This window comes from Natator depressus, chromosome 19 (genome assembly GCF_965152275.1).
Source record: "Natator depressus isolate rNatDep1 chromosome 19, rNatDep2.hap1, whole genome shotgun sequence".
In the NCBI taxonomy this organism is placed as follows: domain Eukaryota; kingdom Metazoa; phylum Chordata; order Testudines; family Cheloniidae; genus Natator; species Natator depressus.
This window is the reverse complement of record NC_134252.1, coordinates 12,289,956-12,552,914: the sequence shown is the minus strand read 5'-3', so window position 1 is coordinate 12,552,914 and position 262,959 is coordinate 12,289,956. Positions and strand designations below refer to the sequence as shown.

At 45.1% G+C, this 262,959-nt stretch overlaps 2 protein-coding genes and 1 pseudogene across 29 annotated transcripts; 2 read left to right on the top strand and 1 right to left on the bottom strand.

The window, feature by feature from the left end:
* The first annotated feature begins 31,295 nt into the window (after positions 1-31,295).
* On the top strand, positions 31,296-80,786 carry TMEM200B (transmembrane protein 200B). Of its 2 annotated transcripts, XM_074934388.1 has the most exons (3): positions 31,296-31,628; positions 46,292-47,572; positions 80,499-80,786. In XM_074934388.1, the coding sequence occupies exons 2-3, from the start codon at positions 46,315-46,317 to the stop codon at positions 80,543-80,545; spliced, it is 1,305 nt and encodes a 434-aa protein (XP_074790489.1). In that variant the 5' UTR covers positions 31,296-31,628; positions 46,292-46,314; the 3' UTR covers positions 80,546-80,786. The 2 variants fall into 2 exon arrangements, with proteins under 2 accessions (XP_074790489.1, XP_074790488.1); XM_074934387.1 differs by lacking the exon at positions 80,499-80,786 and having other exon boundaries at positions 31,300-31,628; positions 46,292-49,013.
* A 7,247-nt stretch (positions 80,787-88,033) lies between these two features.
* Positions 88,034-235,979, bottom strand: EPB41 (erythrocyte membrane protein band 4.1). Of its 27 annotated transcripts, none has more exons than XM_074934365.1 (25): positions 235,871-235,979; positions 174,402-174,879; positions 169,947-170,177; positions 166,706-166,810; positions 162,033-162,075; positions 158,813-158,888; positions 156,747-156,965; positions 154,058-154,145; positions 153,323-153,475; positions 152,196-152,293; positions 150,313-150,485; positions 149,290-149,406; positions 147,241-147,366; positions 145,613-145,738; positions 143,540-143,754; positions 140,676-140,732; positions 140,518-140,559; positions 139,602-139,664; positions 136,334-136,513; positions 134,567-134,617; positions 113,053-113,181; positions 98,231-98,332; positions 96,949-97,029; positions 93,035-93,142; positions 88,034-89,920 (listed from the first exon to the last, which is right to left on the bottom strand). In XM_074934365.1, the coding sequence occupies exons 2-24, from the start codon at positions 174,870-174,872 to the stop codon at positions 93,044-93,046; spliced, it is 3,045 nt and encodes a 1,014-aa protein (XP_074790466.1). In that variant the 5' UTR covers positions 174,873-174,879; positions 235,871-235,979; the 3' UTR covers positions 88,034-89,920; positions 93,035-93,043. The 27 variants fall into 27 exon arrangements, with proteins under 27 accessions (XP_074790466.1, XP_074790460.1, XP_074790462.1 ...); XM_074934359.1 differs by lacking the exon at positions 235,871-235,979 and adding an exon at positions 235,398-235,541; XM_074934361.1 differs by lacking the exon at positions 235,871-235,979 and adding an exon at positions 235,398-235,541 and having other exon boundaries at positions 140,518-140,556.
* Positions 90,939-91,851, top strand: LOC141974633 (NADH dehydrogenase [ubiquinone] 1 alpha subcomplex subunit 1 pseudogene; annotated as a pseudogene).
* Positions 235,980-262,959: the final 26,980 nt, after the last annotated feature.

Sequence of the window (262,959 nt, the reverse complement as noted above, 5' to 3'; positions counted from 1 at the left end):
TTTTTAAAGATGGGCACTACATTAGCCTTTTTCCAGTCATCTGGGACCTCCCCCGATCGCCCTGAGTTTTCAAAGATAATGGCCAATGGCTCTGCAATCACATCCGCCAACTCCTTTAGCACTCTCCTTTAGCACCATCACCATGGGGCCTTTCATAGCTATTCCCAGCTCCAGCTCTGATTCACTCTGTGGGCCTTGGCCAAGTCACTGCCTCGCTGTGCCTCAGTTTCCCCTCTCTGTTAAAGGGGGAAATGACACGGCTACACTGTACAGGTGCGTGGTGAGGCCTAATTAACGCTTCTAAAGTTGGTTGAGACCCTCAGCTGGAAGGGGCGATAGAAGAGCCAGGTACTATCATTACCTATGGACCCAGCATGGACTAGCCTCTCTCCCTGCTATTGCCTTCCATGGGGTGTAACATCAGCTGCTCTTTGAACATAACCCATCACGGTCCCTCCAATCCCTCTCTTGGATTTCAACCAGGCCACTCTCATTGGCTAACAGTTTTCTCCTGTCCCTTAGGAGGTGGTGCCTCAGCCTGTGTCCCATTGATTGCTCACATCAGGTGTTAGTTACATTTCCTCTGCCAGCTTCTTCCCATAAGTCCATGTCCTTCCCAGCTCGGGCTAGATTCCATCTTTTGTTTCTGGTCGCTGACAGTCTGTTTAACTGGGAGCAGCATCCTGTTTTCCTTGTGGGCCTAGATTTTCCCCTCCCTCCACTACCACCCCCCCACCTAAATGCTTTGAGTTGGAAATATCCACCCCCCTGAGTGACAGTTATACCGACCTAACCCCTGGTGTAGACAGTGCTACGTTGACAGGAGAGCATCTCCCGCCTCTCCTGGAGGTGGGTTAACCACACTGATGGGAGACGCTCTGCTGTCCGTGTTGTAGCGTCTTCATTAAAGCGCTACGGTGGCACAGCTCTACTGGCACAATGCTGTAAGTGTAGACCAGCCCTCAGAGGGTTACTGCTGCTGCTGCTCTCCCTGTGGGGTGTGGGCGCCTGGGTGAGATTCACTTCCTCTCACTTTGGGGCTCCGGATCATAGTAGCCACCCTGGTGAATGAAGTTCTCCATCCGGTCACAGCACAACGGTGGCAGGGCAAGCTTCCCCATACCCTGCCCCACCATGTGCGTGGGCCTCGTCTGTAGAGGTGAGAGGGTAGCGGCTTCCCATGTCCTTGGCTTCTCTGCTGAGACTGTCTCCTAGGGGGCAGTCAGTGAAAAGTGTGGCTTTTGGCTTGTGAGATCCTGTTCACTAGGAACTGGACTATGACTCACCAACATGCTTCATACAGTAAGGTGGCCTCTGACTTCAGCTGAGCTGGGGTAGATTCAAATCAGTGGCCTAGAGAGGTTTGCCTTCCTATTCCATTATTAATCCCCTGCGCCACCCCGTCATCGATCTAGTGTAGTAAATTTGGCACCGCCTCGTGCATCATGGCCACTAGGAACTTCCCAGCAGTGGCCAAAGAGGACAGAACTCAGACCCTCCAGGCATGGGATTCACAAAGGTATTTAGGTACCTGACCCCTATTGATTTCAATGGGAGTTAGGTGCCCAAATACCTTTGTGGATCTCACCGCAAGTCGCTACCACTTGTTCTAAGGAGTATGTTCACTGGCTACTGTTAGGATATAGATATTCGGGCCTGTCTGTAAAGGCCTATACTCTAAGAATTTAGGTGTATTCTTATCACTTAGCTAGTTATAGAGGTATAAAAGAAAGAAAGAATCAAAATCACTGTCTGCCGGTGTAAGGGCCTTCTCTTACTGTGACAGTCTGAGGCCCTGTTCTTAGGCCAAGGCCTTTGGCTAAGCAGCAGAGGCAGCCATAAACTGGGAAGCGACCAGTCACATCCTCACATTCCAAACTAGTCCCATTGAAATAAGGTGCTATTGGGCTGTTAGGAATACAATCCTGTCCTGATAATGCCCATTGCCTCCAGAGAAAGGGAAGTGCCTAGAAAATGTAAAAGGAAACTTAGTTCGATAGCATCCTGTGTGGTAAGAACTCGCTTATCAATAGCTGGGATGTGAAATCCTCATTTCTGTGTTGTTCTATCATTGTAGTCCCCATTTCCCTATTGTTTGTCTGTATAATTTCTGTCTGCTGTATAATTAATTTTGCTGGGTGTAAACTAATTAAGGTGGTGGGATATAATTGGTTAAATAATCATGTTACAATATGTTAGGATTGGTTAGTTAAATTTCAGGAAAATGATTGGTTAAAGTATAGCTAAGCAGAACTCAAGTTTTACTATATAGTCTGCAGTCAATCAGGAAGTGGGGGGGGGAATGGGAACAGGGAATGGGGGTGGGGAAATTGGAATCATGTTTTGCTAAGGGGGAGGGAATGGGAACAGGGACATAGGTAAGGCTCTGTGGTGTCAGAGCTGGGAAGGGGGACACTAAGGAAGGAAACTGGAATCATGCTTGCTGGAAGTTCACCCCAATAAACATCGAATTGTTTGCACCTTTGGACTTCGGGTATTGTTGCTCTCTGCTCATGCGAGAAGGACCAGGGAAGTAAGTGGGTGAAGGAATAAGCCCCCTAACAGCTACTAGCATCTGTGACACACAGTTGAGCAGATCTGCTCCCTACTGGCTAGAATCAGGTCACCCTCCACTTCCCTTCTTGTTGGAACTGCATTATACAGAGTGGGCCACACTGATCCCTGGTCTAGCTGTGTGGAGGCTACAGCCACACCAGGGATAAATCTGGTTTATTAACTGTTTTATCAAGACCTGACACCATCCTATAACCTTGTCCCACTGCCTCTTAAACGTAATCGCCTTTTGCATTTGAAATACCAGTTTCTAATTGACAGGTTCTTCCTTGCCATTTCCCCCTCCTGCTCAGTCTCCAGGGCTCCATAAAACTCCCTGGTTTCTGAACTGATCCCAGCTTAATCTTCTCCGTACTGATAACTACTAACGTTATTCATGGCTGTTGTTGCCTTTACAACCAGGATGCTCCCTGTGATCCCGTCCAGCATGGTTTGCAGTGGGTGAATGAGCCTGGGCTGCTGTGTATGATCCTTTGCGTTTATACAGCGCCTTCGACCAAACAATCTGGAGGGCTTTATAAAGCTGGGTATTCTGTTCCCTAGTCTCACAACGTGAGCAAGTGAGGAGTCCAGTGACTTGCCCAAGATTAAGCCCTTGCAGAGCTGGGGGATAGAACCCAGGCGTCCTGACTCTGAAACCCCTGCTCGAACAAGTAGACCTGCCGCCTCCCTTGGCGTTCCTGGAGATCCATTCTGCTGTGGGAGCCAATCTGGTCAACTCCACAGAGAGGAATTTGCGGTTTACCTGCAGTAGATGTCCCAGTCCGGCCTGGGTTTTCTTCTCCAGCTGAGCTGTTTGCTTCCTTCTTTTGAGGAAGGATGGCTAAAGCATTGGACTAGAACTTAAGAGACCTTGATTCTGTTCCCATCTCTGCTGCAGGCTCCTTCTGTGACGTAGGCACAGTGAGATGAAGAGATTTGCTTACAGTTTCTCAACTGAAAATTTGGGATGATAATTCCCTACTTAACAGGGATGTGCTCAGGATCAATTCATTAATGTAGGGGGGGCATGAGGTCCCCAGCTTGATGAAGTTCAAGCTCTTAGCATAATCTGATAACCAACCATAGGAACTCCCCATGTGCTGCCTACGTGCCAGCACTTGCTGTGACAAAACTTGGTCCTCTGAACCATTTGCCACTTCAGGTGAATTACCCGTTTTCCATGATATAGCCTGTTTTGATGTCTCACTAGTCATTCTCTTGGGCCAGCGTACTGAGGGAGGGCAGATCCGCTACTGGCACTGGGTGGAAGGCTCCTCTTAGGAGACTCCTCTGAAGTCAGGAGGGCCTCTTTACACCAGCACAGAATTTGGCCTCTGAGTTTTCATAAGAAGCTTACTTGGGTCTGTCTGTGTAAATGCAAGAGATGCTCGCAAACTACCTCAATGTTCTTTTAATGTTGCAAAGTCAGGCACTCAGAAGTAGGAAGTGCCAGAGTTAAGGGTTCCTGCGTAACTGTAATTCAGCCCCCTTGAGGCTGCGCCTCATGATACAGTCATTACTGACATGATCACATAACTATTTTTTTCCCCCACAGGCCCCTGCCTCCAACTCTTGGGCATCACCCCAGGCTCCTGAAGTCAATTCCATCCCTTCATCTCCCACCCACCAGGTTCAGTTTTTGTCCCCTCTGTGGTCATGCAGCTTCCTTCTTCTCTACCGGGGCACCAGCAGGGGTTGGCATTGAGTGCCTGGGGCAACAATCTCCCCACTTTCTGCTCCTGTGCCTCACACCACAGTGGCCCCTGGCTGCCATGAAGAGGAATTGAAGGGGAAGTCCTGCTGAAGTGCCAGCCCCAGGACGGAGCATGCTCGTTTGCTCTGTGGGGATGGTGCACATTCAGTCTGGTCACATATAGGAGCTGTGAGGGGCTGGAGCGTGCTCAGTAAAGATGGAATCTCTGGAGAATTTAGATGCCAAATTCTGAGGCTGCACTGAGCATGTGTGAACTGAGATCTATTTTTTTCTTCCAGAAGCTCATAACTTAGCCAAATTTGGGCAGATTTTCATGGAGATGTCAAAAGCCCTCCATGATGCCAGAGTGAACCTCACCCTCTGCCAAATGTCAAGTCCTTGCGCCAAAGCATGGAGGAGCTAAAGCTTCTCAACAAAACAGCTCTATTCATTTTTTTAACATGGGCAAAACACATCTTCCCCTAATGTAATCTTATTCTTCTAAATGGCTGGACAACTTTTGCTGAAAGTTTAAAAATCAGCCTGAGGCAGACACCCGGCGTGAGACATTTCAGCCTTAAGACTTAAAGTATGAGAGAGTTTTTTATAAGCAATTGAAAACAGGGTCTTATAATGGAAAGTGCCAGCTCACCTTAATTTTAGATAGTGCTGCTGGATCTGCCTACAATTGCACTTCTTATGAAGATTCAAAAAGTCAAATTCTCTTGTGTCCGTGTGCATGACACAAACACTGTACTTATATGGCCCCATTACCACAGCACCTCAAACCCTTCAAGGAATTCTGGATTTATAGCTAACGTTCTTTGGAACTAGTGGGGGAGGTTTGGATTTTAGTGTTTTTTGTTGTTGTTAAGGAACAAAATATCCAGCACATTCAGATCTGAAAATCTGAAATCTCCCAGGCAAGCGACTATGAATTAAATGGCTTGTTCAGTAACGGGAGCTTTGTGGTGGCATACTGAAAATCCCCCTCCCTGTTCCTCTGGATGGCTCCACTTTAGAGGTGCAGGGTGCTGACTCCTGCATGGAGCAGACTTGGGGTCAGGTTTTTGCCCTTGGTTGAGGCTGCAAGGAGCTGTGCACAGGTAAGAATGGCAGAACCTGGCCTTGTATGCAGCTGGCACGTCTATCTCTGTCCTGATCCCTTCTGGCAGAAGCTATTTATAATCAGTAGCAGCCTGGAAAATTCCCCCACCTCTGGAATTCTTGTATCATCTGTTCCTGGGTTTTATGGTCCCTTCAAGGCAAACTCTGAGGTTGCGTTTGTGTCCTCGCTGGTGTTCTCTGCAGGTTTGACTGGCACGCCTGTTTGTTGGCTTCTGCATATGTGGTTCATTAGGAACAAACTAGGGCAATTGGTACAGACTATTCCAGTCTTTGCAAACAGCAGAATAATTATTGCCACATGGGATGAGATGTCTGAGTCCATTAAAGCTTTGATTTGCACGGAATGGGTAAGGTACTTCTCCAGGGGCGAGCGAGATGGAGTTTACATACCCGACATGGACCTAGGGTTAACAAACTACTGAGAGCTCAGTTAGCCCCACCCCCTACATCTGTAGTGGGTCAGGCCTGAAGAAAGGGTCTAGGGGAGAGCCTGGCACCTGCTCAGCTGGCTGGGAAGAACGGCAGTCCAGTGGCTCTCGCTGCGGGAGAGCCAGGACCTGAGTGAGGTTGCAGTCTGTCGGAGCCTCCCCACCCGGGGGGGAAAGTAGGCCTGACATGGGACTAGCTGGAGATACCTGGGACCAGTTAATGCTGGTTAGGCGAGGCTATGGCAGTGGGTGCCTCACCTGGGGGGAAGGGGCAGTGGAGGACTGAGAGCTGAACCAAAAGGGTGGAGGCACAAATAACCAGCTGGGGCAAAGACTCTTTTATTCGATGCTGGATTTTCACCTGTGACTTTGGACTCGGCTACCTCAGAAAAGGGATGGGTTAGTGCAATGGCCTGGCTGGAGGGCTGAGCCATATAAGCCCCCAGAGCCAGCTGGAAACTGCTTCAGTTCCCCCCTCCCCCCCCCCCCCCCCCCGAGTGGCTGCGACACTGTTCTCTGCCAGGAGATGGAAAACAAGGGGCAGCAATGTAAGAACAGGGGGTTAAACAACGAAGTGTTGCATGTGTGTGAATACACAGACCCTCAGTGATATTCACTCAGTGTTTCCCATTAACGGTAAAATATACAAATAAATTGCCCCTTACTCCCTAACTGCTGACCCGGGCGGGCTCTAGGTTTTTTGCCGCCCTAAGCAAAAAATTTGCCGCCCCAAGCTCCGAGAGCACAAGTGCCCAAGGGGGGCCGGAAAGCCACCCCTGGAATTGTGCCACCCCAAGCACGTGCCTGCTTTGCTGGTGCCTGGAGCCGGTCCTGCCTATGACATGACTGTGGAACCTGCTTGAAACCTCTCTCTGAAATTTAACTTTCAGGATCAGCTGGAGATGCAGGTAGTGTGAAATAGACAAGATGTCTCTATTTTACAGTGGACACCGACTGGCAGCTTCCGGCGGATCTCTTTCTGCCTTATCCACACTGAACGCTCTCTTCCCCTGCCCTTCTGAGATGCTGCATTGGCGATAGCAATGAAGTGCTAGAGCAGACAGTGTTCTGTCACCGTCTCACTGCCGTGTCTCCCAGATCTGCGAGCAGGGCTAGATGATGGTGATTCAAACAGCATTGGTGGGAGCATGACTGTAGACCACCCATTACTAGCATCAGTGGAGCTGCTCTGCTTGAAAATTCTAAGCAGGGGGAAGTCTAGTGTAGACACCTAAGGCTGGCAGAGCCATAAAGCTATGCAGCTATCTCACTCTAAAAGAAACCTCTGAGGCCTTGTCTACCCCCAAACTCGCACTGGTTTAGTTAAGCTGATGTAAACCCCTGTGTGGACACTCTTATTTCACTTAAGAGCAGTTTGTCTCCGTTTAACCCTGTTCCTAATTAAGCTAGACTGAAATAAGCCTGATCTTAACAGAAATAAGTGTTTGTGCTGCCTCTTGCACCAGTCCCAACATGGATGGGACCCCAGGGGGTGGGGAACACATGCAGTGATCAGGGCCAATCTGTTCTCCTTCCTAGAGTGCTAAATGAGAGGAGAGTTGTAGAGGTAGTGGGGTATAGGTATGCAAAAGGCCTAGTCTGGGGCTGGGTTCATCCATTGCACTCATCAAGTTTTAAATAGATTCTGTTTGTTTTGTCTTGTTTTTGAAATACTCCTTAAACTAAAACCCTTTTAAAACAAACTTCTACAAGTCCCAGAGGGTGAGTGTAATGGGGGGCTGGCTCGTTGGCTGGTGGAGTGATTTACAGTCTTGGTGCCATATCACTGGTCTTCTCTGGGCCATTAATCATCTGCTTATCTCTGTGATTACGTGGCCATCATATTCACAGCAACCGTGAAGAATAAGAGTCAGTTGGTCCCTGGAGCATGAGAACAAACCCAGGCAGTGGTAAAAGTAAGTCACGCTAATACACTCTGAGAAGGCTGACAATGATTAAGGTTGAAACATACCGCGTGATACGCAAGAGAGGTCCAAACTGTGCTCACCTTGCTCATGTTGTGTTGTCCTTCTGGGGCTGCTGCTGGGCGGAAAGCTCATGAAGGGAAATCGAAGGCCTGATCCTAGCAAATCTCAGGCACGTGAGTAAGGCTGAATATGGACTATTTATGACAGGGCTGGCAGAATCTCAGGCCCTATCACAAGCTGTTCCCCAATCCCTGGAGTCCCATCACATTGGCAGTTTTACCTGGGCAGGCTCCAGCCTGTCAGTTTTATTATCGGGGCTTTACTAGGTGGGGAAAGGGTTGCATTTTTGTAAATGCGAGTGTGGTTATTCAAAAATTCCATCTTCTTAATGAGACATGATGGATTGTGCCCATAATGTCCTGGTTGGCCAGAAAAGCAGACAGCGAGAGCAACAAGTAACAGACAAGGTGGTCTTGGTCTGGCAATCAACAATTCCTTTACATTTTGGTGGGGGAGTTCCAGATAATCAAGTCAGGCTGTCGGGAAAAACGGTGGCCACATAGTCATGACTAGCCTCATTATCTTTGCCTGGGGACATCAGCAGGGTGGGAGCAGTCTGAGCGGAGAGCAGAATGCGATATCGCTAAAGAAGGGAAGAGTGGGATAGTAGCATGTGTGTGGGAGTGGGATGAATCGTCCCTTGTGGGTCTAAATGCTTGTGAGGGACGGTGCTCTGGTTTTGCTTCTTCCCTGCTCATCTTCCTGTAGTCTGCAGCAGAGAAGTTAGAGGAAAAGACCGTCCCTGCATCCGCCCATACAGAGGCACGCACTGCAGTGCTTTGTCCGGCTGGCTTTAACGCCTTAAGGGCTGGAGTGTCCACAGTTTTTGTTTGGAGGCTAAGGGACAGCTCAGTCCAACAATCTCTCTTGTCAGGGTGGCTTTTCCTGATGCTAGTCTGAACTTTGCTCAGTTTCTTCCCATTCCTTTTAATTACACCTGTCTGGGCCACTTCGAGCAATTCCTCTTCCTCCTTGGAGTTCACCCCACCTAGGGCTTGTAGATCTACCAGACACCCTCGCCCCCACTGCCTCAGCACACAAAAGCATCTGATTTTTATTCTTTGAGTCTACAACTCCAGTTGGCAAGGGCTTCCCTGAGCTCCTTTAAGCTTAGTTGCTGCTTTCTTGTTGACCATTAGATGTGTGACGCTGGCAGGCCAGCCCTTGCTCAGGCTGCAGGCGTTAGCTGAGAACTGACAGTCTCCTAGCCGAAGAAGGTATTAGTCTTATAACTTATAAGAATGTATTTAGTGTTTAGACTCTATGAAATGCTTGTACGTTACTGCCTGCACTAATCTCTCTTATCATATCTATATCCCATGTTATAGGGTAAGGTTTAAGTGTTTGCTCTGCAATTGGAAAACCCCACAGTCAGGAGAGATGCATTCCGAAGTGTGAAATATTAGTGATCTCTTGCCCAACAAAAGAAGGTCCATAGACTCTACCAGACAAATCATTGTGGAACATGAGAACACACACACACACACACACACACACACACACACACACACACACACACACACACACACACACACACACACACACACACACACACACACACCTTATGAATAGGAGACTTCCCATCATCTTGAACTCTGGGGGAAGGGAATAAAAATCCCTGGCAAGAAGAAACTGCTTCTTTTTGGCTGTTTGAACTCTGAAGGGCCAGAGATCCCCAGGGGCTGCCTTCTGGGTCAGCCCTGAAAGACACTTTGAATAGATGCTCACTACAACTCTGTCACTCTTAGGATTTATCTGGTAATTCATTGGTGTGTCTAGGTTTGCTTGCTGTAACCGATAAATCACTATTATTTCTTTTTCCTAGTTAATAAACCTTTAGGTAGTTTATTATAGCATGGCACCTTAAAGACTAACAGATTTATTTGGGCATAAGCTTTCATGGGTAAAAAACCACTTCTTCAGAGGCATGGAGTCTTAATATGGTGTGATTTTTTTGGTATAAGAGACCATTTAAAGAGACCATTTATCACTAATTCCAGTTTGTCTGGGTGAAAACATAGACTGGAGAGTCTAAGAGGACTGTTTGGCTCCATAGTAAGACTGTTATAGTGATCCAGGAACTCACATTTGTTACTGGCTTGGTGAAATCTCATTATAGAATGTGCCACCCTTTGGGGTGTCTGCCCTGTTTTTGACAGCCTGCCATGAGGTAGGCACTCAGTTGTGTGCCACTCCAGACAGTGTGAAAAGGTGTCTCTGTGGAACAAAGCAAGGTTCCCCTCTCCATCCAGGACCTTTGTGTCTACCTGCTGGCTGGGTGAAACTGGCTAGAGGACGCACATATGGAACATGAATCTTAATGTAGGCTGCTGTAAAATGTTTACTTGCAGTAAATTATTCAGCCACTAGATGTTGCTTTGTGCTGTATAGACTTCCAGGCTGGGTGTTCTTCCTAGTACACAAAGGAGAAGAAGCTGGAATTCAAGCTGTGTGGAAACCTGTTTCAAAGGTACTTTCTTCAATGCACCACCTAATTCAGACAGATTGTGTGATTTTTCTGCACCATGCCTGCTGTGAATCTGGCCATCTTGACTATTTTTCTGAGAGGATACAGTGAAGATGCTACATACCATCTACTAAAGGGTGTTTCAACTGAGACCAAAGTACATCATCTCATCGTCTCTGCGGGGGGAAAATCCCATGAAAAGCCATTGCCTCCATTGCTAGCAAATAAACTGGTACATTAGCCAGAGCCTCTCTATTTTGAGTCCATGGGTGAGTTAGACAAATCCAGAACCCCTCACTGTAGCTGGCTTGGGGGTTAAATAGGTGAAAGTGAAGAATTAAAGCCCCCTGTAAGGCCATGATAATGGGAAGCTGCAGGCAGAGAAGCAGAGGACTTTGAATGGCCAAGTGGCACAGGGGATAGCTCTTCTGTTCTTCACCACCCAAGTGTGTGGGGCCCAGGATTGGACTAGCAGAGGGGCTGCAGGCTAGGACTACAGAACTGCCAGCCCCACACATTCAAAACTCATGAGACTGACTTAAAAAATGTCGGGGGGGGGGGTGTTTTTCTTTATTTGCCTTCCAGTTTTTGAGCTATTAGAGGCCACTTGGATCACATCTTCAGGTGTCTCTCTGCAACCACAAGAGCTAGACCGTCACTTTGTGTTGTTTGTTTGTTTGTTTGTTTCAATGGAAACTGAGATTCTCATGTAATCACTTGAATCCAGGAGCTGGGGCTTTAAGAAAAACACCAAATCCCCTGAGACTGATGGAAATAACAAGAGTTGGCAATGATGGGCTGAGGAGGAGCTGAGTGGGAGGAGTCTGCAGCTTGTGCTGAATGTCCCTCCTTTATTTAGTACAAACCCTTCTCCCCTGTCCCCCACCCCCCACCCCAGCCCCGCCACGTATCCATACCTGTAAGGATAGGCAGCACCTCTTGCTCATGTTCAGTGAACTGGGTTTCTATGGCTGGCTGTTTTCTCTTTGCTCTCCGAGTGTTAGGATGACACAGAGTGTGTGACGTATCAGGCCATGCTGCACTCAGAGACACCATAAACACTGGCCAGCACTAGACCCATTACGTGGGGCTAGGAACCATGGACCAAATGGGCCACGTTCTTAGTTGGACCCTGTCCCTGACAACTTGGGGGCATCTCCCTGGGCCGGCTAAACGGGTGTGTGTCGGTGGGCTCTGTAGACAAAGGCTGGGGGAGAAAGGGCCTGGGAGAAGGACAAGGCATCCAGGGAAAGGTGGGTGAGAATGTGTCAGAGTCAGTGGGGAGAGAACGAGGAGAGGGAGACAGAAGCGGGTGGGGTCGTGGCCCTGTAAGAAGATGTGAATGGGACTGGGCCGTGGGCACATTCCATGAGCACAGCCTGGCCTCTCTGCCTTGGGAGAGGGGGGATCTCCTCCCCATGGCTATTCCCAGTTCCTTCTTGCTTTGAGCTTCCATTGCTGACCTGAGCTAGCAGAGGTTCCCTGTGCTATTCTCTGGGGCCTGACGCAGACTTGGGACCAGAGTCCAGCAACCCTGCACCCAGTCAGGGCGCGTTAGTGAGCAACTCCCGACACTCTGCTCCCGCCTGCCTAATGAGAGAGCAGGGTGAGCCTTGATGATGGGCGGTTGCACCCAGCCTGTCTCTCAACTTTCCCACCGGCCTGCTGCATTTCCACAGCTCTCCATCCTCAGCCACTTAAAGGGGCTCCGAAGACAAAAAACAACCCTTGACTCAGTTTGGTACCAGATCAAACCCCCTCCCCTCCGCCTGCATCATGGAAAAATGTTAACAGGCTTCCAGCAGAGGCCACTGGCAGGTTTCCATCAAACAGCGGCTCCACCATTGCTTGTGCCAGAGGCAGGCTGAGAAATGAACAGAACGATCCCTGTGTACCACTTCCCCCTCCTCTGGCTGCTCTGATCAGTTCTGCACACGCCCCCACCCTGCCCCCTCTTTAGGCAGATGTTTTTTTTTCCTCTTCCTTTCCCCTCTCTTTGAAATAACTGTAGCGACACTGGGAATGCTCCGGAGCAGACTGTGCATGGAGCCAACATCCCTGTTCACACGGAGCCCTCAGCATGCTCTCCGGAATGCTCGGTCCGCAGTGGAGTGAGAGCTAGGTGTGAAGGAAATTCTGCATGGCGAGGGGTGCTGTGAGTTAGATAGCTACGCATTTCAGAGAAATCACAATCTGGAAAGGAAGCCCGGCACTCTTCTCCCCGGATTTCCGATGTATAAACCTGAAAGGTTTCTTCCTCCCCCTTGCCAAAAAGAGTCTGGATTTGTGGGGGGCGGGGGTTGTTTGTGGTTTTGTTTTTTTACATATTCCGGTCTTGTCTGCCCTGGTCTTGCTGGAAGACTTGTTTGGATGACTGGAGATGCAAGAGAAACTCTCCTAACTGAGAGAGGAAGTGATTTTATATTCCAAATGTTTTATTCTGGGTTGGTGTGGTGGTTCTTGGTGACACATATGTAGAGATGCTTAGGAGAAAACCTCTTTGTTGAAGATTCACTGGCCCTTTCAATTAAGGCCTGAGAGAGTTCAGAATCCACAATTCGGAGACCTCCAAAGCGTTCTCCAACAAACCTAGGGAAAATGTCATGATATGTGTGGCATTTCTAAAGCCAAAATAGCAAGAGGAAAACTTTTGGGGGGAGGGGGAGGGGGAGGGGGGGAGGAACATCCCTTCATCCATTATAAGAAGCAATAAAAGGGCACAAGTTCAATTATTTTATTTTGTTACCTTTAATTTAACACCCCTTAAATGGGAGAGGTGGCACCCAATAATCCATGAAGTTAAATGTCTAATAGCTGGGATCTTGGATCTAATACTGCCAGTTGGTGTGATCTGGAGTCTAATTGTGTTGGATGGATTTTTAACCGAAGGCCCATCGCTGCTATAATGCTCTTGGCTTATTTATTATGCCCACTGCAGAATCTTGCACTTTACAGTTGTGACAAAGAATCTGTAAAAGACCTAACCAACAATACTTCGCTCTTACTGGTGCTTTTTACCCTTTGTATCTCAAAGCACTTCACAAAGGTAGAGAAACATCTCGATTTCACAGAGCCACAGACTTGCCTCAGCTCAGCCAGGAAGTGCATAAAACCCAGTTCTCCTGATGTGTGGGTCTGAACCCAAGCCACTGGACTACACTGCCTCACAAGACCGCCCAAGTTCTCTGTTGGGCTAGCCTCCCTTTATACATACAGCCATAGGCGCTGACTTCTGCTTGCACTGGTGGGTGCTCAACCCCCCTTGGCCCCCGGCCCTGCCCCGACTCCACCCCTTCCCCACCGCCATTCCAACCCCTTCCCCAAATCCCTGCCCCACCTCTTCCCCGCCTCCTCTCCTGAGCACGCCCTGTTCCTGCTCCTTCCCCCCCGCCCCCAGCTGTTTGGTGGCGGCAAGTGCTGGCAGGTAGGCGGAGGAGCGGGGACACGGTGCGCTAAGGGGAGGAGGCGGAGGTGAGGAGGGGTCGGAAGGGGAGCTTGGCTGCCGGTGGGTGCTCCAGCCCCAGAGCACCCACAGAGTCGGCGCTTATGCATACAGTGCCAGCAGTAGAGAGACCTTAAAATCCTGCATGTTGAAACGCTTCACCAAGAAGCTATGGGAAGCAGCATGGCCCCACTGACAGGCCATTCAATGCAGCTGAATTCAGTTTTGTGGTGGGGTGTTTGCCCCATACAAGGCTGAGCAGATTCAACTAGTTAAATTAACCTGACAGGCTGCACCTGAGGGAGACCCAGGGATTGAAAGGCTGATTGATGATGGAGCCCAGCTGAGAAGGAAAGGTGGGGCTGGTATAAAGCCAGGAAGTTGGCAGCAGAAAGGGGCTGTAGGGGAAAGTAGTCTGCAGTCACTCCCAGGGAGAGGGAGGTGTGTTTGGGGCGATGGTGTTAAGTAGTCTATGACAGGTTTCAGAGTAGCAGCCGTGTTAGTTTGTATTTGCAAAAAGAAAAGGAGTACTAGTGGCACGTTAGAGTCTATGGTTATTCCCTGGAAGGAGGGTGTTTGGGTTGGTAACCTCAGAGACAGGGAAACCAGAAGCTGTACGAAGGAATCCAGGGAAAGAACAACAGTGTCTAGGAGAAAGCTGATGACTAGTGCTAGACTGAGGGTCCCTGGACTGGAACCCAGAGTAGAGAGCAGGTCCAGGTTCCCCTACCTGCCACTGGGGAAGTGGGGCAGTGAGGGAGAAGACTGCCATTTTGGAAGGAAAGACCTTGATAACTCCTGGAAGGGGAAAAGGAACAGTGACCTGGCTGGAGGGCCAAGCTGGAAAGAGAGAGCACCCTGGGTTGTGCAGAGAGAGAAGCGGCAGTGCGTGTGAACGTGTGCAGAGAAGGGGTATTGGACCTGGAAGGACCTCATCCCTAGAGCTGCCAGGAGGAGGAGGTGCCCTAGCGGTGAGTGGCTCCGGGACAGGTTCCCAGCTTGTTGCTGACTTTGGACAAAGTTATGTTTGTGGCCTAGATGTAAAGAAGCGGATAAATGCTCTTGCTGGAAGGTTGCAGTGTCACACTGTTTCTTAGAATTCAGAGTGATAATGCACGAGAACCCAAAAACAGAGAGAGACAAAGCAGGCTGCTCCCTAAAACTGAGGCACAGCTCACCCTACCTTACTCTCAGCCAGTTGGCTGAAGACTGACTGCTCCTAGGCCCAGCTCGCACTCTTCTGTACAGGGCCCACTAGTTTGCAGGCAGGAGAGGGAAAATCCCCTAAAATTTAAAGTAACACCCTACAATTTTACCATTGTTTTCAATACACCACAGACAAGTTACTTAACTTACCTGTTCCTCTGTCTGTAATATGGGGATGATTGCTATCTGCCTATGTAAATCACATGACAGTAGATGCATTCTAGACAGTTGATGTATCTGGTTTGTACAGAAGGCAGTTCCTTGATTTGGTCTCTCCAATGTCAAAAACTGATAGGAACTGGGGAGGGGGGCAGGATAGGTTAGGAGATGTGGGGCCCTTCACCTCTAGAACCCCTGTGCCAATCTAGCCCGCATCAGCAGTGAGTGACAGTCATTACCAGCTGATGTGTGTGCCCACTGGTTCCAGCTCTGTTCCCAGCAGGACGGGTGTCCATGGCACAAAATCCCCATTGCTGGAGGCCCTCCCTTGTCCCTTGTTGTCTGTCTCAGCCCAGAAAGCAGGTCAGGACTGCGGCATCCTGGCAGGGGTGGGGTAGCGTGTTGTTAAAATTTGTTCTGTTGCTGTCTGTGCTGCAGAGAGAGGGCTCCGATCGCCAGCGCTGTGGGGTTGCAATAGGACTAAATGTGCTTGTACTAATCGGGTGGGGGGGCCTGTTTGGGGTAGAAGGAACAGAAGTTCCAACGGCCGGGAGTGGCATCCTGCTGAGCACAGAGTCACACTAATCCCATTGCAGGGCAGGCACATCGCTGGAGCTGGCTCCCCTTTGGCACGTCACCGATGCTTGGTGCTCACTGGATGGTCCATGTAACTGTAGCTTCACTACAGAGATTTAATCTCTGCTCCTGAGAAAGCAGCAGCCTGCTGTACAGCTCCACCAAATGAGCTCCCTTCACTTAACTTATTAAGTGTACTAACGCGGGGCACTGGAACAGGGGGCCAGGGCCCCATCACTTTTTACTGGCCGTAAGGGTGAGGCAGAGTGGGGCCTCGGGAAGGGGCAGCTCGTGGGTGGGGGCTCGGGGAGAAGTGATGGCGCCTCGGTTGGAAGGAGCGGCGCGGGGGTAGGGCCATGCCGGTTCGGGCACCGGTCATCCCCCCACATTTAGAGCGCTTCCGCTGCTCTTGTACTAACGAGGATGTATTCCTGCTCCAAGTGGTGTCTGTCTGCTCCGGGCCAACGTGCCCCGCAGACAAAAGGCCTCAGCCAGTGTGGAACGGTGACCCCTTCGTTCAGTTGTAGATTTTTATTGGTAAACGTCAATTTCACCGTACACACAAACAGCCAAAAATATATTTCCATCCAGGAGAAGTGAAATTGACAATTTCAAGAAATGTTGCTTGAGAACACATTAGAGTCCCACCTTAACGTGTATCAAATGTTGTAATGCTGGTGTAGGTGACTTATTGTCTGACCCAACTTCGTTTTGTGCGGTTGTGGACCTTTAAAAAGACACATCTAAAATAAACATTGCTGCTATATGAAATATCAGTTGAACTCAGCCAAACCTAGTTGTAGCTAATGTGCAGCTGACTAAAAGGAGGGTGCTGAACTCGGGGAGTAGCTCCAGCGTTACGCTGACGTACATGAGAGCAGAAAATGGCCTGTGGTCTGCTTCGTGAACTAGGGTGTGCTTAGGATGGTCTAAGATATGACAACCCCATCTTGTGGTCAGAGCAGCTGGCTGGGACTGGGCGTCGGGTGGGACTCCTGGGTTCTATCCCAGGCTCTGGGAGGGGAGTGGGGGGGCTAGCGGATAGACCTGGGAGCTGGGACTCCTGGTTCTATGCTCTTCTCTGAGTGGTGGTGTCAATTCATACTGGTACTTCCAATAGGAGGGAGGGGTGAATGGGAGACATTGGACGGGGCATGAGGCATTAGAGCCAAATCCCACAGAGAGACCCAAGGGAGGAGTCCAGTAGGCTCAGGATATACTGTGAGGTTGAGCTTGCAGAGTTTCCATCAAAGGGGAGGAATCTGCTTCCCATCCCTGCGGGCCTCCAGGAACCACACAGCACCAGGGAGGGTCAGCTGCCCTGGGCTGCTGCATTTTCTTCCCTCCCCCTGCCTGACAGTGTCACATGGGAGCTGTGCTACCCTGCCCCAGGAGCAGGAGTTAACGCTACTTGAATAGCTGATGGGCCAGCATCAGGGGATGATGGTGCATGTGGTGTCTGCTCCCCTGCTCTACTCAGCCCTGGCTCCACATTTGACCCAAGGTCAGAACTCTGCGGAAAGGGGATTCTAGGGTATCCTTGGGAGGGGGGCACGATGCCCTGAAGGAAGCACGGCCTCCTTTCCACTCCTGCGTCTGCCACACCAGACTGTCATCCCCTTCTGCCCAGGGAAGCGGAGGATGGTCTGGCCCAAAGAACCTTGTTTTATTAGAAGCTTGATCTAGTGGATTGAGCTGGGAGCCAGCTCTCTGGGCTATGCTATACCCGAAGCATAGGATGGTTCCACGCAGCTACAGAAAGGAGAACTTTTATAGACTCCAGCCCAGATCCTCAAAGGTATGTAGGCTGCTGACTGTCATTTGTTTCTTGTGTTTGAGTTTATTCTCACCTTCTTCCCTGTGTGACCTTAGACAAATCAGCTAATCTCTCTGTGCTGCAGTTCCCAGTCTGCATAATGGGAAAACATCTCGGGTAGGGAAATATTATGATATTTGTGAGGTGCTGAGATACTATGGAGATGTGGTCATAGAGGCGTTGGTGTCAGAGCCAGGATTAGAACTTGGGACCTCCAAGGTCTGTGCTCAGACAGCTACCCCACACCTCTTTCTTATACCAGGAAGCATTCCACTAGGTGATGTTTCTTATTTAACCCTTTAGGGACTAAGACATCAGAGCTGTATCCTCCTGCACTTTCATGTGGCTCCCTGGAAAATCTTGCTGTTCAGACACACAGAAAATAGCAAAAACAAATAGATGTGCAAAGACTGTTAAGAGTGAATCTGGCTGTGCTGATTTTCATTCCAGCATGAGAGCCTGCTGACACTTTGCACTTTTTATTTACCCGGCAGAAAAATTTATCTACAAATAAATAATAGAATGGTACCACAAAAAGAATTAAATAGTTTAGTGTCTGGAAAATGCATGACTCAATTATCTAGCTAGCTAATAATGCATCTTTTGTATGTTTGCTGCTCTATCCTCTGTCGACCTAAGGTAGGGCTTTATCTGCACTGTAAAATGGCAAATAGGCAGGTTAGGGACTCAAGGTACATCTATGCGACAGTGGCCCAGCTATGATGCTGCAGCTGTACCACTATAATGTAGATGCTTCCTACATCGATGGAAGGGGTTTTTGCATCAATGTAGTAAATCCATCTCTCCGAGAGACGGGAAGCCAGGTCAATAGAAGAATCCTTCCATCAACCTGGCTGTGTCTACACTGGGGGCTAGGTCCATTTTTTCACAGCCCGGAGTGACCTAGCTAGCTGGATCTAAGTTTTAGGTGTAGAACTGACCTAAGTCTGTTGGTTTCAGAGTAACAGCCATGTTAGTCTGTATTCGCAAAAAGAAAAAGAGTACTTGTGGCACCTTAGGCTAACCAATTTATTTGAGCATAAGCTTTCGTGAGCTACAGCTCACTTCAGCGGATGCATACTGTGGAAAGTTTAGAAGATCTTTTTATATACACACAAAGCATGAAAAAATACCTCCTCCCACCCCACTCTCCTGCTGGTAATAGCTTATCTAAAGTGATCACTCTCCTTACAATGTGTATGATAATCAAGTTGGGCCATTTCCAGCACAAATCCAGGTTTTCTCACTCCCCCCCCCCCCCCCCCCACACACACACACACAAACCCACTCAAGAAACTCCCTGAAAAATCACAAGATCAAATCTGCACAGACACACCCCTGGAACCCCGACCTGGGATATTCTATCTACTACCCAAGATCCATAAACCTGGAAATCCTGGGCACCCCATCATCTCAGGCATTGGCACCCTGACAGCAGGATTGTCTGGCTATGTAGACTTCCTCCTTAGGCCCTACGCTACCAGCACTCCCAGCTACCTTTGAGACACCACTGACTTCCTGAGGAAACTACAATCCATCGGTGATCTTCCTGATAACAGCATCCTGGCCACTATGGATGTAGAAGCCCTCTACACCAACATTCCACACAAAGATGGACTACAAGCCATGAAGAACACTATCCCCGATAATGTCACGGCTAACCTGGTGGCTGGACTTTGTCCTTACCCATAACTATTTTACATTTGGGGACAATGTATACCTTCAGATCAGCGGCACTGCTGTGGGTACCCGCATGGCCCCACAGTATGCCAACATTTTTATGGCTGACTTAAAACAACGCTTCCTCAGCTCTCATCCCCTAACGCCCCTACTCTACTTGCGCTATATTGATGACATCTTCATCATCTGGACCCATGGGAAAAGAGGCCCTTGAGGAATTCCACCATGATTTCAACAATTTCCATCCCACCATCAACCTCAGCCTGGTCCAGTCCACACAAGAGATCCACTTCCTGGACACTATAGTGCTAATAAACGATGGTCACATAAACACCACTCTATACCGGAAACCTACTGACCACTATTCCTACCTACATGCCTCCAGCTTTCACCCTGACCCCACCACACAATCCATCGTCCTACAGCCAAGCTCTACAATACAACCGCATTTGCTCCAACCCCTCAGACAGAGACACACACCTACAAGATCTCTATCAAGCATTCTTACAACTACAATACCCACCTGCAGAAGTGAAGAAACAGATTGATAGAGCCAGAAGAGTTCCCAGAAGTCACCTACTACAGGACAGGCCTAACAAAGAAAATAACAGAACGCCACTAGCCGTCACCTTCAGCCCCCAACTAAAACCCCTCCAACGCATTATTAGGGATCTACAACCTATCCTGAAGGATGACCCAACACTCTCACAAATCTTGGGAGACAGGCCAGTCCTTGCCTACAGACAGCCCCCCAACCTGAAGCGAATACTCACCAACAACCACATACCACACAACAGAACCACTAACCCAGGAACCTATCCTTGCAACAAAGCCCGTTGCCAACTGTGCCCACATATCTATTCAGGGGACACCATCACAGGGCCTAACAACATCAGCCACGCTATCAGAGGCTCGTTCACCTGCACATCCACCAATGTGATATCTGCCATCATGTGCCAGCAATGCCCCTCTGCCATGTACATTGGTCAAACTGGACAGTCTCTACGTAAAAGAGTAAATGGACACAAATCAGATGTCAAGAATTATAACATTCATAAACCAGTCGGAGAACACTTCAATCTCTCTGGTCACTCGATCTCAGACCTAAAGGTTGCAATATTAAGACAAAAAAACTTCAAATCCAGACTCCAGTGAGAAACTGTTGAATTGGAATTCATTTGCAAATTGGATACAATTAACTTAGCCACTCCCAGTCTCTATTCAAGCCTATTTCCCCTTGTTTTTTCCTAACACCCCCCCCCCCCCCCAGACGTTCGTGTTAAACCCTGGGTTTGTGCTGGAAATGGCCCACCTTGATTATCATACGCATTGTAAGGAGAGTGGTCACTTTAGATAAGCTATTACCAGCAGGAGAGTGGGGTGGGAGGAGGTATTTTTTCATGCTTTGTGTGTATAAAAAGATCTTCTACACTTTCCACAGTATGCATCCGATGAAGTGAGCGGTAGCTCACGAAAGCTTATGCTCAAATAAGTTGGTTAGTCTCTAAGGTGCCACAAGTACTCCTTTTCTTTCTAAGTGTGTTGGTGTCGCCTAGATTCCTGTACTCACAGGGTCAAAGTTAAATCTCTTATGCCTGTCCACCAAGGCCTGTGGTTTTCCTCCCATGTCATTGAGATCAGAATCTACCCCAGTGATATTAATGTTTCACTTCAGTAGCATTCTGTAAAGCACTTGGAGACTCTTCAAATGCAAACATTCCTTGGACTGCAAGCTCTCTGGGGTAGGGACTGTCTTTTTTTATCAGTGTTTGTACAGCACCTGACGCAATGATGTCCTGGTCCGTGATGGGGGTGCATAACACCAGTGCCAAGATGCTGAGCATCTTACGCTCTCCTGGACTTCAGCTAACAGAGCCACTGTGGGTTTACACCATCATAAGTGAAATCAGAATCTAGCTCACTGAAGTAAAGTGACTTGCCCAGCACATTCAATAAGTCAGTAGCAGAGCTGGAAATGGATCAGAAGAGCTCTGATTTCTTCTTCCCCTGCCCAAAACACTGTGTGTATCCAGGGGTGAAAGTAACTTAAAGGACTTACTGGTACGCTGGAGTCCTGAGCAGGGGGCAGGGCCTTGACCAGAAAGGGCAGGGCCTCAACCAGAAGAACTGGGGCCTTTAGAGCCCCGGACCCTTAAATTGAGATTTAAAGAGCCTGTGGCTCCAGCTGTGGTAGAAGTGGCTGGGAGCCCTGAGCCCTTTAAATCACCGCTGGAGCTACCAGCTGCAGAGGCAGCTGGGAACCCTGGGGCTCAGGGCCATTTAAAGGGCCTGGGGCTCCAGCCACTGCTACCGTAGCAGAGCCCTGGACTCTTTAAATCGCCGCCTGAGCCCCGCTGCCAGAGCCCTGGGGTAGCGGTGGTGGGGCTCTGGCAGTGATATAAAGGGCCTGGGGCTCCCAGATGCCGCTACTGCAGTGGAGCCCCTGGCCCTTTAAATCGCCAATGGAGCCCCGGGGTTCCCGGCTGCCTCTGCTACCCAGGGGCTCCGGCAATGGGGCTCTGGCGACAATTTAAAGGGCCTGGGGCTCTAGCCGCTGCTGGGAGCCCCGGGTCCTTTAAATCGCCCCCTGGGAAAGCCAGTCCGGTCCGGTGCACTGGCTCTTGCCATACGCCAGACCAGACTGGCTTACTTTCACCTCTGTATGTATCTCTTTCCTGGTGACTGGGGGGAGCGGGGGGAAGATATCTCTCTGTCTAGCAGCTACACTTCTTTATACTGTAAGTTCTTCGGGACGAAGACCTTCTACTACTCTACCATGTCTAGCCCAGTGTTGGCTTAGTCCCTTCTGAAATAAACATGATGGATAGACTGGGCCTGATTGTCAGTAGAAGAAAAATTCATCAATTTCCCTGCCCCCCCCATTCCCAATGAATCAAAATGAAAATGTATCATTTCAAATCAAATGTTTGTGGTTCCCATTTGGGGGTGGGGGGGGGGGCAGAGAAAAAGGGGAAGACCCACAATGAGACCAAATATTTCAGTTCAAACAGACATGAACCTTTTCCTTAAAAAATAAAAATAAAATAAAATCAAAGCATTCTATGAAAAATTTCAACAAGCAAAAAATGTTCATTTTGTTCAACAATTTAAATACCATTTTTCTTTTCTTTTTTTACCAGCCCTAGATTTAATGTCATAAACATCTTTCTGCTTTGCATTAATTCACTGCTTTGTTCAATATGAATTCTGTGAGCTGAATTCTGTGTCCCTTTTTCAAGAGCCTGCTGGACAGTCTGGTCTCTGGCCCTGAGTTCCAGTGGCCCCTGAGCGGTGATGCGGTATGACGAGTTGTTGGGTATGCCGGAGGACATGCATGGGGGAACTCGCAGAATGTTGGTTTGCACCGTGCCTGCCTTTAGACAGAACTTTGCAGTGTTGGTGTAGCCATGTCGGCCACAGGAGATTAGAGAGACCAGGTAGGTGAGGTCATTTCTCTTACTGGGCCAACTTCGGTTGATGAGAGAGACAAACGTTTGAGCTACACAGAGCTCTGTTTCAGGCCCAGGCCTGTGATTCTTGGAAAGCTGCAGCTGCTTATTCTGTACCTGTCTCTAGCTCAGGCTTGCATGAGAATTAATGGTAACTTTCCATTGCTTTTCAAGATTTAAATTAAAAAACGATGCCCAAAAATTCAGAAATGTATTTAATACACTTTATTTGAGGCTTATAAAATGGACTCATCAGACTTTTTGAAATATGTTCATTAAACAATAGTGAACACGCTGGCCCAGTGTGACTCAACGGACTTCCTGCAAACCCCAACAAAATCTTCACCCAACCCCTCCCCAAAACCCTTTATCCCGTCATGCCACATCATCTGCCAACAGGTGGGCCCAATCCTGCCAGGTGCACTCAATTCCTTGCTCAGCGACGGAAATGTAGGTCTCCTGTTGTGGGATGGGGAGGGGCTATGCAAATGAGAGAACACAGGTTGGTGTGAGGATGGCTAGCTCAATACACGTTAAGGCTCTCAGCACACTCAGGGTGACCTGGATGTTTCCTGAAGCTTGAGCAGACTCAAACTGATCAGTCTGCTCCTGCAGTTCAGCACTGGCCTTTCTACTAACTGCCTGGGTGTACTAGCACCTCTCAGGATGGGGCCCTCCGGCTCTTGTCAGGCCCGTAGCGGGATGAGAGTTTGTTCTATTGTTTAAGGCTCCAGCTGAGTTGTTACTATCTCGTCGTCTCCTCCCCCTTTATATCCCCTCTTTCCCCTTCCGTGACTCCGCAGCAGTGATTACTCTGCCATCTGCCATCCGCCGAGCCTCTGTCCATCAAGCATCTCCACAATCACTGCCTCTCTGCTTATTGCTGTTTTCCTTGTGGGAATTTCTAATTTATATTACACAACCCCAGGAAACCTCCTCATCTTAATGGGTTTGTGACTTCAGCACAGTAAGTCACTAATAAAGTTAACCTTATATAACCAGCGTAAGCCACCAGCCTGAGCTGTGAGCTAGCAGGGGAGGTTAGGACTCCTATCAGCCGACTCTAATGAGGGTCAAGGTGGGTGAGGGAATTTCTTTTATTGGACCAGCTTCTGTTGGTGAGAGAGACAGAGTTCTTCTTCAGCTCTGGGAAATTTACTCAGTGTCACAGCTAAAGACAAGATGGAACAGATTTAACACATTTCAAGGGCCCATTCAAGGTGAAGTGGCCCATTAACACACTGCCTGTCATAGGGAGGAAAGGAAGGGGAGTAGCAGCTGTGGAGGCCTTAGTGCATTACAGATCATTGTAATAAGCTATAAATCCAGTGTCTCTGCAGATTTCCTTTGAGGATGAGGCCTGACAGGTCAGATATGGAGAAAGTCCAGTGAAGAGCAACAAAAATGATTAAAGGTCTAGAAAACATGACCTCTGAGGGAAACTTTTAAAAATTGGGTTTGTTTCATCTGGAAAAGAGAAGACTGAGGGGGGACGTGATAAGTTTTCAAGTACGTAAAAGGTTGTTACAAGGAGGAGGGAGAAAAATTGTTTTTCTTAACCTCTGAGGCTAGGACAAGAAGCAATGGGCTTAAATTGCAGCAAGGGCGGTTTAGGTTGGACATCAGGAAAAACTTCCTAACTATCAGGGTGGTTAAGCACTGGAATAAATTGCCTGGGGACGTTGTGGAATCTCCATCACTGGAGATTAAGAGCGGGTTAGACAAACACCTGTCAGGGATGGTCTACATAATACTTAGTCCTGCCACGAGTGCAGGGGACTGGACTAGATGACCTCTTGAGGTTCCTTCCAGACCTATGATTGTTTTGTGAAAAGTGTATGAAAAAAGACAAAAGCACCACATCAGCTGTGGGTGAACACTAGCAAGTGTGGCCTAGGGGCGAAGGCACTGGGCTGGGTCTCAGGAGATCTGGGCTCTGTTCTTAGAGCCAACGCTAACCTGATGTATGACCTTGGACATGTGGTTTCCCCTCTCTGTGCTTTTGTTTTCTCTCTTTAGCTGCTCTGTCTACTTAGCTCTTTAGGGGAGGCTGGAGCTGGTAGAAAAGTGAAATTTGCCTCCCATCAGAAATTCCAACATTTCTAAATTTGGTTTTGTGCAGAATCCAAAAGAAAAGTCAATCTGGGAATTGTTCACAAAATGAAATAACTTTTTTTTTTTTTACTTTGTTTCGGAGTTAATGATATAATATAGAAATGAACTTTTATAACTAAAAGTCAAAGCAAAACATTTTGTTTATTTTTCATCAAACTTCCACTAAATCGATCCATTCCCGCTAAATGTTTTTTTCATTGGAAAATGCCAAGTCCACAAACCATTCAGTTGGAGAACTTTAGACCCGCTCCCAGGCAGGGACTGGCTCTCACTCCGTGCATGGAGAACCCAGTACAATGGGGGCCTGAGCCCAGGTGTACCCTCTAGGCACTATTTTAGAATACAAGCCTGGAGAAGACCCTAATTATGCTAGCTTTTTGGTTTGGGAGGTTTTAGGGCACTTTGGGAGGGTTTAGCTACTTTGGCATTTGTCCCCTTTTTAATTCCTTCTCAAAGAGTATGTCTACAGTGCAATAAAACACCTACAGATGGCCATGTCACCCGAGTCAGGCTCGGGCTGCAGGGCTCATAGGTGCTGACTCCGTGGGTGCTCTGGAGCTGGAGCACCCACAGAAAAAAAAATGAAGGGTGCAGAGCACCCACCGGCAGCCCCCCATCAACTTCCCCCAGCGCCTCCCGCCCACCAGCAGCCGTGTGAATCAGCGCCTCCCGCCTGTCACAATCAGCTGTTTTGTGGCATGCAGGGAGGCTGGGAGGGAGGGGGAGGAGCAAGGATGCTGCACACTTGGGGGAGGGGGTGGAACTGGACAGGAAGAGATGGGCAGGGGTGGAGCCTTGGGGAAGAGGTGGAGTGGGGCGGGGCCTGGGGTGTTGCTGAGGGTTGAGCATCCCCCGGTAATTTGAAAAGTTGGCTATAAATCGCAGTGGAGAGCCTGAATGTCTGCGCTGTGATTTTATAGCCCCATAGCCCGAGCCCCATGAACCCAAGTCAGCTGTCACGGGCCAGGCACGGGGGTTTTATTGCGGTGTAGACGTACCCAAAGACACCACCACAGGCTGACCCAAAATTCTACCAAGGTGAGACAGATACAGCTGGTGCTGGAGCCCAGTAATGTTCCTGCCCCCCCAAAGGCTGGCGGACGGTGAGGGAGGTTTAATGGGCTAGCGTGATGGGTTGTCCCTGCTGGCCTGCAATCCCCTGCATGATCAAGGCAAGGGAGCTCTCAGTCAGTGGTAGCCCTGCAAGGCAAAGTCCACAGAGCCAGATGTGTCCATCCAGTGCAAACCCCAGGGAGCTCAGATCAGTGTTCACATCACACTCCCTTTCAGAACCTGGCCTGGGCCAGGGAAGCTAATGAGCCAACCCGTGGCCCAAATTTAGTGATGAATCCTGGTGATGGGCAATGTTCTCTCTAATTTTTTATATCAACATGTGGAATGAACATTAAGTGCACCAATATGGAGGTGATGTGGGGCGGGGGTGAGGCCGAGGGATTTGGAGTGTGGGAGGGGATTAGGGTTAGAGCAAAGGGTTGGGGTGTTGGAGAGGAGGGCTCTGGCTGGGGGTGCGGGCTCTGGGATGGGGCTGGGGATGAGGAGTTTGGGGTGCAGGCTGCCCAAGGGCTGCGGTAGAGAGAGAGGACTTCCTCTGCCCCTCCCCTCCCCTCCCCCCCCCCCCCCCCCAGTTCTCTCTAACAGCAGCAGCCCCGGGGCCGGGGGAGAGCAGCTTAGAAGGAATTTAGGTCACGTGCCACCTGAGGTACATTGCACATATGCTAAGAAGAAGTTCAACCCTCCTTGTTTGACATTTCCAGTGGCTTGCAAGTGTCCTGTTAATCCCATTGCAGGCTGTCCAGGGTGAAGGAGCTGAAGGTGCTCCATGGGACTGAATTCTGGCTCTTCCCTATTCCTGCCAGGCTCCATCTGTGTATTCAGTTAATAACGTACTATATGTTCTGTGCTTTAAAGAGACACTGGGTGAAAGTAAAAACTGCTTGAAAACAGACTTTCTCCTCCAGCTTCTAATAAGCCCTTGCTATTGGAACTGAGGCACATCTATGCTACAAAACTAAGTCAACCTAAGTTATGTTGACATACACCTCAGCAATTAAATAGGTTTTACACATCCACGCTACGCTCCTTGTGTCAGCGGTGTGCGTCCTCACCAGGAGCGCTTGCACTGATTTGCACTGTCAGTGCGGGGCACACTGAAGGCACTTCTCAGTATGTATGCTGATTGGCATTTCCTTTAGCTCCTCAATTTCACTTAAGTCAGTTTCACCTTCCCTTTTATGTTAGCAGCATCCTGCAATGTGTGGGTTGCAAATGCAATTTTTTTGTAATAGTTTCTACTGAGCATTTTATTGAATTCCCAGGATATATTTTGTTGACCTTTGCTTGTATAAAAACTTGTTTTATGGAGCTCAATTCTGGCTCTTAGTTAAGTTCCTTTAAACTGATTGTATTGAGGGCTTAATTTTTCAACCCTTCCCTTGAACAGTACTTTTTGAAATCAATGGGCTTGAGAAAGTATTACTTATGGGTCTGATTCTCCACTGCTTCGTAAATCAAATTGGTTTAATTTTACACCCTCTTTCCAGAGGTGTAAATTATGTCCCAAGTCATAAGGCAGTGGAGCCGCAAACACAATATAAATGAGGATTTGTAATACAGAGCTCTATTTCTCTGAAAATCTCCCTCTCCAATGATCAGTGTCATGTAACTCAGGGTTTTATAAATTAATGAGTTCTGCTGATTTGAGTTTATCCTTGTAAAGGAATAAAAGTCTAACCAACTTCCCAAAAATGTGTAAATTTGCCTGTAAATGTCGATTAGTTAATATCTTGGGACTTCAAGTTTCAGGCAGTTTCCAAGACCTTATTAAAAAACTAGATATAATTACTTTTCCAGTGACATGTAAAGATAGTGAGCTTTCATTTACATAACTCTCCTCCGATCTGATCTCAGTGCAATTGCTTTGTCAAAATTCAAACTATTTATATAGCGGCTGTGTCTCTTAACCACTGAAATGGTGCTACCTCTGGGGTGGAATGTGGCAGCTGTCCAACAATCTACATCACCCTTTGAGTCCAGTTTCCAAATCAAACTACAGTGACCCAGTTGGAATTTGGATGGGATATGTGGGGACTTCATTTTCAAGGGCTCCGTTCCTAGTTAAGTACCTAAATAAAGCTAGATTGTTGTAAGTGTTCATCCTGTACGAACTTTAATGCCTAGTAGGCTAGTAGTGGGCACGTGTGTCTGCCTGTTCACACAGCAGCAAAAGCCCAGGCTGATCCCCCTTCAGCCAAAAATTGTTTGGGTCATCTCCCAAACCTGGGAAGTCCATGACCACAGGCAACTGCAATTAACCAATGACTTTCAGGACCATTTCTCCGTCTGCCATGTTCTCACAGTGTGACCTTGACACATGTCATCACCTCCCTGTACCACAGTTTCCCTAGCCGCGGGGTTAAGAGCTAGCTGCCCCTATCAGTGCCTGTGGCATCTCATTCTTGGCAGTCCAGAGCTGCGAGCCTGCAGGAGAAAAGGCATCGGCTCCGGCGGCAGTATAACAACTGGGTGCAGCGATGCCTACAGCCACTGTGTGTACCGCTGGCAGGGGTGACGGGGACCAGCATGCTCTAGGGATGGGGAGTGACACTGCAGCTGGGTGGCGGGGGCTGGACGTGGCAGCCGAGGGGCTGGGGCTAGAGGCTGCAGCACGGGTGGCTCCTGGCAATGTATACGATGAGAAATGTCTGGGGGCACATGGCAGTGACTTGGCCAGAGGGGAGGAAAGCCCCAGGCAGTCCCACTCCCTGCCCTCTTCTATGGTATGTCTACACTGCACACTAACCCTGGGACCCGGGCTTGCAGACTCTGTGTTTCCAAGCCCCCGCTTGAGTGTCCAGGCTGCAGTGTAAACCTGGGCTTACAATTGCTGCCCTAGGTCTCCCAGCCGGGTCATGCATCCATCCTGCACTGTGCAGACCTTCCAACTCTTGTCTGCGGCTTGAGCTGCATCTTCACTGCAAAATTACAGGACTTGGGACCCAAGTCACAAAGGGACTTGGGCTCCGACCAACGCCCCCAGCAGGGTCCTAGGATTTGGGTCCTGGGTGCTTCCTGACCCGAGTCAGCCTGACGTGTGTGTGTGTGTGTGTGAGCAGAAGGGGGCTGGGGCTCAAACCCGAGTCAGAGCCCAGGTTTATTGTGCAGTGTAGACATACCTGTAGGTTCCTCTCCTAGCAGGAGCCTGACACTACTGTGTCAGGCACAGAGCTGGCGCTAGGCATCAGCACAGGCCCTGGGCAGGTTGCACGGGCTTGTCATTACCCCTTACCTTACCCCTTACCCCTTCCTCCCATGGGCAGCTGCCCCCCTGAACTGAATGGTGATGGACCAACCCCTCCCCCCCCCCTGCATCCTAAACCTCCCTCAACCTGGACCTGCCTCCCACCAGCATCTCTAACCACCTAGCTGCCACACCTCCTCTTCCCCACCCATTCTTCAGCCTGCTCTGCAAGTTCTGGGTATTTGGCTGAGACTCCATGCCCCCTTCTTTGCAGAGGATCCCTCAGACCCTATGGAGAGGGGAAGCTGCTCGTAATCCAGCCCCCAGAATGTGCCCTTGAATGGCCTGACCAGCCCAGGCGGAAGGGAAACGTGGCTGAGTGAGAGGTGCATTTGGTGCTGCTTGGGCCAGGTCCCCTCTGTGGGGACGCCCCCGCGTGCAGAGCTCCGGCATGAGGAAGCAGCATGTGCCACTGCTGTCCAGTGTGGTCAGGCAGAGGCCTCTGGCACCCCAAGTGGGGCTGATTTCCAGAGGCTTCGCTCCCAACTCCTCCTAAGAGGGAAGGTTCTGCTGCCTCTGAAATCTTGCGCAAAAGCCGGCTCTAACAGTTGTGTGTTCTCCTGCGTGAGTCATCCCCACCTTCCCATAACAACATTCCTTCTCTGTGATATAAGGTCCTGGCTGTTCTACTCTTCCCATACATCTCCTTGTAGCCAGTCTGGATGCCTCAGGCCCAGAACAAGGAGCAGGGAGTATAATCATGCTAATGCTTTGCCCTCCCTCAGCAGCTGGGATGTAGGAAAACCTGTACAATGGATGGGGAAAGTCAAGCACAGAGAGGTTGCAGAAAATCACACAGCAAGGCAGTGGCAGAGCTGAAACTGGAGTGGATCTGCCTCTCATCCTTTGGCTCTTATATCTGGACCAATGCATTAACCACAAGATCATCCAGCCTTCCTCTGTTGACCCTTGCTGCCCTCATGGAGTTCCCAGTGGCCACAATCGGTCACCATCCAGTCAAAGGGCAGTGAAAGTCTACAGTACAATTAAAACAAATCAATATACAGATAGCTCAGTGAGTACAGCAATTGTTACTTTTTCCATGAACAGCCCTTGGGTTGAAATTCATAATTACTCATCACAATTCCATAAAACAAGTTAAGGAAGCCTCTGGTCCCAGCTGGATTTCTCTCTCCCTCCCTCTAGAATGTTGTAGCCAAGTGGGCAAAAGCGTGACAGGAACTATTACAGCCTCTTCCCAGCTGGCAGGAATCCAAAGCACTTTTGTCTTTTATCCCCCCTTGACTCACCTTAAACTTGTTAGAATCTAAGGGGAGAATGTCCTCAGCCTTTCCCGCCTGCCTCTATGTATTTTTAAACCTGTTCCCACACTGATTTTTAATTCCCCCCCCCCCCCGCTAAGAACCAGTCCGAGTTTCATCCAAAAAGGGCGCTCTAGTTTTTTCCCTCTCCTTCTAAACCGCTGTGCGAGGAAATCAGAGACTATCTTGCAAAGCAACTGAGGGCTGGGGGGGCCGGAGTCTTTTTCATTTTTATTTCTGTCACTTTATGGTGCAGATGTTTAAAAAAAGAAAAAAGAAAGAAGAAGAAGAAGAAAAGAAAAGAAGCCACCGAAGAAATCTCCCAAGGCAGCAGGGCCGCGAGGGGAGGATGGGGAGAAATCCGAGACCAGCAAGGGGGGGAAGCGGGAGAGGAACGTGTGCGCCCGAGGGAAGAACGGCGGAAGACAAGGGAGAGGAGGAGGGGAGCCAGGGTTTAAAAGGAGGCCAGCGGAGGATTAAGGGGAGGAGATCCCGGGCAGGGTGGGGGGCGCTGAGACGCCCTAGCTGGGGAGCAGCCGCCCCACGCGCGCAGCAGGGCGGAGAGGATGGACCCGTGCGCCCGGGCTTGTGCCCCCCGCAGCCGCTGCCCTTGCGCTGCGTCCCACAGCCGGAGGCGCCTCTAGGGGGCCCAGCATGGAGCCTGGGCTCTGGGGGCTGGAGCAGCTGCAGCCACGGGACCCGGGCGCCCCCCGCAGCGGGGCAGCGCGGAGCCCCGAGGGGGTAACTGCCGGCAGGGGGTCGGGGTGGCAGCGCGGAGAGGTCAGTGCCTGGGCCGGGCGCTCCGGCTCCCGCGGGCCCCTGGCGCAGCCGCGCGTCTGGCTGTGGAGTGAGTGACCCGGGGCCACCTCCGGTGCCGGGCGCTGCCTGCCCCTTTCCGCCGGCCGCAAGGCGGGGTGGAGAGACGTGACCCTTCCCCTCCCACTCCCGTGTGGGCTGAGCATCCCCGCCCCGAGTGCCACCGGCCGGGCGGGGCCCTGCACTTCGCTGGCAGGACTCGGCCCACCCTGGCGCCCCGAAAGTGGCCGAGCTGGGCCGGGCGGGTGAGTGCCGGGGCCGCGAGGAAACCCTCTGCTTGCGCGTCTGCGGTTGCTGCCTCTGGTTCCTGCGCCTTCGTCCGGCCTCCCCGAGAGCGCAGAAACTTCCCCGCGGAGCCCGCCGCTCCCGGGGACAGGCGGCTCGCCCCCCCGGCCGCAGGTTTCCCGCAGCTGGCGATTCGCCGCGCTTCTCCGCTCATCCGCCCGGGAGAGAGACGCCCGGCTTTGGAAACGCTTCGCATGGGGAGAGCAGCGGACTCGGCGCCCTGGGGGTGGCTCCGCAGCAGCCGGTAGGTGACTGACTTCAGCTGGGGATTAGCACGTTAAGAAACCCAACAGTTAGTCTTGTAAAGTGGGGGGGATTCAAGTCAAACCTCCTTCGCCCCCCAGGGGAGAAACTTCCTGGACAAACTCCACTGGGTCAGCAGTGAAATTCCTAGAAGTGTGCTGTGGGTGGGTGGGGAAGGGGAAACACACATGCAAATAGTTGGTTGTCATAGACTACGTGCAACCTACGGCGGGAAGGCTCCCCCAGGGCAAATCCCAGAGTGTTTACATGCAGCTGGATCCTAGAGGCAGATTTTGGCTGAGAAGAGAGACAGAGGATCTAGGGAGGCTGATCTAGTCCATGGTTAGGAGGCTGTTGGAGATTTCGAACAGGAAGGGGCCAGGAAGGGACAGAGAGGGAATCGGGCTGCAGAGGCTAAAATCCCAGTCTCTCAGGCATTGACCTAAAGGTGAGTTAAACTCCTGTTCATAAATCTGCATCCTCTGAGGCTAAGAGGTGTGTGACAGGGCTGGGGGAAATGCAACAGTGCTTGTAGGGTTTCGTTGGGTCTGTGCTGGGATGAGATGCCCTTGGCCAAGGCTCTGTCCCCATACTGTATTCCAAAAGCAGCTGTTTAAAGGAACAATATCCTGGAACTGCCAATGGCGGGGACTTTGCATGGACAGTCACAGGGGAGCTGGGGCAAGAGGTGGAGAGGGAGCAAGGGGTGGGGGGGTGTTCCAAGATGCTAGTGAGTAATACCAGCCAGACTTGTAAATCCTCTTCTCTGGCCTTGGCTGCACTAGGGAAGAAATCCACCCCTGGGATCTCCTCCCCGGCTATGAACGTTCAATAACTTAGGAGCCCCATAGAGCAGCTTTTATCTTCAAGGAGAGATAGCTCAGTGGTTTGCGCATTGGCCTGCTAAACCCAGGCTTGTGAGCTCAATCCTTGAGGGGGCCATTTAGGGATCTGGGGCAAAAATTGGGGATTGGTCCTGTTTCAGGGGGGAGGGATAGCTCAGTGGTTTGAGCATTGGCCTGCTAAACCCAGGGTTGTGAGTTTGATCCTTGAGGGGGCCATTTAGGGATCTGAGGCAGAAATTGGGGATTGGTCCTGCTTCAAGCAGGGGGTTGGACTAGATGACCTCCCGAGGTCCCTTCCAATCCTAACCTTCTATGATCAGTTCTTCCTCTCTATTGCTGGAATTTTCAAAGATGCCTAAGGGACCAAAGTCAATGGGAGCTGAGCACCCAGCCAATGCCTTGAAAATTGCAGCCCATGTGTTTTTTCTCTGACTTCTTTTTGCTGGATCATTTACTAAATATGTTGGTATGTACCTTTCATAGAACCTCAGGCGTCCAACCCCCTGCTCAAAGCAGGACCACTCCCCCAATTTTTGCCCCAGATTCTCTAAATGGCCTCCTCAAGGATTGAACCCACAACCCTGGGTTTAGCAGGCCAATGCTCAAACCACTGAGCTATCCCTCCCATTTCCTTCTTTCCGCTACTCTGAGACCCCGTGCCACTTCCAGTGAGTAGGAATTTTTAGAGGAAAGGCCGCTATTGGCCTACTCTGTCCCCTTCAATTAGGTGAAGGAGCTTAAAAAAAAAAAAAAACACCCTGAGCTTAGAATGTGAATATACTGTTCTCTTGAGGTAGGATTTATTCATTGTTTGCATCCTTTAAAACAATGAGCCATGCCGGTATCCTTTCAGAATCTGCCCAGAGAAGTGCAACCTTAGCCCATGTTGGGCAGTGAGCCAGAGTAGAGACAACTAGATGAGAAACCCTTTCTAAGAAACCTGTAATGAGTTATGTGGCCATCTAACTGGCTTGACCCGCGTGTGACAGATCGTAGTTCAGTTCCCAGCCATGGTGATTAGTGTAATTAGCAGAACAAATCTGCCTAAAGCAGGCTTTGTAATTAGCAATCAGCTGGATGCTTCTGCACATCTCTGTTAGGGGTAGTAAGGAATAAACCCCATGTAGTATAAATCCCAAAGAAGCCAGGGTGAATTTACTGCTGGGAACAGTCCAGGAGGGCTAGGTCACTGCTCTCTGGGTATAAAGCTTTCCCTATATAGAACCCAGACTCCCCTCCACTGCCTGCCTTGTCCACGGCTCTGATCTTTCTGGGTCATCTGCTGTTTGGTTCTTTCCTACTAGTCCCTGCCTGCTCCAGTTTGTTTGTTCCCTTCATCCTGGTTGAGAGTCTGATGAGCACCTGTGAAAATCAGGCCACGAGTGCCTTGCATATGATCCTAGAGTGAATCGGTGACAGAACCCAGGAGTCCTGATTTCCCTGTCCCGTGCTCTAACCACCAGACCATGCTCCCTCCCAAAGCAAACTCCTTTACGCTGCTGGCCCTTAGTTGACTTTTACAGTGCAGTGACGAGCCTAGTAGCGCCTGCAGCTGGCTCTGGTTTGGGTCATGCAACCTAAAAATACAGCCAAATAAAATAGCCCACTTGGTTGCCAGCCCACCAGCTGGGCAGAACAGGCGACCGCTCGGGTCAGCAAAATATTCAGGGACTGGTTAGTGGCTGCAGGGTTGGAAGGAGCTGATGAGTCCAGGAGCCCAGGGCAACTTCAGGATGGAGAGCTACACTGCGATGCATGAACAGCGCTGTGGTATTTTAGATGCCGAGCTCTGATTCTTACAGCTGCAAGCCCTGTTCTGAATCCATCGCCTGAAGGGGGATTGTTTTGCATGTACACTTCCCACACATGGGCCTCTTCTGCGTGGGACAGGCTGGGGTCACAGCTGCTGAAATGACCCAGCAGCAGAATAAAACAGAGGTGCTCAGGACACGCTGGCAGACTGCTGCACCAGTGTCACCCCCTTTTTGGCTGCAGGACCCTTGCAGAGGTTGTTCTCCCGCAGGGGCTGGGATAGGTGGATTTTTAAGGCTCTATTTCAAGAGATTGGCATCAGGTCCTCCATCCCGCACCAGCGTTGAGAGCACTCAGCACCACACAGGATCAGGCCCAGATACATGGCGATTTAGGACAGACCTGGCACCAGGCTCCCAATGTCTTGCAGCGTGTTTGATGCACATGGGCCCTTTAGGCATTGAATGCCTCTGTGCAAATACATTTTGAAACCCCCCAGTGCTAGTAGCTGTTTCCTGCCTGTGTCACCCTGAAGGAAGACAGCCAGTGCTGCTAGCCTGTGTTGCTTGGAGCTTCCCCAGCCTGCAGTGGGTCCTAACCCTCTTCCTGGCTCCTGTGTGGAGAGTTGAGTGGCCATAAGTCCTGACTGATATCGATGGTACCAGATTTGAGGAGATCTGTCCTGCTCTCTCCAGCTTTAAGCTTGGCAGACATCCAGAGGAAGGCAGAGCCCCATGATTAGGCCAGGGGATTGGCCACTGGGACTCCTGAGTCCTAGTCCCAACTCTCTGTGGCTCAACTTACCTGTCTGTGAAATGGGGATAATGCTTTTCTATCTTCCAGGCTCTGGCAGTTAATGAGTTCATGTTTGCACTTGTAAAGCCCGTTAGATCCTTCTGTGAAAGGTGCAGGAGAAAATCTACTTACTCGTGATTTAATTAATAGTCCCCCATTAGTTTGGAGGCTAACGGGAATGTCATCACAAGGTGACACTGCATTGGGGTATGCTGATGGCTCGCTGCAAATATCGCAATTGTCATGACACACAGACTTTACCTGAGGGAGGAAGCCAAGAAAGTGGCAGCCCTAAGGATAATAATGGGCAGTGAGCAATTAAACAGGCTTGGTTTCTGCGGAGAAAAACCCATAAAGACCCCCGTCCTTATTCCCCACGTTGCCCATCTTATTTCCTTCTGGGCTTGGCAGCTGAACTCTTTATCCATGGGAAGAAATGGAAGCAGTCTAATTATGATGGAAAAAGGGGTGGCGCAGTAGCTGTGACAGGTGCAAAAGCCAAGGGGGCAGAGGCATTATTTAGGGCAAGGAGGCATCGCTGAGATTAGCAGGGGAAATTGAGCAAAGGAAAATCTAGGTTGGATACCAGCCAAAACATCCAATCAGTGAGCTCTGGCAGGCTAGAGAAGACTCTGCCCCATTGCTTGAGTCACTTGAGGCTGGACTAGACAAAGCTCTGGGAAATACAGACCGCAGGGAGCAATCCAGCACCAGTTCTGGGAGGTCTCTTTTGTTCCTAACTTCTCGGCTAAAAGACTCGGACGAGATGAGTGGAAAAACCAGCACAAGATCCTGTGGACTGGTAACTCTTACTCACGGGAGCAGTGCTACTGAAGCCAGGGCGTGGGGCTACTCCGGAGCAAAGAGCAAGCCTGAAATCACTAAGCTGATGAGTCTCAGCTGATTCCCGAGTCTCTCGACAGCCTGGCTTGCTGTTCAAACATTCATCCTAGTGAGCTCCCTGGAGGTTGGGATCTGGCTGTGAGCCAAGGGGGCTGGAGCAGGGAGGTGAGGCATGGAGTGGGATGGGGACTGACAAGTAAGGAGATGCTGTTAAGAAGTGTAGGGCCCAAGGGTGCTTTGCTCAAAGGGGGAGGGGTGAAGAACTGTATGGAACAAGGTGGGTGTTTTCCATTCCAACCATCCCCCTGCTGCGTTGGGAACGGAACATGGGAGCATTGGGCTAGTGCCTGCTGGAGAACTAGCACCAGGGCTTCCTAACTGAACTTCCTGCTTGCCCCGCTCTGCACCTGGAAGCTTCCTCTGGCCTTCATGTCACTTTCCTTCTCTTCAGTGCTAGGGGCCCAGAAATAGAAGCCCATGTGGCTCTGGCTGGGGTTTTAGTGGGTCTCGTTCGGTGGCTCCAGCCACATCGCATTTCACCGGCTTCTATTTTCTTCACTCCCCCCTGCGGCTTCCAGGACGGGGTTGAGCCCCTCACACGCTCTGAGAGGCTTGTCATGCTACCTGCCAGCCCCTCTCATGCCTGGCCTTCACCCCTCCTCGCCTTGCTGCAGGCCTGTGGCTCTGACCTGGGCTCCTGTCTGTGCCATGGGCATGTCCTTCTAGCAGAGAGGTTGCCCTGAGCCTTGCAGCTCCGCTCCCTGCCTGGGCACTGCAGTATAACAGGGGCCTCTGCTGCTCACCCTGGGCTTTGAGTCTCGCACCGGGGGTGTGCCTGGGGGACTCAAACATGTCTCTGAGATGGGGGAGGGCATGAACCCACTTCCCGGCCTGCTCCCACTGCCCTCCTTGCTGACTCCTTTCCCCGGCTCAGGGGCCAGGCCTGGCTCCCCAGAGTCCCTAAATGACGCTGAAGGCTGAGATGGGACCTGCTGCTGCCCAATTGCTGCTGGGGATTGTCCATTTGCAGCCCAGTGGGGGGCCCTTCGTCCTTGTCCTAAGCAGCCCTGCATGCAGTGCCCCTTGCCCTGGCAGCAGGCTCTGGGCGCTGGCCTGTGGCTGGCCTGCTCTCAAAGGCATTTCCACAGGGAAGCCCAGCAGCTGCCTCAGGATTGTATCCGCCCAGAGGGGGCAGTGGCAGCGCCAGGGCTTCTATGCTCTGGCAGAGCTGCTGGCGTTTCTTGCTGGACACTGTTCCCTCAGGAGCAGAACGAGGCAGGGCCCCCCAGTGCATGGCAGAGCGGTGGTCACGCCCTCCCCGGGCAGCCTTTTAGTGTATAACCTTGCTCTTCATGACTTTATTGTTGATGGGCTGAAAATGCTCCAGTGAGCCCCAGACCAGGGGAGGCCTCCTCACTCCCTACACCTTGCCACTGTGTACTCCGTCCCCATCTGAAATGAGCATCCGGCGGGGGGGGATGGGCACTGGCTTTTCTGCGGAGATGGCTAATTCCTGCCAACTCTGGTGAGGTTCTTGTGATGGGAATGCCAGTGCACTGGGCACGGACCCGAGCCCTCTGATTCATTTCACACCAGTGGCTGGGGGGGAGCTAACTGTTCTGGGTCATTATGGACCCAATCCCATCACAGAATCCACCATCACAGTTAGTGCTAAGTGACCCCTGTTGGTCAACTCCCTGGCACAGCCAGGGGCTGAATGGGCCATGGCGGGGGAGCTCAGCCCCCAGACATGGTCCCTTTGATGTTGGGCACCCTGAACTGAACTCTGAACTCTGCCACTGCCCCTGCTGTCCTTGTCCTGGGAGGAACGAGCAGCCTCCAACCTCCCAGGGCCCCGAGTCCAACAACTCAGATATTAAAGGGGAGACTGACCAAGGGATCAAAGCAAAGCTAAGGATGGAGGAAGGGGGCAGCACGGCTCTTGCACATGACAGAGGGCTCTGGGAGCATCTCCTCTTTGCCCCCTGGGCGTGGGTGGCGCTGGAAGGTTACACTGAAAGGGAGTTATTTTTAACCATCATATCTTGGCGCAGACTGTAATTATGATTCCCCATCTCCTTCCTTGGTGGGAGGTGACTCCGGGGATGATTGTTCCAGCAGGAGCAGCGCTGCTTGGCCCCTCCCAGCAGTCGTGTCTTGGATGTCTTTCCCACCCGGGTGACAGCACAGTGGTGGAGGGAGCTCTGTGGCCGGATGGGGGCTGGGGCTTGTGGGGCTTCCAGGGCCGTGTGAAGTTTTTTGCTGCCTGGTGTCGCTGCGTGGGACTGTCACCAGTTCCTCTCTCAGAGGTGCTGGCATGGGGGAGCTCAGCTCTTGCTCCCATGATGCAGCCTTGAGCTCCACCTCCACTGACTTTGATGGGGCGCAGAGTGGGCCCCGGGTGAGACCTAATGTGGTGGCACCTTCTCCCTCTGTTTGTCTTGGTAAGACAAGGGTTTAATTGTGCTCTGGAGTGTGGCGCTCAGGTGCTGTTCCAGCTAATGGGTTGGAAGGGCACTATCTGTAACAGACCAGGTCTCTTGAGTCACATGCATCAGAAAAGGGAGGTTTCATTCGTTCCAGTCAAAGGGGATGATCTTTGTAGCATTTGTTCAGTGTTCAGCACTCCCACCGCACGCTGCATCGGCCAGGCTATTGCACAGCTGCATAGCAAAGGGAGACCTAGACACCCACTTCTAGAGATCCGGCTCTGAGCTGTGCTTGGGCACTGCCCTGCAGCTAACTCAGCATGAGAGCTCCTCCTGCGATCGCCTCACTCCTGCGACCACCTCGCTCCTCCTGCCACCGCCTCACTCCTCCTGCCACTGCCTCCCTCCTTCTGCTCCTTCTGAGACCTCGCTCCCTCAGATCCAGTCTCCTCGTCTCCCTCCCCTCCAAACCTCTAGCTGTTTGTTCTCCTGCTCGCCCAGCCTGACAGAGCGATTTAAAATGCACCCACCTTTTAGCTCATACAAGTTTGTGTCCTCAGTACTGTAAACCCCCAAAGTTCACAAAGCATGAGTTCCCCCGAGAAAACCACGTGAATTTAAAAACTAATAATAAAGGTGGGGGGCTTTTTATTTGCCATGTTGTGTGTGTGTGTGTGTGTGGGGGGGGGGGGGTTAAGCCTTTAAGGTGCACTCAGGTCACTTCCTCCACAATCACAATTGCTCGTGCAATCAGTCCTATCCAGGAGCTGCCTGCATCTTTAAGCAAAACATCAGATATGATGAGAGCTGGCAGTGCTGAGAACCCAAGTTGCATGTGGGCCTGGGACTGCCACACAGGGCACATGGGAGGATGTGACAATTGGCTTGCAAGGAAGTGGTCCCCAGGATGGTATTGGGCTGCGTGTCCAGAAAGAGTGTGAGCATCTGGTTGCCAGAGGGCCCCTAGGTCGGGTCCATTCCACGTAGGGCATCAGCACCAGGAATTTCTTTCTCCTCTCCCCAAGGAAGGCAGAGGTCCAGGCTTCCTGTCATGTAGCATTCTCTGGAGATACCGACATTCCTCGGGCATCTCTTGCTGTCCAGGAGCGAGCAACTGTTTTGCCTGCAGTACATTAAGGAGTAGCTGTAGCAGGCTACTTTGGAAAGCACGTCTCACAGGGACACTGAGGGGATTCACTGGTGGCGGTGCATCAGTCCGGGAATAGCGATACTCTGGTTCAGCAGCACTGTATCCCATCTGGGCTCCAGGGCATGGGTACAGGAGAAAGCTGCCTGCTGCAGGAGTCACTGCAGATTAGCCAGGGCTGTTCTAACAGGGGGTTCCTCTGAAAACCCCCTTCTGGAGCCTGTGACCGTTCCAGTGTTTTGGGGGTGCATGAGCTGCAAAGTAGAGAAACTGGGGGATCTGCTTCAATCGCTTCTTATAGTACTCCAGCCAAGGAGGGAGGCAGCTGCACAGAGCAAACAAGCTTGCATGTGAGTGGCACTTTGCTGGAAACGTAACAGACCCTGTTCTTGAAGAACCAGCTGAGTGTGGGGGTGGCACGGCCCAGCGCTCGGCCTGTGTGGTCTGGATGAGGGGAAGGTTTTGAAAGGAGGCTGTGAGATTATATCTTGCCACAGGAAAGTTTTGCTTCATACCTGGCTGTTTGGTGCAATCTCATCCATTCCAAAGGCCAAAGAAAAACCCTTCTCTTTTGCGAAACAGTGTTACAAGCCTCAGGGATGAGCCGTGCCTGGCAGGAGCACCCAGGGGTGAACTGCAGCGAAAGGAAGGGACTCACCTCAGGCCTTGCTTCTGTCTGGAACTTTAACCAGGGGTTCCCTAGAGCCTCCTCTCACACAGCAGCAAGCCTGGATCCAGGAGCTGGCATAGCCACTCTCCTGACTGCGCCTTCAGAAGTGCCGAGGAAAACCGGGGCTGCCCTTCCCCAACTAGCGGGGAGTGGATTCCCCAGGTCCTCGTCCAGGTCGCTCACCCAAAGGTTAGTGTTTGGAGCAGGGGATTGGGTTAAATACTGCCGGCAGGACTGACTCTTCCTGTGGGGAATGTCCTATGATAATACCCAACTCTTGTAATCAGTAGATTACAAAGTCAGTATTGTTATCCCCATATTATAGACAGAGAAATTGAGGCACAGAGAGGGGCAGTGACTTGCCCCAGGTCACCCTGCAGGCCACAGGCAGAGCCAGGAATAGAACCTAGGTTTCCTAACTCCTGGTCCAGTGCACTAGCCACTAGGCAACACTTTCTCCATCCTTTTGTCTCTGCTTCTCGTGGGTAATGAACAGGAGAGGGGTTCCGGGGATCTGGGTTCCTTTCCCAGCACTGCCGCTGATCGCTGGGAGGCCTCGGTGAGTCTGTGTCCCCATCTGTAGAACGTGGCTCAGGATACTGTCCTGGCTCACGAGGGGAGTGCCTGGGACACTTCGGGCTCATTGGATGGACGGTGCTATGGAAGGGTGGAAGAGAAGCATCTCCTTCCAGCATGCTGGGCTCATTCTATACTGCCGAGCAAGCCAGAGGGATGCTGCCAAAACTAACACACCTTTGTGTAGCGCTTTGCAAACCCAGGCCTGTGGCGCTGGGCCTAGCACAAGTTGAATGAGTTTTAATGAAAGGCTCATTGCAGGGATTGGAAGCTTAACATCCAAACTCCCAGTCTAGGAGCTGAGCTGCTGTCTCGCACCATAGTGCTAATGCCATTTCTGTAGCATCTTTCATCCCATGGGACCCCCAAACCCTTCCCAAACTGCAGACGTTCAGCTCTGCTGAAATGCAGCCACCTTTGGGGTGGCAGGCAGCAGCCGATAAGCTGCACAGCAAACTGCACTTCAGGAGGGACGAGGCATCTTTCATCAGTGACACTGGGGCAAACTCCCCTCTTTTACAGGGAGCGCAGTAGGGGCTCAAACGCCCACACAGAACAGAGAGGGCTTCAGTCTCTCTTTACACATAGTGGGGCTTTGTGTTCCTGCTAAAATACCGAATTAATCAACTAACTCGAGTGACCGTGTCTGGGAGTTTTAGAATCTGATGGCAATGCTGGATTTTTTGTAACCCTTGGGGATTCTATTAATAACAATAATGGTGCTGAGGTCTGGGAACAGCCATCTCTCGCAAGGAGTATTAGATGCTCCAACTTTTAAACACACGCCGCTTTGTGTGGTACCATCTATGCTCAGGAGAGGGCATTGTGGGCAGGGGAGAATGTCACGTGAAGAAATTTTGAGGCAGGGTGAGTTGTTTCTTGCTTGTCTTGAAATGCCACGTGCAGTGATCATTTGCAGGACAAACAGCCTTTCGGGCATCAGGGAATAAAACGATTGAGACTGTTCCGGGAGGCCAACCAAACTGGGCAGTGCCCCTTTAAACGCAACACACCCTCTTCTGATCAGCACTCGCCCACCCCACCACAGAGCGCTCCAGAGCTCACCTCCCTGGTTGGCTGCCTGGTTGGAGGGCTGTGCACAGAAGCCAAAGACTGAGCGGATCATGGAGAATCAACTCCCTGCCCACGTGGACAACCAGCACCTCCCGCTCAGAGTGGAGACACAGTCGTCTGGCAGGGAAGGAAGCTCGCACAGCCTGTGTGGTCCTGGTCTGGAGGTGACCAGAGGCCTGTTGGCTTTTCTTGCCAGCACTAGATGAGCCCCAGTTCATCGCACAGAAGGCCACTAGCTCACTTGCCCTTTTCACAACTAGCTGTTGGCACCGTCCGTTGTGCGTGCTGCACAAGAGACGCTGTGGGCCTGATCCAAAGCCCGTGAATTCAGCAGGCTTCGAATCAGGTCTTGTGTGAGGAAACCAGAGGGTAAGTAGCAGATTGTGGCTCAGAGGAGTAGAGGGCATAGCAGCAGAGCCGGGTACGTCAAACCAAAAGGTGCCATCTTACACAATTGTCATCTTTATTTTTAACAGCTCTGGCTGTGTGAGCAGGCACTTTTGACACGGGTCATTTCCAGTACTGAAGGGTGAGAATAACAGTCGGACTGTGTGGGACACAGGTAACCTTAAGTCTGACTGACGGATGACCCTTGGAATGAGGGTCAATTGGGTGTGATGCTTGTTAGTCCCCAAGCAATTATAGACAGTTGCCTTGAAAGGCAGCTGGGTCTTTGCTTCGCTCTGCAAGGTAACATGTGGGGCTTAGGGGAAGCTAAATGAGATAGGAAGGGAATTAGGTTTAAAGAGACTGGCAGCCAAAAATAGGACCAGCCCATTGTGTGTTTTAATGGTAAGACTGTGTGTGAAATTTATAAGAATTCTCTTTCCTGCAACTGCAGGGAATGGACTGTGCTCTGGGGAGTGGATTTCACTCGACCCGACAACAGCCAAAGTTTGCAGCAGCATCAAAGAGGCTTTGCAAAATCCACGGAGTTTGGAGTTGTCAGCAGGACATTTAAAAGTTTTTAATGTAGCTTTTTAAAGGTAGGTCAAATCTAAGATTGTAATTGAGGTTAGTTGCTCTCCACAGAGGGCTGGAGACAACACAGTATAAACAACGGCACACTGAAGAGAAGCAAACATAATCTTAAGAAGTATTAGGGAAGATTTAAAATGCCTGGTAACTTCATTTGGTAGCAGACGGTTTTAAGGGAGAAAATCTCGCTCATTTTGGGGCTGACTCCATCACTTTAGGTGACTGTTAAGGCAACCTTTATAATGCCTTTCCCCATGTGATGGAGGCTTTAGCAGTATGTTTCAAAGGAAGATTTAAAAACTCACTCATCAGTAGGCTGTGGGTTTTGTTGGCTTTTTTCCCCTTTAAATCGCCCTCATTCAAATTGTCATAGCTTGACAGCCCTGTGCCAGGAACACACTGTCATCATGAAGCTTGTATATTTAATTCCTTCCCTCTGATACTAATAACGCCTTAAGATGATTAAAATTGGAAGAACTTTAGCATCTCATTTGCTTTCCATTGGTTATGCTGTTCGCTGGCTTTTTGCTTCGCTCAAATTAGGCAGTGAAATTAGGCAGGTCGCTTTCCTTGCTTCTTTCCTTGTGTGTGTTTTTAGTTTCTAATCAATTTTTCTTTCTGGCTGTGGTGCGCGAATCCCCGTGCTGTTGTGACTGGGTTCCCAACTCCGCAGGGGAAGGCTGCGAGTTGGTCTACGCTATGTCGACAGTTGTGATTTAGAGGCGTGGTCACTTTAACCCGTTACGAGGAACACAACTCAGGCTGGGTCCATGCTGTAATTTTGCTGCCCCAGCACTATGGCGCGTCCACATCTACACACTGCGTGCTTGTGTCGGTGCATTGTGGGAGAAGCTGGGCAGTTCTCCAATCCTGCTTTGGCAGCGGACAGAGGGCCCGGAAGTCATGCACACAGAGGGAGAAAGGAGGGCTGGCCAAGCCAGTTATACGGGCACGGTGGGGGGGTGGGGGTTGTCCTGTCCGTGCCACATAAATACTACATTCCAGCCTAGTTACAGGAAAGGAGTCGCATGCCAGCTTCGTCCTCTGACATGGGCAAGATGCTGTTAGCTGCCAAGTTGGTGTGTGGACACAAACTTCCTTAGTGCCAACCAATGTTGTCAGCTGGTAAGATGGAATGTGGTTATTTTTAAACCCAGTTTCAAACCACAACGTGAGGGGAAATATTCTCCGCGTGTTCATCCGGGGCCCAGGCAGTGCCTGTTTGCTAACCCAGCAGCATACCCCAGCCACTCTCGTGGTGTCCTGATGAGCCCAGGTAAGGATCTGACGGGGGGTAATCGGACAGTTCAGTCAGCTCTAGAACTGACCTGGAAAACAGGCTCTGCTCCTGCATATTTAACAAAGACTTGGAGGTACAGCATGCGCATTACTCTGCGTGGGAGAAAAGCCACTCAGACGTGGCTAACTGTTCTGTGCGTGCCAAGTGCAGCCAACCCGTGTCTTTGCTCTACGCTGAGGGGAACGTCCTAGAATCATAGAATATGCAGTAGGGAGCTAGAAGGGCAACTGCCAATATACCCCAAAAGGTACCACACGTGCAAGAAAAATACCCTTCCAGAGCAAAGGGGGGAAGGATAGCTCAGTGGTTTGAGCATTGGCCTGCTAAACCCAGGGTTGTGAGTTCAATCCTTGAGGGGGCCATTTAGGGATCTGGGGCAAAAATTGGGGGAGTGGTCCTGCTTTGAGCAGGGGGTTGGACTCCATGACCTCCTGAGGTCCCTTCAAACCCTGATATTCTATGATTCTATATCAGGGTTGGAAGAGACCTCAGGAGATCATCTAGTCCAACCCGCTGCTCAAAGCAGGACCAACACCAACTAAATCTGTCTCTGTGTTGCTCTGGAAGGGTATTTTTCTTGAACATGTGGTACCTTTGGGGTATATTGGCAGTTGCCCTCCTGGCTCCCTACTGCACATACCAATAGAAATATACTGTCCGTATGTTTGTTTATTTTCTTACTTTCTCAGTTGCTTAGTAGAAGAGTGCTATGCTTAATGTGCAAGTGATCGCAGGTTCAAATCCTGCCTGCCTCAGAAGAGGTGAATATTTTCTCCTAGGTTAGACTAGATCTACTAATCTCTCCTGGCCTTACATTATATGACTCTTACATTTCATTGAAAAACAGGGTTTTTTATATCAACCAATCCCTGAAGTGCTAGGAGCCCAAACACAACAGCGTGAGCTCTTGCAGGATCACTGAGGAAATGCAGCTGACTATGAGCGAAAAGCAAACCACTTCCCAAGCTGTGCAAAGAACAAGAAGTAAATGGCAGAAAGAGGGATCAGTAAGACAGACTCTTACGTTATTTCAGTTCTCCTGCCACTGACCCTGTAATAAGAAAAGAGCTTTTTCTCTCACCCACTGAAGCCCTCACGTGGCGTTAATGGCAAGGGTTGTTTTAAGTGTGGCCATAAACCAGACCCCTGGCTCTGCCCTGATCTGCTCCCTGTGCCTCTTTCAAGAGACATCAGCTTAGTTTGACAAAGATCTTGCTGTCAGCCCTGTGATGCTGCAGGGGAAAACCAAGCCGGATTCTGCCCGGCTTCCAGCATCCTCACTGCAGCTGCAGGCTGAGTCTGGAACGGGAAGGTCATTACCATTAATGATGGCAGCGCATGAGTTATGGAAGTTCACAGCTTGGTGATCAGACTCCCGGCTCAGCGGCAGTCAATAATAATAACAACGATAACGCTGATCATTAAAAAACAACTTGTTTTGCGTAGGAAACTGAGCAGATTGGAGAATAAATGTGATGCTCCCAAGATCCTCTGCTACTTTGTTTTGTTTTAAAGGAGATATTTTTCTTGTTGCCTGAAGAATGGCTCTGTTGCTAAGGCCCTGGGCTGGGAGTTGGGAGATCTGGATTTTGTTGCACACAGACTTGCCGTCCCTGTTCTGTGCCTCAGTTTCTGCAGCTGTAAACTGGGATAATGAGACCGACCATCCAGAGATGTTGTGAGGCTAAGCTAATACGTGTAAGATCCTTCGACATCCCTACCTAGAAGGTGCCATAGAAATGGAAAGTACAGGGTGAAAGCCTGAGTCCTTACTCACCACGACTTCAGTGTGAACGTTGTCAGAGCAAGGGCTGTTTATTTGTCCTGTTCGTAATTGGGCCAACAACTCTTGCATATGCCTGCGCTGCTTGGACGTGCCCAGGGAGCCATTTGCACCTGTACAGACGAGCATTCCTGTGCACTGTCTCCCTTTCATTTGCAGAGCTGTTCGGGGTGGGGACCATTGTTTTCTTCCACTACACGTGCAACCAGTCTTACTAATTCATCAGGCAGATGTGCATTGCTTTGTGTGGGCATGGGCTAGGTGCTTGTGTTTGAAAGACACCACCCGTTGTCTAGCTTCTGAGTGGGAAGGAGAAAAATGCCTCTAGGAGGATGTAGGCAGGACGCAGAAAAGGGAAGGGGAAGGCCGGTTGCATGAGCCACCATGTCCCAGCTCCTCCGCTGTGAGCCCTTCCTCTTCACTGTCTGCTAGTGATGCCTTCTGTTCATCTCTTTTCTCCCCCACTCTCTAGAAAGACCTGACCAGGAGGATGTCATGACAGCCAGCAGCGCCGAAGCCAGCAGAGCCATGAGAAATCAGGATCTTCTGGAGAAGAAGCCCCTGGGACCCGCCCCTCCTCCCCGGAGGCACAGACGCAGGCTCAGGCGCAAGCCACCGACCGAGGTGGCCGTGAAGGGGCAGCTCCGGATGCGCTCGCCATCAGGGGCCTTCGTGATGGTGGGCGTCTCCATCGTCTTGGTTGGCATGACGATCGCCGTTGTGGGCTACTGGCCTCACCGGGGCCCACACGCAGCCGGGCCTGGGGCCAGGCTGGGTAACTCCAGCGGCACGGGGGACATGAAGAAGGAAGTGAAGGTCTCTGCCCAAGCCCGCTACCTCCCTCACAGCGAGAAGCTGAAGCTGATTGGCCCTGTCATCATGGGCGTCGGCCTCTTCATTGTCATCTGCGCCAACACCATGCTGTATGAGAACAGGGACATGGAGACCCGCCTGTTGATGCAGAAAGGCCTCTACTCCATGACTCCGGGCCTCACCCAGGACTTCAGCCAGGAGGACAAGTACTGCCAGAGGAGGACTAGCTTGCCCCTCCTCAAGGCCAATGCCGAGTGTGTCGAGGGCTGTTACGAGGTGGATCTCTCCTCCAGCGGCTTCCAATCCTGTTCCAGTCCCGGGAACAAATGGGCTGACTGCTACGGGCATAACAGGCTCCAGACGACGGCCCAGCTGCTCCATCACAAGGGGATTTCCCACTCCATGTCCCTCCTCAGTGTCCGTTCAGACTCTGGCAACTCCATGGAGGGGAACCTCAATCTGTCCTTCACCCGCGGGGCTGAGTCGGTAATTTCTTTGGCTGCCACTGCCCGGTCACTTCCCGTCATCAAGGTGAACAACTGCCTCATTAAGAAGCCGTCTGCAACTCGGGGGGCAGGCGATGAGGGGGAGATCAGCCTGGCTGGGGGGCCAGACGATGCACCGCGGCTCTCATGGACTCTCCCACCCAGGGGCGGCAGCGTCTCTCCCAGAGGAGATGTCCTCCAGGGTGGCCATGTCGTTATTAACATAGACAGCGAGCCTCCATCTGTCACTGTGGGCGAGACATACCTGAACCCAGATGGCACCAAGAACGAATTCAGCTCAGACGTGCAGCTCCATAACCCGGGTCACTCCAAGTCGCTGGACCTTGGCAGGCCGGGCGTGCTGCTGGTGGCACCCATCAAAGACCGGAAGAACAGGAGCTGGCCTAGACTTGACCAAATCAGTCTGGTAGGCTACGCCAAACTGGAAAGCACGGGTGAGTCCTCTGACAGACTATTGGAGCAGACAGATCAGCAGGGCCCAGACGAGCCCAGCTCCAGCACCCAGGAGGTGTGAACAGAGATGGGTTCAAGGGTCTGACTTGGCAGGGGATGGCTGATACGGCCAGGACACCCTCCTCTCTTTTCATTGCCGCACCTGGGGGACTGCTGAGCATGTTCTTCTTTTAAGCAGACATTCCAATGACGTGGGGAGGTCAGTGCTGCTGACTGAGCCCAGGACAGGCCTGCTACTCCTTAGGGGAAACTCTTCAAGGGATAGATGTCTCCTCCCCAGAGGCACCTGGTGCTGAGGTGTCACTCTTTCTCAGTGGGCAGCCTCAGCCTTGCCTTACGCCCCCCTCTCCCCGAGCTACATGAGGAACCCGGGCTTAGACAAGCACTCCCCGAAAGGGGAGGCGGGGTGGGGATCCCTGCTACTAAGCCGTAGGGGCCCCTTTCCTCATCATTAGCGAGAAGGGCTGTGGCAGCGGGTGAGTGAGGGGCCCCCGCACCGCCCCACACCGCTAGGCAATTCACTGGCCAATGGAATGTTAAGGCTACCAGGGTTATTAAATGCTCTCTCGCCACCACCACCGAGATGCTAAGTCAATCATTTTGCCTGCACAATGTTTCATCATCTGTCTTTACAAAGCTCGCTGTCATGGGTTGCCCCCCTTCAAGATGCTACTTGATGGGCTGGGATACCGCTGAGCCTGCCTGTTCTGCCAACATGGGCTCCCTTTAACCTGTCTTGCTGAGCCAGGGTCTTAAGCCTCCTCCAGCACACACACAGGCAGGGCCACACCCAGCTGCAGAAAGACACAGACACTGAGATCAGCTCTGGGAAGACTCAGTTTAAGGGACTTGCCCTAGCACTCAGATGCCCACCTCCCTTGGAGCGCAGACCTAAAGTTATATTGTCTTGCTCTGTATAGAAGAATCTGCACAGTGCAAGCTCATAAAATTTGCTCTCTCCCTCAATGTGAAGAGAAATATGCACCCCTTTGTGCCCCCCCCCATTAGAAATTGCATGAACTGGGTTTAATAATAAAAGGTAGATTTTAAGTGGTTATAGGGGTTAGCAAACAGAACAAAGCAGATTACTAAGCAATTAAAACAAAACACACAAACTAAGCTTGATTCACTAAAGAAACAGGTTACAGAATGTAATTTCTCACCCTAAATGTTGAATTTAGGCAGGATGCAGAGTTTCTGTAGCTCCGTTCCAGTTATTTCTTCTTCTAGACTGGACCCCTGTCTCAGTCTGGACTTACCCACCTTTCCCTTCAGGTTAGTTCCTTTGTCCCTTTAGGTACTTTCAGCAGTCCTTCTTCTTGGGTAGGCAATGGAGGAGAGTCCCATTTGCCTTCCTCCCCACCCTTAAATAAGATTTATGTAAGGTGGGAATCTTTTGTTTCCCAAACTTGACCCCCCCCCCCTCCCCCGGCCCTGGCTTTTAGTGGAAAGTTACAAGAAGTCCAAGATAATGTTTAGTATCAGCTGACAAGACCACCTGATCTAGTATTGTCACAGCTATGGCCTTCCAGGAAGGAGAGAGATTAGTGTCTTCAGTCTTGTTGTTTCTTCCTGATGGCCTGTTGGCTGGAGGGTGTCTTCCCAAGATACACCCAGTTGTAATTGTTACATAGTCCATGTTCTTAACTTTAGATACAGAAATGATACATGCATAGAAATTGGATAATCACCTTCAGTAAATGGTAACCCTTCCAATGATACCTTACATGAGCCATCTTGCATAAAACATATGTTAGCTGTGTCATATCCATATTACACTCCATATTCTTTATGAAAATATGCTTATAACGTCACACTCGCCCGCTGCCTTCTTCCCCGGGAAGTCTCCTCTGCCACCGTCAGAGCGACAGGAGTCGTCAGCAGAAGGGGCCTGCGCAGGATCTCTGGTGTGTCTGGTTTCATGGAGGAGGGCACCTGGCTGAACATGAAGAAGCAATAGGAGTGGGTCAGGGCAGGTCCACACTGCAGTCGGAGGCGTGACTGCAGCTCAGAGGGGCACACCCCCGCTTGCTTTAATCTAGCTCGCCTGCTAAAAATAGCGGTGAAAATGCAGGAGCCCAGACCTCGGCCTGGGCTAGGAACATGAGTCGTACCCAGGGTTCTGGGTAGGTTTTACGCAGCCCATCCTGCTGGGTCTTCACTGCTAGTTTTAGCCGCGCTAGCTTGATTAACGCTTGTGTGCATATGCCTCTCCAATCTCCCCTGTAGATACTGCTGTATCTTTAAAGGGATGGCACTCACTTACACCAGCTCTGAATTTGACCCTAGCGCTGTGTGAAACGAATCACCCCAACGATCAGGAGAGTTCAGCTCCCGGGGTCTGATTTACAAGATAGGGGCCGCCTGCCGAATTTGGATCTGGGTTCTATCGCTAAAAGAAACCAAGACCAAAAGGAGCTGCATACCGCCATACAACTCAGTAGGGGGTCACCCATTGTACAGTGAGTCTGATTTGCCCCGTGCTTACACCAGTTTAAACTCTGCTGCAGTCAGGGGAGAAAGGCTGGTCCAGAGGTTCTGGAGCTAGCCTGAGATTGGGGAGACCTGTGTTCAATTCCCTGTTCTATCACAGATTCCCTTTATGATCTGGGGTAAGTGCCTTAGGCCCACCGCTTCAAAGATATTTAGGTGCCTAACTCCCATTGGCTTTCTTCTTTGTACCTCTGGTCCCCATCTAAAAACAGCTGAATTGCATTTCTGGTGCTGGAAGCGTAAATGCATTAAAGGCTGTAAGGTCCTCGGCTCTGATAGTCATGGGGGCTGTAGCTAGATTTACACCCGTGAGAGGAGAATCAGGCCCCCAGTTCTGAAATCGTGAATTTGGCAAAATTCCCACTGAGCCCTCACGTGCCCCTTACCTGGCTAAGCCCGGCCTGCTGGTGGCTCTGCAGACACATCTGTGTCAAAGGGCCCTTTGTAGCCTATATCAGGGCAAATCGCAGCTCTGCATGAGCCTGCCGAGGGAGGAAACCGTCTGCTGCCCATTTCCTTCTGTGTGAGGAATTTCATAGAAACGTTTCTAATTTCACTCCCAACGTCCCTTTCCAAATTCTTCACCATGACCTTAATTACCCTCTGGAAGGTGGGGTGAGAATCAAACTGCGCACTGGCTTTGGAGTTGTTAAAGGGGCAGTGGCAACATAAAACTCGTCTGTCTTTTAGCTACACCCTGACACATATTTAATAACACACCTCGAGACTGGGCCTGCTCATGGTAAAAGTCATGTTTAATTTTTACCTTCAGGTTGCTTGTTCGATGCTTTGCTCTGCGGGAGCAGTGACATGTCTCATGGCCGGGTTCTCAGGCATTAGCACTGTGCTGTGGTGGGCCCAGCATCGCAGGGGCACAGGATTTGTTATAGTCCAGTGGGTAAGGCACTAGCCACAGTCAGTTTAGCTAAATCTAATCCACACTTTCCCTCTGACTCAGTGTGGCCTCACGTCACATAAACATGCCGTGCCTCAGTTTCCTCATCTGCATAATGAGACTTTGCCTCCTTTGTAGAGCACTTACAGATCCTTGGATAAAATATGCTCTGTAAATATTATTAGTGGATTGATCACACAAGTCGTCTGTTCAGCCGCCAGCTCGTTCTGTGGCCATTGGCACGTCACTTAACATCACCCTGCCTCAGTTTCCACATCTGTTTTAAAACAAAAAGGGAAAATCATCGGTAGCACCAGGGTGTCGTGAAGATCAACTAGTTAACATGTCTGAAGTGCTTCAACAATGGGAAGTGCTAAATATTATATGGCAGGGGGAAGTTTGGGTAAATAAATCTTTTAAGAGCAAAAACCCACTGTTTTTCTCCTGGGCCCTACTCACCTGTCCTTGCTCGGGTTTTACTCCCATTAAAACCAGTGGGAATTTTGCCTGAGTAACAGCTGCAGGATGTGCCCATTTGCTTTCCTGAAACTCGTCCCTTCTTAAAAACAAATCTGAACTGAGCATCACCCTGAGCCAGGCAGCCGCTCAGCAAGCAGCGGGAGGAGGAAGGAGCGTCTTACAGAGGGATCAGCTCATCCCCATTCTGTTTGCCACAGCGAGGCAGCATCCACCGGGGAGGTGGTTGGTAACAGACCAGATGGGCGCCTCCCATACAGCCTTGAAAAGTGGCAGGAGTGGTATCTCCTGGATTTTGTCAAGGAAGCTCTGTGCTGCAATGTAATGCCTGAGCTGAGCGGGGTGGGGAGTGACTGGCTTGGGCTGAAGGCCGGACAGGAGCCGTAGTGACCATCTGCTCTGAGCCCCTGCATAGCACAGGCCAGAGACCCTCACCCAGGAAGTCACTTGTGGTTGAGCTGGAATTCCTGTAGTCTTAGACATCCAGTCCCAAGGGGAAGGTTCCCGAGCGACAGAGAATCTACCATGGCCCTTGGGAAACCGTTCCAATGGCCAACGAGCTGGTTGCTGAGGCTCTGGCACTGCAGCTAGCCCCTGGGCCTGGGACTTCCCCCTTAACATGCTGGGTTCAAATATCCAGAGTCTCCCATTCAGGGAGGCCTGAGCTAGCTTTAATCTAGCCAGCTTCGACAGCGGAACAGTGATGCCGTGGCAAACCCGCCTGGAACACCGGGTAAGCTCCTTGCAGGGCTGGCTCATGCTGCTGCGGCTTCCGGTAGCCGAGCTAGCTAGATTAAAGCCAGCTCAGGTGCGTCAGCTCGAGCGGCAATCACACCCTGTGACAGCAGTGTAGACAGAGCCAAAGCCCCAGGTCTGCTCTTGGCTTCGTTCACCCGCAGCATTTTGCTGGCTGCCCTTTTATGCCCCGTGCTCCCTGGCCATTTCTCTGGAAAAGGAGACAAATGACTCGAAATTTAAAAAAAAAACATTTGCTTTGAGTGACCTTTCACTCCCCCTCTGCTCCGTGCAGGGACTGCTGGCTTTGCAAGGGCCAGGCTGGCAGCTTGCCAGCTGCCCACGGCCTGCACCGAATGCCGCATCAACCTCCAATTCCAAAATAGCCCCGTTGTAGTATGTGAGCTCTGACTTGCCCTTTGTTAGATGACTAGAAATCACCTGCAGTGCAGACCTGCCCAGGATCCTTGTTAGCCTCACTCTGCAGCAATAAGGAGACGGAAAGGAGTACTTTTCTTTTTGCAGATACAGACTAACACGGCTGCTTCTCTAAAACCTGTCAATAAGGAGAAGGTGGCTGCCGCCCCAGGGACTCACAGGCTGCGCTTGGTCTGGCGTAACGTCAGATAGACACATGCACCTCTTTTTGGAGCCCCCCCAGGCTGTGCTCTGCTACCACTGTGCCCCCATGGAACTGAGACCTGAGCTCAGCCCCAGCCTGGGTCACATTTCCAGAAAGCGGGAAATTTGTCAGTACAGCTTCCAGTTTTTATTTGTACTGTGACAAAGTTTCTCCTCTACCTTGGTGGGTCTTGTGCTTATTGGCAGATTTTCTCGCCTTGGAGCTTCACGGCAGCCCTCAGTTTGGCCGTTTTCGTGAACCCACAGTCCAGGTCAACTCCTCCTGTGTCTGACCAGGAGTTGGGAGGTTTGGGGGGAACCCAGGCCCGCCCTCTACTCCGGGTTCCAGCCCAGGGCCCTGTGGAATTCAGCTGTCTAGAGTGCCTCCTGGAACAGCTGTATGGCAGCTACAACTCCCTGGGCTACTTCCCCATGGCCTCCTCCCAACACCTTCTTTATCCTAACCATAGGACCAGAGCAGCTTCTTGATTGGCTGCAAGTGTTCTAATCAGCCGTCTGTCTTAATTGTCTCCAGAAGGTTTCTGATTGTTCTGGAACCTTCTCTGTTACCTTACCCAGGGAAAAGGGACCTACTTAACCTGGGGCTAATATATCTGCCTTCTATTACTCTCCCCTGTAGCCATCTGGCCCACCCTGTCACATATCCCGCCCCCCGCCCCACTCAACACTGCGGGGCTGGGCAACTTGGGACACCAGGCAGTGTACCCATGACAAGCCATCTGCATTGCCATGGTGGCTTCCAGTCCGGTGTTGTATGGTGAATTGGAAAGGTTGTAGGGACAGGAACCATCTGGTCACCCTTGCATTCTTCTCTTTATTTTGCTGCATCCACTGGAGGGGTGCGTGGTCAGTCACAAGGGTAAACCGTTCCACCAGAAGGTAATACCGTAGTGTTTCCGTGGCCCATTTCACAGCTAGGCACTCTTTTTCAACCACAGCATACTTCTGCTCTCTCGGGAGGAGTTTCCTGCTGAGGTAGAGGATTGGGTGTTCTTCATCTCCGACCATCCGCGATAGGACAGCTCCCAATCCTACTTCAGATGCATGTTGTAAAATGAATTCGTTATTGAAGTCTTGGGCTATAAGCACGGGGTTACTGCAGAGGGCTGTCCGTAGATCCATGAATGTTTTCTCTGCGGCATCTGTCCACTTCACCATGTCTGGACCCCAGGCTTTTATCAGGTCTGTCAGGGGACTCGCTCTGGTAGCAAAACGGGGAATAGATAGTCGGTAGTACCCCACCACACCCAGGAATGCCCAGACTTGCTTTTTCCAATTTGGCCGGGGCCAAATTTGGATAGCCTCTAGTTTGTTTAGCTGGGACTTGACCATGCCCCTCCCTACAATGTAGCCAAGGTATTTAGCCTCGGATAGCCCTATAGCACACTTGTCTGCGTTGGCTGTGAGTCCAGCCTGTCTTAGCGTGTCCAGAACCGCTTCCACCTTTCCTAAGTGGGTTTCCCAGTCGGGAGTGTGAATAATCACATCATCCAAGTATGCCGCTGCATAACTGGTATGGGGCCATAGGAGCTTGTCCATAAGACGCTGGAAGGTGGCAGGTGCCCCATGCAGTCCAAAAGGAAGAACAGTATATTGAAACAGACCCTCTGGTGTCGAGAATGCCGTCTTTTCTTTCACATCTTTGGCAAGGGGAATCTGCCAGTATCCCTTTGTTAAATCAAGAGTGGTCAAAAATCAGGCATTGCCCAGGCAGTCAACTAACTCATCGATACAGGGTATGTGGTATGCATCGAATTTGGATATCTCATTCAGTCGGCGAAAGTCATTACAAAACCTAGTGGTGCCATCGGGTTTGGGCACCAACACAATCGGGCTTGACCACTGACTGTGGGACTCTTCGATGACTCCCAGCTCCAACATCATAGAATCATAGAATATCAGGGTTGGAAGGGACCTCAGGAGGTCATCTAGTCCAACCCCCTGCTCAAAACAGGACCAATCCCCAATCAAATCATCCCAGCCAAGGCTTTGTCAAGCCTGACCTTAAAAACTTCCAAGGAAGGAGATTCTACCACCTCCCTAGGTAACGCATTCCAGTGTTTCACCACCCTCCTAGTGAAAAAGTTTTTCCTAATATCCAACCTAAACCTTCCCCACTGCAACTTGAGACCATTACTCCTTGTCCTGTCCTCTTCTACCACTGAGAATAGTCTAGAACCATCCTCTCTGGAACCACCTCTCAGGTAGTTGAAAGCAGCTATCAAATCCCCCCTCATTCTTCTCTTCTGCAGACTAAACAATCCCAGTTCCCTCAGCCTCTCCTCATAAGTCATGTGTTCCAGACCCCTAATCATTTTTGTTGCCCTTCGCTGGACTCTCTCCAATTTATCCACATCCTTCTTGTAGTGTGGGGCCCAAAACTGGACACAGTACTCCAGATGAGGCCTCACCAATGTCGAATAGAGGGGAACGATCACGTCCCTCGATCTGCTCGCTATGCCCCTACTTATACATCCCAAAATGCCATTGGCCTTCTTGGCAACAAGGGCACACTGCTGACTCATATCCAGCTTCTCGTCCACTGTAACCCCTAGGTCCTTTTCTGCAGAACTGCTGCCTAGCCATTCGGTCCCTAGTCTGTAGCTGTGCATTGGGTTCTTCCGTCCTAAGTGCAGGACCCTGCACTTATCCTTATTGAACCTCATCAGGTTTCTTTTGGCCCAATCCTCCAATTTGTCTAGGTCCCTCTGTATCCTATCTCTGCCCTCCAGCGTATCTACCACTCCTCCCAGTTTAGCACATCCTTTTTACCTCTGCCTTGATCTCCTCCCTTTTTGCCGCTGGGACCCGATAGGGCCTTAAAGTTACCTTTGCCCCAGAGTCTGATAATGTGGTGATATGCTTCGGTGGTCCAACCTGGTTTGGTTGAAAACACGTCCTGGTATCGGCTGATCATCTCAGTTACCTCCTTCTTCTGGTTTGGTGTCAGATCAGTGGATATCCTGATCTGCTCCTGCATGCTATTTCCCTGGATTGGGGTCTCTTGGGCCACTACACACGCCTCTTGTTGGTGCCAACGCTTTAAGAGGTTAATGTGATAAATTTGTTCTTGTTTCTGGGTTTCCTGGCTGCCACACCTTGTAGGTTACTTCCCCCACGGGTTCAACCACCTCAGAGGGCCCCTGCCATTGGGCCAAAAGCTTGCTTTCTGCCGTGGGTATCAACACCATCACCTGATCCCCTGGTTGGAACTGTCAGACTTTTGCCTGGCGATTGTAATGGGTTTGTTGGGCCTCCTGCACCTTTTCCAAATGTTCCCGTACAATAGGGGTGACCCGGGCTATCCGTTCTCACATCTGCAACACATGGTCAATTAGATTTCTCCCCTCATTGGGTTCCTCTTCCCAGATTTATTTTGAGATATCTAGTATGCCACGGGGGTGGTGTCCGTATAATAATTCAAAGGAGGAAAAACCCAGTGGAGGCCTGTGGTACCTCCCGGATTGCAAACATAAGGGTAGTAGGGTGTCCCAATCCTTCCCGTCCCGACTTACCACTTTCCTTATCATTGCCTTGAGGGTTCGGTTAAACCTTTCTACCAGCCCATCGGTCTGTGGATGATAGACTGAAGTTCTCAGGGTATGTATATGGAGCAGAGTACAGAGGTCCTTCATTAGCTTTGACATAAATGGGGTACCTTGGTCTGTTAATATCTCCTTTGGTAGCCCCACTCGGGCAAAGATCCCCACAACTCTTTAGCTATCATTTTAGAGGCCATGTTCCACAGGGGGATGGCTTCTGGGTAGCAAGTAGCATAATCCAGAATGACAAGTACATGTTGGTGGCCCTGGACTGTCTTCTCCAGGGGTCTCACTAGGTCCATGGCTGTTCGCTCAAAGGGAACCTCTATGATGGGAAGGGGTACTAAAGGTGCCCTCAAGTGGGGATGGGGACTGTGCAGCTGACACTCCGGGCAGGACGCACAGTACCTCCGCACTTCTTCATGTACTCCAGGCCAGAATAATCGTCGCAGGACCTGTGCCAGGGTCTTCTCTACCCCCAAATGCCCCCCAAAAAGATGACTATGGGCCAGACTTAATACAGCATTCTGGTGTTTTTTGAGGTACTAGGATCTGCTGTACCTTCTGCCCCTGTACTGGTGCAACCCGGTATAAGAGATTCTTCATTATGAAGTAGGGTCCTGGTCCCTGGGTTTTCCCTTCCACGGGGACCCCATCTATTTCGGTCACCTCCTTCCTAATGTTGTCATATCTTGGGTCTTCAGCCTGGTCCCATCCAAAATTTCCTCTCCCGGGGCTAATTTGCCCGAGATCTAGGGGGCCAGTCTCTGTTGCCTCTACTGGTTCAGAGGCGTTAGGGTGTGGGTCAGAGTCGGGTGCTTCTCCCTCCTGGGTGGCCTCCTTTTCAGCTGCTCGGGTCTGCCTACCAACAAGAGCGACCCTCTGGCTTTGGGCCAGTATTCGGGTTCCCAAGGCCTTAGCTGCCCTTCTTTCTCTTTTCGTCTTTCTACGCTGTCTGGGAGTGGAGAACAAATCTGGGGATATTTCAGAGAAGGTTGGGGGTTGACAGTCCACTGTGGATGCCTCACTACTTTCAGGGCTTCCCCCTTTCTCCAATTCCCCTACTGGGAGTAAGTCTCCAAACCCTGGGAAGTCCCTCCCTATGAGCACCAGGTATGGGAGTTTAGGGACTACACCTGCTGCTACCTCAGTAGTGTTCCCCTGAATCTCAATTTTTACTGGGATGGTGGGGTAATAACCAACTGTCCCATGGACGCATGTTATCCCCATATGCTTAGCCCACAGCAGCTGACTACGCTTCACGAGCTTCCCTGAGACAAGCGTGATAGCACTCCCCAAATCAACCAGTGCTGTGGTCTCTACCCCATTTAGCTTCACTGGTCTGGTGTACATATGTGGGGTTAGTGAGACCCCCACAAGGTGGATTAGGGAGCATGGGTCTGCCCAGTTCCCCAGGTTACACTGCCTCGGCTCCTCGGCATTGGGACACTGTGCAGCTATGTGTCCCCACTCCCCGCAGGCGTAACATCTGTATGGAGCCCTAGGCGTTCCCCGGTCTCTTGGTTTGGGCAGTCTAACATCACGATCCTCTTCCCCCTCAGTGCTCCGACTCTTTGTGGCTTCTGGTGGCCTCCAGCCCCTCTCTTTTTCCACCTGGGCTCTCCTGGTGGCCCAGTCCCCCGAGCTCTAGGGCTTGGTGCTGCTAGTGTAACCCGGGGTGCTTCTTCCTTAACCGGTCGGGTCAGCTCCCTCGCCGTCCTTCGCCTTTCTACCAGTGCGACAACCTCGTCGTAGGGGGAAGGTTCGTTCTGGCTTACCCGGGCGCGAAGGTCTGGCGGTAGTCCTCTCATGTACCGGTCGATGACAAGAACCTCTAGTATCTCCTCCGGACTCCAGGACTCAGTTCGTAACCACTTTCGTGCAAGATGGATGAGGTCATATAATTGGGACCTCGGGGTTTTGTTTTCCTGGTACCTCCACTCATAATATCGCTGGGCCCGCACTGCGGTCGTTACCCCAGATCTGGCCAGGATCTCTGCTTTCAGCTGGGGGGAGTCTGCCGCAGCCTCTTCAGGCAAATCATAGTAGGCCTTCTGGGCCTCCCCACACAGGAATGGAGCAAGGATGCCAGACCACTGTTCTTGGGGCCAAGCCTCCCGCAGGGCTGTCCTCTCAAGGGCCAGGAGGTATGCCTCTACATCATCCTCCCGCATCATTTTCTGTAGCCAATTGCTGGCCCGCATGATCTGCATCCCATCATGGCCGCGGTTCAGCTCTGTAAGGGCCTTTACCTGCCTCCTGTTGGGTGGCTGCTTGAACACGGGTAGCCTCCTGCTGGGCAGCCGTGGCTTGTATCAGTGCCCGCACTACCTCCTCCATTGTGGTGAAAAAAAAAAAAAAAAACCCTCTCCCTTTTTTTTTTTTTTCCAAACACCCTCTTTCTTCCACCGTGCTGTGCACACCAGATCCCACTTCTAAAACCAGTTGTGACAAAGTTCCTCCTCTACCTTGGTGGGTCTTGCACTTATAGGCAGGTTTGCTCACCTTCGAACTTCACAGCAGCCCTCAGTTGGGCCGTTTTCGTGAACCCACAGTCCAGGTCATCTCCTCCTGTGTCTGACCAGGAGTTGGGAGGTTTGGGGGGAACCCGGGCCCGCCCTCTACTCCAGGTTCCAGCCCAGGGCCCTGTGGAATGCAGCCGTCTAGAGTGCCTCCTGGAACAGCTACAACTCCCTGAGCTACTTCCCCATGACCTCCTCCCATCTTCTTTATCCTCACCACAGGACCTTCCTCCTGGTGTCTGATAATGCTTGTACTCCTCAGTCCTCCAACAGTCCACGTTCTCACTCTCAGCTCCTAGCACTTCTTGCTCCCAGCTCCTCACACGCATACCACAAACTGAAGTGAGCTGCTTTTTAAAACCCAGGTGCCCTGATTAGCCTGCCTTAATTGATTCTAGCAGCTTCTTGATTGGCTGCAGGTGTTCTAATCAGCCTGTCTGTCTTAATTGTCTCCAGAAGGTTCCTGAGTGTTCTGGAACCTTTCCTGTTACCTTACCCAGGGAAAAGGGACCTACTTAGCCTGGGGCTAATATATCTGCCTTCTATTACTCTCCTATAGCCATCTGGCCCGACCCTGTCACAGTAGATCTTACTATATGTTCCATTCTATGCATCCGATGAAGTGGGCTGTAGCCCACGAAAGCTTATGCTCTAATAAATGTTAGTCTCTAAGGTGAAAAAAAAAAAAAAACCTTTCCTGTTACCTTACCCAGGGAAAAGGGACCTACTTAGCCTGGGGCTAATATATCTGCCTTCTATTACTCTCCTATAGCCATCTGGCCCGACCCTGTCACAGTAGATCTTACTATATGTTCCATTCTATGCATCCGATGAAGTGGGCTGTAGCCCACGAAAGCTTATGCTCTAATAAATGTTAGTCTCTAAGGTGAAAAAAAAAAAAAAACCTTTCCTGTTACCTTACCCAGGGAAAAGGGACCTAATTAACCTGGGGCTAATTTATCTGCCTTCTATTACTCTCCCCTGTAGCCATCTGGCCCGACTCTGTCACAGTACTGATGACATTCCGGTGAGGGATCAGGATCCCATTGCGCTAGGGGCTGTACATTCATGTAATGTATCGGCGGCTCCTGCCCCCGAAGAGCTCACACTTGAAGTATCCCAGGAGACACAGAGTTAGGTGAGGTATGGGTATGTAGCCATGGTAACCTCCATCAACTAAACTCCTTTACTGCCCCCCCCGGTGGACCAGCACCACATCCCAACTGGTCACATACTGCACTTGAACCTAGCACCAACCCCTGCCCACCCCAAGGAGGGCGTGTCGAAAGGAAGTGACTCATTTCAAAGGGGACAAATGGAGGGAGATGTAAGAACAAAAATCATCCAAACACAACCTGTGATAAGGCCACAGCCGAGCCCTAAATGCCCACCCTGGAGGAGGTGGAAAGGTTCAAGTGAATCCTCCGGGTGTACAGAAATTGGGTTCCCAGCTCCTCTGCCTTCCTCTGGAGGGTTTGAAGAATAGGGGGGACTAGCCAAATGTACTGGGAGGAAGAAACGGAGCTAGACACTTACTCGGCTCTGAGAGGCCTCGGCTCTGACGTGTCGTTTTCTGAAGAAGTCGGCTGCTGCTGTCAGGATCGTGGAGGGGGCGTTTTAATAGCAGCCCTTCAGCTGCCTTTTAAAATCAGGCTCCAACGCAAAGCAGAAAGGTTAAAATAGCAGCATCGGCAGCCCAAACAGTGCAGGGATCAGAGCTGTTCGCTCAGCGGGGAGCGGGGGTTTGGAGCGGCTGTGGATTTAGCATGGAGCTGCTTTATTTTCAGGGTTTGCTCACAGCAATATTAGGGTTTACCATTTGTTACAGTAGCACCGAGAGGCCCCAAATGAGGTCAGGGCCCCACAGTACTACCAAGAGCCAGCCCCGGGCCTAAAGAGCTTCCCTTCAAATTAGACATGGCAGAGAACAAAAGGGTTTTATCCCCATTTCACACATGGTAAATGGACTCACAGAAAGAGATCCAGTCACCTGTCCAAGGTCACACAGGCAGTCTGGGAAAGGACAGGGATTTGGAGCCATGTCTCCTGAGACACTGGACCAGCCCTCCTCTCCAGTGGGACCTGTGTACTCTGGGGATGATGGTCCTTTGTAAAGCCCCCTGACCTCCACCCAGGACAAGTGCTCAGTGTTGTTATTCCCCAGGGATGTCGAGGCAGCATGCTCTGCTCCCTTCCCCCATGTGCTGGAGCAGGGCGTGGCTCATGTGACACTTTCTCAGGGCACCCAGGACTGGGCGTTACCTTGTTACCCCCCCCGCCTCAGCGAGAGAGATTTGTTGGTGCTAAATGGGGTGATCGGGGGGGTGGGGGAGCTGGCCTGAGTCTGGGGCCAAAACAATGAGTTTGGGGGAAATATAAGGTGAAGCAAAATGACATTTTATTATCCAACCCTGAGGGAACAAAAAGAACAGGACTTTTGTTTCCAGGACCCAATTTTGATCTTCATCTCCCATGTCTTCATATCCCTCCAGCCCCTCCTCAACCTGTTTTCCTGTTGACTTAATATGCAAATAGAGCTTCCTTTGTGTTGGTGCCACAATGTTCAATTGACATTAGACCCAGCAGTGTGTTGGGTGCAGTGAGTTTGTCAGGCCTGATGGGATTTGCTGATGCAGAGCAGGAAACCACTGTGGGGTTTCTGTGTTCCTCAGTCGTGAGTGCTGTGAATGGTGCCCATGGCTTCAAAGGGTGTCCCAGCCCAATACTCCTTAACTAGAAAGCTGGTAGCTGCAATGCTTTGGGGTGGGGGGGAGTGGGCCCTCCACCTCTTCTCCCACACAGTGTGTTCTCCAAGGGCTGGAGTCACTTTATTTATGTAAGGTGGGACTTTCCAAAGTGCCTCAGTGTGTTAGGAGCACAAGCCTCACCTAATTTAACAATGCAGTTCTGTGCACCCTAATTCAACTCCCAGTAAAAATGCTAGCCACCCCGTGGCATTAAATACTCAGATACACTCCGCTCCGACAGCCCTGCACTTGAGACAGAGCAGAGCTGGACCCAGGTTTCCTTTCACTTCCCTCTGAGGCTTATCCTCTGGTTGGTTCCAGCTAATAAGTTGTACAGGTGAAGCTAAATCACTAGCTCATGCATTTCACCTGCAGCAGCTACTCCCCCTCCTCCAGCCATGAGGTGACCTGCAGGGTGATCAGTCTTCCCCTGAGCTGCATGTTGGAAGTGGTTTGAAGAGCTCTGCTTTCTGCAGCTAGAAGCCTTACAGATAGGTAAATTTTGCTATCACAGTCTTCAAGCCTCTGCCAAGCCTAGGGCTGTATTAACAATGATGAACTTGTAACAGCCAGGGCATTCGCGTGTTGGTGGGTGATTTCAATGGAATGCTCTCTGACATAAGGGCCTGGAATTAATGCCATACCGCAAGTGTGGCGTGTTAGGGCTTTGTACGTTACTGGGCTAGAGGACAGTAGGGGAGCTGTAAATATGATCATCTAGATTTTTGTAAGTCTTTTGACACAGTCCCACAAGACATTCTCCTAAGCAAACTAGGGAACTGTGGTTTAGATGGAAGTATTATAAGGTGGTTTCAAAACTGGTTGGAAGAGCCTGCTCAAAAAGTAGCTATCAATGGTTTGCTATCAGACTGTGGGACAGACGTACTGGAGTCCTGCTGGGGTCTGTCCTGGGCCTGGCACTAATCAATATTTTCATGGATGACTTAGATAATGAAGCTGGGAGGGGTCACAAGAACTTTGGAGGACAGGATTGGAATTCAAAATGACCTCGACATATTGGAGAGTGGGTCTGAACTTGGCAAGCTGAAATTCAAGAAAGACAAGTGCAAAGGGGAAAAAAATCAAATGCACCACTACAAAATGGGGGCTACCTGGCTAGGTGCTGGTACTGCTGAAAAGGACCTGTGGGTTCTAGTAAGTCACAAATTGAATATGAGCCAACAATGTGATATAGTTGCAAAAAAAGCTAATGTCATTGTGGAGTGTATTCACAGGAGTGTTGTAGGTGAGACACAGGAAGCAATTGAGCCATGGAGATTCTGGGGCAGTGGCCCTCACGGGCATGCTGGCACGGGCCCAAGTGGGCAGAACTGGCCTGGCTGTGGCCCGTGGAGGGATGGCGGGCTCGCAGGGGAGGCTGATGTGCCTGAGTGAAGGCTGTAGGCTTGGGCTCTGTAGCAAAGCCATAATCCATTCATAACGCTCACTCCACCCTCCCCACCAGGGAGCACCATGCTCCCAGCACTGCAGAGAGTACCCCCATCACATCACCGCTCGAGCTAGACCTCTCTCCCGCCCCGCACACACTCCCTCACTCCAAGTCTTGCTGCGCGTGGCCTGGTTTAAACTGACTTGGGGATGCCGGCTCCTCTCCATCAATGATTTGGGTAGCTCTGTAGCTGGCACTGGGTCACTGTGCGTGTGGTTTCGGGGCTCCTCGGAAGTACCACTCTGTGCTCCGACGGGCTCTTCGTAGCCCCGCTGCTTTGAATCCTGTTTCTGGAACAGATGCTGTGGTTTGGAGCAGCTGCCTCAGCATCCATCTTGCATGCGCTGGGCTCTTTCCTCAATAGTGGCTGTGCTTAGAATTGGGATGAAGGTAGCTGGCTGGTTTATTTTCCCACTACACGGAGCTTTCCTTGTTGAGGTCCCTTTCAGACAGGGTCTCCAAAGCTCTGGTTTCTAGCATGGCGTTACAGGAAAGCATTTCTCTTGCTCCGATTCTTCCTGATTGTACAGCCGGCTCTGTTCCAGAGCAGGAAGAGCTTCGGATACCCGGGCCTCTAGCAGTAAATATCCTCTCTGCGACGGTATCTACAGGGACGGGGAACGTCTGCGGCAGTTCTCCCGCCTGTCCAGGTGTCTCTGCAGCAGGCAAAGATGGTCAGAGCCCCGTTGCGAAGAGTTTTGCCCTGAGAGAAGTGCGTTCCCAGTCTACGCAGCGTGGGCTTGGGATTGCCCATCATGCTGCTGCATGCAGGGGATGATGTGTCACGTGTGATGGTTCTGGGTTGATCAGCCATGCGTCGTTGGATGCAGGATGACGAGTGACGAAAGGGGTAAATGTGTAGCACTGAAAGGATCCAGTATGAAGCTGTAGATTCTTGCCAGCGGTCGGTTAGTTTCCAAGACTTTCCTCTCTCAAAAACTAATTTACTCTCCCTGCCTAGCAAACACTTGTCCTCTCTCCAGACGTACCTGGAGAGACACGACTGGGATGGGCAGGTCAGGAGGAAGGTCCATCTGCAGAGCTGCGTATGGGAGTCCAGGGTGGGTATAGCCGGGGGCATTGTGTCCTGGTGTCTGTTAGCATGGGGCGTGGTGGTATCTGATGGCTGGGTGGCAGCACCTCTGGGTGTGTCTGGGCCTGCCCCTCAGTTGTGAAAGGATTCACCTGAGCCCATGGCAATGCAGGAATGGGTTTCTCCATGTGCATAGGGGGTGGGGGGAGGGGCTGCTCTTGTAGGGAGCCACCTGGAGACTTGCTGCGGGTGCTCAGCTTGGGAGGGTCCAGGGTTTGAGCAGCAGGAAAAGATGGGGGTTCACCTGTGTTTGGTGCAGGAGTCATTACAAGGGGGCAGCACGACCAACCCTGGGCACTCGCCAGCCAGCCCCCAAGAAACCATGAAATTGGCATAAGAATCCATGCGGTTTTAAAAGATAATCACTGCTGGGCTCGCTTTCTTTGCCCTCTTGTCTCTGACCTTTTAGGGGTCATGGTTTTCCAGCTGGTCTTCATGGCTGCAAGGGCTGAAGACTCTCATTTAAAGCTGATGTCATCACCTGCCTCCAGGAGCTGGGGCTTTGTGTGCAACACCAGCTGGTGAGAGACCTGGGATAAAGTCATGAGCATTAGCAGCACTGCAGAGGGTGGGGACCATGGAGTGTCTGAGGTTAGCAGGGGGCGGAGCGGCGTGGAGTGGAGTTTGTGTCGCTTACGGGGCAGCTATGTGTTAAGAACCAGAACCTATCAGCCTGAACTCCGTCCTCTTGCTCCACCCCCTGGCTGGGTTCAGGAATTGGGGGTGGGAAGAATCCTCCTTGAGTCTCTTGCAGTGGCTGGGGGAGGGGGAACAATGGCTCATCTCATGTCCAGGAGCTTCTGCACCCGATTTCATCTAATCGCCAGCCTCTGCTGAGTGCGCATGTTCTGGGCCGTCCTCCCCGGCTCCTCCTGGCCCCTTGCTCTCTCTTCAAGCAAAGCATCCTGCTCCTCCTGGACTCTGTGGTGAAAACACTGAGGGCATTCAGGCCACCTTGGAAGAATTCCCCAGCACAGCTCGGATCCCTTCCTCAGTGCTTCACCTTGGGCCTCATAACCTGGAAACTGGGTTTCCTTGCACCCTGCCACCTCCTTTCTTAATAGGCAGGAGCATAACCATAGGATCACAGCTGGAGCAGGGGTGTGGGGTGAGGGATCCTTGTTCATGTGGCTACACTGAGAGATACTTCGGGGCAGCGTATCAGCCATGCTGCAGCCAGGGTCGGTGGGGGCTGATAGAAGCTGTAGAAGCAGGACGCTGCCAATGGGCCAGAAAGGGGATGCAGGAGATGTCACAGAGTATCTGGGCCAGTGCAGGTGTATTCATAGCCGTTCTACACTAGCGGGTTAGTGCAGCATCATGTGTGCGACCATGTCTCCCTCTAGTGGCTGATTGAAGTGACTACAATCGCCTGCCACTTAAAACCAGGCTTTGCACAATTCCATATAATTTTGACAGATAATATCAGTGTTTGTTTTTTAAGCCTATTCATGGAATTTTTTTTGTGGGGGGGGGAAATTTTCACAGTTGTAGGAAATGATGTGGGTGGGGTCAGGGAATTATTTAATGACAATAGACATTGTGGTTCAAAAAGGTAAACCTTTGCAACCATTATCACAAGCTGTCAGCTTCACATATCAACGTTTTAGCTTCTAATCAAACTCTAGTTAGTTCTCAAACAGCGCTTATGTTACTCTGCCTAGCTGTAAATTTTGATTATCAATGGAATTTTTGTGTGTGTGTGTGTGATGGCTGAACTTTGTGACTTTGTCCTCACCCAGAACTATTTCACATTTGGGGACAATGTATACCTTCAAATCAGCGGCACTGCTATGGGTACCCGCATGGCCCCACAGTATGCCAACATTTTTATGGCTGACTTAGAACAACGCTTCCTCAGCTCTCGTCCCCTAATGCCCCTACTCTACTTGCGCTGCATTGATGACATATTCATCATCTGGACCCATGGGAAAAGAAGCCCTTGAGGAATTCCACCATGATTTCAACAATTTCCATCCCACCATCAACCTCAGCCTGGACAAGTCCACACGAGAGATCCACTTCCTGGACACTACGGTGCTAATAAGCGATGGTCACATAAACACCACCCTATACCGGAAACCTACTGACCACTATTCCTCCAGCTTTCATCCAGACCACACCACACGATCCATTGTCTACAGCCAAGCTCTACGATACAACCGCATTTGCTCCAACCCCTCAGACAGAGACAAACACCTACAAGATCTCTATCAAGCATTCTTACAACTACAATACCCACCTGCTGAAGTGAAGAAACAGATTGACAGAGCCAGAAGAGTACCCAGAAGTCACAGGACAGGCCCAACAAAGAAAATAACAGAACGCCACTTCAGCCCCCCAACTAAAATCTCTCCAACGCATCATCAAGGATCTACAACCTATCCTGAAGGAGGACCCATCACTCTCACAGATCATGGGAGACAGGCCAGTCCTTGCTTACAGACAGCCCTCCAACCTGAAGCAAATACTCACCAGCAACCACACACCAGAACCACTAACCCAGGAACCTATCCTTGCAACAAAGGCTGTTGCCAACTCTGTCCACATATCTATTCAGGGGACACCATTGTAGGGCCTAATCACATCAGCCACACCATCAGAGGCTCATTCACCTGCACATCTACCAATGTGATATATGCCATCAGGTGCCAGCAATGCCCCTCTGCCATGTACATTGGCCAAACTGGACAGTCTCTACGTAAAAGAATAAATGGACACAAATCAGACGTCAAGAATTATAACATTCAAAAACTAGTTGGAGAACACTTCAATCTCTTTGGTCACTCGATTGCAGACCTAAAAGTGGCAATTCTTCAACAACAAAACTTCAAAAACAGACTCCAAGGAGAGACTGCTGAATTGGAATTAATTTGCAAACTGGATACAATTAACTTAGGCCTGAATAGAGACTGGGAGTGGATGGGTCATTACACAAAGTAAAACTATTTCCCCATGTTTATTCCCCCCCCCACTCCACTCCCCCCCTCCCCCCCCGCCACCGTTCCTCACACGTTCTTGTCAACTGCTGGAAATGGCCCACCTTGATTATCACTACAAAAGGTTCCCCCGCCCCCCACCCCATGCTCTCCTGCTGGTAATAGCTCACCTTAAGTGATCACTCTGGTTACAGTGTGTATGGTAACACCCATTGTTTCATGTTCTCTGTGTATATAAATCTCCCCTCTGTATTTTCCACTGAATGCATCCGATGAAGTGAGCTGTAGCTCACGAAAAGCTTATGCTCAAATAAATTGGTTAGTCTCTAAGGTGCCACAAGTACGCCTTTTCTTTTTAGAGATTTTGGGTACCCAACTTGCGAACCAACTTCTCAGAGGGTGGATGCTCAGCACTGTCTCAAAATCCGTCCCTTCTAAGGGATCTCAAGTTGGGGCCCCCCCAAATCACTGGTCACTTTTTTTTTTTTTAAGAATTTAGCCTTTAGACACTAAAATAATGCACATACACTCTTCAGCTAATCAAGTTCTTATCACACTCGCACAGATTTCCCCATGGGCCAGATACAATAGGCCCTGTCTGCCATTAGTTATTGCTAAGTGTTGCTAGCTCGGTACATTTACCTGGCATTCTTAAAATTGAGAGAAAGAGGCTCCCAGCACCTGAGGAGCTGCCACTTCTGACCCAGTGAGAGAAATTCGACAACAGTATTGGGGTGGGAGCGGGGCAAGGTCAGTCCATCCGTGCTTTTTTCCTTTTTCTTTTGAAGTCGGCTGACTCTGTCTTATGCTGTTAGCCACTGTGGCTGAAATACGTCTCATTGAGAGAGTGTATGTGTAAATACTGTAGGTGGAGTGGAATCTAATTTTTCAGACACACATGCTTTACTTTCAGCCCGGTGACTAGCCCCTGTTTATTGTACTTAAAATTAAGCATGCACGTGAATCTTTGCAGGATCAAGGCCTTAACAGCTACAGCTGGCTGGGGGAATTTGTCAGTCAAAAATAGAACTGACAAAGGAATTGAAATTTTGCAAAAACTTCTGAGACTTTTCCCCACCCAGCTCGGTAACCTCATCAGAGGTTCCCAAACGGTGGTTTCTTTGTGGGAGGGGGCTACACTTATGTCCCTTGTTTGGGTCATGGTGGGTTCAAGAAGTGATCCAGACCCAAAATGGGATCACAAGATTGTAATGGAAGTGAGGAGTGGGAATCCACTCTTTGGTGTAGATAATTGCCTAGAACCTCAGTTCCATGGATCTTTCTTTCTAATGTAGGGAGGAAGGATAGCTCAGTGGTTTGAGCATTGGCCTGCTAAACCCAGGGTTGTGAGTTCAATCCTTGAGGGGGCCATTTAGGGATCTGATGCAAATACTGGGGGTTGGCAGGGGGTTGGACTAGATGACCACCTGAGGTCCCTTCCAACCCTGATGATCTATGATGGTCCCGTGGTTAGAACATTAACCTAGGATTTGGGACACAAGGGTTGAAGTCCCTGCTCTGTAGCAGACTTCCTGTGTGACCTTGGGTAAGTCACTTAATCTCTGTGCCTCAGTTTCTCATATGTACAATGGGGATAACAGCATGTCCCTGCCTCACAGGTGGATTGTGAGGATAAATACACTAGATTGTGAGGCATGTGGATACGGTGGTGGTGGGGGGGCATATATCTACCTAAGTAGATGGAGATTTCCATCAATAAAGGTGGAGGGCCATGGAGTGGTGTGAAATGTAGGAATGTGGGACTCTGGGCTGAAATGAGCGACATCCCTTGAAATGAGGGGTGTGAAGTAGACACCTTGGAGAGGGAGGCTCCTAACTTGGGTCCCCTACAGAGCTGTGTCTCCGCGCTGTCTCCAGACTGGGCGTGAGGTGGCTCCAGATATTTGAGTGATGCCCAGCTAGGTGGGGGATCCTTGCCAGATCTGGAGTTACCCATTGTCCAGCTGTACCCTGGAGCCTGTGCCTGAAGTCTGGTTAGTCCCAATATTCCCCTCTCTAATTCTTGCTGCTGATATGCCTTAGATAGGCTGGTTAAATAAATCTCAGCCTTCCTATATCCCCACTCTCCCCCTGCCAATTGGCCCGGGCTCCGAGCTCCGTTTTCGCTGCTGGGCATCCATCCAGCTCTCCACTGCAGCTGGGCAGAGACCAGAGAGCCTGTCGTCTTTGGAAGGAAGAGGCAGAGTGCTTTGAGGAGCTGGACACGGACACGGCTCCAGCCTCAGGAGCCCTCACCTCCTTGACTTGATGGGATGTTCCAGCCAGGGGGCCCGAGGTACCCCATGGGGCTGGCAGTAGGTGCTGATGCTACTTAGGTGCTACACATGGGCCATCACCCAGGGCCCTTGCTGCTTTACAAGCCCTCATTGGGCCTCTTCATTTTCCCCCAACTCCCCCTCACCCCGTTAGGCAGGCTGGGATTGTTACCGTCAGCTGGGCAAGTTGCTGGGAATTGGGGTTTCTGATTTCCCTGCTCTAAGAGCTAGGCTGGCCTGGCTTTTCTGCGGGCCCCTTTGGTGGGAGAGGCCCCGTCCTGCCGAGGCCCTTTCTCCCCACTGTTGGGAGATGTTCTACTCGCCCCCTGCTGGGTTGTGCTCCACGTCAGTGTCACAGTGGGGGTGGAGGGAAGGAGGTGTTCCCCATGCAATGGCCTTTTGAGTCCTGGGGGGCTGTGATGGGTCCCAGGGCCCATTTCCCAATGCGGATCTGGCCCCCGGAGCTCTGACGTTACAGACAGTCTGGAGTGGATGCACTGGAAGGGGCACCCAGCGCTAGTGGCCCCTTGGGGATTTCAGGTGCTGTGTAGCCATTTGCCGCTCCCTTCACTAGCCCCCTCTTGTGAACAGCTCCCCATTGGCAGGACCGGCCTGCTCCAAAGTGGGCTGGCTGCGGGGGAAGTCTACCCTGCAATGCAGCTGCTGGAGCTAATGGCTTGATGTCCAGTCCAGCATCTCTCAAGAAGAAGGATTCACTCCTGCGTTGCATGACGAGTGTGATGCTGGTGGACAAGGAATTGTACTTTGATACAACTATTTTCTATTGCCCCTCTTGTCGCGACATCTCTTCCCAGATGCTTTCACAGCTGAACGTTGGGGGGGCGGGAAGCAAAGGGGCCTCGTTAGGGGGATAAGATGTTCCCGGCTGGGGTGGGGCCAGGCATGAATGAGGCTGTTCCAGGTGGCAGGAACTGCAGAGGAGAAGGTCCTTGCGCTGAAGGATCTGAAACCACGTGACGAGACAGCGGGCGGGAGCAGTGAGATACAGCGTCCATGTGGTCAGTGGGAGCAAGACCTGGGTGAGCTTTCATGAGCTGGGCGTAAATTCTCAGAGTATTTCCTGGAGCCCGCTATGCCCTTCCCCCCATTCTTTGTGGGGGTCACTGGGGGAGGGTGGCGCCAGGGCTTCAGCCCCACCCGGAGCTGGGGGGTACTGGGGCTTTAGCCCTGTGGGGCTAAAATATTTACCGGAGCTCTGCTCTGGACAGCTCTGGCTGAACTTAAGCCCTGGGCGTTGGCCTGAGAGTCAGGCTGGCGCTCGTACCCCCTCTGGCTGAGGCCCAGGAAGCCGGTTCTGTGCTGCATCCCGGGATGAGCGAGAAGCAGGCGGGGTTGGCCAAGTGACTCTTGCAAATATCCCATGAAACCAAGTCACCCAAGATGGGAAAGTGCTCCCCAGGCTCCTCCCGAGCTGGCTTTTGGGTCCTTCCATGGTAATAAGGTGACAAAGGGCTTGGCATATGCTGCAGCAGCCATATGGCCCTGCATAGGCTGGAGAAGAGCGGAAGTCCAGAAATGGGCCCTGCCCCCACAACACAGAAATGGGGTACACATCCCATGCCAGGGATTCACTTGTACGGGGGGAGTGACACTTCCTGGAAAGAGAACAAGAGAGTGAAAGCCAGGGGACCAGAGTTCCTAGCTCTGCCACTGACATGACTGTGTTATCAAGCCCTTGATCTCTTCATGCCTCAGTTTGCACACCTGTAAAATGGGGCTAATGTGCCCACACCTCTCCAGTTATTGTCTGCAAAGGGCGGTGTATGGGAAACACCAAGTATTGCCACTGATCTGCGGTTAATTGGTTGTGAATGAAGGGTTCCACTCTTAAAGCTGACTCTAAAAGCCCATTAGAATTCCTCCACTTCATGAGAAATGCTGATGGAGGCGCCATCCATACCCGTTAGGCCTCTGCTCTCCCTCCGTCCCTGTTCCTCCCCGCCCTCCCCCCCCGCACTAACTTAATAACCATCTCAGTTATACCCAGACACTAAGGAGACAGGGAGGGAGTCTTGAAATAACTCTGAACAAACAGGATCATCTTTAAAAATGACACTCTGCTTCTGGCTCCGGCACAGTGAAAACAATGGGATTTTGTTGTAGCTCTTGGATCTGCTCTGGTGCATCGTGATCTGGGCTGTACTGTCTGATGAGGCTAGGTCCACCTTAACCTCCGGAGATGCTGATTTATCCTCCCTTCGCCCTCCCAGCCTCACTGAGCTGGGAAGATCAATCCCCTCCCTGCCTGTTCTCCACCTGCTCTTTGTTTATGGAGGGATCCCTGATCCATCTGAAGGGAACAAAGGTCAAGTCTGCATGAGTGACAGCAGGGTGCATCTGGAAAGGCTGCACTGAACAGCCTGAGTGCGAAAAGGTTTAAAGGTGCAGTCAGTAGAAACAGCTGTAATTGTTTCATAGTTAAATATCTTCCTGGTGGGTATGTCCTCTCCTCCAGCCAAGCAATTGAAGGGGAGCTTTTTACCCTTGAACGGCTTGCAAAAAACCTGTTTCAAGCATGTCTCACTCACTGACTCTCTCGCTCCAAAACAGATGCTGTTAAATGACCCACTGCCTGGGTCATTCGGGGGTACAACTCCACTGCAGCTGGGAGATGCGGCTCCTGGCTCGGGTGGACCCACACGCACGTGCTCTGCCCAAGCGTAGCAGCGTGGCCGTGGGGTACAGGCAGTAGCTGGGGCTAGCTGCCGACGTGCAGTCCCACTCAACTCCCTGCATAGGCCTAAGGCCGCCCCCAGGTCCACTGCTATTTTAGATGCTCGCTTGAGCAGCACTGCAAGCCAGGAATCGCACCTCCCAGCTGTACCCTGACAGGGATTCTCACTACTGCACGCAAGAGCTTCCGTTGCTTCCAGCCAAGGGAGTCGAGGGGCAGATTTGAAGTTTAATTAAAGCACCGAACTCCCATTGCTTTCACTCCCTTGGCTGGAAGCAGTAGACTTTTACCTTACATGGATTAGCCACTAGAGAGGGACATAAACCAAACCATCACAGCATGTGGCTAGGCTGTTATGCCATTAAATCTTTCTAGCAGCACCAGGTGAGACCAAGAGCAGGATTTAGCCTACTTAAGGCGTAATAGCTCGTAGAGGAGCTAATCACTGTTTAGCATGTGCCATGCATCCCCTTCTGTGCCTGAGCCTCAGAGTAGAGTCTGTGACAGCTCCTGACTCCAGGATTGTCCTATAGCTCCTAGATCCTGAGGTCGTGAGTTCAATCCCTAGTTACTACATCTCTCCAGATTCTAGAGCCAGCAGCAGGTTTCCTCTGAGAATGGGCATTCTGGCCCCAGATCTGCCTGCGTAATATTTATCCCTCCCGTGTGCTGGGCTTTTTCACAGAATTCCCTGGGGGCCCTGAGGCCAGCTCTGACCCCAGTTAAACAAACAGAGCTGCCAGAAAAACAACCCAGCTGCGTAAGTCTCTGAAGAGAGAGAGCAAACTAAAAATACCCGGCTCTGGAACTTGGTGGTGTTGAATTGGAACTTTCTCTTCCCTGTCTGGCCAGGGCTTGCGGTTGCTGCGCTGGAAACTCCTTTCAGTTCTCGTTTTGTTTTGAAATTGCTTTATTACCTTTAATGACCAGTTTGCGGAAGAGAGCTGGGCCCAGGCTGCACTCCAAGGTGGGCCGGATCATCCAGCAGGGAATCAAGCTGGGATCAGCTGGCAGTGAAATCACTGTCACAGTGGCCGAAGATCCAAAGATCTTCCCCGAAGATCCAAAGTGGAGATGCCAGGTGTAAGAGTTGGCATTGGCCTCCCTGTTGGACTGGGGACCACCTTGGCTGGAAGTAGAGCAATTAGTCTGGAGTCAAACCACTTCTTGTGCTCTGGAACAGTGTGTTCACAGAGGCAGCTAGAAAAGAGGAGCTCATTCCATAACAGCCCTGCTCTGGGTGAGAAGCAGTCTTGTCTGTCCCTGCTCTGGCTCAGCCCCCTGAAGCCCCCAGCGTCTGGCAGCACGAGCCCTGCCTTGCAGGCCTCGCTCTGTCTGTGCAGGCAGCAGTAGGCCCACCCCAACCCCCGCATCCTCGACCGCTCACAGAAATACCAAGCCTGCTGTGCCCAAAGGACTGCACGCGGCGGCTCATTAGTTACCCCTCGGGATGCAGTTCCGCGGAGCACATGGCCCTGACGCTTGTGTTCACAAACTGTCTCCGTGATCCCAGAACAGAGATTCGGGTGAGAGTGAGTGAGAAGATGGGAAACAAAGGATCACGTGTCACCCCAAATCGGGCTTTCTAGAGACTAAACCAGTGGTCACCAACTGTTAGATTGCGATCGACTGGTGGATCCTGGAGCCTCTGACAGTCGATGGCGATCTCTGGTTGCTAAAAGCCCCGGCCCTGCGCCGCTCCCGGAAGTGGCTGGCACTTCCGTGCGGTGGTATTATACCAATAAATTAAAAACCAGCAGGATCTTATTAAACGGAAAAAGGCAAAATACCACATTTATTGTGAATACAGAAAGAATCATAGTAAGCAGTTAGTTACAGCTATAACATTCCATTCAATCTCATATTTATTCATACACACACACACACACACACACACACACACAGGTTCTGCAAGGTTGTTATCATAGTTACCAGCCTTAGAGTTGCTCATGCCAAGCCACTGGCTAGGTGGCCTGGACATGAGGAGGGAGCAGGGCCTTGTCAGATGCTCATCTGATGCTCCTGGAAGTTGCTTTGCAGAATCAGACCCCAAAGTTCTCACTTTTTAGAGTCTCTTTTTATAGGAATTTCTTTCTAGGCCAGTCTGTGGGAATTGCTTCATCATGCTGTTGCTGAATCAATCAGCAGATGGCACATTCCTGACGGCTCCGTGCTGCCAGATGTTATCTTGTTCTTTGGTTCTCCCATTCTTGAAGCTGTTGGGTGGATTCCAGTCTGCCCTCTGGGAGTCCTCTGGTTATTTCCACTTGACGCCTTCTTCAGCCGATGGACACTGGATTCTTAGGCTGGCACCTCCCTGATCATTCAGTTATTATCCACACCAAGCATCCATCCACATACATCCTCTATCTCTATTTTAATCACAATTGTTAATACAACAAAAGGGCGGGGAGTCTCTGGGTGCTGTTTCTGTTGCTTTGAGTCTCTCTCTCTGTGAATTGCTTTGAGAACAGACTCTGTCTTAGAATGTACTAACACAATTAGCAGCTTGCAAGTTTCACACAGAGAGGGAGAGAAACAGAGACAAAAACAAGAGACCTCTTAATTAGTAATACCCTGGAATTTAAACTATGGGGAATCAAACTCATTTGTGATTTTAATACAGAACTTCTTTAATATGATCCAACAGTGGGGGGCGGGCAGGGGGTCTCAATGTGCTGCTCCTGCCTTCAGGTACCGCCCCCACAGCTCCTATGGGCTGGGAATGGGCAACTGCAGCCAATGGGAGCTGCGGGGGCGGTGCCTGTGTCCTGCAGGGAGGGGCAGCACACGGAGCCATGTGGAAAACCCGCTTTTCACCCCGCCCCACAGTTACATGCCTTCAGAACAGAGTGATCAGGGTATATACAGAACTCCTTACAGAGCGTCTGTACGCATAGCCACCAACTTTGTAATGTGCCGGGGGTGCTCCGCCCCCGCCCCTGAGTGCGTGCCGCCCTTGCTTGTCCCCCTCTCCCACCCCCAGCGCCTCCCGCATGCTGCAGAACAGCTGATCGTGGTGGGCAGGAGGGGCAGGTGCTGATTGGGGGGCACCGGGGGATGCTTAGCACCCACCATTTTTTCCCCCATGGGTGCTCCAGCCCCGGAGCACCCACAGAATCGGTGCCTGTGTCTGTCTGTACATCTCCCAACGGTATTGGTGCCTAGAGCGATACAGATTTTTATTCGAGACCTCCCATGACACTTCGAGCTAGAATGTAACTGTCAGAGCCAGCGGACTCCTGTAATTCTTAGGCCCCCTTTACACCCTCTGCCACTTGGCCTCAGAGCTCCTCGCGGCAGAGTCAATGCAGTGGGTTACAGGAAAATGGCAGACGTGGGGAGGGATGATAGAGGGGGCAGGGCAGCCAGGCTGATTTGATCTCAGCCAGCATGTTCTGTGCATTCTCCAGTCCCTTTCCTAAGCACTGATTTCCCCAGAGGTCTTGAAAGGGCGGACAAGAGGTCTTGAAGCAGGACGCAGAAGGGGGTGGGGGACAGTGAAGGAGAAAAGGCAGTGTGAGATCCTTCGTGTGGGGACACACCATGGGTCGGGGTGGCCCTGACCTGTGGGGTGTTTGAAATCCAAATCTATAGGCTCTTGGGGACCCCGTCCGCTGCAAGGGGCTGACCCAAACCTCCTACGTCCAGGCGTGTTTGGAACGCAGGGCCCATTGCCTGAGACCGTGTGTGTAACTTGGTGACTCTACCCCTGCTTACGGACAAGAGGTTGGTGGTAGGAGGGGCCCTGGAAGGGGAGGCTGGCAGCAGGGTTAGGAGCAGCTTTAAGGATGGCAGGCAGCAGCTGGGTGGGAAGGCAGGAATGGCCCTTAAACTGGGAGAGTTCCAGGTCTCCAGGGCATCTGTTTACCCTGCCCGCGCAATAAGCCAGTCGGCTTGTTAATTTCACTGGTGCGTCTGGGCAATGGAGTCTGCTGGGGCTCAGGATAAAATGCCAACTTCTGTAACAACTGGCTGGGAGAGGCCTAGAAACCGGGATGTTTCCAAGGATCTAAGCTCCCCTTCCTGGCAGAGCTGTCTGCGTCCTGGCTGACACGTTATACCTGACTCCAATCAGTGTTACAGCATCTTTCCCTGCTTCCAAAGGAAAACACCCCCCCCCCCCCCCCGCAAACTGAAGCCAAACCACGGAACTGGGGGAGGGGGACAGAAGAGAAGCTACAGTTTACGTAGGCCCTACCCAAACAAGGAAGTGTGCTTCCTTCGGGTGGTGCTCTAATTACCTGAGCAACTCTGACACTAACGATGATGTGAGTTCACAGGTCAGCAAGGAGAGGTGCAGATTCGAGGAGCCCTCTAGAAATACTGGGGGGGAGGGGGAAGTGAGCAGCAGGGGGCGGGACAGAACAAAAGACTCTTGGGGAGGAATAACTAACAAGTAAGTAACGTCTGGGCACCTTTCACAAAAGCCAAAACTATGGCATGTAAAGAAACAAAATGCCAAGAGCCCAGAACAGCCCTGGACTCCCCCTCCTCAATAACCTCCTATAAATAACACGCTGTTTAGAAGCTCATCCGAGGGTGTTGCAGACATGGGAGAGTCAAACAAAGAAATCTCCTCTCCTCCTACGCACGGCACTAGCCCCAGTACCCTTTTAAGGTAAAACTTTCCCTAGTTCCACGTCTGTAGCATGACCTCTCTCTCCTCCCAGCACCATCCTTCGAAGGCGTCTCGTTCGAATGCGTTTTTCTCCCTAATTTTGGCTTCACAGACCAGTACCCCACATTTGAGCATCTATAGGGCTAAGAGGGGGATTGAGCACCTTGCCTGGACCAACTGAGGGAAGAACCCCCATGGCAAAAAGCACACAGTCCTGTACAAACATCCCCTGCCTTGTGTTGGCAAGGAGAGGTGGCGGCCAGAGAACACCGAGCAAAGAAGGGGCTGGAGAAGATAGATCAGGATATCCTGCCCCAGAGTACAGGATCAAAGGGACGTTGGATGGTATTTTTCTTGCACAAGGCCTGAGTAGCCTCTGGGACTCATTGCTACATGATCTCTACCGAGGCAAAGCATTGAACAGGATTGGACGTATAGCTGGAGAACAAAGGTATTCGGAGTAATCATGGTGAAGCAGTAGAGACCAGCCAGGAGTGCTATCAGCTATCACGCTTCATGGCTGAAGCTGATACCCTACCCCCTCTCACAGCCGCCTGCAGGGTTTCTTTCAACCTTCCTCTGAAGCAGCTGTTGCTCCAGGGTAACTGGACTGGACAGACGAAAGGGCTGAGTCAGTCTGGCAAGGGCCGTGTTGCGTCCGCCCTTTCAGGCCACTGGAGCCAGAGCAATGGGCTAGAAATAGTGTGTGCGCTGTGCAATACCCCCAGTAGGTCTCTCTAAGCAGTGATGGGCCCTGGCTGTGCAGCTGGGAACTGAATTGGTGCTGCCGCCCCCCCGGCCCCACACACACAGACACTAAAAAACGCTAGATATAGCCACCTGGAGGGGTGTGGGCTTGTCCCCTGCTTAGCAGTTAGAGCGCGTCCCATGCCCACAGTGCCATGTGCAGATAAACTAGTGAATCCCTGCTTTGAATGGGTAGGCATGCCCCCTTGGACTGGAGCCCCCTCCCCCCAGCAGGGAAGGGGTTAAAGCAGCATGACTCCCCCCCTCCCCCCGCCCGTTTGCAAGAGAGGGGCTGGATGAGAGCATCAGGCCTGGTGTGGACAGCCTGGGGAAGGAGAGAGGCCAGCAGCGGTCTGGTTGGGGACACCTGGATCTCACGGGGGGGGGGGGGGGGGCAGAGGGCACTGTTGTGTTGAGGGCATTTTAGTGTCTCTTGGCAACCGAGCTTGGCTCTGCCCTCTTGCTGCTGCATGGGCGCTCGCCGGCCACCCTGGCGAGTCGGGGAGTGCGTGGCTGCTCCTTTGCCCAAGGGAACACAGTGGCCCTTGCCAAGCCCTGACACTTCCCACCCCTCAGCGGCAGACGGACACTAACAGGGTCTCTAAACCCAAGGAGAAATTATCCCTGACAGGTTTCATTCAGAGCCAGCGCAAGGCAGACTAAGCAATTGAAGCTCGGGGTGGGGGGGCATTAATTACTATTATGTGGGGGGTGGAGAAGGGCACATATTCCTGCTTAGGGCCACCAAGGGTCTAGCACCGCCACTGGCTTCATTGGTCCTGCCAAAGCCATGAACAGAACTGCTTTTTCTTCAGTGCAATCTGCTGGCACAATAGCTGTTTCCACGGACCCAGCCGAGCTACTTGCATACCATCTCCGCTGGGGGAGGCCCAGGTGTGGCTCTCTGGTCCCATCCAGCCTGGGGCGAGCTGCGATGTGGCCGGCAGCCCCCTTTTCTCCTGGCCTGGGCATACGGCCCCCAGGGACCCGCAGGCCCCGGCTGCGTATGATGATTGACCTCTGGCCTAGCCCTCAGCTGGGCCAGTTCTGGGGTCAGTGTTGCCGGGCAAGGCCCAGCGGCAGCACTCTGGCTTTATGGCACCTGGCTTTGGATTCCCCTTTAGCTCTGAGGGCTGGGGAGGGATTTTCCTACCAGAGTGTTGCTGTCTATCACCGCTCCCTACAGACCCAAACGCGAGTTCATTCCAGGTCTGGCTCTGTGGGGAGGCTCGAGCTCTTGATTACCCTGAACGCCCCAATGAGCCCTCTCTGTAAGTGTCATCCAGCCAGGTGTGTGAGCCTGCAGACTGCTTCCCTGTGACTAACCTGAGGGCTTTAGCCACCGCTCCGCTCCCCGAGGCTCCTGGAATAAGGCAGGCTGCCTCCCCGCTCCCGCCAACCCTGGGTTCTTGATTCTTTCAGCTGCCGAATCCAGGTGAGGTTGTTCTGTGCAGGGAGGGAGACGGGGCTTTTAAAAGGGTAACTTTAGTGCTGGCGCGAGGTGACTGGCAGCCCTAGAGAGCGGATTATCGCAGGTAGCAGTGCATGCCTTGCTCCCGCTACCGTGCCCACGCTTTGCTTCTTCCCTGCCACAGTCCTCTGCTCTCAGGGCCGGCTCCAGGCACCAGCGTTCCAAGCAGGTGCTCAGGGCGGCAGAGTTTCTGCGGCGGTGGCTTCTCTCGCTCCTGTCATCCGCGGTGACCATTTTTTTTCACTGCTTGGGGCGACAAAAACCATAGAGCCGGCCCTGGCTGCTCTGCTCAAGTCTCTCCCCCAGCCCTTGGCTCACTGTAGCTGCCTCTTTGTACGTTGTTGTCTTCTAGGCCGGCGAGCAGAACTGCATTCTAGGTATGCTCACAGCAAGGCACTCGAAGCTCCCTGGCTGTATTTGCGACATCCTGTCTGCTTCAGTCTAGGAATAGCACTGGTGTCTCGAGCAGCCTCTGACCGCAGGTTCTTGTTTAGCTTGCTGTGTACGGCCACTTCCAGCTCTGCCCTGGCCTGGTGTCTGTTCCCCTTCCTGGGCAAAGGACGTTTGTAACAGCCAGCACTTGGACAGACGCTTAATGCAGGTGGACAAACTTCGTCATCCCCTGGGGCGGGGGAAGCTTAGGCCTAGAAGCCAAGTGAGTGTCTGTGGATGAGGGTCAGAGCTAGAATTAAAACCCAGGGATCCTAACTCCCACGCGGGGACACTCAGATGTTCAGATGGCTGGGACTTGGGATGGCTGGGCTGGAGGCATTAGGCCACATGCCCTGTGCTCAGGGGCTGTGGGGGCGGCTATGTGCTGCCTACCTGGTGCTGGGCTGGATGGGGGCTAGTCTCCCCAGTCGGTGGGTCACCCGCTGCCCATGGGGTGACGTTGGGGTTAGTAACCTGTAGTTGATTTTCCTCCGCTTCTAGCCCATGCAGAACAGGGTAACAAACTTTGTTCCCAGTTCATGAATTCGATGCTGGTCACTCACTGACCATATGCTTATTTTAGCCCCATCTTCCACTCTATCCTGATTGGCCCTAGGTCCTCAGATCATGCCTAGCCCCAGGGAATCTGGCCTGAGCCCTGTGTTACATCATCTGGCTTCTTGCTGGGGCTCGCCTGCTGCCAATTTGACTTTATTGGTTTGGGTTTTTTTCTCTCTCTAATTAAATTGGCCTTTCTTAATCTATGAAATCCCTTCAGATAGTGGCAAAACCCAGCCAAATCCCTCCCTGCTATTTGATCTCACCGGCCTTTCTCAACTCCCCGCTAACTATTCTACAAACCTCCATGGCCGCCTGCTTTGGGGAAGTGATCTCTCGGGAGCTGAGCGAGCCCAGCTCACAGACGTCCCAGGAGGGTGTCAGTGGCAAACTCCAGCCAGCTGCCTGGGTCAGCTTTTATAGGCATCCAGGCCCCATGACGAAGGCAGCAAGAGAATGTAAGGTAGTGGGCATGTTGCTGTGACCTCCTGCACAGGAGAAACGTGATGAGCTATGTAATAAGGCACCTGTGCCGGTGCTGAGTCTGGCTAACTAAACCTTTCCCCCTGTAGCAAGACAGTTCTGGCACCAAAGCATCCCAGGAGCACATTCACCCTGAGTGACATTCTCGCCTGCACAGTGCCCTCCCCAGCCTAGGCTTCATACAGCACAGAAAGATGAGAGGCTGCATCTAGGCTGATGTGTAGCTTCTCGGAGAGAACAGAGCGCCGAGTGGGATCAGGCCGGGAACTGGAAGGATGGATCTGAATTGAGTTCTGCTAAGTGGCAGCTTATTTTCTTCATGGATGACATTAAATAACGCAAAGGAAGGAGACGGAGGGGTGATGTCTTGCTGGACTCTTTGCCTGCTCATGAGGTTTAAACACACGGGCTTTCTTTAAACAAACCAGAAGGGCCATCGTGTTCTTGACTCGGTAAAATACAGTGACTGTTGGGCAGTCTCCAGTCAGTTACTTTCAAATACGGAGAGAAATCTCTAACTTAGCTAGATTGAGATGCCTCTTAAAGGGGCCTGGTTTTCAGTCTCTTTTGAAAATGGAGGCATCTCCTTTTTAAAACAGTCATTCTTGTTGGTCCTTGTGTGGTTGCTCACAAAGCCCTGGTAGCTGTCTGCACTGGACAGATTTATCCCCTTACAAACCTGGCTGGATGCTTAGTACAAATCTTCCTCCCAGTTCAGCTGTGCGGTTTTGTAACAGATGGAAAAATAGCTTAAGGAAGGAATTGGGGGGGGGGGGGGTGTCTAACATTTGTGCCTTTATATTTCACCACATCCCTGTCTTCTTACACTGAAGGATTGTAAACCCACAGACTAGATGTGTAAATAATTCAAGTAAGCATCACTAAACATGTTTCCTTCATTCTCTTAGTCTGTTGCAAATCTAACTTTCTTGCCCACCGGCTTTGGAATATTTTGCTGGGACGCAGCATGCTATCAGTGTCGATCCAGCTCAAGAGACTGGATATGATATTTCACATCCTCTTTAAATAGCCCGATCCTGGGGAAGTGAGCACTTTGGAGGGTTGGATGCACATTGTGATACTAATGAGGTTAGACAGAGCAAGGGCGTACCCCAGCGTTAGAGCGAAAAGGGAGCTGGAGAGCCTTATATGCACAGCCTAAGAGGCTTACTTTCTATGGTATTTTGTTTGAAAAATGTATTAAACAGCTCTTGTGTGTGCATGCTGTATTAAGTAAATCAAGTTCTTCGGAAGGATTATGAAGAATCCAGTCATGGCAGTGATCTTCACCCAACGATTTCTGGCAGATTTTTAATTTCCCTTTCTGTGTGGGGAGCTAATGGTTAGAACGGCTTGAAAGCACACTGGCTTAAGGCCGTTGTTAGTTTTGCAGTAAGGCCAGCGTGATGTCAGTAAAATAGAGACACAGATGTGTTTTGATGCTGAATGTGCATCTGCTTCCAGCATTCTACAAGCATGAATCCCTCAGGGCTGGGATTCACAAAGGTCTTAAGGTACTGACTCCCACGGATTTCAAGGGCAGTTAAATAGCATTGGGAATCCCCCCCAGGTAAAATATCTCCCTTTTGCAGCTGGGTAAACTGAGGCACAACAACCAAGCCATTAAACTTCTCCACCTCTACCCCTGGAAGCCTGTATGCAACAGATCATGTTCAATCCTGCGTATGGGCTGAAAAGTTTTAGGCAGGGGCTGGCTAAGGATTGGGAAAGCTGGGTTCTGTTCTACAACTCTGCTACTTAGTCACAGGATGATCTTGGGAAAGTCCCTTTAATTTCTTTCACACCAAAGACACTGGGGAGCCCACAGTCTCAGGAAACTGAGGTGCTGAACGGCAGCCCTATAGCCTGGTGTGCATACACTCTAGTTCAGAGCGGGAAAGGACAGCTCAGGTGCTGCTGTGTGTTTCTGCTAACCCCTGCCACGAGAGAGCAGGGAATTCATTACAAATGAGCAGCAAGGACTCAGGCTGGGTGCATGGATGAAACAAATGTGCCAGATTTGCTGCATCATTAATTCCATCCTTTCAGCATTCTTGCCTACAACCTGGAGCAGCTGCGCTGGAGAATACAGACAGGTGCCAAGGGCAGGATAACATTTGCTTGGGTTGTGGCTGAGGAAACTGAAAAAGCAGCAACATCGTGGAGGAAAAGCTGTTGTGGTACAATTAATCTGACTCGTAGTGTCTATCATTCTCCGGCAGAGCTGCCCACAACCCCAAGGGGAAGGGGTAGACTGGAGCAGAACCAGCTTCTACTAGTTCATAGTCCCGGGCAGTGGCATAAGTGTTCCATCTCATCCAGGATCTTGTAACTTGCTAACATCCAGTAACCACATGCTAGAGAGGAAGGTACAAGACGCAGCAGTGGGCAGCTGCTTGTTCAGTGCAGAACTGAAGTGGAAGTGATTGAACCTTACTTCATCCTAGAAGTGCAATGTCAAAATTCATCTCCACCTACTGCTCTCCCTCCTAGCTGAAGCACAAGGGCCAGCATTAGAATTAAACTCTAACCAGCTTACCCTCCTTATTGCTGTCGCTCTCAAACGTGCAGCAGGCACGACTGTGGTGTGTAATGGTTCTCCTGACACAGGTAAAAGAACAGCCAGTGGGAGGAGTTGGAGCAGAGCATGGAGTTGTCAGGATTGCTAGGTTCCATTCTTGGCTCTTACCTTGGGTTAGGATACAGCTCATTCCAGTCAAGTCACGGTCCAGTGTGCTAGGATGGTTCTTGGTTGCTTTTCCCCATCCATGCCAGCTGGATTTCCTTACCCCTATTCCCAAGAATACTGCATCAGGGAGTAGTGATTATGAGTAACCCTCTACATGGCTGTTGCCTTCTCTTCATTCCCCTTTCCTACAGGACCTTCATTCAGAAGCTCTTTGCTGGTAAGAAGCAGTCTGTTGGGGGTCCTGTAACAGGCAGAGTTGATCTGATTAGGTTGGGACTGCATGAGGGGTAGCTAATACCAAAAGGGCAAAGGCCCAGTATAGACGCAAGCATGACAAAAAAAACTATTCTCCTAGCTCTAGGGAGTGAGTGAGGTCTACCTGAGTCCTCTGAATAGGGTGTGGTTAGGAATAAACCATGTATACTGAAACTTTATGCAGCTAGCGTAGACTGACTTGCGTTCAGTGGATTGGTGCTTTGGGGATATTTGGGTAAAATTTTCCACAGCAGCTAAGTCACTCTTGAAGACTGGATGTAAACTTCTAAGTCACTTAGCTGCTATGGAAAATTTCCCCCCTTGTGTCCAGCAGGACAGTCCTTCAACCTCACTGCAGGAGGCTTTAGCATGTTCAACAAAGCACAAACAAATCAATTAAAAGTGGAGGTTTATGAGAGCAAATGCTGCTGTAGCCTAAGTCTAGTGCAGAGTTGTGGAGAACTCTAGTGGTCATTTCCCTGAACTACAGGTAAAGCTGCAAATGAAGGACAGCCTGCAAGGGTTCATCAGTGAAGGCTCTGGATCCTTCAGAGCACAGGTGGCCAACCTAAGCCTGAGAAGGAGCCAGAATTTACCAATGAACATTGCCAAAGAGCCACAGTAATACGTCAGCAGTCCCCCATCCGCTACCCACCTCCAGCCCCAGTGCCTTAGGTTGAGTTACCACAGGGTCTACACCACGCCGGGGGGGGGAGGTTGTTGATGAAAGAAAATCTCCCGTTGATTTACCTTACTCTTCTAGTCAGGGGTAGAGTACAGGGGTCAACTGGAGAGCGATCTGCCGTTGATTTGGTGGGTCTTTACTAGACCCGCTAAACTGACTGCCAGTAGATCAATTTCAGAGCATTGATTCCCCACTGTAGTGTACACCCGCCCTAAGTGTTCCTGAGCCACTACAGATTGTCTACATTTGAAGCGCTGCAGCTCTAATTAATCTGCCTTCCTGAGAGGCAGTAGCTAGATCACCTGAAAAATTCTTCTCCCAGTTTAATGCTGTCTACACCAGAGGTTAAGTCAGCTTCATTAGGTCAGTCAGGATGTGGATTTTTCACACCCCTGAGTGACAGTACCTGAGTCAAGCTAACTTTAGTGTAGAGCAGCTGTTGGATTCCTAAATCACTTTTTGAAAATGGGACTAAGAGTCACTTAGGCACTCTTGAAAACTTTATCCCAGTCTTATTCTGGAGTACCACTGAGGTCACTAAGAATGCAGAGACTCTGAGGAAGGCTTCAGAGCTGGTGTTCACAGTAATAGGATTTTACTTTGAGATTCTTCACAATTCAAGCTTGTAGGGTGAAATATATCTTTGCTAGCTAGAAAAGGCCTTGTCTATACTCATGAAAGTTGATCCAGAATAAGAATTTAAATTAGATTAAGTCCATGGCTGGATGCTCCTATTCTGGAATAAAAGCATCTGCCCATGGAGTTAATTTGGAATGGCTACTTCACGACAACCAAGCCATAACTCTTCGTGCAGACAAACCCTGAGTGAGCAGACTGTGCTGGACAAGGGAAGTTTTTTTTTTTTTTTAAAAAAAGACAAGAATGCAGTAGTTTGAAAAATTATTGAAAAATGCAATACAAGAAACAATATTAACACTTAGGTCTGTCTAAACACTACAGCAACTTTCCCTTTGAATTACTACAAAAGTCCAAAATAACAGCTTCTGTCATTTACTATTCAATCTATAAAGATTTGCCAGTTTTAAGTCTGTTGTGATATTTCCTATTTGTTGTAAAGAAAAGATGTAAACAGCTATTCTAGACAATTCACAATTGTCTTAAAAAAATGTACAAAGCTCCTTCATATTTGTAACTAAATTTTGATTAAACTTGTAAAAAACCCCACGGTTGGGACACAGACATCTCTTAAGGTAATTGTACATTGTATGAAATCAGCAAACTAAAGTTTACTAAAATCAGAACTCAGTCCTTTAATACAGCTGTATTGCTTGGAGATTGCAGTCTGGAAACCAAAGCTGCCTTTCCAGGTTAATTAATCAGAGGTCTTGCTTCTCCTGCCTTCCTTTCTATACATTCATATATAAATAGCTTCCATAAAGTGTATACTATACAATCAAGCCAGTCTCTGGCTTACGTCCTGGACTGGGAATAGCTGACAACATTCATATCTTATCAATACAGACCTTGTTCACATGTTACATTGACATGAGCAGCACTGGTCCCTGGAAATTCACAGTTCATGGTGGACCAAATTTTAAAACTCAATCTGATCAACTCATTGTAGGAGAAAAAGATGAAAAGTGGGATGGGGCACAGGCAGTTTTGCAGCCCTGTCTTGCAAAGGTAGAAGTTAATTTAGTTAGTAGTAGTAGGTAGAGGGAATCTTACTAAAAGCTATTTTCTTCCCTGTCCCTCTATGAAAAGCTCAATTGCTTCAGTAGGAGCAGTCCCAGTGGCAACCCCTATTCCTCTCCAAGATCTGGACTAGGAGAACCTTCTGCTTGTAAAAACTGGCTCCTCAGAAGTATGCTGGGGTTGCCTGGGTGTGGCAGCTAGGAATCCCTACTGAAAGGTCACCAGTGCCCAAGGGGAAAATTTTGGCCTGCCTTCAGAAGCCAGTTTGGTTTGCACTGTGTTTTGTCCCACGAAGAGAGCACTGACGTGTAATATCAAAGGGTGAACAGAAGAAACAAGCGCTATCTAAAAGTTCTACTATTCTATGTCTTGTCCCTTTTTAAGAAGGGTACTACTGCCAAGGCAGAAGCCTGTAACATGCTAGGAAATGCTTGTGCACCATTGTTTGGGAAAGGAAAAACTTCTCACCAACAAGAAACTCTTCTGGATCTTAGACAAGTCAAGATTTCTGTTCCTTAGGAGGAGATGATTTTTTTTTTTTTAAATAAGATCAAACTTCGTGCTGCCTCTGCTTTATTGAACAAGGTTGGGTGTGAACTAAGTTACAGCTGTGTCAAGGTCCTTAGTACTTCCTTCACTACTTAAAGTGGCATATCTAAACCTTCACAACCACTATATGCCTTTAAGTGCTATAAGCAGATTAAACATTTGGTGGCTCTAAAAGTCCCATGAAGCCAGCTATGAAGAACTAGGAAACTTTTTATGAATATTGTGCATACTGCTTGCAATAGCATGTTAGAGCAACCAAACAGGAAAGGCAAAACAATGACCTAGATAATGAGCATCCCAGCAAATGCTCAACCACACCTGCCAGATTATTAGTTGTACTCACCAGGTGCCAGCAAAGCTACAGAGATGTTTTTACCCCTCCCTTTTCAGCCTTAGTAAGACAGTAGCCAGTTGTAGGATTTGCCCCTAAGAAAGGGAAGGGGAGACAGGTTTGGCAGCAGACTGAAAAGGGCTGTAGAGATGCAAACTAACCCTCAGATTCAGGAGCAGGGGCTGGTATAAACTGGGCCTACCTAAGCTATGGTTAGAGAGGTTGACTCATACATATAGGCCTCTTAGGGCTTGGCTACACTTGCACGTTATACCGCAATAAAGCCTCCTAGAGCTCTCTACCTTACTCCCTGTCCACACTGGCAAGGCACATGGAGTGCTCCTGGTACTCCACTTCCACGAGAGGATTAACAGCTGTTGCGTATTGAGTGAGACACTGCAGCTCCAGTGTAATTGAGGAGTTACGTGACAGGCTTTGATTGACCTCTGGAAACGTCCCATAATCCCATTAACTGAAGTGGCCTCTCTTGTCTTTGTTGTGAACTCTGAAAGGGCCACTTCCGCATTCCTCCCAAGCTCCGTTTGGGAGTGCCGGCTGCTTATCTGGTCCGAGAAAAAAACAAACAGCTAATGTTTGCTTTGAGTGAGTGAGAGAGAGGTGGGGGAAGGAGTGGATCTGAACTTACAAGACAGCATGCTGACAAGCTCTCAGCACTCCAAAAATCCACTCTCTCTCCCCCCACATACACACTCCACCCCCCGCCCCCATTTAAAAAGCACACTGCAGCCACTTGAAAGCTGGGAGAGCTGCCCATAATGCACCATTCCCAATACAGCTGCAAGTGCTGCAAATGTGGCCACGCCAGTGCGCTTTCAGCTCTCAGTGTGGACAGACTGGAGCGCTTTCCCTAGTGCGCTCTCTGAAGCCTGGTTTAACCCAAAGCATAGACAAGCCCTTACTAACCCTCTGTGCTATATACCTTTCGGGTGGATGAACGAGTGAAATGCTTTGTTTTGACAAAATTGTGTCACTGCAAGCTTATTCTGGGAGGAAATTGCCTTACAGATGCCCAATCAGGTTGGGCCTGTCAGATTTTTGTGGTTGGTAAACAGAGGGCCCGGAGCTCCCGTCTAAAGACCATGTGGTTCCACCCAGAGCAGGAAACCAGGTTTGTCAGCCAAAGGGTGCAACCCTGAGAGACTGAAAGGGGGTCTAAATTGCAGTTCACCAGCAAACTGCACATTTAAATGTCTGCCTAGAGGAGGTAAAGTAGCATTCCCCCAAAACAGCTGCCTTCATAGGAAGCAAGATGCTGATAACTACACCAGTATTCAAGCAGCTCCATAATCCTTTCAAAGACAGTGTCTCCAGCCAATACTAACAATTTACTTTAAGGTGGGGTGCAATTTTAATTGTAAAGACAGTGCCATTTAAAGACAATTTTCAACCAAATAGTAAGTCATTGAGTCTAGCTCAGTCTTCTACCTCTTTTTAAAAAAAACAAAAAACATTGTCAAACTTTAAGTAAAGCACTTACTGCCAGTTTCTTCTCATCCTGGAATGTAGCTTAGCAGCAAAGGGCTCTTCTCCCTCACGGCTAGAGGTATGCCACACCAAATACAGAATTACAACTTCAAAGCTCTATCTTTAAAAAAATATTGCTCGCAACTCTATTCATTACAAAACTTTAAAATATTGCTGGAAAGAAAAACCAGGGCATGATTAAGAGGTTTCCATTAAATCCAAACAGGTGGTGGTGATCTGCTGCTGCTGTCTACCCCCATAAAAGCATTACTCTCTCATTTTGAAAATCATGATTAACACCACAGTGGTCACCTTACAAATTTATGGATCATCTCCACGTAGAAAATTCCATTCACACACATTCTCTCTAAAAATACTTTAAAAATTATTACAATTAAAAAAAAACAACCTCTACTAAGTATGCCATAAGCTGCTATAGTGGATATGACAGGAGTATCTAGAAATAATACTTTCAGTGCTTTATTGGTAAAGTACATGGGGTGTTTTAAAACCAGCAGCTGTCATTATAGACCTGAATGCACCATCATCCAGAAGCTGAAAACTGCAGCCAGCTCTGGCCCTGGTGTTTCATTGCAGCATGGCAGTGAAGGAGCCAATGTATTACAGAACCTTAATTTATGTGGAGAGGGGAATGCCAGTGATCTGAGCACGTGCACTTTCCAAACAGTTTGACTCTGTTCCCACTGGTTGCTATAACCTACAGCTATGACAATATCTTGGACTGCCAGCCCAAATCAAGCTTACATGTCTAGAAAGGTAAGAGTGTCTGAGAGATGATTTTAAATTAAATTAAGATTATACACACCCTGCCCTGATTTGTGGGTAATGTGCTTAGCTTTAAATAGTACTGGAAAAAACATGATTTACAAACTTATTTAAAAATTAAACATAAATAAAAGTCTGACACTGAGAAATCAACTATTGCAAATGCTGCATAGCCTACCATATAGCATTCAGAGCCCAAACCCCTTAACCACACATTTCTATAGACTTATTTAAATGGCATCTACAAAGCAAAAATAGATAGGTAGCATTCAGTAGAAATGCAGTCTCTGAGGAGCAGGAAGGGGTAGTGCCCTGTCACAGTTCTCAAAGCTCTAGAATTCACAGTATAAGAAAGATGTGAAGCAACTTCCAGTATTCCTTAATCTAGCCAACTACTGAAATGTGTGAATATTACACCACAAAAAACCCCCACTATGTTCAATCATCATCAATGGACCAAAACCCATAAAAGCAAGGAAGTGCAGAGTAAAGGTATAGAAACTCTGTTTTGTGCACCTGGGTAGCGTGACTTGGAGTTTTCTGGAAATATCTAGGGCCAATTGCAAGAGGAAAGTAGAAATACCACACAATGACATCTAAGTAAACTGATTCTTCTGGCAGAAGGCCCCATCAATCACTGGGGTTTTCAAACAGCTGTTATTCTAAGGTGCAGTTTCTAAGATATGCATGAGCGTGGCTTAAACCCAGTATATCTGATGAGGCTGAAGGAATAAGACTTAAGAACCAACCCTGATTGTGAGGACCTATGGAGGCTATGCATGAGGGAATGCAAAACTGAAAACCTTTTTTTTTAAAAAAACAAACATTCAGTACAGTGAGAAGTATGGCATACTGTGTTTTACAATATAAAAATATTCAAAAGGATCCACTATATGCTGGAAAATCCCAAGTAAATGTCAAAGCATAACTCCTAATAAGTGATATGAATGTTCAGTTATTGACAGCAAATCTTGTAAAGCTGTGGTCTTTGTGCTCCAGGTAGTTTCTCTGCTGTTTTTCCCCCACCGCTCTCTCCTCCCTTTCTGGTGTTCTCTCAGTCAGGGAGAAACATCTCCTAGAAAGACAAGGTTAGGGTGAGTTGCCAGCTTCCTATGGGAACACTCCCAGTGGCACCCAGTGAGGGGCATTTTAACACCACCAACTTCACAAGGTGCGTTCCCCCTTGTTCCCAGGACTCAGATCCTTAAAGCATTGACCATAATTTTCTACCGTGTTTCTAAAAGCCAAGCACCAAAAGATACGCTGAGGCACCCTAAATAAGTGCCCTGATTTTTCAGAAGCCCCAAACACCCACAAATCCCAATGAAGAAGCCAATGAGAATTGTGCATGCTCAGCACTTTTGAAAAAGCAGAGTAACTTTATTTAGGAGCCTAAATATGAGACAGGTACTTGACTTTCGGCATGAAGGTTTGAAAGAGAGGCAGTCAATGGCATTTTCCTCCTCCCAAATTTGGCTTTTTAAAATTGTACTGTAGTGATCTCTCCACTGCTTCCCATATTCATCCTCTCTCCATCTCCCAAACTCTCATCCACACACTTTTTGTTTTGAATGAAACACACACACACACACACACACACACACGGACTGTTTAATTACACCTTATCTACATGCTATCTGGCCAAAACATGTTGGTGCACCAATGTAACTGATGCTGAGCATGGCCCTAGGAATAAAATGTTTGCTAGACAATGCTGCTGCCTTTATGGATTCTTAAAGCAGCTACTATTGTTTCCAAACTACTAAGCTGAAAAGCTAGGTATTGAGGTCATAGCAGATCACAGCAACTTTAACTCAAGTTTTGGGGTCTTTTCTAGATTAGGAAAAGAAGCAGATTGACAAATGGTTCTCCTCTGCTTTAGCAGTAAACCTTTGGCCTCAGGGCTAGGGCTGGGATAGAGCCCATCTCATAACCCTTCATTCACTGCTGCAGATAACAGAGCCTAGGAGTGAAGGGGGAAGAAGCCCCTCCACTTCCAGACCTGAGGAGTGCAGCCCCCCATTGGTTCCACCATTAAAATGCTACTGCACAACGTCCTCATCAAGTGATGTTGAACTCTGACCCTTTTCACAGCCACTGTAGCTCAAAGAACATGTGCTGGTCGGTGGCGGCGGAGCGGCTCCAGCAGACGCTGGGATGTGGTACGAGATCCTGCCCAGCAGGGCCATCATGGGCCTGTGCCTGACCATCCCTGGCGTGTTGCTCATCCACATCCACAGATACCTCAACGGGGGCAAGGAAAAGAGAATTGCTCTTCAGCCCTACCAGTGGCACCTGATGGAGAGAGACCGGCGACTGTCGGGGGTTAATGACTACTATCGGTCCAAGGGATTGGAGAACATTGACTAAGAAGCAACTCGTTGAGTGAAGAGTTCTAGTTCCTGTACAAAGTAGTTAGCTCCAGTAAACACGCATTTATATTTGATGCACCGTGTTATATGGTGCACATAAACCTGGAAAATGAAAAAAGAAAAAGAAAAAACCACACCCACGTGCCACTGCAGCTAGCAGAGACACCACTGCTCCTTGTGCATACCACCATTTTAATATTGCTGAGAGGAGGGGAGGAGGCCCAGAAAGCACCTCCTCTTGACATTGTCAGACTGCTTCTTTTCCTAGTGCAGACAGACTCAAAGGTTCTAATTTTAGTCAAGGGGTAAACATCAGTCTGTGGCTGCTTGTTCTTCTGCACTGCATGATGTTATCAAGACAGAAAGACTGGGGGGTGTGGGGGAGATAGTCATTACAGGTAAATATGCTGCAATGATGCTTTTTCTATATAGGGCTCTAGAATTATCCATGTCATCAAGCTTTTGTTTACATAAACAAGGGTAGGGGATTTCACCTGAGTTTGGCTATTATCAAAACAGAAAAATGATAGTACCTGGTTTTAATTAGGTTATGCTAATACAATAAAATTGGCAAAGTTGTGTTATTCATTCTGATTTCTCACAGCAAAGCCACACCAGGCTTGGACAGTCCTTGCATAGGAGACCTCTAGGGAAAAAGCCAGGAGCTGCAGGAAGTGGTGTTGGCAATTTAGTGAGTGGTGAGGTAGGGATTCATATTTAACACCCTTGTCTTTTCCTTCTGAGCAAGTGCTAAACCAATGTCCAAGTAACGTGGTGTTGGAGATGCTGGATACAAAGTAAAATGGAGATCCTGATCATCCATGGTCATAGATGAAACTTCTTGCAAACATCTGAGCAATTGCCTTCCCTGCAAAGTTAACTCAGATTATACCTAAATTCTGCATCTGTCCACACTCACAAACGTCACTTGTAGCAGCATGAGTTGGCTGGCAAGACCAGAGCTGTAGGCTAAAGCCTGAGTAAGCATAACTAATCAGCTGCTAATACAGCCATGCTGCTGTAGTGTGGACACAGGACTGGCCAAATTCCAAGTTGATTAACGCCATCCAGCCAATCCAAATTAACCTGTTGCTTCATTTGAAACAAATGTTGCTTATCATTTCCTGTTCTAAGATGGTTGTAGTGTACACGCCCGCCTTCCTATTTAAAAAAAACATTGGTATCTTCATTCTGTCCCACAGACTTTTTAGTCCAGTGTATTTCTACTTATGGATAACTAATGGGGTAGCTGCTGCCTGCTTGAATTTGGCATTTGTTGAAATGATTTCTGCAATACAATAGTTCCTGAAATTCACACTGGCGGTTTTTCCCCTTTTTGTCACCCAAGATTTGAAGCCCTGCTGCCACAGCATCAGCCTGACTCTAATCAGCTGAAGGCAGAAGTAGTCTTACATACTACAAGCATTTTCCTGTTCGGTGTTTTAAAAAACTAACGCAAAGATCCACAGACACAGCGTGCCAGTACACAAAGTGCTGTTCGGCGCACAGTCAACTACACACTTTTTTCTCTGTACTAGTACTGACAGGAGTGATTCTTGGGGCTCCCAGCCAGTGAAGTCCCACTGCAGCGTAAGTCTGTAAGACATTATGCAAATCAGCACATCTGTGCATCTTCCACTTCTAGAGTTACAGGAAGTACCTTGCTAGATCACATTCAAAATACTGATATTCCAAGAGAAACCTAAAAGGCTCGGATAGATTTCTTCAAGGACTCGTGATGTCTGGTCCTCTCTGACTATAGGTGTTCCCTCCTCAAGTCAGCCTGTGAGTCAGAATACAGATTTCTACCTGCTTACCTAGCCTTGCTATTCTTCAGCAATCTCGGTCTCCTGGTGGACAACGACCTTGGTCACAGACATGTCCGGGTGCTGCTCTTTTGCTTCTTTGATGGCCTGCACGAGAACCTAAGAAAGAAACAGCTCTTCAGAGAAGCACTTTGGGCTGCATACAGCGGAACAGCTGAAAGTGAATTTCACTGCAGTCTCCCCCATGTCACCATACCAGACACTGGGTGAAATCCTGGCCTCACTGATGTCCACGGCAAAACTCCCGTTCATTTCAGTGGAGGCAGGATTTCACCTAGCGGCTGCAGCCTTGAGCAGCAGGGGGAGGGCTGCCGGCCTGCCAACCACTCCCACCCAGAGCAGAGGGGAGCCAATCTGGAACAGCAGGGTCTGAGGGTGTAAAAAGCCTTAGCTCCAGGAAATTCCACTGCCAGCTGACTTCATTGTTGCTACCTTCCCACCTTACAAGGATATTAAAATTATGTATTACGTATGAAGCCTACAGGGAATGCTTTTGCCATTTGCCTTCAGTTGAGTTGTTGGTCTAGAGTTGCACTAACTCACTGCACTTGCTCTCCACTAACCAATATGAATCACCATGTAACCGCCCTTGTTTCTTTCTCCAGCCATCAACCACTACTTTGTTTGCATGTTGTGTCCCTTTCCACTTTACTATGTCTTCCTTGTCTATGTAGTTTTGGAAGCTCTTCAGGGTGGATACCATGTCTTCATGCCATTGCACAACATAGCACAAAGAGGTGCCCCACTCCTATTGCTCTCTTGGCACCATTACAATACCAATAGCAGCAGTATTGCCCATTTGCTGTAGCCGCCATCATCTTCACAGCACGTTAGAAAATTACATAAAAACTGGAATTACTGGACTTACCCTTGTTACCTTTTGTAACCTTGCCTTGTTGCCTGTGTCCAGGAAATGAACAGTCTTACATCACACCTTTATTAAACTGTCAGAAGACTACTTATCTCTGACAAAAATGAAGCAAATGAAGACACTTGAATCTCTCAGTCTAGAAAGAAACTAAGCAGAGAACTATATGTGGAAGTTGCAGTGCTTTCAAATCTTCCTGGAAGCAAGTGGCATTGCAGGGTGAATTCCCCACTTTTTGGAGGGGGAGGGGAGACAGGGGAGAAGAGGCAGAAGTTCGGAGGCATTAGAAATGTACAGTAAGTTACAGTGGGAGAACAAAGAAATAGAAGCTGCCAAAGTCAATCAGATTTTGATCCATCCAATCCATGCACTTGGGAAAAACACATTTGCTTTACAAGAACCCAGTTGCCAAGTGAGTCCATTGTTACAGGCCTTTGCAATAAAGTTGTCAAGAATGAGAAGAATTAACAGATTAGAGACATTTGTAGAACAACAGAAAGTCTGGCCGATGTCAGATTATTGGGAGAAAGTCTCAAATTTGTAAAGAACACTGGATATTAACTAGTAAAACCGGTTTCTCAAATGAAAACATTGGTGAACGGAAAAACTGAAGTTAATCTAAATAAGATGCACACTGAGGCATAAAAACAAAATCTGAATGAAAACAAATAGCAACCAGATTTGCTGCTGAAAATAGGTATTTGGGTCTCAAACTCTCAAAATCAGGTTCTACAACAGATTGGTTTGTAACAACTGGAACAAATTTCAATGCAGGAAGTATATTAAAGAATCACATCCCAGATCTCTGAAGATCGAAATGTAGTTGTTGATTATCTGCTGATTTAGGACTAAATGATTCCACCACAATGGGACTATAGTTTTGTAGCATGTAAAATAAGAACCATAAATTGTACAGGAACAAATACTAGGTCAGGCTGAATGAGATTAGTTAAGTGGGATAAACACTCAATGACAAGGGCATGACTGTCTTAGACCCATGAATGCTGGAGGCAGTCGTACAAATGGAAAAACCTCAACAGGATGGCATCTCAGACATTCATGGGCATGTTAATTTTGAAAAGTTAGGGATGAATTTGCTTAGAGTGTGTTAACTTCTCCATTCAGAATGCTGTGTGAGAACTACACATAATGGGGCTTGAATGATTGGCAAGAAAGAATCATTTGGGAATTAAATCACAGAACCACCTGTATTGAAATATTTGGAAAGAGTCTAGGATCTCAGCTGATGCATGCTGACATGGTTTGGGGCTGTCCTTCTAAACAATAATTGCCCTGTGGCATGTGCTTCTAAAAACACTAATATACACCAGAACTGTGCTCTAATTAGTGTTGAGTGTCTGAAGTACATAGCATATTTTTCAATGCTATATAAATAATTACTTCATTAGACACCAAAAAGGGCCTAAAAGCCAGCTTAATGTTCATGTGAAACCATAATATTGTTATTAAGGGAAAGGGAAAGTTCACAAGAGGAACAGTTTATTGGATCAGGTTTAGGCAGCAGCTCAGTGGCTTTGAAAATTGTATATATCTGTAATTTCTAGGAAAAGCTCATATCTCCAGTTAGGAAGAGTTACCAGATTCCCAGTCAGGGTTCTGTTACTAGTTGGGTCCACTAAGTAACTTTTTCAGATATTTTGTTTTTATCACTGAGCTCTAACTGTTGGAGCATGTTGTCTATGTGGAAACAAGAGTTCTTCAAGCAGCAGAAAACAAGAATACCCAGCATAAGAGGGAAAGAGATCCATGAGCACTATTTAACATGTTAAAGAATGCATCTGATCCTACACTGACACTGTCTTTCTCTGGTGACTTCTCCCTCCACAAACTAAATGAAGATTAGCTACACCAGGATGGCAGTGTGTGTGTTTTCTTTAAAAATACATCTGAGTTTCATACTAGCTCTCTCTAAACTTTCCTGAGTCTATTTAATTTAATAGTAAAAATGGCAACACTATAGTTTATACTTCTCTAACACCATTCAACAAAGGTTCTCAAAGCACTTTACAAACATTTAACCCTCAAGATCCCCTAGGAAGTGGGTATGTATTAAGCATTTTACAGACAGGCAAACCAAGGCAGAGTAGGGTCTGTGACTTGTCAAAAGGTCACACGCAATTAGTATCAGAGCCCAGAACAGAACATAGCTAGATTCCAAGGTCAATATTCTAACCACTGGAAAACATTATGATCAGTAGCAAAGGCTGTTTGCTTCTAAACTTCAGTTGCTTTCAGCTTTGATACACTTGTATACACAAGCTTTCTATTCTAAATGTTTAGCTATTCAATCCAAATATCATTCAGGACATAAAAACAAAACAAATCCTTGCAAACGTGCACACAGAGTCCCCTAAACTCTACAATGGTCCTTGAAAATACAACAAGGGATGAATTACTAGTCTCTAAGGAAATATTGGGCAGAAAGTGACTAAAAGAATGACTGAGCTGTCTCATGCTTATTCTTCATCAGAGACTTTCATGTCACATTTCCTCAGTTTAAAAAACAAACTTGTTTTGAATTGAAAAAAGCCAGCAGCACACTCAAAGTTGAGCCCTTCTGCTTTGGACATTGCCATGTATAAAAACTTCTGGAAACAAAATTTTGTGCTACTATCTGGCAGAACAGAATTCAGCTTGCTCTGCCCCAGCTACAGTATGTCTCTGCAGAACTAAATGCCTGTTTGCCAGTCAGTTACAACTTGAAGACATACAACAGTAATAGGTAGCACCACAGGGACATCGGCAGTCACTTTTCTGACATTAAACAGTTTAAAACGAGAGACCTGTGTCTGCAGCTGAAACACTGCAAACGAAAAATGTTACCTCTTCCACAGAGACAAGCAATTTTATTTCTAGTCCAGGCCAATTTCCCTAAGCTGCAACCTAAATGACTGGATTTACCACAAGTGAGGCCACTTGACTGTCTAGTACAGAAATAATTTGCAGGTTAGAACAACTGATTAGTTCTTTGCAAAACTAAAATGGCTCTTGGCTGGGTAACACTAAAATTGCTCACCTGATCGTGGTCAATGTCTGCATCTCCTGTGATGACAATTCTTTTTTCAATTCTTGTCTCTGAAATTCCACCTTTTACAGTCTAGTATGAAAGAACATAGGTTACTAGTAGCCTAGAGTGCAACAACTGCAAAGGATTACAAAGTGGATTGAGGTTGGCTTTCAAAGACAGAACTCAAACTATAGTCACTTGCCAATTACCAAAACATTACTGGGAAACTAGCATAACTGGATCATAGACAGAGCGAGAGGACACAGAAAAAAATCTCACCTCAGTGTACGACAATATTCCCTTCTTCCAAACCAAACAAGCACATGTCAATAAAGAGTTTTTTAATAAATAAAAATATTAATCATTCCCGTCTTGTGGGCTGGAATGTTAATCATGTCAAAGGGACACTGTCAATGTAACATGCTCCATTATTACAGCTGAAAATCATTTTAAAAATCTAATTTGTATTTCACCACATAGAGTGTGCAGTCTCTGTTGTGTGCTTCACTCAACATGGATAATGCACTCAGGCTGCTTAGTTTCACTTTGACTCCCAGGAACTAGCACAATAATATTAAATTTTGTTCAGAGGAATGTTCAAATCCAAAAATTCCCAGCAACTCTGCATTGAAATAAATAAAAAACAAAACAAGAGGCCCACAGCAATGCTGGCAGTTAGTATGTCCATGACAGTGTTAGTGAAGTATTTCAGGTTTTGTAAAACCTTTGATAAAAATGTGACATGGGTCTAGAACTAGGGGACATTCCTGTAACTTAGAAGTAAACTGAAGTCTTCAAACTCGTCCCTACTTTCTCAAATTGAGGATTTCTCACATGTAAGTTTGATTTGCCAACAGTCCCCAACTTCAGTCATTTGTAGCTCAAACTCTGTATTAATTAAAAGTTCTAAACAGGACTCAATCTTATTGACCGTACAGAAGAGGAAGAAGAACTCAAAGGCTAGCTACATTTAAAATGAAAATAAGTATTTGGCTAACACACTGACAGGAGGTTCTCAGAACTGCCTCAGGATCCCAAGCTATTGTTGGATCACTCAAACTGTGGTGGTACGGTTCTTCAGGAAGCAAGATAATGTCCATTTCCAAGTGATTCTGAATTGCACTGGTGTCGGGCAGAATTAAGGGCAGAGAAAGGGGAACACAGGATTGGAGGGGGGAAATATTTGTACAACTAAATATTTGGCAGGAACAGGCCAACTTTGCTTCCTGTGGTTTGAGCATCAATAGAACTTTTAGATTTCATACCAATCCTGTTAGCATCACCTTTTTACCTTTGTAATCTGTGTGGTGGTTGTGCTACTGGTGGTCTCTGATGTGATGGTCTGAGCAGTGAGCAGAACTCCAGGGTCCGAGTCCCCATTGCCATCGTCTGTCTATAACACACACACAAAACAGCAATCAACCATTTTCACACCATCACCATGCAACAGGACCTCAGTGCTGTAATTTAAGATGATGTACAATCATTGCAAAAGTAGACTTTGCATTATTTATTAGACAAAGTGAACCAATTCACAGCTGGATGAATAATTAGCATTTTAGCGGTGTAACAAATGTTTCAAGACTAATGCTGTCTGAAAGTACAGCACTTAAAGAACCAAGGAGCCATGCTGCCGTCCAACAGAGCCACGATGAAATCAAGCAGAGAAGCCTTGACATCCATTAGGATGTCTGAGCTGTGATCTCACCCAAACACAGGGTGACTATTCTCCACTTCACACAGTGACTTTGTTCAGCTCTCCCCCTCTTGATTCTGGGATGATGAATGGGTCTTCTCTACCCTCCCTTTTCTCCTCTCGCATTCCAGTTGAATTGGGGTGCTGTGCTGGTAAGTTTACTTAGCACACACTAAACTGACTCACATGTTTCAGGCAGCATGGGTAGTGCTACATGTTTACTCTCTAGTTGCTCTGCATTGTCACAAATTACTCCTACAGATTCCATAGAAGCTAACTGACAAGGTCCCCACACCTATCACTCTCCCTGCTCTACCAATAATACCAGCCTTGTCCACACTGCCTTTTTGCATATACCACCTTCCCTGAAGTGGTCTATAAAGGCTATTACACTGCTCAAGTCTCACTTCTGTTGAGACTCCTATAAAAGAATCAGTTCAATTAAGATGGCTGAGGGGGCAGATGGGGTTAGTTGGCATTGTATCCATTTATCATTCTAAACAGGTTTGGAAGCTATTTTGGAATCCATTTCCCCCAAGCCCTTTGTACATCATTTGTCTTACAGCCTCTTCAGGGTTGTGCCCAGCACAGTGTAAAGACCCTGGATGCTACTATAACCTAAATAAACCATAAGTAACAACAACTGTGTACCACCATTTTAATTACTTGGCTCCCATCCTGTACAATTCTCAGGCTTTCCAAAGCCTATCTATTGCTCCAGAGTTTATTGTCCATGCCTCCAAATGACTGAATTAAAGATATACAGTGAGTAACAGCCTCTTTTGTCCAATTATTGTTACAGAACAGTCTATGAAATTGTAATGACAATTTAAGACAAGATTAAGATGCCACAAGTACTCCTGTTCTTTTTTCGGATACAGACTAACACGGCTGCTACTCTGAAACCTATCTTCAGAGTGACCACTAGGTGGGACCACTTTCTGTGCTGTATAAAACTTCAACTCCCCCAGAGATCATCATTACTTTTTGGCCAAATCTCAAATAATTAGGTTACAGAATTCTCATATCTCCTTTGAGACATTAGAGCTAGAGATGTAAAGATGGTGACTAGACTAAGCTTGATCAGTTAATCTCAGCCACAAATGCTCTGAGCAACATGGGTTCAAACCTAACACTATAACCTGGATCTTACGCCCAGCACTGGTGCTGCAGTTTGGTTCTGGAGAGCATGTGACACTGTTAGAGTGCTCTACTTCAGATGGGATGTTAAACAATCAGTTGCTGATGATCTCTGGAAACAGAGTTTCCACAAGGATGACAGTATGCCAGATATGCATTAAACAAGTGGTCCATTGCACATATGGGACCACTTGTTTAATGCATATCTGGCATACTGGGGAAGCAGACACTTGTTTAATGCATATCTGGCATGATGGGGAAGCAGACACAAAGGCTAAGACAAATATTTTCAAATTTGGGTGCCATATTTAGGCACCCAAATATGTTACCTGATTTTCAGAGATACTAAATGATGCCTGTAAAGTGCAAAGCATTAAAGCCATTCAGTGGCAGAGCAGAATGCAGTTCTTGGTTAGTCCTCTACCATTTAACCTCTAAGTTGCAGACTTCCTAACGTAAAAAATGGGTACTTACCTGTTCTGTAACTGTTCTTGGAAATGTGGGTGCAGACATGTATTCCACTCAGGTGTGCGCACACACAGCATACCAAAGTCAGAGAACCTTGCCTAGCAGTACCTGTAGGGGCAGCTCTTAGTCCCTCACTTGGCTATTTAAGTGCAGTGCCTCTCTGCCCCGAACATCAGTTCCTCTGACCCAAACATCAAAAATAGAGACCCTGATAGAGAAGCGACAGAGGGCTGGTCATAGAACACACATCTAAAGAACGTTCACATCTTGAAGAACAACAGTCACAGCACAGGAGATAACCAGTTGTTCTTCAAGTGGTTGCAGACAGACACATATTGCTCTCAGGTGACTCTCAAACAGTACTTGGAGGTTGGTGCCTACTTAAACAATGACTGCAAGACTGCCTTCCCAAAGTTTGCATCTGACCTAGACACAGTGCTAATAGCATGATTCTTGGTAAAAGAGAAGATCAGGTACCAGTCCTGCAAACTCCCAACTATTGAAACATCACTGAAGAATGCTATCCATGTTTCTTGGGCCCTCATCAAATGGCCCATAATTTCCATGGAGACATGGTCTGAGCTACGTCATTGTATGCTGTTGTAAAGCAGGAAGTTATCCACCTGGAAATTGGCTGTGCAGAGACTGACCCTTCACTCGATCCTCATAGGAAACAAAAAGACAAGGCAACACCTGTGTCAAGGTTCCTTCCCCACTCTGAACTCTAGGGTACAGATGTGGGGACCTGCATGAAAGACCCCCTTGGCTTATTCTTACCAGCTTAGGTTAAACGCTGCCACCACCAAAGTGTCTAACAATAACAACAGGGGAAGTGCCCACCTGGAAACGTCTCCCCACCCCAAAATATCCCCCCCAAGCACTACACCCCCTTTCCTGGGGAAGGCTTGATAAAAATCCTCACCAATTTGCATAGGTGAACACAGACCCAAACCCTTGGATCTTAAGAACAATGGAAAAGCAATCAGGTTCTTAAAAGAGAATTTTAATTAAAGAAAAAGTAAAAGAATCACCTCTGTAAAATCAGGATGGTAAATACCTTACAGGGTAATCAGATTCAAAACATAGAGAATCCCTCTAGGCAAAACCTTCAGTTACAAAAAGACACAAAAACAGGAATATACATTCCATTCAGCACAACTTATTTTATCAGCCATTTAAACAAAACAGAATCTAATGCATATGTCATAAATATAAAGGGAAGGGTAAACACCTTTAAATCCCTCCTGGCCAGAGGAAAAACCCTTTCACCTGTAAAGGGTTAAGAAGCTAGGATAACCTCGCTGGCACCTGACCAAAATGACTAAATGAGGAGACAAGATACTTTCAAAGCTGGAGGGGGGAGAAACAAAGCTTCTCTCTCTCTGTGTGTTGCTTTTGCCAGGACCAGAGCAGGAATGCAGGTCAGAACTCCTGTAAAGGGTTAACAAGCAATCTAGTTAGATATGCGTTAGATTCGGTTATTACTAGGAACGGTTTGTCAAAGTCTGCGGCCCTTAGCACAGGGTCAGACATGAGCGTCGCTTTAAGCTGGTTAAAGGCCTTCTGACACTCTTTGGTCCACTGAATGGCATTTGGCCGTTTCTTTTTGGTTAGGTCTCTCAGTGGGGTGGCGATTTGGCTGTATTGCGGTACAAATCGCATGTAATATCCGGCCAAGCCTAAGAAGGATTGGACCTGTTTCTTTGACTTTGGGACAGGCCACTTTTGCATAGCATCCACTTTGGCCTGTAGGGGGTTGATAGTTCCTTGACCCACCTGGTGTCCAAGGTAAGTCACTCTGTTTAGGCCTATTTGACACTTCTTAGCCTTAACCGATAGTCCTGCCTCACTTGTGCGCTCGAAGACTTTTTGTAGATGTTCCAGGTGTTCTGCCCAGGAATCCGAAAATATGGCCACATCGTCAAGGTACGTGACTGCATATTCTCCTAATCCCGCTAGGAGACCATCTACAAGTCTTTGGAAGGTGGCGGGTGCATTCCGCAGCCCGAAAGGGAGTACATTAAATTCATACAGCCCGACATGTGTGGTGAAGGCTGACCTTTCCTTGGCAGATTCATCTAGCGGTACCTGCCAGTACACCTTGGTTAAGTCTAAGGTAGAGATGAACTGGGCCCGTCCCAGTTTCTCTATTAGTTCATCTGTGCGTGGCATTGGATAGTTGTCTGGGTGAGTTACAGCATTTAGCTTATGGTAGTCCACACAAAAACGTATCTCCCCATCTGGTTTGGGCACTAGAACCACTGGAGATGCCCATGCACTGCCAGAGGGGCGGATTACCCCCATCTGTAGCGTATCCTGGATCTCACGTTCTATAGCAGTTTTAGCTTGAGGAGACACCTGGTAAGGTTGGACTTTAATTGGGTGAGCACGACCTATGTCAATGGAGTGGTATGCCCGTTCAGTCAGTCCTGGAGTGGCCGAGAATGTCGGCGCGTAGCTAGTGCACAGCTCCTGGATCTGCTGTCACTGCATACGCCCAAGGGTCATGGAGAGGTTCACCTCTTCCACGCCGCAAGCACTTTTCCCTTCGTAGTAGACACCTTCAGGCCACTCAGTGTCACCTCCTCCCTGGGCTGTAAACTGACAAACCTTTAATTCTCTGGAATAAAAGGGCTTTAGAGAATTAATATGGTACATCTTAGGCTTTCGGTTGGAGGTGGGGAATGCCATGCGATAATTAACAGCTCCCAGGTGCTCCTGGACCGTGAATGGCCCTTCCCATGACTCTTCCATTTTATGGGCCTGGAGCGCCTTTAAGACCATGACCTGGTCCCCTACTTTGAAGGACCGCTCTCTGGCATGTTTATCATACCAGGCTTTTTGCTCTTTTTGAGCATCCTGTAGGTTTTCTTTAGCAAGGGCTAAAGAGGTTCAGAAGGTGTTTTGTAGGCTGGTTACAAAGTCCAAAATGTTAGTTCCTGGAGAAGGTGTAAACCCCTCCCATTGCTGCTTCACCAAACTGTAATGGCCCCTTAACCTCACGGCCATATACAAGTTCAAATGGTGAAAACCCCAAACTGGGATGTGGTACAGCTCTGTAGGCAAAGAGCAACTGCTGCAACACTAGATCCCAATCATTGGAGTGCTCATTTACGAATTTACGTACCATGGCCCCCAAAGTCCCATTAAATTTCTCCACCAGGCCATTTGTTTGATGATGGTAAGGGGTGGCAACCAAGTGATTCACCCCATGAGCTTCCCAAAGGCTTTCCATAGTTCCTGCCAGGAAATTAGTTCCTGCATCTGTGAGGATGTCGGAGGGCCAACCTACCCTGGTAAAAATGTCTGCTAGTGCCTGGCACACACTTTTAGCCCTTAGAGCTACTGCTTCCGGCCATCGGGTGGCAAAATCCATGAAAGTCAGTATGTACTGCTTTCCTCTGGGTGTCTTTTTCAGAAAAGGACCCAGAATATCCACAGCTACTCACTGAAATGGAACTTCAATGGCGGGGAGTGGCTGGAGAGGGGCTTTGACCTGGTCTTGGGGTTTTCCCACCCTCACAAGACCGGACATAGGTAGAAACATCCTTGCCCATTCCCTCCCAGTGGAATGACCTCCCCAAACGGTCTTTGGTCCTGTTCACCCCAGCATGGCCACGAGGATGATGATCATGGGCTAAGCTCAAGAGCTTTACTTGGTACTTAGTTGGAACTACCAACTGTCTCTGAGGATGCCAGTCTTCCTGGTGTCCACCAGAAAGAGTTTCTTTGTATAAAAGTCCTCTTTCTACAACTAATCGATCCAGGTTTGAAGAGCTGAGAGGTGGTGGGTTACTCCGGGCCGCCGTCCAAGCTCTCTGGAGGCTTTCATCTGCTTCCTGTTCTGTCTAGAACTGTTCCCTTGATGCTGGAGACATCAGTTCCTCATTGGATTGTGGACCTAGGCTTGGTCCCTCTGGAAGCGATATAGGGGATGGGGCTTTTCCGTTGACTGTGAACCGCTCTCCACTGGTGCACTATGTTGGGGTTCAGGCTCCGGCTGAGCCTCTTGTGTAGGGTTATCGGCTGCTGCCGGTTCAGGTTCGGTGGGGCCCTCTGGTATTGGGGTGGCAAGTACTGGATTCACTGCTGGCAACGGTTCAGGTGCTGGTTGTTCCACCAGTACCAGTTCCGGTTCTGGGGCTGGCTCTGTCTGGGTCTCTGGGATTGGATCCACTACTGCTGTTGCAGACGTTGGCATGGGGTCCGGTTCCATCACTTCTGACCAGGTCCTGGTAGAAGTTTCCAGAACAGAGCTAGGCCTGATGGTTTGCTTAGCCTGGCTGCAGGTGACCATTCCCACCCTCTTGGCTAGCTTCACATGATTAGCCAAGTCTTCCCCCAATAGCATGGGGATGGGATAATCATCATAGACTGCAAAAGTCCACGTTCCTGACCAGCCCTTGTACTGGACAGGCAACTTGGCTGTAGGCAAATTGAAAGAGTTGGACTTGAAGGGTTGAATTGTCACTTGGATCTCTGGGTCGATTAAACTGGGGTCCACTAAGGAAGCATGGATAGCCGACACTTGTGCTTCGGTGTCCCTCCACGCAGTGACCTTCTTCCCGCCCACACTCACAGTTTTCCTCCGCTCCGAGGGTATCTGGGAGGTATCTGGGCCTGAGGACCTCTGGTGTGATTCCGGTGCAATGAACTGTAATCTGTTGGGGTTCTTGGGGCAGTTGGCCTTTACATGCCCCGGCTCGTTACATTTAAAACATCGTCCAGCTGACGGGTCACTGGGGCGAGGTGGGTTGCTGGAGAACGGTGTGGCAGGACGATAAGGGGCCTTGTAGTTGGGGCCTTGGGCTGCCCCCGGTAGTAGGGGGTGGTCTGAGGGTGTCCCTTCGGGTATCCACTCCAACTGCGACCAGGGTTGTTCCTCTCTCCTCCCTCCCCCCGTTTTCTTCTGGCTTGCCCCACCTCTCCGGCGGTCTGGGACTGCTCGTATCGATCAGCATAAGAAGCAAGACTTTCTGCTGAGTCTATTTCCTTACTGATAAACACTGTTTTATTTCCTCCTTGGACATATTCAGGAATTGCTCCTGAGCTATCAAATCACACATTCCTTCAAAGCTAGTGACACCCCTTCCTTGGGCACATTTATCTAGCAGATCCTTCATCTGGTTTAGATAAGCCACATGACTTAGTCCAGACCCTCTCTTAAGGGGTCGAAATTTTACTCTTAAAAGAATAATTTTAATTGAAGAAAAAGTAAAAGAATCACCTCTGTAAAATCTGGATGGTAAATACCTTACAGGGTAATCAGATTCAAAACACAGAGAATCCCTCTAGGCAAAACCTTAAGTTACAAAAAGACACAAAAACAAGAATACACATTCCATTCAGCACAACTTATTTTATCAGCCATTTAAACAAAACAGAATCTAACGCATATCTAACTGGATTGCTTACTAACTCTTTACAGGAGTTCTGACCAGCATTCCTGCTCTGGTCCCGGCAAAAGCATCACACAGACAGATTGAACCCTTTGTTCCCCCCCGCCCCTCCAGCTTTGAAAGTATCTGGTCTCCTTATTGGTCATTTTGGTCAGGTGCCAGCAAGGTTATCTTAGCTTCTTAACCCTTTACAGGTGAAAGGGTTTTTCCTCTGGCCAGGAGGGATTTAAAGGTGTTTATCCTTCCCTTTATATTTATGACAACCTGAAAAGTCCTCTCTAAAACGCCAAGCACCTTCTTCCATCCAACGTGTGAGGTCACTGTTCATCTGCATTGGAGTTCAATTTAGGGAAGAACACCGGCAATAAATCATTTGGTTAAGGTGAAACTACTTTGAACAGAAGTTGGCCACTTTGTTTGAAAAACTGCATACACGGGAGTGCTGCCATAGCTATAGCCTATAGCTCACTTACGCTCCTTGCAGATGTTATAGCAACAACAAAGGCTGTGTTCTGGCACAGGAGGAACAGGGAACAAGTCGCCTGGGGCTTGGGTGGAGGTCTCATAAGGGCACCTAAGACAGTATTAAGGTCCCACAAGGGAACCTCTTTCACAGGTGGGTGGAGACGATTGACTCCTCTTAGAAATCTCACTATCACAGAATTTGAGAAAATTTTCTTCCCTTTGCTGGACCAGCATCTTGAGTAGGAGGACCGATACCGTGACGGAGACCTTCCCGCGGTGTGGGAGACAGGGATCTGTGCCAAGGAGATGGTCGGCGGGAGGATGAACGGTGCCAGCAATATGGTGATCAGCGCCTCCCTCGGGGGATCTGCGTTGAGAGGGCAGACACGGCGATGCCGGCAATCTAGGGTGACCTGCAGAGGACCTGAGTTGAGAAGCCAGAGATCTGGGGTGCGGAGATGGAGCGCGTTGTTTTGGCTCTAGAGATCTGTGGTGTTCACTTGCCCTGTGGGAGGCCTTTACAGCTGGCTTGCCCTTATAGGGAGCCTTTTCTGCTTCCTGCGACGCACGCGGAGCCAGTGGCACTAGTAGAGGCCTCTGTTCTCTGGGTGTCGGGAAAGCCTGGAAAGGCGTCAGCCCTGCCACAAGCCTGTGTACCCTACCGCCCCTGAGAGTCAGTGGCGGATCCCTCCCCATTGGGGAGGCGCTCCAGTGTGGGTGGGTGGCCCGAACTGGGTCCTTTGCCTGTTACCCCATGGCCCTTCTTGCTCAGTTCCAGATAGTTAAATTTCTTCCACTTCTTTTTGGGCACTACTGACGGAAATGGTGCTGGGATGCACTAGGCACCGAGGCCAAAGTGCTAGGGGTGGAGTCCGGCCGGGAAGGCTCAGAAGCCAGGCAGAGAGCAGCCTCCATGAGGAGGGCCCCAAACGGATGTCGCACTCTTTCCGAATTCTTACAGGAACGGCCTATAGCTCACTTACTCTTACAGGAAGGAATTGTCTCTAGATAATACGTAGTCCTGCCACCGAGTGCAGGGGACTGGACTAGATGACCTCTCAAGGTCCCTTCCAGTTCTATGATTCTATGCAACACTTGTCATTCACATGTGATTCCCCCAAGCACTTCAGGCAGCTGCTGTGGGGGTCACTAAACAGGCATAGGCCTGTTCCAGTCAGAGCAGGGCTTAAAACCGGAGTCCCAACAGGGCCGGTCTCCAACTTGTAACTACACTACTTAACAACTACTTACTAATTAACTACAGAAACAAACTATTTACAAGGCCCTAATGCTCAAAAAACAGTAGAGAAAAACACCGCTAACCTTTGGTAGGCAAGGAAAAAGGCACTCCGACTAACCACCATGGGCGTAAGAAGGAACTGAGAGGGCGTTGGGCCGGCAGCGCTTGATATACTGACGCATGAGTGCGGCACTCAAGAGGGCACCACAGCTGATCCTACGAATGCCGTTAAGGCAAAAATCTTCAACAACCGGGCATGCAGGCACGTGCACACCTAGAATGGAATCAGCATGAGCAAGCACTCGAAGAACTACTAAGGGTACTAACTAAATAAACTATTAACTATCCCCAGAACAACAAAACCTCAGAAGACCGAGGTAGAAAAGCGTGAGGTAAATACTAAACAGAACACTCAGACTCTAGCTGCAGGCAGTGAGAAGGAATGGGGGATGGTGACAGTTGTGCTTCAGCCTTACCTATGGAGCCACATTTGAATATAGTTATTACACCACTACTGTTCTAATTTACTAATTTAAAGTGCTTTGAGATTGATTATAACAAGTACTTTCACATTCTGAGCCTATTTTTGTTTTCAGTACCTGCTTTTGATACAGAAATGTAGCAGGAAATCATCAGGATAAGATGATACAAAACAAAGTTTTTTAAAAATGTCAAGATAATTTAATCTGTACACAAAGTTCTGAAGAAAGATAAATGGAAAAGAGACTACAGGAAAAGTGTGATAAACAGAAATGAAAATAGACAGCAAATCTCTCATAGGACAAAGGCTAGTCTACATCAAAGCACCAGCAGCCTGTGAGAAATTCTGTTCAGACATGGAGCTATTTTGAAAACCTCTTACTGGTCATTCTTACTGGTGTGCACACATCAATATATACACACAAGTTATTTGTGCCAAGCTTTCACATTCTGAAAAAGAGAACCTTAGTTTAGTACACAGACATCTGGAGTGTTGAGGCTGATTTCATGCAGCCTGTTTAAGGATTCATGAAACATGCCAAGCTTTTCATTCTGTTCAACACAGAATATTTTTCATTTGATAGGCACTGTAAGGGATGATATTGGAAACTGGAGGACTTAGAACTGGCCATCCTGATACCAGAAAGAAAAGTCAGGATTTTCCTGATAATAAAGAAATGTAATCTGAAAAAAACCACCACCACTACTACTACGGTGCCAACTGGCAAACTACCTAACTAGACCTGGGGATTAGGACAACATTTAGAAGGAATGAACAGAGAGTCAGCGGTACACTGAAAACACACACGGAGCAGTTCCATTTCAAAGTTAGAGCCACCAAGAGGAACTGAGCGGCAGTTCGTCACTCTGCCCTTTTAATGTGGTTGGCATGAGGCATGAAGAAAAAACGGTTACTAGCCTTCCGTAACTGTTGTTCAAGATGTGTTGCTCACCACATGCACCGGTGCTGGAAGTTTTTCCCTCAGTGGTATCCATAGGGGGCCGGCTCTGGCACCCTCTGGAGTAGTGCGCATACGTGCCGGTATAAGGGACACCGCTGGCTCCCCTACCCTCAGTTCCTTCTTGCCGCAACTCCGAAAGAGGGAAAGGAGGGTGGGTCATAGAACGGACATGAGCAACACATCTCAAACAACAACAGTTACAGATGGTTAGTAATCGTTTTTTTTCTTTGAGTGCTTGCTCATGTCCATTCCATGTTAGGTGACTCCCAAGCAGTATCTCCGGAGGCAGGTCAGAGTTCATGGGTGTGTTGACTGCAACACAGCTCTGCCAAAGCCAGCATCATCTCTGGCAACTGAGGGATGGCATAGTGGGTCATGAAGGGCTGTACCAACGACTACATTGAGGCCCTGCAGATGTCCTGGATAGGGCCTTGTGCTAGGAAGGCTGCTGACAACTCCTGAACTGTAGTTGAATGGGCCATTGCTATCGGTGGAGGTACAACCTACGCCAATTCGTAGCAAGTACGGATGCAGGTAGTAATCCAAGACGAAAGCCTATGAGAAGACACCAGGAGGCCTTTCATCCTGTCAGCCACTGCAACGAAGAGTTGAGTCAATCTATGGAAGGGCTTGGTATGCTCTAAGTAGAAAGCCAGAGCCCGCCTGACATCTAGGGTGTGAAAGCGCCTCTCCTTGTTGGACGAGTGAGGCTTTGGGCGGAATACCGGGACGAAAATGTCCTGGTTAAAATGAAAAGGTGACACCACCTTTGGCAGGAAAGCAGGATGGGGACGCAGCTGAACCTTGTCCTTGTAGAACACCACGTACAGAGATTCCAACGTAAGGGCTTTAATCTCAGAGATTCGACTAGCTGAAGTGATAGCTACAAGGAAAGCAACCTTCCACAACAGATTGAAAGAGAACAGGAGGCTAGAGGCTTGAGGCTTGAAGGGAAGGCCAGTGAGCCTAAAGAGGACTAGGTTGAGGTCCCATTGAGAGACTAGGTCCCGAACTGGCAGAAAAAGCCTTTCAAGACCCTTAAGAAACCTGATCATCATTTCATGCAAGAATACTGATCTGCCCTGGACGCGGGGACGGAAGACCGAAATGGCTGCCAGGTGCACCTTGATCGAGTAGAAGGCCAGGCCTTGATGTGTCAAGTGAAGCAGGTAGTCCATAATGGACTGCAGAGAAGACTGGGTTGGGGAGATCCTCCACTCCAATGCCCAGCAGGAGAAGCACTTCCACTTTGCCAGGTAAGTTGCTCTAGTGGAGGGTTTTCTACTCTCCAACAGAATGCGCTGGATTTGAGTAGAGCAGGCCTGCTCCTCCGGGTTCAGCCACACAGCATCCACACTGTGAGGTGGAGAGAGGAGAGGTTCAGGTGACCTCTTGTGATCCTGAGAGAGCAAGTCTGGATGGTTGGGAAGCATCCATATGCGCACCGTTGCCAAGTCCATGAGCATGCCAAATCAGTGCTGGTGAGGCCAGGCTGGGGTGATCATGACGACTTTGTCTCTGTCCCTCTTGATTTTCAGGATGGTCCTGCTGATAAGCGGGATTGTCGGGAAGGCATACATCAGGTTGCCTGCCCAAGAGAGAAGAGCATCAGAGAGTGATCCACCGTTGAGCCCGTGAAGGGAGCAGAACCGATGGCACTTCCTGTTCTGCTTGGTGGCAAACAGGTCCACTTGGGGCGTTTCCCACCTCTGGAAGATCATTCTGACGACCTTAGGGACCACTGTGGTGACAACGCTCTGTTCATGACCCTCCACGCCTCCCATCCCAGCGTCTGCAGTGTGGGACAGGTGCCGGGGCTTGGGGTCCCGGTGCCGCCTGTACGGGAACCAATGGCAGAACTCAGCAATGGTACACCTAGATGATCAACACCTAGAGCTCTGGGAACAGCGCCAAAAGTCCGGCGACCAAGACTGGGATGGCAGAGAACACCACCTCAACCCTGGGGATTGGTGCTGAGAGTCCGGCGATCTGTGTCTTGGCGCTGGGGACCTGTGTCGTGGTCCTGGGGTTTGGCGTTGTGGTCCCAGTGAACTTCATTCCCCCAAGGAGCGATGCCCACGCTCCGGCGACCGGTGCCATGATTGCGGGGACCGGCGGCATGCTACGGCTCTGCGCCGGCCATTGGACAAGCGATGCCACGCCTTGTGAGACCGGTGCCGAGAGTCCGGTGAACAGCGCCAGGAACTCCAGTTGGTATGGGCAGGTTGGAAGCGCATCCCCAGGGAACACTGCTTCGACGTTGACTGCCATGGTGCTGGGGAGTGATGCCGCATGGATGGAGACCGCTGCATGAGCCCCAGTGCCGACTTCATCTTGACAGGGCGTTTGTGGCACCAGTAAAGACATGATATCTTCTGCAGCCTGGAAGACCTCGAGCATGGATGGGATCTCCGCAACTACCCAGGGTGGCTGCTGGGTCCCTAGGAGGGCTGGGTAGCCTAGCTGGTGATGCAGGTGGCTGGCTGGACTCTGGAGACGTGCTGCCCCGCACGGGTTTATGATCTTCTCCGGACTTTCCCTTTCAGTACAGGATGTCAGGGAACGCCCTCTCCTGGTGTGCTTCCTCACTTCTTAGCAGATACCAGGAACTGGGACCAGTGGCAGGAAGCCGGTGCCCACAGCACACTTCAAACAGATGCCGCTGTGCTTGGTGCGGAGTCCGATCTTGGTGGCCCGGAGAACAGCACGAGGGCCGACTCCATGAGGAGCGCTCTTAGTTTTATGTCTTGCTCCTTTTTAGTTTTTGGCTTGAAACTCTTGCAGATGCGACACTTATTGCTAATGTGGGTTTTCCCCAAACACTTCAAGCAGCTTTGATGAGGGTTGCTGATCATCATAGGCTTTTTGCAGCGATCACGAGGCTTGAAGCCCGGGGCATGCCCTGTCACTGGGCTAAGTCCCTTAAGGGACTATCTAACTTATCTACAGTACTATTATGTAACTATTAAAAGAACAAAAAGAACAACTTATCTAAGAACGATTTATACAATGAATGACAGGAAGAACCACTGGGTAAGCACTTGCTGAAGCAAGGAGATGTTCCAGCACAGTCACTGGCAGTAGGAAGGAGCTGAGGTAGAGGCAGCCGGTGGTGCCCCTTATCCTGGCGCATATGTGCGCCACTCCAGAAGGCACCAGAGCCAGTCCCCTACGGATACCACTGAGGGAAAAACTTCCGCACCAGTGCATGTGGCAAGCACACACCTAACATAGAACAGACATGAGCATGCACTCGAAGAAAAACTCAGGGTATATGCGTGGCTGCAACAGACACTGCTAGCCAAAAGACTCCAACCTCGGGCCCATGGGGCACATGCACACTATCAGTGGAATATGTATATGGACAAGCAGTTGAAAGATAACCTTAATTCAGTCCCACATGAGTATGTATTATGATACAGCTTTTAATTAAATTATCACATTCCTGAAACCTGCGAAAAATACCTGGTGCAAGAAAGAATAATTCTTGCATTGCTAGAATCTACACCATGCCCATATCTTGAATAGTGCGCGCAGTTCTCGTCACCCCTATCTCAAAAAAGACAAACTGGTATTGGAAAAGGTACAGAGAAGGGCAACAAAAATGATTAAGGGCATGGAACAGCTTCCATATGAGGAGAGATTAAAAAGACTGGGACGGTTCACAGCTTGGAAAAAAGATAACTAAGGGAGGATATTATAGAGGTTTATAAAATCATTAAAGGTGTGGAGAAAGTGAATAAGGAAGTGTATTTATTCCTTCACATAACAAAAGAACCAGGGATCACCCAATGAAATTAATAGGCAGCAGGTTAAAATAAATAAAAAGGAAGTATTTCTTTACATAATGCACAGTAAACTTGTGGAACTCATTGCCAGGCGATGTGAAGGCCAATAATATAACGGGGTTCAAGAAAGAATTAGATAACTTCATGGAGGATAGGTCCATCAATGGCTATTAGCCAAGATGATCCAGGATGCAACCCCGTGCTCAGGCATCCCTAGCTTCTGATTGCCAGAAGCTGAGATTGGACAACGGGGGATGGATCACTTGATGACTGCTTGTTCTGTTCATCCCTACTGAAACACCTGGCATTGGCCATTGTTGGAAGACAGGCTACTGGTCTAGAGGGACCATTGGTCTGACCAAGTATGGCCATTCTAATGTTCTTATGCTGTCTCATTCTAAGGATTAATAAACTTTGCACTTACATAATGTTACATTTAATTAAATCCACTGTGAGTTAGGCAAAACATTTCTACCTGTGCCGCTTCGTAGGTGATAGTCTTGGTCTCTGTGTGAACAATGGGAACTTCTTTTGTTGGAATTTCACTTTTCACAGCATTGGACACGTCAGAGATGGTAACTGTCTGAGTCTTCACTAGGGGTGGCTATGAAAGAGGTTTAAAAAAAAACAACAACACGTAGCATAGTTACATACTGATGATGTTTCTGGTAAACGCTCTGACACTGATCTGATAAAAACATCACAGACTGAGAAACCAAGTCTCATCCTAGAAATCTCGAACATTTTAGCCCTACAAAGAGTTTGATACATGTTTCGAGGATCAAGCATTGAACCAGCAAAGTCAAGTCTGAGGCTTAAAACACACAGTAAGATCCTCTCTAACTGAGCTGTTCTCTCTTAAATTAGACCAAGAAAGTCATCAAGGGTTAAACAGTCAGATTTACTATGAATGTACTATACTGATTAGCTTCCGAATTATGAGGATGAGGACCCATAGAAAACTGCCAGTCAGACCATGACTCTGTACTGAAATATCAAAATTGATGCTGTACAGACTGGACAAATAAAAAGTTAATCATGGCTCACTGAAGCTTTATTCTGAATGCAAACAAAGCCATTTCCATTGTTAAAATACTCATCAATCTGTGGTTCACTGGCTTTTATTAAATCAATGTCAGATACAAGTCTTTAAAAGAAAAACAGTGTGTGTCTTGAAAGAGAAACTAGAAAAATCAGTTCTTCCACCACCTGGTAATTCATCAAGAGAGAAGATAATGTTAGCAAAAGACCCACAAGGTTTCCCCAGCTTGATCAGTTTCTGCTCACCTTCCCAAAGTCTGCCAGTTGCCACCTTGATTGTTGTTAGTAAGTTAAGCGGTCATCTATTTTAACATAAATGATTGATATTCAGCAACACTGAAGCAGGCAAAAATCTCTGCCATGGTGATGGTGGGATTTGAAATCTCATGACAATTACAATGTAAACATAGACTTTTGACAGAGCTACAATTTGCTGTGCTACATTAAGTTTCAGCCCTGAAGCATCTCCTTTAGCCTGGTTTCCAAATTTTCTGCAATACAGCAGTAAAACCACACCAAAACCTCATGATAACCACCTAATTCCGTGGAATAAAATTAAACGTGGTAGCCTTTGGAGTCTGCAAGTTTCCTTTTACTTAGAACACAGGGCACTTGTGTCAAAGGAACACAAAGGCCATTTTTCTTTCAGGCATGTCTGTCACTTTATGCAAGGCTAAACTGGAGGGGACTCCGTTGCATGGACTTTGCAGGAGATTAACTGGCTGATCAGTTTGGGGAATGAATTCAGGCCATGTAAACATAATTCCTCATCACAGATTTGTTTGCTGCAGTGTTTAGGATTTCATTCCAAAAACCAAAAGGGAGATTTGAAAAAAAAGGAGGCATTCTGAGCTTGCAGTTACTACCTGAAAACAGCGAATGAGTGTGGGAAGCCCATCATCAATATTCAAGTCGTGACACTCTCCATTTAGCTTTCTAAGTGGATCTCTTGTAAAATATTTTTCTTCAACATTCTCTGCCTCCTCCTCTCTCTGACAGGGATGCAGTGGAGGTGAAACAGAAATTGTAGGAGTCTCCACCTCAGACTGCTCATCTGTGTCATCTGTCTGCTTTTTCACACCTGCATAACCCTTTTCACATGTAAGGTCATCCTTGCTCGCAAGGATTACAGGAGCTCTCTCCTCCTCCTCACTGCTTAGGGAGGAAGTGCCAAAGTCATGACTTTGTAAAGACTCTGGTGGAGTTGACATTTGGTTCTCACTAAAGGCTACTGAATACTTTGGGCCCTCCAATTCAAAGTCAGGGTTAGTACTTTTCCTCTCTGTCACTGCATCCACATCCGTTTTGGGGGGAAAGTCACACAGACTCTAAAAAGAAAAAAAATACACAAAAATGCCAGAGAAGGTTAGGAAGAATGTAGCTTCCTGAAGTATAAAGGAAAATAATGTCGGTCTCTAACTTACACTGTATTGAGGCTACTGCAATCTGTGCACAGCAATAGGTGGACTTTAAACAAACAAAAAAAAAGCCTGAAAACTCTGTGTGTAATACACATTGCATCCAGCGGACATCCTAAACACAACCTTCCAAGTGGACTAGTTATCCATGTGCTTTAGGGTTATGGAATAATAATAAACAGCTGCCTCTCCCTGGCACCTTGAGAAATCACAAGGCTGATTCTTGACTTAAACATTCTTAGCCTAAATTAGGAAATAAAGGAGTAACTGCTGTATGGTGGATGGAGAATTCTGTGCACAACCAGAAATTGTAGGTATAAAGACACCCATCACTGCACTGAAACTATACTCTAAGTCTATTTCTTTTCCTTAAAATAACACTTTAGTGGAAATGAGGGGGGAGAAATGGGCACAAAACAACCATGAGCCACTGAAAGAGCATCATTGTCACTGGGAATTCAGACAGCCTGTGTTCAGCTGATTAGAACTCACATTGTGTAGCACCTTTGAAAGGTAACTGCAGGGGTCTTGTTATTGCAGCCCCTAGGACAGTGGTTCTCACCTATTTACCACTGTGAGCCACATATGCAGCTCTCTGTGTTATGTGGGCCACGTCCACATAATATATATACTACCTGTATAGCCCTAAGGATGTCACATGGGCTGCAGCTTGTATGCTAATTGGGCTGCAAGTGGCCCTTGAATTGAAAACCATTGATCTAGGATAACTAATACAGACATTGTTGTAAAGGACATGATGCTGTTGATAATGTTATTGAAAGAAGTCAGTCCTGTAGTCAACTGATTCAATTATCAAGAGGCTCCCAAACTGAAAGAAACCACTGGCTCACCCAGGAATTATGATGTATCCTTACTCAAAATAAAGTAATCATTATTCTAGAGTAGACAACCAGATCAACTGACTTACACAAAAAATTAACATACTCCTTGTTTAGCTCAGGAATCGTGGAAGTAAGCTATAGCTCTACATTGGAAAGCCAGATAGTCAAGCTAATGTCTACTGACCACATTGTGGTTGAATACGCAATTAGGTTTATTCCCAAAACAGATTAACAACTGCATATTGCAGTATGATTTGTCCAAAACTATTGAAAGACATGTACCATACCTTGTTGTAATAGTAACAGTCTGAGCACAGAAACCCTTACAATACCAACCCTCATAAAGTTACAATATAATTAGTATTAGCAACAGTACATTGTAGAAAAGACATGTAATAAACCAATACAGCCTCCCTAGAAGAAAGCAAGTGTGTCTGTAGCACCTGAGGTACTTTGGAAGACTGTGCCAAGCCAGAGGATTTAACTAAGGCTGGAGCTATTCTGCCTTCCATTCTGCTCTTGTTAGCAAGTTCTCAACTAGGTCTTCTTACATCTCTGGGAGCCCTCTAGCCAGAACTTGAAGAAAAGGAACAGTGACAGAAGAGAAGACAAGAGTTAAAACATGCACAAGATAAAACTTGCACAAAATCATCTGTTTTCCCAAATGCCCAGTGAGTACAGGAAAAATATTTAATACACAAACTCATGTCAAACTCATAGAGAACTGGGTTCCATTTTAATTATGGGCTGTGACCCAAAGCTAGGGTCTTAGCCTATCCTAGAGTCACAGCATTTCTTCCACTGACAATCTATTATTAGCATAAAAACAGAGGATACAATAAGCAGCCTTACATAGTAACTACAATTTTACTACAGTTATTAAGTTACAGATGCATTCAGTGTCACTCAATGAGGGCAGGGGAAAAGCCCCAAATGATGCAGCTCATTAGCTAATTCTTCTCTTTATTTAATTGGTAATTTGCATGGTTAGTTGTGGTAAATGTACACAAAAAGGACATACAAATACATGTGCATATTGTATGCACAACTGCCTACCTCAACTTTTGGAAAATCTTGCCCCGTAAGTGTTACCATTAAGCCTCAAAAAGTTACCATTGAGATGATCAGAAGACATCATCACATTGATTTACATTCAAAAGGTTTTCTTAGCAACCGCAAGAACTATTGTCTTTGTTTTAAATTAAAGCTTGCATTCAGCGGAAGCTGAATATGCCATAGGGTCCAGATCAATGTATCAAGTGGGTCGGAAGTCTGACATCCCTGATTTAATGGCTCCCATTTGATGGGCCAGCACAAATCTGTTTTAGGAACTATGACTGCTTTTTATTTAAGGACAAGTTAACACTTATTTTCACTTTGTTGGTGTGAAATCATTGCTCAATTCTAGATCTCTACACTCTAATGTTATGGATAAGGTAAATCACAGGTTGCTACTTAATAATAATTTGTGTTTCCTGTAAATTCTTCGAATTTTAACTTGGGAAACACATTCAGAGGTGACTAAAAATAAGGACTACCAAGATAGATGATATGCATAAACTTATTTCTGATTGAAAATATTGCTTTTACATATATCTATACACACACCTCAGTAATGCCAATTTTGAACTACTGTTTAATGTAAGGCAGTATATTGCAACTACCTTTCACATTTGGGGGGACAATGAAAATTGTCAGCTTTTTCTGCCCATGTGTTAATCTCATTTTAAGTGCTTGTTTAGCGTACTGTCAGCCTACCAAGTACAACTTTGTTATAAATGACAAAGTTTTGCAAACTAGGGGCCCGATCCTGGGTCTTCAGTAGGAATGGAATACACTCTAGAAGCACAATTTTCTTAAACATCAACTGTGAGATTAAGTTGAACAGCAGGAAAAAATGAAATCCCATGAAGAAAGCAACAGAGAAAAGAGAAAATTGGAACTGTATTTAAGATCTTACAAGAACAGAAAAATATTTCGCAAGTAAATGTAACCTTCATTGTGAGTGTATATAAAAATACCAGCACTCAAAATGAAATCTACAATAAAGATATATTGGTTTTCAATAAAGCAACATCCTGAAATAAACATCAACATGCAAACTAAAAAACTGGAACCAAATCATGATAACATCAATTGACCAGAAGTGCTTTGTTCTTCCCTTCCTGTTCCACCAGTACACCAAGGGAGCCTAATTAAAAGCTATTTTTATCTATAAACAGATATAATTACCTATTTACACACAGACTTTTTTATACAAATACGCCTGTGCTTGTTCCTGTTTAGAAATACAGTCTACATGCAGGCGAGAATAGATCATCTGTTTATAAAGATAAATTGGGAATTTGGACATCTGATCTCATCAAGATGTTTTTTAATTTGCAAATACAAAGGCACTCCTGTTTTTTAGGACGATTAAAAGCCTGATTTTTGGAGCTGCTAAAGCCTCTCAACTTTGACTTAAATCAGCAGACGTGGAGGGTGATTAGCAATTCTGACAAATCAACCTATTAGTTTCTAATGGCGACTTGCAATAAAAAACTAATCGCACTATTTTGCATAAGCCATACACCGTGCAGGAAGAGTACAGGACAAGATGCATTGCACCATCTCCTGAGAACAAAAATGAATGCAATTAAAACAATCATCCTGGGAAACCCCAATCACAGTGTACTTGATGTTGAAAAATACTGAGGACACCGCTATATTTACTTAAAGTTACAGTGAAAAAAGTGACACTAAAACCAGCAATTCAAATATGGGATAAATTAACAACAGACTAATTGTGTGGCTGATACCAAACACCACAGATATTTTTAGTGGTTTAATATATTACTGCTTTTTAACGGTACTTTTTAATCAGCAAAATATATGAAGGCTGTTTCTTACCCACCCTCCCAACATTCAGCCAGTTGCTCATGCTTAGCTCTCAAGTTTTCCTACTCTGTATCCTCCCTCATTCAGAGCAGTGCTTGCATAGAGCACATTTCCACAGAGACTGTGCTGACTTTCTCGTAAAAATTTTCAATTACCTTACCATATGAGAGAACTGTGGAGGGAGTGTCTAAAGTAGTAGTTAAGCCACCAAAACTGCCAGTTACCGAATGTATCTGATAAACATTCAGGATGATAATATTAACAATGCCAACTTGAAACAATCCCCTACAAACAGAACTGAATGAAATTTACAAATTCTAACTAGCTAATCTTTCTAATCAACTTTTTATTCAGTATGGAATTATCAGTGTCAAACACTTGCATTTGTTATTAGGTTATCCCCAAGAGACAAGTGTATGCATAAGCAAACAGAATCGATGTAAATGCCTACAGATGCACAATTAGCCATTAAATAGAAGACATTGATTTTGCAATGAACTACACTCACCAGTAAGAATTCCATAGATCAACTGATGAATGTTCTCAACCTCAACAAAGCTGTCAGAAGGACTCGAGCAAAGAATATTATAAAGCAGTAAATAGATATCTTTAATTTACAACACCTTTTTACACATTATATAGCTTCCTGATTTCCCAAGACAAGGAAAGTTAAGGCTTTACACCTAGGACAGCAAAAGCTAGCTTTTATTTATGGCCATCAGCTGTGAGGTTGCATATTTTGGATTGGTTTTTAGGTCGCCAATTAACTGACAATAATATTCTGATGATTAGCCTGTCTTGTAATTTCAAACAATATTGTACTGAATACAGATCCAAATCCTGCAAGATGCAGTGTCACATCAATTCCCAGTGCATCAAAGGGAAGTTGCTTAGCAACTTGAAAGATCAGTACCCCAGTAATTTTATTACTAAAGTAATTTGCCAAGTTAAACTATTCCAGTTCCCTCTATCTTTACAGAACTGTGTTCTGGAAGGCCACAGCCCAGGATATAGTATTGCTGGTGTGAGAGGTTGCACATTTGCTGTTCTAATACTCCTTCCACGGGGTATCAACTGCCTTTGGAAACGAACACTGCATTCAGAGTCAGTTTAGCAGCTGCAACTGAAAATATACTAGAAACACAGTCAGATATTAAAACTGAGGAGAGTTAATAATTTTTTGGCGGCTTCATTTCCCTGACTCCATCTCCAGATACCATAAAGCCTCAGATCTGAAAGCTGCTCCACGTGGGCAGAGCCTGTGCTCATGCAGAGCTCCAGTGAAGTCAATAAGATTCTGTGCAGGTCCCAATCAAGCAGAGAAGCAGTGAGGATATGTGAGGATCCTTGTTCAGGGGGTGGTTGGTAAGGGAGCATCAGATCTAGTGGTCAGGGTTTAGGCCAGTGACTGGTAGGGGAGCCTGGGCCCTCCCACTCCACCAGGCTCCCAAACAGGGCTCTTTGTGGACTATCAGTGATCTGACACTCAGGGGTGCTTAAAGCTGCCCTGGCAGGGCCACTTCCTTTCATCACCCTGCAATTGTCCCAAGGTTGCCATCTGGGTTAAGGTGGTGTGTTCACTATAAGGCATCTTTCAGTGGTTGCGGATAACGTAAGAGCTTCCTTTTTCTCAGGGCCGCAACTGCCTCCTTCCATGGTATGGCCCTCCCTCCTGGGCCAGATCAGTCCTAGGGCTCAGGCTGGGGCAGTCCAAACAAAACGAAGGGAACTCATACAACCCAGAGTTCATAGGAGAGGGAGAGGGTGATGTTTCCGTCTCAGGCTGTCTCTGAAGTGGGTCCCACCCTTCCCTCAGGGACCTTTAAGCAGTTTAGGGAGAGATTCTGCTTCCCCTCTGCTCTTCTCTGCTGAGGCTGCAGGTCTGCTCTCTTTCCTGGTCTGCCACCAAGTGAGCTTTTCTCCTGCCTTTTAACTACTCCTCCAGTTGGTCCATTTCCTAATGGTATGGTGGGGCAGGACTAGCTGACCCCAGAGTAGTTCCTTAACCCCTTGTTTGTAAATCCCATCACAGGATCTTAGATTGCTTACTCACAGTCCAGTTTCACTTTCTGCATGATGATATGAAGCAGCATGCAACTCCAAAATGAAACAATGATCTGGATAAAGAGAATAAACTCAGAACTGAAGAGGTGCTATAAAGAAAATGTACTCTAGTTAATTTATAAATGACTCTTCATGTAGGGATAAGCCTTATGTACAATTTCAGTCAACTTCAAAAGTAAGCCCATTGCTGAAACAAGGCCAGATAATTTTATTGCATGAGCCTAGGGGGCTGTGGGGTGCGGGGGGGAGGAATGTTGGTGTGAGTGGGGGAAATCAAAGTTGGTTAGTTAGGGAAGTCAGTGCTCCCCAAACCCTGATAGGTACTAATGGAAAGTGGTTGTTTTTTTTTTTTTTTTTTAAATGAGCATAAAATTCTTTGCCTGAAACCACATTTTTCCAGATACTGTGCAATGAATTCACATGACTGATGACACCACAGAACAACTGTCATGTAAAAAACCCCAAATGTTAAAAAATATTTCAACACCATTAGAATCGCTGACCAGCAAAGTTCCATGCAGCTTTAAGTTAGGAAAGAATGTTTCCCATGCTGGTTGCAGGACACATGCAACTACTGTAGCTTTTCCAAACTAGCCTGGTTTACATTCAATCTTAGTAGCGAGTTCTAAGAAATGTGTTACTTGCATTGAGCAATTGAGATAGTGCCAAATGATTTTTTAAAGCTATTAGGCTTCATGAGCTTTAGTCTCAACAAATTATTATGGCAGTATTATATGGCAGTGAATGGGGCCTATAATGGCAACCTAGTGGGACCATTCACTTTAGTGGTACTAGCGGAGCACTGCACTAGTTAGTGGTTAGCTCTAAAATAAAGTAAGCAAAAAAAATGGATTATAGATCCACTTTTTGTATAAGACTGCATGGTACCGGGTTTGGCACAAAGGGCTCACCCAGACAAGAGAGTGTGTTAGTCCAAATAGGTTGTAATGCGGGAATACTTCCTGTTTTGTTAACAGAATAATAGAAAGAGGATTCAGATTTGCAACAACATTTATTAACAATAAATGTACATATTTACAAAGCAAATAATCTGAGAAAAATACAAAAGAAAAAAGTGTTCCAAAGAGAGCGTTTTAGTTAAATAAAAAAAAAAAAAATCAAAATCTTATTGTAGTCCCCATGCACTGACTGTTAACTACACCATGTACCACTGGTATAAAATTACAGACATTTAGTGGCACAGACACAGAGTTCATCAGGATGCACATACCTAATATTGGGTACTTGTCAAGGAACATAGCTCAAGAGTCCTAATCTGTCCCACAGCTCCATAACTGAGAAACACTCCTATAAGTGAATGTGTATCTCCTGGGTCTTTTCTAAAAAGTATTTTTCCTACTATCTATTGGAATATGTCTATTGTCTATACTCTGTTTTTATCTACTGTCTCACACACACATACAAATCAATGAGGCTAGTGGTATAATTTATACAGTGAAAAGTTACTAACCCTAACATAAATTAACACACTTTGTATCATTGATAATCATCTTGACAAGCTCAGAAGTGTAGAATGTGAACGGATTCTGATTTCACTCTGGTGAGAATCAGGAATAACTCCAGTGAAGTCACACAAGGGTGTAAGAAAATCAGTCTCCCTTTTTCTACTTGCCCTTTGATCATGTCCAAACCCCATTGCTTGCTGTTCCTCACTATACCCTTCACAAACCAAATGGGGAAATAAGGAATAAGAAGTCTGCAGAAGAACTGGTCTAGTGCATAAATAGAAGTTACTTACCTGTAACTGGAAGTTCTATGAGATGTGTTGTTCCTATGTGTATTCCACGTGTGGGTATGCATCTGCACCATGCACCCAAGTCTGGAGATTCTCAGTAAGCAGTGTCCATACACCTGCACAATGGCTCTCCTCATACTCCAGACCAAGGACATAAGAGGTAGTGCCAGCTGATGCCTCTCTAGATCCTCTTCTTATCATGAATCAGATAAGATCCAAAGCAGGGGGAAGAAGAGTGCGTAGTGGAATACAGATAGGGACCACACATCTCAAAAAACTTCCAGTTACAGGTAAGTAATCTCTATTTCTTCCTCAAGTGCTGGTCCCTATGTGTATTCCACACATGGGTGACTTATAAGCAGTATGCAGACTAGAGGAGAGTATGAGAATGCAGTCCGTAAGGATGCTTGAAGAACTGGAGTGCCTACAGCCGCACGTGCAGAGGAGGCCTGAAATAGCCTGTAACTTTCTGTCAATGTGTGGATGGAGCTCCAAGTAGCCACTCCACATATATCCTGTACTGGTACTTCCTGGAGACATGCTGTGGAGTGGATCCTTACCCCTTCCTGGGGAGGAATACGCACTAATTGGTAGCTCTTGATGACGCAACCAGAAATCCATTTAGAGATTCTCTGAGAAGATACTGCTTGTCCTCATGACCTCTCTCTTATAGTGACGATCTTGATGATTTTCTGACTGGTTTGGTCCTTTGCATGTAGTCTTCAAGGACTCATTTGACATCAGGGAATGAAGTCTTCTCGTCAACAGAAGCACTGGGTTTCGGGAAGAAAATCAATAAATGGAAAGACTGATTTAGATGGAATTCAGAAATTACTTTAGGGAGCAATTTAAGAAAAAGGCGAAGGGAAACCTTTCTTCTCATGAAAAATGGTGTATAGTAGGTCAGCCATGAGTGTTCCTCTCTCACTCACCCTCCTGGCCAAACTAAAAGCAATTAAAATTGCAACCTTTATAGAAATGTGGGACAGAGCATGTGGCCAAAGGTTCAAATGGTGGCCAGATAAGTATTGACAGGATGAGATTAAGATGCCACTGAGGTGTAGGCTTGGCCACTGGTGGAAAGGTCCTGACTAGGCCCTTTAGGAATCTAATTATTGTTGGGTGAGTAAAAATGGAATGCTCATATACTGGAGAAGGAAGGAAGGCACTGCCTGCTGTGAGATGAACCCGCAACGAGCTAATGGAAAGACCCAAATTCTTCAAAGACTGGAGATAATCTAAAATGACTGGGATATCTGCAGGTTCTGAGGAAGACTAATTGTGCCATCCCAGGTGAAGAAGTCTCTCCCCATTTAGCTAGGTAGCATTTCCAAGTGGAGTCTTTCCTACTCCATGCTGCTAAAAGATAGCAGCAGGAACAAAGTCGCTGACCTGACCTCATCGTTGGAATGATCTGTTAGGAGCCAGTTGTCCAAGTATGGGAAGATTACATAGCCATTGCATTTCATTTGGGCTGCCATCAATGAGAATACATGCATGAATAGCTTGGGTGCAGCTGCTAATCCAAAGGAAAAGACTCTGAACTAGTAGTGTTCCTGACCTACCAGGATCCGGACACATTTTCTGTGGGATGGATAAATATCCACATGAAAATAGGCATTCTTCAACTCGACAGCTGTGAATCATATTCCCTCCCATAGAGAGGGGATCATTAATGCTAGTGTAACCAAGCTGAATTTTGACTTTTGAATAAAGAGGTTCTGCTGTTGAAAGTCCATTCTCTGTCTTTTTTGGGGACTAGGAACCATGGGGAAATAGAACCCTCTGCCTTGACACTGAGATGACACTCATTCTATTGCCTGTCATTAGAGAAGAGAATTTGCCTCCTGGCAGAATTGAGAGAGTGGTCCCTGGAGAGGGATCAGGAAGGAGTTTGAGTGGGGAAGGGGGAAAGAAAAATTTGATGGAGTAACCACGGTGGATGATTTCTAGAACCCACTTGTCTGTCATAACAGAGTCCTAATTGTGGGCGAAAAGTGTGAGACAGCTCCCAAAGATAGGGGTAGGAATATAAGTGGTTGGCATCAATAAAGGCAGGCGGTTCTTGACAGACATCAAAAGTAGCCCTTAGCAGGAGGATGGACATTATGGTAGCAAAGGGGATGAAAATTAAGGTCTTTGAACTTAGTTGCTTGTGTGGAGATTCAGCTAGATCCTGATGGTAGAATGATTGTGGAGGGAACAGCACCAGAGACAGGTGTATAGAACAAGACTAATCTCTTTAGGGCCAAGGTGTAAGTTCCCAGGAATCAGAGGGTCAATCTTTCAACACATGCAGGGACTCAAAAGTTCTCTCACTGAATACGTCTGACTTGTCAAATGGTAAGTTCTCTATGGTATTCTGCACCTCCCTGGGGAACCCCAAAGAGTGAAGCCAAGACTCACATCTCATAATTATACCAGTGGCTTGCCCTCTAGATGCCGCATCTGCTGTGGCTTGCAGGGATGTTTTTGCCGCTAGCCTGCCTTCCTCAATTAAGGTTTGAAATTGGGCTCTGTCCTCTAGGGGAAAGGTTGTCCTTAAAAGCTGCCAGTCTGAAGTAATTAAAATTGTATTTCACTAACAAAGCTTTACAGTTAGCGATATGGAACTACAGGTTCATAGATGAGAATACGTTTCTTCCCAAAAGGGCCAACCTCTTGTCAGCCAGGGTGGCCTTATGGTGTTGTAACCTTCTCTTTCTGTGGCTGCCTGCATGAAGTTGGGCTCTGGGTGCATGAAAAGAAATTCAGCGCCTTTGTCTGGGACAAAATGGTGCCTCGTCTCTTAAGTGTGGGGTGCAGGAGGCTGGGGTATGCCAGATGACCCTGGCTAGTTCCATGATAGCCTCATTTACTAGGAGAGCCACTTTGCTGAGACCTGTAGGTTGCAGGATATCAAGGAGCTGATGGCTGGGTAACTTGGTCCTCTTCCAGTTGGATCTGGAGGTCATTCATCTGCAGGAGCTCCTGATACTGCCTATGGTCATCTGGCAGAGATGGTGAAGATGGAGCATTTGCTTCATCCAGTGAAGAGGATGAGATCCTTGTCGATACCATCAGTACCTGTGGATTTGGATCACTTCCCCCTTGTACTGCAATGGATCCAATAGATGCTGTGTGGAAGTAGCGTGGTAGGGCTTGTGGACAGAACCGGGATGTTTGCCATATGGGTCCCATGGGACCCAGTTGAGGGGGACCCCCTGCATCAGGTACCAGCGGTCCCTGGAAGAGTCATATCTGGGAGGAGGTCATCCAGATCTCATCATTTCCCTGTCAAGATTAATCTATGAGGGGTTGATGGGCTGACCAGAACATCTGATTTGTCCAAGTAGGTGACTTGCTCTTGCTCCACCAGTGGGACCGTTGGTACTAGAGGGTGAACACTTCTGCCGGAGGGTCCCTATACTGTCAAAGTAGTTTCTTCCTCTGCTGTGGGAATGTCTCTCCAGAGGACCAGGCTCAAAAGGAGTGGGGACTGAGGATAAAGGAGGAAGATATGCTCCAGTGAGGTATAGGTGTCTCTACATGTCCCGGAGTTCTTGGCTGTCCAGTAGCTGTGACTGACAGTTCCAGTATGTCCCAAGATGTTGAAAGTGAAAGGACTTTAGAATGGTGGGCTGGTACTGCTGAAGAGTCAGGTGCAGCACGCTTATATGGAGCCAGTGGACAGAGGTCTGTATGTTTAGCAGTCGGAACCAGTGATGGTACTGACAGATCCTCTTTCATGCTTTACCTTCCTGCCTGGGAGTCTTAAGCAGTCCTGAGCCCTTAGGATCCACACATGAAGGCTGGAAAGAGTCAGGGGGTGGGGGGTCTCTTCTTTTAGGAGCAGACCTGGATGGGGATCTGTCCTTGTAACTAAGAGTGCCTTTTCCTTGTGCAAAAAGAAAAGGCGTACTAGTGGCACCTTAGAGACTAACCAATTTATTTGAGCATAAGCTTTCGTGAACTACAGCTCATCAAAGCCCTGGAGAAGGATTCCTTGAGCTTAGGAGTTCTAGGCTCCAGTCGTGAGCTTGTGCTCAGAGGGGTACTGCTTGTTGGTTGACACTGATGCATTGGGATGGGGAGGAGAGTTTCTCTCTGGCCTGGATCAGAGTGAGGTCTCATGGCCCTCTCCATAATGTGTTTCCTCAACTGACGCTCACATGCTTCATGTGTTCGTGGGGGAAACAAACAGCAAATGCTGCTCTTTGCTTAGATATACATCTAACCCAGACAGTAGAGACAACATTGGTGCCCATGATTCACAGACGAGCAAGAACAAGAGATGCACAGTACCAGTGCATGAGGAGAGACTCCAAGAAATGGAAGAAACTAAGCTAAACTATACAATATTAAAGCTTTAACCATGCTAAATATTAAAACTATTTACAGGCTGATAAGAAAAACTGGAGAAATCTGTGGACACAGGATTCTGATGCAGGCCATGCGGCAGTAAAAAGGAACTACAGAGCCTCAGCCCACACAGCCTCTTATGTCCTCAGTCTGGCGCACAAGGAGAGCAACTGCGCATGTCCGACAGACTAAGAATCTCCAGACTTGGTAGGTAGCATGCTGCACATGCATACCCATGTGTGGAATACACATAAGAACCAGCACCAGAAGATCTACTTCTGTATTCCAAGAGAACATCCAACTGATAATACTCAAATTATCCTGCTATATTTTTGACATTAGTACTGGTCAAGAGATCAGTTTAAGATCTCACAGCACTTGCTGGTACCATTAAATCTTTGTGCACCACAGTACAAAGGAGTGATGCTGCCTCATGAGACTGATAGCCTGTGGCACCAAATACAATTATAGAAGGTACACTGAAGAACTATATGACATACAACTTGAACAGCCTATTTTAAAAATGAAAAGTGTACTAGGTAAGGATGTTACTGGTCCTCTGCTAACAGACCTCATCTGAGTGTCTCCAATTAAAATGTAAATAATACAGGTTTTTTAAAAAAAAAATATATTCAGTACCACTTATCTATTTTAATATATTTTATCTTCATCATTTAATCTGAATTTCAGTAAGTCCTGAGTTGATGAAAAAAATCTCTGTGCAAGTTTCAAAATGCTAGCGTCATAGTTAGTAAAAAGTCCCCAATGATGCCTGGGCCTGAAACAGACAGCCACTGGGGAACTCAAACCCACCTCCCTGCTTCAAAGTGCTGATAACTTTTAAAAGAAAATGTGGGTAAGACCAAGAGACTCTTTTGCATTTCATACCACAAGGGAGTTTAGCAATGCTAACATAATAAAAATAAATTAAGATTCACAGAATTTAAAATGACTTCTATTTAAGTGCATGGATTATATATACAATCAACTAATTTATTCTGGAGTTTTGAACTTCACAACCCAAAGACTACAGGGGACTGAAGCCTTGAAGAGAAGTCTCTTATTTCTGCCTCTAACTGGAGCGTGCACCCCCAATTTTACATAACCACACGGAGCACACACAAGTCTTAGTTAAACAAAATCTTGGTGTGATAGTCAAAGATATTAGAATGAAAAACACTGGAAAATAATTAAGACTAATTCATATTAATACTGTTAGTAGCCTCTATCCATTTAGGTATTTATAAAGCACCTAGTGACCGGTATCTAGGTGCTGCTGAAACATCCTGAGTTGTAACAGGTCATCAAGGATTACGTGTAAGAATGCAGCCTTCTTCACATAAACCTAGGCAAGGTTACAGTTTATGCATCCTGCTGACATGTTTACTTGAGTAGCAAATATTCACAACCTTTTCAAATATTCACCATCAACGCAACAGACCTCAATTACACTATTGGCCAAATACAAAGAATGACAACAAGATCAGCACTGCCACGAATTAATGTATGACACTGGCATGGTAACAACTGGCCAGTAGGCTACATGGTTTGTGGGCACTCCACTCCATCTTGTCCTCTGAAGTGGGGATAGAGCAAGATAAATTTTTTCCATATTTCATGAAAGCTCTGCAACATCTACCTTTAAACTAAGGTATAGTGTGAAACACCTTATTCTGCACCTAATCAGCCTGACATCAGAAATTACCTATCTAGTTGTAAGGTAACAACTCCTCTTGTAGCACCTTTTAAGAACATCTCAGTTCCAGAAACAGTAAATCATATCTCTGCTAGCAATCGACATAAAAGGAAAAAATATCTCCTTGCAAGCTATTTAAAACTGTCATTTTGTACTACATTAAGCGTACAGAACTCTTTATATTGTGGCAAAATACCTTGTTCGCCTCAGTAGGCTCAGTCCTTTTTAGCCTTGAAGACTCAGGTTTGGGGCAAGGCGAATCCTTATAGGTGGCACAGAGTCCTGCTACTCCTCTCCTCAGTCAGTCCCTTGTGCTTGTTTTCCTTCCCTTCTGGGGAGCGAGTGCAGCCTCTCTACTCGGAAGGTTTGGTGTCTTGCTGCCAACAGCCTACTGGCAGCTTCCCTGCTCCTCTCACTCCTCCCACTCAGAAGAGGGTTTAAAAATGTCCCAGGTAGTTGGAGTCAGCTGAACCTAATTGGTTCCCTAGCAACCCCTTTTCCAGCTGAACCTTATTGCCCTGTGGTTCTCTCTCCTCAGTGGATAGGGAGGGGCCTTTTAATCCCCTGGGGACTAATTACAACCCCCCCCCCCCCTTTTGTAGATGTTTGTCCTGGGTTTACCACAATATATACACAAATGTGTATTATTCATATAATGTTTTTATTTCAATGCTGCATCTTAAGTTGACCTTAAGGAAAGCACAGAAAGACAATAAGCATAGCAAAGTGTATATGATTTATTATGTATCACAGAAATACAGGGCTGAAAGGGACCTTGAGATACTGAACGGATATGCAAGTGGGATTTTACTGTCCTTACCATAAAAGGTGGTTTTGTGGTAATACTGTACTTAAATATGCCCTGTAAGCAAACAAATAGGTGGGAGTCTCTCCAGGATAGGTGAAGATGTAGCACAGAAGACCTACTTCTACACATTTTCAAGAGATCCATTGCAATTTTGACTGGACAAAATTTCAGTCTCTGACACTATAATTACTCTCCATCTAGAATTCCAAGAAGCATAAGACTCTCCAGTCTAAGAGGAGGGAAGAAAAGGGTAAGACCTCATACATAGTGAAGGCAAAATTTTAAGTCTCTTCCTTGATGTTCCTTCACTCAAAAAGCAGATCAGAAAGATGGTGGCTTACAGGAAGTGAACGTAAAGGCCAACTCTAGGATACTAGGTTAAGGCTCCATGAATTTTTAAATGTGGACAAGACCACATCCTAAGGATGCTTGAAAGTAATGCAGTATTTACCAGGTATTTCTGTGAGAAACAGACTTGTTTGAAAGGTATAGATCTAATCTAATGTAAGACATGCACCTTCACAATGTGTTTGGATGATAAGTTGACCTCTACATTGCTAAAAAGATATTAATAGCTTGTTCAATTTCTTCAGGTCCTCTTCAGAGATAGGAGTTAAGTGCTGAGAAACATTATGTGGGGGGCTCTCAGAATCCATATGCAGTTCAAAGATCTTTTACTGTTAGAAACCAGTCTCATTTCAAAGTTAACTTGATAAAGAGATTGTTTTATTTAGGAAGTTCAGAGACAACCTGAATAGAACAAAAGGACGTAAACTCTTCTTGTCCTAGAGCGATAGATCTCTTGAACACTACGTTCAAACCTCTTTCTAGGTAAGATCCCAAAGAATGCACCTTCCTAGTTCCTTTTGACAAGGCAGATATGGCTGTAGAAATCATGGCCTTGTGATGATTGATATTTATTGTAGTTATTTCAGGGTATTCTCTCTCTTTTTTTTTTTTTAAACAGGAGTTTCTACAGTAGTCTTGTGAGAAGTTGATTTGTCTCAAGTCTAGCTATCTTCAAGAGCACCATATTAATCTCAGGCCTATGGCTCTTTAAACATAGTGGTAAGTATTTTTTTCTAGTTATAGTGGTTTGGGGGTACAAGAATAGTTAACGCCTGGGAGTGAAGGCACAACTACTCCTCACTTCCGAGATGATGTGCTGTGAAAAGCAAACTTTTTTTTTAAGTAGCCTGGGGTCTCAGTTTTAACATCTTGTCCTTTCCAATTCTTCCACAACAATTCTGGTAAGAACTCATATACCAGAAGCGTTCAACACCCTGCTCCCATTTCAGGTTCTCCCTTTAGCTTTTGACCCACTGATCCAAATTCCAGCTTCCCCACTGCTCTTTCCTCTCACTTCCTCAGGGGAATCCTCCTAAATTTCACGACGAGACCTACTATTGGGGTTCTCCATTCATTTGCCTACTGAGCCTTATTCTTTAGATCCATCCAGTGCATGATTCTTTTGAAGTGGCATTTCCCCTTAGTCTGTGGATGTATATCAATGTTACCTTTAATGCTTAATTTAGTTTTAATGTTTTTAAATAGTTACAAAGGAAAAACTGTCTATTATTGTTTCAGTATATACTGTTTGGCATCAATACAATGTTCAAATTTGTTTTTAATAGGAAGTTTATGATTATGGTACTAAAAGGGTATGATGCTTTTCAATTAAACTAGTATTAACACAAAGCAAAATCCTGGGGGCACAAATGGGAGCGCTAATCTGAACTCATAAGTATTCAAGCAGTACTGGCCAAAATCATGAACATTCTCATGAGATTAAAAACAAAACTAATGTTTCACTCACTAACTAGATTCTTCCTAGCTAAAGTTCTGAGACACTGTTCAGAGAGCCTCAGTATACGCACTTATGAGCGTAAATAGAGATGCAGATGGGATATTTGAAGGTTCACTATTATCCTCCTACTGGAGAACATGTGCACAATTCCATGCACTCTCATAATAGATTTGTCTCCTTTCTTTTCCCAGTACATACGCACATGTGCACACCCACCCACACGTATACTTACACATGAACTTTCTAAAATAACATTGTGTACATAGATCTATAAAGAAAAATATAGACACAGATTTTAGTCCCTTTCATCCAAGTGTCTTCCATTCTTTTATAGCCCCTTAGTGTGAATACTGATGGCAGGTCTCAGCAATATTATTTCTACACCCATAAGCTAGAGAAAGCAATAGAATGCAAATTACAATGGGAAACGAGAGGGTTGGCTCATCTCTGTCCCCTGACTAATATACACTGAGAAGCAACTGCCCACGAGAAAGAGTCCCATCTTACCTCTACTTTCTGAGCCAGGTCTGCTCAGCCCAGCTGAGCATCAAATCTTGGCTCTCATACAACCGGATCATTAACAATACAGTCAAGTTTAAACTTAATTATAGATCTTTTAAACCAAATAATCCAGATATATACAAAAGTGCTACAAAAAATAAGCAGCATGCAAAGGTTTTGTTAAAGAAGTCAAAATAATAATTGTTTTAACACTACAATTATGATCTGGACATACTGCTCTTTTACATGTTTTGATAAACTTAACAACAATACTATTAGTCAACATGCAGACACAGGATGTGTACTTAACAGCATGTTACCTCCATTTATATGACCATAAGTACACACACTTCAGTGAGTTCAACACAAATTGAAAGAACATATATCTACAGTGCACCAATGGAGTCAAATTCAGGAAACAGATTAATTTAACCTTACAATAAATAAGTACTGCTTTTAATGAGGGTTTTTTCCCCCAAAACAAAAGTTAGACAGTATTTTCATTCAGAGGAGAGTTCAGCTATGAAAGATAAGCAGGGATGCTCGTGCAAAGACAGTAGTAAGACCTGAAAAGGATTTTCTATAAAGGGGACAGTTGAAGTAGTCTGTCCCTATGTACATATATGAATTATCCCTAAGACAGCCACTGACACCAAGCCTTTTTTAAATTAAAGAAAAAAGCTATTTGTATGCTAATACTGTTTTCTTAGAAAAGGAGTGGTTATGGATCAGACTCTGTACACTGTTGTGAATGATCTTAAGTCTTTTGAATAAATATTTGAGACTGAATTTTCCCCACCATAAATGCTATAAATGTACGCAAGTGCTGGGTTTAAGAATAAGAGTAATCTTCAATCAAGTCTTTTCGTAAACTGCTGTGCAAGAAGTCTTTGAAGTGTACAGAAGCAAAATAGCCACCATCAGCATGTCCACTTCAGTGCTAAAGACTTTCACATAGGTACTCAATGGGTAACATGCGTTTTAAAATTTAGTCTATGGATCACCAAGGCTCAAATTTCAGTGCATTACTGCAGGTCTGGCAACCCATTGCCACTCCTTTAGAATCCCAAATCATACACTGTACCAAGCAAAATATTATGATCAAAAACATAGTTGCAGAGTGCTCATAGGACAATGAACTACGGAGATCAGAAGGCAACACACAGAAGACACAGTAGAAGATGCAGTCAACAATTCAAGAGCTGTGGTCATGGAGGTTTCAATTAGGCACCCTGTTTCCAATCACAGAAAGACCAACCACCACACAGTTAGTGCAAGGATCACAAAAAGGGACACCATAAAGGGAATGTGCGGAGAAGGAAAAGTACTAGAGTATAGGTGGCACTTTTTGAGTGATTTCTGCTCCTCAGGAATTGGAATAGAAACCTTTGGAAGAATGTCTTCTTTTGCTTGCTGGGGCAATGCTGTCTCAGTAGGCATCTGCTTTTTTATTTTGTCTTCATCCTGTACTAACAGAGGACGTTCCTGTGTCTGCTTTCGTGGTAGAAGATCAAGAAAGACAGAGAGATGAACAAAAATGACAGATGGGAAGTGCTCAAAATGGTACTTAGGGATGTACAAAGTGTTAGGACAGGTATTCCAGAGGCTCTGATCAATATTTTATTACTAAATTGGCAAACTGCTGTGAAGGACAAATTCTGTGGAGGCTCAAATCAGGATAGAAGCACTTCAGTAATATCCTCTAGCTTAGCTTCTGAATATGATCATCTCCATAAAATCCACTAATCTTAGGGCCATGTTCACGTGTGGTCACAATTTCCCTTTGAGAGAAGGATAATTTAAAATCTAGTACTTAAGTGTTCCACAATTGAAATGGTTGAGAAAAGTTAATTTTGTTGTATTACAAATAGAAATGGTAGTATAAAAAATGCAGTCTTTTATAACTTCCTGCACTATACTGGCCTTAAAAGTGACATTAGTTCATAAGGTTTGACATCTAGATTTTAATGCAGATGATAAAATCTTGTTTTGAAAGTTTTAAAAATTTTGCAAATGAAGTTAGTATCAAAATTTCCACTTTTTTCAAAATGATATTGTAGTTATGAATGCAAAATATTCAATCCCTTAGAAATCAGGAGTATGGAATATGAATGTTTTTAGTAGTAACATTCCAAACTCCCTGGATTTTGTTTTACATTTTAGTGCATCTGAGTCTTCAGAATCTAAAGAATGTGAAATTATAATGAACACAGTATCATACAAATGCTTTAGCACTTGTGAAAAATGTTTGGGAAAATTTTATTGCAGTTTATTCAAGAAATGCTTTCCATCCTTTCAGTTGGCCAAGCATGGTCAACCCCAGTACATCTACGAAAGAAAAAATTTGGCCCTAAGCTCTCTCAGTTGATCCAACCTCCTTTGATCAGTCTTGTATTTTGGGACTGGTTCTTTGCACACCCTTAAGTGATGAGTATCAGGGAGAAAGTAGCTGGGGGACTGGGCAGCAAAAGAAATAAAATAAAATGCAAGAGTAACATGATTATTAAAACAAAAAACAAAACGGAAAAGAAAGGAAGGGAAGACAACATAAAAAGAACAGGGTACTGTTAAACTTTCATAATAGTTTTTCTTTCCGAATACACGGTTACATCTTCATGCAGCTTTTCAACCAGCCATGCGCCGAAATAAGCAAATTGAAAGCTGCAAAAGCTGCAGCAGTGCAAATCCTTTAAGGTGTTAGGTCAGGGGGTTGTGAGTTAATGTTGCCAAAAAAAAAAAAAAAATATGTTACTCAGCAGCTGCTGTTGAGTTTTTGCTTAGTGCCATTACAATAGCAAATTTCTGGTTCAGAAGCACATGTCATAACAGCAGCTTTACCTCTGGCCCACCAACCCTTCTTTCAGAGGATAGGACAGTGGCTTTCTTGACCTGGACATACACAAAGTATGTAAAGTTCAGTTGTCTGGTAATGTAAGATACAGGAATAGTAGAAAGATAACCCCATATAGAATGCCATGATTTTTGCAACAATAATATAATGGTACATCAGCAAAAAGAATTATATTACATTCAAATTTATCTTTCCTATACATTTGATAATGACGTGAAGGCAAACTAAAATACTATCCATGTGCCTTCCTGCAGGTGTCTCATGTTATGATCATAAATCACCTTCACTGAAATGCCATTTTCAGAAAGATCATGTCACAGATGGTGGAACTTCCAGAGACAGGTATCAGTGAAGTGATGCACATAGGGCTGGCACCACCCTTAGTACAGTGTTAAAGAATTGCTAGCAAACCACTGTAGTTGCAGGTTGGTAAGCACACACTATTCCCGTCTTGTGAAATACTCTTACGGGTGGAGACCCCTGCACCATCTCTACTGGAAAGCATCCTGCAGAAAGGCTTCTTAAAATAAAGTTCATTAATCAAACTGTAAAGTGGCTTCATGTGTTTAATAAATTAATTGGCAACTTCCTCCTCCTCCCCCCAGATTATTCCATGTTAAAATTTCCACACTTGCATGGTTTAAAAGTCAAGCAAAGAAAAACAGTCTCCACAGCAGTTGGAGGCGAGGTGAGAGGGGCGGAGAGGTGAAATCCTGGGCCTACTGAAACCAGTGAAAGCTTTGGCACTGATTTCAATGGAGCTGGATTTCACTCCCTCCCTTTAAGACAAATAACTATCATTGTTCAAGAAATTGTAATTAGTTTGATCTAGGAGCTTTAATTATGAGTTAAGTAACAGCAGTAGTAATATGAAAGGGCCCATCCCAGTAAGATACTGACTACCGGTAACGAAGAGACCAGACAGCAGACTGACTGATATCTTGGCTTCTCCAGCTTACTTGTATTGAAAAGTAGTAACATTCTTATGTTATGCAACTAAACAAGAGGCCTATGAATGTGCATAACTGCTACAAATATGGATAACACTTCCCTAAAAAGCAATTATGTTTCTACCAAGCCCAACCCCTTGTATACACCAGTGCCCGTGAGGAGACCCACTGATGTTAGTAAGACATCTCACTGGAATATGAGTGCACACGGGCAGATCCTGACGCAAGATCAGGGCCAAGTTACATAAAAAATTCTCTTAACAAGGTTCCTCTCCGGCTTATCAAGCCTTGTAACTTTTGGTTCTTAGAGGCATCATCCAAAATACATAATTTTTTTTCCTCCATGGCTTGTGATAATATCCTTGAAGCTAAAATTTAAAATTACAATCCACATCAATTTTGACATTTTCTATTTTGGAAGGTAAGATTTACCCCCACCTGTATTTTGAATAAATCAGATCCCAACATAACTATTTAAGTCTGTGCTCTTGTAATGCTGAAACTGATAGCAAGAAAACAAAGTTCTAGTTGCAGCAATGTTGCTACAAAGCCAGATAGGAAGCTCCAATATTGTTTTATACTGTATCACAAAAGAATTGTGATTTAAGCTTAAAAAAATAAAAGAATACCCTCAGCAACAATGCTGTTCTTAAAACCCACCAAAAAAGACATCTGAAATGTCCCCAACCAGAAATATAAGATGAGCCAAGTTTAGTCCTCAGCTATTTAAAGATGTTCATTTAACGTCAGTATTTAGTTGCTACAATATAAAATCAGTCAATACCACATTTCATAAGTACTCACTCCTTCCACTCCGGTGGGGACCTGCCCATTGACGTTAAATGTTCTGAAGGGGGAGTGAGTAGACAGGCGCTTATCCCATTCACTAGGCCGGGACTCGGGGACGGACTCCATAAAGTTCTTCTTCAGCTCACTGATGTTAGCATGATGTTTCTTTATTTCTTCTTGAGTTTTATCTAGTTCCTATGATTTAAAAAAAAAAAATCAAATGAAGATGCACATAAAGAGAGGCAATCTAAAATTGCCTGTGCTGCCAGATAGCAAGCTGCACTCAAAGTTGTTCCCAATTTCCATTAGCTGCACTCACTCTGTAAACATATAAGGGAATATTCTCCTCCCCTTTATTCTATCCTCAGATTGAGGTACACATTTTAATTATATGGAAGATGTCTGCCCCTCTAGCAGTGAGACCTGACAGTCATCTTTTACTTCAGCAAAAGAGATTATAGTCTAAACACCTGAATTTTCACCTAAAGAGGATTTAAAATATCAAGATACAGAACTAAAAGAACCCTGACCATTTGATTTCATACTCTTCACTGCATGTTTTCCTTCTTTTGTTGTTCTTCCATTAACCCTGAATATCTAAGGGAAGCTCACATATGCTGTTAACATTTTTAAGAGTTTGTTTCTAGTTTCCACTTCTTCCCCTCCCAGATGAAGTTATCTTTAAAAAAGCAACCTCATAACCTTCTTTGCCCACACCTCATTCCTTCCAGGAACTATACAGGTGGTTTCACACTAGTTAACAAAATGTGAGATGAGAAAATGACTCCTAAAACTAACTGAGCATCTACTTTATGTCAGAGTAACCAGTGCACCCAAGCTAAAATGATAAGGGTATGGAAAAATGCTAACTCTTTATTCTGTGATGCCAGGTTGCAGCATAAATGCACAGACTTCAACACAAGTCCATTATTCAACTAACTCATTCAAAAACAGCCTCGCCTTGCAAGTAAAAACAGAGTTTGTTTAAAACAAAGCCTTTTGAATAAAACAGGCTTAAGCTAAACAAAGACATTTCAAGACAGTGCAAAAACCAAGCAAAACAGAGTCATTGGCAAATCTGATTTTGCAAATTCTATTCTCTATACATTCAATTGTTTTTCAACCTATTAAGTCACTTTCTTATGCAAGACTAGATTGCTTGCATTTGCTTTAAATTAATACCTGTCACAAGAGGCTACTCTGTTGTCTGGTCACCCAGTCCCGTGACCCTGCACGCTTACCAAAGACAGACTGCCTTCAGCTAGCAGGGATAAAAGTGTGCTTAATTAATATAGCTTTCTCTTTTGGCGTATCCATGGGGAACCAATAGTTTTATCTTTTGTCCCACATGAAAACATGAGATCAGTGCCTGCTAGTTAGAAAAAGCATGAATAAGACTGTTGAAGACTCCATGGTAAGCTCAGAAGCTGGAATCAGCAACACATGCAGAGGAGCCCTGCCACGGATCCTGGATTGAAAGAACACAAAGATCACTCCTCTTGTTTAGCCTGGACCGGTAAGAAGCACTTTGTTCACATTTGGACTTCCCCTGCCAGAATAGTATTAACGTGGAAACTAAAGTTAGCAAGATGTATCCCACAGAAGTTTGAATTGCTCTTGTACGCCTCTTTTAATGAGCAAAGCACTCTAATAATTACACATTTTTCCTATTCCCCTTTTTTATAAATTTATGAAGCACAGAAGTTCAAGATCTGAAGCAGTAACAGTTTTCAATAAAAACAGTTCAAGAACATTTTCCTGCACTCAGCCAGTCTGCTGGATTTAATCTGATCTGCCAAATACACAGAATAAAAAGGAAGAAACAATAGGCATCACAACCTTTTTAGTCGCCCATTTCTAGCTGAGGGTCTGTGAACACCTGTAACAAAAGTGTTTCGGGTGGCAGGGGAAGACAGTAAAAGGTGGAGGAGGCTGGGGCAAAATGAAGCACACTGGAGCACACAATACATGTGCCAGAGCCAAGTTCCACACTAGCAGGAAAAAGCCATTTAAGAAATATAAATTTTCATTGAGAATAGATAAACAATTAGCTTATGCATGGCCTAAACAAATGGTAGGTGAAATCCTCATTGCACTCTGACTGTAGATGACTCCTGTTGACCATTTTACTGATGTCCAAAAGCTTAAAATTGTAGCAGTCAGAAACCAAAAGCCACAAAGCTTTAAATTAAGATTTAAAAAAAGGCAATTAGTATATTTCATTTTCAAAAACAACTGCTGAGAAAACCCCTATCAGCTGCTGAAGCTGTAATTGTTAATAGAAACACAACACACAGAAAGAGTCAGTACCAGAAGCCACAAAGTGTCCTCCGTAACAATGTATAAATATATGATTGGAACGTTCCAGTCTTCGAGATCTTGTTTGCATGGGAGCCCTCTAAATTTTAAGTTTCAGTGCATAAAGCAGACTATCCAAGATCTACACCTGTGCATGAAATGACAGAATACACCCTAGCACTTTCAGAATACATGGCAACTGTCAGCTGAGCAGTAGCATACTGAAGTGCATTCAAGGACACACTTTGCTAGGGATAGTAATTACATCAGACACCAGGGGACTTGCTACTGGGTTGTTCCAATGGAGGAGAACTCTATGTTTCCTAGAATACATTAGAGCAGGAAAGTGGTTAGAGAAAAATTACAGCAACAATGATGGTAAATTCTATTGGCAGTTCTCTGGAAAGTAAAAAAGGCCTCATCTAACATTACTGTGAGCAAGCAATAGTGTCACGAGACCTCCTGAAGAATGCTGAACAAGATTGCTGTGTAGTTTATACAGCTCGCGGCTTTACTGTCAGTCTCGTTTTTATGTTCTCAATTGTGATTCATCCTTGATTCCATTCTCCTTGGCCCAGTCAAGGAGAGAGAGAGAGAGAGAGAGAGACTCTCTCTCTCTCTCTATACTTGCATCCTGTGTGATTCATGTTATTCTGAGTACCAGTGCAGAGATTTCCTATTTGTGGACTGAAGGAAAAAAACATGCTATAAAGTCACTAGGATGCTAGAAACAGATTTATCACCGGACTATCCCAATCATATATTTTTCTGGTAAGCATGAAAGAATGAAAACCAAAAAAGGTAGGAGAAATGACAGCACATCGTCATGTTTATTGCTGACATGCAAAAGCGTATTTTTTAAAAGTCTTCATGCAACAGCATGCAAAAACAAATTCAGCAGCAGAGGAGGAAGAAAAAGAGTTCAGCAAAGAATGCAGAAGGTCCAGGCAAACGCAACTGAAATAAGCGTCAAATTCATACAAACCTCCAACATTAAATTGCTATGCCTGATATAAATGTTTTCACCATCTAGTTTCTTTGATCTTTTCTGTGAAAATGAAAGAAAGGGGGGAACAAAAAAAAGAAAAGCACAAAAAATTAAAGTGTTGTTCTTGCGGGAATCGCAAATTGGCAAATAAAAAAATGTTAAATAAATGTTTGGAGCGCAGCATTGTGCCAATATGGGATGGGCCATAAAACCACAAGAACATGTGTAGGAACAGTCACCACCAAGAAATGGAGGACCTTGCTCATGAACAATGGAATAATGTAATGAGTTTAATTTAAAGAGACAGTTCCCAGAGTTTCATTGGCTTATTTGCATTGCTACAACAAAGGCATCCTGTTCTCAGCAAATAAGTGTTCAACATTTTCTATGGAGGACTTGCAAAGATTAAGACATTTTCAACTTCCTGATAATGAAGTGTGTATGGTGCTGCATTAAATGGTATTGTACGTGTAGTTTTTCCAATGCTTCCAAGCCTTTAAAAAGCATTTTAATAAAATGTGTACTACAATCAATATACTTGAAATACCTTCAGTGTTTTACATATTTTCCCTGTCAAGTACCCCATAAAACTATAAATGCTTAAGTTTTTGCATCTCCTGGAACGTTCAATGTACAATTTTCTTGTGCTTGTTACTAGCTTTATTTCTGTACAGAACTGTGAAACACAATTCATATTTGAAACAGAGTATGTTTCTCACTAAGAAGTTCTTTAGCAGAGATTTATTTAACAATCTCAGATTGACAAAAAGCTGAACTGTTTTGAAAACGAACATATACTTGCAGATTAAAAAATCAAAGCACATGAAGAAATTGGAGCACTGTCTTTTTAAATATGTTAAGTATGCATAAGTGACATGGGAATTTTGCTCGGTGAAGGTGTAAATCGGCTAACCTTCCTCACTCTTGTCGGACCTTCCTCTTTTTCTGCAGGCTGCTGTTTTGCAGTGATAAAAAACAAAAAATGTTGGTTTATTTAGTTATGTTGAACCTTCATTTTACAATCTTTTTAAAAAAATGTGAAAAACCTAACTGATAATTATCAGCACAAACCTGGGGCTGGTCACCATTTGTGGTAGGCAATGTGACCTCCATGTGTGTTTTCCCCACCTACATTTAAGAAATAAAGTGGTAAAAACATTTCTTGTTAGTAGATTTTTGGAAACCACTTAGTTTCAAAACACAGCTGAAATATGAGGTTGGTTTTGAAGCATGGCAGCGTGCGGGAGGAGTCCGCATGCGGGAAGTCCACGTGCGGGAGTCAGCGTGCAGTCTTTTGAAGAGGGTTAACAAAACTAACAGTGGCAATTTGTCAGTTCAACATCACATTTCTAAACCTGAAAGTAAAACTGACATCAGTGTTTTAAAAGACCCCAAAGAGCATTTATTTAATAGTTCTACCAAAGATAGGCTTTTTTGTTTTAAGGATATTTGTAAGCCAATGTTTCCAAAGCTTATCTACAATTTGATACCCCAATGAGATCACTGTCAAAAGTGACATGTTCAAATTAATAGACATACAACTTTTCAAAGACAAAAAATAAAGATGTTCTTTCATGGTGATCATCTAGTCCGACCCCCTGTATAACACAGGCCATACACTTGTCTATAAGTATGTATTTACATTTGTCAGCCAATTGACCTACCAGAAGCACTGGATCTGAGTCTTCCATTCCCCTTAACTGCAGAGCTAATAACCAATACTTTCAAAGCTTTTCAAAGTTAAAAGGAATTCAATTCATCCAATTCACCTAGCAATCCAGGCTGTAACAGAGGTGGCGTGCTTACATTTGATAGGCAGGATAAAGACCAAGAATCGTTCAAATAAAACTGCACCTCCTGCTAGGTTATCACTGAAGTAACTTTGGAAAGATTACCTTGACGGGCCTGTTGAAATAGCAATACCACCACCACAATGCAGGAAGAATGTTGAAATGGGATAAAGTACAAATACAGGAAACATTACAAAGATTGGTTGCCACAAGGCAAAAATAGTTATATATGCAAGGATAAAGAAACAGGTGATTAACCCAAGACTAGATTAGATTATGGAGCAGTTTAGCAGCTTCTAGGGTCTACAGGATTTTACAAGAATTCTTTCTACACCAAGTGCCAAAGTAAATCTAATATTGTAAATACTTGAAAAATCTGTCGGATAAATGAGGGACTGGGTGAATGGAATTATTTTAAATTTAACTGTTGAGTGGCATTAAGATGTTTTACAATGTTTCAATTATCTGCAAGACTCCATTAGTCTTCGTCACTCATCCTCAATGACTCAGTGCTCCTGTTCTGTGCCTTTATGACTAAAGGCAGCTCAGAGGTCTTAGCTATTGGCAACAGCCACTGACAATTTTAACCAGTGGTGTCACCAAAAGTTGTGTTCCGTTAATCATATAGAAGGTCCTGTTGACTAACTGATTTGTTCATCTCTTATGTGTGTTTTTATATACATAGATATATGGCAAGATGACTATGCAAGGAAGAGAGGCACTTAGATATCAAAAGGAATACACTTAGTACTGTACGTTAAGAAGCTACAAAGAGGATAACACATAATGAAAATGTGACATTGTGATTATGTTAGGCAATTGTGGTTTTGAAGGGCCAAATTCGCCAGTTTTAAGTGGGTGCAACTTCATTTGAGTCAGAGAAGGACCAGATGTAACCAGGTTCAAATTTGGCCCTGTTAACAGCTTGCCACCAGTTTTCTCCAACCAACAGGAATTGTTATTATCTCTACAGGGATTCCTTGAAGACTGAAAATAAATATTTCTTGGCTTGTTTGGGGGGTTGGTGAGGATATTGCACTGTCTCCTCCCTCATGCCTCAAGTGCTTATTTTATACCTATAGATCTTCCATGGACTATAACTACATCTACCATACAAGACTTGTTCTCTATACAACAATATGGGGAAAACAGAATGTACAATATTCAGAGTGACAGGAAGCAATCTCTATCTACGCTCTTTGCCTCTAGATTTTCCGCTATCTTCTCTCAAAATAAACTTTAAAATATTAGTGTTGAAACAAGATGAATACCTCTTCATATACTATTCTGCCTTATATTTTTATCTATCTATATTTTACACGGAATACTCTCAGAAGAACCAGATATTTGAACTTTCCAGTTTTTAAGTAGTCCCACTTAATATTAAATCCAACACAGTCTAAACGTGTTTCAATATTCATAAATCAGCATTTTAGTCCAGCTGCCAGCCTGTCAGGTCCATTAACAGCTCTCCAGGAAAAACAAATCAATTAAAACAACACTTTACACTATAAAAGAAAAGGAGTACTTGTGGCACCTTCGAGACTAACCAATTTATTTGAGCATAAGCTTTCGTGAGCTACAGCTCCCTTCATCGGACTTTTCTTTTTGCGAATACAGACTAACACGGCTGTTACTCTGAAACCTAACTTTACACTATAAATGCTGGAAAACTCTGGGCCCAGTTCTTCTCTCACATTGTGTATATCGGGTCATTCCACTGAAGTAAAACGCGTTACTAGTTAACAAGAACAAATTCAGTTGTATATGGGGCTAATTCTCAGTGGTACATACCATTTTAAGGTGATCAACAGGTAACAGCTAATTTGTTTAGGACCATCCCTGAAAAAAAGTGTACTGCCCTAGGTACAATTAAGACATGAAAACTATAACATGTAGTGTAACATTTTTTATGGTATCTTGAAGTTCAGGAAAGGTATTCTCCTGGAATCACAACCAACTAGCTAGAGGGGATCCCATTCCCAGTCCACTGACTACACAGGGATGAGATACCTCTCTACCCCTTCCCATCTAATGCAACATTGCCATTTGAGGCTATTTTAGAGCTAGCATTCCATATAAAGCAAAAATCACTTGCAGTCCTCACAAAATAAACACTTTATGGTAATTCTGAGGCTAGCGTACCTTGGCCACTTCAGATGGCTCCATCTTGGCCTTCTCAGGTAGCATTTCTTCACGCTTTCCCTCAGTTTCCACAGCTTCCTTCTCCACTTTAGAGACTGCTACTATTTCCTTGGTATCTGATGCAGCTGATGGGGTAGATTCAGCAACATGTCTCTGAGCAATGGCTGGTGCAGAGGTGGGCCGTGGGCTTCGGTCAGGTGTAACCACCGCTACTGCTGAACAGGGAAAAAGAAAGAGTCAAGGCATGGTTCAGAATGCATAATGTTTCTAGATCACTAGGAAAATCTTCCCAGACTAGAGCACTGTAGTTTAAAAAAAGGGAGTAAAGCAGCTTGTGCATTTAGTACAGAAAGGTTGAGGTTATTTTCCTTATAGTTTTAATAATAGGTATTGTACAGAAAGTAAAAAAGCAAGCTTGCACTCTGCAAAGAAGCCACACCAAAAATGCTAATTTACTTGTGACCCCGCAAGGAGTTTCTGGATCTTTCAACCACCACTGATATAAGTTTATCACCATGAAACCTTTAAAGTACAAACGTTTATAACTGTGATCACTTGTATTAACCGCACCGTGAAATCCCCAAACAGAAACTTTACAAGTTTTTGAATCAGACATTGAGATTCTCTACCTCCTCACTATCTCTGGATCAGATTTATGCATTTTCTTTTGGCCAATTAAAAATCACTAGGTATTTCGTTATAAAGCTTTACAGACAAGCAGCAGTCTCCAGTTGGCTTTCAAAGCAGACTTCTACTTTTTATGTCAGATGATTTCCCCTGCCATAAGAGGAGTCACTGTTGAGGAACGATACCCATCATTTCCCAATTGGTGAAAGGTGCAGCACTGAACATATATGCTTCAAACTTGTGTTTGTTAGCAGAAGGATGACAAGCCTCACATATAAGCATCAGGTACATGCAAAACTCACCAGCCCTCTTCCTTCCCCAGTTCTAGTTCTGAGCTATCTAGTTTCTAAAAATCCTTACACATTTAGGAATAGGTGGTCAAACTGATCCTTTATGTCAAAGCAAACCCCGAACAATTCACTAAGCAATTTCTATACCCACAATAACGTATTAATTTTTACGGTTATCCAATTAAACTTCTTCCCATTATCTGAAATAATAAATTCAGTTTGACATAAGCTCATATTCATGAAGTCAACTACTGGTTCAAATCAGTGGCGCTGGAACATTTTTAACAGTGGGGGTGCTGAAAGCCAGCCCTCTTACCTCACTCTGTGCCCCTCCCCCCCCTCCTCCCCGGAACTGGGGCCAGGAGCAGGGCCATGACTCCTGGAGAGGGGGACCCAGACAGGGGTAAGGGGGCTGAGGCTGGGGCTGGCAGCTGGGACCCTAGAAGCAGGGCCAGCAGCCGGGACCCCGGGCTGGGAGCCCATGCGTGGGGCCAGGAGCCAAGCCCCACCTAAAACCTGGGGGTGCTGCAGCACCCTTCCACCCCCGCACCCCTAGTTCCCACGCCTATGTCTCAAAATAGGGCAATGCACACTTGGTACTTTGTCCAAGCTAATACTAATTTACTACAGTTCACCCAGCTAGACCCAAGACATCAGAAATTTTCAGATTTAAGGATCATAGTCTGTATGTTTAGATATCCGCTAATCCCTGTTTTGCCTCTCATTCAAAAAGGTATTAAATGCTTTTTGTCTTTGTCTATCAAATAAAAAATGAAGAAATAATGTATGTATTTGACCAATACAAATAGCAGACCAACAGAAAAATGCAAGAAAACTGCCAACACAATTTTACTGGCAATCAAGTGCACAAACTTGTTGATACCAAAGTTTACTTAATTTTCACACTGTTACATATTAATCCAAGGTATGACATTTCTCTAAAAACATTACTCCTACGCATCAGTAAGTGCCTAGTATTGACCTGGCATCCTTTTGACACAATCTCATCTAGCACCACTGCCTTGAGACTGCTTGTACTGTAGAAATGACAAACACTGGAGAAGTTGTATGTGGTAGTTGTGAGATAGCAAACAGAGTCAGACTTAGTAGAAGGAAATGTAAACCACACGGGTGTGAGAAGCCATCACAACTGTACCTGGCTCCTTTTGCACTGGTTCCAGAAAATTGGGCTCTAGTTCTAGATCTTTCATCGTCATCACTTTCTCTTCCGCCTCATCTTCGTCTATTGGGCTTATCTCAATATTTTCATGGACATGTATGACTAAAAAAATTATGCATTCATTAAAATGCCACCTAAGACTTCATGGAAAAGGAGAAGTTACCAAGAGCAAACTTGCAAGAACCACCTCTCTTCAGGAACCTTGTCTGAATATTAGCACACAAAATTATGCTACTAATTTTATGATGCTTTGGGATAAGAGGATGGGGGGAGAGAGAGAACAAAATTCATAGTTTCCTTTGGCAGCTTATAATAACTTATCTGATGTATAAAATACTAATTGCTTTGATTACTAGGTTATATTTAAAATGTATTTCTGTACCCAGCATAGTATTGGCTATAGAGGCACAGCTTGTTATGAATAATAACGAAGAACCACATAAAATGAGAGTGGTCAGGCTGAGAAAGGAAACAATTAACTGCCAGGTGTGCACTGATTCAGTGCCTGGGAGGCAATACGTTCACAAAGGTCCATCTCAACAGAGCTGGGTGGAGAAATCGTTACAATTGGGCAATGACAATGTACATGGTTTGGAGGTGGAGTAAGCCACTACTCTGATCCACAGAGCTGTATGTGATAGGACCAAAGAGTGGAGGGAACGGGTACCTTGCAAACAAAGACTGGGTGACGGGAGAACAAAGCGATGATTTCCCTACAAAGGGAAGGAGCAGCTCTGCTGACACACAGAATTGTGGACCATGTGATCCGGACACAGCTGGCAGGCTGAAAGTGCAAGGCTCTGAGAAACTGGTTTTGCCTGCCACATGGCAGGAGGTAATATTTGGATATTCTGTAATTTAAGCACAGAGCTAGTTTACTAGTTTATCAACCTTTTCCAAAGTATCCAAGTAGGTGATATTTCTAGTTATTTTACATTTTATTTTATTACATTATGTTAGACTCCAACTTCTGTAATCTGCCTTTATTTAAGACAAATAAAGGTTTATTTGAAGTAATGGAGTGGCTTGGAAAGAGCAACTGACTCCAGGGGAGGCTGAATCAGTAGTGAATAGCAGTCAAGTGCAATGCGATGAAAAAAGGAGGCTGTAATCTAACTCCTCAAACTGTGCAGCACGACAGCTGCCACAGGTCAGGGAGAGCACAACTTGAACAATTCTAGGCTTTGTATACTGCTAGTAGGATTCATGACACATATGTGCCAATACTGTGGCACTTCCAGCAAGGTATACCACCTTTGGAGGTTGCCACCTGTATGTATCAGTGCATGTATCAATGGAATTGCTGAACCACTGCTGTAAAATATTTCTTTTAGATGTCTCCCCCCCCACTAAAGTGGTCTTGTTCATAACTACCTTTGATGTTGTAGCATTATGATCAAAGGTACTTGCCACATTTACTCTGGTTTTAATTGAGTTAGTACCGCAGCAAAAATTCTAGCCATATTCTATAGTATTTCAGCACCTTCAACACTGGCAATCCATAACGCTGCTCATTTATAACAAATAAGCTGTGTAAAAGCAGATGTAAGTATTGTAGGAGGTGATGTTAGCACGACTGATATGAGAAGTCATCACAGCTGTACCTGGCTGTTTTTGGAATGGTTCCATTAATTTTGATTCTGGAACAGTAACCTTAAACACCTCCACTTTCTCCTCTTCTTCTTCTTCTGCTATTGGTTTCATCTCAATATTTTCAAAAGTATTTTTGGCTAGAAGAAGTTACGAATGCATTAATATACCAAATGGAAGACTGCAGGGAAGTAACAGTCACTAATGATGAGGTTAAGGTCAATGGGGACTCATCTCTTAAGGACAGCATACGTCTACATTTGAAAAAACAGCCAACACACTAAAATTGCCTGTTTTAAGCTGTTCTAGGAGTTAGGTCTTTGGTATAATCCTGCATTGCAATTGCATACCAAAGTCGTCACCATCACTCCAGTCCTATCAACATAATGTATTATAATGAAGAATTTGGGTGGGAGAGAAAAGGTGTGAAGGAGGTTCTTGGTAGCAAGGGAATGTTGGTGAGGCTTCTAGAAAGAAACTGACTGCTCTGCTTTCAAGCATCCTGTTGATACCCACCCACTTTGCAATGTTATTGTATCAGAAATTGCTGCTCAATTATGGGATTTTGATGAGATGAAGGTGCTGCTATGAGAAAGAAAAGAAAAACAGGAGCTCAAGAAGAAGAACACAAACAGTAATAATCCAACTTCATCTGTATAAAAAAGTTCTGAGTTATAGAGCCTCTGAGCCAGGGCCAGGTGGACTTGAGACCCTGCCCCTCCCTAAGTTCATAGATCTAGAGAACAATCAGAATTGTGTCCTGGTGTCTCAGTTGGTAGTCCTTTGCAGTGCCTTGTGGGAGGCCTGGGTTGATTTCAGTATCAATCTCTGATACTGTAAAGCCAGCAGGAGCTGGCAACACTTGCATAGGCAGATGTCACTCTGGTGTGGAAGAAGATGGGAATGCCTGGCCTGTATCAGTCTTCATTTTAGGAAAGGTATTGATGGGCCTGTGTATATCTTTTTGGACAGAAACATTATGGCTACAAAACAAGGTTTCTATAGTGAATTTTGGTGGGGTGGCAGAATGGGACTCTGCTCAAACACAGATATGGAGGATGCTCGCTGGATAGAATTATGTGCCAGTAAGCATTCATCATGAGTTTCCTTTCATTATTAGAGAAGTAGCGAACAGAGCAGATCTTTGATAACACCACTGGTATAATACACACATTTGTCCTAACAATATACAAAATTTATACACATCTCGGCTTCTTTGCCAAGAAGTCAACAAGATACAGTTGTAACAAATAATAAACATGTCCTAGGAAATCTAGGCTCAGATGGCTCCCCAAAAATGTCATGAACTGCAAAACATATTTAACAAGACTTAAAAAAAAAAAAAAAGGGAGCAACCTCTAAGATGAAATCCAAAGAGAGTTTTGAAGTGGATGTTTTAAGATCACAAAAACAATATTCCACAATTTTTAATCTAGCATTTATAAAAGTACAGAAATTTAAAATATAGTCTTATTTGAAATGTAATTACATCTTTAAAATCTCTCCATCTGAGCACAGAGTTTCTGTCTAAAAGTCTGCTGGATTTACGGCTTGATTTACAACAATCCGTAACCCACTTACCCCCTCTTTTTGTCCTATCACTGCAGAGATGTTAACGGGCCACTCTACCTTGAATGATCCCTTAGAAAACAGTATGTTCCACCTTGCATTTAGCTGTGATGCTCAGAGTACTTTTCCCAGACCTGAAGAAAAGCACTGTGTGGCTCAAAAGCTTGTCTCTCTCACCAACAGAAGTTGGTCAAATAAAAGATATTACCTCACCCACCTTGTCTCTCTAATCTCCTGGGACTGACACAGTCACAACTACACTGCATACATGTCTAAAAAGTGTAATCAAGCAATTCTATTCCAACAACTCTCCACACTTAAGGACATAAACCCATCCCAGCCTGTTGGCTGCCTGACTATAAAGACACATCTTGCAAAGAAATGAAGAAAAAAAGGCCAAAATTTGTGAAACATTTCAGAGCGGTCAAGAACAAGCATAAAAAAGGAAAGGATAGAAAAGGCACTGCAGAGAGTCATAGCCACCACAGCTATACCTGGCTTCTCTCGGAACTGTTCCACAGGTTTTGATTCTGGAATCTCAACCATCACCACATCCTCCTGCTTCTCCTCCAATATAGGTCTGACCTCAATTTTTTGAGACGTATGTTTAGCTGAAGAAATCGTGTACATGTTAACAAGCTACTCATGTAGCATATGGAGAAGGCTGCAGACTTCAATTCGGATAGAAGAATTAATTTGCTCTTTTTATTTTCCAAGGTCTGATATTAAAGCACAAGATTAGTAAAAGTAGAACTTTCCCTTCTCCTATGGTACTTACTAGCAGTACAAAACAAGTACCACCACTTGGATCTCAGAGGTAGTATGGGGATCCAAAGCTAGATCTGTGTTAGTAGTTTTCAAAAACTACATCAAAGTTAAAATGTACTATTTTTCTTTTAGCTTTGGGTGGCAACAGGACAAGCAGGTACAGACTTTTTACTGAAGTGTTTTATGGCATCTTCTCAAGACTTGAGTTATTACATTCAAAACTAAGAAAAGAGTCTTGGGGAGAATGAGTGCTGCTTCAGCATATAATAATTCATATTCAGATTAAAAAGAAATCTGTTTCAACGGACTTTAGGAACAGGGTCAGTCTTCAGGACAATTTAAATTCACGACGACATTCTTTTTTGCTTGTCTTATTTGACAGTTCTATGAAGTGTCACCTCACTGTCATTTATGAGCTTATAACAAACCCATTTATTTCCCTCGAAACAATTTTTCTGCCCACAAATTTTGAATCAGAATTGACTATTATTTAATAAATTTAAATTAACAAAATGCACTTCCTTACAACTGAGTGTCTAGAAATACATTCCAGGCACTGTCTCAGTTTCAGGCTCTTTACATAAGCTTTCTTTTTTATCTAAAATAAATTATTATTAATAATGATAATAATAATAATAATAATTTAAAAAGTTATGAAGCCTAAGCCTACAGGGTGATTTTCAATAGAAAAATATGGGGTGGATTTCATGTATGGAAACCTTACAATAAGGTAATGAAACTTCACTCACCTCCATCAAGGCTTCTAGATGCCCGTTTACTTGCTGTTCTTTCAAACTGTGGAGCAGGTCTGTCAATCAATGCACTAGCTTGTCTTGTCTGGGCCTGCGTCCGTCCACTATAACGAAATTTAGAGCCCAGTGCCAGGAACTTGCTTTTGGGAAGTGCTTCAGGGGAAGTTAGCCTGAAAGGTACACATGTATTTTAGTTTTATATCTCCAAATCACTCATACTATATAGAAAAAAATTAAAAAGAGATGGGGGGCCCCACAACAGAAAAACTGAATATTTTTCTAAATGATCTCTTCACATAATATACTCCTGGGGGGATTCTGCATGACTACATGCCTGCAGAAAACGCCCCCCCATCCCCACAGAATTCCTGTGCTTCTCTGCAGAAAACAGCAGGGAAGCAAAGGGAAGCTGGGGCACAGGGGGAACCATGAGTGCAGTTTGGGGCAGGCGGGATTGCACCCCCACAGAATCGAGAGATGGGGGGGGCACACGGGGTTACATGCCACTGCCCCACCCCATTTCTGCAAGCACAGATCTGCCCAGCTCAAGGAGGCTGCATGTCTACTCCCCAAACTCTGCAGCTGAATGCTGCCTCCTGGGTCCTAGTGCCTGTCGTGCTCCCGTTCTGTGTGCTGGGAGCCTTCCTGTTTTCTGGGGGGGGGGGGGAATGAGGGTGGGGTCAGGGGGAAGAGGCAGTGTGGAAGGAAGGGTGTGTGGAATAGGGCAGGGGGAAGGGGATGGAGAAGAAAAGGGGATAGGGGAATCACGGGAGGAAGCGGGAGCCCGGCATGCAGCATCCCCTCGGCAGCAGCTCAGGCTCCCCTGTTAAGATGACCCATCGAACCCTCACCCTGACAAGCCCTACCCCCCTACACCTGGACCCCTCTGATGAGCCCCGTACACCCAGAGTCCACTTCATTAATCCCCAAGCAGCTGCACCTGGACCCCCACCCCATCAAGCTCCACTCCCCAGCACCGGGACCCCCCACCTGCAAGGTTTCTATATTAGCCAAAAATATAACATTTAGATTTCTCTTCAAGAAAAAGCTTTAGGAAGTAAGGAGTGGGCCTTAGATTATTAACATGGGAGAGTCTAACATATATTTGCTATCCAGCAACCATTTTTCAGACCAAAAGACTTGCATGAAGCATCTCATGTTATTTCTTTAGCACAACGGTTCATCTGAAGTTATATTCATTTACAAAAAGGAACTATTATCAAGAATTTTTTCTTGACCTTTCTCATATCAGTACCTGCACCTCAAAATCCCACAGCTGAGAGGCACTTTCTGATACACCACCACCGCAAAGTGGATACCAGAACAAGGCAGATGACAGCACAGCAACCAGCATCTTTCTACAAACCTTGACATCCTTAGCTCTCATAGAACTCTGTCACTGGTTTTCTCAATCTCAGCCTCTATTTCACTCAATCTCTTATTAAAAAGAAACCATTTAGGGGTAAAGATGGAACAATACCCGACAGATACCGGATAAAATAACCAATATCGGAGTTAGATATTTGGCAAACACTTCTTTATTCTCATTCTCTTATGGCATTTAGATACAGATGTTACACTTTCAGTGCCTATTTCAAGACCTCTGTATTTTGATGGATTTCCTAGGTTATGTTCTCAATAGTTAAACATTCATTTGCTAGCTTGATTTATTTTAGGAATCCTAAAATAAAACTCAGTCACCATACACACTTTTTACTCTTTACAAACCTTATTACCTTAAATCACTATGGAGGAGAGTCAGACATATCTATCAGCAAAGGAATTACAAAAATTGAGACTTAAAATTAGTATCACTATTAAATATAGTGGGTTTTTAAAAAACAGATTTTTTTTTTTTTACAATTTTAAGCAAGGCATACCTGAAAAAAGTGTGATGTTCAACACAGACTTTCCACAGTTTCTTAGCTGCCCGATAACTAGGTAGTTTGAATCCAATGGTACTTTCATATTGTTCATGCTATGGAAAATTGCAAAGCGGATTATTTTATTATAGCTACAGGTGATGTATACAGAAGAACATCACTACATGGTAAAACCCACGTAAAACCCAGGCAAGCAACTCCGAAATTCCCCTCACAGAACTTCTTTGGCATTCTTCCACTAGAGAGATGAGGGTTTGGCCCACAAACCCTGTAGATATACGATGATATCCAGGCATCTGCAAGAAGGTATAGGCCCTTCTATATGGAGCCTGTATTTCTCTGCAGCAGTTCTGGGATCCCCTTTAAAAGGGATTTTCCACCACACAAATGAAAACGTGGTCTGCTTTCATTCATGCAGGACCCAACAAGGTGGGGGTAAAACAATGCAGCAGAGGCCACTCCATTCCCCTTTTCATGTGGGAAGGAGATCCACGTACAAGTCAAAACAGCATGATCCAGCCCCTCACATACCATGTTGCTACATACTTTGACAATTGATAAAAGTACAACATTACGAATGGTCATCTAAGGTCTTATGAAATGAACAGCTACTTGCTTTCCACAGCAAGAAAAAAAAAAGTCTTTTCCACACAATCTTTTGTTCTCCTCATTAAAAGTATGTTTCCAAGTACTATCAGAAAGATCAAGCATTTTGCTTCATTTTGGTTATGGTAAAATATTTTGTTTATATTTGTATTTCTGCAACAAAGATCTGTTATGTGCTTGACTTGTTCCAATGAGAATATGTTCAACAGCAGAATACCATACTCTACAAGTAGGTGGAGCTAACTACTATGTAATTTATCATTCAAATGCAATTTTATAGGCTGAGACAGATATTTTAGTTTTATATTATAAATTGAATCTACTACAAAGCCAAATAAGACAGGAAATAAGTTATAATTTAAAATGAAAAACCAATTGTACTATTGCAATTATAGAAACAACTTTAAATCTCCACAGCACTTTTCTGTTCTTTATGCAAACAAGACTAAACTGGACACTAATTAGAAAATGTTTTGTTACAATACAGGACAAAAATAGAAGATAAACTGGCAATGTACCTCCCCTGGCCGGATCTTAATGAAGAAGCTGCTGCGTTTGTAGGAAATCTTCAGCACTTTGGGCCAAGGAAAGCGGTTGATTCTCAGTTTATCTTTATAGACAAGAAGGCCACTGGAACAGACTCCCAGAATGATGTCAACTCCCTCCAAGTCCTAAGAAAGTTAATACATATTTATACCTGCACCAGTGTTGGAATTACAAGTTCCAACAACTGATCACCCAACATTTTCTCTATACACTCCTTTTGTCTTTTCCTAAATAGCTACTGAATTCATTTATCCTGCATGCTTGAACAGCTTCCAACTTCCCACGTGCCAAGGGCCAATTTTACTTTCCTTCAGATCTCTCCTTAAAACCTCCTCTCTTCTATTGATCTCTTCTCCAACCCCATCTGCTCAAAGTTTGTGTCTGATCTTTTAGAGTTTATACTGTATTTATAAGAATTCTGAGAGTGGATTATTTTTCAGGATCAAACATTAGTTTAAATTCTTCAGACTAAGGGCTTGTCTACATTGGTAGGTTTATAAAGAGCTCTCTATAATATACAGAGAAGCAAATCAGGAAGTGTAACTTCCTTTTTATAAAGCTTGCAGTAATGCTTACAACATATCTATTATATGCTTGCATTTCTGCAAGGGTGGCTGGCTGCCTGACTGCCTACATCTTTGATTAGGGCTCTTGAAATAAGGAACCTGTGAGCCCCAACCTACTCCAACAACAACAAAATCTCTTACCTTGGCTTGGTGAAGGTCAACTCCATACATAGATAGCTTTTTTGCATTCTCAAGAAATTCAAGGTCTGCTTGTGCTGGAGTCATGGATCTAAAAAAGGTTATGTGGAAAAACAAAAGACAATGAACTTACTATTATCTATAATAATGATTAGTTTAAAAGGAATAAACAGTGATCTTTTATTTAGCAAAAGAATTGCTGAGCCTTGGTTTGCTGAATTCCTTTTCTGAATGCAGAATGTTATGTTTACAAAAGATACTGCTTCGTATTTATTCTACGATAATTCCTCAACACCTTATGCCTCTGAAGTACCTAGGGTGACCATACATCCCATTTTGGCCGGGACAGTCCCCTTCTTAAACCCTTTCCTGGGCACCCTAATTTTTTTGGAAAAACTGGGCATTTGTCCCAGTTGTCCAGTTTTGCCAAAAGAGTGGGGGCATGCCCCCCTAGTGGGGCATGGAGGAATGTTGGGGGCAGGAGGTGAAGCAAGTGGCTTGGGCCAGCCCGGCACACAAGCGGGGGCTCGGGTGAGCCCCACACGATGTCCCATTTTCTCTTTGGGAAATGTGGTCACCCTAGTAAACAAAGACTGAAAAAGGAAAGCATCACTGTATGAATCATGGCACTGATTCTCTAAACAGCCAACTTCATTTGCAAAAAAGGTGAACAAATTAAATCTACTGAAGGCAAACAGTGAACTGCGGTACCCACTCAATACTTTTCAGAATCCAGCTATTGTTCTGAGAATTAAATGCCAGGGCAGTTGAAATCACTTAATAGGAGACTCCTACTAGGAGCAGGCTAGATGAATGAGACATTTTCTGGAAATAGATAGTGCCTGTCCATAGGAGAGGCAATACAATGCAACTCTGGATAAAAGAAACATCCTGATAATGGGGATATTTTCAGTGTTATTGAAATGTCTCTGTTAATAGGGTTCTATTTGCAAGTTGTGTCCAAATGCTATATTGGGACAGTACCCACTTATATACGTTTAGTTTTGTTTGCTGCTTTGATATCTTACTTACAAAACACTTTAAATTTTATGTAAACTGTAAATCCTAGTGTTATGTCTTATGCAGGCATGATACAGCACAGACCAACGGGAATAAAAAGGATTAATATTGCAACAATAACCTATTTTAAGTGGAACAACAAGGTCAACATTCATCTCCTAAACACAAACCCTCTATAGTTCAAATAAAATGGCAATAGCACTAACATTTTATGTGGAAATTCTTTACCTAAAAACATCTGATGTTTAAAGTTCTCAGAACATCATCCAATATTAATGAACTCATCTATATAAGAGGGAGACTATGTCATGCTACAAATTTAGATATAGCCATGCTATTCAGGTCAACTTTTAATATTTTTGTTTTACACAAAATACTTCATGTTCACTGGCTCTTTTAAGAGAATAAAATAGCCAAAAAAATAATTCAGCGATGTTAGTTTCCTGTTCTATCACAAATAGTACTTTATAACCTGAAGTCAAAGGAAGATACAGAGCAACGGACAAGCTTATCTTCCTCACTTCCTCTCCCCGTCAGTACAAATAGAGAGAAATCAATTTAAAATATTGATCTGACCGTGTGAGTTTGAGGTGTTCATTATAGCTTTGGTATCACCCTTGGACTGAAGTCCACTATTACAGGTTATGCTTATGTTATTAGTTTGCATTTGTCGTGGAAAGGGCTTCACCTTTGCTTTTAGTTTTCTATCGGCATTACTGTGGCTCAACTGTCAGCTTTGGGGTGGCCAAGAGAGACTGCAGGTTCAAGTCCCACACAAGGGCTTGGGCTCATTCTTAGTGTTTTATAGGGTTTTCTTTCTTCCCTTAAAACTACTGACACTTGCACCCCTCTTTCAGATTGTACAATACTTATATACCAAGGTGGTAGGCTCCTTAAAAAGTGCGGAGAGAGGTAGGTAATAAATACACAATTCAGTGTGGTCTCTGTAGTTGAACATGTCAGTATATTAGCATAAATATGCACAATATAAGATAAAATTTCTTTTTCAAAAAGTTTTAATTTAGTTATTATGCTCTTCTAACCTGATACAAGAGCTGCTCAAGAGAGACCCACCAGTATGAAAAGGTAGTCACAGAGGGATAAAGAAACCTTTCACAAATATTAGGTTATAGAAAACCTTCATTCCCTTTAATATCATCATCCAACAAAGTTGAAAGTGCAGCTACATACCTAGTAATAAATTTGAAAAATGGCTATACTCTGAAAGACACAAAACGGTGGACAAACGGACAAAAATGGGAGTGTGTGGAGGGGAGAAGGGGAAGGAAGCAGTAAAGGCTACAGTTTGTAAGTAAATAGTCTCAAGGAGCAATTACTATTACATGACCAACTCTGGACTTTCTCAGTATTGGATTGCTTCAGAGCACTAGCAGGATAGTTTATGCAAAGCACGTGGGTTATAAATTCTGGAAGGACATTCTGTAACTGTTTGGAGTTTATTTATTTATTTAAATCAGATTGATTTTATTTGTGAACTGAACACTCATCTATGAAACTAACTCTCTCTCTCTCTCTCTCTCTCTCTGTTTGAGGCTCACAAAAGATATTGATGGCCCTGAAGAGAAAAATAAAAGAACTCAGAATTTGGGAAAATACTAAATGGCTATTATTCTAATTACTCCAGACAAGCTCCCTCAATACCACCACTCACCTGTATGTTTTATGTAGTTCCATGACTTTTTCTTCAAGTTCCTTTGTCTGGTTTGGGGCCAGTTTAAACTCACTGACATAATCTGAGCTATGTAACTCCGGGTCATAATCTCCCAATTCAGACTGGACTGTGTAAGAACTCAGCAGGGCCAGTGTTGCAAAGGAACAAGGCAGACGCCCTGTAACAATGTCATGTCTAAGCTGAAGACACAAATAATACCTACAGGGAAGAAACAGAAGATGTGATTTTAACTGAGAGTACAATAGAACAGTGGTTCTCAACCAGGGGTCTGGGGGAGGTTTCAGGGGGTCCGCCAAGCAGAGACAGCGTTAGACTTGCTGGGGCCCAGGTCAGACACCCAAAGCCCCATCACATGGGGCTGAAGCCCAGGGCCCTGAGCACCGCCACACAGGGCTGAAGATGAAGCCTGAGCAACGTAGCTTCGTGGGCGCCCTGTGGCCCCAGGCAATTGTACTGCTTGCCACCCCTTAATGCCAACCCCGGCTTTTATACGCAGAAAACCAGTTGTGGCACAGGTGGGCCATGGAGATTTTATAGCATATTGGGGTGGGCCTTGTTAGGGGGCTTATTCCTTCACCCACTTACTTCCCTGGTCCTTCTCGCATGAACAGAGAACAACAATACCCGAAGTCCAAAGGTGCAAACAATTCGATGTTTATTGGGGTGAACTTCCAGAAAGCATGATTCCAGTTTCCTTCCTTAGTGTCCCCCTTCCCAGCTCTGACACCACAGAGCCTTACCTGTGTCCCTGTTCCCATTCCAGCCCTTAGCTAAACATGATTCCAATTTCCCCACCCCCATTCCCTGTTCCCATTCCCCCCCCACTTCCTGATTGATTGCAGACTATATAGTAAAACTTGAGTTCTGCTTAGCTATACCTTAACCAATCATTTTACTGAAATTTAACTAACCAATCCTAACATATTGTAACGTGATTATTTAACCAATTGTATCCCACCACCTTAATTAGTTTACATCCAGGAAAATTAATTATACAGTAGACAGAAACAATCACAGAACCAGACAGAGATTATACAGACAAACAATAGGGAAATGGGGACTACAGTGATAGAACAACAAAGAAATGAGGATTTCACATCCCAGCTATTGATAAGTGAGTTCTTGCCAGACAGGATGCTATCGAACTAAGTTTCCTTTTACATTTTCTAGGCACTTCCCTTTCTCTGGAGGCAATGGGCATTAACAGGACAGGATTGTATTCCTAACAGCCCAATAGCACCTTATTTCAATGGGACTAGTTTGGAATGTGAGGATGTGACCGGTCGCTTCCCAGCTTATGGCTGCCTCTGCTGCTTAACCGAAGGCCTTAGCCTAAGCACAGGGCCTCAGACTGTCACAGTAAGAGAAGGCTCTTACACCGACAGACAGTGATTTTGATTCTCTCTTTTATACCTCTATAACTTTAAGTGATAATAATACACCTAAATTCTTAGAGTATAGGCCTTTACAGACAGGCCTGAATATCTATATCCTAACAGGCCTCATCAAGAAAAAGGTTGAGAACTCCTGCAACAGAAGACAAAAACCTAGTCACTTTATTTTGAGCTCAAGCGCCTGAGGAAATGAAGAGGAAGGCCACATTTTATGCTGCTAAATGGCATGGAGTGATGTTTGTATTGGCTTATAAGAAAAAAAAGAGTTAGTGCACCCTTCTCATTCAAAGGATAAGGGCTACACCTGCAGCAGTCTGAAAGGAAGAACGATCCACCCCCTTCAAAATGGAGCAGGGGATGGTTTTGATAACTGAAATCAGACTTTGTTCAAGGCATTTAAAAGTATGTGTAGGTATGCGCGCGCGCGCACACACACACACTCTACATAAAAATCTTGCACATAAAGCCTTCAAAGCAGACTATGTCTAGTCCTATAGTATTAACTCTAAAATATACTTGAAAACAAAGATTTATAAATAGCTTTTGAGCTTTTACCTGAAAAGCAAAATATTATGCACTTCTATTGTACTTTCCACTCTCAGTACTTTACTAACTGATTAGCAAAGTTAAAAGGAAATAATCTGTCTTTACCTGGTTATATCCTCTGTCAGCTGTGCTGGATCTGGTGGATAAAACTTCACATTGAATGTAAAGTTCCAGGGGGCTCCTGTAATTAGAAACATACAAGTTTTGAAAATTTACAACAAAAATGTTCACAATACAGAAGTTTATAAAAATTATGAATATCAACTCTGACTTTAAAAATAAAGCATTCAAATGATACTTTATATTTTAATGCTGCCATTTGAATAATTGATTATAGAATGTAGTTTAAAGAGAAGTGATAAAGTCTCCGATCTGTTTTCATTTACTTAGCTTAAAACATATCTTTTATGGGGAACACGTAACCAGACTATGTGGAGGTGGACATATTCACATGAAAGACATCCCAGATAATATAAGAAGTGTGGAATTCACATGTTTTGGAATCTACTGCTCATTAAATACTTCATACCTCTGTTTGCTTTTTATAGATGTGATAAAGTATGAATAGAGGTCAAACTGTGGTGTGGGTTAATGAATTAGCATTTTACCACCAAAGACTCAGGTTTTAAATCTCTCCTAGGTGAGAAGAAAGAGGTGTTTAGTGGTTAAACATTGGCCCATGCCACACAGCCACCATATAAATTCAGTACAAATGTCTATCTGTAGTGAAGAAATACCCAGGGCTAAAACAGCAAGGGTTTTGCAGGTCAAGACTGAAATGTTTTAGTACAGCTGAATTACAAGGTTTATGTAGACAGTACTTAGCTCTAATTAGTGTCATCAGTCTTACTTCTATGAGTACTACAATTATATTCAAAATGCATGCTCAGCCACTATTCAAATAAATCACATCTAACACGCAAAGATGCAAAACTGTATGTTTATTTTTCAATTTATACAAAAATGAAACCTTTCATAAACTCTCTGGGAGTCATACTGTATTTGAAAATAAAGGTTTTTAAACAAACTGACAAGTGAAATCATTAAAAAGATACAAAATATAATGTTCCAGTACAGGACCTTACAATCATAATTACATTGTGTGGACATTAAAACTCACCCCTCCCCTCCTTACTTCAGAGAGTTCAGATACCAAGAAGATAGTAGCTTTAAAGATTTATTTTTTCAAGTGTTCAGAATGAGGTCACCATTTCCTCTTGGAGGGTATAATCAATTTTGCCCTTAGATAGCTGACCTGAAGGGCAGAGGCATTAAATGCTTCAGTAGGGAATTTCTAAAATTGCTGCAAAAACCTGAGTCAATTATAACGACTTCATTCATCACCCTCTAATTCAATAGTTTAAAATGGTACTTAATTCAGGGAGGCAAGTTTTTCTGATTTTGTTTCTTAAAAGATTTAATAAATCCCACATGGGGCTGGCACGGGGGAGGATGGGAGAAACTAAACAGACTCCATTTACAGATTTGCTTCTTACCCAATACCATAATTGGAGTTAAGGGACAAATCCTGCCATTTTTATTGTATGGTGCCAGAAATTCAAATTATTCATGAATAAGTTTAAGATAACTGTGAGCAACTTCCCATCTATTTTAAGGGGTACACAAACATTCTGGGGTTGTCTGTAGAAAAGTATTGTTCCCTTTTTTAGATCTATATCTTAATCATGTCATTTTTCCAGTAAGACAATTTAAATGCATCTTAATCAGCTGAGTGAAACAAAGCGTTCCTTTAAATATCGTCCTGCTGTAGGTTTTTGCACAGCTAAAGCCGTGCACACAAACAATTGCTTTTGTAGATTATAAAAATAAAAATGGATGACTGAATGAAGAAGCTTTCCCAATGCTGTTTGTTTATTAACTCCAATGGAGTTTTGCCTCGATTATGCCACACAGAGAACCTTTTCAGTTCATAGCTTTGTTGAAATACCTCTCCTCCTCCCTGTTAACCTACACAGAAATTCACTTTCACTGCAGTGAGAAGTCATAGAATCATAGAATCATAGAATATCAGGGTTGGAAGGGACCTCAGGAGGTCATCTAGTCCAACCCCCTGCTCAAAGCAGGACCAATCCCCAATCAAATCATCTCAGCCAGGGCTTTGTCAAGCCTGACCTTAAAAACTTCCAAGGAAGGAGATTCTACCACCTCCCTGGGTAACGCATTCCAGTGTTTCACCACCCTCCTAGTGAAAAAGTTTTTCCTAATATCCAACCTAAACCTCCCCCACTGCAACTTGAGACCATTACTCCTTGTCCTGTCCTCTTCTACCACTGAGAATAGTCTAGAACCATCCTCTCTGGAACCACCTCTCAGGTAGTTGAAAGCAGCTATCAAATCCCCCCTCATTCTTCTCTTCCGTAGACTAAACATTCCCAGTTCCCTCAGCCTCTCCTCATAAGTCATGTGTTCCAGACCCCTAATCATTTTTGTTGCCCTTCGCTGGACTCTCTCCAATTTATCCACATCCTTCTTGTAGTGTGGGGCCCAAAACTGGACACAGTACTCCAGATGAGGCCTCACCAATGTCGAATAGAGGGGAACGATCACGTCCCTCGATCTGCTGGCTATGCCTCTATTTATACATCCCAAAATGCCATTGGCCTTCTTGGCAACAAGGGCACACTGCTGACTCATATCCAGCTTCTCGTCCACTGTAACCCCTAGGTCCTTTTCTGCAGAACTGCTGCCTAGCCATTCGGTCCCTAGTCTGTAGCGGTGCATGGGATTCTTCTGTCCTAAGTGCAGGACCCTGCACTTATCCTTATTGAACCTCATCATGTCTTGAGTGTGCGTATTCTTTGAAGAAAATCTGGTCTCTGAAAATGGATCTACATGGACACTGGTCCCTGCACTGAACTGGCCCAATATCAGAAGAAGTCACAGTCCATTTCTACTTATACTGTGAGACATTTATCCTGACACTGTTCAAGCCACTTGTTCAACTCAGCTATCCCATTTGGATGCCTGAGCAGTTCTGAAGAATCCACAGAAGTTTGCCACAACATATACTTTTCTTTTCCCCTTACCAGCAGGCTGAAAGACATCTAACTAATTCTGGACTGCACTATGGAGGTACAGCGTTTGTCTGCCTCCTGACAATGTACTGTAGGATAGTCTTCATTGTAACAAAGTGCCACTATTAAGAGTAAAAAGAGGGGGTGCATGCTGTTTGAACTTGTGCTGATCCCTGAAAAACACCCTTCCATGAACTCTAACTGGTTTTTGGCGGTTCTCTGAATTGTAGGCCAAAGCTATAAATACCTACCAGTAAAAAAATAGATCAAGATGAACTCAATCCACTTACCATGAACCTGCTTTTTTATTTCTTTGGCAGAATCCAGCCATGTCTGTAAGAGGAGAAAACAGTAAAATTCACACAGTTGACAAGTACTAAAAGAAACACCACAGGAAACAGTACTGTCAATCAGCTAAATAAGCAGCTATCAAATGTGAACTGAACTAGCTTTTGTAATGTGTGTATACCATATATATTATACAATATCCACCCACCCCTATATTACTCTATACTACTACTCAGACACATGTACAACATCCTAAATTTCCCCATTTTTCAACATGTTCACTCCAGCCTACTATCATCACACCATTCATCCACAGGCAGTTCAAAGTTGAGAGAGGGAAAGGATGGGATGGGATGGGATGGGATGAAGGACAGCAGCAGAATTCACATCTGTGACTTTTGTCCCCCTGTGGCCAGCTAGTACATATACACTGCATACATGATAAATTAAAATTCCAAAGGACATGAAAGCTCTATATACAAAAAGTTTTATTTATTTGAGCTCCAACAATGGCCTTGAACAATAAAGTGAACTTTCAAGGGAAGCCATCTCTCTCTCTGGATCTAAAAGTGCAGAATACGCTGCAGTTTTCTCATTAAAATAAATGCTCTGATGAAATACTGCAACCTACATTTTTCTCAAATTCCAGCATCAGACAGTATAAGCTAGAACTAGCCATTAGGAAGAGAAACGCACAGATCCATAAAGGTTTTAACACTGCCATTTTCTCACAACCCCACTGCACCTTTCTCCGCATTCTAAGATGTATTGCTCACACTAATTCAGATTTTTAGATAGTAAGTTAAGCTCCTCTATGTGTAGTCCTTAATAAAGACAGCTTTATGTCATATCAATCACTGGAATAAGTGAAGATATTTGCAATGACAGCAAAAGCTTAGCACCTATCATGACAGTTCGGGGTGGGGGTGGGGGAAGGTAATAATCTTTAAAAAAAAAAAAAAAAGGCACAAATGTCTGAGAATTAGCTTGAGGAGATAATATATTTAGACATTTTTATCCAGTTTCCTCAGTCGCCTGTAATTCATCTCCTTTATTTGTATTTTTGGGGAGCAAAGAGGTGGTGCAAAACTGATGTCAGTGAAATTATCTTACAGCCCTGCCAATGCTGCTCCTTCAGTCATAACCTGAAATATCTCAGTCTTGAGCCTCTTCTTAGCAGAAGCTATCAGTTGTGAAACACTGTATGAAGACAGTGCAATAGTAATAATCATCTTCTAGAGGCTAGAATGAAGCCATCAAATTCATGTTCATGTGACCTAAGCAGGATTCGTAAATCTAGGTCTTCTGGAGGTGAAAAATTAGTATGCCTAACCCATTCAGCTCTCTAAGCTCATCTTAAAGGACATTTTACTTTACATGTTTACTGGTACAACTGTGGATAGGTTTAATTAAATTCATTGTTAAAAATATGCTCTCTTCTACTCTTCCAATCTTTACAACTAGTGCTATGAAACCCATGAAAAAGAAGGCACACAGGCCATCTACATAGCATTTTTGGGGGTCTATGGTTTTGTCAGCATAGCAATTTTAAATGTAAGTGCTGATGCTACAAATGTTAGTTTTCTCCAGTGAGAATGGGACAGCCTAGCTGCTGGCTCTAACGCAGCCCGAGTGCAGTCATGCATTCATGGAACTCATCCTGTCTGCCTAATCCAACAGACAATGAGGGTTCAGTAATTAATGATACTCTTATCCGAGGCTGTTTCATGAATCAGTGGAAAACAATTCTCCCTTTCAGACTAGTATAAACTCTAATATAAACTTCTTCAGTGCTAAACAGTCCCTCTATTCACTTTCCCACATTGGAAAAACAGAGGGTGAAAGTGCCCTTCCTTGCGGACATTGTTGATTTATTTCTGAAGTAAGAGATATTTAGGTATAATATTTTCGTGTGTATGTACATGTGTGCACGCGCACACACACACACACACACACCCCTCTCTCTCTCCCGTCAAACCCTAGCTATCATTTTGGAAGAGGTTCAGAAGTTGGTTTGTTGAAGACTCTTATTAAAATCACTTTAGCTGGTAAATCAAATAAATTAGGTTAGGGCTCTTTTTAGAGTACTGTAGTGCTGGAGGGAATTTCAAACTTGGAAGTTTACACTCCATTAAACAGAAATGTACATATATAAGGCAATTATCTCAAAACAGCAAAGGGTGGCTGCAAACATTAATAGTTTATTCCAGACTGGGATTAAAATCTATATCAAACAGCTATGTAACTCTCTCATTCATGTTTTAAGTGACAATAAATCTCTGACACCAAACAATCCTGCTACTGACAGCGTTCCCTCACTCTTTGCAGTCTGTAAGAAATTACAGCAGCAAACTCCGAATCAGACATCAAGCGAGTAAAAGAGCATGTGTATAATTCTGTTTCCAAAGAAGGCAATGCAATTAGCTTTCTTCCACTCCTCCTGTCCCAAACCTAGGGAAGCCCGTTTGACTCAAAAGCGATGGATACAAAGAGAGGAAGACAAAAGGGGAAGTGGTTAGAGAATGATGATCTGGCAATTTTCTTCCCACAACGAAACACACACTGGTTAAAAGACTTAGCTTGAACAGCTTGATATTTCTGCCCTTAAAAATATCTAATAATATTTTACATATAGTAGATTCCATTAAGTATGGAGTAAACAACTCCTTACTGCAAGAATGAAATCAAATTCTAAATATAAGAAAAAAAAACACAAAAATGAGGCTTCAGCTGACATGAAAGCCACCAATCTGTTAACTGTCCCAAAGAAGAATCTTTTTTTGTATCTTTTAAAGAATCTTTTAATGAGTTAATTTCTTCATTCCACCAGTTTTTCATAAATTATTCCAATATGTGAAACAGGAAGGTAGCCAGATGAAAAGTCTTTAAGTCCATTTCAGGTCAGACAATTATTTGAAACCAACCCCCAGGTAGGCTTAATTTTTACTAAACAAGGCTGTACTTAACTTTTATGTAAGGCAGTCTGATTTGTTAAAGAACACACAAGCAAGACAATGACGCTGCATAAATCTAAACAAAATCATAAAGTAAAACTGACCAATTTGAGTTTCAGTATGAAGAATTTAACTTATTTTCAGCAAATAGATTAGGAATTGCATTGCCTTGCCTTACTAAATACTTATACTTTTAGAATTTTCCTTCCCTCCTGTCAGTGACAAACCTCAACTTGAAACATTAATCCAGAATGGCCTCCCACCAAGTCCTGTAAATGCTGACAAGAGCTCCAGGGGCTTTTTCCAATGATGGTCAGGCCAGCTGGAGCTATTCTCCTGTGATATTTTTCCACTCTAAAGGGAAAAGTGCTCCAAGAAGGCTACATGCTTATTTGGTTGGTTCAACTTATCACAAATAAGTGTGGATGAAAACTGACAGTTTCCATTTAGCATTTTTCTGTAGAAAATCAAATGTAACTCAAAATTTTCTAACTCTATTTCCTCGGTTACACACAGATCAGGAGTGGAATTTACATATGCAACTCCATGGAAATTATCCAAATAATTCCCTTGTGTGTGCACAAAACACACTGTTAAATCTTCAACCACTTACATTTCTTTCCATTTTTTATAAAGTTGGAACAGCCAGTATTGTATCGCAGAATACTAGGGTGCAGGGAGTAAGTTGTTTCCAGTCATAATATTGATTGACTGGTTCATTCAGATACATATTAGAGGTATACCCATGAAAGTGAAGAAGAAAACACTCACCTGATCAATAAAACAAACCTAAGGCTAAATCACTAAGAGTCTGTCATAACAGTGACAGACAAGTCAGGAAGAGGAAGAAAATGAGCACAAGACCCTTCAGAAATTGACATGTGAGATGGCAATCTACATACACTTGACTCAAATTAACAGCTAAATCAAATATGCTTATTTACCCCCAAAATACAAGACGTTGTTTGCTCCTCTTATTGCCTTTAGTAGATACATGGAATAATTTATGACTGAAGAAATTCTCCCTGAATTCCTTTTGTGCTCAGGTTCTTTCGCATCTTAAGTGTCATCTACTCTACCCTATCCACTCTATTCACCATGATTTTGTGAACCACAATTAAAAGAAAAGGAAAAACCCTAATCTCTCCAACACTTCTGAATAACTTATATCCTACAGTTCTTCTGTTGTATCTTTATAATGTAGTCATAAGAAAAAGAAAAAGAAACCAGAGCCTAATCTAATCTGTTTTGAATTAGATTTCAAAACAGATTAGAAATCTAATCTGTTTTGGCTTCAGTTCCTCCAGAACAGATTTTTCCAAATTCATTTCACTCCCCTCCATTAGCAAAGTACACGCTGTCCTATTTTATAGTAGCTTCTATTTTATTCACAATATCAGGTTTCAGAGTAGCAGCCGTGTTAGTCTGTATTTGCAAAACGGAAAGGAGGACTTGTGGCACCTTAGAGACTAGCCAATTTAAATAAGGTACCACAAGTACTCCTTTTCTTTATTCACAATATCGTTACTCTTACAATTCACACACTGTGCCAGTTCTTAGAAAAGGTCTTTCACACATAGGGGGAAAATAAAAATATTGCTAGATTAAGCAAAATTTTTTGGGACGCTACACACTTCTTCCCATTTTGGAGACAAGAACCTATCGAGAAGAGTTTGGGGTTTTTTTTATTGCACACTGTAGTTCCAAAAGCACCTTCTTACCTTGGAAGTTGGAGAGTCCCATATGGCCAGTCCAAAGTAGTCTTCTTCCAGAAGATTGAGGTGCTCGCATACTTTTCTAAGCAGATCCTGACCCTTGGCATGTTTCTGCAAATAAGTAACAGGGATTCTATAGTATACACTGCTTTTTGTCTCTCCTCTCCTGGTCCCACCAATAACTCTCCCACTCTGCATAATCACTGAAGAGGGCTGAATTCTTGAGCAAAAGAAAGGGGTGCTGACTGGCTCAGCAATTTATGGCCAAGTATTTCACTTTACAGGGAAGAGCATCAGATAGGAAATTCAAATCCAGCAAACCAGAGTTATTGGGGAAATGTTTAAAATTGATGTAGACTCTGTCCCTGACCATATTGACTGAGCACCCTGAAAGTCATTTTATCTACACATCATCTTACCCATCTCAAAAAATGGATATATAATTATTCCCTACTCAAAAGAGGTGGTGTGTGGCTTAAGTGTTTGTAAAATGCTCCAAGAAGGTACTCACGCTACAATGATAGGTGGCAGTACAAAATGCTAAATTAGCTAGGTTTATCAAGTGGTGACCAGACTGAGACTTGTGACTGGAAATAGAATTTATTATTCTGACACTGTATTTTGGGACACAACATGATCTAGTGGATTAAGCATAGAACTGGGAGCTAGGAACCCTGGGTTCCAATCCTAGCTGTGCTGCTGACTTCCAATCACAAGCTCCTGGTCTCAGTATTCCCATTTAAAATGAGAATAATATTTATCTGTGTTTAGGATTAATTTAGGTTTTTAAAAAAATGTTCTGAAGTGAAGTGTTATTTAAATACTACACTTTGGGGAGGTTTTTTGTTTGATTTTTATTTAGGCATTCATTACACCACCACTTTCAGAATAAGAATAACCATAGTAACATAAGAAGCTCTCCAGGAAATAAAAATTATTTCTGACCCACTGTATTTTCATTTTAAACCTACTTTAAATGCTACACCATGTTCATTTCAAACTCAACAGAGATTAAAAATTAAATCTAAAAATCTGCCATATGGCAGAGTTCAACAAAATTTCAGACTGGGTCTAATCCACATACACTTGTCCTGACAAATAGATTCTATCAAACATTCTAGAGAAACAATGGACATTTCGATAATTTAAGCTTTAGATGTTTTAAGAGAAACAGACCGAGAGAGAGAGAACAGCTATAGCCTTAAAACGATTTACAGTGCCAGGGATACAACTGTAATTACAGCTAACAAACTTCAAACTGCAGCAAACAATTTTTTAGGCTTCAACTTCATAATTGTCCCAGGCCTTCCCTTAAAAGATCAGCTATTTCTTGTGATCAGATAAGGTTTTCCCCCAACCATGCTCCAATAACCACTTCTCATCGTCTCTAGGACATAAAACTACATTACCAGAAGCATCCCATGGGATAGCAATGGCAGCAACACTGTTGCACAAACACCGATGCATTGACCTAATTGTACAAGGTCATCTAAGGTAACTGCTTTGCACAAGAAGCCCTAGAAACCTAAACAGGTCACAAATGAGCAACTAGATTTAACCAGTGGGTTCAGGGCTTAACAAGCTCATTATGTCTCAAAGACTAAGTGCCAGATTGTTTACGTGTTGGGCTAGTACTCAGATGCTGAATTAGATTTCTGTTGACTTCTTATGGCTAGGACACTGGGATCATCCTATGAGATAGATATGAAAAACATGTACAGCCAAAAACCTTTCAACTATAGGGGACTGAGCAGAGCTTCTGAAATTGATTTAATAGGGATGCTAAAAACATTATTTGTTTACTGCCATTTCTATTCTGAACAATACTGCTAGACATTGTCACTCTACTAGCAACTTTTACATATCCACGTAAAATGGCATGTTGGCCCAGCTCATCAGTTTCGTTATTCGGTGTTGAACATTTAAGGACAGGCATTCTGGGACTTGTAGGCCTACCTACGCCCACCAGGCATTGTAAGCTGAGAGCAAGTCCTTTTAGGAAAGAAAGTGGGATAAAAGCCAAGCCACCTTCTCAGTGTAAGACAAGACACAGAGATCTCTACTGGGAAACTTGAAGCAGAACACCGGCAGCTGCTAGGTCTCCCCAGGCAAGGGCAGAGGGAAGAGGAAAAGACTGCCTTGGATCCATGCACCAAGGGGTGAACCCCTTAACCTAAAGGGAGAACTTATGAACCTCTGATACAAGGACAGAAGGTAACCCAGACCACAGTGAGAGGGCTGTAAAGGCTGAAGAGACAGCTTACAGAATCTGCACCAGAAGGGTGAGTCAAGCCTGAGCAGATGGTGTAGAAAGGAGAGGCTTCTTGTGTCGGGATGCATTTGTGTCAGGACTGTGTTAAACTACACCCAAGGGGAGACAGTTCTGGAATTTGTCATTTTGCACGCAGTTCCCCCGAATGGAAAACTAAGGCAACTGCAACACTGTGACGACAGGAACAGAAGCAACCCTTTCACAACCACTAAAACCCAGAATCTGATCACTGGGAACGAGCGTTCAGAACCAGGGTTTGGCCTGGTGCCGGCGCTACCTTCACCCTTTGTAAAAATTCTTATAAACAGTGACGTAAGGATTGTGGCTTAGATGAATGATTAGGAAAGACTGGGATGAAATACAACTGATAGTTATGTGCCCATTAAGCATGCCTGCTAACTCTTTCAAGGCGTAGCTCATATGAGAAGGAAGAATTTGAAAGAACAGAAAAAATAAGTATTTTGACGACGTTTAAGCGGTGATCATCTCATTTTTTTCTGTGGTGATTTGCTGAAACTGTTTCCCTGTTATTAGTCAGCAGCACGTGATCTTAGGTTTCCAAGGTATTCTGGGTGAAAAGCCAACAAAGCATACAAATCCAGCTGACAAACATTTTCTGGCTCTGATCTGAATATTATTTAGAGTTATAATCAAATCTTAAGAGGATGTAAAATATATATATCCATCACACTCAAGCCTGGAGTATCAGAAATAGGGGCAAGCGAAGGAGAAAGCATCAGCAAGTGAGACGACAGCATTTTTTAAAAAATCCCCCAAATAGAGATGTTGGATTTTTTTTTCCCAATGTCCAAAGTGCCCTACATTCTTATCAGATCTTAAATAATTGTTATGGTTTAAGACACAGTCCTACTCCAGTGGAGTTTAACCATTTACTTCACTGGCAGCATCACACAATTCCGAACCCTCCCCGACCCCACCCCCGCCACCCATCTTAAGAGACTAAATGGCACTTACATCCAAAGCACACTCGTAAATGGTGTCATCCAGCAAGGAAACCTTGCAGTACATATTTCTGTGTCTTCTTACTGATTTCTGGGTGGCTTTTAATTCTTGGCCTGTTTTTGTCTCAGGGCTCTCTCTTTTCAACTCTGCCTTGGAACACTCTTCCTGCACTCCGTCTCCTTCCTTAATCTCAAGGTCTCTGCTCTCTGGGTCTTGATCTTCTCTCCTGTCCTCCTGAGCAGGCTGAAATCCCACACCATATTTATTACTTACATGTTTCAAACAAGTAGTGTCAACACAGCATAAATGTACTGTAGGTGATTTAATCCCATTAGAGATCAAAGTGGGCCACTTCACAGTGGCTCAGCAACTTAAAGAGTTTTTCTCTGATGCTGTATCTTGTGCTCTAAAGTCTACAGTTTCTTTTTCTAAACTGAATTGCTAGCCCTTCTCATTGAAGATCATTTAAATGTAAACCAGTGCAGTGATGTCTGCCCAAGTCTGCAAAGAATCTGAAACAACAGCTCAGATGTCAACTGATATTTATTCAGTTCAAGTGCATGTTAATTCTGAAGTCTAATGAAAATTTAAATTAGTCTCATTAGTTATTACAGGTTTCAGAGTAACAGCCGTGTTAGTCTGTATTCGCAAAAAGAAAAGGAGTACTTGTGGCACCTTAGAGACTAACCAATTTATTTGAGCATAAGCTTTCGTGAGCTACAGCTCACTTCATCGGATGCATACTGTGGAAAGTGTAGAAGATCTTTTTATATACACACAAAGCATGAAAAAATACCTCCTCCCACCCCACTCTCCTGCTGGTAATAGCTTATCTAAAGTGATCACTCTCCTTACAATGTGTATGATAATCAAGTTGGGCCATTTCCAGCACAAATCCAGGGTTTAACAAGAACGTCTGAGGAGGGGCGGGGGGTAGGAAAAAACAAGGGGAAATAGGTTACCTTGCATAATGACTTAGCCACTCCCAGTCTCTATTCAAGCCTAAGTTAATTGTATCAAATTTGCAAATGAATTCCAATTCAACAGTTTCTCGCTGGAGTCTGGATTTGAAGTTTTTTTGTTGTAATATCACAACTTTCATGTCTGTAATCGCGTGACCAGAGAGTTTATTAGTTATTAGTTTATTATTATTATTTTATTTTTATTATTATTAGTTAGAGAGTTTATTTAGTTATTAGTTTATCAAAGCATGTCAGAAGGGACAGGGTTGATTATATTATGAAGACCTGTTCAATCTACTGTTAGTGGCATCTCATTTTAGATTGGAGACTCATTTTTCCAATCTGACCCCTCAATCTTGCAGGCAAAATGCTCAGCTAATCCATAAAAACCAAGCGATTTCCTAGAATTGTTTCATTGTAAAACTGTCCTTTCTACATTTCCATTGGAGCCCTGAGAATGTGTCTCTGTTTTCATCACAATAAACCTACCCACATAATGCAGAATTTAATTTTGGGATCCAACGTGCTAATCAGTCTTCCTGTGTTATGAGTGATAGTAAAAATGGAAGACTGCCTTCATGCCATTGTGCCAACGCATGCTTTAGTATCTGCAATTATTTAAATTAGACCAACGTTCACAGACTGCTGCTTTCTGCTGTGACAGAGATAGGATAACCAGAAAGCAGAGAATAGGATGGATTTGGACACACATGCTGACTCAGAGGCTTTACAACAGGACACTTCACATAAACGGTTTCACACTAGAAACATCTGTTAAGAGTCAGGATTTAAAAGGACATTAATACTAATTTTACACATTATAGTCAAAATTAACTTATATGCACTGAAGGTTTGTGCGGCTTGTTTTTGCATAAGTTCACATATACTCAGTGTATCAAATGCCTACAATTTTATTGCAAACCTCACTCACAGTATTTGTTTTGCTTAAAGGCCCAGCTCCTGGAGTCAAATGGTTACATAAAAATCTCAGTTCATATTTTCAAGCTTTTCTCTGCAAATATGAAGGATAGAAAATTTTTTTTAAACTAAAGCAGAGTGTATTGTAAAGGCTCAGAAACCAAAAGACAAATAAGACTCCCCACAATTATTATTTTTTAATCTCATGATTTTTGGGAGCCTAACTCAAGATTTCTGAATGTTTGGTTCGGCAATGCTATACAATTTAAAGTGGAAATTGCTCAAAGTCCTCAAGTCAAAAGAAACTACAGTAACTCCTTGTTTAACGTTGTAGTTATGTTCCTGAAAAATGCTACTTTAAGCGAAACCAACTTCCCCATAAAAATTAATGTAAATGGGGGGGGGGGGTAGGTTCCAGGGAAATTTTTTTCGCCAAAAAAGGCTACACACACAGAGTATAAGTTTTAAACAAACAATTTAATACTGTACACACCAGTGATGATTGTGAAGCATGACTGAGGTGGTGGAGTCAGAGGGTGGGATATTTCCCAGGGAATGCCTTACTGCTAAATGATGAACTACCACTCGGTGAGCCCTCAAGGGTTAACACATTGTTGTTTAATGTAGCCTCATATTCCACAAACCAGCACGAATGGAGGCAGGAGACACAGCATGGCAGAGTGTGACAGAGAGACACACCATGTGTGTGATAGAGACGCGCACTGCCCCTTTAAGTATGCTGACCAGACTCTAAATACACTGCCTTTTTAAGTAGATCAGCAAGTTGAGACAGCAGCAGCTGCCAGCAAGCTCCCTCCATCCTGACCAGTGTTGTGTCCCCCGCACTGCCCTGTGGAGGTGAGGTACAGCAGTGGGGGATGGGGAGACACCCTGAAATTAGCACCCCCCTTCCCCTTGCCTCTGCACAGCAAGCAGGAGGCTCCCGGGAGCAGCTCCAAGGCAGAGGGCAGGAGCAGCACATGGCAGTGGGCAGGGAGAGACAGCTGAACTGCCTGGCAATTGATAGCCTGCTGGGCAGCTGCCGCATAGGGAACTTACGGGAGCTGATAAGGGGGCTGGTTCCAAGGCGCCACCAGCTCGTACACCCTGGTTCCAAGGCCCCACCAGCTAGTTCCAATGGACTGCTCTTCCTGCAAGCAGTGGACAAAGCAGGCAGCTACCAAACGTTCTAAGGGAGCACTGCACAACTTTAAACGAGCATGTTCTCTAATTGATCAGCAACGTAACAACGAAACAACGTTAACCGGGATGATGTTAAGTAACAAGTTACAGTAGCTATAAGCTTCCTATTTACACCACTGACAAGCAGCACTAGTCTGTCCACTTGATCAGTGCTTCTCAAGCTCTCTGATGTGGGGGACTGGCAATTTTTTTTCCCAATGTGCGCACAGACCGGCAGCCAATGGCTTGCGGACCGGCACCGGTCTGCGGACCACCATTTTGAGTAGCACTGCACTAGATCACACTGCCTCCAGCACACTGGGCTGGGAACTAAGGGACCTGGATTCTATTCCCAGCTCTGTATACAATTGTTTGGGCAAGATACTCAGCCTAAATTATTCAGAAACAGCCATCAACTTTAGGTGTCCAACTCGAAACAACCTGGACCTGACTCTTTCAAATGCTGAGCAACCACAATGCCAGCTGAACTTGAGTTGCAGATACTTAGCACTTCTGGCAGGAAAGAAAAAGAAAGAAGCCCATTGTATTTCAAGTCCAGTAGCCAAGAGGTGATGTACCTAAAACTACAGGCCACTTTTGAACATTTGGATATTAACATTCTGTGCTTCAGTTTCCTATCAGTAAAATGGAGATAATACCTACCTTTTAAAGCTCCGAGGTCTATACATTTAAGGCTAGGATTTTTAAGGCGCCTAAGGGAACCACAAAATGACTAGTAGTCGGACACAAAGTCCTTAGGCTCCCTTTAAATTCCCAGTCTATATGCTCCAAGTGATTAATAAAAGTATGTGTGGGGCCACAGAAAAAACAGGGCCTACCACACTGGTGGGAGAGGGTGTAAACTGAACTGAGGTCCATGAGGTTCTGAACTGTCATTTGTGTTGCTTGCACTTAAGTCTGTTTTGAGGTTTGTTTTCTGCTGAACACAGCTGTAATTTCCATGATGTGATTTCTATTGACTTTTCTTCTATCCATAGTGTACATATCAGAATATTTAAAAATGAGCACTAAAAGTAACTTTCAAAGGATGTACTCTGAATTCTAATCCCAACTGACAAATTTCCTTGCCTCAGAGGAATATTTTCTTTAAGTATTTTAGGAGTTTTTGTTAGTGTTTATATAATGCTTTGAAAATTAAACATAATATGATTAAAACAGTAGGAATAAAGTAAGAGCAGGAAGTGTCAGATGTAGCATAATGTCTGTCAAATACTAGAAGTTCCAAAAATTTTTTTTCAGAATCTTGTGGGTTCTCATTGATCAAATCTAACATAGGAGGATTACAAACCTCTACTCCTTACTTAACCTGACAAATAATCCTGACTACATGAGCTAGCTGATTAGGAAGCCAAACAGAATCCAAATCAACTTTGTTTTTGTTTACCTGCGTTTCTGCGCTGCTTAGTGAATGAAGATCTAAAGATGGGTCAGTCCTGAGTTCAGGTTCAGGAGCTGCTATTGGGGCCTTCAGCAGGATTTCTTCATTAGGACTGGCTCCTAGATCTGTCTCTTTCTGACCTCCTTCACCTTTCTCTTGTGGAATCTCCACTTCTTTGCCTTCTTCTTCAGAAACCTGAGACTTGGGCCTTTTGAGAAATGATGAAAATAGGCGTGACAGGCCCCGACTCTCAGAAGTGCAGCCCTCTTTGTTCTTGTTCTGGTCTTCGTGTGTGGGGGTATCACCGTTGGATGCCTTCTGTTTCTGTCCCGTTTGATTATGCCCCTCAGATGCCTGTTCGGAAGCCTCCTCCAAAGAAGCCTCTTGCTTCTGTGTTTCAGCAGCTACCTCCTCCTCTTTTTGCTGCTGCTGCTTAGGATTCTCGGTCTCAGCCACTAGACTCTTCTCTGTTGTCATGATGAAACTGCAACAGAGATTTTAAAAAGTAAACAATAATATTTCTTCAGTGTTTACACATGCATTTAGCCATTGTAAATCAAATAACGAGCACTCCAAGCACCACTTCCTGACAGCTGCTCTCTCTGGTCTGTGGCCTACTGAGCATTATTTACAAAGCAATCTATCACTGACAAATCACACTCGTATGTAAAACTAGACTTGGCTTAGTTTACTTTTTGCAAAAAAAGAAAAAAAATAGAGACATCTTCATCCATGTCTGCTCACACACCTTTGACAGTGAGGATTATACTAACAAATGTGTTCCAGATCCATGAGCAATTCTGCTCAACTCTGGTACTGCAAGTGCTCCTTAGCACTTCCTTTCCGCAGTTTTTACAATGCATCAGAGTTAAAATGGCAGCTGTCTTGCCTAATCAAAATAGTCAATGTGAGATATTTCTAGTGTGACAACTGCAGAAGACAAACAAAAGCAAATAATGAAGTTTGCAGAAATAAAAGTGCACTTCCCTTAGCATTTCTAGCTTTACACTTCTTTCAAGTCTTCTTTTTCACCCTCCAGTAAAACTTTGTGCCTGTGCCATTTTGTGGGAAGGGAGTAGGAGAACCAGACATGTAACTAAACAAGCCTCTTAGTAACATCCTATACAAGAATTCTGTAGCAGCCGTATCTCGCTTCCTGAGATACATAACTGAAAAAATGATGTAAACAGGAAGTTTCAGAAGAAAAACCTCCCAAAGATACACCACTTACAAGCAACAACACTCTTCAAAAGATCAAAAGTTTTACTACAACAACAAATTTCAGGTCCTACCAAAAATAAGTGTCCCTGTAACAGACTAAAGAATCTATAAATATTAAATTTAAGAAGTGATAATACATAAACACAGTAAAGCTAATGTACTCAATGCTTTTTTTGCCTCTGTCTTCACGAACAAGGTCAGCTCCCAGACTACTGCACTGGGCAGCACAGCATGGGGAGGAGGTGACCAGCCCTCTGTGGAGAAGGAAGTGGTTCGGGACTATTTAAAAAAGCTGGACGAGCACAAGTCCATGGAGCTGGATGTGCTGCATCCGAGGGTGCTAAAGGAGTTGGCGGCTGTGATTGCAGAGCCATTGGCCATTATTTTTGAAAACTCATGGCGATCGGGGGAAGTCCCGGACGACTGGAAAAAGGCTAATGTAGAGCCCATCTTTAAAAAAGGGAAGGAGGAGAATCCTGGGAACTACAGGCCAGTCAGCCTCACCTCAGTCCCTGGAAAAATCATGGAGCAGGTCCTCAAGGAATCAATTCTGAAGCACTTAGAAAAGAGGAAAGTGATCAGGAACAGTCAGCATGGATTCACCAAGGGCAAGTCATGCCTGACTAATCTAATTGCCTTCTATGACGAGATAACTGGCTCTGTGGATGAGGGGAAAGCAGTGGACATGTTGTTCCTTGACTTTAGCAAAACTTTTGACACCGTCTCCCACAGTATTCTTGCCAGCAAGTTAAAGAAGGATGGGCTGGATGAATGGACTATAAGGTGGATAGAAAGCTGGCTAGATTGTCAGGCTCAATGGGTAGTGATCAATGGCTCCATGTCTAGTTGGCAGCCGGTATCAAGCGGAGTGCCCCAAGGGTCGGTCCTGGGGCCGGTTTTGTTCAATATTTTCATTAATGATCTGGAGATGTCATGGATTGCACCCTCAGCAAGTTTGCAGATGACACTAAACTGGGAGGAGTGGTAGATACACTGGAGGGTAGGGATAGGATTCTAGGATTCCTAGACAAATTGGAGGATTGGGCCAAAAGAAATCTGATGAGGTTCAACAAGGACAAGTGCAGAGTCCTGCACTTAGGATGGAAGAATCCCATGCACCTCTACAGTCTAGGGACCAAATGGCTAGGCAGCAGTTCTGCGGAAAAGGACCTAGGGGTTACAGTGGACGAGAAGCTGGATATGAGTCAACAGTGTGCCCTTGTCGCCAAGAAGGCCAATGGCATTTTGGGCTGTATAAGTAGGGGCATTGCCAGTAGATCAAGGGATGTGATCGTTCCCCTCTATTCGACATTGGTGAGGCCTCATCTGGAGTACTGTGTCCAGTTTTGGGCCCCACACTACAAGAAGGATGTGGAAAAATTGGAAAGAGTCCAGCGGAGGGCAACAAAAATGATTAGGGGACTGGAACACATGACTTATGAGGAGAGGCGGAAACTGGGATTGTTTAGTCTGCGGAAGAGAAGAATGAGGGGGGATTTGATAGCTGCTTTCAACTACCTGAAAGGGGGTTCCAAAGTGGATGGATCTAGACTCTTCTCAGTGGTAGCAGATGACAGAACAAGGAGTAATGGTCTCAAGTTGCAGTGCGGGAGGTTTAGGTTGGATATTAGGAAAAACTTTCACTAGGAGGGTGGTGAAACACTGGAATGCGTTACCTAGGGCGGTGGTGGAATCTCCTTCCTTAGATATTTTTAAGGTCAGGCTTGACAAAGCCCTGGCTGGGATGATTTAGTTGGGGACTGGTCCTGCTTTGAGCAGGGGGTTGGACTAGATGACCTCCTGAGGTCCCTTCCAACCCTGATATTCTATGATTCTAAAATAATCCCCTTCATTTCCTCTACGAACCTAGACTGATTATTGCATTACTATACAAAAGTACTCAGAATGGTGCTTATTGAGGCCAAGTTTAAAATATACCTATTTCAAGTAAATAACTTTGCCTTTGAGCAATTTGGTTTTAGTAAACTGAGCTGCTGAAATCTATGGAATTTGGCATTTATAAAATGATACTTGCACTGCATAGGCCAAAAAAAAAAAAAAAAAAGTCTCAAATTTAAACTGCAAAGGCTTTCTCAAATGCATTTATCCCGCTAATGGACAGCAGGGTTTTTTTGGAGACCATTTTACTAATCTGATGCCATGTTTACTTCAACTTCAGCTTGGCTGTTGACACAAAGAGATGGAAATCACATGAAGAGCGTATCTATTTAAAGTATAAAGAGGACCTGAAATAATCATGCTTTAAAGGGGATAGAACTAATCTTTGAGAGTTGCATCACATGCATCTGCGGTAACAAATTACCATTGCTTACACAGGGGCAAACGTCTGTTTCAATCCCTTCTAGCCCAAACCTAAGTAGAAACATGTATTTAAAGTTCTCATTTAGAATTAAGAAACATTCAAGACATCACCCATTTAGGCATTACCACATTTAACACTCAAAACTTTTTTTTCCGAATTAAAAAATGTAAATGTTCATTTTCCCACAGTAATCAAAATACTTCAGATTTTTAAAAAAATGTTTTTGAAGTTTTTGGCCATAGATACAACAACCACTTAATACTGATTGTCCTAAAAATATTGCAACTCTGTACAATACATATCTACTGTTCCAAACAGCTGAGATAGAGTAGTGCAACTACTGCAAGTCACTTATACAAAGCCCATTTTAAAATGTGTTTCTAATAGGTCACCATTATTTAAACACTGGTATGTTGTGCGTTCTTTTCCTCCGAGAATGTGTTGCTCATGAAAGGTGCCCTGGATGGGAAAGTCCTCTACTGCCAGCAAACAGGTACAAGCAGCAATTCAAGTTTCCCTCATCATCCCTCCAATACAAGATACCTCAGCCCTGGGGAATCACAGAATATCAGGGTTGGAAGGGACCTCAGGAGGTCATCTAGTCCAACCCCCCTTGCTCAAGGCAGGACCAATCCCCAACTAAATCAAGTTTTGCTAAAGTCAAGGAACAACATGTCCACTGCTTTCCCCTCATCCACAGAGCCAGTTATCTCGTCATAGAAGGCAATTAGATTAGTCAGGCATGACTTGCCCTTGGTGAATCCATGCTGACTGTTCCTGATCACTTTCCTCTTTTCTAAGTGCTTCAGAATTGATTCCTTGAGGACCTGCTCCATGATTTTTCCAGGGACTGAGGTGAGGCTGACTGGCCTGTAGTTCCCAGGATTCTCCTCCTTCCCTTTTTTAAAGATGGGCTCTACATTAGCCTTTTTCCAGTCGTCCGGGACTTCCCCCGATCGCCATGAGTTTTCAAAAATAATGGCCAATGGCTCTGCAATCACAGCCGCCAACTCCTTTAGCACCCTCGGATGCAGCACATCCAGCTCCATGGACTTGTGCTCGTCCAGCTTTTTTAAATAGTCCCGAACCACTTCCTTCTCCACAGAGGGCTGGTCACCTCCTCCCCATGCTGTGCTGCCCAGTGCAGTAGTCTGGGAGCTGACCTTGTTCATGAAGACAGACGCAAAAAAAACATTGAGTACATTAGCTTTTTCCACATCCTCTGTCACTAGGTTGCCTCCCTCATTCAGTAAGGGGCCCACGCTTTCCTTGACTTTCTTCTTGTTGCTAACATACCTGAAGAAACCCTTCTTTTTACTCTTAACATCTCTTCCTAGCTGCAACTCCAGGTGTGATTTGGCCTTCCTGATTTCACTCCTGCATGCCCGAGCAATATTTTTATACTCTTCCCTGGTCATTTGTCCAAGCTTCCACTTCTTGTAAGCTTCTTTTTTGTGTTTACGATCAGCAAGGATTTCACTGTTAAGCCAAGCTGGTCTCCTGCCATATTTACTATTCTTTTTACACATCGGGATGGTTTGTCCCTGTAACCTCAATAAGGATTCTTTAAAATACAGCCAGCTCTCCTGGACTCCTTTCCCCCTCATGTTATTCTCCCAGGGGATCCTGCCCATCAGTTCCCTGGATGGAGAAGTGTAGTTCCATAGTCCTTGTCCTTTTAAATGAGGCTGCAAATCAAGTGGTCACTGGTGCTGGAGGATTCTGCCATGTGAACACCTGTGTAGTAACAGCTGGACTGAGACTCTCCAAAATCCTCACTGAACTTATTTTACATTGACCAGTGAGCTACCACCACATGAAAAAAAGCTTTCTGTTGCTGTTCACCTAAGATGAATTTGAACCAGCAATCCATAATAAGTGACAGGCTCCATATACTATTGCAATCCCCTGAGTCAGGTGTTAAACATTTTCATGAAGTGGATCATATTCTAATAGTGCCTTGTGGATACCTATCCTTCTCTCCTATTGGCCACTGATGGACCATCTCCTGCCCCACCAGCAATCTAATACCACCACCATGGCAATTACGGCAATTTCTCATGTGGGAAAGTGAAGTATATAACATTTTTAGCTTCCTTTAATGTGATTCAGCAGCTGGAAACAAGGTGCAGCCATGGACCATCAGAAAGTGCTTGCTTGGGGGAAAACACAGTTTGGGAATGGCTGCACTGAGCCATCTAGTCCATTCAATGAAGGTTTGGTTTGCTTTGCTTTGCTTTGCAGCAGGCTCCAGTAATCAAGACAGTTTTCCCCACTCACCCATAAGAGTGCATCAAGGGAGCGCCCCCAACAGCAGACTAAACAAGATTTAACTTTTCACCATCATTTCAGGTTGGTTTTAAAAATCTTCACAAGATTACATTTCAAGAAGTCTGAATCCATAAATAGTTGCTTCTCTCTCCTTTCCACCCCACTCTCTTAAAATCTCCCACCACGCATTACCTACACTGAAGCTTAATGCTGTATTTAAATTTTACTTATTCCATAATTTAGTGTTCTTAACTAGGCAATTAAAATATAAAATCAGTGCTAAGCATAGCCATACAGAAAACCTCAGGTGTGCACAAGTACACGTGCCAATGCCTTTTGCTGTGTTAGTTTTGAAAAGCCCCCTTAAATATGTTCAGAGGAGGAAATGATAAATAGAAGAATGAGGCAAGGACAGCAGAATTAGACATTTGTGATTACTTGGATCTGACCCCTTTGCACCTCCCTGTCATCCTGGAACAGCATGGTAAGCATGTCCTTTCATATCTAATGTTTGTTTCAAATAACGTAGTAATTTCCATCTGCACTGTTCTCCTTGTTCTTTCAAACCGGCAGGGAAAATACAGCACAAGACTGTTTAAAAAAAAAAAGTGTGGTTAAACTATGGACAGTGAAAATGACATTGGAGTTCCACATTGACTGACTCAAATGTCTTCTATCATAGCTCAGATTTCTTCAGTTTACAAAGAGGAGGATACTGTTTAGCTTTCCAATAAATCAGCCCTGCAAAAAGCCTGGAATCTGAAAGTCAAGTGTGGGTTCTCTCCCCACCGGCAATAAATATTGCGCAGCTATAACCTACTGTTATTTCCTTTCAGAGGTTAAGTGTGTGCTAGTGGGACCGAACTGTGTCCCGGTGAGATGTTACCACACTTGCTGTTAGTGGAGGCACAGTGGTATAAAAGAGACAGGACATTGTCTGCTAGCCTGCTCCCCCTGCCTTAGCCTTTGGAACTCATCTGCTCACCTTTTCCTACGAGACACTTTTGTTAGCTTCCAGGATGCACTACAAAGCCCATTTTCTCTTCTCTCACCTGTAAAGTGATTTGGTATAGCTAGCAAGAGATACTCTAGTGGGAATTCCATGGTGAGGTTCATTTGTAATATCCGTTGTTCTTGCTAAAGTTATCTGATTTTAGGGTAACTTACAGGTCTGTTGAATTAATGTGTTTTTAAAAGATTGTTACGGGTCCAGACAGAACACCAGGGACCCTCTTCAAGCAATAAAAATCCAATAAAGTTAGAGCCAGATGGCACAACCTACTTGCAAGAGGGTATGTGAAGTGAGGTATTGAATAATGTAGATCAGAGGATAAATTTTAATGCAACTCATGTATACATAAAAGGAGAGGTTAGTAGGATTTTTTTTAAAAAAATAGATCTAGTATTCTGTAGCTTGATAGAGGATTTGGCAGGGGAAAATGGACAATGAAATCTCAGCAGCAGCAACATAAAACTGGCAATACTTATCTTCATCAGCCATTCCTACTCTCTTGCTGGGGGAAGCGGCAAAAATTACCTATGCGTGTGTTTCAATCTGGGTCACTATGTGCAGCAGAACAAGCAAGGCATGATGAGAGAGAGGAAAAAGCAAACACACATGGGGCCTAAGATACCCACACTGTACTCTTGAACCCCAACTGAGTCAAGTCTATTCCTCTACAATTTTTGTAATGATACCTGCCTAAAACAGTTGTCTTTCAAATCTTTCAAGTCTTGTCAAATCAATACAAAATTCCACCCACAAATGCACATTGGAAGCAACACTAACGGGCGGAGAAAAATTAGAGTTAATGTTGTTAGTCCATCTTTAACAGCTACAAAACTAGATATTATGACAGGAGTTGCCAGGCAAGAATTAGTGTTTAACCAGTTCAATGTTGCCCATAACCCTGGATACCCTGTACAAAACCACGCACTTCCACGAATGGCCAACTTACTGGGTACATCCCCAGAGGGAGTTGGCGTTTAGTTGCAATGCTGACACTCCTGTATAATACAGAATGAGCATACGGCACAGATGAATCCATATTCAGTAGTGAAGGGGTTAATTATGAGTCATGTTTTGGTCTGGCTGCCAAAACAATGTGCTTTGTAGCTACTTCCCATTGATTTCATTTAGAAAAAATAAACTGGCAAGAATTGTTAGGATAAAGGAATAAGCCCTCTAACAAGAATCACTATCAAAACTTTATCCATTCAAAATTCCCTCCTATCTAAAGTTAAATGTAAGGCTCTGGAAGCTCAGAATAGAGATGGTAGGCCTGTAAGAGAAACTTTTGTTATTAAGTGAAGTAAACAGGATAACTCCCCAATAATAGACACTTCCTCTCTGATCAAACTAATATTAAAGTCTCTGGACCCAGAACAACAAAGTCTGTTTACTTCGTTGATTTCAGCAAGGGACAGTCCTTGTGTAGTTGCAGACCATGTTGTTTTCCAACACTGAAAGGTGGGTCTTGCTTTAGATGAGCAAACGTCTCCAAGTCTTTCCTTTGTCCCCCAGGAATTACATTGCACCTCTGCTTTTCTCAGGGACAGCCCAGTGATCTGATCCAAATGTACTTCACAAAACTAGGGATGTGGAGATAGGCACGTACAAGTATTGCCTCTCCCTGCCTTCCCAATAAAGATTTAATAGAGTCAGTTAGCCGCCAACAATAATAATTCACTAAGTGCAGTCAAATATTTTGTTACAGGGTCCCTGATGCACTCATTGTCTGTCACTCTGTTTGGACTCACTAATTATATTCTCTCTCTGAAGTTTTACATTCAGAATTCATTTTTATGGTTTCAACTGAAAGCGTAAGAACACAAGGCCCTGTCTTGTAAGGTGAAATAAAATTAAGAAGATTGAACATATATTATTTAAAATACACCTCTTAAACTTTCATTATAAGGAGGCATTTCTAAATAGTATTTTGTTTTCCAGTGGAACCTTCATAGCACAGCTCACAGAAAGAGCAACAGTTTTTTGTTTTGTTTTTTTACACAGCTATTTTGTTAAACACTTAGGAAGACACTATTAGTAAGATACTCCCATACTTTCCCGATTTGGAGATTTATATATATTTTAAAAAAAAAGACATTCTGAAATGCAGACAAAGTTTTCATTCATATCTCCACCACCACCAAACAGTCTCTCTCAGATCCTGCAGCTCATTTAGATGTCATCTTATTATTCTTAACTTCTGGGACACATAGGCACCTGCTGTATAGATGAGGTTCATGCCATTCTGGAGATGAGAGTTCTTTTTAACAATTCCATTTTGAAGTTACATTCTATTCTATTCAAGTGCTTATCCTGGTCTCATCATCATAACACCAGAGCACCTTTCAGTAGTGCATTAAGCAACATGACTAATGTCTGTGACATGTGGTTAGCATCTTCTCTCATCCTCTCCCCAGGAGAAAAGTGTGTATACACTGTAGCATTTTGTTTTGGCAGGTTGGCTGGTTGTTTAGATTATTTATTAAAAGGTATGCTGCTGTGTGTTTGTTAGAAGTTAAAATCAACAAAGCATGCCTTCCAGTTGGAAGGGAAGGCGTAAGATTTGTTATGGTCCTTAGCTCCTGTAGGTGTCTGTTCCACAGCATCAAATCAGTCCTCCAGAAATCTCTGTCTCCTGCACAGACAAGCTTTACCTTGACAGTAGAAAGTTCCATTATGACTGAGGAGCAGAGTTGAGCACAGTGGTCAGCATCCCAAAGCTTTAGGTGATCTTTTATATATGCTGGATCCAGGCCATTGAGCACCTTGAAAATAAGGATCAAGATTCTGAACTTGCCTCTGTAGTCTATAAGAAGTCAGCATAGACAGCAGAGGACAGGTTTAATGTGGTCATGGTAGCCTGTATTGCTGAAGAGGCATGCAGCATTCTGTAGTAGACAGAATTTCACAGGACTGATGATTTCAGGCCCAGGTACACACAATGTCAGTATTATGCAAATGACAAGTATTTCAGAAGCTACAATAAAGTGTTTTTTTAATGTAAGAGAAAATAGAACTGCAAAACTGAGCTTGAAATACGCTAACTCCTAAAAAAGACTGCTGCTAGCGATCCAATGAATCCTCACCACCCTCCACAGAGATTACATCCTCACCTTCTGTCAGGGTTCTTTCCCCACTCTGAACTCTAGGGTACAGATGTGGGGACCCGCATGAAAGACCCCCTAGGCTCATTCTTACCAGCTTGGGTTAAAAACTTCCCCAAGGTACAAACTTTGCCTTGTCCTTGAACAGTATGCTGCCACCACCAAGTGTTTTAAACAAAGAACAGGGAAAGAGACCACTTGGAGATGTCTGCCCCCAAAATATTCCCCCAAGCCCTACACACCCCCTTTCCTGGGGAGGCTTGAGAATAATATCCTAACCAATTTGTTACAAAATCATCAAAGACCCAAACCCCTGGATCTTGGGGCAATGGAAAAATCAGTCAGGTTCTTAAAAGAAGGATTTTATTTAAAAAAAAAAGAAAAAAAAAAAGGTAAAAATCATCTCTGTAAAATCAGGATGGAAAATACTTTACAGGGTATTCAGATTCAAAACACAGAGGATCCCCCTCTGGGCAAAACCTTAAAGTTACAGAAAACAGGAATAAACCTCCCTCTTACACAAGGAAAATTCACATAAAACAAAAGAAACTAATCCGCCTTGCCTGGCTTACCTATACTGGTTGCAATATTGGAGACTTGGATTAGGATGGGTTGGAAAAGATGGATTTCTGTCTGGCCTCTCTCAGTCCCAAAAGAGAACAACAGGTAAAACAAAGAGCACACAACAAAAGGCTTCCTTCCCCCAAGATTTGAAAGTATCTTATCCCCTTATTGGTACTTTGGGTCAGGTGCCAGCCAGGTTAGCTGAGCTTCTTAACCCTTTACAGGTAACAGGATGTTGCCTCTGGCCAGGAGGGATTTTATAGCACTGTATACAGAAAGGTGGTTACCCTTCCCTTTATATTTATGACACCTTCAAACTACCAATCCTTGTTACCTCCCCTGAAACTCAAACCATGCCCTAATTGTTCGTATAGAGGGCATCCTCCCCTGATCCATGAGGCTAACATACTATAGTTACATGTTTCTAGACCTCCTTTTTTCGGCAAGGGAGAGAGTCTGGTTTTATTAATAAATATATAAAAAAAAAAGTAAATTAAAATCTAGTAAGTAATTGAAAGACTTTCCATCCTATTTTCTGTTTCAAACATTCATGGTTTGAATAAACTAATTGGTTATTCTATTTTATTGGTTCTAAAAATAGGAAGTTAGTGGTGTTCTAAATACACTGGGTGTTCTACATTTCAGCATCAGTTCTGCCCTCATTTAAATATGGTTATTATGCATTATTTACACTGTAAACTTAACGTAGTAAATTTTCATGTTTCTAACACCATCTGAATTATTTTAGTAATACTTTTTCAATAATGACCAATTTAATTCTATACATCAAGGAACTCCAACAAATATCTGACAAAACAAATTATTTCACTTACAAGCTGCACACAAGTAGGAAAAGGGAATTGTTAGTGAAGGACACTAGCGCAAACATGCAATTCAAACAGCAGATCAGACAGGACTTTGGATTCTGGAGTCTTGCCGACTTCCACTTCTTCCAACATACCTACGCTCAACTGTGGTAATTCAGAATGTATCTAACTGGAAAATCTGGAAGGGCTGAATTGATTCTGCTGGCTCTCTTGGTTCCAGGGAGTCCAGATATTTCAAGCCTTACACTGAGAACACTAAGTTATCACTGTATATTTGTCTTCAAAAGGTCTTGACTAGCATAAGTGACTAAAACGTATTAAAGTATAATAAAGATGTCACACCAAAAGCAAATATAGCTAAGTCTTCATGATGGCTCAGAGAAAGACTAGGAGGGGAATATATAGCTAGCACAGTGCGTCTTAACATCATTAAAGTGCTTCACTGTCCATTAACCAATGCTTACTCAGAAGCAAGCATGTTTATTATTCAAACAGGGCTAAGTCACTAACTTATCGCCTTCAACACAGAAAGCAAATCCCCTGATCATTTCAACATAAAGTTATGAAAATGACCATTTAAACTTCAAGGCTTTGTTCTTTTAAAAGAAAAAAATTGGTCTTTTTTTCGTTAAGAAGCCTTCAATTCTTATATGTGGCAATATTTAATGGTGTAGCAGATACTAACGCCTAAATACACAATATAACAAAATGTTTATTTTATAAAGTCATACATATTACAATGTACTGCTGTTGACCTAGTTACCTAATAAACCAACATGTGGCCTTATTGAAAGACAAACTGTAACATGAACACTGCTGCTGCAATAAGAAGTGACAAAGAAGGAAGATTTCAATTAAAGGACACAAAAACTTTAAATCTTTTCCATTTTTAAAGAGCAAATTAAAGGTGGTCTCAGGTACTATGCTGCATCCGAGTCCCCCCTATCAATTTTACAATTACATTTTCCTGTTTCTCTTAGTAAAATAATTCTCCCCCACCCCGGTCTTTGTTTGTGAAAGGTCCACTCAAACCTTTAGGGAAAAATGACTATATGAACAGTACTGTCAAGTGCACAAAGTAAACAAACTAAAAAACAATTCCCTCTCAAGCATCTTTCACTTATAGCAATCTTTGGTAGTACTTCTTGTAACAATAATAAATTTTCAGAAGGGAGTATAAGTGTTACTGAAGATTACCAATCAAACAAGTACACTCCAGGCATATTTCTCAAAAGGTTCTTACAAAGGTTAAGAAAATACAACAAAGAAATTGGTTGAAAAAGTTGAGAGAGAAACCTAACGCAAACCTCAATAAAAATGCTAGCAATTCCATTACAATCAAGATCTGCTCAGGCTGGAGCTCAACATCATTATACGGTACAGTAACTCCTCACTTAACATTGTAGTTATGTTCCTGAAAAATGTGACTAAGTGAAACCATGTTAAGTGAATCCAACTTCCCCATAAGAGTGAATGTAAATGCATGGGGTTAGGTTCCAGTGAAAAACATTTTTGCCATACAGTACAGTACTATAGTTGGGAGGTGCCTCCGCCTTACCCCACACAGGCACAGTCCACTGGCACTGGAGACAATGAGGCAGGCAAGGAGGCTGAAGGTGCTGTAGGCTAGGAGAAGCACGTTGCACAGCAGCAGCGGCAGGTTCCCCTACTCTGCAAGAACCAGGGGCAGGGGGCTCAACTCTCGGCCCGCCCACTCCACCCCTTCCCCCAAGCCCCCACCCTTAACCCGCCTCTTCTTCCCCCCCCCCACCCTTTACTCCACACGCTGCATCCTCGCTCCTCCCCTCTCCCTCCCCTGCCTCCTGCCCACGGCAATCAGCTGGCTTGCTGTGTTCAGGAGGGAGGAGCGAGGACACGGCGCACAGGCTCCCCCTCCTTCCCCTGCCTCCTAAACACTGCAAGCCAGCTGATTGCCGTGGGCAGTAGGGAGGGAGGAGGTGCGCCGCATCCTTGCTCTCCCCCCCCCACCTCCTGCCCGTGGCAATCAGCTGGCTTGCGATGTTCAGGGGGCAGGAGGGTGGGGGGAGGAGCGAGGACTCAGCACGCAGCCTCCCCCCTCCCTCCCGAATGCTGCAAACCAGCTGATTGCCAAGGGCAGGAGGCAGGGGAGGGAGGGGGAGCCTGAGCGCCAAGTCCTCGCTCCTTCCTCCTCCTTCCTGAACACCACAAGCCAGCTGATTGCCGCGGGCAGGAGGCAGGGGAAGGCACTGATCCACAGGGTCTGCTGGCGGGCGGGAGGCGCTGGGGGGGGGGCGTAGAGGAGCTGATAGGGGGGCTGCCAGCTGTGGACAAAGCAGGCATCCAAACAACATTATAGCGAAGCACTGCACAACTTTAAATGGAGCATGTTCTGTAATTGAGCAGGGACGTAAGATCGAAACGTTAAGCGAGAGGACATTAAGTGTGGTGTTACTGTACCAGATGCAATGCATTTTTATAAGTACTACAAAAGAATCATTTATTTGGTTAGACAACAAATAAAAAAAAGTAAAAAAAGTCTTGCATTGCCAGATTTATAAAAGTTACTAGAAATTTTAATGAATTGGTATCATGAGACAGAAGAATAGCTATAAGATAAACAATTTAGAGGAGAATTTAAGTGCTCATTTTTGCAGTGTTTTGGGTATTTTATAACAATGTTAGGTGTTCTAAATTACAAATTAATATGTATGAGTTCTAAAATCGCCTCTGCATACATCACATTCTAAAGCAGTGGTGGGCAACCTGTGGCACATTGCCCACCACTATTCTAAAGCTTCAGGTGATGTGAAGACCACAGTACAGATTTTATATTTATTCTATTTGTCCTTGATAGAAATATCTGATGTGTGTGTTTTCTATTTAAAACATACTAAACCTGCTTAGAGCCCCTCAAATTAGGAACGTAAACCCCTTGCAGGTTATTTAAATGTCATTTGGGTCCTTTACAAGCTGTTAGGTTTTGGGTCTTGAACAGACTGACAGTGTCCCTTTAACCAAATGGTGAGGTCCTATTACCAGAAGAAATAAGATACCTTCACCAAAACATCTGAAAATTTTGCCTCAGTAACAGAGTCCCAGTGTTACAACACAGATGGTACATTGTAATTGCCTGGATTTAATTCTCACCGGACCACTCCCAGTAATCTACTGCATGTCAGCAGCACTATACCCCTCCTTCATCCTCCTACCACGGTACAGCTTTTCTATTTAAATGAGGGAGCAAAACAGTAGCTTACCATCTGCCTTCAGCAGATCATGTGTGTCAAACTGAGGACTGGATTTATAAAAGGATCTGACATTAATAGAGGGATAAAATTTAATATAAGTTAATGGTGTGCAAGAACTCAGATAAAATTCCTCTCTGTGAAGTGTCCCAGAAATTAGCCTAGATTTTAAAAAAGTTTGATATGTGACCGTTTACAGTTCTCGCTAACTGACAAGGACTATAGCCTCCAGAAGGTTTACATTTCACTTATATCTGCTCACCAGTAATACAGCTGGAAATGCCTACAAATTCACAATGTGCCAAGGAAACATATTCAAAATTTAAATGATTTAGGCCCCATGCGTAGGACAAGCAGAGTCTATAAAAACTATTCTTTTAAGTTACTTATGGAATGAGTTCACTCAGACTTACATGATTACCTTTTCCAAGCCCACTGGTAACAGTAAAGTCCCAAAGCTTTAACGTCCTTTTAAACATAGTACAGGGACACAGATACAAGTATTTTCTTTAGCTTAATATATGCTTTAAAAAAAAAAAAAAAAAAAAAAAGTCTTCCCATGCAAGCTTTTTTTTTTTTTTTTTTACTACATTACAGAATGTAATCCTTATGGCTAGACTTTTTCTTTATTGCCATTCATTAGAGACATCAGAACAAAACTGCAACATTTAATGTAAAGAAATGTGTATGATATAGCTGTTAAAGTTCACTTCTGAATCAATAGCAGCGATGCTACGAAAACAGTAAAAGCAGCAAGGGGCACAACTCCACAGCTGGCAGCTTACCTCAAGCCCTGTCTTTATTAACTTTGAACTGATGATCCATCAAACTGTACTGAGGAAGGGAGGAACTGTTAGAAGAGCTGCCACTCCAAAAATACGACTCTAAGGCCATGTCTACACTACCAATTTTGGATGACAAGTTATGTCAGCGTGCAGCCGCCGAAGTTAATACATCACTCTTGTATATGCATATTTGGCTGCTTGCCTGGGTACAGCATGTACTCATCAAGAGTGTCCGTCTCTAAGCAAAATGTGGGGCACCCCAATAGGTATCCCAGTGTGCCACATGCCACAATCTATGCAGTGCCTTTTGGGAAATTTTCATGTGTGGTGGGGTAGAAATGAGTTGCACAGGGATCTGTGGGATCTTGAAGTCAAGTTCCCAATATGTAACTTTCTCCACTGCATAATGCCATCTATATCCCATAATTTTCACATTTTTTTAATCCCACAAACCCACACAGGATTTTCAGCGTCCACCAATATCTCTAACAGGAGCATGGAGACTGAAGAGCTGCGCTGTTCTCATGAACACTATAAATACAGGATGCATGATCCTCCTGTGTTTGGAGATAGAGAGGAAATACTACAATAATGGATGCGACTATTTCTCTGAGAACAGTTTGCTGAGGGACATAGCGAAAAACAATTCAAGGCTGTTGGTGGCATTCACAGAGCAGCTGAAGACTGCAGAACCCCACTTCTGAGCCCGAGAAAAGAGCACTGACTGATGGGATCATTCTGTAGTGCAGGTTTGGTACGATAAGCAGTGGCTGCAGAACTCTTGGATGCGAAAGGCCACATTTCTGGATCTGTGGTCCAAGCTCACCCCTACCTCTCTTTGCAGGAACAGCAGAATGAGAGCTCCATTGATGGGGAGAAGTGTGTGGTAATCACACTCTGGATGCTTTTAATATCAGATTGCTATCAGTCAGTGGGGAAGCATTTGGGAGTTGGAAAATCCACAATGGGGTCTCTTGTCACGCAAGCATGTAGGGCCATTAATCATCTCCTGATACATAGGACTGTGACTCAGCAACACGGACTTCATAGTGGATAGATGTGCAGCAGTGGCACAATAGACAGCTAGCATATCCCGATTTTGGCACCAGCCCAAATTGCCACAGAGTACATCAATAGAAAAGGCTATTTTTCTGTGGTTACGCAAACAGTGATGGATCATCAGGGATACTTTACCAATATCAACATGGGCTAGTGAGGGAAAATGCATGATGCTCACAACTTTAAGAACACAGGACTGTCCAGAAAGGTGCAAGCAGGAGTATTCTTTCCAAACCAAAACTACACACTGGCAATACTTAAATGCCAACAGTGATTCAAGGGGACCCAGCCTACCCCTTGCTCATAAAGCTATACAGTAGCCACCTTAACAGCACAAAGGAAAGATTCAAATACAGCTTAGCGGTGCAGAATGACAGCTGAATGTGCTTTTGGTAGACTGAAGGGATGCTGGTAGTGTTTACTCACTAGACTGGCTCTCAATGAGAAAAACATGCAAATGGTTATAGCTGCATGGCGTGTATGCACAATATCAATGAGGCAAGGGGGGGGAAAGCTGCCACCAGGGTGGAGGTGGAGCATCTGCCTACTGAGTTCAAACAGCGAGACACAAGGGCCATTATAAGAGCTAAGTGTCGAGCTATGCTTTGAAAGAGTACTTTAATGGTCAACCAGAGTATCGTTCTGTGCTAGACTGTCCTCTGATCCGAGCTTTGGGTGCTGTTAGAACCATGCTGTTCTTGCTGTACATTTATAACTGACCATGCATTTTACTGAAGCTTTGAATTATGCAATGCTTGCTGTACATTTATGAATAGGACTGGGCATATCCTTAACCTATGACTTCTGTAGTGCTGTACATTTACACATACTGAGTGCTTTGAATATCACTAAGTATTCTGCATAGTGTGTTGTGAACTAATAAACTTTTTTATTTTCAAAAAACAGAAATTTGTTCTGTCAAAAACAGTGCAGAAAAACACTGTGCAAGAGAACAGGCAATGCAATATAAACTAAAATAATACATTAACAGAACTTTAAAATTTGAAAGGCAGCAAACATTTCTGTCCATTTCAGTGCACAAATGTTGTCGCATCTAGCTGCAAGTACACTAACTGTGGTTCACACAGGTCCAGGTATGTGACGCTGTGGTTTTCCTTGCTGTCCCATGTCATGGAGTGATGGGGGAAAAGGATGAGGCCCATGATGCCATGTGGCATGCTGCGGAGTGAGGGAACTGCTACCATGGAGTTCTCTAAGTACTGCAAAGGGTGGAAAGTCTAGGATTTTTGGACCTGTAGGTCAACCAGGGTCTGCTGCATTTGGGTTTCCTGCCTAAGATGACCCATTATCTTCTGGTGCACTTCCCACTTCGTTTCCTGCTGAGACTGTCTCCTCTCCACTCTGTCCGTCTGCATGCTGTCTGACATGTTGGCCCTCCAGGATCTCTGTTCACGGTCCAGTGCAGCACTGGCTCTCAGAATCTCACTGCAGATATCTTCCCTAGTCCTATTCTTTCTCCTCCTCACCGGGATCAGGCATGCTGCGGCTGTGGAAGGCACCTTTCAAGGCAGTAATGGTAGCAACTGGTGACAAAAAACAAACAGTTTCAAAACTCCCTTCCCTTTTTCCCTTAGAAACTTTTAATAGGACACACTTATTGACAGTTCAGCTTTGGAGAATCTCTACACAGCACCAATCACCAGCCCCTGCCATAGTGACTATGGCCTGCCAGGGGAGAAGGAAATTCAGTTGATAAAACAATACAATTTCCATCCCTATTCCATAGGTACAAGCATAGGGCAATGACACGGAATAGTGGCACTATTTTCCACAGGCAGTGGTGGTTTTAGCTGATCATTCCTGAGGGTAAGAAAGGCACAGAAAGCACAGCTGCTACTTGGGTCCCAAAGTCACCCTGTCCCATATGCCACTAGCCTCTTTACTGCATTGTTGCCAGCCAAACTCATCACAGCATGGCATGGGAAAGCGTCTTACCCCCGAAGAAGAAATAAGGCCACCATCCCTAGAAACCAACAGGAGAGGACTGCAGAGTAGCTCAACAGAAGTTTCACTGAGACAGCTCTGGAGGATACAAGGGACTTCATTATGGACATAAACAAACAGCTCTGTGTGAGCCCCCCTCAATCTAACCTAATGGGGAATGAAAAGCAGATGTCAACTCCAACTCTATCTGTTGTATCTACCTCTTCTCATATGAATAAAACAATTAAAAGTGAATAGCTGTATCTTGCTAACCTGGGGATGTATCAGGAAGGTGCCAGTGTTAAATTTAGACACTGTAAAGAAAAAATGCATGCATGCACACTTACCTGAGGTCTCTCCCCCTTCACCGGACCCATCCATGCTTGGCTGGCAGGACTGGCTAGACTGTGGACAAGTCTGGAAGAGGTCTTGGCTCATGGCATGGCTGGAGCTACCCATCACATCTTCCCCACTCTGCTTCTCCTCCTCACTGTTCATGGCAGGGGTCTGTCTCCTCCAAGGTATCTATGGTGGTCTGCAGGATGGTGATGGGGTCTCCACCAAGTATGGCATGCAGCTTGTTGTGAAAGGGGCAGGTCAGCAGCTCAGCACCAGATTAATTGTTAGACTCCCTGGCCTTGTGTATGCCAGGCACAATTCCTTCATTTTCACATGGCACTGCTGCCGATTCCCGTTGTACTCCTTTGCCTGCATCTCCCAGGCAGTCTTTTCACAGATATCCATGTTTCTATGGCTGGTCCACAGCTGTGCTCACACAAACTTTTCATAACAAGCCCAGGAGACCCAATTCCTACTGCCTATCCAAGCAGAAGCATGTCTAGTGTGTAGAGACAGTATAGTTGGTTGGTCAGTTGTACACAACAAGGGAGAACTGGTAGGTGTGCTCGCAAAGCTGGGCAATCAGGAAAAGGCATTTCAAAAATATGTGGGTTGTTTTCACAGGGAGGAAGGGCAAAGGGGCTTTCCAGTCTCTGTGATCCATGGGCAGTGATGTTTACAATAATTACCAGAGCAATCATGGTCATAGGGCATGGGGCATTGTGGGACATTTGCTGGAGGACTATTGGGTCAACAAAGGTCACACAGTTGCACACTCACACTGCATTGATCTCAGTAGGTTAACCATGGCTCAACATCATTTGGGGAGGTGGTTTTACTGCATCGCCATAACAGGGCTCTAAAATCAGCTGGAGACAACTTTGAGTGTAGACACATGCACAAACAGGTCAACGTAACATGTTGACCAGACATTAGTGTTAGCCACCTGCAGTTTATAGATAGCAAAGATCTCCTGCTCCTTTCACAAGTCTGCTTCAAAGTTAAGAACAGCAAGGCAGATGAGTAAGCACAAAACAAAGAACACACCAAAATCTGATCAGATAAGAGCACAGTCTCAGCAAGGGGCCATGGTAACAGAACACCATTCCAACTGGCCACCACTAGAACCTAATCAATGGAATTTTATCCCCAAATAGAGTAGGACGTAAAAGGTCCCTTATATTAAGCAATGCAAATTTGAATGCATAGAATATCAGAGTTGGAAGGGACCTCAGGAGGCCATCTAGTCCAATCCCCTGCTCAAAGCAGGACCAATCCCCAATTTTTGCCCCAGATCCCTAAATGGCCCCCTCAAGGATTGAACTCACAACTCTGGGTTTAGCAGGCCAATGCTCAAACTCAGCAAGTTACATTCAAAACTCTCGCTCTATCAATACCTTATAGTTTCTAAAGGAATAGTTTCTTCTGCTCAGAGACAGAGGCAGTATACTTCAGCTGAGTGAACTGAAACAGATTTACCCTGAACACTTCACAAAAGATTTTCTTCCTGTGCACAGATGTGTTTACTCACACTATGCCTCATTTATGCTGGAGGTATAGCAACAGAGCTTGGTCTCCTTCCTTCACAGTTTTTCAGGCACTTAGTGAAATGGTTTTTGCTTTTGTTATTTTCTCTTCGGTTGTTTCCAAGCAAGGCTATAATTAGGATCCAAAAGGGACCTATGTACTCTTCTGATAAAGAGCAGCCTGCTAAATAATATCATGTGTACACACAAACACACAAGCATACGTATTATTAGAGGAATGAAAGATGATGTTTGAGGCTAAAATATTTCAAAGGCTTTAGTTGGCTACTTCTTTTCTGTAGCAGATTCCAAATGGCTGCATTAAGCAAGCCTGGCCACAGCTAGCTCATGCACTCGGACTGTGATTCTGCCTCTCCTCTATGCACTCATCACATTATATTTAAATGCTTACAGAAGCAACTGTACGGCAACGAGGTTTGGGTGCACTATGTGGTTTTTGTTATACAACCCCTTCAGCTTCACTCCCCCACCCCAAGACAAATTGCATTAAAAGGACATCAGGTTTGAAATAATTTTTCAAAAACAAATTGCTTACCTTCATTACAAGTAATACTCAAAAGGATAAAGACTCTTTAAAAGCAAAAACAAAAAACAAAAATAAAACCAAAGTTCTGGGTTTATACTACCAAACAAAGTCTCTTTAAAATGGGAATTGAGCACAACTCTATTTCTTAATAAATCACACAGACTAGATCCCACAATCCCTTGTTCACACAAGTACTCCTACTGACTTCAATTAGGGAATAGGGTTTGCAGGATCAGGCCTTAAATCAATTACTAACATCTCAAAATTGCTGTCCGCTCAAAAAAAATAATATATTTCAGCAGATAACTAAATACTGATGCAGCTCTGAACTGATTCCAAGATCTCTTTCCTTGTAAAGAGTAGTTTTGTTTTTTGACCTTCAGTCACCAGCTGGTAAAGAGCGCTTGGCGGGGAAAGAAAAAAACCTCAGAATTCCAAAGAGTCTAGTTACAAGTTTTGTCAACAAGCTTTCTGTAAGCTAGTCACTTTTTAATACTATTACAAGGAATATCAGTGATCTTAGAATATACAAGACCTAATTGCCAAGATAAGGATATTCAGTGTAGAACAAAAAGAAACTGAAGGTTCTCCTCCTTTCCATTGTTTGACATTGTAAAAAAAGAGGACAGTGGAGTATAAAATATTTTAGTTCTCCCTTGTGCCAGGTTGTAACATGACATGTTTCCAAGGCAGTGATGCCTGGATCACAGTCTTTCAAATAATTTAAAATGTCGTTCAAAGACATCAGGTCTTTATTTTTGGGGGGGGTGTGGGAGGGAGGGATGGGAGAGAGAAGAAGGAGAGAAGTAGAATGGTCATGAATTAATTACATCAAAACAAAACATTAGTAGCTAATTCATTCTTTACAACCATCAGGGAGCAGGCAAAGGAGGAGAGAAGAGTTAGAGCCTCAAGAATCCCCATCTCTTCATTATTATTGCTACAACACCATAGTGTACACAGAACTTTAGAAATACAAAAACTAACAAACTAGATCAAACCTATAGTCAATCTAGTCCAATGTCCTGCCTCCCACAGTGACCAGGAACAGATATTTCACAGAAAAGTGTAAGAAAACACACCATAGGTAGCTGTGGAGTTGCCTACCCTCCATGAAAGTCTCATCATAAGATACTGACAAACTCTGAAACATGAGGTTCTCTCCTCTTTCCAATACTATTTTATTAGCATTGACTATTCTGGATACTCTTATTGCCCATATAAAAGTCTAGTCCCTCTCTGAATCTTGCTAAATTCTTGGCCTCAACTACATCCTCTGGCAATGAGTTCCATAGCCAAATGATGTGTTGTGAATTAAAGTGTTTCTCTATCATTTTTGGTTCTTCCAAACACATGTAGCAGTGTGGGGGACAAAATTCCCACGTGAATGGAAGAATGGTTCAGCAAGGCAGATGCACACAGCACAGAGTAAAACATTAACAGGGGTGAAGCAGACAATGAGGACAAAGATGTAGGTGACTTCCAGAACTTTATGAAGAAGGAGACTGGGAACCAGGGGAGGGAATGGAATATGAGATAACTGATATTAACACGAAGGGCAAAGAAGAAATTTGGATTATGTTACTAGATGTAGAGGCAAGGGCTGGGTAGTGAGACAGAAGTTTACCACAATCTAGGAGGAAGCTCAGAAAGAAGTATACTGAGATTTTGGCAATGGAAAGAGAGAAGTAGAAGCAGATACTGAAGTGAGCAGGGCATGGCAAGTTATGTGAGAAGAGAATGAAAAGTAGGAGTCAGTGGGGACCCCAAGGTTGTGAGATGGGCAAAAGGAAAGTCATCAAAGATTGATAAAAGAAGAAAAGGGAAAAGGTTTAAGGAAAAAGAGGAGTTCAGGTTTTCAAAAGTTTGAAATGAAGTGATGGGACATGCATTCATTCTCAAAGCATTCATATTAAGAGTGACCACCCTACACTGGGCCTGGAAAAGGATCCTACTGGAGACAGTCAACTCCATCTTAAGATGACAAGAAGGACTGCTACATAGCAAGACAACTTCTAACAGCCCAAGAAGAGGACAAAGCACATATCCAATATGGCCATGTAGTAGCATGTTGTCTAGTGGGAAATTTAAAGTGGTTCAACTTTACATATCCATATTAAGGACTCAAAAGGATATACTTCACAAAAATAGATATCTACATCTTATTCTCAAGAGAAAATTCTTTCCCCTTATATTTTCCTTAGATATTCCTCAAATTACTACCACTACTTTGTGTTAATGTTCTGCCACCTTTAATTTCTCTTCCCTTCCAATGTTCAGCACCACGTGCGTTACTGCAGTAGCACAGAAAAAAACCTCAAGGAAAGGAAAACAATCTGTCCCCAAGAACAATCATCTTAAAAGGTATGTACTACACACAATACAGTCAGAACCCTTATCTCCACTTTGTAAGCCATAAGAGTTTCTGTCTTTTAAAATGTGCTATATGGTGTTTGTACCGTACCCCGTAGCCTAGAGCAGCATTTCTCAAATGTGGCCACCAGGCACTTTTCTTGAGGCCATGGCAGGCCCCAAGCTCCATCTGTGCAGCTTCAGTCTCCATCCCCGGGCTCTGTCTACTGTCCACTGGGCTTCAGGTTCCAGCCCCCACCCAATCACCCCCACACTCCCCACCCCCATCGCCCCTGACCTCCGCTGCCTCCCCCAACCCTCATCCAGGATTTTATTTGTCCCCAGGCTTGACGGGGCTGAGTAAGTCTGCTGTGAAAAGTGATACTTGTATGTTCGTTAATATCACTTTTTAAACAGACTTCCTTACTAGCTAGCAATAAATAAAATTACAATGATTTGTACCTCTATATGTGCACATTTGTTTGTTTTTCCTAAAGCTAATTAAGTATTTTAGGAAAAAGAGTGAAAGCAGCCACCAGCAAGAGTTGGTGGCCGCACTCTGAGGACACCAAATAATTTGTCCTGAAAACCCGTGGCCTACAGATCAGAAAAGTGGAAATTAACTCCTATGAGCCCCTGCAACAGTACTAGCACTAGCACAGCAATGAATCCACTTCTGATGTTTTTCCTTACTTTAGTTGCAAAGGTGACTATAAAGAAAGATTGAAGAAAGTAAAAAGAAGAGGACGACCTGTGGCATCTTAGAGACTAACAAATTTATTTGAGCATAAGCTTTCGTGAGCTACAGCTCACTTCATCCGCATCCGATGAAGTGAGCTGAAGCTCACGAAAGCTTATGCTCAAGTAAATTTGTTAGTCTCTAAGGTTTCAGAGTAACAGCCGTGTTAGTCTGTATTCGCAAAAAGAAAAGGAGTACTTGTGGCTAAGGTGCCACAAGTACTCCTTTTCTTTTAGTCTCTAAGGTGCCACAAGTTGTCCTCTTCTTTTTGCGGATACAGACTAACACGGCTGCTACTCCGAAACCTGAAGAAAGTAAGGGAAATGAGCTTACTAAAGAAGGAACAAGAAGTAAAACAGATCAGAAAGAAGGAGAAAAAAGTCTGCAGCATATGTGCAATGGCTGCTACAGTACCTAGAAGATAAGCGATCTAAACTTCTGTATTCAGAGTAACAGCCGTGTTAGTCTGTATTCGCAAAAAGAAAAGGAGTACTTGTGGCACCTTAGAGACTAACCAATTTATTTGAGCATGAGCTTTCGTGAGCTACAGCTCACTTCATCGGATGCTACTGAAGTGGTCTAGAAAACTGAGAAAGTATCAAAGAAATCCAGTTTGACACTGAATAAGTAGTCCTCCTTTCCACCAAGAAGAGGGAAAGGTTGGAATGAAAAGAAACAACTCCAAAAAACAATAATTTGATCAGGATGTGGAAGCCAGTTTGCAGGGGACTCCAAATTAGGATGAAAAGAAAATGATTAAATGAAGACAGTCTTCTTTGTTAAATAGCCAATTATACAAAATTAAAATGTTAATGTTAATTAAGTCCTGCTCTTCCCTATGAACCTTTTCAGTTTTTCTACAGCACCCATCGCCACAGAAGCATACGAAAGAGTCACTCCTGTATGAAAGAGTACCATCGCCTGCTTCACCAATTATGGGACCACGTTTTTTGCATCAGGCAGTGAAACAAGGCAGCTTCCATTTTTAATCTTTATGAACAGGGATATGTGGTGGAGTTTTCATTCCTTAATTATATCAACAAATAGCTGACGCAGATGATGCAACACATTTGTAAACTCATTTGATTCAAAGCCATCTTGAGTGAAAAACTGCTGTTCGCTTCCCAGAGATCAGTATTTCCATATGACCAGTCACTGATCTTCTACAATAGTAGAAGTGACAGAACCTTCATAAGCCAGCTTTCCACCAAGCACTTAAATACGATGTAATAAGACAAACCTTCACACTACCACCATTTATGCCATTTAAATCAGTTCTTACTTGTGTCCCATTTGTGGCATGACTTTTTCAAGAGGACTAGTTAACTAAAACAACAGGGAAAGTACTAATTCAGTCTGCGTGTTTTTTCACTGTTTAAACACAATTACAAGCTGTGGAAAAAGTTAGTTTTTCAGGGATTTCACTGCTTTTTTAAAAAAAGCAATTTCCCCAAAGTATATTCTTCAGGTTCTGCAAGCAGTAGGGGAGAGAGATTACTTTTTATCTGGCCTCATTTTTAGTTGCCTCATTTTAGTAGTGCATTTCTCACTGGGAGATGGCTCTCGCCTCTTCATTTGAATAGCTCAGCTGTTGGGAGTCCCTTTGATCCCCTGGGAGAACGAATACATGGCAAACACTTTATTAACCCGGAGTCTGCTCCTGAACCAAATAATTACGCTGACACCTTCTGCCTGTCTGTGGAGCCATTATACTATTACTGGGAGGGGGTATTTGTGTTCACTCTTGCCTTTGAACCACTATATCCAACTCCTACCTTAATATGGTAACAGATCACTAGGTCGCCACAGCTGAGTTCCAGTATGAACTGAACAGTGACAAGAGTAGGTAAGCAGGACTTGTATAGATAACATATGGTCCAACCTTTTCAGTGCTGTAGGCCAGATGCTAGTTTTGGGGCATCTCCATGGGCCACATTCAGAAATATAATTCTAGATTCTACAATCAGATCATTTTTAGGATGATTTAGCCATTAAGTCATTAATGGGCTTAAGAAGAAATCAAATCAAATTAAATTAAGAGAATAGCTCACCTCTTAGTAAGATCCCTGAAGAAAAGGTTTACCTTGCACTAGAGTCCAAATGTGGACATCAGTCTTCTTAGAGGCAAGTCAGGGATAGTAGCCAAGGGTGTTGCTCTCCAGTTTGTTGTGATATTTTGACTTCATGTGTTTTATAACTGAGAACTTTCAAAATTGGCAATGAACTCGGCTAAGATATGTAATACAATGTCCAAGAAGCTGCAAAAGAACATCAGCCATCTCAGCTCAGATTTCCTTGCATGATGGAAAATAGGCGATAGTCTTCTGAAGGGGCGCATTGAGTCCAGGCTTTCTGTGGAATGCATTGACATGACCCATAAGAGTAGAAATATTCTGATCTCTACCATACAGCTAGAGACTGAGTATACTGAGATAAGCGGTTATATCTGTTAGGAAGGCCAGTGAGCCAAGAAGTGCTTGGTCATCCAACTGCTCTTGAAACTGGGTGGTGTTGCTTATTTTCTCTTCTTTCAGAAATGCAAGACTCTCCTTTCTAAGTGAAGAAAAGCAGAGAAGGCACTCATCCACTCAGCCCACAAACTTGTAAACAGAGGGGAAAATCCCCATATTCTGCATTCAGTTCCTCAAGGAAGCAGATACATTTTCAAAGTCTCTGTGCTCTGTTTCCTCCATAGGTGATGCTGACCACTTAGTTTGAAATGTTCTATTCTCTACATCTACTTTTTTTTTTTCTTACTGCAGCCATTGCAATTACTTGCACCCTTGCACTGTGATTATTGTTGCAGCACGTTTAAACGTGCTAAGTTTCAAATCCAGAAAGCACACACCACAACACACAGAGATGCTCACAGCTGAAATTCGAAAGCAGCTACCTCCTGACTCAAGGAGGAGACTCTGGCAGCAGCCTTACAGCCACCACAAAGGAGCGCACGCAACTGAAAATCATTCATGGGGGACAGACAGAATCATCCTGCAGACTGGATCTGGCCCTCGGTGCACCACTTGGACCAAAGTCTCCATGGTCCTAGAAATGCCTTTCATCTCTGGAGTCCTGGGTTTAAATTCTCACTACTTATCACAAGCAAAGAGATTTCTGTAGTCTCATTCATGTTCTTAAGTGACTTCATCTGCCCACTTCAGAAAGCCACCCCACTATTTAAAATTGTTTCTATTGAAATCAAGCCGCTGCAGCACCAGGGAGATGCAGAGACAGCTATGTGGAAGAAGCATGCACAAATCCTACCTTCACTATGCTTTATTTCTTTAAAGAAACAAAGTCAGGAGAAGTAAGTTACAGGCTGATGTGTGTATTCAATACAGTACTTGTCGTTTTTCATTCTCTCTCATAAAGTGTAACACTTTTCTGGACCAACTTCAATCACAACCATCTTCAGAGTAGCTGGTCACTTGAACTTCCATTTTGTTTGTCTGAGACACTTTCTAGCTATTTCTACCTCTATAACACTCAATATTATATCAGTCTGTCTGTACTTAACCAATGGAACTGACTTCAAGACAGAATTGAGAAACTAGATCACAACAAAAGCCATTGGGTAATTCACATCACTATATAAGATTAATGTTGCCCTATTTATGTCATTTTCTTTTTAATGACTTAACAAAAGGTAGAAGTCTCAGTTTACAGATTAGCAACTTCAATATTCAATAGACCAAAAAATCCTTTGTATTAACATCATTCATTAAATGAAACTAGCATGGATGGAACACTATCAGACAGAGGAAATGCAAGCCAAAAAACCCAAAATTAAGATATCAAGGACAACTGGCCTTGTATTTGTGAATGAATGTGTTCCAGGGACTTGGTCACTAGAACGTCTAATGTATTGCAAGTCACAGTATTAATTCCTTGTATTAATATAATGCCTTTCATCTCAATTGATTGTAAACTGTTCTATAGGCTATATATACACACCCAATATGTCATGTATAAATTATACCTTTATGCTCAACTTGCACTTGTCCATTAATCTAGGCCTCCCTCCTTTACAACCACAGCTGCTCTGCTCTTACTCTTGTATAATTGCACTGCCTCTCCCTTTGTTCCCTCTGTTCGTTCTGTATATTTTCCCTCCTACTGCCCAAGACCTTTCCTTACAGACTAGACACGGCTGCAAATCCCTGGTCCCCACCCGCAGCCCTATTAAGCTTCTGTTTCATTTTGTATTAAAATAGTGAACTGGGAAAAGCTTAACGTCCCCAACTCAACTGCATTAAAGAGAAACAGGCCAACAATAAACAGACATTTCTAATCAGCCCACAGGGGGTGTGCTGGGGAAACCTGGGGCAGGGCTTTGAAGTTTTACATCAGCTTTCCCTACTTCTGCATCTGCATGATAGCCCTGGGTTCTCTCAGCACTCCACCCACAATATCACCAGTGTGCATTTTCAGTCTGTATTAAACCCAACTGGGAAAACTAAGCAGCTCACAAGTTTTTTTTACTACTACACAAAACTGAAGAGCTATGCAGGACACACTAAGGAAACCTGCAATCACAGCTAAGCAGAGAATAATGAAGAAAAGGAGGGAAGACATTTTAAAAGTAGCAATTTAAACTAAGTTTTCACATATACAAAAACCAAATACACCGGACCCTCGCTAGAACGCAGGATTTAGGATCCATGTGCAGTACCGCGTTAAAATGAATTGCAATTAAACTACTGTAATTAAATTTGGGATCCATGGCCGCGACCGCATTATATGCGAATTTGCACTATATAGACGCGCGTTCTAGCAAGAGTCTGGCGTATTAACACCAAAAAAAAAATGTATTTTTAAAAAGTTCTTCTAAGTACAAGTACATCATGTTATAAAATTAGTGACTTTATATATTAGTAAGAGAGACACAATAAATGTTATTTGATCCAAAAATAGGTATTTTTAAAGGATGTACAGATAAGCTACCAGAGAGCACAGAGCTAACTTGAGTAACTGCACCGCCCTAGTTTTGTAACCATAGTCCTCTCCTGTTTGTTCCTCATTTTTTCATCTCTTATATTTAGGCCCCAATCATGCAATATGGTCTACTAATTTGGACCTTTGCACCAACTGAAGCCCCACTGAAGTTAATAGTATTCCATCCAACTGGAAGATGAGGGCTGCGAATACAAGCTCTTGGGGACAGAGAATGTCTCATTCACTTATCAGGCACTTAACACGTTCAGGTGCTATACAAATAAAAGTATATTTTGAATGACATAGCAACATATTTTTATGATAAGAACAGATCACCACCACTTTGGCATCAAAGCCACCATTTGTCCTGTTCAGTTTATGTAATTTAGAAAAAAAACCTCAATATCAAAAACTCAGTTGAGCTTTGCAGATAAATTATGCTTCTGTTTAATCCAGGAGTGCTCTGCATGTCACTGCCTTAATACCAGACAAATGACGTATTATTTTCAATGTGTTGCTGACAACAGAACTAACCAAACAATGTTGCTGAAATCCACATTCATGGAGCACAAGAGAATTAAATACCACACAAATCCTCTTTTCTGCCAGCTCTGTTGATATCATTGTTAAGACTACAACCACAGCGAGAAGCCCCTTCAACTGAATCCACAGAGAGGGCAGAAAGGAGAGAGGGCAAAAAGCAGCTGTGATCTCACCAACTCCTGGTCAGACAGATGGCTTATGCAAAACCAGCTTTCTGTCCTATAATGAAAACATTCTTAAAACCCACCTCCTCTGGATTTCCTCAGGGGCAAATTGAAACAATTTCCTTTTGTAAACTATTACAAGAGCTTAAGTAAATGGTCACAAGTATTTCTGGCCAGTAGCTCAGTATTACAGGATGAAAAACACAGAATAATTCACATAAATTATTGTGTCTGATTGGAAGTGCACCTGGCTTAGGGTGACCAGATAGCAAGCGTGAAAAATCGAGACAGCGAGTAGGGAGTAATCAGCACCTATATAAGACAAAGCCCTGAATATCAGGACATCTGGTCACCCTAACCTGTTTTATAAGGCATTCCTTTGAAAACGTGGGCAAGGCCTTGTAGCCAGCAAGAGGGCATTTATTGGATTAAAAATGCTACCCTCATTCACATTTGCTTATTGTAAATCAAATCTTAAAATATAATGAAAGTACAAGAAAAGTAAGTTTTAAATTAAAAAGGATATTCCACTAGTTGTGTAAGCCCTAGACTGTGTAAATAAACAAAAGTTTTACAATCCAAGAAAGATGATCCTTTGAAATTTTAGTTCTAAAGTTTTAATAAATGCAGCTTTATTTTCTTACTTTAAGAGATCCCTTAGGACTTGCAATACAAACACTGCATGAGTACTAAAGAGCCAAAAGAAGGAGTGGGTCCATTTTCATTACTGCTAAGTAGGATGCAGAAAGTAAAACATTAAAAAGCATATTTTAAACTTATTTTACTAAGATAACTTTAGAATATTAAAAATAATACAACTAAGGAAGTAGATTTCTTAAAAATGACTTTACCCGTCAGTATCCTGTTAACCCTGAACAGGAACTATGAAAAAAACGAAAAGGAGTACTTGTGACACCTTAGAGACTAAACAATTTATTTGAAAAAAACATGGCTTTTGTGTAGAAAAATAACATTGTATGCACATTTTTAAACTTTTATATTGAATGTAATAAGGCACTTTGTTTTGACCTGCTAATTGTTCTTACTACCAGTACATAAACACAGTTGGATTTTATCATTTTAAACGTTCCTTTACCTGGTATCTTACCATTCCCAGATGTGCCCGTTTTATAAAATATGTTCAAGAGTTCTTATTTTTAAATCACTATCCAACTGCTAACTCTTAATTACACAGTTCCAGAGCACTCTGCAGTTTGACCATTGACACAGCTCTCAAAATATTCAAGTCAAGAGTGCTGACTATTGCTCCAGTGTGGAATTTTCTTCCTCTTTCTACACACCTTCACACACTCCCCAAAAAAGAAAAAGTGATAACAGAATATGAGGTGCAATTTAAAATACACCTAGACCTCGTTGTTGATGACAGATTTTAAAAAGCATCCTGCAAAACCAGACAGACAAGTCCAAAAGAGTGGAGCTAACAACACACACAGGTTCCAAAAATAAACAAATAAATAAAAAGAAAAGGAGTACTTGTGGCACCTTAGAGACTAACCAATTTATTTGAGCTGTAGCTCACGAAAGCTTATGCTCAAATAAATTGGTTAGTCTCTAAGATGCCACAAGTACTCCTTTTCTTTTTGCGAATACAGACTAACACGGCTGCTACTCTGAAACCAAATAAATAAAAAGAGTCTCTATCACCTGATCTGAAACTGACTGGCTACATTTATTCAGCAGACCACAGATGAAGTCAGAGTCCCAACTGGAGATTTTACAAACAAAAAAACAACCCCCCACCACCACAGACACACAGGTAGAACCCGATCTAAAGCTCATTGAAGTTGTCAATTAAAAGATTTCCATTAACTTCAGTAGGTTTGGGATCAGTTCTTTAATTCCTTGGGGCCCAAATCTGCTCAGGCCTGAGTGCCCAATTCCCACTTGCTTCAATGAGGTTTTAGGGCACTCTGAAGTTCACAGAAGGGACTTGGCACTACCTCAGAATTGGGACCTTCAATTACAAGCTCTTTAGGACATGGAACATACATTACCCTAACAGATGCCATGTAAATCCACAGCTATAAGTGGCTAATAATTCATACCAGATGAAATGCAGGAGCAATTCAATATCTAACAAACAGGGACAGAGTTGGTCTCTTTTATAACCTTTGTTAGTTGTTACAGATACTTAAAAATCATCTCCCTCAGAACTAAGATTTGTGTGCCATGTTTATTATTCACCTCCACTGTGGTTGCAATTCCCACACTGACAAGCAAACGTTTCAGGGTTAAGCTGCTTAAACAATTCACGGCTAGTGTGTGAAAGTGACAAGAAGCAACATTGTAGCACACCCTTTTGCAACTTATGAAGTCTTAATGAAAATGCCTATAACTTCAACTATTAGTGCTAATTTATTCCGCAACTCCTGTTCCTCACATACAATGAGCACTCAAAAGCAACAAACGTCCTTAATTTTGCTGGAAGTTTATAATGGATTAGTGTTTTGCACTCCATTTTATTTGCATAATTTACACGGAGTGCTTCAATTGTCTCTATATAAATCCATGGTATGCCCACCTCTTGAATACTGTGTGCAGATGTGGTCGCCCCATCTGAAAAAAGATGTATTGGAATTGGAAAAGGTTCAGAAAAGGGCAACAAAAATTAGGGGTATGGAACCGCTTCTGTATGAGGACAGATTAGTACAATTGGGACTTTTCAGCTTTGAAAAAAGAGACGGCTAAGGGGAGATATGATTGAGGTCTATAAAAATCATGACTGGTGTAGAGAAAGTAGATAAATAAGTGTTGTTTACTATTTCTCATAACACAAGAACGAGGGGTCACCAAATGAAATGAATAGGCAGCAGGTTTAAAATAAATAAAAGGAAGTATTTCTTCACACAATGCACAGTCAACTTGTGGCACTCCTTGCCAGAGGATGTTGTGAAGGCCAAGACCATAACAGGGTTCAAAAAAGAACTAGATAAATTGATGGAGGATAGGTCCATCAATGGCTATTAGCCAGGATGGGCAAGAATGGTATCCCTATCCCCTGTTTGCCAGAAGCTGCGAATGAGTGACGAGGGATGGATCACTTAATGATTACCTGTTCTGTTCATTCCTTCTGGGGCACCTGGCACTGGCCACTGTCAGAAGACAGGATACTGGGCTAGTAGATGGACCTTTGGTCTGACCCAGTAGGGCCATTCTTATGTTCAATTAATACTTTGATGACATGAAGTATCAATTGGTCAGAGAGTTACAATCCAAATCAAAAGGTTGTACCATATTACATGCACACAGGAGTTTGTTATACATAACATTAGACTCACCCATTATACTATAGAACCATTTCACCTTCACAGCCTGTATATGATAGTAAATTACACTAATTAAGCTTTGCCTCTCCTCCAAACCCTGCACAGCTCCAAAATTAAGACATTCCAAATATGAAGTATTCCCAATCAGAAATGATAAGATTTGAATCTCAGTTATAGGATTAAGCCAATTAGCATACTTCGTAAACTTAAAGACAGTCATCAGAATAGCAGTAAAAAGCCCTCCTCTCTCTCTCACCTTCCTCCCTAAACCTACTTCGGGCGATAGTGGGGGGTGTTTGTTAAACCCACAGTAATTACATCAACTGGAATTTAATTATCACAACCACCATCATTTGGGATAAGGAAGGATACTAACCTTACCTTGGGTTTTCTACATGAGAAAGTGGCACCAATTTCACCAAAGGTGGGATTTTAATCAATTTAGTTACAAGGTGCAAACCTTGTATGGACACTTATTTCAGTTTAATATAAAATAGATTCCTAACAGACTTCAACTAAATGAAAATAAGCCTGGTCTAAACTGAAATAAGTGTGTCAGTGCACAGCCTTTTTCAATTAACTGAAATTGGTTTAAAATTAAACTATTAGTTAAGCCACTGTATTCAGACACAATTCCTTAGTTAGGAAAGCACTTTAAATTAAAAACAGCTTCAGAAACAGCACAGAGGTGCCCAGCTTAAAGAGAAGCCATTGAAAACTATGCTTTTAGGACCCAGGTGAGGCCTGTACTTTACAAGGAGATCCAACTTTAAAATGTTATTCAAAATCTGACAAATTCAACTGCCCCCCCCCCCTTTTTTTTTTAAATATTATCATTGTTAAAATGTGTTCTTGTCTGTACTGTCAGATAAGAGATCTGGTATGTACAGATCTGTATAAAATTACAGTTGGTTACACAGATCTAATGAGTATGAATCAGCAGCTCTAAATATTAACAGCTTTGATTTTAATAGCTGCATTACCATGATGGAAATGCTCACTAGTCAAATATCACATGCATCTCTCTCTCATGTAATCTTTGAGTAATGGTCTCAAGTTGCAGTGGGGGAGGTTTAGGTTGGATATTAGGAAAAACTTTTTCATTAGGAGCGTGGTGAAGCACTGGAATGCGTTACCTAGGGAGGTGGTGGAATCTCCTTCCTTAGAGGTTTTTAAGGTCAGGCTTGACAAAGCCCTGGCTGGGATGATTTAGTTGAGGATTGGTCCTGCTTTGAGCAGGGGGTTGGACTAGATGACCTGCTGAGGTTCCTTCCAACCCTGATATTCTATGATTTTCACTGTTTAATTTATGATCACTCCAAATGTGCAAAGCAAGTTCACTTTTTGACAAGAATATGCAAAAGTTAAGGGAAAGATTCAAAGTCTCCTGGTTGGAGCAGCAGGGATAAACTCTAAAAATATGCCTATACCATATTAGCACCTAGAAGCCAAATTCAAATGTTTGAACAGCTTTTTGTATGCCAAAAAAAGCTCTGCTCTTCCACCCTTCCTGGAATTAGTTAACTGTTATTTAATGGGAGAATCTGTCACCTTCTGTTCTTCATCCATGATACCCAGTCACTTTTCAGCCTCTCCTGTTGAGAAAGTCTCGTGCAAAGATGAGACTTGCAGCTTGCTCACAAAACAGACTCAGTCACACCCTGATCACTGATGGCACAAATTCCACAGTCAAAGGGCTTCCAAAGACAATGGTTGGTCCTCATCTCTTGTAAGTTTCATCATGGGCTCCAGCAACTGTAGCATTCCCATAAACTCAACTGTCTTGGTGGACTGTGAATGCAGTGAGTCCTTAAGATCACTTAATGGCCTGAGGATTAGTTAAGATAAGAATCAGGACATTCAAGTGGACCCAGAGTTGAATGGAGAGAGGTAGTGGAGTGCCCTAGCTCTGGCAATGTGGGGAATTTTGTATCACTTAGAGCTTCCAAGTGACCCTCACTCTACATAAGGACGGCAACATGTTGAAGATGTCCAAAATGGAGGTTGGAAGAAGAATAGTTTCATATGGTTACATCCTCACCCAAGACGACTGCCTAGCCCAGAGGTTCTCAAACTGTGGTTCGCAGACCACCAGTGGTCTGCGAGCTCCATTCAGGTGGTCCACAGATAGTTCCCTCTAAGGTGCACGCCTGGGCGGCCGCACACAAAAGAGAATGAAGGGCCACCCACCTAATTAGTGGAGCCACACAGGCGTGGCTCTACTAATTAGGTGACTGGACCCTGGAGAAGATGCACGTGTAAGGTGAGGTGGTGGCCTTGGGGGTAATAGGAGGTAGGTGGGAGGGGACAGTGAAGTGAGAACAGGGGATGGGGGGAATTTGGGACGTGCAGGGCTGTGGTGACCAGAGAAAGAGGCGACTTTCCCCAGCTCCAGGGCTGTGGCTGCAGGGGAGAGACGGCCGTCCTCCCATGCCTCAGCTCTGTGGCTGCTGTGGCGGGGGAGAGACCCCGCCTCTTTCCCAGCCGCCGTTTGGGGGCTGCCATGGCAGGAGAGAAAGGGAGAGACCCCCTCCTTCCCAGCCCCAGCTCAGGGGCTGCTGCAGCAGGGGAGAGAGAGCTCATCCATCACATTAGAAAGGTAAGACTACTGATATTAAAATATGAGTTGTGTGCTTTTATTTGTAGAACAAAAAACATTATTATAGGGTTTTTTCATATAGTGCTTTTATCCAAAGCGCTTTACAACAGTTAAACTAATGGTACAAATAACATTTGGAAAGATCATTAAGTGGTCCACCGAGCAATTTTCAAGTGGTCCACGGAAAAAAAAGTTTGAGAACCACTGGCCTACCAAGGACTATGCTCAAAGATGTGGAAGAAGCCATTCCTCAGCTTGCTTGACCAGGAGCAGTGATGAATCCAATAGGACCCTAAAACTGCATTATCTGATTAACAGAGGGCTGATTCAGGTGTTCCAGATAATTTTTAAGTGACTAGCAGGAAGGAAGAAACAACTGTATTGTTGGGCTACACTTAACCCCTGGATGAAAAGCAGAGGGCTTTATTATTTAAGCATAGGAACCATGATAAGACAAATCCTGCAGGTCATCAGAATTGCTTCAGGCAAGGGGAGTTTTGCATGAGTAAAAACTGCAAAATTTAGCATTCAACCATATGCTGTTAGCATACTGGTAGCATTGGAGACCATATGTCCTGCATAAATATTGGGGAAGAAAGTTTTCAACTAACCCAAAAACTGTTGCCCAATCAGAAAAGTTGTCCTGTAGTTTGAAAATCTCACTGCGAAATAAGATGTATAAGTGCTTTCCTTTATTATTTTTGGGGGGGGTTTTTGGTTGTTTTTTTTTTTTTAAAAGGAAAACCTCAAAATATTGTCCTATGAAGTGTTTTCACTTAAATGGATTATGGAGCTACCCAATGAAAAGAACTTAGACCCTTAAGGTAAACAAAACTTTTTTTAAAATATTGTGTTTTTAGAGAAGTACTAGTTGCAATTTACATCTACCTACTTACCATCTCAAGTTTGGGACTGTAAAAACATTAATTATTTATAGCACAAAAACATGGCCCTTTTTCCAATTTTGTTCCTAGCTTCAATTTCCTCTAAGTTCATATAAAGGCCACAGCATACATAAAAGATAGAAACCTAGAAGAAAAATCTGCCCTAAAACACAGTAGTACCATATTTATATTCAAGCATTACCAGTTTCTTTTTTAAACTATTTAAACAAAGCCTTTGCAGAGATAATTTTCAATGATGAACTAAAACCAAGTACAGAATATACTTGTTGCAAAGATAAAATTAATTTACAGTGAAGATCCATTTACTTTGCAACCCACAAATCTGTTTCAATATTACTCCTCACTACCTGTTTTTGCCAAAGTTAAAAGTTTCAGAAGGTTAAACCAGAGGCAGGAGGGTTTTCAATTGTGTTTTTTTCAGTAAGTAAAAGTTATACAACTCAATCAAATCAAATTAATGAAATCTAGCTTCAATCTTCTAAACTTACCTTTTTTACGACTCAAAACAAGAGACTACCCACACAGAAGAGGCACAGACCTTTAAATTTCTTCACAATTCAGTTCCCTTTTTAATTTTTAAAAGATACAGTAAAATGCAAGCTCTTCCATGTTTTTCAACTACATACAAGAACAGGATGTAAATGCAGCCTTGACCTACAACATTAACAATCCACACCCATTTCTGGTGAAGCAGCAAGAACAGTTAGCCACAGGCCCCTCCCCTCGGAAGCAGCTCAGCAATCAAATACTTCTGAAGCTGACTATTCAACAGGTCACCCTCTGAACCTCAGGAAGTTATGTTGCATCCGATTATATTTGCATGAAAGCTGCTGATTTACTGAACACTTGCACTACAAGAGTGCTAAGAAAAGTCAACTGCTTTTATCAGTTTTCTATACCTGATTTCAGTTTGTGCTCTACCCAGAAGACAAAGATTAATTTAGAATGAAATTGATCTAGAATTGAATTTCTGTAAGCATGTCTTTAGATGTAGAGATGCAGGTTTTCTTTGGGCCAGACAGATTTAGAAAAAGGTTTTAATTCCAGTCACACACATTAGTGAGATAGCACTCATATTAATGAATAAATCAAAAGGCAGCTGATGAGTAATTTTATGACGACCAAATCCATCCCTCACCCACCAAACTAATGTTATGGTCAAAAATATTCTTGCCAAAAAACAGTACAGCTGTAGTTTATATAGAAGTAAAATTTGTCATGCAATACAACAGTGAAATAAATACTAAGAATTTCACTGCTTTGCTGAAGACACCACTAGAGTTCGTTATGCAGTCACACTCGGTCAGCTGAGTACTTCAAGAGCCACAACACATACAACAGCAGTCAAGTCAAGATTTCCAAATCATTACTGCTAACAATTAAGGTAAGACTTTGCTCTTTAAATGTAATACGGTAAATCCTCACAAACAAGAACACAGTCATTTAGCTAGCATCATCAAAAGAGATTAAAGGAGAATGTATGGTCAATATAAAGGAAACTGCATAGCAGTAGTGGAATATATGCAGTTTTATTTCAGTTAGTTTTGTTGGTTTACTGATTTTTACTCTAACTCTATCCCATATTCTTACTCGCTCTCTGAAACTCTGTATGTATGACACACAGCACTTTGTAAACAGAGATAAACCAATTATTGTTTACTATTTGTTTCATCATAGTATCTTGGAGAGACAAACATTTTCTGCTCCTGTGTCCAAAAACTGAAAGGGCACGTGAAGGATACTTATTCAGGTCATCCCAGACTTTTCATGAAAACACAAGGAAAAAAAATCATATTAAACCTGGGGAGAGGTGGGAGGGGAAATATAGGAGAAGGTGGATAAATAGCAAACTGCCATCAAATTAGAAATAGACAGCCAACACAAAAGGATAAAACCAACCAATACACTGAAGTGTTGTCCTCGGGTTATTGTACCCACCTCATATACAAACCTACACTGCTGTTGAAACCTACTGTGTCAACTCAAGGTAAGGAGACTGATCTTTAAAATCAACCAAAAAAAAAAAAAACCCCCCGACAGTTACCTTTTCCGTAACTGGTGTTCTTTGAGAAGTGTTGCTCATGTCTATTCCACAATAGGTGTGCATGCTCTTTCCCCTAGCAGTACCCATAGGGGGGAGCGGCCCCCGCAACCCCTGGAATGGCACCTGCCTGGTGCGGTATAAGGGGAGCCGCGCGCTCTCCCCACTCTCAGTTCCTTCTTGCCAGACAACTCCGACAGAGGGGAAGGAGGGTGGGATGCGGAACAGACACGAGCAACACATCTCAAAGAACACCAGTTTTGGAAAAAGATAACTGTCCTTTCTTCTTCGAGTGATTGCTCATGTGTATTCCACAATAGGTGATTCCAAGCTATATCTGTTGGAGGTGGGTAGGAGTTCACAAGTTCCCAGGACAGAGGACGGCCCTGCTGAACCTGGCATCATCCCTGGTTTGGGAGACGATCGCAACGTGTGAACCGAAGACCACATGACGGCCCTACAGATGTCCTGAATGGGGACGTGGGCCACGAAGGCAGGCAACGAGGCCTGGGCCCGAGTCGAGTGTGCCCTCACAATGGGCGGCGGGGGAACAAAGCCCTGGCTGGGATGATTTAGTTGGGATTGGTCCTGCTCTGGGCAGGGGGCTGGACTAGATGGCCTCCAGAGGTCCCTTCCATCGCTGTTATTCTATGATTCTAACACCCGCCAGCTCACAAACAGGTACGGCTGCACAAAGTGATCCAATTGGAAAGCCACTGAGTGGAAATCAGCTGGCCCCTCACGTGCTTGGCCAAGATGACGAGCAGTTGCGAGGACTTTCTGAATGGCTTGGTCCACTCGAGGAAGAAAGCCAGAGCCCGTCGCACATAGAGCATGTGGAGACGGCACCCCTCACTGGACACGTGGGGCTTGGGGCAGAGGACCGGTAGAAAAATGTCCTGACACATGTGGTGAGCGGAGACCACCTTCGGGAGGAATGCGGGGTGTGGGCGGAGCGGGACCGTATCTTTATGAAAAACCGTGTATGGCAGCTCGGAGGTCAGGGCCCTGAGCTCTGAGACTCACCTGGCCGACATGATTGCAACCAGGAAAGTCACCTTCCACGAGAGGTGAGACCAGGAGCACGTGGCCAGTGGTTCAAAAGGGGGCCCCGTAAGACGAGCCAACACCAGGTTCAGGTCCCACTGTGGGACCAGGGCTCTAGAATGTGGGAAAAGAAGGTCCAACCCCTTGAGGAACCGGCCAGTCATAGCATGGGAAAATACCATGTGCCCCTGCACTGGCTGATAGAAGGCCGATATGGCTGCCAGGTGCACCTTGACTGATGAAGACGCCAGACCCTGGGCTCTCAGGTGGAGGCGGTAGTCAAGAATAAGCTGGATCGGGGCAGTCACGGGAAAGACACCGTGGTCTGCCGCCCATCTAGAAAAACGGGACCACTTCGCCAAATAAGCACGGCGAGTGGAGGGCCGTCTACTTTCAAGGAGGACACGCTGAACCTGTTCTGAGCATGTACTCTCCTTTCTGCCTAACCACTGCGCAGCCACGCCGTGAGGTAAGAGCCGCTAGGTTGGGATGGAGGAGGCAGCCCTGGTCCTGAGAGAGCAGGTCCTGGTGGAGCGGCAACGGCCACGGCAGAGCTACCGCCAGGCCCGTGAGGGTCCTGTACCAATGTTGCCTGGGCCATGCCGGGGTAATCAGAATGACTCGGGCCTTGTCCGTCTTTATCTTCTCCAGGACCCTGCTGATTAGAGGGAGTGAGGGGGAAGGCGTGGAGAAGCTGGCCTGACCAGGACAGGATAAAGGCATCGGAGATAGCACCCCTCCCCAGGCCCCCCTTAGAGCAGAACCGGGGACATCGCCGGTTCTGCCGAGTCACCAATAGGTCCACCTGGGGAGTTCCCCACCTTCGGAAGAGCCGGTGGGCCACTTCCAGGTGGAGGGACCACTCGTGTTGCAAGGCAAAGTCCCCGTTCAAGCAATCCACTCTCTCGTTCTGGGAGCCTGGTAGATAGAAGGCCTTCAGGTGGATGTCGTGGGCTATACAGAAGTCCCACAGCCTGAGGGCTTCGTGGCAGAGGATTGGGCCCCGCCTTCCCTGTTGATATAAAACATCAAGGCCATGTTGTCCATGAGGACCTTGACTACTTTGCCCTTAAGGTGCGAGCGGAAGGCCATACACACCAGCTGCACCGCCCTGAGTTCCTTGATGTTTATATGCAGGGTCAGGTCTTGGGCCGACCACAGGCCTTGGGTCTGAAAGTTCCCCACATGGGCCTCCCAACCCAGGTCCGACACGTCGGACACCAGTTCCAACGACAGGGCCCTGTCCCTGAACAGGACCTCTTGGAGCATGTTGTTTGGGGCGGACCACCACTGTAGGGAGGTGATCACAGAGTCCGGCACAGGACCTTGTCCATCCTGTCTGTGGCCTGGGAGAACTTCGAGGCCAACCAGAGTTGGAGTGGCCTCACCCTGAATCTGGCGTGACAGACTGCGTACGTGCACGCCGACATGTGACCCAAGAGCTGCAGGCAAACCCTGGCTGTTGCCACTGGGAACTTTGAGACCGAGTCGATGAGACCTTTCAGGGTCTTGAATCCGTCTGGTGGGAGAGTGGCTGTGGCCGACACTGCGTCCAGGAGCGCCCTGATAAACTCTATGCTTTGGACCGGGACTAACGTGGATTTGGTGCTCTTTACCAACAGGCCCAAGGCGGTGCATGTGGACAGTAGGAGCGCCACGTGGTCCCTCACCTGGGCCCCCCGCCATCTGCGGTAGGCGGCTACCACCGTCATGCATTTCGTAAACACCCTGGGGGCAGTGGACAGACGAAATGGGAGGACCGTGAATTTGTAGTGCTTCTGTCCCACCACGAAACGGAGGAAGCTCCTGTGCCCCTTGAATATGTGGATGTGGAAGTACAAATCCTGCAGATCGAGGGCAGCATACCAGTCCCCAGTATCCAGGGACGGGATGATAGAGGCTAGGGAAACCATGCGGAACTGGAGTTTCACCATGTACTGGTTCAGACCTCACAGGTCCAGGATGGGTCTGAGCCCCCCTTTGGCTTTGGGATAAGGAAGTATCGGGAGTAATACCCCTTGCCCATGAACTCCTTGGGCACCACCTCTACCGCTCCTAGTCCTCGTAGCCTCCCCACCTCCTGCTCGAGCAGAGTCTCATGCAAGGGGTCCCCCAATAGGGATGGGGGTGGGGAGGTGGCTGGGGTGAGGAGGAAGTAAACTGGAGGGCGTAACCCTGGGTGATGGTGTTGAGGACCTATCGGTCTGAGGTTATCTGTGACCATTCTGCGAGGAAAGCATACAACCAGTTGGAGAAGGGGAGCTTTACTGAGGGTGGATCCCTGATGAGGACTGGCGGGTTGCCCCCAAGTGGCCCGTCAAAAGCGCCTTTTCCCCACCTGCTTGCCCTTAGAGGAGCCAGGCTTGGGGGCTGGCCGAGACTGCCTCTGAGGGCGTCTCTTATAGTCCCGCTGTTTCTTGTGGGCGGCCTCATACTTCGGGAGGGTGGCCTGGGCGGGAGTCTGCTGTGGCTTGAACTTAGGTCTTGCTGGAGCCAGTATATATAGGCCCAGAGTCTGGAGGGTCATGCAAGAGAGTCTTTCATGCCATGCAGCCTTGTATCTGTCTCCTCCGCAAGCAGGGCTTTCCCGTCAAACGGGAGATCCTGCATGGAGGACTGCGCCTCACTGGAAAGCCCAGAGAGCAGGAGCCATGACGCCCGTATCATGGACATCGCAGAGGCCATGGATCGTGCGGCCGTATCCGCAGCATCTGATGCTGCCTGCAGAGACGCCCTAGCGGCCGCTGCCCCCTCCTCCGCTAGCACCTTGAACTCCTTTCTATCGTGCTCCTGGAGGGAGTCCTCAAACTTGGGCATGGAGCCCCACAGACTGAATTCGTACCGGCCCAGGAGAGCCTGATGATTTGCCACTCGCAACTGGAAGCTCGAAGACTAATAAATTTTCCTTCCGAAAGAGTCCAGTCTCCGAGAGTCTTTATTCTTTGGGGTCGGGGCTGGTTGACCCTGGCATTCCCTGTGGTTGACCGACTCGACCACCAGGGAGATGGGGGCCGGGTGGGTATACAAGTACTCATGCCTCTTGGTGGGTACAAAGCATTTGCGTTCCGCCTTCTTAGAGATAGGGGCCAATGAGGCCGGTGTCTGCCACAGGGCATTTGAAATTTTAGTCACCCCTTCATGGAGAGGCAAGGCCATCCTACCCGGTGCTGACTAGGACAGCACATTAAAACAGGGAGTCTGAGGGCTCCTCCTTCTCCTCTGCCTGGAGGTGGAGGCTTGCTGCCATGCTCTTTAAGAGTTCTTGATGGGCCCTGAAGTCCTCCTGCGGGGCGGAGCCGCAATCGCCTCCTCCAGGCGGGGCGAGGAGGCTGGTGCGGTGCTCTGGGTATCGGCCAGCACTGGAGGGTCCACCACCTGGTCGGACTCCGGGAACGGTGCTGAGGGTGGACGTCCCACCGACTCCTTCCTTGGGGATCTGGAGAGGGAGGCCAATGGTGCTTCCGAAGCTCCAGCCACCGAGCAAGCCCCCACCAGGAGCTGCGCCGAAGGCCACAGTGCCCACTGGTACCATTGGGCCAGCCACAACACTCAGTGCTGCTGCACCTGCTGCAGCACTGGCGGGCCAGCTGTTCGGTGTTGCTGGCCTGGCCCATCGAAAGACAGCTACGAATGGAGGCCGGGCTGGTGTACAATCTGCTGCTGCCTCTGGACCAGGAGGAGCGGCGGTGCCGGGGTCGACGTTGGCCACAAGACTGCGATCTTGACATGGAGGACTGGTACCAACGGTAGCAGCTGCTCCACGAATGGCCTCAACGGGCGGACCCGTGATGGCGAGATGATGGCAATCGATGCCTGGGGCCGCAATGTCTTGGCAGAGACTTGGAGCGTGAGTCCGAGCAGGAACGGCATCAACGACCATGCCGTGACTGGCTGCGGTACCCCCTCCGAGACGAGGACCGTTGGCAGCGCCTGCCGCGGTCCCATTGATAATCGCTCCTTGAGGACTAGCAGTGCAGAGAGTCCTGGCCGGACAGAACCCAGCCAGACAGTCTGGTCGGCGTCGAGGGCGATCCACCTGGACTCTGCCCCGAGCGGTCGCTGGGTGGTGAATGGTGTCGGGAGCGTTCCCTCAACCGATACCGAGCTGGAGGCGACTGCGGAGATCCCAGCAGCGGCTTGCCTCTGGAGTGTGGAGCCAACATTGGCAGCACTCCTGGCACCGGCATGGACATAACGTCCCAGGCCGCCTCGAGGGCTTCAGGCGTGGAAGGCATCTGGACATCCGAAGAGACCGGGCTACTCCACTCAACGTGAGTCGCAGGCCTGGGGCCCGGTGGGGAGAGAGGACTGCCCGACATGGGTCTAGCCTCTGTCCCAGATTTTCATCGGTGCCACTGCGAAGGGGGAGTCTTCCTGGCCCTCTTGGCATGCCCCGTGAATGGGGAGCGGTGCTGACTGGTCGATGGCACCGGAGGGTCGCCGCGTACCGATGCCGCAGAGCTGGGTACCGGTTTGGAGCGGCGTGCTGGAGTCGGGGTCAGCGCCGACTCCATCAGGACGGCTCAAAGCCTAACATCCCTTTCTCTTTTGGTCCAAGGTTTAAACGACGTGCAAATCTTGCAACTTTCGCTGACATGGGTTTCTCCCAAACAGTGCAAACAGTCTGCGTGCGGGTCACTTCTTGGCATAGAACACCTACAAGAGCTTCACAACTTAAACCCCGGAGCGCAGGGCATGCCCCAGCCTGGGCTTGCTGACTAACTAAGCAGCTAACTACAGGTACTAACACTGAACGAACGAACGAACGAACGAACAGTACTGGGGACTGAGCTACAGCAAAGCTGGAGCAGAGTAGTTCTGAAGCACCTTCGCTGGTGACAAGAAGGAACTGATGGTGGGGGGAGCACAAAGCTCCCCTTATACCGCGCCAGACAGGCACCACTCCAAGGGTCATGGGGGGCTCTCCCCTCCTAAAGGTACTGCAAGGGGGAAAACTTCCGGCACCGGTGCACATAGAGAGCACGCACACCTATTGTGGAATACACAGGAGCAATCAATCGAAGAAAAAAGTAGTGTTATGACTAAGGCTAAGATTTTGTCATGGACAATAAAATCACATAGTAACTAGTAAAAGTCACAGACAGGTCATGGGCAATAAAGAAAAATTCATGGAAGCCAGTGACCTCTCCCTGGCTTTTACTAAAAATATCCATGACAAAATGGGAAGCCGCTCGGCAGCTCGGAGCTCCACGGTGCCCATCCACCCACAGCCTGGAACTGCAGGGGTCCGGGGGGAAGGAGGGCTGCAGGGTACCCCCGCCAACCACAACTGCTCGGAGCTCAGGGGCCCACCACCTCAGGCAGCATGGGCACCCTGCAGCTCCCAGCCACCACAGACTGAAGTCATGGAACCTGTGACTTCTGCGACCTCAGTGACAAAATCATAGCCTAGGCCCTGGTCTACACTAGGACTTTAGGTCGAATTTAGCAGCGTTAAATCGATGTAAACCTGCACCCGTCCACACGATGAAGCCCTTTATTTCGACTTAAAGGGCTCTTAAAATCGATTTCCTTACTCCACCCCTGACAAGTGGATTAGCGCTTAAATCGGCCTTGCCGGCTCGAATTTGGGGTACTGTGGACACAATTCGACGGTATTGGCCTCCGGGAGCTATCCCAGAGTGCTCCATTGTGACCGCTCTGGACAGCACTCTCAACTCAGATGCACTGGCCAGGTAGACAGGAAAAGAACCGCGAACTTTTGAATCTCATTTCCTGTTTGGCCAGCGTGGCAAGCTGCAGGTGACCATGCAGAGCTCATCAGCAGAGGTGACCATGATGGAGTCCCAGAATCGCAAAAGAGCTCCAGCATGGACTGAACGGGAGGTACGGGATCTGATCGCTGTATGGGGAGAGGAATCTGTGCTCTCAGAACTCCGTTCCAGTTTTCGAAATGCCAAAACCTTTGTCAAAATCTCCCAGGGCATGAAGGACAGAGGCCATAACAGGGACCTGAAGCAGTGCCGCGTGAAACTGAAGGAGCTGAGGCAAGCCTACCAGAAAACCAGAGAGGCGAATGGCCGCTCCGGGTCAGAGCCCCAAACATGCCGCTTCTATGATGAGCTGCATGCCATTTTAGGGGGTTCAGCCACCACTACCCCAGCCGTGTTGTTTGACTCCTTCAATGGAGATGGAGGCAACACGGAAGCAGGTTTTGGGGACGAAGAAGATGATGATGAGGTTGTAGATAGCTCACAGCAAGCAAGCGGAGAAACCGCTTTTCCCGACAGCCAGGAACTGTTTCTCACCCTGGACCTGGAGCCAGTACCCCCCGAACCCACCCAAGGCTGCCTCCTGGACCCACCAGGTGGAGAAGGGACCTCCAGTGAGTGTACCTTTTAAAATACTATACATGGTTTAAAAGCAAGCATGTGAAAGGATTAATTTGCCCTGGCATTCGCGGCTCTCCTGGATGTACTCCCAAAGCCTTTGCAAAAGATTTCTGGGGAGGGCAGCCTTATTGCGTCCTCCATGGTAGGACACTTTACCACTCCAGGCCAGTAACACGTACTCGGGAATCATTGTACAACAAAGCATTGCAGTGTATGTTTGCTGGCGTTCAAACAACATCCGTTCTTTATCTCTCTGTGTTATCCTCAGGAGAGTGAGATATCATTCATGGTCACCTGGTTGAAATAGGGTGCTTTTCTTCAGGGGACACTCAGAGGTGCCCGTTCCTGCTGGGCTGTTTGCCTGTGGCTGAAGAGAAATGTTCCCCGCTGTTAGCCACGGGGAGGGTTGAGGGGGTAGCACGAAAGCACATGTGATATGTATGTAATCTTAACAGCAAGGTTTACCCTGAAAGACTGTAGCCACTGTTTTATAAAATGTGTCTTTTTAAATACCGCTGTCCCTTTTTTTTCTCCACCAGCTGCATGTGTTTCAATGATCACAGGATATTCTCCTTCCCAGAGGCTAGTGAAGATTAGAAAGAAAAAAAAAAACGCACTCGTGATGAAATGTTCTCTGAGCTCATGCTGTCCTCCCACACTGACAGAGCACAGACGAATGCGTGGAGGCAAATAATGTCAGAGTGCAGGAAAGCACAAAATGACCGGGAGGAGAGGTGGCGGGCTGAAGAGAGTAAGTGGCGGGCTGAAGCTCAAATGTGGCGGCAGCGTGATGAGGAGGCGGCAGGATTCAATGCTGAGGCTGCTGAAGGATCAAACCAGTATGCTCCAGTATATGGTTGAGCTGCAGCAAAGGCAGCTGGAGCACAGACTGCCACTACAGCCCCTGTGTAACCAACCACCCTCCTCCCCAAGTTCCATAGCCTCCACGCCCCGACGCCCAAGAATGTGGTGGGGGGGCCTCCGGCCAACCAGCCACTCCACCACAGAGGACTGCCCAAAAAACAGAAGGCTGGCATTCAATAAATTTTAAAGTTGTAAACTTTTAAAGTGCTGTGTGGCATTTTCCTTCCCTCCTCCACCACCCCTCCTGGGCTACCTTGGTAGTCATCCCCCTATTTGTGTGATGAACGAATAAAGAATACATAAATGTGAAGCAACAATGACTTTATTGCCTCTGCAAGCGGTGTTCAAAGGGAGGAGGGGAGGGTGGTTAGCTTTCAGGGAAGTAGAGTGAACCAAGGGGCGGGGGGTTTCATCAAGGAGAAACAAACAGAACTTTCACACCGTAGCCTGGCCAGTCATGAAACTGGTTTTCAAAGCTTCTCTGATGCGTACCGCGCCCTCCTGTGCTCTTCTAACCGCCCTGGTGTCTGGCTGCGCGTAACCAGCAGCCAGGCGATTTGCCTCAACCTCCCACCCCGCCATAAACATCTCCCCCTTATTCTCACAGATATTGTGGAGCGCACAGCAAGCAGTAATAACAGTGGGAATATTGGTTTCGCTGAGGTCTAAGCGAGTCAGTAAACTGCGCCAGCGCGCCTTTAAACGTCCAAATGCACATTCTACCACCATTCCGCACTTGCTCAGCCTGTAGTTGAACAGCTCCTGACTACTGTCCAGGCTGCCTGTGTACAGCTTCATGAGCCATGGCATTAAGGGGTAGGCTGGGTCCCCAAGGATAACTATAGGCATTTCAACATCCCCAACAGTTATTTTCTGGTCTGGGAATAAAGTCACTTCCTGCAGCTTTTGAAACAGACCAGAGTTCCTGAAGATGCGAGCGTCATGTACCTTTCCCGGCCATCCCACGTTGATGTTGGTGAAACGTCCCTTGTGATCCACCAGAGCTTGCAGCACTATTGAAAAGTACTCCTTGTGGTTTATGTACTCGCCGGCTTGGTGCTCCGGTGCCAAGATAGGGATATGGGTTCCGTCTATGGCCCCACCACAGTTAGGGAATCCCATTGCAGAAAAGCCATCCACTATGACCTGCACATTTCCCAGGGTCACTACCCTTGATATCAGCAAATCTTTGATTGCGTGGGCTACTTGCATCACAGCAGCCCCCACAGTAGATTTGCCCACTCCAAATTGATTCCCAACTGACCGGTAGCTGTCTGGCGTTGCAAGCTTCCACAGGGCTATCGCCACTCGCTTCTCAACTGTGAGGGCTGCTCTCATCTTGGTATTCATGCGCTTCAGGGCAGGGGAAAGCAAGTCACAAAGTTCCATGAAAGTGCCCTTACGCAGGCGAAAGTTTCGCAACCACTGGGAATCGTCCCAGACCTGCAACACTATGCGGTCCCACCAGTCCGTGCTTGTTTCCCGAGCCCAGAATCGGCGTTCCACAGCATGAACCTGCCCCATTAGCACCATGATGCCTGCATTGGCAGGGCCCATGCTTTCAGAGAAATCTGTGTCCATGTCCTGATCACTCACGTGACCGCGCTGACGTCGCCTCCTCACCCGGTATCGCTCTGCCAGGTTCTGGTGCTGCATATACTGCTGGATAATGCATGTGGTGTTTAATGTGCTCCTAATTGCCAAAGTGAGTTGAGCAGCCTCCATGCTTGCCTTGGGATGGCATCCACACAGAAAAAAGGCACAGAACGATTGTCTGCCGTTGCTCTGACGGAAGGAGGGGCGACTGACGACATGGCTTACAGGGTTGGCTTACAGGGAATTAAAATCAACAAGGGGGGTGGCGTTACATCAATGAGTATTTCAGGCAGGACTTCACGGAGGGTTCCAATAAGAAATGGTGCACCTAAGTTATTGTTCTTATTGGAACAAGCAGGTTGGTCTGGCCTCTGATTGATACATGGCTAGATTTACCTCGCTGCACCTTCTCTGTGAGTGACTGCAGTGTGACCTAGAGGAATGAGTCCCCTAGACGGGGGAGGGGGGAAGCAAATGAGTACAAAACAAATCTGGTCTATTTCTTGTTTTGATCCACTCCATCTATATTTTACATCTTTGGCTGGCAGCAGACGGTGCAGAAGGACTGCTAGCAATCTGTATCGCCTGCCTACTCACCATAAGATGGTTCAATAGGACTGACTGCAGGACTAAAGAGAATGACCTGGTCAAGTCACTCCAAATTTAGTCCCTGCGCCCATGTCTGCCCAGGCGCTCCTGGCCGACGTGACAATGACGATGACGGCTACCAGTCGTACTGTACCGTCTGCTGCCACAAGGCAATAAGTTGATGCTGCTGTGTAGCAATGCAGTACCACGTCTGCCAGCACCCAGGAGACATACGGTGACGGTTACCTGAGCGGACTCCATGCTTGCCGTGGTATGGCGTCTCCACAGGTAACTCAGGAAAAAAGGCGCGAAACGATTGTCTGCCCTTTCTTTCACGGAGGGAGGGAACGGGGGCCTGACGATATGTACCCAGAACCACCCACGACAATGTTTTAGCCCCATCAGGCATTGGGATCTGAACCCAGAATTCCAATGGGCAGCGGAGACTGCAGGAACTGTGGGATAGCTACCCACAGTGCAACACTCCGGAAGTCGACTCTAGCCTCGGTTCTGTGGAAGCACTCAGCCGAGTTAATGCACTTAATGCACTTAGAGCATTTTCTGTGGGGACACACACACGAATATATAAAACCAATTTCTAAAAAAACTACTTCTATAAATTCGACCTAATTTCGTAGTGTAGACATACCCTTAGTTATGACTGAGTTTTTCTGATGTCTCTTTACCCTGCTTTAACATGTTACATAGGTCATGTTACCATGTATCATGAAAAAGTGATTCATCAAGTCAACGCATATACAGCTACTCAGATAACATGTATAACTGAAAGTTATACTGAAAAAGTTGGGGTGGATGTAAAATGCCAACCACTAACTTACTGAAAAATTGGGTTTAAACACTAACATTCAGCACAAGTATACATTATCATTTTCACCATATTCAGGGCCAGAGAGATTGTTAATCCATCACTGTCTAGCCTCAGGACACAAATTCATGGAAACAGGCATTAGTTATATTAGGACTACACGAGAGTAAGCCTATACAGGTGAGGCTGAATTTGCACAAAAGACCAATGTAAAGTCAGAGGACTGAGAACTGTTGAGAAAAAGGTTGATTTTTTCCCCCAGGGGGAGGCGTGAGGGGAAGAGAGAAAGGAAATTATGAGAAGAAAAAAGCATGTAACCAGCAAACAGGAAAGACGTTACCAAAAAAAAAAAAAAAAAAGAGACGGGCAGCTGGATATAAAGTGAGGCAATAATATAAGCAGCAATACACAAGTAACAAGAACTCGGGGGGGGGGGGGGGGAGAGAGAGAGAGCGCCAAAGTTATAATGTATCCATCTGGAGTTTTTGTTTTTTTAAACACTTCTGAAGATGGTGCCAAAAAGTTAGAAGGCTGAAAAAAAACCACACTTAAGTTATCCAGCCCATACACAATACTCCATACAGTGTATTTTTCTAGTGACATACAATCTAGTTAACCTGGGACTTCCATTCCTACAGCCTGTCAGGGATATTTTTCTTTCTTAATTTTATCCCATTACTCCTGGTTAAACCTCCTTGCTCCACACTAAGTAATTCCCCCTCTCTGATGTTCTCACCTGATTTATTTATTTATTTATATCTATATCTATATCTATCTCATACTCTCTTTGCCTGACAAGGGGCTCACCTACAAAATGTTGTGTCCCAAAAACAGCCGCAAAGAATCAAGTTCGCTAATCAATCAGTTGTGATTAACACAACATCAGTAACTCTGATCTTCACAATCATGCTTGAATGCAATATAGTTTCATAGACACGCCTCTTTTCAGGTATGAAAGGGCATAAAAGCCTGCAGTCAGAACAAGGAAGATTTGTCCCAAATAAATTACCTAGGCTGCCAACTATGAAGGGAGAGCCCCTCCAGTTGGGCTTATTAGGCAGCAGCAATAGAAGAGGTAGTGAGAAGCTTGGGAAAGTATAGAATCTTTCTCCAGCTAGGGCTGGAAGTGGGAGGAAGCAATACTTTGTTTTAAAAACCCTACTGACACCAAAGAGTACTGAGGAATCTGGGAATTTGAGACCTAGAGGTGACTCAAGAGTGTCACTGCCTGACATCTCAGCACGCTGTGAAGTGCTGTAGAGTCACGTCTCCATTTTAAACATTTGTGAGACAGGCTACACACATTTAAGCCTTAAACTTTCCTTATGAGTCCTCTCCAGCAGAGTGTTGTGGCTTTTAAGTTTAGCTAGCCAAAGGCTTATATGAAAAATGTAGACCCCCCCAACAGCAGCAACCAAGTAAAAAAAAATCTCAGCAATGCTCTTAACAGCTGAGCTCTTCTCATGTCCCCGAAATGCCATATCAGTTTCTGGCTAGTATGTATGTGAAAAACATTTCAAGCCCCAAACAGGAAATGCACATTTTCATTCTATGTAGTCTCACAGTAGAATCATAGAATATCAGGGTTGGAAGGGACCTCAGGAGGTCATCTAGTCCAACCCCTTGCTCAAGGCAGGACCAATCCCCAACTAAATCATCCCAGCCAGGGCTCTGTCAAGCCTGACCTTAAAAACTTCCAGGGAAGGAGATTCCACCACCTCCCTAGGTAACACATTCCAGTGTTTCACCACCCTCCTAATGAAAAAGTTTTTTCCTAATATCCAACCTCACTCTTCTCTTCCGCAGACTAAATAATCCCAGTTCCCTCAGCCTTTCCTCAGAAGTCATGTGCTCCAGCCCCCTAATCATTTTTGTTGCCCTCCGCTGGACTCTTTCCAATTTTTCCACATCCTTCTTGTAGTGTGGGGCCCAAAACTGGACACAGTACTCCAGATGAGGCCTCACCAAAGTCGAACAGAGGGGAACGATCACGTCCCTTGATCTGCTGGCAATGCCCCACTTATACAGCGCAAAATGCCATTAGCCTTCTTGGCAACAAGGACACACTGTTGACTCATAGCCAGCTTCTCGTCCATTGTAACCTCTACGTCCTTTTCTGCAGAACCGCTACCTAGCCACTTGGTCCCTAGTCTGTAGAGGTGCATGGGATTCTTCCGTCCTAAGTGCAGGACTCTGCACTTTTCCTTGTTGAACCGCACCAGATTTCTTTTGGCCCAATCCTCTAATTTGTCCAGGTCCTTCTGTATCCTATCCCTACCCTCCAGCGTATCTACCACTCCTCCCCGTTTAGTGTCATCTGCAAACTTGCTGAGGGTGCAATCCATGACATCCTCCAGATCATTTATGAAGATACTGAACAAAACCGGCCCCAGGACCGACCCTTGGGGCACTCCACTTGATACCAGCTGCCAACTAGACATGGAGTCATTGATCACTACCCGTTGAGCACCACAATCTAGCCAGCTTTCTATCCACCTTACAGTCCATTCATCCAGCCCATACTTCTTTAACTTGCTGGCAAGAATACTGTGGGAGACCGTATCAAAAGCTTTGCTAAAGTCAAGGAATAACACGTCCACTGCTTTCCCCTCATCCACAGAGCCAGTTATCTCATCATAGAAGGCAATTAGATTAGCCAGGCATGACTTGCCCTTGGTGAATCCATGCTGACTGTTCCTGATCACTTTCCTCTCCTCTAAGTGCTTCAGAATTGATTCCTTGAGGACCTGCTCCATGATTTTTCCAGGGACTGAGGTGAGGCTGACTGGCCTGTAATTCCCCGGATCCTCCTCCTTCCCTTTTTTAAAGATGGCCACTACATTAGCCTTTTTCCAGTCATCCGGGACCTCCCCCAATTATCTATGGGTTTATTTGCAAAGTCCCTTCCTAGTTTCTTGCTATATATGTTTACTTTCAAATTATTATATGCAACGTTGTCGTAGCTCACTCTCTCCCAGAATATTAGAAAGACAAGGTGCATGAGGTACTATCTATTATTGGACCAACTTCTTTTGGTGAGAGAGACAAACTTTTGGTTTTAAACATACTTGTGTAAACTCTAACGTTTGTCTCTCACCAACAGAAGTTGGTCCAATAAAATATATTACCTCACCCACCTTGTGTCTCTACTTTTAAATTGGCAGTTAAAAGATAAAAGCAAGAATACAAATAAGAAACATTAACCACCTTCCTTAATTCCACCAACCTAGGAAGTGAGAGATTAGGGGTGAAAGGGGGGAAGGGAATCTGCTAATTGCAGTATCACTGTTAAGTACTTCTTTCCACCTTCTATCAAGAAATGTAAGAATATATGTGGCAAGCAAAAAGAAAAGGAAAGGGAGACCAGGTGCAGGAACATAACCATTTCTACATACCCCTAGCAAGCATTCCAATATCAGAGCTTGAATTTCAATTTTATCCTGGATGTAGGGGAAAAAGTTGTCTCCTACAGTTTTTCAGAGTGACATGGTAGGAATTCAAAAATAGACAAGATATTATGGAGTTTCTTTTGTTTACCTAAAGAAATGGGATCCATATCTGAACTCAAAACACAAACACACTAAAATGAAACAATTCACTTATTTTCTCTTCCTGTTTTCAGTTTTCCCTTCCCTAAACTTTATAATGTATTCCCTAGAGCTCTCGCATATTTTTAGTATGAAATGTCTACTCACCTTAATGTGCATACCTACATACAGCATTATGTGGGTGTATGAAAACAAAGTGGCATATCAGCATAAAGATACATTTGGGCTGAAATTTTACAGGGTATATGTCTGACAGACTTTATTTTTGAAAAATGTCAATCAAAATGGTTCAGCCATTTCAGAGAATGAGGCTAGTGAAAAGATATATTGCTTTGCCTATGTTTAAACAAAATCCTGGCAATGTTTTCTTTGAGAAGTTTTAGAGATCCCATGCTTTGGAGCAGACACAAGGTTTCACAACAGGGTGTCGTGTGTCAGGGATATGCCTTTTGCCATCCTGGTGAAAAATCCGTCCAAATTTGGTCAAGTTATAAAAGACTTGTAGCTTTAATTCCCCCAAAATTCTGTCTGTGCTGCTTAGCTTCAGACTAGATTGTGCTCAGGACGTTCCCAGCTGCTCCAGCCATGCTAGATCTGGTCACAGGAAGAGTCTCTCTCATGCGCTCAGTGACCCCTCCCCACACACTGGGTTTGCCTACACTGCAATTAAAAACCCAAAGCTGGCCCGTGCCAGATGACTCGGCTCGGGCTAAGGCTAATTTAATTGTGGTTGTTTAATTGTGGTTTAGATGTTCAGGCTCAGGCTGCAGCCCAAGCTCTGGGACTCTCCCACCACGCAGGGTCCTAAAGACCAGGTTCCAACCCAAGCCCAAACATCTTCACCATAATTAAACAGCTCCTTAGCCCAAGCCCAGCAAACACAAGTCAGCTTGCACATGCCAGGGTGTCTAACTGCAGTGTAGACATACCCACTAGGCCCAGGGAGCACAGAGGAGGCTGCTTGATTTGAATGCACAGACAAGAGCTGGACCCTGTGGGGGGTACAGAAAGAAGACAGACTGAAGGCTAGTGCGGCAAGACAGCAAAAGGGAAACTGGACTGGAAGCCGGGAGTAAAGGAGATTGAGACTAGCCGGGCAAAGAAATGAGAAGCCAAGGAAGAAAGAGACTGACATCGGAGCCCCAGGGGAGGAGAGAAATAAGACATGATCACATACTAACAGGTTTCAGAGTAACAGCCGTGTTAGTCTGTATTCACAAAAAGAAAAGGAGTACTTGTGGCATCTTAGAGACTAACCAATTTATATGAGCATAAGCTTTCGTGAGCTACAGCTCACCTCATCGGATGCATACTGTGGAAAGTGTAGAAGATCTTTTTATATACACACAAAGCATGAAAAAATACCTCCTCCCACCCCACTCTCCTGCTGGTAATAGCTTATCTAAAGTGATCACTCTCCTTACAATGTGTATGATAATCAAGTTGGGCCATTTCCAGCACAAATCCAGGTTCTCTCACCCCCCCCCCAAACACACACACACAAACCCACTCTCCTGCTGGTAATCACCAGCAGGAGAGTGGGTTTGTGTGTGTGTGTGGGGGGGGGACCAGCAGGAGAGTGGGTTGGGGGGGGGGGTGAGAAAACCTGGATTTGTGCTGGAAATGGCCCAACTTGATTATCATACACATTGTAAGGAGAGTGATCACTTTAGATAAGCTATTACCAGCAGGAGAGTGGGGTGGGAGGAGGTATTTTTTCATGCTTTGTGTGTATATAAAAAGATCTTCTACACTTTCCACAGTATGCATCCGATGAAGTGAGCTGTAGCTCATGAAAGCTTATGCTCAAATAAATTGGTTAGTCTCTAAGGTGCCACAAGTACTCCTTTTCTTTTTGCGATCACATACTAGTTTTTCACCACAGGAATCCTGTCTCATTCAGTGCACAGCATGAACAGTGCTCACTGAGTGAGCAGTTATTATGTATTTTATGTCATTGGTCAATATGTGGCCCCATGTCTTATTTACTGCCTACTACTCAAACCCTGTCCTCATGACAAAATTATTAAGTTTCCTCATAGGCTTTTTATGGCACTCATCAATATAGTATCCATATATTTCAAACATTAATCTTCACAAAATCCCTGTGAAATGAATATTATTCCCATTTTACAGGCAGGAAACTGAAACCCAGAGAGATTAAGGTCAAAAGTATCCACTACTTTGGGGTGCCCAGTTTGAGATACCTACGACTTGATTTTTCAGAGTGTGTACCATTATATGGCACTTCATATGTTCAAAACACAGCTTGCATTGACTTCAGCTGCAGCTGTACGTTCTCAGCACTTCTGAAAAATCACACCATAGAGTCTCAAGTCAGACACCCAGAAAGTTAGGAAAATGCATATAAACCAAACTTTTCAGAGGTGGCCACTAAGTGACTTGCCCATCACCACACAGGAACGCAGAGGCAGGGAGGAATAGATTCTGCAGGGCACCACTCAACTGGCTTAACCACAAGACCATCCCTTCTCGTCCTGCAATCCCCTGCCTCATTCGCAACACACATTCCAACTTCTCGAACAAATAAAGCAGAAGTCGTACAGATAAGTCATCTTCACTACACAACTTTGATTCATCCCCGGGACAGGTCATTCCTGTGCACTGAATGAGGCAGGAGTTTTGTGGAAAAAATAGCAAGTTACCGTGCAATTAAGAACATATAATGCATACACACAGCAGGGCTGAATTAAGGTTGCACAGACAACTGCAATTATGGCATATCCTACTTTTGATTCCTTGACTTTGCAACCTTAATGTTCTTTAGCAGCTTTGTGTACAATACATAAAAAACTTAATATAAGATGCCTATACAGCACAATTTGAGACTATCTAGCCACTCTAAATCAGTCAGTCCACCTCCTTCCTAAAAGCACTGCCCTCCCATGTCTCAATGGGCTACACAAGGTCAGAATACTGAGGAACTTTATTCTACTGTTATCTATAAGAACAGTTCAAGTCAAAGACAATAGAAGATATACAAGTTGGCAAAACTAAGGCTAAACAAGCTGATGGCCAGAAAGATTATTTCTAGAATTGGCTACTAAATTAATAGTCCAAATTTTACCTAGTAGTCCTTGCTGCATTGTTTGAATGTCATTTTGAATTATATGGGCCACAACTCCTCAATCAGCTCCAGAGTGTAATGCAAAAAAAACATTTTGGTTCCCTAAACTCTCAAAAGACACTTTATGCTTTCAGAAGAATGGGCAATCCACTGGAATGTCTACACATACTGGTGCAGATTTCCTTCCATTCAGAAGGAGAAATGTTAGTTCAAGTGTTGAATCTGCCAGAAAGCTTGGGGGATTTAAAAAAAGTGACATCACAAGGCGTTCATCTCCAACAACAGATGGGAGAAACCACTCTTCAAATATACATGCATGGGAGGAAGAGTACACAACATCACATGATGCAGACAGATTATTCCTTACTGTCACTGATCTCTTCTAATATTAGAAGTGCCCTGCGGGTTGTAAGCTTGCTGCAGTGATTATGCTTTCACTATACGTGAGTGATGACAGAAAGGAGAGATATTCAAAGTAAGCAAAATGTTTGATGTCCTTCATCTGAGCAGATATAAAAATTAAACAAGTCACTGTGCAATATAGGACAATGCAAATTACACTCAAAATGATAATATTGGATATGTTTGCTCTATGTAAAACATATTTTAAAAGGTAAAATGACTAACAGGATTACATAAGGATTTACCGTAAAAACGGTATATCAAAATCCCAGCAAAATCCTGTATGAATGTGTCCTGCAAGAGCACATCAATCTAAAAACAGAATCTTGTCCCAGTCTAAAAGACGTATGTCTGCACACAAAAGTTAATATTTGATTTTCACACAAACCAATAGTTGTGTTATGCAAGTAACAGTTCATAGTAAACAGAATACAAGTGTAAACAACTGATAGAACGTAAAGACAAATTGTAATAATATTATCTGGATTAACTACAAACCACAGGCATTCCTATCTAATCCATCTGATGGACAAAGATAACTCCTGTCAACATTGCATCCCATTGCTCTTCGCAGCTTTAAGTTATCTTCCTATTAATCGAAGCAGTGCAACAAGTGAGAAATATACCACTTTATAATGGACAACAGCTATAAACAATCACAAAGAGCTCATCTTTATCCACACATTCAGCCGATGGCATAAAACTAAGGTGAAGCAAAGTATGTAGAAAGCACATCACCACAAACAAAGTAGGCTTCAATTTGAAATATAAGAACTCCACATAATACACTCCCTAAAGAGCCTTTGATTTCACAAAAAAGAAAGAGACCACAAGTTTGAAAACTTTTTATTCTATTTGGTATTTTTCTAACATTTTCAAAAAACTATGTTGAGATTAAACACAGCCCGGGAAGTTTCAGAGGAGCTGGTATGTCTCTAATGAAGTCTGAGGCAGGAAATAAGGTTACAATGGGAGGCTGGATTCATCGTTAATCTATGGCAGGACTAGCATGCGCCCCCAAAATGAACCTCTCCTCTTTAAAATAAAGTGTTCCACAACACCTCAGATTTCTTATCATTGCTTTTCACCATGAATTTGAAAAACAATTTCAGCACGCATCAGTCAACTCCCAGTAGAGCACATCCAGACACTAACCTAACCCAGTGTACACATATAGGTTTATTATTCTTTTAGTTAATACAGACTGGGCAAAAATTCTCAAAACCTAAAAGCAAATTTCAAGGGCACATCAGCACACACAATGTCCAGCAAAAATAGAATCACACCCCTCTGTCCTCCAGAGGTCTGATTGGATTTTGCTAGTCAAGGTGAATCAATGGTCTTGCCACCATTTTAAAAGCTCGGTTTTTTGCATGATCATGTTCCAAGAAGGATCATTTCTGGTACCCATCATCTCTGGTATGTTCTCTCTCTTGGGACTCCAACTTCTGGGACTCTTTCCAACAAACAAAGATGTAAACAATATCATAGTAAAAGGTTGACAGAGCAAACTGCTTTGTGGAAAACAAAGGTATAATGCAAATTTGTGCTCACAAATAGTCTCTTCAAAGCAAATCCATTTAATGCAGAAGGTGTCAATCCATTATCCTGCATTTGAATATGGATCAGACAAAAGCTGTGCTTGATAACAATCTTCTAAATAGACACTATCCTGACACACTGCTAGCATGTTTATCATACTGCAAGGAATCATAAGGAATTAAGTTTTCACTGTTTGGATTTCTTGGTTTACAAGTAAATACAATTTCCTGAAGGACAGCTCTATTTCATGACTCACTTGTGATCTAAAATATCAGTACAGCATTTAGCTTCTAAAGATCACTCTGACACTTGTGTGCATAAGTACAGAATCTCATTTCATATGAGAATCTGCCTGTTATATCAAAATATCTACAGCACTGAAGTGTCCTACGGTTTGAAGCCTCTTATTACTGTACAGTGATTCTTTGATCACTTATGACTGTATTTTTAAGTGTGGTTGCTTACCAGGGAAGTGGCATAAAATCTCAGGTACACATCTACTATAACTTTGAATTTACTCAATAGGGTAATAACTAAAAGAATAAGGTGTGACATAACAGATGGATTCTTCAGCCTTGCAAATTCAAATACAGCCAACTGAAAATATCACATCGACTCATACAAATGCCATTTTAATGCACAATAGCTGTAGTAATTATATATATATTAGATGTAGACCTGGGGTAAAATTTTCAAAAGCACTCAAGTGACTTAGGAGTTGAAATTACTTTTGAAAATTGGATTTATGAGTATAAGTCGCAGGCACTTTTGAAAATTTTACCCTAGGTCCCACAATTAAATGGCTCGTTTCTGATACGTGTTTGTTTTTAAACTACAATCATGAAGATTAGATAAACAAAACAAGTAATTCCTGTTTTTCCAATTCAGAATGGTGAATGCAAGTAGCAAACAAAAAATAGGTGGATTTGCCTTTGATTAAATTTTATTTGTTAATAAAACAAATATCTTTCATTATATTTGTTAACTACTTGGGCATTTTGTTTTCAGAGGGGAGCAGAGAGAACAAAGAGTGATTTATCCACATCTAACTGTAGCAAGAGATGTTTATCTGAAGTTTATAAAATGTGCCTTGACAGATATTTAGTCATGAGACACAAAAGAAACCAAGCCTTCTTTCTTATTGAAGGCATGCACAAGAGTAGAAACCTGCGAGAAAACCTCAGTGCTTTTTGAGCATCTGTTACATCTTAAATTTCCCAACCAGAGAAATTATAGGTTGACATAGTCCTTATATGAAATAAAATAATGGATTCAAGCATTCATGTGTTCCTTCAGTCCACTAATGGTTTTCCCAATTCAGAGGCAGCACCCAAGTCCAACACACTTAGCAACTGGAATTTTCTTATTAATTTAGGATAATATTAAAGAAAACTCAAAAAGCTGGCACAACTGACAAAGCTCCCAGTGAAGTCAAGATAATGTAAAATTAGGTTTCTAAAAAGCCATCCTTTCTAGAAAAAGCATTCTCTCCAAATATAAGCCATCTTGTGCACTTTGCTAAATCACATGACATAATATTTTGGTGGCATTTCTAGAATAAGGACTTGAATATTCATCAAGACAAAAGTGCAGTAATTGTTTATAAGATATGCATATTAACTTTATATCATAGAAGCATCTAAAAGGTTTCAACCAGGTCAGAGCCCCACCCTGCACTGTACAAACACTGTGGTAGTCCCTGCCCCATAGGGCTTAGAAGAAATCTCTTATGAACAGAAATGTTTCAGAAACAAGATGTTTGAGTGATTTATAAACCTATTGGTTTATTTTTAATTAAATACCCTTAGCTGAATATCATATGCATGGAGACATTATTTTAATAAAGTGAGTAGCAGTATGAAATTCTACAAGCATTAATTTGTTATTTTCTGTGCTAACATTTAAAAATTAGAGTTTTATTTGGCTTTTCTTCAGCTACCATAACACTGGCAAACTAGTGCAAAATAAATTAAGATTTAAAATGAACATAAATTTACTTGAAATCCAATCCATTAAAAAAAAGTTAAAAGCAACTGCTGAGACTATATGTACTCCTGATCCTGAGTGCTTCTGGGAATTTCTGTAATTGTACAATGAGATATTTTCTAATTTTTAAAAATATACTCTTACCTGTTGCTTTACCCAAACTATAAGGAAAGTGATCACACAAGTGCCATCAAATGCACAAAATGAAGGAAGAAAAAAAAAAACCCCTCACAAGTGTTTCTTTTCTTCTATTCCAATGCTATTTGAAACAACTGTCGAGATAATTTTCAGGCAGATGTGTGATTTTTAAATTGATAATGTCCTTTTGAAATTATTTTAGTTTTAAATATTAGTATTCACTTTAAAAAAAAACCCTCTTAATTGCAGAGTGTCCCTTTAACATGAACAGAAGCAAATCAAGAAATATTTCAGACCAATCAAACCCATGATTAAAAGCAGGATGCAACACAGGGAGATTGGTTTAACCCTTTGATCACTAAAGCATTCAAAAATTAATCCGATGTGCAAGTTTTGTTTTTTTTGTTTGTTTGTTTGTTTTAATAAAAAGCAAAAGGCAATTTTCTCTGTAGGCAGGGTTCATGCAAAACAGCTTCAGTAACAATAGTACCTGCTCCACCATCACAACGTTCAATTCAGCTAATCTACCAGGCCTGCATTGTTTTTGAAATCTCTTCCTCTCAGAGCTCAAACAATTGACGGACTGTGTTTTGAGATTTTTTTCAAACCTTTCACCGCCATATCTTCATTCCCACCATCATCCTCCTGCATCTCCCAACCCACCTCCCTCCCACACAATAGACTCACGGAGGTTAGAAATAGGAAACACCTACTGATTCAACGCATCCATCCCTCTGCAAACGCAGGAAAGCCTCTCCTTCAGAAAGGACGGGGCTGACATGAAATGGACACACACAGCACCTGATCTTGACCATCATCTCCTCCTCCTCCTCCCTTAACATCTCGCCTCCCACCACTTCTGCGCTCAGACAGTTTCGGTCCCCTATGGAGCCACCAATCTTCCCTCCCACAGCTCTATGCCATGCTCAGCCCCACTGCAGCTCCGTGCCCCTGCCCACGCTCACCTGCCCCCCCCCGTGGCCCCGCGCCGCGCCCGAGACCCCCCCCTCACCGCACATGCCCCAACCCCCACCCCAGGCCACACTCCCGCACCCCCCTCCGCCCATGCAGACACCGCAAGCCCCCCTGCACTGACCCTTCTAGGCTGCCGCCTCCTGCCCATTTCCCTTGCACCCACTAGCCCGCTCAGGCCGCTGCTCCCCAAGCCCGCTACACGCCCCCGTACCCGGCCGGGCGGTCTCTCCTCACACACCGGGGCGGGATAGCGGGGGATCCCGCCGGCTCCAGGCGCGCCGCTGCCTCCTCACCCACCGGCGCCAGCGGCCCCAGACCCCGCGCCCCCTCCCCCCAATAACATAGTAGTAAGTTTCTATTGGCCGGGCAGGAAAGGCGGGGGCGCCGCCGGCTCCGCCATTGGCTGCTGGGAACCCGCGGCTCCCGGAGCAGGGGGGAGGGGCAGCAGCGCGTCGCGCACGCGAGGAGAGCGGGGCGCACTGAGGGGAGCCACGGGAGCGCGCGGTCAGACAGCGGGGCGCGCCCCCCTCACAGGACAGAGGGAGGCGGGAGCCTGCTGTGCCCCTCTCCGAGCTGGGGGGGGGGGGGAAGGAGGGTCCCTGTGCCCCACTCACAAGGGGGAGGGGGGAGCCTGCTGTAACGCTCCCTCCCTGACAGGGAAGAGGACTCTCTTTCCCTACTGAAAAATGGGATGAAGGCGGCGAAGTAAAACCTGTAGGACAGGCCACCCACTCCGCCCCCTCGCCAGGCAGCTCCTGCTTCTGCCCAGGCCCTTCCCTGGGCCTGATAACGAACGAAAAAGCACCCATATTACACCCCTGCCCTCCTCCCGGTTACTCAGCCCAGGACACACGGGACCACAGGGAAGCTGCCAAAGCCATTTGGGCCGAGTACCTATAAGCATTAACGGGAAGGACTGCAGGATATGGAGCCTGAACCCTAACATCTGGCCCAGCTCAGTACTTGAATTCAACAGAGATCTGTCATTGCCTTTAGCATATGCTGGCTCCGTTCGCTTCCAAGCCTTCCTAACACTACACCTGCACCTTTTTAATCAAATCCTGATTTCACATCAATCTTTGTTCTATAGACTGAGGGGGGGGGGGCTCACAACCATGTAGTTACCCAGGTACTCTGCTCAAGCACCCAGAGGAACCAATCCTTGAAGGATAGTCCTTGGATAGAATGAGGAATTCTTTGGACTTGCCTCCACCCAAACTGGAGCTGACAACACTTGGGCATTGTATACAGCACAGCTACGTCAGTCTGGAATCACCCCTCTTCTCATCCCTGCCTTACATAGCTATGCCAGCAAAAGCCTGTAGCAGAGACAGTTATACAGGCAAAACTGCGCTTTTACTCATATTGCTTGATGGGGGGGGGGGGGTTAGTATACCATTGCAAAGCACAGCTTTGGCAATGCAGTATACTAGTAAAGGAATAGAGGTAAAATGCTTCTAGTGTAGACTTACCTACAGTGGAAAGTTGTACTGCTTTAACTATACCAGCATAGTTTAGCGGTACAACCCTTGTAGTATGGATGCAGTTGTATTAGTACAAAAATACTTCATCTCTGGATGCAGTTAGACTGGTAAAGTCTAAAGCTTACAAATGGATGGGGGGGGGGGGGAGAAATCACATCCTTAACCAACATAGTTATACCAGTAAAACATTTATGTTTAGACCAGAATTAAAAAAAAAAAAAAAAAAAAAGACACTCAATACCAGTAGTTATTTCAGTGCAAGCTGGTAACTACAACTGATTTAGTTATTTCAGTTTGTTTGTAGACAAGCCTCCATTTAGGTGACAGAACCTGTTGGATGCAAATCCATGTCTAGGAATAGTCAGAAACAGTCTTTTCTTCTCTTGGGCTCTGTGGCATGGCGCTGCATGACATGCAAGTTACTGACAACAGACTGTTTCATGTCACTGAAAAAGTCACAGATGAAGTCCCCACAGGGAAAAGCCCTTTATGAAAAATATGCTCCTGTCTATGCATATTAATAGCTGGGTCTCACAAAAGGAGAACTTCCTGAATTCAGCTATTAGACCATATTATATAGACTGCCAGTGCTATAGGAATGGATGCCTTTTGAGTACTTCAACTAGATACATCATCTAATCCCAGCGCCTTTAAATCTCTGCTCTAACCCACAACAAACACTGTTCTTTAAGACGAGGTTGAAATGACATGATTACTCCCACTGCTACAGCTAAGAGGATAAAGAGGTGAAGTGTTTATAAGGTAGGGGAGGAATAAGCAAAAGTACAGCTTTAGAATGTTACAAATACAAATACATAAAAGAAATACACAAATTTAGAAACCCTTCTGATGGATGCCTTAAATCAGAACAAATTTTTTCTACAGCATCCCAGATTTTAGATACAACTTTCTCTATAAAAAACAGAAAAATGTAGTGTAGTTCAGACACATGGAGCTATTCTCCCATAACAATCTACAAAAGCAAAAAATTTTTAAAGATATAAAACAAAGGCCATTAAGTAAGAAATGGAACAGTTACTGTGTCCCCAATCATTCAAACTTTGCTTTTAATATATATCTTTACTAACTCAATTAAAACCCTGGGGGGCAGGGGGAGTGAGTACTTGTGAAACAAGCAAACTTTTTTTAAGCCAGGTTCTCAAATGTAAAGGGAAGGCTAACCACCTTTAAATCCCTCCTGGCCAGAGGGAAAAAAACCCTTTCACCTGTAAAGGGTTAAGAAGCTAAAGATAACCTCACTGGCACCTGACCAAAATGGCCAATGAGGAGACAAGATACTTTCAAAGTGGGGGGGGGGGGGACAAAGGGTTCTCTCTGTCTGTGTGTTGCTTTTGCCAGGACCAGAGCAGGAATGCAAGTCAGAACTCCTGTAAAGGGTTAATAAGCAATCTAGATATGCGTTAGATTCTGTTTTGTTTAAATGGCTGATAAAATAAGTTGTGCTGAATGGAATGTATATTCCGGTTTTTGTAACTTAAGGTTTTGCCTAGAGGGATTCTCTATGTTTTGAATCTGATTACCCTATAAGGTATTTACCATCCTGATTTTACAGAGGTGATTCTTTTACTTTTTCTTCAATTAAAATTCTCTTTTAAGAACCTGATTGCTTTTTCATTGTTCTTAAGATCCAAAGGTTTGGGTCTGTGTTCACCTATGCAAATTGGTGAGGATTTTTATCAAGCCTTCCCCAGGAAAGCGGGTGTAGGGCTTGCGGGGATTTTGGGGGGAAAGACGTTTCCAAGTGGGCTCTTTCCCAGTTATATTTTGTTGGTGGCAGCAATAAAGTCCAGGGACAAAGGTAAAATAGTTTGTACCTTGGGGAAGTTTTAACCTAAGCTAGTAAAAAATAAGCTTAGGGGTTTTTTCATGCAGGTCCCCACATCTGTACCCTAGAGTTCAGAGTGGGGAAGGAAACTTGACATGGTGGCAGAGTGGTGGGATTAACTTGAAATCATTTTGAGATTTTTTTTGAACCAGAAGCACAGATTTTTAAAAAAAGGACATTTTTTTTCCTTTGGGCTGCTGGAAAGCAGGTTTTAAGCTGAAAGCAGTTAGAGTTTTTTTTGTCTCTGCTTGGGGGCCAGAGCAGAGACAAAAGGAAATTGTCTTTTGTGAGCTGGAGTTTTCTCTACCTAAAGGCAAGGTAGTTAACCTCCTGCAGGGAAATTCACAAGTCTTCACAGACCTGAAGAGGTATTTTTTAGCTAAGAGCAAATAGAGGGGTTTTCTGTCTATTTGCCTGGAGACAAAGGTGTTAAAAAAAAAAAAAACCTAAGGATTTTTCTGTAGGCTGACAATCACTATCAGAGAACATAGGTATCTGGTTAAAGCACAACCTATATATATATATATCTTTTGACAAGCCAAGTTGTTTGTTTTATTTCTAACTCTCGGGTGTAAAGTTAGTTAAAAACAGAGAGGCTAACATGACGGAAACCAAGGCACAACACAAATTGGAGTTAACTAGACTGGAGGCAGAAAAAGCCCTAGAGGCTGCCCACAGGAAGCTATGGAGGCAGCGAAAGAGGCAGAAAAAGCCCTAGAGGCTGCCCACAGGAGAGCTCTGGAGGCAAGGGAAAAAGAAATGGAGGCAAGGGAAAAAGAACTGGAAAAGAAGGAAAAAAGAGGAAGCATGCATTGGAGATGGAGAAGGTAAGGGCTCAGAGGAATCTACTGGATAACCCTAACAATCCATCCCCAACAATCCACAAATGGGAGCGACTATGTCCACAGTATGATGAATCCAGTGATATTGCTGAATATTTTCTCAACTTTGAGAGACTGTGCACTCTCCATAAAATTCCTGAAGCTCACAAGATGACCACATTGGTCGCAAAATTGACTGGAAGAGCTCTGGACATATTAAATAAGATGCCTATTGACGAGGCTTCTGACTATAATAAGTTCAAGGAATTGGTTTTAAAGCAATTTCAAATTACATCTGAAACGTACAGAGTAAAATTTCGAACCCTTAAGAGAGGGCCTGGACTAAGTCATGTGGCTTATCTAAACCAGATGAAGGATCTGTTAGATAAATGGGTCCAAAGAAGCGGTGTCACTAGCTTTGAAGGAATGTGTGATTTGATAGCTCAGGAGCAATTCCTGAATATGTCCAAGGAGGAAATAAAACAGTGTTTATGGGATAAGGAAATGGACTCATCAGAAAGTCTTGCCTCTTATGCTGATCGATACAAGCAGTCCCAGACCACCAGAGAGGCGAGGCAAGACAGAACAAAACAGGTGGAGGAAGGAGAGAGGAACAACCCTGGTCGCAGTTGGAGCGGATACCCGAAGGGACACCCTCAGACCACCCCCTACTACCGGGGTGCAGCCCAAGGCCACTACTACACACCAAGGAATACTCCAGACACCTTATCGTCCTGCCACACCATTCTCCAGCAACCCACCTCACCCCAATGATCCGTGAGTTGGACGATGTTTTAAATGTAACAAGCCGGGGCATGTGAAGGCCAACTGCTCCAAGAATCCCAACAGATTACAGTTCATTGCACCGGAATCACAACAGAGGTCCTCAGGCCCAAATACCTCCCAGATACTCTTGCAGCGGAGGGAAACTGAGTGTGGGCGGGAAGAAGGTCACCGCGTGGAGGGACACCGGAGCACAAGTGTCGGCTATCCATGCTTCCTTAGTGGACCCCAGTTTAATCGACCCAGAGATCCAAGTGACAATTCAACCCTTCAAGTCCAACTCTTTCAATTTGCCTACAGCCAAGTTGCCTGTCCAGTACAAGGGCTGGTCAGGAACGTGGACTTTTGCAGTCTATGATGATTATCCCATCCCCATGCTATTGGGGGAAGACTTGGCCAATCATGTGAAGCTAGCCAAGAGGGTGGGAATGGTCACCCGCAGCCAGGCTAAGCAAGCCGTCAGGCCTAGCTCTGTTCCGGAAACTTCTACCAGGACCTGGTCAGAGGTGATGGAACCGGACCCCATGCCAGCGTCAGCAACAGCAGTAGTGAATCCAGTCCCAAAGACCCAGACAGAGCCAGTCCTGGAACCGGCGGAACAACCAGCACCAGACCCATTGCCAGCAGTGAATCCAGTACTTGCCACCCCAACACCAGAGGGCCCCATCAAACCTGAACCGGCAGCAGCCGATAACCCTACACAAGAGGCTCAGCCGGAGCCTGAAACCCAACATAGTGCACCAGTGGAGAGCAGTTCACAGTCAACGGAAACAGCCCCATCCCCTATATCGCTTCCAGAGGGACCAAGCCTAGGTCCACAATCCAATGAGGAACTGATGTCTCCAGCATCAAGGGAAGAGTTCCAGACCGAACAGGAAGCAGATGAAAGCCTCCAGAGAGCTTGGACGGCAGCACGGAGCAACCCACCGCCTCTCAGCTCTTCTAATCGATCCAGGTTTGTTGTAGAAAGAGGATTTTTATACAAGGAAACTCTTTCTGGTGGACACCAGGAAGACTGGCATCCTCAGAGACAGTTGGTAGTTCCAACTAAGTACCGAGTAAAGCTCTTGAGCTTAGCCCATGATCATCCTCGTGGCCATGCTGGGGTGAACAGGACCAAAGACCGTTTGGGGAGGTCATTCCACTGGGAGGGAATGGGCAAGGATGTTTCTACCTATGTCCGGTCTTGTGAGGGTGGGAAAACCCCAAGACCAGGTCAAAGCCCCTCTCCAGCCACTCCCCGCCATTGAAGTTCCATTTCAGTGAGTAGCTGTGGATATTCTGGGTCCTTTTCCGAAAAACACACCCAGAGGAAAGCAGTACATACTGACTTTCATGGATTTTGCCACCCGATGGCCGGAAGCAGTAGCTCTAAGCAACACCAGGGCTAAAAGTGTGTGCCAGGCACTAGCAGACATTTTTGCCAGGGTAGGTTGGCCCTCCGACATCCTCACAGATGCAGGAACTAATTTCCTGGCAGGAACTATGGAAAGCCTTTGGGAAGCTCATGGGGTGAATCACTTGGTTGCCACCCCTTACCATCATCAAACAAATGGCCTGGTGGAGAAATTTAATGGGACTTTGGGGGCCATGGTACGTAAATTCGTAAATGAGCACTCCAATGATTGGGATCTAGTGTTGCAGCAGTTGCTCTTTGCCTACAGAGCTGTACCACATCCCAGTTTAGGGTTTTCACCATTTGAACTTCTATATGGCCACGAGGTTAAGGGGCCATTACAGTTGGTGAAACAGCAATGGGAGGGGTTTACACCTTCTCCAGGAACTAACATTCTGGACTTTGTAACCAGCCTACAAAACACCCTCCGAACCTCTTTAGCCCTTGCTAAAGAAAACCTACAGGATGCTCAAAAAGAGCAAAAAGCCTGGTATGATAAACATGCCAGAGAGCGGTCCTTCAAAGTAGGGGACCAGGTCATGGTCCTAAAGGTGCTCCAGGCCCATAAAATGGAAGCGTCGTGGGAAGGGCCATTCATGGTCCAGGAGCGCCTGGGAGCTGTTAATTATTGCATGGCATTCCCCACCTCCAACCGAAAGCCTAAGGTGTACCATATTAATTCTCTAAAGCCCTTTTATTCCAGAGAATTAAAGGTTTGTCAGTTTACAGCCCAGGGAGGAGATGACGCTGAGTGGCCTGAAGGTGTCTACTACAAAGGGAAAAGTGCTGGTGGCATAGAAGAGGTGAACCTCTCCATGACCCTTGGGCGTATGCAGCGACAGCAGATCAAGGAGCTGTGCACTAGCTACACGCCGATGTTCTCAGCCACCCCAGGACTGACTGAACGGGCATACCACTCCATTGACACAGGTAATGCTCACCCAATTAAAGTCCAACCTTACCGGGTGTCTCCTCAAGCTAAAACTGCTATAGAACGGGAGATCCAGGATACGCTACAGATGGGGGTAATCCACCCCTCTGGCAGTGCATGGGCATCTCCAGTGGTTCTAGTTCCCAAACCAGATGGGGAGATACATTTTTGTGTGGACTACCGTAAGCTAAATGCTGTAACTCGCCCAGACAACTATCCAATGCCACGCACAGATGAACTAATAGAGAAACTGGGACGGGCCCAGTTCATCTCTACCTTAGACTTAACCAAGGTGTACTGGCAGGTACCGCTAGATGAATCTGCCAAGGAAAAGTCAGCCTTCACCACACATGTCGGGCTGTATGAATTTAATGTACTCCCTTTCAGGCTGCGGAATATACCCGCCACCTTCCAAAGACTTGTAGATGGTCTCCTAGCGGGATTAGAAGAATATGCAGTCGCCTACCTTGACGATGTGGCCATATTTTCGGATTCCTGGGCAGAACTCCTGGAACGTCTACAAAAAGTCTTCGAGCGCATAAGGGAGGCAGGACTAACTGTTAAGACTAAGAAGTGTCAAATAGGCCTAAACAGAGTGACTTACCTTGGACACCAGCTGGGTCAAGGAACTATCAACCCCCTACAGGCCAAAGTGGATACTATCCAAAAGTGGCCTGTCCCAAAGTCAAAGCAACAGGTTCAATCCTTCTTAGGCTTGGCCGGATATTGCAGGCGATTTGTACCGCAATACAGCCAAATCACCACCCCACTGACAGACCTAACCAAAAAGAAACAGCCAAATGCCGTTCAGTGTCAGAAGGCCTTTAACCAGCTTAAAGCAACACTCATGTCTGACCCTGTGCTAATGGCCCCAGACTTTGACAAACCATTCCTAATAACCACAGATGCGTCCGAGCGTGGTGTGGGAGCAGTTTGAATGCAGGAAGGACTGGATCAAGAATTCCATCCTGTAGTGTTTCTCAGCAAGAAGCTGTCTGAGAGGGAAAGCAACTGGTCAGTCTGTGAAAAAGAATGTTACGCCATTGTCTACGCTCTGGAAAAGCTACGCCCATACGTTTGCGGATGCCGTTTCCACCGGCAAACCGACCATGCTGCGCTACAGTGGCTTCATACCGCCACAGGAATTAACAAACTACTTATTCGGTGGAGTTTAGCTCTCCAAGATTTTGATTTCGACATCCAACACATCTCAGGAGCTTCTAACAAAGTGGCTGATGCACTCTCCCATGAAAGTTTCCCAGAATCAACTGGTTAAAATCGTCCTTGAGATATGGAAAATATTGTTAGTCTTTATATACTTGGTAGTATATTTAGAGCTGCATGTGTCTTATTAACTCTGTTTTCTCCTAGCGCTCCAGGAAGAAATCACAGCCAGCGTTTCACCCTATCTGTGATTTGGGGGGCATGTCATAAATATAAAGGGAAGGCTAACCACCTTTAAATCACTCCTGGCCAGAGGAAAAAAAACCCTTTCACCTGTAAAGGGTTAAGAAGCTAAAGATAACCTTGCTCGCACCCGACCAAAATGACCAATGAGGAGACAAGATACTTTCAAAGCTGGAGGGGGGAGAGGGGGAAACAAAGGGTTCTCTCTGTCTGTGTGTTGCTTTTGCCAGGACTGGAGCAGGAATGCAAGTCAGAACTCCTGTAAAGTAATAAGTAATCTAGTTAGATATGCGTTAGATTCTGTTTTGTTTGAATGGCTGATAAAATAAGTTGTGCCGAATGGAATGTATATTCCGGTTTTTGTGTCTTTTTGTAACTTAAGGTTTTGCCTAGAGGAATTCTCTATGTTTTGAATCTGATTACCCTGTAAGGTATTTACCATCCTGATTTTATAGAGGTGACTATTTTACTTCAATTAAAATTCTTCTTTTAAGAACCTGATTGTTCTTAAGATCCAAGGGTTTGGGTCTATGTTCACCTATGCAAATTGGTGAGGATTTTTATCAAGCCTTCCCCAGGAAAGGGGGTGTAGGCCTTGGGGGGATTTTGGGGGGAAAGACGTTTCCAAGTGGGCTCTTTCCCGGTTATATTTTGTTAGACGCTTGGTGCTGGCAGCAATAAAGTCCAGGGACAAAAGGTAAAATAAATAGTTTGTACCTTGGGGAAGTTTTAACCTAAGCTGGTATAAATAAGCTTAGGGGTTTTTTCATGCAGGTCCCCACATCTGTACCCTAGAGTTCAGAGTGGGGAAGGAAGGAACCTTGACAGAGGTAAATTTGGGTTCTTGTCTTCAAAAAGATATAATTGTGTTAGTCTCTCTTTTGAAAACAATGCCTGTACTAAGATGAAAAAGTTTCCATGCCATGGTCTGGAGACTTGTAGGGTACATAGTGTTTTCTATTGTACTAACGGTGGAACGATTAAATCTTCTCTTTGAATTTGTCAGTAGAAAATAGGTATACGATACAATTTTACATTGTTTATCATGTCAGCTCCAGCAAGTCCTCATCGAGATGGATTTCCTCGCCTATAAAGTACCAACAAAGAGAAAGCAACTGCTTTGTCTCACATATTTACATAATCCGCAACAGACCTCATGGCAACAAAAGCCTTTTGGTGCAAAATGTGAAGAGATTTAAACTATGGATCAGTTTTCTGTTTGCATTAAGATCAACTCCGTCCCCACCCCTCTGTCCTATCCTATTAATATACAGTACTGAGGTGCTTCCTGCTTTGGGGTCAATTAGCATTGCACCTCCACCCCTCCGCACTGAAGTTTATTTCAACAGCATGCTAGCAAGGGCCAATTTCAAACTTTTGGTTTTCATCTGGTACCTGATACTTTCCAAACAATCCAGGGTACTTTCATTATCTCATAAAGAATTCACATCCCACTGAAAGACGCCCACCCTGATAGGATTACTTACTATGGCAAGGCCCTCTCTATAAAGCTTGCAACCAGCTTTCATTACAGGTTAAACACTGTTGAGAGACTTACAAATATTTCACAGCTTTTCCTTATCAATGTTGCCATCTTTTGCAATTTTAAATCATAAATCTCATGATATTTTGTGATTTTCATAAAGCCTCAGCTCCAAAACTCATGATGTATGAATCAGTTTCATTAAAACAGTTTCTAGCCTTCATGCTTATAGTGAAGTACTTGAAAATGTGAGCACTAAAAGCTCAAAAACAGATCTCAAATAAGAATCCCAGTTTTTAAAAATCTAATTTTTAAACCAGTCTCATAATTTTTTGGGTCCTGACTCACAATTTTTGAACAATTGGGGTTAGCAACACTTCTTGCAGGTAAGTCCAAATTAGACTTTGAAAGCTTACAAAGATATCACACAACACTGGGAAACAAAATGGCAGAGGAAATTCACTGTTGATAAATGCAAAGTATTGCACACTAGAAAACATAATTACCTATACATACAAAATGATGTGGTATTAGTTGGCTGTTACCACTGAAGAACAATCTTGGAGTCATCATGGATAGTTCTCCAAAAACATCTACTCAATGAGCAGCAGAAGTCAAAAAAGATAACAATATTAGAAATCTTTCAGAAAGGGATAGAAAAGAAGACAGAAAATATGATATAAATCCCTGGTACCCCCAACATCTTGAATGCTGAGCACAGTTCTCATCACCCCATCTGAAAAAGATATATTAGAATTGGAAAAGTCCAGAGAAGGGCAATAAAGATGATTAGGGTTATGGAACAGCCTCCATATAAAGATAGCTAAAAAGACGGACCATTCAGCTTAGAAAAGAGACAGCTAAGGGGGAAGACATGATAGAGGGTTATAAAATCATGAATGGTGTGGAAAAAGTGAATAAGGAAGTGTATTTACTCCTTCAAGTAACACTAGAACCAGGGGTTACGCAATGAAATTAATAGGCAGCAGCTTTAAGACAAATATAAGGAAGTATTTCTTCACACAACAGTGTCAACCTGTGGAACTCATTGCCTTAAGATGTGAAGACCAAAAGTTTTACTGGGTTCAAAAAAGAATTAGATAAGTTCATGGAGGATAGGACCATCAATGACTATGTTAGCCAAGATGGTCAGGAACACAACCCTATGCTCTGGGCATCCCTAAAACACTGACTACCCCAAGCTGGAACCGGAGGACAGGGGAGGGATCACTTGATAATTGCCCTGTTCTGTTCATACCCTCTGAAGCATCTGGCATCGGCCACTGACAGAAGACTGGGCTAGATGGAATATTGGTATAACCAATTACGACCATTCTTAATAGAGCAAAATGAATGTTAAATCTGTTTGTTTGTTTTTTTAAAGTACTAACTGTAGTTATACATATTTCTAACTTGGGGGGGGGGGGGAAGAGGGTGCACATCCAAAACATTAAAACCGATATTTAACTCTACAGTGTGTTAGGAGACAGTTTGTATCAAAAACGCTTTATATAATGTATTGATCTATGCTGTATATTAACCCAGATTGGGAGACACTGTTTAAACTGGTTCTTTCATAACAGTACTAACATTATATAGAATTTTGATTTAAAAAGTTACCTGTTACATCATATACTGTACAGTTTAATGAGACAAGCATATTACATAACATTAAAAACCCTACATGAGCATTTAACACAACACTACCCAATATTAGTTCCCATCCAAGTTAAAAAAAAATTAGGCAACTTGACTAAAAATTACTTTGGTATAAACTCAGATCTGCCTCATTTTTTAACTTTCACTTTAGGTTTTGGCTCATTTTCAAACCTTTTCCTTCCTACACATCCCCAAACTGACCTCTGAAATCCCATAGGAAGACATGGACATTTCTTAAATTCCTAGCTATAAACAGTTTGATCCATGTCAAGACAGGACTGCAAATATTTAAAGAACTTCCGTATTTGTTGCAATTTTTTTATGCAAGTTAGAAATCACATTATACAACCCAATTAGAAACTCAGTCATATTAATGAATCATGAAACCTCAGTAGCTGAATGCTATTATTTTAACAAGGGTTATAAGCATAGAAATCATATTCCTTTTTGGCATGTACATGTGCAGCTAAGGCAGCAGACTATTTTACTGAAAACCACAAGGTAGTTCCAGGCCCGCAGCAAACTCAGGACTCTTGCAGCCTTGATTGGTGAAGTTCAACAGGGTCTTGCAGAGAAGGCGGCCGGGGGAAGAGGTAAAAAGAGAGTGAAAAGAGGGAGGGCAAGTAAGCCCAATGTGCTGTTTTTAAAAACAAGCCATCCTAGCAGTTTAAATATGGTGCATTTAATAGTGGATTTAGAAGCCTTTTAGAATGTACATTATGATGGAAGAGAACTCTTGCCCTAGACAAATAAGAGCTCAAATAATAAAAATCTTAGAAAATAACTCCCTATGTTCTGCTAAGACACCACAGAATATACAATATAATAGGATTCCCACATTCAAGCATGCAGTTAGAAATCGGGGGTCTTCTTTTATTTCAATGCCTGTTAGCTTTATGTTAAAAATTTAACAATCAACAACAATGCGCTCTGCTCTGAATAAAACTCACCTGCCCTGAAGAGCTGATCTAAACAAGGAGCTTACCATCTAAAAAGGAATTATTTGTGGTTTTTTAAATGTGAAAACGCTTAGGGTTTCTTAATGTGAAAAACAGGAGAATCTGGGGTGGGGGAGGGAGGAGATCAAAATTGACATACATTATAAGAAATAATAAAATTAAGTGACCTGAAGCTGAATGGTAACTAAAGTTTAAAAGAAAGAAAACAGCCACACAATCAGTATTTATTGTGAACTGGCTAGAAGTAATTGAAAACGTCAGCTTGTCTTTTCTACACTGGTGCACGAATTAGGTCAAACCAGCAGGAGCAACATTAAGTAGTGCAAGCAAACGATCTGGGGGAAGTGAGTGGTTTTGTCTCGTCAACGATTGGCTTTTCAGCCCTGGCTCTATGGTTCACATTCACTGGTATAATCACAAATGTTGATTCAATTGGTATCAGAAGATTATGAAGAGGTCTAAAGGAAATCTCATTTCAACTTGGCATGGCACAGTAGGACCAATCTACTTTGGTCTAATTCTGATATATTTCCGTCAGTAAATAGAGTACATGACCTCTCTCCCTTCTCACCAAGTCATTTAAGATCCAGATTCCCAGTATAATGTCCCCTCCATTGAGAAGTGTACAAATTGACAATCATTGTGTGCGAGAAAATTACTGTTGACAAAGACTTTAATAATCTGCCATAGAGATAAAGTTACAAATATGTGGAAAATATTTCTATAGCTTTTGAAAGCTTATGCAGATAGTGCTTTGTTGCGACACAAGAGCAACCTTTTGGGATGACGGCTTTTAAAAACCTGTCACATCATGATCTAAGAAATGAAGTTGAAGAGATTTATTAGCTCGTCAGCCCAGCTCATTATTAGTCTCTTGGGTAAGTCATCTCTCCAGTGTATTCACTCCCCGGTGTTTTATTATGGAGCCACAACAGCAACCCTACAGTTAATGTTAAAAAATAACTCGCCATTATAATCCTAAATTTGGCACACTGCATCAACTTTTGCCAAAGCCAGATCATTTTTCTGGAAGTTTTCATGGGGTGGTCTTTTACCAGGGAAGACTCTCCTTCCTACCCCCATTTTGCATCATTTTGACTATTTAATCGTGATCAGATTTTAACAAATCCTGATCATGCATTTTTGTAACATGTTCCTTTTTGCAACAGAATCTCTCAAAAGGCAGTTTGGCCCAGAAACTCCAGATTTGGCTTTTTCTAGTGTCCTCAAAGAGTCATTTAAGTATTTTCCAAAAAATCAAAGGGTTAATTTCAGCTTTGCACCTATGAGAACTAAGGCTTGGTCTATACCAGTGGTTTTCAAACTGCAGGTCACGACCCACTACTGGGTCGTGGAATGTAAGGCACTGGGTCGCAGCGGCTCTGGTCACCACCACCAACTGGGCCGTTAAAAGTCCCATCAGCGGCGCTGCCCAGCTAAGACAGGCTCGTTCCTATCTGTTCCGACACCGCACTGTGCCCCAGAAGCAGCCAGCAGCAGGTCCGGCTCCTAGGCGGGAAGGTCACGGGGCTCCGTTCGCTGCCCCCGTCCCGAGCACCAGCTCCGCACTCCCACTGGCCGGGAGCCCTGACCCCCTCCCAGAGGTTGTCAACTCTTACCATTTTAAATCACAAATCTCAATAGTTGGTGGGTTATTTTTTAAAGCTCCAGCGGTCATGTTACTACTTTTACTTTTAAAAATTAGGTTTCTAGCCCTCATGGCTGTGAAGAAAAGTTTGAAAATCATGAACTGGCAGTTCAAATAGCAAAATGCATTATTAAGATCATGATTATTTGGGGATAATATTCCTGACTCATGATTTTTGAATGCTTGGGGATGGCAATACCAAGTCTCTCTGATAGTAGGACCCAAGTCACAGAGTGCAGAGATGTCACTTAATTTGGCTCATGGTGTATATCTGGCTCACTTGATGGATTTTTCTGCCCCCGCTATGGAACGGGTCAAATTTTCAGCTCTGAAGCACCCTGCAATCACAGGTCTTGTCTAAAATTCGGTAGTAAGCTCTTCCACGTAAGGTCTGTCTCTTCTTATGTTTTTATACAGCACCCAGCATGGTAGGGCTCCTTGGCACCAATCCAATACAAAATATTTAATATTAAAGAATAATCATGCCTTCCCTGGAATAAACAATCAGCTGTTCCCTTTCATTTCCTTCAACTGACAACTAGTCAGGTTCTCTACCAGCACAGGGTAAGAACAGACAAAAGAGCAGAGTTCTTTTTAAAAAAAAATTACAGGTGCAACTTTATAAATGAACACAATAAATAAAAATGGCTAATCTCCTTTTAGATTCACGGACATCTTAATTCCATTTAAGTAGTAATTTGTCTTGGGAAATTTTTCCACAGCCTAGTGCAGGGGTGGCCAACCTGTGGCTCTGGAGCCACATGTGGCTCTTCAGAAGTTAATATGCAGTTCCTTGTACAGACACCGACTCCAGGGCTGGAGCTACAGGCACCAACTTTCCAATGTGCCCCGAGGGGGTGCTCACTGCTCAGCCCCTGGTTCTGCTCAGCCCCTTCCTGCTCCCTCCCCCCAGAGCCTCCTGCACACCATGAAACAGCTGATCGGGAGGGAGGGGGAGGCACTGATCGGCTGGGCTGCTGGTGGGCGGGAGGCACTGGGAGCCGGGGCGGGGGGAGCTGCTGACGTATTACTGTGGCTCTTTGGCAATGTACACTGGTAAATTCTGGCTCCTTTTCAGGCTCAGGTTGGCCACCCCTGGCCTAGTGGATCTTGCTGTATTAAGTGTACCCTGATATTCAGCCTACGTTTTCTTTTATTCATATACATTTGCGTAATTACATTTGATCAATTAAGTCCCTATTTATGAACTTAGCTTTTGAGTAAGTCAAGTCAGTATCAGATGCTTCTCATTTTGCACGAAATCACTGTTCATTTCATCAGTTTGCTCAGCACATGATAGGAGGTAGGCTACGTAAGCAATCAAGGAGAAAAGAATAAGAAAGGGCAATAGCAACAAAAACTAGAAAACAAGCAGCATTCAGTAATATTAACAAACCTCCAAATATTAAGTTTTGAAAAACTTGCTTTGGACTAAAGCATATCCCCTGGCCTGATATATCATTTCACGAGATAATCCATGAAAGGTCAGTGTTTTAATGTGTTACAGGGCCAAACTATCAAAGAGTTAAACAGTCTATGAACAGATTATCTACCCTCTGAAGAACAAAATTTCCCCTCTTACAATACAGCTTGAAAGTATTAAAATTCACAAATGGCCGCCACTAAAACAAAGCACACAATTTATCATGGCATCTGTAGTGCTGCTTATGCTTAATGCTGCGAATACCACTGTAAGGCCAACTGTCACAGGGCACCAAACATTGACAACACCACCACATGATAACCAGCATAAGTCTGTAAATTTTAGAAATAGTTCCACTTCTCAAAGAAATTATATCAGTAAAGTAGCTAGCACAATGGGCCCTTTTGTTGGTCAGGTAACAGCTTTACTGCATCTGATTTCCAAGAAACCGAGCTTAGATTTTCATTAAAATTTTTTTTTTTAAGTTACTAAGTTTATCAGTGTTTCTCTATTTTCAAACCATGCCTTTTGCACTTAAGTGTTCAATTTTCATGTCTCTTTTTAATAGATTGCAGAGGAATTCTGCTAAGAACCTTGATGTTATTGGAACAGGATGTTCCAACCATAAACACCAGCCTCCTAAACCAAAAACACAAGCAGACAGACAGTTTTGCTGAAATTACAGCTGTATCTCAAGCGAGAGGACAAAGCTCAACTGTGCAAGATTTGTTGAAATAAACCTGAAAATAAAACTTTTAGTGCCACCTAGGGGGACGAATAATAAAACAGAGACAGAAGAACTGTATTACAAGCAATCTCTGTGGCTGATGTATTTATTTATCCGTCAATAAAAATGAGTTTATTCTAGAGAGAAGCTAAATGTTACTTACATCTACCTGATAGAATTGCTACACTTATAAAATGTCTCAGGAATTGTTACACAGACTTCTAAGATGGTGTTTCCCTACCAAAATTAAAATAAAGAAATCTCTAGCTGTTATGGTTCTCAATAAAAAACATTCAAGATATGGTGAGTGTAATCGGTGAAGCAGTGTCTGCCTAAGCTTGTAGAGAGCCTGAAACAGTAGTGCTAAGATGTGAGCTGCCCAGTTGTTTAAATGGGTTCTAACTCAGATGCCAGCCACAATGTCTTAAATCAAGTGCTTCTCAACCAAGGGCACATGATGTACCCCCTAGGAGTACGCAGAGGTCTTTGGGGGTAATCAACTCATCTAGATATTGGCCTAGTTTAGAAAAGGCTACATAAAAAAGCTCTAGCGAAGTCAGTACAAACTAAAATTTCATACAATGACTTGTTTATACAGCTCTATATACTATACATTGAAATGTAAGTACAATATTTATATTCCAATTGGTTTATTTTATGATTATATGTTAAAAATGAGAAAAAATTTTCAGTAATAGTGTACTGTGACACACTTGTATTTTTATGTCTGATTTTGTAAGCAAGTTGCTTTTTAGTGAGTTGGAGGTATGCAAGACAAATCAGACTCCTGAAAGGGGTACAGTAAACTGGAAAAATTGTGAACCACTGTGACAACACTTCATTTTTTTCCCCCACAGTTTACCAAAGTCTTTAAGAGGCAGAAGATGATGTAAGATATGTAGGCCTTGAAAGAAAAAACAAAAAGAAAAAACAACACACACTTGGCTGGGTCAGAGGTGAGAAAAACAGAACACACATTTTACAAGTTTGAGAAAAACACTGCACTAGTTTGTCATTGTGGAATTTAAAACAAACTAAATAACCTGAGAGAATGATTACTGAAGGATAACCCAGTAGTACAGTATCTGTTTATACATATGATGGTAGCACCTTCTGTTCTTGTATTCTTTAGAAGTTTTTGATGGGAATGGCTGTATCTCCACTGTGTGTACTGCCTGGATGGATCCACAAGATCTCTCTGTAGTTAAGGTATAATAAAGCAGCGGTCAGAAAATTTCCTGACTGCGCCCCCCCCCACCCCCCCAAAAAAAGGTAATTCACTGAAATTTTGCATGGGAATGTTGCTATCGATGAAATTCCAACAGAAACCCAGCAGGTTTCTAATGGAACCCAGTCTGCATGACAGGTTTTAACTTTCTCAAACCGAAACTTTAGAATTCCCATTCCACCGGGAATTTCAAAGTTTAATTTTTTTTTCCCATTTCAGAACGGATTTTTTTTTTTTTTTAGTTTTGGAATCCCCCCACCCAAGGAAGTTTCTGTTTCTGGCCAGCTCTAATTTAAGCCAAGTTCTGTAGTTATGCTAGGGTGACTGAGAGCGGAACACCGATTTCAATTGAGTTCTTCTAAATTTACAGCAGACCACAGAATCCCACTATCACAGGATACGTATAAGCATGTAACAGCTGCTGGGAAGTGAGAAACATCAGTGAGGTGGGAAAAGCTTGGAGTAGGCAGAGAAAAGTCTGGCAATATTACATATTCTGTAGTGGGGACTTGCAATGTTCACAGCATACAAACATAGAAATTAGATAGCATAAAATACTCTTGTTGGAAGGTTGCAACATAAACTCCAGAACTTCAACACGCAAGAACCAAAGAGGGCGTGGGGGTGACTGGCAGCCTAAGGCAGAGAGGCACAACTTTCCCCACCCACTTCAAAATGGCTCTTTCCAGGCGAACTCTGAGCACATGCTTTGCTACAGAGCCCCCTAGCCTGCAAGCAGGACCCTCTTTCCCATGCACACTCTTAAAGTGATGGCTTGCAATTCCAACACAGTCTTCAATACACCGCAAGACTACTCTCACATAGGGAGGAAATTTTCTAGCGGTGGTTCTTGAGATACCCTGACAGGCCAGCAAGTAGTGATCCCCGCCCCCACTCAGTTGAATGCTTCGTTTTCTGGGCCGTGTGCCATTAACGGGGTGAGCCTAGGAAGAGGAATTCAATCCTTGACTGTTGCCACTTTCTCATCTTCCTCCTCAGGAGTCTCAACTTATGCCCCTCTCCCCCATTTCTACATGGTCTTAGGAACCCAACGTCCCATCCAACCAATCCCCAATCTCTCATTCAGTACTGAGCTGTTGGCGCCGCCTCCAATCGGCCCATGTTGCCAGCCTCCATCACCTACTTATTACATCTTCAAACCACCATCCTCATGCTTCCTCCCATGCTGGAGAGGCATTCCCTGTAGGCATTTGCAAAGCTACCTCATTGTCTTCCTTCATAGCCTTCCTCAAAACTCTCCTTTCCTGCAATGCCTTAAAAAAAAAAAAAAAAGGGGGTCAACAAATAGAGTGCTAGTGGGCAGAAACCACTACGCATCATGGGGGCCAATTCTGTCTCACTGTTTCCAGGTACTCCCTAATCTGGGGGGGGGGGGGGGAGGGAGGAATAAACATGGGGAAATAGTTTTACGTTGTGTAATGACGCATCCACTCCCAATCTTTATTCAAGCCTAAATTAATGGTGTCCAGTTTGCAAATTAATTCCAATTCAGCAGTCTCTCGTTGGAGTCTGTTTTTGAAGCTTTTTTGTTGAAGAATTGCCACTTTAGGTCTGTAATCGAATGACCAAAGAGATTGAAGTGTTCTCCGACTGGTTTTTGAATGTTATAATTCTTGACATCTGATTTGTGTCCATTTATTCTTTTACGTAGAGACTGTCCAGTTTGGCCAATGTACATGGCAGAGGGGCATTGCTGGCACATGATGGCATATATCACATTGGTAGATGTGCAGGTGAACGAGCCTCTGATAGTGTGGCTGATGTGATCAGGCCCTATGATGGTGTCCCCTGAATAGATATGTGGGCTTTGTTGCAAGGATAGGTTCCTGGGTTAGTGTTTTTGTTGTGTGGTTGCTGGTGAGTATTTGCTTACGGTTGGGGGGGCTGTCTGTAAGCAAGGACTGGCCTGTCTCCCAAGATCTGTGAGAGTGATGGGTCGTCCTTCAGGATAGGTTGTAGATCCTTGATGATGCGTTGGAGAGGTTTTAGTTGGGGGCTGAAGGCGACGGCTATTGGCGTTCTGTTATTTTCTTTGTTGGACCCGTCCTGTAGTATGTGACTTCTGGGTATTCTTCTGGCTCTGTCAATCTATTTCTTCACTTCAGCAGGTGGATATTGTAGTTGTAAGAATGCTTGATAGAGGTCTTGTAGGTGTTTGTCTCTGTCTGAGGGGTTGGAGCAAATGCGGTTGTATCGTAGAGCTTGGCTGTAGACAATGGATCGTGTGGTGTGGTCTGGGTGAAAGCTGGAGGCATGTAGGTAGGAATAGCGGTCAGTAGCTTTCCGGTATAGGGTGGTGGTAATGTGACCATCGCTTATTAGCACCATAGTGTCCAGGAAGTGGATCTCTTGTGTGGACTGGTCCAGGCTGAGGTTGATGGTGGGATGGAAATTGTTGAAATCATGGTGGAATTCCTCAAGGGCTTCGTTTCCATGGGTCCAGATGATGAAGATGTCATCAAGGGAGTGCAAGCAGAGTAAGGGCATTAGGGGATGAGAGCTGAGGAAGCATTGTTCTAAGTCAGCCATAAAAATGTTGGCATTCTGTGGGGCCATGCGGGTACCCATAGCAGTGCCGCTGATTTGAAGGTATACATTGTCCCCAAATGTGAAATAGTTATGGGTAAGGACAAAGTCACAAAGTTCAGCCACCAGGTTTGCCGTGACATTATCGGGGATACTGTTCCTGACGGCCTGTAGTCCATCTTTGTGTGGAATGTTGGTGTAGGGGGCTTCTACATCCATAGTGGCCAGGATGGTGTTTTCAGGAAGATCACCGATGGATTGTAGTTTCCTCAGGAAGTCAGTGGTGTCTCGAAGATAGCTGGGAGTGCTGGTAGCGTAGGGCCTGAGAAGAGAGTCTACATAGCCAGACAATCCTGCTGTCAGGGTGCCAATGCCTGAGATGATGGGGTGTCCAGGATTTCCAGGTTTATGGATCTTGGGTAGCAGATAGAATACCCCTGGTTGGGGTTCCAGGGGTGTGTCTGTGCCGATTTGTTCTTGTGCTTTTTCCCCATGTTTATTCCCCCCTCCCCCCCACTCTTCCTCAGACGTTCTTGTCAACTGCTGGAAATGGCCCACCTTGATTATCACTACAAAAGTTCCCCTCCCCCCCGCTCTCCTGCTGGTAACAGCTCACCTTACCTGATCACTCACCTTACAGTGTGTATGGTAACACCCATTGTTTCATGTTCTCTGTGTATATAAGTCTTCCCACTGTATTTTCCACTGAATAAATCCGATGAAGTGAGCTGTAGCTCATGAAAGCTTATGCTCAAATAAATTTGTTAGTCTTTAAGGTGCCACAAGTCCTCCTTTTCTTTTTGTCTAACAACAGTGGCCAATGCCAGGTGCCCCAGAGGGAGTGAACTTAACAGGTTAATGATCTAGTGATCTCTCGCCTGCCATCCATCTCCATCCTCTGACAAACAGAGGCTAGGGACACCATTCCGTACCCATCCTGGCTAATAGCCATTAATGGACTTAACCTCCATGAATTTATCCAGTTCTCTTTTAAACCCTGTTATAGTCCTAGCCTTCACAACCTCCTCAGGCAAGGAGTTCTGCAGGTTGACTGTGCGCTGAGTGAAGAAGAACTTCCTTTTATTTGTTTTAAACCAGCCGCCCATTAATTTCATTTGGTGGCCCCTAGTTCTTATATTATGAGAATAAGTAAATAACTTTTCCTTATTCACTTTCTCCACCCACTCATGATTTTATAGATCTCTATCATATCCCCCCTTAGTCTCCTCTTTTCCAAGATGAAAAGTCCTAGCCTCTTTAATTACTCATCATACGGGACCCGTTCCAAACCCCTAATCATTTTAGTTGCCCTTTTCTGAACCTTTTCTAATGCCAGTATATCTTTTTTGAGACAAGGAGACCACATCTGTATGCAGTATTCAAGATGTGGGCGTACCACGGATTTATATAAGGGCAATAAGATATTCTCCGTCTTATTCTCTATCCCTTTTTTAATGATTCCTAACATCCCATTTGCTTTTTCGACTGCCGCTACACATTGCGTGGATGTCTTCAGAGAACTGTCTACGATGACTCCAAGATCTTTCTCCCGATTAGTTGTAGCTAAATTAGCCCCCCATCATATTGTATGTATAGTTGGGTTTTTTTTTCCCCAATGTGCATTACTTTACATTTATCCACGTTAAATTTCATTTGCCATTTTGTTGCCCAATCACTTAGTTTTGTGAGATCTTTTTGAAGTTCTTCACAGTCTGCTTTCGTCTTAACTAGCTTGAGCAGTTTAGTATCGTCTGCAAACTTTGCCACCTCACTGTTTACCCCTTTCTCCAGATCATTTATGAATAAGTTGAACAGGATTGGTCCTAGGACTGACCCTTGGGGAACACCACTAGTTACCCCTCTCCATTCTGAAAATTTACCATTTATTCCTACCCTTTGTTCCCCGTCTTTTAACCAGTTCTCAATCCATGAAAGCATCTTCCCTCTTATCCCATGACAACTTAATTTACATAAGAGCCTTTGGTGAGGGACCTTGTCAAAGGCTTTCTGGAAATCAAAGTACACTATGTCCACTGGATCCCCCTTGTCCACATGTTTGTTGACCCCCTCAAAGAACTCTTAATAGATTAGTAAGACATGATCTCCCTTTACTACACACTGTGCCATATGGGGCATGTAAATATCACCAGGTAGCTCGCCATGCTAGCGAGCGGAAGTGACTAATACACATTCCTATAAAGGAGGATGGACCAGTGGCCTTGTTCAGACTCTAAATTCTTTTCAAGTGAAATTCCCTTCAGTGCAGAAGGCAAACACAAGGTTTATCCTTCATTTATATCTACACGCGTGCAGCGGTGTAAGAAAGATCAGAATCAGCCCCACAGTTTTCTAGACACTTCTTTTAAATGCTATGTCCTCATGTGCCTTTCTGTGTTGTATCTAATATGCTTTTTGGACCAGGGTTTGTTTGGCACACTGCACATTTTGCACAGTACTGTATATACCAGTGTTGCTATGATACAATATAGCTATAAAATAATCCACAAGCTACCCAAAATGCGTGGCAAAAGTACAGCTGAAAGCCACAAAAAAAAAAAAAAAAAAAAAACACAACAACCACCGACACACACCTCAAACTCCTCCCACACACGACACAAAATTAACCCCCTAATAAAACAGACGAGAACTTCCCGCCCTCTGGCCCTGGAGGCAGCTACACGCAAGGTCTGCTGAGGATGCCAACAGAAGAAAGTCACAAATATGGAGGTCAGTCACCTGAGGAAGTCCAGCCACCATTCCCGGAGAGCAAGTCCCAGAAGCAAAAGCATCCCAGCAGATTTTAAGTGCTGCAACCAAATACAAAGAGCGGGCCTCTTTTCTTCGCTATTCAGGTCACAGGCCGAAGCTAAGTAGCTGGACGCCTAGACATATGCTGTGCTGGAAGTTTGCCTGCTACCTTCAGTAGAAGCATGCATGTCATTCAACATTATGTAAGTGAACAGCCTTATTCAGATGCACATGCCAGTTCCCCCTCCAGCAAACTCAATAGCAAAGGACTTTTTCCTGCAGTTGTACCTCACACACTAAGAGGGTTGACTCTGTTGTGAATGCACTCGGGTTGTGTATGTGTGTGTGCGCACGTACGAGAGAGAGAGAGAAAGACTAACTCTGATCAAAACAAGTTTGGAGCTACTGATCAGTTGGCTGTAGCCCTGACTTTCACAGGTGCTCAGCTCCCACCAATTCCAACAATCCAAACAAACATATCCTTGATGTAGCATTTTGCTTTCACCGCTTCCCCAAGGAATCCAGAGTTTAGGGCTTATATTTTATTTAGTAGGAGATGCCCATTACACCTTACTTAAAGTCACAAGCCTCTTGACAGGAGTGTCATTTTGAAAGCAAGCCTGTAACATCACTTGCCTGGTTAAGCCCAATCTGCTCCCATGTTCCCTTTGCATTCTTCAGTGCAAATGCTTCTTCAGTGACTGGCATTTCTGCATCAGCAAGCACCCAGATACATGCAGCCTTTTGGCTCTGGATTTCTGCTGTCCTACATCCCACTTCCTTGTGGAAGAGAGCAACCTTTACTAGAGGTGAAGCTTGTTTAATGCTTCAGAAGAATAGAATTTAAAATAATCAGCTAATACATCACTTAGGCACCGAAATCTACCGTCCTACATTGTCACCTCTGTAAGGCACCCAGGTACACAGAAAGACAGCTATGCCAAAAAGGGAGAGGCTCATTACAAGGGGCTTTCATAAATTAACACTAGCAGTTCCAGACTGTGCTCTACAGGAATTCTTGAGGAACGCAGGGCCGGATTTCACAGGTAATTGCTGAAGCCAGTGGAGTCGGACTGGTAGGAGATTAGAGAGGCCCATAAAAATGGTCGATGGTACAGTACAAAATTAGCACAAGACTCTACTCAACTCTTCAATAAGAAGCAGAGACCAGAAGGCACTGTACTGGCACTACTCCCTCCCTATCTCTCTGCCTGTGGTTTGCATGCTCGTTTGTTACTTTTATAGTGAAGTGCTGCTCACCTCTCTGCAGATCTGAGACTGCGGATCCTGGGGTGGCTTCGCCTCCAACCCTACCTGTCCCTTGCAGGGAGCTCTCCTACATAATTGCAGCACTGATCCACCACCACCATTTTCAGGGGGAGTTTCCAGAAGGAGGGGCATGGGGAGAAAGTGGTTCTCTTTTCCCAGTGCAGAACAATTTTCACTAACAAGTGAATTATAAGTAGAACTGAAAGAACATCTTGTATTTCAATGGCAAGAATACTAAGCAATCCTGGCCGGCAAGAACAGCCTACTGATAAAGATGCTTTAATAAAAATATATCCAGAAATAGCAACATAAACTCATTCTCATTATCCAAAACCCTAAACACACATTTCACTTCACCTCCTATTTCATCACCACCACACAGACTCCATATGCAAAGCCTGCAATTGCATAACGAACAATGCACCAAAGGATAAGCCAGGAGAGCCAACCCAGTTTCCTTTCAACTGAAAGGGATCGCAGTTTAAAAAAAAAGGCATATGGACCATTTATTTCTGCTCACTAGTAGTCTAACGAAGCACATACTCACCCAGAGATGAGCCAATCGGAGGAAGCCCGCCGGTGAAGTGCCATAATCCATTGGAGGACAGGACATGAAAGCAAAGGGAGGGAGAGAAAAGACATCAGTTAATAAAGAGTTCCAGGTTTTAAAAAGTCAACCACACCCACAAAAATCCCTTAAATCACATAGCCAAGTACTCATACCTATATGTTTTTACATACACTCTCCAAGAGTGTTTACTTGACTTTTCCAGGAGTGGAACAGATGGCTGAACCAGAGGTTCATATTGGACTATTTCTTATTAGTGTGCAAAGTTGTAGAAAAAAAACAGTTGTGTTAATTAATGCAGATAATACTCTATATGGGGATGCAGAGTCCTGTGTTTTATCACAGCTAATACAATTCACAGAGCGCCTCGGGTGAAAATCTGACACACATGCACAGAGCGCAAATTTCAGGTCGCAAATATGAAAACAAAAAAGACTCAAGCACCAAGAGCCTGACTGAGCTAGAGAAATGCTGAGACTGAAAATTGGGGCATACTTCACTTCTCTTCATGCTGGGCCTGGATAAGCCTAAAAAAGATCAGTTATGTAAAGGCAAACTCCATTAGGCATGGGGCTGGAGGGACTGAGTGAGTCTCCATCCCAAATCCAAATGGGTTTTGACTGAGCCCCCTAGTGGGCTTTTTAAAAAACATTTACTTTTTAATAAATTACCACTTCTTCCATAAAACTCTAAATCCTGATCCTCTCCACACAGAAATGTTAGCCAAATACAAAGGGATTAAAAAACAACAACTGTTGCCCTATAAGGCACAATGCACTACCTGCTACTGCTCCCCTTCCTCCATCCTTTGTCTGTATGCTCTTCAGGGCAGGGACTCAGGATGCGTAGTGCTCAGTATACCATCTGGACTATATAAATACTGAGACAGCCACAATTTGTCATTTAGGCCACCGGAGTCTATGCACATTTCTCTGGACAATCAGGCAAACAGAGGCATCTTTAACTATTGTTTTAACATGCACTGGCACCACTTGCCTTTTATTTTGTTCTGTGAGGCCATGGCTGCACTATAGAGCTATACTTTTTAAACTGGCAAAGCACTCAAGAGTGTAGATGCAGATTATACCAGCAGAACTGTGCTTTCACTGACATAGCTTATTCCAGACACACACACACACACACACACACACACAGCAAGACAAGCTGTATCTGCCAGGGTAAGCAGCATCTGCACTTGGGGCTTTTGCCAACACAGCTATATTAGTCAGGGATCACACCTCTTCACACCTTGCCCTGACTACCACAGCTGTGCCAACAAAAGCTCCCAGTGTAGACATAGCCCTAGAAGCTGGTTGTGTCACATTCCACCTATGAGTGTGGAGATTTTGTGGCAGTGTTCACACACCACTTTGGGACATTATGACACAAGAGGCCCGATTCTTTATTTCAGTTACACCTACCACCACAAGCACAAAAACCCGCCTTAATCAAGATGGTAGCAAGCGACACCAACTTTGCCCAGGTTTAAGATGTGATCAGGTGCAGTGGCCTAATTTTGCACTGCCTACCTTTGATTTATAGAGTCTAATCAATCACCACACAACAGGGACATACTTTTAAAAGTTCAAAGCTGACTGCAAAATGTTACAGACGGATCTCACAAAATTGGGTCACTGGGCAACAAAATGGCAGATGAAATTCAATGTTGATAAATGCAAAGTAATGCCCATCAGAAAACAATCTCAAGTATACATACAAAATGATGGAGTCAAATTACCTGTTACCAATCAAGAAAGATCTTGGAGTCATTGTGGATAGTTCTTTGAAAACATCCACTCAATGTGCAGCGGCAGTTAAAAAAGCTAAACAGAACATTAGGAAAGGGATAGATAATAGGACAGAAGATATCAATGTCACCATATAAATCCATGGCATGCCCAGACCTTGAGTACTGAGTGCAGTTCTAGTCACACCATCTCAAAAGAGATATATTAGAATTGGAAAAAATATAGAGAAGGGCAACAAAAATTGAGGTATGGAACAGCTTCCATATGGAGGAGAGATTAAAAAGATTGGGATGGTTCATCTTAGAAAAGAGACACCAAAGTCAGGATGTGATCGAGGTCTATAAAATCATGACTCGTGTGGAGAAAGTGAATAGGGAAGTGTTATTTACCCTTTCACTAGAACCAGGGGCCACCCAATGAAATTAATAGGCAGTAGCTTTAAAACAAACATAAGGCAGTATTACTTCACACAACACAGTCAACCTGTGGAACTCCTTGCCAAGGGACGTTGTGAAGGCCAAAAGTATAACGGGGTTCAAAACAGAATTGGATACATTCATGGAGGATAGGTCCATCAATGGCTACTAGCCAAGATAGCTAGGGACGCAATCCCATGCTCTGGCTG

Excerpts from the sequence above, each read along its gene's own strand:
- TMEM200B (XM_074934387.1), top strand. The coding sequence starts at position 46,315 with ATGACAGCCAGCAGCGCCGAAGCCAGCAGAGCCATGAGAAATCAGGAT.
- EPB41 (XM_074934359.1), bottom strand. The coding sequence starts at position 235,465 with ATGTCAGCCCCGTCCTTTCTGAAGGAGAGGCTTTCCTGCGTTTGCAGA. Across the intron at positions 150,486-152,195 it reads GAACATCACACTTTTTTCAG|GCTAACTTCCCCTGAAGCAC; the intron begins GTATGCCTTGCT and ends TGTACCTTTCAG. Across the intron at positions 134,618-136,333 it reads TCCCCACCGGAGTGGAAGGA|GTCAAGAAAGCCACTGTCCT; the intron begins GTGAGTACTTAT and ends GTGTATGTCCAG.